We start from the raw sequence: 288,358 nt of genomic DNA, 5'->3' as shown, positions 1-288,358 counted from the left end.
CACACTTGGGAGCCGGGTGACGAAGGGGCTTCATCATCAGGAGAAGAGGGTGGCAGCTTGCCCGTGAGGCAGGAGGTGAGCCAGCAAAGTGGTAGCATGGTTGGGAGTCAGCAGGGTGGGAGGTCGGGAGCCAAACATACCTGGGGTAGACCACCCGCTTCGCAGGAGCCTACCTGCCCGGAAAGTAGTGGTGCGGACTGTTGGGGGTCAGTCAGTGCGGACTGTTGGGAGAAAATCACCTACTCGGCGGTGTGGCATTTTTTTTTATTAAGCTGCCAGAGGAGGTTAACATGGCCATGTGTAGAATATGTGGGCAGAAGGTGAAGCATGGCCAGGGTGCCAATGTTGGCACTACGGCCCTGCATCAACATAGACAGCGTCGCCATGCAGTAGCCTGGGAGAACCGTGGCTCCGATGTGGTGGCCCAGCTTACCGCAGCTACCGCTGCATCACCCAGTGGCACGCACCTGGTTTCAGCCAGTCAAGGCTCCACCACCTCAGCCGAAGGGAGCTGTCTATCATTCACATCTACTGCTGGTCCAGATGCTCCTGCTCCTCGTCAGTCATTCCGTCAGCAATCGATCGCCGAAGCGATTGCCAAGGGATAACAGTATGGTGCTGCAGTCCCTCCCTTTCCTAGTGGTGGACTCTGCACCTTTCAGAGAACTGATGGCTTGTGCCGAGCCGAGGTGGAGAGTCCCAAGCCGTCATTTCTTTGTGAAAAAGGCAGTACCAGCCCTGCAGACACATGTAGAACAGAAGGTGGGCCAGTCCTTGAGCCTGTCGGTGTCTGCCAAAGTGCATGGCAGTGCCGACATGTGGAGCTGTAACTACAGTCAGGGACAGTACATGTCCTTTATGGCCCACTGGGTGAATGTGATTCCTGCACAGCCACACCAGCAAGCCAGGTCACGCTTCCCCCTCCACGTTGTCACGCCGTTGGTCCTGCGACAATGTCCGCCTCTGCCTCCTCATCCTCCACCATGTCCTCAGCCTTCACTGCAGGGACAAGCCACAGTGCCCCACCAGCATACCACATATGCAGGGCTCGGCGGTGTCAGGCTGTTCTGCACCTCGTTTCCCTGGGCAGAACTGCTCCGTGTGATTCATCAAGAAATTAAATCCTGGCTTCCTCCGCGACAACTGAAAATCAGAACCATGGTGACCTACAATGGGAAGAACATAGTGTCAGCGCTGCGTCAAGGAAGGCTGAGCCATGCGCCCTGCATAGCACACGTGTTCAATCTGGTTGTCAAGAGGTTCCTGAAGTCTTCCACCCATCTGCAATACATCCTAAAAATGGCCAGGAAACTTTGCATGCACTTCAGCCACTTGTACACCGGAAAGCACACCCTCCTTCAGCTGCAGCAGCAGAACCCCATCCCCCAACATAGACTGATTTGTGACATTTCCACCGTCCATATGTTGGACTGACTATACGAACAGAGAAAGGCCATCAACGATTTCTTGATGATGCAAGCGGACAGGAGTACTCCCCTGTGTAACTTCGATGTCGGCCAGTGGCAGCTCATGCATGACACCTGTCGTTTGCTCAGGCCCTTTGAGGACGACACGTTATTTGTCAGTCGCCAGGATTACGGGCTGAACGACATCATTCCACTGCTTCATGTCCTGGAACAGATGCTGGTAACAATGGCTGGTTAGGGGACTGGAGACATGGTGCCTAGATCTTATGGCCACATGAGCCCTGTGGGGGCTGAACTGGAATAGGGGGAGGAGGACATTAGAGCACAGGCAATGTGTAGATAAATGGGTAGGTTTTCTACTCAGGTGACAGGAAAGGAGGAGCAGGAACAGCCAGAGGAGCTACAGGGCGATGAGGAAGACGAGATAGAGGACCTGTACACACCGTGGCAGTATGCAATGGAGATGGAGGCAGGGAGTCCCTCCGAGTCACTTGCGCAAATAGCCCGATCCATGCTCACTTGCTTGCGTAGTGACAGTCGAATTATCACCATTCAGCAGAGGCATGACTTCTGGCTCTCCACCTTGTTGGACCCTCGTTACTGGTACAGAATGGGAGCCTTTTTTCTACACCCACTGAGAGGGAGGACAAACTGAACTACTATAGAGACATCCTATGTAGTCAGTTGGCCGCTGCCTATCTGCGCCATCGTCCATTCTCTCACAGGTCTGAGCCGGGGGGGGCACTCTGCGCTCACGTTCCACTGCCATGGCTGCTGGGGAGGGGAGGGGTGGGGTGGCAGGAGCAGTACTAGCTCTAGCAGCAGCAGCAGCCTGAGTCTACAGTCGCTGATAAGCAGCTTTCTTTACCCGCATAGTGAAGAAACTACTCACCAGCAGCAGCAGGTAGACCGGGAGCAGGACCTGAAGCATAAGGTGGTGGCATACTTTGACAGCACTCTGCCATCCCATATTGAAGATCCGCAGGACTACTGGGCAGCCAAACTGGATTTGTGGCTGCAACTAGCAGAGTTAGCCCTGGAAAAGCTGTCCTGCCCGGCCAGTAGTGTGGCATCAGAGCGGTTGTTTAGTGCGGCGGGGGCCATAGTTACCCCAAGAAGAACTCGCCTGTCTACCCAAAATGTGTAGAGACTGACCTTTGTCAAGATGAATCAGGCATGGATCAGCCAGGATTTCCAACCACCAATTCCTGATGCATCAGACTAGATCATCCATGGTGCCCCACCATCACTTTGATAAAAGATACCGGTTTCTTCTGACTACCTGCCTCAGCTACTACTCTGTTGCTGCCACCCGCCTGATGCCCCACATCTGATTCCAAGTGCTCCTTCTTTCAGCCACCTTCATCAGCGGGTACTGGTATTGCCACCCACCACCCCACTCTGTCATCTGATCACTTTGTGGTCTCCTGATGCTGCCATCTCCTCACTATGTCACCTTGCCACTCTGTGGTATCCTGATGCTGCCGCCACCCTCATCAATATGTCATAGGTCTACTCTGTGGACTTTTCATGCTGTTCCCACTCCATGACTGTGCCATTATTTAGCTTTTTTCGGCCTGGCTGACATCATCATTTATTTGACCCTTCTTCTGATCTGTAAAATGAGGAAGGTAAAATGAGACGCACAACGGATCCTGTCTGTAGCAGCTGTAAGGCCTGTATGGTCCCATCAGAATTGGCTTATGATTTGGTAGCCAAAAGCAGGAGTGGCTACAAAACACAGAAGACATGCAAATATTCCGTTCACGTGTCATCTCTGTTTTGGATCCACTCCTGTTTTTTTTGGCTTAAGCAATACTGATGGAATACTGAGCAAATGCTGACCGAGTGAAGGCGGATGCTCCACAGACGGGATCCGTTTTTTGTGGGTTATTGTTCTGACGGATCAGAGGAAGGGCAAAATAATCTGTAACGTCCACACACACTTACTGCTAACCCCCCCTCCACTCTGTCGGGGGCTCTACTTGTATAAGCGTTTAATAGAACAGGTTCTGTAGACATCTATGTGGAATCAGCTGACGACGGTGTAAAAGGAGTGTTCTTCTTCTTGGCGCTAACACCAACCTGTGAGGCTGAGTTCATACTTGAGTTATTTGGTCAGTTTTGGCCCCGTGACTGCAGTCTGCAGTGCTTCTAAGAGCGACGCCTGTCATCTGCATGTCATACGGACTCACAGTATTATTTCACTACCACAGCAGACTACCTATGTGTGTTACTGCAAGGCACAGTGTTCTACACCGATATACAGTCGTGGCCAAAAGTTTTGAGAATGACACAAATATTAGTTTTCACAAAGTTTGCTGCTAAACTGATCTTAGATCTTTGTTTCAGTTGTTTCTGTGATGTAGTGAAATATAATTACACGCACTTCATACGTTTCAAAGGCTTTTATCGACAATTACATGACATTTATGCAAAGAGTCAGTATTTGCAGTGTTGGCCCTTCTTTTTCAGGACCTCTACAATCCGACTGGGCATGCTCTCAATCACCTTCTGGGCCAATTCCTGACTGATAGCAACCCATTCTTTCATCATCACTTCTTGGAGTTTGTCAGAATTAGTGGGTTTTTGTTTGTCCACCCGCCTCTTGAGGATTGACCACAAGTTCTCAATGGGATTAAGATCTGGGGAGTTTCCAGGCCATGGACCCAAAATGTCACCGTTTTGGTCCCCGAGCCACTTAGTTATCACTTTTGCCTCATGGCACGGTGCTCCATCGTGCTGGAAAATGCATTGTTCTTCACCAAACTGTTGTTGGATTGTTGGAAGAAGTTGCTGTTGGAGGGTGTTTTGGTACAATTCTTTATTCATGGCTGTGTTTTTGGGCAAAATTGTGAGTGAGCCCACTCCCTTGGATGAGAAGCAACCCCACACATGAATGGTCTCAGGATGCTTTACTGTTGGCATGACACAGGACTGATGGAAGCGCTCACCTTTTCTTCTCCGGACAAGCCTTTTTCCAGATGCCCCAAACAATCGGAAAGAGGCTTCATCGGAGAATATGACTTTGCCCCAGTCCTCAGCAGTCCATTCACCAGACTTTCTGCAGAAGATCAATCTGTCCCTGATGTTTTTTTTGAAGAGAAGTGGCTTCTTTGCTGCCCTTCTTGACACCAGGCCATCTTCCAAAAGTCTTGGCCTCACTGTGCGTGCAGATGCGCTCACACCTGCCTGCTGCCATTCCTGAGCAAGCGCTGCACTGGTGGCACTCCGATCCCGCAGCTGAATCCTCTTTAGGAGACGATCCTGGCGCTTGCTGGACTTTCTTGGACGCCCTGAAGACTTCTTAACAAGAATTTAACCTTTTTCCTTGAAGTTCTTCATGATCCTATAAATTGTTGATTGAGGTGCAATCTTAGTAGCCACAATATCCTTGCCTGTGAAGCCATTTTTATGCATCACAATGATGGCTGCACGCGTTTCTTTGCAGGTCACCATGGTTAACAATGGAAGAACAATGATTTCAAGCATCACCCTCCTTTTAACATGTCAAGTCTGCCATTTTAACCCAATCAGCCTGACATAATGATCTCCAGCCTTGTGCTCGTCAACATTCTCACCTGAGTTAACAAGACGATTACTGACATGATCTCAGCAGGTCCTTTAATGACAGCAATGAAATGCAGTGTAAAGTTTTTTTTGGGATTAAGTTAATTTTCATGGCAAAGAAGGACTATGCAATTCATCTGATCACTCTTCATAACATTCTGGAGTAGATGCAAATTGCTATTATAAAAACTTAAGCAGCAACTTTTCCAATTTCCAATATTTATGTAATTCTCAAAACTTTTGGCCACGACTGTACAGGCACAGTGTTCTACACCACTATAAAGTCTCTCTGCAGACAGAAAAAAGCTGTTTTTTAACGCGATTCGCAGTGAATAAATTCGGATCAAAGCTAATTTTTCCTAAAAATTCGGCGAACCGGCCGAATCAAATTTTTTAAAAATTTGCTCATCTCTAGTAAAGAACCTCATTGAAGTCTATAGGAAAACCTCTCTACAGAAGGTGCGGAGTCCCACGAACCATTGACATGAGGTCTGTCATTCACTTTTCTGGTACAGGATGACGCCTCAGGGCTCGTTCACACAAGTGAGATTTCAGTCTGTGAATACAATGGTGAAATTGAGATCTAGGTAAGAAACAAGCAATTCTAACCCCCCCCCTTCCAGGTCTCCCTTCGACTCAGACAGTAGTAATGAGATGAGGCGACTCTTAAGGTGGATTTACACTCCTCAAATATCAGGCAGATTATCGGGAACGAACCTTCCTGCAAACACTCATTCCCAACAATCTGCCTGTGTAAATGTGCCGCCGATCACCTAATGAATAAGCGAAACGCTCGCTCATCGGGTGATCCTGTCGTTCCTGTAGGCACCTAAATTATAGTTTCCAGGACGTCCCTCCTGGACAGCACTCACTGGTCCCTCCCCACTCCTACTCTCCAGTGTTCTTCCTGTCCCTACAGGGATAGGAGCAGAGAGGATTGCCTGCTCGGGATGAAGAAGATGTGTGATAAAAGAGGCTGGGTCAGGGGGTTATGTCTCTCCTTTCAGCCTCTGTAGCCTAAGCTAGCCCTAGCTCTTTCCCAATACCTTAGAGGAGCTGAGTCCATAGCACCCTCTACAATTTACTTTGACTCGGTTTCGGGGATGCCGATGCTGCTTCTCCTGCGGGAGCTCTTGCCTCGGCTGCAGCTCCTGCGCTCCTTTGTACGCACAGCTCGGTACATGATTGTCGATCAGACCGCGTGACCAGAAGTGCGCGTACGCCGAAGATGGCGGCGCACATCATCGCATGCTGGAGGCCTTGGTAATCTGAGGTCTCGCATGGGGGTCGACTCTTCCTTGGAATGAGTCCCCCGGGTATAGGAGGTGCAGCAGAGCGGCGGCGGAGAGACGGACCATATGGGGTAAGTCCATTTAAGTTATGATGGCTGAAGGTTCAGTTGTACATCATGGAGGTCCAGATATCTGGAAAGCAGGAGCCTGGTACAGATTCCCCCGTCCAGGGTCATGTAAGTTACAGTTGTGTTCAAAATAATAGCAGTCAGACATCACTAACCTGATCAATCACTGTTTTTGGTAGAAATTATATTTCTACATGGCAAATAATTTACTAGAAGGTGTAGTAGAGTAATAGAAATCCAACAGTCATGACATGCATGCTGCTGATTCTGTTTAATTGAAAGGAGCATGTTCAAAATATTAGCAGTGTGGAGTTCAATGAGTGAGGTCATTTATTCTTTGAAAAAAGGGTGGCAATTATTGCCCTTATTTAAGGAAGGAAGGCAGCAGATGTCGTACCTGCCGGTTACAGCGCATTTCTCTCTGAAGTTCTGAGGAACATGGGTCGTTCCAGACATTGTTCAGAAGAACAGCGTACCTTGATTAAAAAGTTGATTGGAGAGGGGAAAACATATAAAGAAATGCAGAAAATGATCGGCTGCTCAGCTAAAATGATCGCAAATGCTTTAAAATGGCAACCAAGTTCAGAAATACGTGGAAGAAAGCAAAAAACTACCATTTAAATGTATAGAAGAATAGCCAAAATGGCAAGGACGCGGCCAACAATCAGCTCCAGGAAGATGAAAGAAGGTGTAAAGTTCCCTGTGAGTCCTGTTACAATGAGAAGACGCCGATGTGAAGCCCCCGCAAAGTCCCACTGTTGGAAAATAGACATGTGCTGAAGAGCTTACAATCTGCCAAAGAGCCCATTGACCGGCCTGAAGAGACATTCTGTGGACTGATGAAAGTGAGATGGTTCTGTTTGGGTCTAGTGGTCGGAGACAGTTTGTCAGACGACCCCCAGACACTGAATTCAGCCCCAGTGCACTGTGAAGACAGTGAAGCATGGTGGACAAGCATCATGATATGGGGATGTGTCTCAGACTACGGTGTTGGGCCTATTTATCGCAGACCAGGGATCACGGATCAGTCTGAATCCATCAGAATACTGGAAGAGGTCATGCTGCCTTATGCTGAAGAGGAAATGCCCTTGAAGTGGGTGTTCCAACAAGACAACGACCCCAAACACTCCAGTAAACTGGCAACATCTTGGCTCCAGACCAACAAGACTGACGTTATGGAGCGGCCGGCCCGATCCCCGGATCTTAATCCAATAGAATACTTGTGGGTGACATCAAAAATGCAGTTTCTGAGGCAAAATCAAGAAATAGAGAAGAACCGTGGAATGTGGTCCAATCATCCTGGGCTAGAATACCTGGTCACAGGGGCAGAAGGTGGTGACTCCGAGCAGCACAGACGTCCAGCAGGTCTCAGAGACAGCGGGTATACAACGGAGTATTAGTGACGGGATTCAGAGGGAAGAAAAGCTTCAGACATTTCTCAGTTTATAGAGTGAATGTCTGAGTTTGTAAAGAAGACAAACACTGCTTTTTTTTTTTGAACAGTCTAATATTCACTTTTCTTTAGTTTTTTTAGAGGAACAACACAAATTTGATATATTTTTCTTGATTGTTTGATTTGGAATAGAATGTGTAGTGTTCCCAATGCATCTGTGTGTATGGAAATAACAGCTATTTGAAAGATTTGAGCTTTATTCACTTTTTTAAACACACTGCTATTATTTTGAACACAACTAAACACTCCCGGCCCTATTTGACGGGTGTTATAGAGAGTTCTATATGAACCTAGCTCTCTCTCTCTTCCACCTTAGGCTGAGAAAGAGTCAGGACACAAGTCCCATGGGGATTCATAAAAGAAATCAAAAAATGTGCGACATGTCAAAAAAAACTACTGAAGTCGTATAAGAAATCTCCATGTCCAGACTGCCTGTCTAAAATTCTTAAAGAGGAACAACCTTCTTTTATGTCAGAATTGAGGGCTACAATATGAGAAGAAATCCAGGCGGTGGGATCAAATCAAGTCCCTACTCCAGTCCCCTCTCCACAACCATCCAAGAGACTCAGGGTTCAGATGGGTTCTGATTCTGAGGATGACGGTTTATATTACTCAGAAGAGATGGAAGAAGAAAATCAACATCCCCTTCCTCTCTCTCGGATGAACCAGGAAGATACTTCTTTTCTGGGAAGGACTTAGATCCCCTCCTAACAGCGATAAGACAGACTATGGCAGTTGAGGAGGAGGAGCAGGCTGAACCATTTAAGATGAAATGTCCAGGGGCCTGAGAGCAAAAAAGAAGAAGCTTTTCCCATTCGAATCGAAGGAATTTGAATCTGAAGGAATTAATAAAAGACGAATGGGAAGAAGCAGAAAAGAAACTATATGTACCACGTGAGTTTAAAAGTAGACTGCTATTTGATCCGGAAGAGACAAAATTATGGGAAGAGATCCCTAAAGCCGATATAAAAGTGGCAAAGAAAACCGCGATTCCATTTGAAGGTTCATCCCAGTTGAAGGATCCAATGGATCATAAAGTAGACGGCTTATTAAAAAAAAGCATGAGAGTCTTCGGCTGTGTCCATTAACACAAATATTGCTGCCACATCTGTGGCCAGAGCAATGATTTTGTGGCTCGAACAACTGGAAAATCATCTCAAACTAAAAACTTCCAGGGAAGAAATTTTGGAGTCACTACTATTATTGAAGATGGCTACTTCTGTCATGGCAGATGCCTCAGCGGAATCTATCCGGTTTTCAGCAAGAAACTAGTCACTAACCAATACGGCAAGGCAGGCGTTCTGGCTTAAATCATGGTCAGGGGATATAGCTTCAAAGAATAGATTATGTGCAATCCCCTTCTCTGGCTCTTACCTATTTGGACCCCTCCTGGATTCTATTCTGGAAAGTGCAGTGGATAAGAAGAAAGGCTTTCCAGAAGAAAAATCTAAGAAGCCGCAGCCCTTTCGGGAAGCCCTCTAGACAATTTCAAAACACAGCAGCTAGAGGGAAAGGTAAGTCGAGTAGATGGAGCTACCCTAAGGGAGGAAGAGGATTTATCTTTAACCCAAATACCAATACAGAAAAACAATGACGCCAGGCCAGTGGGAGGAAGACTGCGCTACTTCTGGCAGAGATGATTGCGAGTTACACAAAACCAATGGATTGTAGATTCCACCCGCAAAGGGTTCAGAATAGAGTTATGGTGTCCTCCTCCTCAGATTATTCAGATCTCGGAATGTCAGACCAATTCTCTACAGAATCAACTTCTGGCGGACATACAAAAACTTGTAAGTCTGGGAGCAATAATTCAGGTGCCTCACCGGCAGGAATTCAAGGGACATTACTCAAAGCTGTTCTTCATAAAGAAACCAGATGGGTCAATCAGAACGATTATCAACCTAAAATTCTTGAACAAATGGGTGGTATATCACAAATTCAAAATGGAGTCAATAGGATCGACAACTCCGCTTATGAGTCCAGGTGCGTTCCTATGCCAACAATATCTAAAGGTTTGCGATCAAATGCAATGATAGAATTTACCATTACGAGTTTCAATGTATTCCATTCGGGATATCCTCAGCCCCATGCATATTTACAAAAGTGATCACAGAAATTATGGCCTATTTAAGACAAAACCAAATAATGATAGTACCTTACCTGGACGATTTTCTACTTATTGCAAAATCGAAACAACGTCTGGAGGATCACATTTATCAGATTTTAGATTCAGTAGAGCAGCATTCCTATCTCCCAGATATAAAACAAGAAAGGATAAGAGAAAGAATAAAATCCTTCAGAAGAAAGGAAAACCATACCTTAAGGGAGTCCATGCAAATCCTGGGTCTAATGACATCATGCATCTCAATTATACCATGGGCGCAACTTCCACTCAAGAACCTTACAAGATGCAGTGCTCTCATCATGGGACAGAGACCACAGCTCCCTGAATTCCAAGATAATGCTCCTAGAGAAAGTAAAGAACTCCCTATCCTGGTGGTTGAATCTGGAAAACCTAAAGAAAGGAGCTCCCTGGAACATGTCTCCAGCAATAGTGATCACCACGGATGCAAGTCAGAGAGGTTGGGGTGCCCATTTGAGAGATTGCTTCTTTCAGGGAAAATGGTCCATACAGGACAGCCAAAGGTAATCAAGTTTCAGAGAACTGAAGGCAGTGCTGGAGACGCTAAAGGCAGCAGAGCATCTACTTCAGGGTCAACACATCAAGATACTCGCAGACAATATGACTACGGTCTTCTATTTAAAGCGTCAGGGAGGAACAAGAAACCCTCTCCTTCAGAGTCTGACAAACCAAATATTTACATGGGCAGAAAAGAACATTCTTTGCATCTGAGCTATTCACCTAAAAGGAGCATACAACTCCACAGCAGATTTCCTGAGTCGACACAAATTCAACCCAGGAGATTGGATGCTCAACAAGGAGGTATTCCAACAGATTTGTCACAGGGCTGTCCACAAATAGACCTCTTTGCATGAAAAGTAAAATTCTCAGCTGGATTATTTCTATTCACTAAATCCAAGAGACAATCCGACGGGAGTGTATGCTTTAGCTCAGGAGTGGAATATGGATCTGGGATATGCATTCCCACCTTTACCACTGATTCCTGTGGTCTTAAAAAAAAAAATTTAGCAAGTTCTACAACTCTAATCTTGATAGCACCAGCCTGGCCCAAGAGAGGCTGGTTCCCAATTCTGAAGGAGATGTCTATTGGGGATCCAACATCCCTTCCGAAGCGACAAGATCTTCTTCTGCAAGATTCTCTAAGACATCCGGATCTCGAGAAGTTGAATTTGACAGCCGGGATCCTGAGAGGCAGACACTAAAAAAGAAAGGCCTCTCAGACAAGATAATATCGACATTGCAAAATTGTTGCAAACCTGTAACTTCAGCCATATATAACTAAATATGGAAGAAGTTTACTTCATGGCTGTCTCTTACTCATCCAGATAACGCTTCACCTTCAATAGGTTGCATTCTGGATTTTCTTTAGATGGGATTTGATAGGGAACTAAAGCTCAGTTGCCTAACAGTCCAGATTTCTGCATTAGGTTGTTTTCTAGACACCCCATTAGCAGATCATAGATGGATAAAAAGGTTTGTAAAGGCAGTGTCCAGGATGAGACCTACATTTAGACAGACGGTTATTGTTTGGGAAGGTTTGTGAGACGCACAGGACTGAGGAAAAATACGGAGGAGGTGCTGCCAGTAAAGAGGATCCGCCCTTCCTCTAAAAGTGTATAAATAATGGTAAAAAGTATACTGGGCACACTCACTTATGCAGAATCATACATTTTATTAATAGACATATAAAATAAATTACAATCAATTAGTATATGAGCACATTAGCACAATAAAACCATTAATCAGTAAATTGGGATAAAATAAATAGTAAATTGTTGGCAATAAATAGATCCAATAAATATAGCCAGCCGTATTGGGGCTGAAGATGGAAAAAATCAGTCTATATACAGCGAAAAAACAGGATATCCCGACTGGTGGCTTAGGTTAATTTGATGACTAGCCTCACAAAGTCATATAGAGTTCGCAGTCCTAACTCGTTGGAGGAGAGTAAAAATAATAAAAATAAATATATACTGTGGTCGGAGCACTTTACTTAAGTGAGTGTACTCGCGGCGTCCCGCTTCTACTCACTGTGCAGTATAGTTCTTTTGTGCTGGTAGACTTGGAGACCAATAACGTTCTAGGCTACTCCTGTAGTGGCTGGATGATGCTGTGCCTTTCTTCCCGTGTCCTAACAGTCCTCTGGCTGTCGCTCCGTAGTGGCAAAGAGCCGGTCAGCACTGGGACTCAAAGATGCTTTTTCCCCACGTCGGCTGATCTGCGACACACTCCTGTATATCCTCGTGTGTTGCGCTTGTAGCCGCCGGCGTGTCAGGGCTTGGTAAGACACGGAATCCTCAATGGGTTTAAATTACCGCACAGCTTTTGATAGTTCCAGCATGGTTATTGTTTGGGATTTAAACATAGTCTAAAATGGCCTTTGTAGTTCTCCTTTTGAACCAATTGATCAAATATTGGAAACATTTTTGTCCCTCAAAGCTGTGTTTCTGGTAGCAATAACCACGGCTCATAGAATAGGGGAGATTCAAGCCCCTTCAATTATGGAACCATATTGAAATATTCTAGACGAACGTATAATACTGAAACTGGATCCGTCCTTCTTACCTAAGGTAGTTTTGCCCTTTCATAGGGAACAAGAAATAATGCTTCCCTTCTTTTGTGCCTCCCCCAAAAATGTACAGGAGGAATGATTCCATTGTCTGGATGTTAGAAGAACAATTCTGGCTTACCTTCAAAGGACAAAACCCTGGAGGAAATCGACTAATCTTTTCATCCAGTTTGGTGGGAGAATCAAAGGCAACAAGGCTTCAAAACAGACCTTAGCACGATGGATAAAAGAGACTATCAGACTTCAGGATATAGTCTGCCCTTTAACTATAAAAGCCCACCCAACCAGAGCCATGATAGCAACGTGGGCAGAGAAAGCCAAGGCCTCGGTTGATCAGATTTGAAAGGCCGCGACATGGTCTAATTTCCTGACTTTTGCTAAACACTATAGGCTAGATGCTCTAGCCAACCAAGACCTAGCACTCGGATGGAAGGTCCTCCAGGCGGTGGTCCCCCCTAGTTTCTGTCTAAGTTGGTAGTTCTCCAGTGGGTGCTGTCATGGAGGGACGTCCTGGAAACTAAGATTTAGTCTTACCGGTAAAGGGTTTTCCAGGAGTCCGACATGACAGCACCCGGTATTACACCCCTGTTTTTTGGTTCTTTGTTTGGTTGATCTGGCTTTATGTACCAATTTGATGTTTAAAAAATTGTGAGTACAAATAAAAAAGTTGGATCCTATCCGGTGTAGTAATTTGGAAAACACTGGAGAGTAGGGGTGGGGAGGGGCCTTTTAATCTCTCTCCAGTTGTTGCTGTCATGTCCGGTAAGACTAAACCTTAGTTTCTGGGCAGCAGATCGCGTGGTCTAAACAGTGTGGCTGTATGAGGACGAGTAAGTGCAATAGCCATCCCTCATCCTTATACTGTGGAGGAGATCGTTGCATGTAAATGTGTCTCCTCCACTGACAAGCACAAGATTGTCAGAAAGGAACACTTCTGTATGAGGACAAGCGATGGTATTAGTGATCACTGCTCCCTGTACTGTAGAGGAGATCGCTGCATGTAAATGTGTCTCCTCCACTGAGCTAGCAGCCGACTATCAGGAAGGAACACTTCCTACCTGACAATCGGGTGTAAGTGTGCAGTGTAAACCCACCTCAAGTCCTCCCAGGGTGCCTTTAAAGGGGTATTCAAGTTATGTACCTTTTTTAACTCCTGTAGTGCTGCTGTGTATGTGGTGCACTTATATAACCTCACACGTATCAGCCTCTATATAAATGATGCACCCCACTTCTTCCAGGTCGGCTTCTATTTCTTGAAACACACAGTGAAGAGCGCATTCTCTGTCATGTGAGAAAGACAGAACAATGCATACAGACTGACAAGTACAGACAAACTACTATGTAAACGTCAGAAACATACAAATACACATAAAACAGTCTGAAACCGCAAGCAACAGATGAAGCAGATGGGGAAAGACCAAGTGACGCTGAGCAAGATCTACACGGGCAAGTGAGAAAAAGAAACAGAAGCAGCCTCAGCGTACTGCTACATGTCAGGAAGCTTCAGGTGATGTAGAGCACTGCTCCTTTACATGCCTTGTGGAATCAGCAGACAGGAGGTTCACAGCAGAGAAGCCCCAACCATAGCTGGTCCCAGGAGAAAGAGACTAAACACCGAGCAGAGAAACTGAGCACGATCAACCAGCGGCAGGAGAGAGCAGACAGGTCACAACCGAGGGCAACTGAGGGGTGCGGGAGTGGAAACAAGGCAGAGGGAGACTAAGAAGTAAGAAGATATCATTAGAGAACCGTGCAGAAATGTTTATTACAGTATAGTAGACATCTGTAAAACGTGCACAACACTTTTAAAGAAGACCCAATCCAATGAACCAGAGTACCCCTTTAATTTTCTTATCTGCTGGAGGGAAGCGGGCAAAGAAGAAAGACCAACGTGGCTGCTGAGAATTAAGTCTCTGAGCAGACCCAATGCAATGAACCAGAATACCCCTTTAAGTTCTCCTTCAGGTACCAGGTGGTGTGAGAAAAAGTTGAACAACCCGTTGGATCTCTAGAGGAGGTAAATGCTCAACAAAAAAGTGTTTCGCTTTTTGAAAGAAACCACTCACCTGCGTCTCCATTGGTTGATTGATTCCAACCCGTCTAAATAAAGAACATTCCTTGTTTGGGCTATCACTGCATCTATAAGAGGAATGTCCGGCTGTCACCGCCACTTCTGTGAGAAGTTATAAAGATAAATAGGTCAGCACTCGCTTGGATGCACGCCGCGCGGGACCAGGACCAGTTTCCACGTGCAATGAAGTAAAGGATCCCAGCAGACGTGACTTGATGCTCATAGGAAATTTATTGCAGAGTAACAATATGTCCCATATTCTAGGACGCGTTTCGGCTATGGTTGCCTTTTTCAACAGGTAAGTATCCATTACAAAGCACAGGTTTATATACACCTATAATGCCTGGGGATAGGGAACCTCCCCATGACATCAGACACCGGAAGGGGCAATACATACAAAGTAGCAAAAAAGAGCAAAAAATATAGTAACCATATAGCAGCAAAAGGAATGTATCAAGACACATACAGTACAGACCAAAAGTTTGGACACACCTTCTCATTCAAAGAGTTTTCTTTATTTTCATGACTATGAAGGCATCAAAACTATGAATGAACACATGTGGAATTATATACATAACAAACAAGTGTGAAACAACTGAAAATATGTCATATTCTAGGTTCTTCAAAGTAGCCACCTTTTGCTTTGATTACTGCTTTGCACACTCTTGGCATTCTCTTGATGAGCTCCAAGAGGTAGTCCCCTGAAATGGTCTTCCAACAGTCTTGAAGGAGTTCCCAGAGATGCTTAGCACTTGTTGGCCCTTTTGCCTTCACTCTGCGGTCCAGTTCACCCCAAACCATCTCGATTGGGTTCAGGTCCGGTGACTGTGGAGGCCAGGTCATCTGGCGCAGCACCCCATCACTCTCCTTCATGGTCAAATAGCCCTTACTTTCAAAGTTTTCCCAATTTTTCGGCTGACTGACTGACCTTCATTTCTTAAAGTAATGATGGCCACTCGTTTTTCTTTACTTAGCTGCTTTTTTCTTGCCATAATACAAATTCTAACAGTCTATTCAGTAGGACTATCAGCTGTGTATCCACCTGACTTCTCCTCAACGCCACTGATGGTCCCAACCCCATTTATAAGGCAAGAAATCCCACTTATTAAACCTGACAGGGCACACCTGTGAAGGGAAGACCATTTCAGGGGACTACCTATTGAAGCTCATCAAGAGAACTCCAAGCAAGCAGACCCGCAGACCACGTTACCCGTTCCAGAGACTGTAGATAGACTATATACAACTGCCTGAGGTAGGAGGATAGGGATTTGTCCTTGTGTGTGTTGATCTCTTTTCAGGGTGGCCGGAAGACTTCCCAGTAGCAAATGCAAAGAACACGGCAAAGAAGCTGCTCAGTGAGCTGGTGTGCAGGTATGGTGTCCCTGAAGTTACTGAATCAGACAGGGGTTCCCACTTCACAGGAGAAGTCATGAGGGAAGTGATGCAGGCTTTAGGGGTCACCCAGAAAGCCATGCAGGAAACTCAGCGGCCTTGACCAGAATATTTGCCCTTAGCCTTATACTCAGTCAGGACCTCCAAACAGAAAGTCAGGATTATGCCCATTTGAGATTCTGTTTGGAAGCGTCCCCAGATTAGGATTGTATTTTGCACAACAGTTGCTAATGAACAATGATAACCTAACAAGCTACATGCGGCCTCACAAAGAGGCCTGAGCACAGCCATAAACAAGTGTTTGCTTCCCTTCCAGATCCAGTAGAAGGAACACACAGTCTGCATCCAGGAGACATGTGAGGAGAGGCCTGGATCCCAGATTTGATGGTCCTTTCCAAGTCCTGTTGACTCCTCATACAGCAGTAAAGGTTGAAGGAAAGCCTAACCGGATCCACGCTTCTCACTGCAAGAAAGTTCTGACGCCCGAGGATGAGGATCCTTCTGCTGATGGCCGCACTAATCCTTGGACAACGGCCCCGTACCAACCACTGAAGGATAACTGGGACAATGCACTTATCCGACATCACCAGGTGCTGTTTACAGGACTCAATGACACTGACAGTAAAATTAAGGACTGTTGGATCTGTTCAAGAACTCTGCCTTATCTGGCAATCCCTTTGACTTTTAAAGAACTTATTCATATGTCTTGTTCTCACAAAGAAGACCAGGGCCTGATGATCAAAAGTATAACCCCCCTGCGGCCCCTCTCCCCATAGCAGGGTGGGTGGAGGGTCATGGTGGCAAGACAAACAATAATACCAGGAGTGCTGATTATAATAGTAGTATATGCTGGGGTTAAGCTTATGTTTATGTGCACCAACAGGTTCTGTACCAAAAGGAGTAACTACCAGGATTATTGAGAGGTCTTGGGAACTGCCTCAATACCTGGGGGGATGAATCTGGCCTCCGGCCGGCAGTTGGACCTATCCCACCTGAAGTACCTCTGGGTCTAGATGTCAGTTCCAAGATATCTCAAAATGGGGGAATTGTGAGGGAAGAGAATCCATTTTGTATAAACACGTCCTCCATTTTTTACATGTGTGGAAAAATAAATTAGCAAGCTGGAAGGACATAGGGAGTCTCTGTGTCTATAGATCAGAGGTTCCTAGCTGCAAGGTCAAGATAGCAGCTCCCTCGTCTCCTTATCTGAGTCTGACATACAAGAGAGAGTTACGTTCCCTCTGAGTTTCGGGATGTACTGCTGGAAAATGCTAATTTTGAGATAAGATGTTGCAGAAACTTTTTAATTATTAGAATTCTGTTAGTATGGTGCGGAAGTATTGCCTTTTATGAATAACTAATCAAATCACTAGTTTCACTTTCCACCCCTTTGGTGGTGGCCCGATTTGTCTGTGATTATCTGTAGTGTTATAAAGATGTCTACTTGTATGGAATAAATTAGAAAGAATCTGATTCAGCAGTGTGTCTGTGTCAGCTCTCTGAGCGCTCATAAGAAGACCTCAATTGGGACCCCGACAATTATAGAAGAAAGGGTTTTTGCCCCAATATCCCCCACAGCAGGAGATGAAAGGATCCGTCCATAGGACGCTATAAGCCGTACCCCCCACAGAGGAGATGGAAGGATCCGTCCATAGGACGCTATAATCCGTACCCCCCACAGAGGAGATGGAAGAATCCGTCCATAGGACTCTATAAGCCGTACCCCCCACAGAAGAGATGGAAGGATCTGTCCATAGGACGCTATAAGCCGTACCCTCCACAGAGGAGATGGAAGGATCCGTCCATAGGACGCTATAAGCCGTACCCCCCACAGAGGAGATGGAAGGATCCGTCCATAGGACGCTATAAGCCGTACCCCCCACAGAGGAGATGGAAGGATCCGTCCATAGGACGCTATAAGCCATACCCTCCACAGAGGAGATGGAAGGATCCGTCCATAGGACGCTATAAGCCGTACCCTCCGCAGAGGAGATGGAAGGATCCGTCCATAGGACGCTATAAGCCGTACCCCCCACAGAGGAGATGGAAGGATCCGTCCATAGGACGCTATAAGCCGCACCCCCCCACAATGGAGATGGAAGGATCCGTCCATAGGACGCTATAAGCCGTACCCCCCACAGAGGAGATGGAAGGATCCGTCCATAGGACGCTATAAGCCGCACCCCCCACAGAGGAGATGGAAGGATCCGTCCATAGGACGCTATAAGCCGTACCCTCCACAGAGGAGATGGAAGGATCCGTCCATAGGACACTATAAGCCGTACCCCCCACAGAGGAGATGGAAGGATCCGTCCATAAGACGCTATAAGCCGTACCCCCCACAGAGGAGATGGAAGGATCCGTCCATAGGACACTATAAGCCGTACCCCCCACAGAGGAGATGGAAGGATCCGTCCATAAGACGCTATAAGCCGTACCCCCCACAGAGGAGATGGAAGGATCCGTCCATAGGACGCTATAAGCCGTACCCCCCACAGAGGAGATGTAAGTATCCGTCCATAGGACGCTATAAGCCGTACCCTCCGCAGAGGAAATGGAAGGATCCGTCCATAGGACGCTATAAGCCATACCCCCCACAGAGGAGATGTAAGTATCCGTCCATAGGACGCTATAAGCCGTACCCCCCACAGAGGAGATGGAAGGATCCGTCCATCGGACGCTATAAGCCGTACCCCCCACAGAGGAGATGGAAGGATCCGTCCATAGGACGCTATAATCCGTACCCCCCACAGAGGAGATGGAAGGATCCGTCCATAGGACTCTATAAGCCGTACCCCCCACAGAAGAGATGGAAGGATCTGTCCATAGGACGCTATAAGCCGTACCCTCCACAGAGGAGATGGAAGGATCCGTCCATAGGACGCTATAAGCCGTACCCCCCACAGAGGAGATGGAAGGATCCGTCCATAGGACGCTATAAGCCGTACCCCCCACAGAGGAGATGGAAGGATCCGTCCATAGGACGCTATAAGCCATACCCTCCACAGAGGAGATGGAAGGATCCGTCCATAGGACGCTATAAGCCGTACCCTCCGCAGAGGAGATGGAAGGATCCGTCCATAGGACGCTATAAGCCGTACCCCCCACAGAGGAGATGGAAGGATCCGTCCATAGGACGCTATAAGCCGCACCCCCCCACAATGGAGATGGAAGGATCCGTCCATAGGACGCTATAAGCCGTACCCCCCACAGAGGAGATGGAAGGATCCGTCCATAGGACGCTATAAGCCGTACCCCCCACAGAGGAGATGGAAGGATCCGTCCATAGGACGCTATAAGCCGTACCCTCCACAGAGGAGATGGAAGGATCCGTCCATAGGACGCTATAAGCCGTACCCCCCACAGAGGAGATGGAAGGATCCGTCCATAGGACACTATAAGCCGTACCCCCCACAGAGGAGATGGAAGGATCCGTCCATAAGACGCTATAAGCCGTACCCCCCACAGAGGAGATGGAAGGATCCGTCCATAGGACGCTATAAGCCGTACCCCCCACAGAGGAGATGTAAGTATCCGTCCATAGGACGCTATAAGCCGTACCCTCCGCAGAGGAAATGGAAGGATCCGTCCATAGGACGCTATAAGCCATACCCCCCACAGAGGAGATGTAAGTATCCGTCCATAGGACGCTATAAGCCGTACCCCCCACAGAGGAGATGGAAGGATCCGTCCATCGGACGCTATAAGCCGTACCCCCCACAGAGGAGATGGAAGGATCCGTCCATAGGACGCTATAAGCCGTACCCTCCGCAGAGGAGATGGAAGGATCCGTCCATAGGACGCTATAAGCCGTACCCCCCACAGAGGAGATGGAAGGATCCGTCCATCGGACGCTATAAGCCGTACCCCCCACAGAGGAGATGGAAGGATCCGTCCATAGGACGCTATAAGCCGTACCCTCCGCAGAGGAGATGGAAGGATCCGTCCATAGGACGCTATAAGCCGTACCCCCCACAGAGGAGATGGAAGGATCCGTCCATAGGACGCTATAAGCCGTACCCCCCACAGAGGAGATGGAAGGATCCGTCCATAGGATGCTATAAGCCGTACCCCCCACAGAGGAGATGGAAGGATCCGTCCATAGGACGCTATAAGCCGTACCCCCCACAGAGGAGATGGAAGGATCCGTCCATAGGACACTATAAGCCGTACCCCCCACAGAGGAGATGGAAGGATCCGTCCATAGGACGCTATAAGCCGTACCCTCCACAGAGGAGATGAAAGGATCCGTCCATAGGACGCTATAAGCCGTACCCTCCACAGAGGAGATGGAAGGATCCGTCCATAGGACACTATAAGCCGTACCCTCCGCAGAGGAGATGGAAGGATCCGTCCATAGGACGCTATAAGCCGTACCCCCCACAGAGGAGATGGAAGGATCCGTCCATAGGACGCTATAAGCCGTACCCCCCACAAAGGAGATGGAAGGTTCAGTCCATAGGACGCTATAAGCCGTACCCTCCACAGAGGAGATGGAAGGATCCGTCCATAGGACGCTATAAGCCGTACCCTCCGCAGAGGAGATGGAAGGATCCGTCCATAGGACGCTATAAGCCGTACCCTCTACAGAGGAGATGGAAGGATCCGTCCATAGGACGCTATAAGCCGTACCCTCCACAGAGGAGATGGAAGGATCCGTCCATAGGACGCTATAAGCCGTACCCTCCACAGAGGAGATGGAAGGATCCGTCCATAGGACGCTATAAGCCGTACCCCCCACAGAGGAGATGGAAGGATCCGTCCATAGGACGCTATAAGCCGTACCCTCCACAGAGGAGATGGAAGGATCCGTCCATAGGACGCTATAAGCCGTACCCCCCACAGAGGAGATGGAAGGATCCGTCCATAGGACGCTATAAGCCGTACCCTCCAGAGAGGAGATGGAAGGATCCGTCCATAGGACGCTATAAGCCGTACCCATCACAGAGGAGATGGAAGGATCCGTCCATAGGACGCTATAAGCCGTACCCTCCGCAGAGGAGATGGAAGGATCCGTCCATAGGACGCTCTAAGCCGTACCCTCAACAGAGGAGATGGAAGGATCCGTCCATAGGACGCTATAAGCCGTACCCTCCACAGAGGAGATGGAAGGATCCGTCCATAGGACGCTATAAGCCGTACCCCCCACAGAGGAGATTGAAGGATCCGTCCATAGGACGCTATAAGCCGTACCCTCCACAGAGGAGATGGAAGGATCCGTCCATAGGACGCTATAAGCCGTACCCTCAATAGAGGAGATAGAAGGATCTGTCCATAGGACGCTATAAGCCGTACCCTCCACAGAGGAGACGGAAGGATCCGTCCATAGGATGCTATAAGCCGTACCCCCCACAGAGGAGATGGAAGGATCCGTCCATAGGACGCTATAAGCCGTACCCCCCACAGAGGAGATGGAAGGATCTGTCCATAGGACGCTATAAGCCGTACCCCCCACAGAGGAGATGGAAGGATCTGTCCATAGGACGCTATAAGCCGTACCCCCACAGAGGAGATGGAAGGATCCATCCATAGGACGCTATAAGCCGTACCCTCCACAGAGGAGATGGAGGGATCCGTCCATAGGACACTATAAGCCGTACCCCCCCACAGAGGAGATGGAAGGATCCGTCCATAGGACGCTATAAGCCGTACCCCCCACAGAGGAGATGGAGGGATCCGTCCATAGGACACTATAAGCCGTACCCCCCACAGAGGAGATGGAAGGATCCGTCCATAGGACGCTATAAGCCGTACCCTCCGCAGAGGAGATGGAAGGATCCGTCCATTGGACGCTATAAGCCGTACCCTCCGCAGAGGAGATGGAAGGATCCGTCCATAGGACGCTATAAGCCGTACCCTCCGCAGAGGAGATGGAAGGATCCGTCCATAGGACGCTATAAGCCGTACCCTCCGCAGAGAAGATGGAAGGATCCGTCCATAGGACGCTATAAGCCGTACCCCCCACAGAGGAGATGGAAGGATCTGTCCATAGGACGCTATAAGCCGTACCCCCCACAGAGGAGATGGATCCGTCAATAGGACGCTATGAGCTGTACCCTCAATAGAGGAGATGGAAGGATCCGTCCATAGGACGCTATAAGCCGTACCCTCCACAGAGGAGATGGAAGGATCCGTCCATTGGACGCTATAAGCCGTACCCTCCGCAGAGGAGATGGAAGGATCCGTCCATAGGACGCTATAAGCCGTACCCCCCACAGAGGAGATGGAAGGATCCGTCCATAGGACGCTATAAGCCGTACCCTCCACAGAGGAGATGGAAGGATCCGTCCATAGGACGCTATAAGCCGTACCCTCCACAGAGGAGATGGATCCGTCAATAGGACGCTATAAGCTGTACCCTCAATAGAGGAGATGGAAGGATCCGTCCATAGGACGCTATAAGCCGTACCCTCCGCAGAGGAGATGGAAGGATCCGTCCATAGGACGCTATAAGCCGTACCCTCAACAGAGGAGATGGAAGGATCCGTCCATAGGACGCTATAAGCCGTACCCCCCACAGAGGAGATGGAAGGATCCGTCCATAGGACGCTATAAGCCGTACCCCCCACAGAGGAGATTGAAGGATCCGTCCATAGGACGCTATAAGCCGTACCCTCCACAGAGGAGATGGAAGGATCCGTCCATAGGACGCTATAAGCCGTACCCCCCACAGAGGAGATGGATCCGTCAATAGGACGCTATAAGCTGTACCCTCAATAGAGGAGATGGAAGGATCCGTCCATAGGACGCTATAAGCCGTACCCCCCACAGAGGAGATGGAAGGATCCGTCCATAGGACGCTATAAGCCGTACCCCCCACAGAGGAGATTGAAGGATCCGTCCATAGGACGCTATAAGCCGTACCCTCCACAGAGGAGATGGAAGGATCCGTCCATAGGACGCTATAAGCCGTACCCCCCACAGAGGAGATGGAAGGATCCGTCCATAGGACGCTATAAGCCGTACCCTCCACAGAGGAGATGTAAGGATCCGTCCATAGGACGCTATAAGCCGTACCCCCCACAGAGGAGATTGAAGGATCCGTCCATAGGACGCTATAAGCCGTACCCTCCACAGAGGAGATGGAAGGATCCGTCCATAGGACTCTATAAGCCGTACCCCCCACAGAGGAGATGGAAGGATCCGTCCATAGGACGCTATAAGCCGTACCCCCCACAGAGGAGATGGAAGAATCCGTCCATAGGACGCTATAAGCCGTACCCACCACAGAGGAGATGGAAGGATCCGTCCATAGGACTCTATAAGCCGTACCCTCCACAGAGGAGATGGAAGGATCCGCCCATAGGACGCTATAAGCCGTACCCCCCACAGAGGAGATGGAAGGATCCGTCCATAGGACGCTATAAGCCATACCCTCCGCAGAGGAGATGGAAGGATCCGTCCATAGGACGCTATAAGCCGTACCCTCCGCAGAGGAGATGGAAGGATCTGTCCATAGGACGCTATAAGCCGTACCCTCTACAGACAAGATAGAAGGATCCGTCCATAGGACGCTATAAGCCGTACCCTCTACAGAGGAGATGGATCCGTCAATAGGACGCTATAAGCTGTACCCTCAATAGAGGAGATGGAAGGATCCGTCCATAGGACGCTATAAGCCGTACCCTCCGCAGAGGAGATGGAAGGATCCGTCCATAGGACGCTATAAGCCGTACCCTCAACAGAGGAGATGGAAGGATCCGTCCATAGGACGCTATAAGCCGTACCCCCCACAGAGGAGATGGAAGGATCCGTCCATAGGACGCTATAAGCCGTACCCCCCACAGAGGAGATTGAAGGATCCGTCCATAGGACGCTATAAGCCGTACCCTCCACAGAGGAGATGGAAGGATCCGTCCATAGGACGCTATAAGCCGTACCCCCCACAGAGGAGATTGAAGGATCCGTCCATAGGACGCTATAAGCCGTACCCTCCACAGAGGAGATGTAAGGATCCGTCCATAGGACGCTATAAGCCGTACCCCCCCACAGAGGAGATGAAAGGATCCGTCCATAGGACGCTATAAGCCGTACCCTCCACAGAGGAGATGGAAGGATCCGTCCATAGGACGCTATAAGCCGTACCCCCCACAGAGGAGATTGAAGGATCCGTCCATAGGACGCTATAAGCCGTACCCTCCGCAGAGGAGATGGAAGGATCCGTCCATAGGACACTATAAGCCGTACCCCCCACAGAGGAGATGGAAGGATCCGTCCATAGGACACTATAAGCCGTACCCTCCACAGAGGAGATGGAAGGATCCGTCCATAGGACTCTATAAGCCGTACCCCCCACAGAGGAGATGGAAGGATCCGTCCATAGGACGCTATAAGCCGTACCCCCCACAGAGGAGATGGAAGAATCCGTCCATAGGACGCTATAAGCCGTACCCTCCACAGAGGAGATGGAAGGATCCGTCCATAGGACTCTATAAGCCGTACCCCCCACAGAGGAGATGGAAGGATCCGTCCATAGGACTCTATAAGCCGTACCCTCCACAGAGGAGATGGAAGGATCCGCCCATAGGACGCTATAAGCCGTACCCCCCACAGAGGAGATGGAAGGATCCGTCCATAGGACGCTATAAGCCGTACCCTCCGCAGAGGAGATGGAAGGATCCGTCCATAGGACGCTATAAGCCGTACCCTCCACAGAGGAGATGGAAGGATCCGTCCATAGGACGCTATAAGCCGTACCCCCCACAGAGGAGATGGAAGAATCCGTCCATAGGACGCTATAAGCCGTACCCTCCACAGAGGAGATGGAAGGATCCGTCCATAGGACTCTATAAGCCGTACCCTCCGCAGAGGAGATGGAAGGATCCGTCCATAGGACGCTATAAGCCGTACCCTCCATAGAGGAGATGGAAGGATCCGTCCATAGGACTCTATAAGCCGTACCCCCCACAGAGGAGATGGAAGGATCCGTCCATAGGACGCTATAAGCCGTACCCCCCCACAGAGGAGATGGAAGGATCCGTCCATAGGACGCTATAAGCCGTACCCTCCACAGAGGAGATGGAAGGATCCTTCCATAGGATGCTATAAGCCGTACCCCCCCACAGAGGAGATGGAAGGATCCGTACATAGGACGCTATAAGCCGTACCCCCCCACAGAGGAGATGGAAGGATCCGTCCATAGGACGCTATAAGCCGTACCCCCCACAGAGGAGATGGAAGGATCCGTCCATAGGACGCTATAAGCCGTACCCCCCCACAGAGGAGATGGAAGGATCCGTGACGCTATAAGCCGTACCCCCCACAGAGGAGATGGAAGGATCAGTCCATAGGACGCTATAAGCCGTACCCCCCCACAGAGGAGATGGAAGGATCCGTGACGCTATAAGCCGTACCCCCCACAGAGGAGATGGAAGGATCCGTCCATAGGACGCTATAAGCCGTACCCCCCACAGAGGAGATGGAAGGATCCGTACATAGGACGCTATAAGCCGTACCCTCCGCAGAGGAGATGGAAGGATCCGTCCATAGGACGCTATAAGCCGTACCCCCCCCACAGAGGAGATGGAAGGATCTGTCCATAGGACGCTATAAGCCGTACCCTCCACAGAGGAGATGGAAGGATCCGTCCATAGGACGCTATAAGCCGTACCCCCCACAGAGGAGATGGAAGGATCCGTCCATAGGACGCTATAAGCCGTACCCTCCGCAGAGGAGATGGAAGGATCAGTACATAGGACGCTATAAGCCGTACCCCCCACAGAGGAGATGGAAGGATCCGTCCATAGGACGCTATAAGCCGTACCCCTCCACAGAGGAGATGGAAGGATCCGTCCATAGGAGGCTATAAGCCGTACCCCCCACAGAGGAGATGGAAGGATCCGTCCATAGGACGCTATAAGCCGTACCCTCCACAGAGGAGATGGAAGGATCCGTCCATAGGACGCTATAAGCCGTACCCCCCACAGAGGAGATGGAAGGATCCGTCCATAGGACGCTATAAGCCGTACCCTCCACAGAGGAGATGGAAGGATCCGTCCATAGGACGCTATAAGCCGTACCCCCACAGAGGAGATGGAAGGATCCGTCCATAGGACGCTATAAGCCGTACCCCCCACAGAGGAGATGGAAGGATCCGTCCATAGGACGCTATAAGCCGTACCCCCCACAGAGGAGATGGAAGGATCCGTCCATAGGACGCTATAAGCCGTACCCCCCACAGAGGAGATGGAAGGATCCGTCCATAGGACGCTATAAGCCGTACCCTCCACAGAGGAGATGGAAGGATCCGTCCATAGGACGCTATAAGCCGTACCCCCCACAGAGGAGATGGAAGGATCCGTCCATAGGACGCTATAAGCCGTACCCTCCACAGAGGAGATGGAAGGATCCGTCCATAGAACGCTATAAGCCGTACCCCCCGCGGAGGAGATGGAAGGATCCGTTCATAGGACGCTATAAGCTATACCCCCCACAGAGGAGATGGAAGGATCCGTTCATAGGACGCTATAAGCCGTACCCTCCAAAGAGGAGATGGAAGGATCCGTCCATAGGACGCTATAAGCCGTACCCTCCACAGAGGAGATGGAAGGATCCGTCCATAGGACACTATAAGCCGTACCCTCCGCAGAGGAGATGGAAGGATCAGTCCATAGGACGCTATAAGCCGTACCCTCCACAGAGGAGATGGAAGGATCAGTCCATAGGACGCTATAAGCCGTACCCCCCACAGAGGAGATGGAAGGATCTGTCCATAGGACGCTATAAGCCGTACCCCCCCCCCCACAGAGGAGACGGAAGGATCCGTCCATAGGACGCTATAAGCCGTACCCCCCACAGAGGAGATGGAAGGATCCGTCCATAGGACGCTATAAGCCGTACCCCCCACAGAGGAGATGGAAGGATCCGTCCATAGGACGCTATAAGCCGTACCCCCCACAGAGGAGATGGAAGGATCCGTCCATAGGACGCTATAAGCCGTACCCCCCACAGAGGAGATGGAAGGATCCGTCCATAGGACGCTATAAGCCGTACCCCCCACAGAGGAGATGGAAGGATCCGTCCATAGGACGCTATAAGCCGTACCCTCCACAGAGGAGATGGAAGGATCCGTCCATAGGACACTATAAGCCGTACCCTCCGCAGAGGAGATGGAAGGATCCGTCCATAGGACGCTATAAGCCGTACCCCCCACAGAGGAGATGGAAGGATCCGTCCATAGGACGCTATAAGCCGTACCCCCCCCCCACAGAGGAGACGGAAGGATCCGTCCATAGGACGCTATAAGCCGTACCCTCCACAGAGGAGATGGAAGGATCCGTCCATAGGACACTATAAGCCGTACCCTCCGCAGAGGAGATGGAAGGATCCGTCCATAGGACGCTATAAGCCGTACCCCCCACAGAGGAGATGGAAGGATCTGTCCATAGGACGCTATAAGCCGTACCCCCCCCCCACAGAGGAGACGGAAGGATCCGTCCATAGGACGCTATAAGCCGTACCCCCCACAGAGGAGATGGAAGGATCCGTCCATAGGACGCTATAAGCCGTACCCCCCACAGAGGAGATGGAAGGATCCGTCCATAGGACGCTATAAGCCGTACCCCCCACAGAGGAGATGGAAGGATCCGTCCATAGGACGCTATAAGCCGTACCCCCCACAGAGGAGATGGAAGGATCCGTCCATAGGACGCTATAAGCCGTACCCCCCACAGAGGAGATGGAAGGATCCGTCCATAGGACGCTATAAGCCGTACCCTCCACAGAGGAGATGGAAGGATCCGTCCATAGGACACTATAAGCCGTACCCTCCGCAGAGGAGATGGAAGGATCCGTCCATAGGACGCTATAAGCCGTACCCCCCACAGAGGAGATGGAAGGATCCGTCCATAGGACGCTATAAGCCGTACCCTCTACAGAGGAGATGGAAGGATCCGTCCATAGGACGCTATAAGCCGTACCCCCCGCGGAGGAGATGGAAGGATCCGTTCATAGGACGCTATAAGCCGTACCCCCCACAGAGGAGATGGAAGGATCCGTTCATAGGACGCTATAAGCCGTACCCTCCACAGAGGAGATGGAAGGATCCGTCCATAGGACGCTATAAGCCGTACCCCCCCACAGAGGAGATGTAAGGATCCATCCATAGGACGCTATAAGCCGTACCCTCCACAGAGGAGATGGAAGGATCCGTCCATAGGACACTATAAGCCGTACCCCCCACAGAGGAGATGGAAGGATCCGTCCATAGGACGCTATAAGCCGTACCCCCACAGAGGAGATGGAAGGATCCGTCCATAGGACGCTATAAGCCGTACCCTCCACAGAGGAGATGGAAGGATCCGTCCATAGGACGCTATAAGCCGTACCCTCCACAGAGGAGATGGAAGGATCCGTACATAGGACACTATAAGCCGTACCCTCCACAGAGGAGATGGAAGGATCCGTCCATAGGACGCTATAAGCCGTACCCCCCACAGAGGAGATGGAAGGATCCGTCCATAGGACGCTATAAGCCGTACCCTCCGCAGAGGAGATGGATCCGTCCATAGGACGCTATAAGCCGTACCCTCCACAGAGGAGATGGAAGGATCCGTCCATAGGACTCTATAAGCCGTACCCCCCACAGAGGAGATGTAAGGATCTGTCCATAGGACGCTATAAGCCGTACCCCCCACAGAGGAGATGGAAGGATCCGTCCATAGGACGCTATAAGCCGTACCCTCCATAGAGGAGATGGAAGGATCCGTCCATAGGACTCTATAAGCCGTACCCCCCACAGAGGAGATGGAAGGATCTGTCCATAGGACGCTATAAGCCGTACCCCCCACAGACGAGATGGAAGGATCCGTCCATAGGACACTATAAGCCGTACCCCCCCACAGAGGAGATGGAAGGATCCGTCCATAGGACGCTATAAGCCGTACCCTCCGCAGAGGAGATGGAAGGATCCGTCCATAGGACGCTATAAGCCGTACCCCCCACAGAGGAGATGGAAGGATCTGTCCATAGGACGCTATAAGCCGTACCCCCCACAGAGGAGATGGAAGGATCCGTCCATAGGACGCTATAAGCAGTACCCCCCACAGAGGAGATGGAAGGATCCGTCCATAGGACGCTATAAGCCGTACCCTCCACAGAGAAGATGGAAGGATCTGTCCATAGGACGCTATAAGCCGTACCCCCCACAGAGGAGATGGAAGGATCCGTCCATAGGACGCTATAAGCCGTACCCTCCACAGAGGAGATGGAAGGATCTGTCCATAGGACGCTATAAGCCGTACCCCCCACAGAGGAGATGGAAGGATCCGTACATAGGACGCTATAAGCCGTACCCCCCCCACAGAGGAGATGGAAGGATCCGTCCATAGGACACTATAAGCCGTACCCCCCCACAGAGGAGATGGAAGGATCCGTCCATAGGACGCTATAAGCCGTACCCTCCGCAGAGGAGATGGAAGGATCCGTCCATAGGACGCTATAAGCCGTACCCCCCACAGAGGAGATGGAAGGATCTGTCCATAGGACGCTATAAGCCGTACCCCCCACAGAGGAGATGGAAGGATCCGTCCATAGGACGCTATAAGCCGTACCCTCCACAGAGAAGATGGAAGGATCTGTCCATAGGACGCTATAAGCCGTACCCCCCACAGAGGAGATGGAAGGATCCGTCCATAGGACGCTATAAGCCGTACCCTCCACAGAGGAGATGGAAGGATCTGTCCATAGGACGCTATAAGCCGTACCCCCCACAGAGGAGATGGAAGGATCCGTACATAGGACGCTATAAGCCGTACCCCCCCCACAGAGGAGATGGAAGGATCTGTCCATAGGACGCTATTAGCTGTACCCTCCACAGAGGAGATGGAAGGATCCGTCCATAAGACGCTATAAGCCGTACCCCCCACAGAGGAGATGGAAGGATCCGTACATAGGACGCTATAAGCCGTACCCCCCCCACAGAGGAGATGGAAGGATCCGTCCATAGGACGCTATAAGCCGTACCCCCCACAGAGGAGATGGAAGGATCCGTCCATAGGATGCTATAAGCCGTACCCTCCACAGAGGAGATGGAAGGATCCGTCCATAGGACGCTATAAGCCGTGCCCCCCACAGAGGAGATGGAAGGATCCGTCCATAGGACGCTATAAGACCCCGCCATCTACCAGAACCTTACACTGACAGACCCCCGGAGACCCCACAGTCCACCAGAACCTTACACTGACAGACCCCAGGAGACCCCGCCACCCACCAGAACCTTACACTGACAGACCCCCGGAGACCCCCCCGTCCACCAGAACCTTACACTGACAGACGCCAGGAGACCCCGCAGTCCACCAGAACCTTACACTGACAGACCCCCGGAGACCCCCCCGTCCACCAGAACTTTACACTGACAGACCCCCAGAGACCCCGCCACCCACCAGAACCTTACACTGACAGACCCCCGGAGACCCCACAGTCCACCAGAACCTTACACTGACAGACCCCCAGAGAACCCGCCGTCCACCAGAACCTTACACTGACAGACCCCCGGAGACCCCACAGTCCACCAGAACCTTACACTGACAGACCCCCGGAGACCTGCCATCCACCAGAACCTTACACTGACAGACCCCCGGAGACCCCCCCGTCCACCAGAACCTTACACTGACAGACCCAAGGAGACCCCGCCGTCCACCAGAACCTTACACTGACAGACCCCCGGAGACCCCACAGTCCACCAGAACCTTACACTGACAGACCCCCGGAGACCTGCCATCCACCAGAACCTTACACTGACAGACCCCCGGAGACCCCCCCGTCCACCAGAACCTTACACTGACAGACCCCAGGAGACCCCGCAGTCCACCAGAACCTTACACTGACAGACCCCCGGAGACCCCCCCGTCCACCAGAACCTTACACTGACAGACCCCCAGAGACCCCGCCACCCACCAGAACCTTACACTGACAGACCCCTGGAGACCCCCCCGTCCACCAGAACCTTACACTGACAGACCCCCAGAGACCCCGCCACCCACCAGAACCTTACACTGACAGACCCCCGGAGACCCCACCTTCCACTGACAGACCCCTGGAGACCCCGCCTTCCACTGACAGACCCCCGCAGACCCCGCAGTCCACCAGAACCTTACACTGACAGACCCCCAGGAGACCCCGCAGTCCACCAGAACCTTACACTGACAGACCCCCGGAGACCCCGCCTTCCACTGACAGACCCCCGCAGACCCCGCCACCCACCAGAACCTTACACTGACAGACCCCAGGAGACCCCGCCACCCACCAGAACCTTACACTGACAGACCCCCGGAGACCCCGCAGTCCACCAGAACCTTACACTGACAGACCCCCGGAGACCCCACCACCCACCAGAACCTTACACTGACAGACCCCCGGAGACCCCGCCACCAGAACCTTACACTGACAGACCCCCGGAGACCTTCCCGTCCACCAGAACCTTACACTGACAGACCCCCAGAGACCCCGCCACCCACCAGAACCTTCCACTGACAGACCCCCGGAGACCCCGCCTTCCACTGACAGACCCCCGGAAAAACCCTGCCTTCCACTGACAGACCCCCGCAGACCCCGCAGTCCACCAGAACCTTACACTGACAGACCCTCGCAGTCCACCAGAACCTTACACTGACAGACCCCCGGAGACCCCGCAGTCCACCAGAACCTTACACTGACAGACCCCCGGAGACCCCGCAGTCCACCAGAACCTTACACTGAGAGACCCCCGCAGACCCCGCAGTCCACCAGAACCTTACACTGACAGACCCCCGGAGACCCCGCAGTCCACCAGAACCTTACACTGACAGACCCCAGGAGACCCCACAGTCCACCAGAACCTTACACTGACAGACCCCAGGAGACCCCCGTCCACCAGAACCTTACACTGACAGACCCCAGGAGACCCCGCAGTCCACCAGAATCTTACACTGACAGACCCCAGGAGACCCCGCCACCCACCAGAACCTTACACTGACAGACCCCACGAGACCCCGCAGTCCCCCAGAACCTTACACTGACAGTCCCCCGGAGACCCCCCCATCCACCAGAACCTTACACTGACAGACCCCCAGAGACCCCGCCACCCACCAGAACCTTACACTGACAGACCCCCGGAGACCCCACAGTCCACCAGAACCTTACACCGACAGACCCCCGGAGACCCCGCCATCCACCACAACCTTACACTGACAGACCCCTGGAGACCCCACAGTCCACCAGAACCTTACACTGACAGACCCCAGGAGACCTGCCATCCACCAGAACCTTACACTGACAGACCCCAGGAGACCCCGCCACCCACCAGAACCTTACACTGACAGACCCCCGGAGACCCCCCCGTCCACCAGAACCTTACACTGACAGACCCCACGAGACCCCGCAGTCCACCAGAACCTTACACTGACAGACCCCCAGAGACCCCGCCACCCACCAGAACCTTACACTGACAGACCCCCGGAGACCCCCCGTCCACCAGAACCTTACACTGACAGACCCCCAGAGACCCCGCCACCCACCAGAACCTTACACTGAGACCCCCGGAGACCCCGCCTTCCACTGACAGACCCCCGGAGACCCCGCCTTCCACTGACAGACCCCCGCAGTCCACCAGAACCTTACACTGACAGACCCCCAGGAGACCACGCAGTCCACCAGAACCTTACACTGACAGACCCCCGGAGACCCCGCCTTCCACTGACAGACCCCCGCAGACCCCGCCACCCACCAGAACCTTACACTGACAGACCCACAGAGACCCCGCCACCCACCAAACCTTACACTGACAGAACCCCGGAGACCCCGCAGTCCACCAGAACCTTACACTGACAGACCCCCGGAGACCCCACCACCCACCAGAACCTTACACTGACAGACCCCCGGAGACCCCGCCACCAGAACCTTACACTGACAGACCCCCGGAGACCCCCCCGTCCACCAGAACCTTACGCTGACAGACCCCCAGAGACCCCGCCACCCACCAGAACCTTACACGGACAGACCCCCGGAGACCCGCCTTCCACTGACAAACCCCCGGAGACCCCGCCTTCCACTGACAGACCCCCGCAGACCACCAGAACCTTACACTGACAGACCCCCGCAGACCCCGCAGTCCACCAGAACCTTACACTGACAGACCCCCGGAGACCCCGCAGTCCACCAGAACCTTACACTGACAGACCCCCGGAGACCCCGCAGTCCACCAGAACCTTACACTGACAGACCCCCGCAGACCCCGCAGTCCACCAGAACCTTACACTGACAGACCCCCGGAGACCCCGCAGTCCACCAGAACCTTACACTGACAGACCCCAGGAGACCCCACAGTCCACCAGAACCTTACACTGACAGACCCCAGGAGACCCCCGTCCACCAGAACCTTACACTGACAGACCCCAGGAGACCCCGCAGTCCACCAGAACCTTACACTGACAGACCCCCGGAGACCCTGCACCCACCAGAACATTACACTGACAGACCCCCGGAGACCCCACAGTCCACCAGAACCTTACACTGACAGACCCCCGGAGACCCCGCTGTCCACCAGAACCTTACACTGACAGACCCCCGGAGACCCCACAGTCCACCAGAACCTTACACTGACAGACCCCCGGAGACCTGCCATCCACCAGAACCTTACACTGACAGACCCTCGGAGACCCGCCACCCACCAGAACCTTACACTGACAGACCCCCAGAGACCCCGCCACCCACCAGAACCTTCCACTGACAGACCCCCGGAGACCCCGCCTTCCACTGACAGACCCCCGCAGTCCACCAGAACCTTACACTGACAGACCCCCGCAGTCCACCAGAACCTTACACTGACAGACCCCCGCAGACCCCGCAGTCCACCAGAACCTTACACTGACAGACCCCCGGAGACCCCGCAGTCCGATAGAACCTTACACTGACAGACCCCCGGAGACCCCACAGTCCACCAGAACCTTACACTGACAGACCCCCGCAGTCCACCAGAACCTTACACTGACAGACCCCCGGAGACCCCGCCACCAGAACCTTACACTGACAGACCCCCGGAGACCTCCCCGTCCACCAGAACCTTACACTGACAGACCCCCAGAGACCCCGCCACCCACCAGAACCTTCCACTGACAGACCCCCGGAGACCCCGCCTTCCACTGACAGACCCCCGGAAAAACCCCGCCTTCCACTGACAGACCCCCGCAGACCCCGCAGTCCACCAGAACCTTACACTGACAGACCCCCGCAGTCCACCAGAACCTTACACTGACAGACCCCCGGAGACCCCGCAGTCCACCAGAACCTTACACTGACAGACCCCCGGAGACCCCGCAGTCCACCAGAACCTTACACTGAGAGACCCCCGCAGACCCCGCAGTCCACCAGAACCTTACACTGACAGACCCCCGGAGACCCCGCAGTCCACCAGAACCTTACACTGACAGACCCCAGGAGACCCCACAGTCCACCAGAACCTTACACTGACAGACCCCAGGAGACCCCTGTCCACCAGAACCTTACACTGACAGACCCCAGGAGACCCCGCAGTCCACCAGAATCTTACACTGACAGACCCCAGGAGACCCCGCCACCCACCAGAACCTTACACTGATAGACCCCCGGAGACCCCCCCGTCCACCAGAACCTTACACTGACAGACCCCAGGAGACCCCGCAGTCCCCCAGAACCTTACACTGACAGTCCCCCGGAGACCCCCCCGTCCACCAGAACCTTACACTGACAGACCCCTAGAGACCCCGCCACCCACCAGAACCTTAAACTGACAGACCCCCGGAGACCCCACAGTCCACCAGAACCTTACACCGACAGACCCCCGGAGACCCCGCCATCCACCACAACCTTACACTGACAGACCCCCGGAGACCCCACAGTCCACCAGAACCTTACACTGACAGACCCCAGGAGACCTGCCATCCACCAGAACCTTACACTGACAGACCCCAGGAGACCCCGCCACCCACCAGAACCTTACACTGACAGACCCCCGGAGACCCCCCCGTCCACCAGAACCTTACACTGACAGACCCCAGGACACCCCGCAGTCCACCAGAACCTTACACTGACAGACCCCTAGAGACCCCGCCACCCACCAGAACCTTACACTGACAGACCCCCGGAGACCCCCCGTCCACCAGAACCTTACACTGACAGACCCCCAGAGACCCCGCTACCCACCAGAACCTTACACTGACAGACCCCCGGAGACCCCGCCTTCCACTGACAGACCCCCGGAGACCCCGCCTTCCACTGACAGACCCCCGCAGTCCACCAGAACCTTACACTGACAGACCCCCAGGAGACCACGCAGTCCACCAGAACCTTACACTGACAGACCCCCGGAGACCCCGCCTTCCACTGACAGACCCCCGCAGACCCCGCCACCCACCAGAACCTTACACTGACAGACCCCCAGAGACCCCGCCACCCACCAAACCTTACACTGACAGACCCCCGGAGACCCCGCAGTCCACCAGAACCTTACACTGACAGACCCCCGGAGACCCCACCACCCACCAGAACCTTACACTGACAGACCCCCGGAGACCCCGCCACCAGAACCTTACACTGACAGACCCCCGGAGACCCCCCCGTCCACCAGAACCTTACACTGACAGACCCCCAGAGACCCCGCCACCCACCAGAACCTTACACTGACAGACCCCCGGAGACCCCGCCTTCCACTGACAAACCCCCGGAGACCCCGCCTTCCACTGACAGACCCCCGCAGACCACCAGAACCTTACACTGACAGACCCCCGCAGACCCCGCAGTCCACCAGAACCTTACACTGACAGACCCCCGGAGACCCCGCAGTCCACCAGAACCTTACACTGACAGACCCCCGGAGACCCCGCAGTCCACCAGAACCTTACACTGACAGACCCCCGCAGACCCCGCAGTCCACCAGAACCTTACACTGACAGACCCCCGGAGACCCCGCAGTCCACCAGAACCTTACACTGACACACCCCAGGAGACCCCACAGTCCACCAGAACCTTACACTGACAGACCCCAGGAGACCCCCGTCCACCAGAACCTTACACTGACAGACCCCAGGAGACCCCGCAGTCCACCAGAACCTTACACTGACAGACCCCCGGAGACCCCGCACCCACCAGAACATTACACTGACAGACCCCCGGAGACCCCACAGTCCACCAGAACCTTACACTGACAGACCCCCGGAGACCCCGCTGTCCACCAGAACCTTACACTGACAGACCCCCGGAGACCTGCCATCCACCAGAACCTTACACTGACAGACCCTCGGAGACCCGCCACCCACCAGAACCTTACACTGACAGACCCCCAGAGACCCCGCCACCCACCAGAACCTTCCACTGACAGACCCCCGGAGACCCCGCCTTCCACTGACAGACCCCCGCAGTCCACCAGAACCTTACACTGACAGACCCCCGCAGTCCACCAGAACCTTACACTGACAGACCCCCGCAGACCCCGCAGTCCACCAGAACCTTACACTGACAGACCCCCGGAGACCCCGCAGTCCGATAGAACCTTACACTGACAGACCCCCGGAGACCCCACAGTCCACCAGAACCTTACACTGACAGACCCCCGCAGTCCACCAGAACCTTACACTGACAGACCCCCGGAGACCCCGCAGTCCACCAGAACCTTACACTGACAGACCCCCAGAGACCCCGCCACCCACCAGAACCTTACACTGACAGACCCCCGGAGACCTGCCATCCACCAGAACCTTACACTGACAGACCCCCAGAGGCCCCGCAGTCCACCAGAACCTTACACTGACAGACCCCCGGAGACCCCACAGTCCACCAGAACCTTACACTGACAGACCCCAGGAGACCCCGCCACCCACCAGAACCTTACACTGACAGACCCCCGGAGACCCCACAGTCCACCAGAACCTTACACTGACAGACCCCAGGAGACCCTGCAGTCCACCAGAACCTTACACTGACAGACCCCCAGAGACCCCGCCACCCACCAGAACCTTACACTGACAGACCCCAGGAGACCCCGCAGTCCACCAGAACCTTACACTAACAGACCCCCGGAGACCCCACAGTCCACCAGAACCTTACACTGACAGACCCCAGGAGACCCCACAGTCCACTAGAACCTTACACTGACAGACCCTAGGAGACCCCGCAGTCCACCAGAACCTTACACTGACAGACCCCCGGAGACCCCACAGTCCACCAGAACCTTACACTGACAGACCCCAGGAGACCCCGCAGTCCACCAGAACCTTACACTGACAGACCCCCGGAGACCCCACAGTCCACCAGAACCTTACACTGACAGACCCCAGGAGACCCCACAGTCCACCAGAACCTTACACTGACTGACCCCCGGAGACCCCGCCATCCACCAGAACCTTACACTGACAGACCCCCGGAGACCCCGCCATCCACCAGAACCTTACACTGACAGACCCCCAGAGACCCCGCCACCCACCAGAACCTTACACTGACAGACCCCCCCCCAGGAGACCCCCCGTCCACCAGAACCTTACACTGACAGACCCCCGGAGACCCCGCAGTCCACCAGAACCTTACACTGACAGACCCCCCCCCAGGAGACCCCACCACCCACCAGAACCTTACACTGACAGACCCCAGGAGACCCCGCAGTCCACCAGAACCTTACACTGACAGACCCCCGGAGATCCCACCACCCACCAGAACCTTACACTGACAGACCCCCGGAGACCCCCTTGCCATCTACCAGAACCTTACACTGACAGACCCCAGGAGACCCCGCCACCCACCAGAACCTTACACTGACAGACCCCCCCCCAGGAGACCCCCACCACCACCCACCAGAACCTTACACTGACAGACCCCCAGAGACCCCACCATCCACCAGAATTTTACACTGACAGACCCCAGGAGACCCCCGTCCACCAGAACCTTACACTGACAGACCCCCGGAGACCCCGCCATCCACCAGAACCTTACACTGACAGACCCCCGGAGACCCCCGTCCACCAGAACCTTACACTGACAGACCCCCGGAGACCCCACAGTCCACCAGAACCTTACACTGACAGACCCCCGGAGACCCCGCCATCCACCAGAACCTTACACTGACAGACCCCCGGAGACCCCCGTCCACCAGAACCTTACACTGACAGACCCCCGGAGACCCCACAGTCCACCAGAACCTTACACTGACAGACCCCCGGAGACCCCGCCCATCACTGGTTGATACTCCGCCCCTGTGCCGTAACCACATCTGATAACTCGCCTTCTACTTACAGATGCCATAGCTAACCCCGCCTCTGACGTCATAGCTAGCCCCGCCTCTGACGTCACATGGTCACGCCTTCCCACATACACAAACGGTTCCACGCCTCTCCGCTCAGTGTCCGTCTCCATGACAACAGGACGCGGTGTGGCCGGAGTTTAGGTGAGAGCAGCCCGATCCTGGAGCCGAGCCCCGAGGGCGCCCCCACCCAAAGCGAGCCCACAGGGTGCCCCTGTAGAGACCCGCATCTTACTGCAGCACCCACCACATACTGCAGCACCCACCACACCCAAATACTGGAGCCCCCACTTCATACTACACCCAGATACTGGAGCACCCATTACACACTGCACCAAGATACTGGAGCACCCACAACATTTCACACCCAGATACTGTAGCACCCATCACATACTGGAGCACCCACAACATTTCACACCTAGATACTGAAGCACCCATCACATACTGGAGCACCCACCACTGGGGGTGCAGTGTTCTGTACATTGGGGTGATGGCTGCATTGTGTCTTTATCTGCAGGACATTAGTACTGAGGGTGCAGCGTCTTCTACATTGGTGTGATGACCGCATTTTGTCATCTGCAGAATGCTGTGGTGATGAGGAGTAGAGGACATGTGTCAGGATCTCAGTGTGGTGAGGAGGAGTAGAGGACATGTGTCAGGACCTGGCTGTGGTGAGGAGGAGTACAGGACATGTGTCAGGATCTCAGTGTGGTGAGGAGGAGTAGAGGACGTGTGTCAGGACCCGGCTGTGATGAGGAGTGGAGGACGTGCATTAGGACCCTGCTGTGGTGAGGAAAAGTATAGAACGTGTGTCAGGTTCTTGCTGTGTTGAGGAGGCATAGAGCACATGTGTCAGACCCGGCTGTGGTGAGGAGGAGTAGATGACATGTGTCAGGACCTGGTTGTGGTGAGGAGGAGTACAGGACATGTGTCAGGACCCTACTGTGGTGAGGAGGAGTAGAGGACATGTGTCAGGACCTGGCTGTGGTGAGGAGTAGAGGACATGTGTCAGGACCCGACTGTGGTGAGGAGGAGTAGAGGACGTGTGTCAGGACCTGGCTGTGGTGATAAGGGGTAGAGGACATGTGTCAGGACCCGACTGTGGTGAGGAGGAGTAGAGGACATGTGTCAGGACCTGGTTGTGGTGAGGAGGAGTACAGGACATGTGTCAGGACCCTACTGTGGTGAGGAGGAGTAGAGGACATGTGTCAGGACCTGGCTGTGGTGAGGAGTAGAGGACATGTGTCAGGACCCGACTGTGGTGAGGAGGAGTAGAGGACGTGTGTCAGGACCTGGCTGTGGTGATAAGGGGTAGAGGACATGTGTCAGGACCCGACTGTGGTGAGGAGGAGTAGAGGACATGTGTCAGGACCTGGTTGTGGTGAGGAGGAGTACAGGACATGTGTCAGGACCCTACTGTGGTGAGGAGGAGTAGAGGACATGTGTCAGGACCTGGCTGTGGTGAGGAGTACAGGACATGTGTCAGGACCCTACTGTGGTGAGGAGGAGTAGAGGACATGTGTCAGGACCTGGCTGTGGTGAGGAGTAGAGGATATGTGTCAGGACCCGACTGTGGTGAGGAGGAGTAGAGGACGTGTGTCAGGACCTGGCTGTGGTGATAAGGGGTAGAGGACATGTGTCAGGACCTGGCTGTGGTGAGGTGGAGTAGAGGACATGTGTCAGGACCCTACTGTGGTGAGGAGGAGTAGAGGACGTGTGTCAGGACCTGGCTGTGTTGAGGAGGAGTAGAGGATATGTGTCAGGACCCAGCTGTGGTGAGGAGGAGTAGAGGACATGTGTCAGGAACCGACTGTGGTGAGGAGGAGTAGAGGATATGTGTCAGGACCCGACTGTGGTGAGGAGGAGTAGAGGACGTGTGTCAGGACCCGGCTGTGGTGAGGAGGAGTAGAGGATATGTGTCAGGACCCGGCTGTGATGAGGAGTAGAGGACATGTGTCAGGACCTGGCTGTGGTGAGAAGTATAGGACGTGTGTCAGGACCTGGCTGTGTTGAGGAGGAGTAGAGGACATGTGTCAGGACCTGGCTGTGTTCAGGGGGAGTAGAGGACATTTGTCAGGACCCAGCTGTAGTGAGGCGTAGAGGACATGTGTCAGGATCTCAGTGTGGTGAGGAGGAGTAGAGGACATGTGTCAGGACCTGGCTGTGGTGAGGAGGAGTAAAGGACATGTGTCAGGATCTCAGTGTGGTGAGGAGGAGTAGAGGACGTGTGTCAGGACCCGGCTGTGGTGAGGAGTGGAGGACGTGCATTAGGACCCTACTGTGGTGAGGAAAAGTATAGAACGTGTGTCAGGTTCTTGCTGTGTTGAGGAGACATAGAGGACATGTGTCAGGACCCGGCTGTGGTGAGGTGGAGTAGAGGAGATGTTTCAGGTCCTGGCTGTGTTGAGGAGGCATAGAGCACATGTGTCAGACCCGGCTGTGGTGAGGAGGAGTAGATGACATATGTCAGGACAGGCTGTGTTGAGGAGGAGTTGAGGACATGTGTCAGGACCTGGTTGTGGTGAGGAGGAGTACAGGACATGTGTCAGGACCCTACTGTGGTGAGGAGTAGAGGATATGTGTCAGGACCCGACTGTGGTGAGGAGGAGTAGAGGACGTGTGTCAGGACCTGGCTGTGGTGATAAGGGGTAGAGGACATGTGTCAGGACCCGGCTGTGGTGATAAGGGGTAGAGGACATGTGTCAGGACCTGGCTGTGGTGAGGTGGAGTAGAGGACATGTGTCAGGACCCTACTGTGGTGAGGAGGAGTAGAGGACGTGTGTCAGGACCTGGCTGTGTTGAGGAGGAGTAGAGGATATGTGTCAGGACCCGGCTGTGGTGAGGAGGAGTAGAGGACATGTGTCAGGACCCGACTGTGGTGAGGAGGAGTAGAGGAGATGTGTCAGGACCCGACTGTGGTGAGGAGGAGTAGAGGACGTGTGTCAGGACCCGGCTGTGGTGAGGAGGAGTAGAGGATATGTGTCAGGACCCGACTGTGGTGAGGAGGAGTAGAGGACATGTGTCAGGACCTGGCTGTGGTGAGGTGGAGTAGAGGAGATGTTTCAGGTCCTGGCTGTGTTGAGGAGGCATAGAGGACATGTGTCAGGACCCGGCTGTGGTGAGGTGGAGTAGAGGAGATGTTTCAGGTCCTGGCTGTGTTGAGGAGGCATAGAGGACATGTGTCAGACCCGGCTGTGGTGAGGAGGAGTAGATGACATATGTCAGGACAGGCTGTGTTGAGGAGGAGTTGAGGACATGTGTCAGGACCCGGCTGTGGTGATAAGGGGTAGAGGATATGTGTCAGGACCCGACTGTGGTGAGGAGGAGTAGAGGACGTGTGTCAGGACCTGGCTGTGGTGATAAGGGGTAGAGGACATGTGTCAGGACCTGGCTGTGTTGAGGAGGAGTAGAGGACGTGTGTCAGGACCCGGCTGTGGTGAGGAGGAGTAGAGGATATGTGTCAGGACCCGACTGTGGTGAGGAGTAGAGGACGTGTGTCAGGACCTGGCTGTGGTGATAAGGGGTAGAGGACATGTGTCAGGACCTGGCTGTGTTGAGGAGGCATAGATGACATGTGTCAGGACCCGGCTGTGGTGAGGAGGAGTAGAATGCACCCAGATACTTGAGCACCAACCATATATTACACCCAGATACTGGAGCACCCACCACATGTCACACCAAGATACTGGAGCACACACTACATACTACACCCAGATACAGAAGCCCCCATCACGTACTACACCCAGATACTGGAGCACCCATCACATACTGGAGCACCCACCACTTGGGGTGCAGTGTTCTGTACATTGGGGTGATGGCTGCATTGTGTCTTTATCTGCAGGACATTAGTACTGAGGGTGCAGCGTCTTCTACATTGGTGTGATGACTGCATTTTGTCATCTGCAGGATGCTGTGGTGATGAGGAGTAGAGGAAATATGTCAGGACCAGGCTGTGGTGAGGAGTAGAGGATATGTGTCAGGACCTGGCTGTGCTGAGGAGTAGAGGACGTGTGTCAGGACCTGGCTGTGGTGAGAAGTATAGGACGTGTGTCAGGACCTGGCTGTGTTGAAGAGGAGTAGAGGACATGTGTCAGGACCTGGCTGTGTTGAAGAGGAGTAGAGGACATGTGTCAGGACCTGGCTGTGTTCAGGAGGAGTAGAGGACATTTGTCAGGACCCAGCTGTAGTGAGGCGTAGAGGACATGTGTCAGGACCTGGCTGTGGTGAGGAGGAGTAGAGGACATGTGTCAGGATCTCAGTGTGGTGAGGAGGAGTAGAGGACATGTGTCAGGACCTGGCTGTGGTGAGGAGGAGTAGAGGACATGTGTCAGGATCTCAGTGTGGTGAGGAGGAGTAGAGGACGTGTGTCAGGACCCGGCTGTGGTGAGGAGTGGAGGACGTGCATTAGGACCCTGCTGTGGTGAGGAAAAGTATAGAACGCGTGTCAGGACCCTGCTGTGGTGAGGAGAAGTATAGGACGTGTGTCAGGACCAGGCTGTGGTGAGGAGGAGTAGAAGACATGTGTCAGGACACGGCTGTGGTGAGGAGGAGTGGAGGACATGTGTCAGGATCCGGCTGTGGTGAGGATGAGTAGAGAACATGTGTCAGGACCCTACTGTGGTGAGGAGGAGTAGAGGACATGTGTCAGGTCAGGATCTGAGTGTGGTGAGGAGGAGTAGAAGACAAGTGTCAGGACCAGGCTGTGGTGAGGAGGAGTAGAGGACTTGTGTCAGGACCCGACTGTGGTGAGGAGGAGTAGAGGACATGTGTCAGGACACAGCTGTGGCGAGGAGGAGTAGAGGACATGTGTCAGGACCCGGCTGTGGTGAGGAGGAGTAGAGGACATGTGTCAGGACACGGCTGTGGTGAGGAGGAGTGGAGGACATGTGTCAGGATCCGGCTGTGGTGAGGATGAGTAGAGAACATGTGTCAGGACCCTACTGTGGTGAGGAGGAGTAGAGGACATGTGTCAGGTCAGGATCTGAGTGTGGTGAGGAGGAGTAGAAGACAAGTGTCAGGACCAGGCTGTGGTGAGGAGGAGTAGAGGACTTGTGTCAGGACCCGACTGTGGTGAGGAGGAGTAGAGGACATGTGTCAGGACACAGCTGTGGTGAGGAGGAGTAGAGGACATGTGTCAGGACCCGGCTGTGGTGAGGAGGAGTAGAGGACATGTATCAGGACAAGGCTGTGGTGAGGAGGAGTGGAGGCCGTGCATCAGGATCCTGCCATGGTGAGGAGGAGTAGAGGACATGTGTCAGGACCTGGTTGTGGTGAGGTGGAGTAGAGGACATATGTCAGAAACATAGAAACATAGAAACATAGAAACATAGAATGTGTCGGCAGATAAGAACCATTTGGCCCATCTAGTCTGCCCAATATACTGAATACTATGGATAGCCCCCGGCCCTATCTTATATGAAGGATGGCCTTATGCCTATCCCATGCATGCTTAAACCCCTTCACTGTATTTGCAGCTACCACTTCTGCAGGAAGGCTATTCCATGCATCCACTACTCTCTCAGTAAAGTAATACTTCCTTATATTACTTTTAAACCTTTGCCCCTCTAATTTAAAACTGTGTCCTCTTGTGGTAGTTTTTCTTCTTTTAAATATGCTCTCTTCCTTTACCGAGTTGATTCCCTTTATGTATTTAAAAGTTTCTATCATATCCCCTCTGTCTCTTCTTTCTTCCAAGCTATACATATTAAGGTCCTTTAACCTTTCCTGGTAAGTTTTATCCTGCAATCCATGTACTAGTTTAGTAGCTCTTCTCTGAACTCTCTCTAGAGTATCTATATCCTTCTGGAGATATGGCCTCCAGTACTGCGCACAATACTCCAAGTGAGGTCTCACCAGTGTTCTGTACAGCGGCATAAGCACTTCACTCTTTCTACTGCTTATACCTCTCCCTATACATCCAAGCATTCTGCTGGCATTTCGTGCTGCTCTATTACATTGTCTTCCCACCTTTAAGTCTTCTGAAATAATTACTCCTAAATCCCTTTCCTCAGATACTGAGGTCAGGACTGTGTCAAATATTCTATATTCTGCCCTTGGGTTTTTACGCCCCAGGTGCATTATCTTGCACTTATCCACATTAAATTTCAGTTTCCAGAGTTCTGACCATTCTTCTAGTTTTCCTAAATCCTTTTCCATTTGGCGTTTCCCTCCAGGAACATCAACCCTGTTACATATCTTTGTGTCATCAGCAAAAAGACAAACCTTACCAGCGAGGCCTTTTGCAATATCACTTATGAAGATATTAAACAAAATCGGTCCCAGTACAGATCCCTGTGGAACCCCACTGGTAACATTACCTTGTTTTGAATGTTCTCCGTGGACTACAACCCTCTGTTGTCTGTCACTCAGCCACTGCCTAATCCACTCAACAATATGGGAGTCCATGCTCAATGACTGCAGTTTATTGATAAGTCTTCTATGTGGGACAGTGTCAAAAGCCTTACTAAAATCTAGATATGCGATGTCTACTGCACCTCCACCGTCTATTATTTTATTCACCCAGTCAAAAAAATCTATAAGATTTGTTTGACATGATCTCCCTGAAGTAAACCCATGTTGTTTTTCATCTTGCAATCCATGGGATTTTAGATGTTCCACAATCCTATCCTTTAATAGGGTTTCCATTAATTTGCCTACTATTGATGTCAGACTCACTGGTCTATAGTTGCTCGATTCCTCCCTACTACCTTTCTTGTGAATGGGCACGACATTTGCCAATTTCCAATCTTCCGGGACGACTCCTGTTACTAATGATTGGTTAAATAAATCTGTTAACGGTTTTGCCAGCTCACCACTAAGCTCTTTTAATAATTTTGGGTGTATCTCATCAGGCCCCTGTGACTTATCTGTCTTCACCTTAGACAGCAAACTTAGAACATCTTCCTCTGTAAAGATACATGCATCAAACGATTTAATAGTCATTCTTTCTAGTGGAGGTCCTTCTCCTTTTTCTTTTGTAAAAACTGAACAGAAGTATTCATTAAGGCAGTCGGCTAGCCCTTTATTCTCTTCTACATACCTTCCGTCCTTTGTTTTTAATTTAGTTATTCCTTGTTTTAATTTCCTTTTTTCATTTATATATCTGAAGAATGTCTTATCCCCTTTTTTCATAGACTGAGCAAGTTTTTCTTCTGCCTGCGACCCGGCTGTGATGAGGAGGAGTAGAGGACATGTGTCAGGACCCGGCTGTGGTGAGGAGGAGTAGAGGATACGTGTCAGGACCCGGCTGTGGTGAGGAGGAGTAGAGGACATGTGTCAGGACCCGGCTGTGATGAGGAGGAGTAGAGGATGTGTGTCAGGACCTGGTTGTGGTGAGATGGAGTAGAGGATATGTGTCAGAACCCGGGTGTGATGAGGAGGAGTAGAGGACATGTGTCAGGACCCGGCTGTGGTGAGGAGGAGTAGAGGACATATGTCAGTACCCGGCTGTGGTGAGGAGGAGTAGAGGCCGTGCATCAGGATCCTGCCATGGTGAGGAGGAGTAGAGGACAAGTGTCAGGACCAGGCTGTGGTGAGGAGGAGTAGAGGACTTGTGTCAGGACCCGACTGTGGTGAGGAGGAGTAGAGGACGTGTGTCAGGACCTGGCTGTGGTGAGGAGTAGAGGACATGTTTCAGGACCTGGCTGTGTTGAGGAGGAGTAGAGGACATGTGTCAGGACCTGGCTGTGTTCAGGAGGAGTAGAGGACATGTGTCAGGACCCAGCTGTAGTGAGGCGTAGAGGACATGTGTCAGGACCTGGCTGTGGTGAGGAGGAGTAGAGGACTTGTGTCAGGACCCGACTGTGGTGAGGAGGAGTAGAGGACATGTGTCAGGACACAGCTGTGGCGAGGAGGAGTAGAGGACATGTGTCAGGACCCGGCTGTGGTGAGGAGGAGTAGAGGACATGTATCAGGACAAGGCTGTGATGAGGAGGAGTAGAGGCCGTGCATCAGGATCCTGCCATGGTGAGGAGGAGTAGAGGACAAGTGTCAGGACCAGGCTGTGGTGAGGAGGAGTAGAGGACTTGTGTCAGGACCCGACTGTGGTGAGGAGGAGTAGAGGACATGTGTCAGGACACAGCTGTGGCGAGGAGGAGTAGAGGACATGTGTCAGGACCCGACTGTGGTGAGGAGGAGTAGAGGACATGTATCAGGACAAGGCTGTGGTGAGGAGGAGTTTAAGCCGTGCATCAGGATCCTGCCATGGTGAGGAGGAGTAGAGGACAAGTGTCAGGACCAGGCTGTGGTGAGGAGGAGTAGAGGACTTGTGTCAGGACCCGACTGTGGTGAGGAGGAGTAGAGGACATGTGTCAGGACACAGCTGTGGCGAGGAGGAGTAGAGGACATGTGTCAGGACCCGGCTGTGATGAGGAGGAGTAGAGGACATGTTTCAGGACCCGGCTGTGATGAGGAGGAGTAGAGGATGTGTGTCAGGACCTGGTTGTGGTGAGGTGGAGTAGAGGACATGTGTCAGGACCCGGGTGTGATGAGGAGGAGTAGAGGACATGTGTCAGGACCCGGCTGTGGTGAGGAGGAGTAGAGGACATATGTCAGGACCCGGCTGTGGTGAGGAGGAGTAGAGGACGTGTGTCAGGACCTGGTTGTGGTGAGGTGGAGTAGAGGACATGTGTCAGGACCCGGCTGTGATGGATGAGGAGGAGTAGAGGACATGTGTCAGGACCCGGCTGTGGTGAGGAGGAGTAGAGGACATGTGTCAGTACCCGGATGTGGTGAGGAGGAGTACAGGACATGTGTCAGGACCCAGCTGTGGTGAGGAGGAGTAGAGGACATTTGTCAGGACCCGGCTGTGGTGAGGAGTATTAGAGGACATGTGTCAGGACCCGGATGTGGTAGGGAGGAGTAGAGGACATTTGTCAGGACCCAGCTGTGGTGAGGAGGAGTACAGGACATGTGTCAGGACCTGGCTGTGGTGAGGAGGAGTACAGGACATGTGTCAGGACCCGGCTGTGGTGAGGAGGAGTAGAGGACATGTGTCAGGATCCGGCTGTGATGAGGAGGAGTAGAGGACGTGTGTCAGGACCCGGCTGTGGTGAGGAGGAGTAGAGGACATGTGTCAGTACCCGGATGTGGTGAGGAGGAGTACAGGACATGTGTCAGGACCCAGCTGTGGTGAGGAGGAGTAGAGGACATTTGTCAGGACCCGGCTGTGGTGAGGAGTATTAGAGGACATGTGTCAGGACCCGAATGTGGTAGGGAGGAGTAGAGGACATTTGTCAGGACCCAGCTGTGGTGAGGAGGAGTACAGGACATGTGTCAGGACCTGGCTGTGGTGAGGAGGAGTACAGGACATGTGTCAGGACCCGGCTGTGGTGAGGAGGAGTAGAGGACATGTGTCAGGATCCGGCTGTGATGAGGAGGAGTAGAGGACGTGTGTCAGGACCTGGCTGTGGTGAGGAGTAGAGGACATGTGTCAGGACCTGGCTGTGTTGAGGAGGAGTAGAGGACATGTGTCAGGACCTGGCTGTGTTCAGGGGGAGTAGAGGACATGTGTCAGGACCCAGCTGTAGTGAGGCGTAGAGGACATGTGTCAGGACCTGGCTGTGGTGAGGAGGAGTAGAGGACATGTGTCAGGACCCGGCTGTGATGGATGAGGAGGAGTAGAGGACATGTGTCAGGACCCGGCTGTGGTGAGGAGGAGTAGAGGACATGTGTCAGTACCCGGATGTGGTGAGGAGGAGTACAGGACATGTGTCAGGACCCAGCTGTGGTGAGGAGGAGTAGAGGACATTTGTCAGGACCCGGCTGTGGTGAGGAGTATTAGAGGACATGTGTCAGGACCCGAATGTGGTAGGGAGGAGTAGAGGACATTTGCCAGGACCCAGCTGTGGTGAGGAGGAGTACAGGACATGTGTCAGGACCTGGCTGTGGTGAGGAGGAGTACAGGACATGTGTCAGGACCCGGCTGTGGTGAGGAGGAGTAGAGGACATGTGTCAGGATCCGGCTGTGATGAGGAGGAGTAGAGGACGTGTGTCAGGACCCGGCTGTGGTGAGGAGGAGTAGAGGACATGTGTCAGTACCCGGATGTAGTGAGGAGGAGTACAAGACATGTGTCAGGACCCAGCTGTGGTGAGGAGGAGTAGAGGACATTTGTCAGGACCCGGCTGTGGTGAGGAGTATTAGAGGACATGTGTCAGGACCCGAATGTGGTAGGGAGGAGTAGAGGACATTTGTCAGGACCCAGCTGTGGTGAGGAGGAGTACAGGACATGTGTCAGGACCTGGCTGTGGTGAGGAGGAGTACAGGACATGTGTCAGGACCCGGCTGTGGTGAGGAGGAGTAGAGGACATGTGTCAGGATCCGGCTGTGATGAGGAGGAGTAGAGGACGTGTGTCAGGACCTGGCTGTGGTGAGGAGTAGAGGACATGTGTCAGGACCTGGCTGTGTTGAGGAGGAGTAGAGGACATGTGTCAGGACCTGGCTGTGTTCAGGGGGAGTAGAGGACATGTGTCAGGACCCAGCTGTAGTGAGGCGTAGAGGACATGTGTCAGGACCTGGCTGTGGTGAGGAGGAGTAGAGGACATGTGTCAGGACACAGCTGTGGCGAGGAGGAGTAGAGGACATGTGTCAGGACCCGGCTGTGATGAGGAGGAGTAGAGGACATGTTTCAGGACCCGGCTGTGATGAGGAGGAGTAGAGGATGTGTGTCAGGACCTGGTTGTGGTGAGGTGGAGTAGAGGACATGTGTCAGGACCCGGGTGTGATGAGGAGGAGTAGAGGACATGTGTCAGGACCCGGCTGTGGTGAGGAGGAGTAGAGGACATGTGTCAGGACCCGGCTGTGGTGAGGAGGAGTAGAGGACGTGTGTCAGGACCTGGTTGTGGTGAGGTGGAGTAGAGGACATGTGTCAGGACCCGGCTGTGATGGATGAGGAGGAGTAGAGGACATGTGTCAGGACCCGGCTGTGGTGAGGAGGAGTAGAGGACATCTGTCAGTACCCGGATGTGGTGAGGAGGAGTACAGGACATGTGTCAGGACCCAGCTGTGGTGAGGAGGAGTAGAGGACATTTGTCAGGACCCGGCTGTGGTGAGGAGTATTAGAGGACATGTGTCAGGACCCGAATGTGGTAGGGAGGAGTAGAGGACATTTGTCAGGACCCAGCTGTGGTGAGGAGGAGTACAGGACATGTGTCAGGACCTGGCTGTGGTGAGGAGGAGTACAGGACATGTGTCAGGACCCGGCTGTGGTGAGGAGGAGTAGAGGACATGTGTCAGGATCCGGCTGTGGTGAGGAGGAGTAGAGGACGTGTGTCAGGACCCGGCTGTGGTGAGGAGGAGTAGAGGACATGTGTCAGTACCCGGATGTGGTGAGGAGGAGTACAGGACATGTGTCAGGACCCAGCTGTGGTGAGGAGGAGTAGAGGACATTTGTCAGGACCCGGCTGTGGTGAGGAGTATTAGAGGACATGTGTCAGGACCCGAATGTGGTAGGGAGGAGTAGAGGACATTTGTCAGGACCCAGCTGTGGTGAGGAGGAGTACAGGACATGTGTCAGGACCTGGCTGTGGTGAGGAGGAGTACAGGACATGTGTCAGGACCCGGCTGTGGTGAGGAGGAGTAGAGGACATGTGTCAGGATCCGGCTGTGATGAGGAGGAGTAGAGGACGTGTGTCAGGACCTGGCTGTGGTGAGGAGTAGAGGACATGTGTCAGGACCTGGCTGTGTTGAGGAGGAGTAGAGGACATGTGTCAGGACCTGGCTGTGTTCAGGGGGAGTAGAGGACATGTGTCAGGACCCAGCTGTAGTGAGGCGTAGAGGACATGTGTCAGGACCTGGCTGTGGTGAGGAGGAGTAGAGGACATGTGTCAGGATCTCAGTGTGGTGAGGAGGAGTAGAGGACATGTGTCAGGACCTGGCTGTGATGAGGAGGAGTAGAGGACATGTGTCAGGATCTCAGTGTGGTGAGGAGGAGTAGAGGACATGTGTCAGGACCCGGCTGTGGTGAGGAGGAGTAGAGGACATGTGTCAGGACCCGGCTGTTATGAGGAGGAGTAGAGGATGTGTGTCAGGACCTGGTTGTGGTGAGGTGGAGTAGAGGACATGTGTCAGGACCCGGGTGTGATGAGGAGGAGTAGAGGACATGTGTCAGGACCCGGCTGTGGTGAGGAGGAGTAGAGGACATATGTCAGGACCCGGCTGTGGTGAGGAGGAGTAGAGGACGTGTGTCAGGACCTGGTTGTGGTGAGGTGGAGTAGAGGACATGTGTCAGGACCCGGCTGTGATGAGGAGGAGTAGAGGACATGTGTCAGTACCCGGATGTGGTTAGGAGGAGTACAGGACATGTGTCAGGACCCAGCTGTGGTGAGGAGGAGTAGATGACATTTGTCAGGATCCGGCTGTGGTGAGGAGGAGTAGAGGCCGTGCATCAGGATCCTGCCATGGTGAGGAGGAGTAGAGGACAAGTGTCAGGACCAGGCTGTGGTGAGGAGGAGTAGAGGACTTGTGTCAGGACCTGACTGTGGTGAGGAGGAGTAGAGGACATGTGTCAGGACACAGCTGTGGCGAGGAGGAGTAGAGGACATGTGTCAGGACCCGGCTGTGGTGAGGAGGAGTAGAGGACATGTATCAGGACAAGGCTGTGGTGAGGAGGAGTAGAGGCCGTGCATCAGGATCCTGCCATGGTGAGGAGGAGTAGAGGACATGTGTCAGGACCTGGTTGTGGTGAGGTCGAGTAGAGGACATGTGTCAGGACCCGGCTGTGATGAGGAGGAGTAGAGGACATGTGTCAGGATCCGGCTGTGGTGAGGAGGAGTAGAGGATATGTGTCAGGACCCGGCTGTGGTGAGGAGGAGAAGAGGACATATGTCAGGACCCGGCTGTGATGAGGAGGAGTAGAGGATGTGTGTCAGGACCTGGTTGTGGTGAGGAGGAGTAGAGGACATGTGTCAGGACCTGGGTGTGATGAGGAGGAGTAGAGGACATGTGTCAGGACCTGGCTGTGGTGAGGAGGAGTAGAGGACATATGTCAGGACCCGGCTGTGGTGAGGAGGAGTAGAGGACATGTGTCAGTACCCGGATGTGGTGAGGAGGAGTACAGGACATGTGTCAGGACCCAGCTGTGGTGAGGAAGAGTAGATGACATTTGTCAGGACCCGGCTATGGTGAGGAGGATTAGAGGACATGTGTCAGGACCCGAATGTGGTAGGGAGGAGTAGAGGACATTTGTCAGGACCCAGCTGTGGTGAGGAGGAGTAGAGGACGTGTGTCAGGACCTGGTTGTGGTGAGGTGGAGTAGAGGACATGTGTCAGGACCCGGCTGTGATGAGGAGGAGTAGAGGACATGTGTCAGGACCCGGTTGTGGTGAGGAGGAGTAGAGGACATTTGTCAGTACCCGGATGTGGTGAGGAAGAGTACAGGACATGTGTCAGGACCCAGCTGTGGTGAGGAAGAGTAGATGACATTTGTCAGGACCCGGCTGTGGTGAGGAGGATTAGAGGACATGTGTCAGGACCCGAATGTGGTAGGGAGGAGTAGAGGACATTTGTCAGGACCCAGCTGTGGTGAGGAGGAGTACAGGACATGTGTCAGGACCTGGCTGTGGTGAGGAGGAGTACAGGACATGTGTCAGGAACCGGCTGTGGTGAGGAGGAGTAGAGGACATGTGTCAGGATCCGGGTGTGATGAGGAGGAGTAGAGGACGTGTGTCAGGATCTGGCTGTGGTGAGGAGTAGAGGACATGTGTCAGGACCTGTCTGTGTTGAGGAGGAGTAGAGGATGTTACGGACCGTGTCAGCAGACAAGGGGTTAAAATCAGTTTAGGCGATATGCCCCTTTCTGAGAGACAGGCACAGCTACTGCAGAACACCAAACTCCCGAACTGGATACAAAATAGCACTCCAAACTGGAACCTCACGAATAGCTGCTAGCAGACGAACAGGAAAAGCATACAATCAGCTTACACTCCTGGCAATCAGTCTCCAACAGCATACCGTGGATCCCCCCAATAACGAGACAAGGCTCCGTGTTGAGGGTCAAGCAGTGGTCTGAGGTGCTGGCACACCCAGCCTGGTTTTTATTACAGTTCTTGCAAATACAGGTCCGCCCACAGGGAGGTATAAAACAACCAAGCCCATCTGGTGTACACGCCCCTAGGGGACCAGAAGGAAGACTGTGACACAGGACAGATAAGCAGCACTTAGGACACACAGACACAACACATCCCCACAATGCATCATGGTTTCCTCCTCTCTGCCCTGGAGACACCCGAGGAGCAATTCATTTATCTCTCAGGACAAAGGGAAATCACCAATACACATGTGGGAACAACAGAATAGAAATCACCATTTAAACATACAATGTCACAACCCTTTTCAATACACAGACATTTAACGTCCCAAAATGGCACGAATTAGACCAGGAGTTCAAGTTAGTTCAAGTCCTTTGTGAACAAATGAGGCCTGGCTGATGAGAGGGCCCATAATCCTGGGGCAAGAGGCCAGCAGCCAGGCCCCTCCAAAGCCCAGTGGCGAGGTTGGTTTCGCCACACATCTCCCCCTCCCAGGGAAGACTAACCAGATACCTGACCTCACGGTCAGTACCTGAGTTAGTCTGGCAGTCCACCCACAACCCAATACTGGACCTGTTGAATTTGGTAGCCTGACTCTGTCCAGTGAGTCCACCAAGGTTATGTTGGAAGCTGGTACTCCCGGTCTCTGTGTTGCTCCCTGGCTTGGAGTGGAGGTTGCTTTGTGGGCAGGTATCAGCGGTACTCTGCCCTGGTGCCAGCGTTACCATGGAAGAAGCCTGGTTGGAGCCTGGTTGTTGGAGGGGGGAGACCGACTGTCTCCCCTTTGGATACCCAGCTTTGCTGCTGGAGGGGGAGACCGACTGTCCCTACCCCCTGTGCTGTAAGTGCAGAGACAACGGTCCCATCTGCACTGTTGTGGGTCTTACTGTCTCCCCCTGGTGCGTTAAGCTGCCGCTGGGGAGAGGGGGTAACAAGCTCCTCTCCCATACATACTTCCAGCCGCTGGGGAGGGCGACCGACCGTCTCCGCTCCCAATACAGTGTCCTGCTGCTGGGGAAAGGAGACTGGGCTCTCTATTCCCTGCTGGACACTCTGCCGCTGGGGGACAGGACCGGCTGTCTCTGCCCCCTGTAACTCCGCCTGCCGCTGGGGAATGGAGACTGGGATCCCAATTCCCAATAAATCACACGGCCGCTGGGGAGAGGTGGTAGCAAGCTCCTCTCCCATACATACTTCCATACTCTGTGGAGGGAGACCGACTGTCTCTGCTCCCAATACAGTGTCCTGCTGCTGGGGAAAGGAGACTGGGCTCTCTATTCCCTGCTGGACACTCTGCCGCTGGGGAATGGAGACTGGGCTCCCAATTCCCAAAAAATCATGCTGCTGCTGGGGGGCAGGAACAACTACCTCTGCCCCCTGTAACTCAGCCTGCCGCTGGGGAGGGAGGACGCTGCTCTCCTCTCCCTACATTTCACACTGCCTTCCCGGCATATCACTCTGCTGCTGGGGGGCAGGAACAACTACCTCTGCCCCCTGTAACTCAGCCTGCCGCTGGGGAGGGAGGACGCTGCTCTCCTCTCCCTGCACTTCACACTGCCGCTGGGGAATGGAGACTGGGCTCCCAATTCCCTGTAGGACCGGTGGAGAGACCTCGGTCCCATCTCTACCGGCCACCTGGGGTCCTTCCCAGTAACACTCTACAATATCTGCCCAGCTGAATGGATCTGGATCTGGGTCTGTCACCTTACTGTCCTGCTGAGCCTTCCCAATGGAGTGGAAGAGATCTCGGTAGTCCTGCTCCAGTTCCCACTCCAGGGTTGCTAGGTGAGCCAGGTCTTGCTCTACCTCATGGGGGTCATCCCACTCATGCCTAGCCTCCCTCTTATAGAAAATGTCCTGAAGTCTGGTTTGCGGAGGGCTCCCGAAGCCAGGCTCTGCAAAAGACTCCCATAACAAGCCAGGACCATCAAACTCCTCTCCCTCTGGCTTATCATGTTCGGCTGTCCAGGGTATATACTGTGCCATATACCACCAAAGCGCCTGGTAGGCATCCTCCAGCCATAGCTCTTGCCATACCCGGTGCTCTAGTTCCTTCACCCATTCCTCCAGGGGCTGCTCTCCCAGGAAGGGCATCCGCAGGGCCACTTGCTTCTGCAACCGCTGCTCTTCACTGGGGAGACTCTCACCCCGCTGGTATTGTACATTATCCAGGGCCTGGTACCAGATGCCTTTCCTTAATGCATCCCGGCCATCCAGGTCCTCCTCCTCGTATAACACTGCTGGTTCCATCCTGTTGCTTTTAGGGTCGCTGTATTGGACGTGCGTTGCCCTTAAATTGTAGAATCCACAGAAATGGTGTCTCCTGTAGCTGTCCTTCTGGCTGTAGGAACGATCCCGCTGCTTGCCACCAATTGTTACGGACCGTGTCAGCAGACAAGGGGTTAAAATCCGTTTAGGCGATATGCCCCTTTCTGAGAGACAGGCACAGCTACTGCAGAACACCAAACTCCCAAACTGGATACAAAATAGCACTCCAAACTGGAACCTCACGAATAGCTGCTAGTAGACGAACAGGAAAAGCATACAATCAGCTTACACTCCTGGCAATCAGTCTCCAACAGCATACCGTGGATCCCCCCTAATAACGAGACAAGGCTCCGTGTTGAGGGTCAAGCAGTGGTCTGAGGTGCTGGCACACCCAGCCTGGTTTTTATTACAGTTGTTGCAAATACAGGTCCGCCAACAGGGAGGTATAAAACAACCAAGCCCATCTGGTGGACACGCCCCTAGGGGACCAGAAGGAAGACTGTGACACAGGACAGATAAACAGCACTTAGGACACACAGACACAACACATCCCCACAATGCATCATGGTTTCCTCCTCTCTGCCCTGGAGACACCCGAGGAGCAATTCAATTATCTCTCAGGACAAAGGGAAATCACCAATACACATGTGGGAATAACAGAACAGAAATCACCATTTAAACATACAATGTCACAACCCTTTTCAATACACAGACATTTAACGTCCCAAAATGGCACGAATTAGACCAGGAGTTCAAGTTAGTTCAAGTCCTTTGTGAACAAATGAGGCCTGGCTGATGAAAGGGCCCATAATCCTGGGGCAAGAGGCCAGCAGCCAGGCCCCTCCAAAACCCAGTGGCGAGGTTGGTTTTGCCACAGAGGACATGTGTCAGCACCTGGCTGTGTTCAGGGGGAGTAGAGGACATGTGTCAGGACCCAGCTGTAGTGAGGCGTAGAGGACATGTGTCAGGACCTGGCTGTGGTGAGGAGGAGTAGAGGACATGTGTCAGGATCTCAGTTTGGTGAGGAGGAGTAGAGGACATGTGTCAGGACCTGGCTGTGGTGAGGAGGAGAAGAGGACATGTGTCAGGATCTCAGTGTGGTGAGGAGGAGTAGAGGACGTGTGTCAGGACCCGGCTGTGGTGAGGAGTGGAGGACGTGAATTAGGACCCTGCTGTGGTGAGGAAAAGTTGAGAACGTGTGTCAGGACCCTGCTGTGGTGAGGAGAAGTATAGGACATGTGTCAGGACCAGGCTGTGGTGAGGAGGAGTAGAAGACATGTGTCAGGACACGGCTGTGGTGAGGAGGAGTGGATGACATGTGTCAGGACGCGGCTGTAGTGAGGATGAGTAGAGAACATGTGTCAGGACCCTACTGTGGTGAGGAGAAGTAGAGGACATGTGTCAGGATCTGAGTGTGGTGAGGAGGAGTAGAAGACAAGTGTCAGGACCAGGCTGTGGTGAGGAGGAGTAGAGGACTTGTGTCAGGACCCGACTGTGGTGAGGAGGAGTAGAGGATGTGTATCAGTACAAGGCTGTGGTGAGGAGGAGTAGAGGCCGTGCATCAGAATCCTGCCATGGTGAGGAGGAGTAGAGGACATGTGTCAGGACCTGGTTGTGGTGAGGTGGAGTAGAGGACATGTGTCAGGACCCGGCTGTGATGAGGAGGGGTAGAGGACATGTGTCAGTACCCGGATGTGGTGAGGAGGAGTACAGGACATGTGTCAGGACCCAGCTGTGGTGAGGAGGAGTAGATGACATTTGTCAGGACCCGGCTGTGGTGAGGAGGATTAGAGGACATGTGTCAGGACCCGAATGTGGTAGGGAGGAGTAGAGGACATTTGTCAGGACCCAGCTGTGGTGAGGAGGAGTAGAGGACATGTGTCAGGATCCGGCTGTGATGAGGAGGAGTAGAGGACGTGTGTCAGGACCTGGCTGTGGTGAGGAGTAGAGGACATGTGTCAGGACCTGGCTGTGTTGAGGAGGAGTAGAGGACATGTGTCAGGACCTGGCTGTGTTCAGGGGGAGTAGAGGACATGTGTCAGGACCCAGCTGTAGTGAGGCGTAGAGGACATGTGTCAGGACCTGGCTGTGGTGAGGAGGAGTACAGGACATGTGTCACGACCTGGCTGTGGTGAGGAGGAGTAGAGGACATGTGTCAGGATCCGGCTGTGATGAGGAGGAGTAGAGGACGTGTGTCAGGACCAGGCTGTGGTGAGGAGGAGTAGAGGACATGTGTCAGGACTCGGATGTGGTGAGGAGGAGAAGAGGACATTTGTCAGGACCCGGCTGTGGTGAGGAGGAGTACAGGACGTGTGTCAGGACCCAGCTGTGGTGAGGAGGAATACAGAACATGTGTCAGGACCCAGCTGTGGTGAGGAGGAGTACAGGACGTGTGTCAGGACCCGGCTGTGAAGAAGAGGAGTAGAGGACGTGTGTCAGGACCTCGCTGTGGTGAGGAGGAGTAGAGGACGTGTGTCAGGACCCGGCTGTGGTGAGGAGGAGTACAGGACATGTGTCAGGACTCGGCTGTGATGACGAGGAGTAGAGGACGTGTGTCAGGACCTCGCTGTGGTGAGGAGGAGTAGAGGACGTGTGTCAGGACCCGGATGTGATGAGGATGAGTAGAGAACATGTGTCAGGATCCTACTGTGGTGAGGAGGAGTAGAGGACATGTGTCAGGATCTGAGTGTGGTGAAGAGAAGTAGAAGACAAGTGTCAGGACCAGGCTGTGGTGAGGAGGAGTAGAGGACGTGTATCAGGATAAGGCTGTGGTGAGGAGGACTAGAGGACATGTGTCAGGACCTGGTTATGGTGAGGTGGAGTAGAGGACATGTGTCAGGACCCGGCTGTGATGAGGAGGGGTAGAGGACATGTGTCAGGACCCGGATGTGGTGAGGAGGAGTAGAGGATATGTGTCAGGACCCGGCTGTGGTGAGGAGGAGTAGAGGACATGTGTCAGGACCCGGCTGTGATGAGGAGGAGTAGAGGACGTGTGTCAGGACCTGGTTGTGGTGAGGTGGAGTAGAGGACATGTGTCAGGACCCGGGTGTGATGAGGAGAAGTAGAGGACATGTGTCAGGACCCGGCTGTGATGAGGAGGAGTAGAGGACATGTGTCTGGACCCGGCTGTGATGAGGAGGAGTAGAGGACGTGTGTCAGGACCTCGCTCTGGTGAGGAGGAGTAGAAGACCTGTGTCAGGACCCAGCTGTGGTGAGGAGGAGTAGAGGACATGTGTCAGTACCCGGATGTGGTGAGGAGGAGTACAGGACATGTGTCAGGACTTGGCTGTGGTGAGGAGGAGTAGAGGATATGTGTCAGGACCCTGCTGTAGTGAGGAGGAGTACAGGACATGTGTCAGGACCCGGCTGTGGTGAGGAGGAGTGGAGGACCTGTGTCAGGACCTGGATGTGGTGAGGAGGAGTGCAGGACATGTGTCAGGACCCGGCTGTGGTGAGGAGGAGTAGAGGACATGTGTCAGGACCCGGCTGTGGTGAGGAGGAGTAGAGGACATGTGTCAGGACCCGGCTGTGGTGAGGAGGAGTAGAGAATATGTGTCAGGACCCGAATGTGGTGAGGAGGAGTAGAGGACATTTGTCAGGACCCAGCTGTGGTGAGGAGGAGTACAGGACGTGTGTCAGGACCCGGCTGTGGTGAGGAGTAGAGGAAATTTGTCAGGACCCAGCTGTGGGGAGGAGGAGTACAGGACATGTGTCAGGACCCGGCTGTGATGAGGAGGAGTAGAGGACATGTGTCTGGACCCGGCTGTGATGAGGAGGGGTAGAGGACGTGTGTCAGGACCTCGCTGTGGTGAGGAGGAGTAGAGGACCTGTGTCAGGACCCGGCTGTGGTGAGGAGGAGTAGAGGACATGTGTCAGTACCCGGATGTGGTGAGGAGGAGTACAGGACATGTGTCGACTCGGCTGTGGTGAGGAGGAGTAGAGGATATGTGTCAGGACCCTGCTGTAGTGAGGAGGAGTACAGGACATGTGTCAGGACCCGGCTGTGGTGAGAAGGAGTAGAGGATATGTGTGAGGACCTGGATGTGGTGAGGAGGAGTGCAGTACATGTGTCAGGACCCGGCTGTGGTGAGGAGGAGTAGAGGACATGTGTCAGGACCCGGCTGTGGTGAGGAGGAGTACAGGACATGTGTCAGGACCCGGCTGTGGTGAGGAGGAGTAGAGAATATGTGTGAGGACCCGGATGTGGTGAGGAGGAGTAGAGGACATTTGTCAGGACCCAGCTGTGGTGAGGAGGAGTACAGGACATGTGTCAGGACCCGGCTGTGGTGAGGAGGAGTAGAGGACATTTGTCAGGACCCAGCTGTGGGGAGGTGGATTACAGGACATGTGTCAGGACCCAGCCGTGGTGAGGAGGAGTAGAGGACATTTGTCAGGACCCAGCTGTGGTGTGGAGGAGAACCGTGTAGCCTCAGATTAGAAGAGTTTTCAACTACTTCTTAATTCCCTGTGAGATAATGTGATGCCTTGTGCCTCTTCTGCAGATCTACAGGAACTCAACCTCCCAGTGGATATGACATTGAGAGAGAAGTGTAAGATGCTGTGGGCTCGTCTGAGGAAGGAGCACCAGAGCCTTGTCATTCAGGTACTGCTGTCCATTTATTCTCTGAGGTGTGGGGTCACTGTGATATGGGGTGCAGACCATGGCACCCCCTTTTGACTTAGTGAGATGATGCTTTGGCTGTGAGCGGTAAGCACGTGGCTCATCTGTGTAGACGCTCAGTCAGTGGTGGAGGGGGTGCCCTGTATAGTGTGTGGGGTCTCCCGTTCCCCGTCTGGTCCAGGCTGTCATTCTCTTAGGAGGGATTGTGATGTCTAAGGGTCCATTGACACGTCCACAAAATGGATCCGCATCCGTTCCGCAATTTTGTGGAACAGTTGCGGACCCATTCATTTTTTAAATGGGGTCGGAATGTGCTGTCCACATTTGCGGATCCGCATTTCCGTTCCGCAACAAAATAGAACATATCCTATTCTTGTCCGCAATTGAGGACAAGAAAAGGCATTTTCTATGAGAGTGCCGGCGATGTGCGCTCCGCAAAATGTGGAATGCACCTTGCCGTTGTCCGTGTTTTGCGGACGTGTGAATGGACCCTTATCTGAAGAATTTTTGTGTTCTTTAATTTGAGAAAAACCTGCCCTTCTAGCCCCTAGAGCAGGAATCATAAAGCTGCCAAACTACTCATATAGAACTTACGGCACATTCCTGGTCACAATGTTTTACCGCTAAATTATTCTCACTAACATAGGCAGGGCTGTGACAACCTCACAAACATTATATACGGGCTGGTTGTCAGCAGCATATCAGCGAGGATCTCATGGACTTTGGATTTCAATGTATTGAACTTTGTGGATTGTGTCACAGAAGATGTTGTCATTAGCTGTGCCCTCTTACTGTGTGATGATGGTGGTTATTGTTCTCTTGCAGATGAGAAGAGCAGATCTGCAGCCCTCGGTGCTGGTGCATGGAGTGCAGTTACTGCGGCGGGTCACTGCTCCCCTGCCGCTGCTTTATGCCACCCACATCTCCGAGCAGAGGAGCCTGGTGTCTGTGGACTGCGCTGGGACTGTGCGGCTGCATTATGAAGATGGTCGGCTACGTGGCACCAGGCAGCTTCCGTGGTTGGTCTCTGGTGTACTCTACGCGTGTCAGGTCCAGCTGTACGTGGCCTGGAACCCGCAGGAGCTGCTGCTGTTGGACACTTCATTTACCTTCCTGTCCAGAAGTCCTGTGCAGCAGGGCGTGTCCTTGTGCGTGTACCACCCCGGCAGGAACCTGCTCTTCTCAGCTGGATGTGGTGGGGTCATCGTGTGGAGCTTTTGCCACAGCAGACGGAGCCTCGTACTACAGCAGTCCCTGAGTCAGGGGATGACTGACGAGGACAGGGTGAGCGCTCTCACCGTGGACTCCACCTCTCCACATGTGCACACGTGTTATGCTGCATGTGGGACCAGTGTGTGGGAGTATGACGTTAGTGATGGGACCCTGCGGAGCGTAAGGAGACACCTGCACTCCAGGTAAGGGGTGATCTTACTGCAGACTCACAGACAACAGGAGACATATGGGGGGGAGAACATCCCGCAGTGAGTGGACACTTCTCCGCAGTGAGTGGACACTTTCCTACAGTGAGTAGACACTACCCCGCAGTGAGTAGACACTGCCCCGCAGTGAGTAGACACTGCCCCGCAGTGAGTAGACACTTCCCCGCAGTGAGTAGACACTTCCCCGCAGTGAGTAGACACTTCCCCGCAGTGAGTAGACACTTCCCCGCAGTGAGTAGACACTTCCCCGCAGTGAGTAGACACTTCCCCGAGTGAGTAGACACTTCCCCGCAGTGAGTGGACACTTCCTACAGTGAGTAGACACTACCCCGCAGTGAGAAGACACTAGCCTGCAGTAAACAGAGGTCATCTCTGTGGTTACATAAGGAGTGATGATTTTGCGTGCTGTCTCTGCAGGCCGATCAGCCATCTTCTGTTCTCCGAGCAGCTTCGCCTCCTAATATCCAGGATCTAGAGATGGAAGCATCAAGGTCTGGGATGATGCAGCTCAGCTTATGGCCGTGTATGTGGGACACACAGGTAAGTCGTCAGGGTCTCAGTGACAGCGTCAGGGAATTAGAGGATGAGGTGAGCCCAGCACAGGGCAGGTGTAGACACTGGATCTCCTGTAGGTCCCCTGGAGATGGAGGATGTGTCCTGTAAGAAGAAGAAGTGGGACACCCCTCAGTGCGGTGTTAGCAGGCCGTGCTCCAGACCAGAGGATGAGCAGAGCCCAGCACAGGGCAGGTGTAGACACTGGATCTCCTGTAGGTCCCCTGGAGATGGAAGACATGTCCTGTAAGAAGAAGTGGGTGACCCCTCGGTGCGGTGGTCAGCAGGGCGTGCTCCAGACCAGAGGATGAGCAGAGCCCAGCACAGGGCAGGTGTAGACACTGGATCTCCTGTAGGTCCCCTGGAGATGGAAGACATGTCCTGTAAGAAGAAGTGGGTGACCCCTCAGTGCGGTGTCAGCAGGGCGTGCTCCAGACCAGAGGATGAGCAGAGCCCAGCACAGGGCAGGTGTAGACACTGGATCTCCTGTAGGTCCCCTGGAGATGGAAGACATGTCCTGTAAGAAGAAGTGGGTGACCCCTCGGTGCGGTGTCAGCAGGGCGTGCTCCAGACCAGAGGATGAGGTGAGCCCAGCACAGGCAGGTGTAGACACTGGATCTCCTGTAGGTCCCTGGAAATGGAAGACATGTCCTGTAAAGAAGAAGAAGTGGGAGACCCCTCAGTGCGGTGTCAGCAGGGCGTGCTCCAGACCAGAGGATGAGCAGAGCCAAGCACAGGGCAGGTGTAGACACTGGATCTCCTGTAGGTCCCCTGGAGATGGAAGACATGTCCTGTAAGAAGAAGTGGGCGACCCCTCAGTGCGGTGTCAGCAGGGCGTGCTCCAGACCAGAGGATGAGGTGAGCCAAGCACAGGGCAGGTGTAGACACTGGATCTCCTGTAGGTCCCCTGGAGATGGAAGACATGTCCTGTAAGAAGAAGTGGGCGACCCCTCAGTGCGGTGTCAGCAGGGCGTGCTCCAGACCAGAGGATGAGCAGAGCCAAGCACAGGGCAGGTGTAGACACTGGATCTCCTGTAGGTCCCCTGGAGATGGAAGACATGTCCTGTAAGAAGAAGTGGACGACCCCTCAGTGCGGTGTCAGCAGGGCGTGCTCCAGACCAGAGGATGAGGTGAGCCCAGCACAGGGCAGGTGTAGACACTGGATCTCCTGTAGGTCCCCTGGAAATGGAAGACATGTCCTGTAAGAAGAAGAAGTGGGAGACCCCTCAGTGCGGTGTCAGCAGGGCGTGCTCCAGACCAGAGGATGAGCAGAGCCAAGCACAGGGCAGGTGTAGACACTGGATCTCCTGTAGGTCCCCTGGAGATGGAAGACATGTCCTGTAAGAAGAAGTGGGCGACCCCTCAGTGCGGTGTCAGCAGGGCGTGCTCCAGACCAGAGGATGAGCAGAGCCAAGCACAGGGCAGTGTAGACACTGGATCTCCTGTAGGTCCCCTGGAGATGGAAGACATGTCCTGTAAGAAGAAGTGGGCGACCCCTCAGTGCGGTGTCAGCAGGGCGTGCTCCAGACCAGAGGATGAGCAGAGCCCAGCACAGGGCAGGTGTAGACACTGGATCTCCTGTAGGTCCCCTGGAGATGGAAGACATGTCTGTAAGAAGAAGTGGGCGACCCCTCAGTGCGGTTGTCAGCAGGGCGTGCTCCAGACCAGAGGATGAGGTGAGCCCAGCACAGGGCAGGTGTAGACACTGGATCTCCTGTAGGTCCCATGGAGATGGAAGACATATCCTGTAAGAAGAAGTGGGCGACCCCTCAGTGCGGTGTCAGCAGGGCGTGCTCCAGACCAGAGGATGAGGTGAGCCCAGCACAGGGCAGGTGTAGACACTAGATCTCCTGTAGGTCCCCTGGAGATGGAAGACATGTCCTGTAAGAATAAGTGGGTGACCCCTCGGTGCGGTGTCAGCAGGGCGTGCTCCAGACCAGAGGATGAGCAGAGCCCAGCACAGGGCAGGTGTAGACACTGGATCTCCTGTAGGTCCCCTGGAGATTGAAGACATGTCTTGTAAGAAGAAGTGGGCGACCCCTCGGTGCGGTGTCAGCAGGGCGTGCTCCAGACCAGAGGATGAGGTGAGCCCAGCACAGGGCAGGTGTAGACACTGGAATGGATCTCCTGTAGGTCCCCTGGAGATGGAAGACATGTCCTGTAAGAAGAAGTGGGCGACCCCTCGGTGCGGTGTCAGCAGGGTGTGCTCCAGACCAGTAGAGTATGGCGGGATGATGGGTGGTAGAGTGGTGTCCGGAGGAGCGCTGGGAAGGGGCTGTGTTCCCAGATGACCCCATTCATCTGGGTGACACCGCTGTAAAGCTGGCTGAATTGTCTCCAGGTTAACCGTAGATGGCAGGATGTTGTCAGCAAGGCGATAGGGTAAGCAGCTCCAGTCTATAAATGCTCGACTCCACCTAATGCCTAGAAATTCAGCTGTTAATAGAGTAATTGCAGCACACAGTTTTGCTTGTTGCTTATCAAATTTCAAATTTTATTCAATTTTTTGTCATCATATGACCAAATTCCAGTGCACGTTAGACAGCTCAATTATATAGTTTAGATAATGACCAGACGTTTCGGCCTTTCATGGCCTTCTTCAGTGGTCTCAAATCTAAAAAAATAATATATATTCGTTATAAGTCACATGAAATACGTGTTGGGATTTCTGGTCTTGACGAAAATAATTATACATAAAATATTTGCTATATACATATATTGAACATAGGGGAGAAAGTATATATGGTGAATATATTCTAAAAACAAATAGACAGCTTGTAATAATCCAAGAGCGAACCTACTGATATCAGAAATACAGTATAAGTGGATATAAACCATAACAGTTTCTGTCGGGTGTTTGCCCAATATAAGACACATAGACAACTCTGACCGTATTTATGGGATAAGTGATCCACCTAATTGGTCATGTGGTCTATAATCTAAATGTGCACATGGTCATTGCCTTGTGTAGTCCATAGGGCAAACCCCCTGAGCAAGAGATCATAATATAGCAGAGTGCAGACCTCATTATTAAAGCAGAGTGTAAATAACAAAGTGTAAGTAACAGACATAGTCTGGATGGCCTACATTACCCCCAACAATGGTCCAGACAAACTTCATCTTTATCATAATAATATTCAACATAAGCTGGAGTAATTACCTTGCCGTGCTGTCCTTCAGGTGTGTGCGCCGGATGCACCTGGAGGACGCTGGCTATGTGCTTTTTATATCGGTGGTGGGCGCCATTATCATGTACGTCACATGGGACGTCTAAGTCACCTGATGCTGGTGGAACGCACGTGCGTTCCACCTGCGTCTCTGTTGTGCCGGCCGGCCGCTCAGTCTGTGCTGTTGCGCATGCGTGCATCGCGTGACGCAGGCGGAACTAACCTGCGTTCCACCTTGCGTGTCACCGGCTCAGGCCGGAGATAACGGTCAAGGAAGCCAAGTACAGACAAGATCCCAGGTAAGGAGAACAATTTAGTTGTTAATATCTCCTCTACCAATCTATCGCCCGCACAGACTTATATACTTCAAAAAGGATTATCCTTCTGCCCCACACCGAGCCTTAATACGTTTACCCTGGAACAAGAACTCCAGAGGTTTTACCGGACCTTAAGACTAAAGGCACACTTTGGCGAGGCGGAATCGGGACCTACTATTACCACGGAACCACCCGGGGCATTATCCCTGGAAACACTAGGCCTTAGAAATAAAAGTTCATTTATGCCACCCCGCAACAAACATCCGATAGAAACATTCATTTCCCTTGCCCAGAAAACCATACAGGATATTCTAAAAGATAATAAACAAGGCCACTATAAACATACAAATAACTTGACAGCAGAAGAAAAAATGGCCCTAGATTCACTACAAACACAGAGTGACATCATAATTAAACCAGCCGACAAAGGAGGTGCCCTAGTAGTTATGGACAAATCTAAATACATGAGGGAGATCATGGGACAATTAAACGATGAAACAACATACGAGATTCTACGACAAAATCCGACAAGACAAATTCAGGAATTAATTTCTAATATCCTTAGCACATACACCAGCCTAGAGGTAATTGATCCCAAGACCGCTATATTCCTCACTAAACAGGATCCGATCATACCAGTCTTTTACACTTTACCAAAAATTCATAAAAATTTACAAGATCCCCCAGGACGTCCCATTGTCGCCTCAACAGAGTCAGTATTTTCTCCTCTAGCCATTTACCTTGAAAAAATTCTCACCCCATTAATCAAAATGTCTAGATCCTTTCTCCTTGACACCACAGACTTCATCTCCAAATTACAACAATCAGACAGATCACCAAACTGTACATTAATCACTCTAGATGTGAACAGCCTATACACATCAATCGAACATGAAAAGGGCATTCAGGCCACAGCTAGATTATTGTTTACCCATTCCAAACTCCACCAGATACAACAGGAATTCTGCATCGAGCTATTGACAACCATATTAACAAAAAATTACTTCATGTTTGGTGACACATACTACGGTCAGAAAAGGGTACCGCTATGGGATCGAATGTGGCCCCTCCATATGCAAATGCCTACATGATAGCCTTTGAGGAAGATTACGTATACACCCACCCCTTGTTTAAACAGTTTTCAGTCATGTGGCTACGCTTTATTGATGACATTTTTTGCATATGGAAGGGCCCCATCACCACCGTCGAGGAATTTGTACATGATCTTAACGCTGTCTACCCAGAATTAGGATTCACTATGCAGATGAGCCAGGAGGAAATAAGTTTCCTTGACACAACAGTCAAACTCGATCCAGCAGGCAACATGACATTAGATCTCTATAACAAACCAACCGACCGCAATAGCCTTTTACATTACAACAGCTGTCACCCCAGAGCTACAAAAAACTCTCTCCCAAAATCTCAGTTTGTACGGGTAAACCGCATTGTCACCGACACCAATGTAAAAACAGTTAGACTTGAAGAAATGAAGGAAAAATTCCAAATTAGAGGTTATCCACAGACTCTCTTAGATTCCACATTGAATAACATTACCGAAGGAGCACAATTATGCAAAAAAGAACATAAAAGATTAGCTTGCGTAACTACATACCATCCCCTGGCCCCCAAAATCCACCAGGCATTAAGGAAACATTGGCCATTACTCACTAAAGCATACCCTAACATCTCGGAATTCAATGAACCCCCACTCACCTGCTACAAGAGACCCCACAACATCAGAGATAAATTGGTTAGGGCCGATATAGGGAGTCTTACCAAGCTACCTAAACAAACTTTTTTGAAAAGCCAAAGACTAGGAACATTTCCTTGTTTACATTGTGCGCAATGCTCAAGTGTAATTAGAGGTGAACATGTCACCCATCCAAGAACTGGTCGATTATACCAGATTAAGGGTTTCTTCACATGTGAATCCAGTTTTGTGATATATGTATTGAAGTGCCCATGCGGTTTGGCGTACGTGGGAGAGACAACCCAACACGTGCGTGATCGTGTAAGTAAGCACAAATCCACCATTAGACTTGGACACACGATGCTACCGGTCCCACATCATTTTAACGAAAAAAACCACCAGGTATCCCAATTACGTTTCCAAGTATTGGAACAAATCGATCATCCAAGACGTGGCGGCAACCGGATCACGCATCTAAAACAAAGAGAGGCGTACTGGATCCACACACTCGGAACCCTCTCACCACACGGCCTCAACCGGGAATGCGACTTCTCTATCAATATCTAATGTAACTGTACAGCTTTGTAAAAAAATTATTATTTTTTTTTTTATATGCAATTAACAATATCTTCATTTTTCCTCTACAGACCCGTTGAAATCACGACTTGCAAGGGTGAGATAAAACCCCCACCCCCACCCCACCTGCCCCCCTTTTTCCCCCCCCCCCCCCCCCCTTTTTTCCTTCCTTTTTTCCTTCCCCCCCCCTTCCTTTTCCCTTTTTCCCCTTCCCCCCCCCCCCCTTTTCTCACCCCATCCATCATTCATCAATCCATTACTTATTATGACAGGGATATTATAGATTATTTCTTATTGATTATCAACATGCAAATCATTGTGATGTATTACTATTGATTATCCAGTACCCATTTATCCCAATCAACAGCCACAGAGTGCCTACCCATATGTATTATCGGAAATGCCATAATATCTATTCATTTCAGTAAGCCCTCTTGTTAATGCTGTTAAAGCACGGCCTGAGCCGGTGACACGCAAGGTGGAACGCAGGTTAGTTCCGCCTGCGTCACGCGATGCACGCATGCGCAACAGCACAGACTGAGCGGCCGGCCGGCACAACAGAGACGCAGGTGGAACGCACGTGCGTTCCACCAGCATCAGGTGACTTAGACGTCCCATGTGACGTACATGATAATGGCGCCCACCACCGATATAAAAAGCACATAGCCAGCGTCCTCCAGGTGCATCCGGCGCACACACCTGAAGGACAGCACGGCAAGGTAACTACTCCAGCTTATGTTGTATATTATTATGATAAAGATGAAGTTTATCTGGACCATTGTTGGGGGTAATGTAGGCCATCCAGACTATGTCTGTTACTTACACTTTGTTATTTACACTCTGCTTTAATAATGAGGTCTGCACTCTGCTATATTATGATCTCTTGCTCAGGGGGTTTGCCCTATGGACTACACAAGGCAATGACCATGTGCACATTTAGATTATAGACCACATGACCAATTAGGTGGATCACTTATCCCATAAATACGGTCAGAGTTGTCTATGTGTCTTATATTGGGCAAACACCCGACAGAAACTGTTATGGTTTATATCCACTTATACTGTATTTCTGATATCAGTAGGTTCGCTCTTGGATTATTACAAGCTGTCTATTTGTTTTTAGAATATATTCACCATATATACTTTCTCCCCTATGTTCAATATATGTATATAGCAAATATTTTATGTATAATTCTTTTCGTCAAGACCAGAAATCCCAACACGTATTTCATGTGACTTATAACGAATATATATTATTTTTTTAGATTTGAGACCACTGAAGAAGGCCATGAAAGGCCGAAACGTCTGGTCATTATCTAAACTATATAATTGAGCTGTCTAACGTGCACTGGAATTTGGTCATATGATGACAAAAAATTGAATAAAATTTGAAATTTGATAAGCAACAAGCAAAACTGTGTGCTGCAATTACTCTATTAATTGTACGTGACTGAACAAGTCCTTGCAGGCACCAGCTAACCCGACAAACGGAGTGCGGTACTCCAAAACTAACACTAGAAATTCAGCTGTGACTGCAGTGAACCCACCATCCACCTCTTCCCATTGCGCAGGAAGCTGAGACATGGGGTGCACTAATACCCTGAAGAGCTTCTCCAGCTGCGCCTGTGCCACCTGTGACTGTGTGAGCCCTAAACCAGGTTGTGCTGAAGATCAGCAGGTCTCAGGCATCCAGGGGCTGTGTCCGCTTCCTCTGGTAACAGCGCCCCTCCTCTCCATGACTGTGTCTGGTACTGCAGCCATATAACAGTGGACAGCAGATGGGGCACCGTCTTATGTCCTCATCCAGAAGCAGAACAGTCTGTGTTATCTGTAGTTGGATTTCCTTCTTTACATCCGCACCATGTCTCATTGTTCTCCTCTCCCTTATTGACCAGGTCCTGTCACCGGGCTGTCTCTCACCTCTTCAGGGACGGTCCTTGTCTCTGGGTCAGAGGATGCTTCTCTGCGGATATGGGACCTCACCACCCTGGAGCAGATGGAGGAGCAGCGAGTGTCGGAGTCTCTGTTGGGACTGGATGCTTTCTGCAGCAATGGGCACTATATTGTTTCCTATAGTAGCCATGAGCTGCATGTCTGGCAAGTCCATAACTTGTACCAACTGCACTGCCCCCTGGAACCTCCTGTGACCAGCATTACTGTCAGTGAAGATCTCACGCCCTCCAGAGCCCTGTGTGTCTGCGCAGATGCTACTGTGTGGCTCATATCTTCATCCACGGGACAGGTGATAGCAGCCCTGGAGGGAGGCGAGCGGCTGCTGGGTGCAGAATACTGCGCACTCCAAGGCACGGTCTATGCACTGCTCAGAGATGGACACCTATTGAAGGCCACTGCCCTGACCCATCCCATGCATGTGGCTAGTAGGGTGAAGGTCAGCAGTCCACACAGTCTCCCCTGCTGCTTTAGCCTGTTCTCCTGCGCAGTGGACAAGGAGGCAGCATTCACTGACAGCAAAGCAGGGAGCAAGCAGCAACCACATGAAGGTTCAGGAGAGAAAGAACAATTGTGGAACAGGAAAAAACCCAGGTAATTACATAATCACCTCCTAGAAGATATGGGAATGTTTGAGATGAAACATGGGGGCTTTGAGATGGTGAGATAACTGTGGTGAGGAGATGTGTGAGATAAAGTGATGATGATGGTAGTGGATGTTTGAGATGGTGACATATAGAGATGTCGCGAACATAAAATTTTCCGTTCGCGAACGGCGAACGCGAATTTTCGCAAATGTTCGCGAACGGGCGAACCGCCATAGACTTTAATAGGCAGGCAAATTTTAAAACCCACAGGGACTCTTTCTGGCCACAATAGTGATGGAAAAGTTGTTTCAAGGGGACTAACACCTGGACTGTGGCACGCCGGAGGGGGATCCATGGCAAAACTCCCATGGAAAATTACATAGTTGACTCAGAGTCTGGTTTGAATCCATAAAGGGCATAAATCACCTAACATTCCTAAATGTTGTTTGGAATAACGTGCTTTAAAACATCAGATATGATGTTGTATCGATCAGGTAGTGTAAGGGTTACGTCCGCTTCACAGTGACAGACCAAACTCCCCGTTTAACGCACCGCAAACAGTCCATTTGCACAAGGTTGGATACCAAGCTAGCTATGTCCCGTTCCTTGTCCTCACTGATGTCATTAAAGGTCTCTTCCTCCACCCAGCCACGTACAACACCAAGGGTCCCCGAAAGGTGACAACAAGCCCCCTGGGACGCCTGCTGTGGTTGGTCTTCCACCTCCTCAAAGCCACCTTCCTCCTCTGACTCCTCTTCTTCAGACTCCTCTCTCTGCGTTGCCTCTCTCTGCGTTATTATAAGGTGTGTTAAGTAGTACTATTCCTATCAGTTTAATCCCTGTTACATCCCCTATCAGGGGACGTGTATATGGAATAGATTTTAGGAACGGGGAGATGGAAAAAGATGCTTGGTCGGTCCTCCTACTTCAAATTTGGGGCACTGCGCGTGCAATCTAATGTGCCACCACATAGGAATAGTACTACTTAACACACCACTCCTATGTGGTGGCACATTAGATTGCACGCGCAGTGCCCCAAATTTGAAGTAGGAGGACCGACCAAGCATCTTTTTCCATCTCCCCGTTCCTAAAATCTATTCCATATACACGTCCCCTGATAGGGGATGTAACAGGGATTAAACTGGTAGGAATAGTACTACTTAACACACCACTCCTATCAGTTTAATCCCTGTTACGTCCCCTAAGGGGACGTGTAGCGAATAGATTTTAGACAACTGCAAAGAGTTGTCAATAGTTGACACACTCATGACATAAAGTTTATACCTCTATGCGTCAATCTTGGTGTAGTGATGACTGTGCTTGTGCGCACGTTTGGGAGATTGCAGGCGATGGGGGTTTTACAAAGCCTATGGTCGTGCTGAGGTCGTTCAGTGACAGTTAAGTGACCCAGAAAACAATGGTTCTGCAGTGTGGGCCCATTGTTGGCCTAGTAGGCTTTAATGATCACCTTAGATGATCACAAAGAAAATTAATGTTTTTTCTATGCAAAATTATCCAGCCGATCGCTTTTGGTCTGTTCACAATGAAGCAACGACCTTATCATCTGGGGTGTGCCAACATTGCCAACACACTCATAGAGGTGGTCGCTTCATTGTGATACGCAAGCCCCTTCACCACAACAAGGTAACGATCACGAAGGGGAATTGACACATGTATGTGCCTTTTTTTTTTTTGGTTTTTGAAGCCACAGTGCAGCACCGGAGGCCAGAAAAATTAGGCATGTACACATGCCTGAAAAATTTGGTATTGTTGCAGCCGCTGCTGTAGCAGCGGCCAGAAAAAATTTGTTTTGTTTCCCAGTCAGAAAGTGCCCTAAAACATTGCGGCTTGAACCCTAGTTGGTGGCGGATAAGTCACACAAGTCATCCGGCATGCAGAGATTAAATACAGCAGCGTGTGGACCATTTTTAGCCCAAGGCAGCTCCTCTCATACGGCCTTTTTTAGTCGAATGTATCGCCCACTGTCAGTCCCTTCGGGATCCATCCCTCATTCATCTTAATAAAGGTGACCTAGGCGACTTCTCTTCTCAGTGACAATACCTCCTGCTGCACTGAAGGTCCTTTCTGACAGGACACTTGAAGCGGGGCAGGCCAGAAGTTCTATCGCAAACTGGGATAGCTCAGGCCACAGGTCAAGCCTGCACACCCAGTAGTCAAGGGGTTCATCGCTCATCAGAGTGTCGATATCTGCAGTTAAGGTAGTCTGCTACCTGTCGGTCGAGTCATTCTCTGAGGGTGGACCCCGAAGGGCTGTGGCAATGCGTAGGACTTAAAAAGCTCCGCATGTCCTCCATCAACATCACGTCTGTAAAGCGTCCTGTCCTTGCCGGAATGGTCGTGGTAGGAGGAGGATTACTTTCACCTCTTCCCCTGTTAGATTCCCGTTGTGCTGTGACATCACCCTTATACGCTGTGTAAAGCATACTTTTAAATTTATTTTGGAACTGCTGCATCCTTTCCGACTTGCTGTAATTCGGTAACATTTCTGCCACTTTCTGCTTATACCGGGGGTCTAGTAGCGTGGCCACCCAGTACAGGTCGTTCTCCTTCAGCCTTTTTATACGAGGGTCCCTCAACAGGCACGACAGCATGAAAGACCCCATTTGCACAAGGTTGGATGCCGAGCTACTCATGTCCCGTTCCTCGTCCTCAGTGATCTCACTGAAGGTCTGTTCTTCCCCCCAGCCAGGTACAACACCACGTGTACCAGATAGGTGACAACAAGCACCCTGGGATGCCTGCTGTGGTTGGTCTTCCTCCTCCTCCTCAAAGCCACATTCCTCCTCTGACTCCTCTTCCTCAGACTCCTCTTCCAGCGTTGCCGCAGGTCCAGCAAGCGATGCTGATAAGGCTGTTTCTGGTGGTGATGGTGACCACAACTCTTCCTCTTCACGCTCATCTACGGCCTGATCCAGCACTCTTCGCAGGGCACGCTCCAGGAAGAAAACAAATGGGATGAGGTCGCTGATGGTGCCTTCGGTGCGACTGACTAGGTTTGTCACCTCCTCAAAAGGATGCATGAGCCTACAGGCATTGCGCATGAGCGTCCAGTAACGTGGAAAAAAAATCCCCAGCTCTGCAGAGGCTGTCCTAGCACCCGGGTCATACAAATACTCGTTAACGGCTTTTTCTTGTTGGAGCAGGCGGTCAAACATTAGGAGTGTTGAATTCCAACGTATCGGGCTGTCGCAAATCAAGCGCCTCACTGGCATGTTGTTTCGCCGCTGGATATCTGAAAAGTGCGCCATGGCCGTGTAGGAACGCCTGAAATGGCCACACGCCTTCCTGGCCTGCTTGAGGACGTCCTGTAAGCCTGGGTACTTATGCACAAAGCGTTGTACATTCAGATTCAACACATGTGCCATGCACGGCACATGTGCCAACTTGCCCAAATTTAATGCCGCCAACAAATTGCTTCCGGGCGAGTGGTAACTTGAGAGGTGCCCGAAGCTGAGCTGGAGGAGGATGGTGCATCAAGGTTCCGAGCGGAAGCTGTAGAAAATTCGGTGTCCTGTGTTAGCCCGTCATCTATGTCCTCAGAACTTCTCGAGTTCAGGGTACGTGGCCTCTGAACACTGGGCATTATTCTAGGTCCAAAGGGAATCACAGCACCACGACCACGACGGCCCCTGCGGGGTGGCCTGCCTCTGCCTGTCATTTTTTTTTAGATTAGTTAAGTTGTACTATGCGTGCAAGCTACTGTGACACCAGATATGAGTGGCACTGTGCACTGGCAGAAGTTGGCAGAGTAGACGCTGTAGGCCTGACACACACGCTTGCAGACAACTAACTGCTATTCAATCTATTACAGTCAAAATTATTATTTTTTTTAAATGTAATCTACTGTGACACCAGATAGGAGTTGCATTGGTGACACTGTGCACTTGCAGGGCCTGAAACGCACACGTGTGAAGGAAACTGACTGCTATTATATTACAGTCCAAAAAGTTTTTGTTTTTTTTTAAATGCAAGCTACTGTGACACCAGATATGAGTGGTGGCACTGGGCAAGTGGGCACAGTATACGCTGTGAGCCTGACACACACGCTGGCAGGCAACTGCAATTAGATTACACAAAGAAAAAAGCAGACTGATGTTCTAGCCCTAAAAAGGGCTTTTTGGGGTGCTGTCAGGACGCTGTCCTTACAGCAGAGATCAGATGAGTCCTTCAGGACTGGAGTGGACACTGAACACACCGGCCTAGCTAACGCTTTCCCTATTAAATCAGCAGCAGTAGCACTGTCCCTCCTCTCACTAAGACTGCAGCTTCCGAATGATTCTGAAATGGATGCTGTCCAGGAGGTGGGAGGGTCTGGGAGGGAGGGTCTGCTGCTGATTGGCTGGAATGTGTTTGCTGACTGTGAGGTAGAGGGTCAAAGTTTACTCAATGATGACGAATAGGGGGCGGACCGAACATCGCATATGTTCGCCCGCCGCGGCAAACGTGAACAAGCTATGTTCGCCGGAAACAGTTCGCCAGCGAACTATTCGGGACATCTTTAGTGGCATAGCGGGATAATTGTGGTGAGGAGATGATTGAGATAAAGTGATGATGATGGTAGTTGATGTTTGAGAAGGTGACATAGCGGGATAACTCTGGTGAGGAGATGTGTGAGATAAAGTGATGATGATGGTAGTGGATGTTTGAGATGGTGACATAGCGGGATAACTGTGGTGAGGAGATGTGTGAGATAAAGTGATGATGATGGTAGTGGATGTTTGAGAAGGCGACATAGCGGGATAACTGTGGTGAGGAGATGTGTGAGATAAAGTGATGATGATGGTAGTGGATGTTTGAGATGGTGACATAGCGGGATAACTCTGGTGAGGAGATGTGTGAGATAAAGTGATGATGATGGTAGTGGATGTTTGAGATGGTGACATAGCGGGATAACTGGTGAGGAGATGATTGAGATGGTGAGATAACTGTGGTGAGGAGATGATTGAGATGGTGAGATAATTGTGGTGAGGAGATGTGTGAGATAAAGGGATGATGATGGTAGTTGATGTTTGAGATGGTGACATAGCGGGATAATTGTGGTGAGGAGATGTGTGAGATAAAGTGATGATGATGGTAGTGGATGTTTGAGATGGTGACATAGCGGGATAACTCTGGTGAGGAGATGTGTGAGATAAAGTGATGATGATGGTAGTGGATGTTTGAGATGGTGACATAGCGGGATAATTGTGGTGAGGAGATGATTGAGATGGTGAGATAACTGTGGTGAGGAGATGATTGAGATGGTGAGATAATTGTGGTGAGGAGATGTGTGAGATAAAGTGATGATGATGGTAGTTGATGTTTGAGAAGGTGACATAGCGGGATAACTGTGGTGAGGAGATGTGTGAGATAAAGTGATGATGATGGTAGTGGATGTTTGAGATGGTGACATAGCGGGATAACTGTGGTGAGGAGATGTGTGAGATAAAGTGATGATGATGGTAGTGGATGTTTGAGATGGTGACATAGCGGGATAACTGGTGAGGAGATGATTGAGATGGTGAGATAACTGTGGTGAGGAGATGATTGAGATGGTGAGATAATTGTGGTGAAGAGATGTGTGAGATAAAGTGATGATGATGGTAGTTGATGTTTGAGATGGTGACATAGCGGGATAATTGTGGTGAGGAGATGTGTGAGATAAAGTGATGATGATGGTAGTGGATGTTTGAGATGGTGACATAGCGGGATAATTGTGGTGAGGAGATGATTGAGATGATGTCAGGAGCTCTCCTGGCATTGCTGTGCAGGGTCAGTCTCGGATGGTTGCTATGCTGAGCAGACAAGCCTCAGCTGCTGGACCTGTCAGTATGGCTGCAAACCGAGCCAATCAGGGCTCAGTCTCTGTGCCCAATCATAGGGCGAGGCAGGGGGTTTAACCAGCTGTTCCCCATCTTCAGTGCCTGGTATTTTGTCTGTCTGGGCTTTGTACTGAGTTTTTGCTGTTGCTCTCTATGGTTTGACCTGTGGCTTGTTTTTGGATATTTCTCGGCTTCTGATTCTGCTTTCATCGTATCTCCTGACATAGACTCTGGCTTGTACCTGGATTTCTATTTGTTTGCTGCAATCACTGTGTTTGTCTCCCCTGGTTCTGCCTGCTGACACTTCTTATCCATACCTGGCCACCTAGTGTCCTCCTAGAAGTGTGCCCGCACCAGTAATCTGTCATCTGGATCCGCAGGCGTATCCTGGGTCCTTGGCTGTCAAGTCTATCCTGCCTTGCGGCAAGCTCTGGTGAACACCCAAGGGTGGCCTTAGTTTTATACCACCCGAAGAGGTTTCAGAAGGCTGGTAGCAGGTTTTGGGCACACCAGTGGAGGTCTGGACTGTGACTTCAGTTTCCCTAACATATGAAGTGATGACGACAGAATTGGTGAGATGACGGTATGAGGTGTTTGAGATGGTGAGATATAGGAGATGAGGGGTGACTGAGATGACAAGATGGTTTGAATAACGGAATGTATGTGATGAGGGTAGGATTGAGAAGACAGGATGACTGAGATGATGGGATAGATAAGATGAAGCTATGTGTTAGATGATGCAGTGATTGAGATTATTTAGATGGTATCGTTGATATGATGGAATGTTTGTGATCGCTGGATGATTCAGATGATGGAATGGAGATAATAGGGTACTTGAGATGACTGAGATGATGGGGTGGATGGGATGAAGGGATGATTAAAATGACAGGATGTATAGAATGAGCAGACGATTGAGATAATGGAATTGTCGGGATGTTTGAGATGACAGCATGGTTGTGAGGATGGGGTGATTGAGATGATGGGATGGCTGAGGAGGAGATATGATGACTGTGATGAGTGGAGGATTGAGTTAATGGGGTGGATGGGATATTCCACGTGTTCTTTTATTGACTTTATGGATTTTTCTTTCCTGCTTATCTGATCCCATATAGTTAGTGATCGGCTTGCCTCCTGCTCTGTTTAATCTTCAGAATAGTGCGATGAGACTTTCCGATCCCACAAGTCTTGTTTCTCTATCTTCGATCTTACAGATTCTTCTGTATAATTGGATACGATGATGGCAATCTCCGAGTGTATAATGGCTACTCAAACCTCCTGCAGTGTGAGATCGAGGCACATAATCCCGGCCAAGTCACCTGTCTGATGTCCATCCCGGGGAACCATACCATCATATCGGCTGGTGAGTGCATCGACATAAGACACCTCTGCAGGTCCTACTGTCCATCTCCCTGACTGTTCCAGTACTGGAAGAGGACGCAGAGTTGTAAGTGGAAGGTGGAAAAATATGAGAGATCACTCTGTAAATAAAGAATCTATAGAATATATGAGTGATCACTGTGTATAATGGATCTATAGAATATATGAGAGATCACTGTGTATAATGTATCTATAGAATATATGAGAGATCGCTCTTCATATAATGAATCTATAGACTATATGTGTCACGGACCTTCCCGTGGCAGTTACCAGGAGATCGGAGAGACTGGCAACTCATGGCTTAAATTGACAAGTTCCCTGTGGATCTTATTGTGTCTGTGTTTTGGTGACTGCCACACCCCTTGCTTCAGGTGTTGCTTGTTGGTAATTTACCTTCCCCATAAGTAGCCGCTTCTCACTCTTGGAGGTGCAGTTTATAGATTTTCTTCCTGCCTTCTTACTAGCTGGTCGGTTGTACTCTGTGGTGCTTCTGGAGTTGGCAGTTTTCTACTTTCAGATCAGTCTTGTCTTTTCTTTGTTTTGTGTTTGTTATATTCCCTGTTATTTGTATCTGGGCCTGAGACAGAGACTTCCATTCATCCATCTGGGGAGGAATGGGTTGTCACTGGTCCTAACCTCATTCCAGGGCCTTATAGAGATATAAGGGCCTAGGTATCCTGCATATGAATATTCCTACCTTCAAGATCGATTCATATTGATAGGTAGTTAGGGCCCGGATTAGGGTTGTTTAGGAGGTGACCTGTTTCTTCCCTAGTTTCCAGGCCCAGTTACTGTTCCCCTTCCCTATATGAGCGGCAATATGAGTTCCTGCATTTTGCGGACCGTACATTGCCGGCACTATAGAATATGCCTATTCTTGTCCGCAATTGCGGAGAAGAATAGGACATGTTCTATTTTTTCCGGGAACGGAGATGCGGACCCGGAAGTGCGGGTCTGGAATTCCGTGTCCGGGCAGCACATCGTGCTGCCCCATAGGAATGAATGGGTCTGCAATTCCGTTCCGCAAATTGCAGAACGAAATTGCGGATGTGTGAATGGACCCTTAGTGTGGAGTTTTTCCCCCACACTGATCGTGACATTATAAACCGCAGAATAACCGTAATTTTGTTGTCTGTATCAGTTCAGCCATGGATGTTATCGCTGCACTGACCGGACAGCTACAGGGTCTGTCTCTGGAGGTAGCTGACCTCCGCTCGACCGTCTCACAGATGCAGAGCCCACTGTTAGTCGTGGTTACCTGATCTGTCCTGAACTTAAAGTTGCTCTCCCGCATAGATTCTCGGGGGAAAGTGATCATTTTATTCGGTTCAGGGAAGTGTGCAAATGGTACTTTAAGTTGCGTCCACACTCATCTGGGGACGAGAGCCAGAGAGTCGGTGTAATTATTTAGTTGCTTAAAGGGGACGCCCAGTCTTGGGATTTTTCTCTGCCGATCGGATCACAGTCTCTCCGATCGGTAGATGCATTTTTCGGAGCTTTAGGTCTCGTCTATGATGACCCGGACCGAACCTCCCTGGCTGAGACTAAATTACGCGGCCTGCGTCAGGGAGAGCGTTCGGCGGAGATCTGTTGTTCCGAGTTTAGGAGATGGGCTACGGATACTGAGTGGAACGATCCAGCTCTCTGTAGCCAGTTTTGTCAGGGATTATCTGAGAGGCTGAAGGACGCTTTGGCCTTTCATGAGAATCCTGAGTCTTTGGAAGCCGCTATGTCTTTAGCTGTACGTATTGACAGACGCCTGAGAAAGAGAGATCTAGGGGCCCCAACTCTCAGGACGTTCTATTACATAACGTACCGTATTCCTTTGACTCTTTGGGTGAAGAGACTCCTGAGCTTATACCTGAGGATGAACCCATGCAATTAGGGGGAGCGACTCCTGGATCTGCTTGCAAAAGTAGGAGTCGCAAGCAGGTAGTATGTTTTTTTTTTGTTTGTTTTTTCTGCGGTCAAAGGGAACATTTTGTCAATATATGTCCAAGCATTCAGCGGCAAAAAGAGAAACAAAAAGGGGTGTCTAAATCCCATCTGACTATCGGAGGTGTGAGTGGGGAGTCAGAGAATGTGCATTTGTCCTTTCTGGTAGTACCCAATTTCTCCTGACTGCCGAGGTGGCGCTAGAGTCAAAAACTGTGGGAATTGAAGTATTTATCGAACCTGATTGATGCTCAGTTTGTCCACATGCACGGGTTATCACCAAGTACATTAAAAAAAGACATTCATGTATTTGCTATTGATTCTGCCCCTCTTACTCAGAGGTGCTTATTGCAAGTTTTGCATGATATCAGATTAAGAGCGGGTGACTTTCATCAAGAAGTTATCTCGTGTTTTGTCTTGGAAGGTCTCCCTGCACCTATGGTTCTGGGTTTACCATGGCTTACCACACATAATCCAACTATCGATTGGCAAGCTAGGCAGATTCTGGATTGGGGGACTATTGCATTGATAATTGTCTCAATACATCCTTTTCTGTGGTAAGGCTGCACCCTGTTTTATATCCGAGTTTGCCGATGTGTTTTCTGAGAGTGGATGCCAGGATTTACCTCCCCATCAGGAATATCATTGCCCTGTCAATCTTATTCCCGGGGCTAAATTGCCTAAATCTAGGTTGTATAATCTTTCTGGACCTGAACAGCAGGCCATGAGAGAATTTATTGCCGAGAGTTTGAAGAAAGGGCACAAGACCTTCAAAGTCTCCAAAAAAAAAAGGAGGTCTTTGGCCATGTCTGGATTTTCGTGAACTCAATCAGATTACTATACATGATCCTTACCCTCTTCCTTTGATTCCCGATTTGTTTAACCAGATTATTGGTGCCAAGGTGTTCTCCAAGTTGGACTTAAGGGGGGCATATAATCTGGTTAGGATCAAGGAAGGGGATGAATGGAGGACAGCTTTTAATACTCCTGAGGGGCACTTTGAGAACCTGGTCATGCCTTTCGTGTTGACCAATGCCCCGGCGGTCTTCCAACATTTTGTGGATGACATCTTTCATCACCTTGTGGGGAGGTTTGTGATCGTTTATGTGGATGACATTCTTATTTATTCTCCAGACATGGAGACACATCAGAATCATATGAGACAGGTGTTACAGATTCTAAGGGATAATAAATTGTTCACAAAATCAGAGAAGAGTGTTTTTGCAGTACACGAGGTGCAGTTCGTGGGCTATCTGCTGTCATCTTTGGGTTTTCGAATGGATCCTGACAAGTCTGTGCTGTATTGGACTGGGATCGACCCGAAAATCAGAAGGCGCTTATGCGGTTTTTGGGGTTAACCAACTATTACCAAAAATGTATTAAGAATTATTCGACAAAAGTAAAACCCTTAACGGACATGACTAAGAAAGGGACGGATGTCTCTGTGTGGTCTGATTCGGCGTTGCAAGCCTTTTCTGCGATTAAGGAATGCTTCTCTTCTGCTCCCATATTGGTGCAGCCAGATGTGTCACAGCCGTTTATTGTGGAAGTGGACGCCTCCGAGGTGGAGGTAGGAGCAGTTTTGTCACAGGGCCCGTCACCTGGTAAATGACGACCATGTGCATTTTTCTTGAAAAAACTATCCCCGCTGAGAAAAATTATGATGTTGGTAACAGAGAGTTGCTGGCCATTAAATTGGCTTTTGAGGAATGGCGTCATTGGTTGGAAGGGGCGATTCATCCCATTACGGTAATTACTTATCACAAAAATCTGGCTTATCTGGAGTCGGCGAAACAACTGAACCCAAGACAAGCCAGATGGGCCCTGTTTCTCACCAGATTCAATTTCACTATCACCTATCGTCCTGGGATTAAGAATGTCAAGGCGGACGCCTTGTCACGTAGTTTCCCTGGAGGTGGTGATTTTGAAAACCCAAGTCCCATACTGTAAATGGGTCAGTGGCTACACCGGGTTTGGAAAACTATGGTACGGTGCTCACACCGCGACTCACCCTAATGTCACAAGGAAAAATTAGCACTAATAAATTATGGATGGGGGGGGGGCACTCTAAAATCCCTGGCTATATATAATGGTATAGTGCGAGCATATATTTCTTTCTTTAGATACTTTTGGGTTTCAAGGGCTCTCCAATGTTGAAATATACACTCACCTAAAGAATTATTAGTGCCCCCATACTAATACGGTATTGGACCCCCTTTTGCCTTCAGAACTGCCTTAATTCTACGTGGCATTGATTCCACAAGGTGCTGATAGCATTCTTTAGAAATGTTGGCCCATATTGATAGGACAGCATCTTGCAGTTGATGGAGATTTGAGGGATGCACATCCAGGGCACGAAGCTCCCGTTCCACCACATCCCAAAGATGCTCTATTGGGTTGAGATCTGGTGACTGTGGGGCCATTTTAGTCCAGTGAACTCATTGTCATGTTCAAGAAACCAATGTGAGATGATTTGAGCTTTGTGACATGGTGCATTATCCTGCTGGAAGTAGCCATCAGAGGATGGAGACATGTTCTCATTCTGTTTACACCAAATTCGGACTCTACCATTTGAATGTCTCAACAGAAATCGAGACTCATCAGACCAGACAACATTTTTCCATTCTTCAACAGTCCAGTTTTGGTGAGCTCGTGCAGATTGTAGCCTCTTTTTCCTATTTGTAGTGGAGAGGAGTGGTACCCGGTGGGGTCTTCTGCTGTTGTAGCCCATCCGCCTCAAGGTTGTGCGTGTTGTGGCTTCACAAATGCTTTGCTGCAGACCTCGGTTGTAACGAGTGGTTATTTCAGCCAACGTTGCTCTTCTATCAGCTTGAATCAGTCGGCCCATTCTCCTCTGACCTCTAGCATCCACAAGGCATTTTCGCCCACAGGACGGCCGCATACTGGATGTTTTTCCCTTTTCACACCATTCTTTGTAAACCCTAGAAATGGTTGTGCGTGAAAATCCCAGTAACTGAGCAGATTGTGAAATACTCAGACCGGCCCGTCTGGCACCAACAACCATGCCACGCTCAAAATGGCTTCAATCGCCTTTCTTTCCCATTCTGACATTCAGTTTGGAGTTCAGGAGATTGTCTTGACCAGGACCACACCCCTAAATGCATCGAAGCAACTGCCATGTGATTGGTTGACTAGATAATTGCATTAATGAGAAATAGAACAGGTGTTCCTAATAATTCTTTAGGTGAGTGTATATACTGCAGAGGACAGTATACTGTATATATATATACACACAACAGAGGTTGGTATACTGTGTGTGTATATATATATATATACACTACAGAGGACAGTATACTGTATATATATACACTCACCTAAAGAATTATTAGTGCCCCCATACTAATACGGTGTTGGACCCCTTTTGCCTTCAGAACTGCCTTAATTCTACGTGGCATTGATTCCACAAGGTGCTGATAGCATTCTTTAGAAATGTTGGCCCATATTGATAGGATGGCATCTTGCAGTTGATGGAGATTTGAGGGATGCACATCCAGGGCACGAAGCTCCCGTTCCACCACATCCCAAAGATGCTCTATTGGGTTGAGATCCGGTGACTGTGGGGCCATTTTAGTACAGTGAACTCATTGTCATGTTCAAGAAACCAATGTGAGATGATTGGAGCTTTGTGACATGGTGCATTATCCTGCTGGAAGTAGCTATCAGAGGATGGATACATGTTCTCATTCTGTTTACCCCAAATTCGGACTCTACCATTTGAATGTCTCAACAGAAATCGAGACTCATCAGACCAGGCAACATTTTTCCAGTCTTCAACAGTCCAATTTTGGTGAGCTCGTGCAAATTGTAGCCTCTTTTTCCTGTTTGTAGTGGAGATGAGTGGTACCCGGTGGGGTCTTCTGCTGTTGTAGCCCATCCGCCTCAAGGTTGTGCGTGTTGTGGCTTCTCAAATGCTTTGCTGCAGACCTCGGTTGTAACGAGTGGTTATTTCAGCCAACGTTGCTCTTCTATCAGCTTGAATCAGTCGGCCCATTCTCCTCGGACCTCCAGCATCCACAAGGCATGTTCGCCCACAGGACGGCCACATACTGGATGTTTTTCCCTTTTCACACCATTCTTTGTAAACAGTTTGGAGTTCAGGAGATTGTCTTGACCAGGAGCACCCCCCTAAATGCATTGAAGCAACTGCCATGTGATTGGTTGACTAGATAATTGCATTAATAAGAAATAGAACAGGTGGCACTAATAATTCTTTAGGTGAGTGTATGTGACAATACAGATATAACTTAATGCAGTATAAATGTATTTGTTGGGATACTAAAAAGATGTTATACACATTTTATCAAATGTAGACTTGCTGTTATTCTAAAAAAATTATTTTAAAATTTATTTTCCTAATGGTTAACTTAAGATAAAAAAGAAAATAAAAAAACTGAAAAAAATGGGAAACATTTAAAAAAAAGAAAAGAAAAAAGTGAAAAGGTAAAATAATGCTAAATAGTTATTTTATAGAACAAGTCATTTCCAAAGGAATCCACTTCATAAAAGTTTTCCTTCCACTGATTTGGTAGATGAATAGTCTTTGTACATATATCTGTAGATGGCACTGTTGCTCTCAAGACAAAAGGCAATGTAATAACATTAGTCTTTGATAAACTGGGTTAATGAAGACCCCTTATATAGGTATAGTTATTCATTCGATTTATGAGATTCAAATGGGGTATCAGCCAATCGCTATTTGAATAAAAAAGGGTGCTATGTTTGGGTAGAATAGGATATCCAAATCCAAAAAGTTTTTTATCTACCCATCCATGCACCAATGATTGATTTCTGCCAGTGAAAGTTCAAAGACTTTGTGTGTAATCCTGGCTCTTTACAGTCTTTATATTGTAACGTTACCCGTCCTGTAGATGCTGCATGGATCGGGAGTAGTCTACCACGATGTATGTTCGTATTCACCGCTGTGCTCACCAGCTCCTGACGTGGCATCCCACGTGAGCGGGAGCTTCTGCGGTGTCTTGTCCTCTGGATGGATGCAGAGGTGCCGGGTTGTTCGTTGTATTATGCTCCCAGTTAAACTGGATCAGATTGTTCGGTCCTTTTCCAGGGTTACTATAATTGCTTGAGAGATATTAAACATGTATATTACTGCAGGGAATACCAAACGCATTTCAAAGCGCAATGCTTCTTCCTCAGTGTCCCATGCTGTCTAAAGGGGGGGGGGGGGGGGGGGGGGTGATATCCGCCCTCTATCCTGACCTTGAGGTGAAGGTGTTAGAGGCTCAGTGAGATGTACCGGACTCGTGTCCCTCTGGGAAACTATTTGTGCCACCGTAATTGTGTCACAAGGTGTTGGAGGAACATCATTGTACGGTTCATACAGGACATCCTGAGAGTAGGTCCACTGCCAATCTCCTAGATTCTGGTGGCCGGGGTGGCGTAAGTGTGTGAAGGACTATGTGTCAGCCTGTACTACCTGTGCACGTGCCAAGGTGACACATACTCGACCTTCTGGATCTTTACTTCTGTTACCCATTCCGTCCAGACCATGGACTAATGTATCTATGGACTTTATCACTGATCTACCTAATTCATCAGAAAAGACAGTTATTCGGGTGGTAGTTGATCGCTTTAGTAAAATGGTACATTTTATTGCATTACCAGGCCTACCTAGAGCTAAAACCCTTGCACAGGTATTTGTTGACAACATGGTGAAACTCCATGACTGTAACGGTCACGTACACACACACACAGGGGGAAGGATAGTGACCACCGCGCTCCACCCTCACCCCTGGCCCTGCCTACTTGCCTCACGAGTCCTGAGGACAGGGGACAACTGGACGACAGTCCCTTACTTAGGATATGTGCAGGGAAGACAGACAAGACAAAATACGGAACATGAACGGACCGGGTCAGAACCAAGAGAGCTACGCAGTAAAGAGGGTTAAGCAAAGAATGGTCAGGAGAAGCCGGGGTCAATTACCAGGAGAGTAGAGAAGTACCAGAGGAGTCCGCAAAGAGTAGTCAGGTGGGAGCCGAGGTCATAATACCAGGAGGGATGCGCAGTACAGGAGGAGCAGGCAAAGGATCGTCAGGGAACAGGATCAGGTGAGTATTCAGTAGTCCAACAAATAGCCAGGAACCTAGAATTAACAGGCAACCTGTGGCCAGCAGGCTGCCTGTATTTATAGTGGGGTCTGCGGGTCATGTGACGTGGCCAAGCGTCACATGACCAACAGACAGACAAGTCAAGCTCCGAGTGATCAGCTCAGCACCAAAGGCAGACCTAGGAGCAGGGAGCCTCCCAGCTAGCAAAGCTGCCCTGGGAACGAGGCCAAACACAGATCCTCGCTCCCGAAGCTAAGCAGCAGGTCTGCGGCTGATGGGAGACCGAGTGCTCCTTTGGCGCCCCGTGACAGTACTCCCCCCTTTTACGAGGGGCCACCGGACCCAAGACTTGAGGCGATGGCCTTTCAGGGTGTTCTAAATGAAATTTTCGAACAAGTCTAGGAGCATGAACCTCCCTGGCGGGTACCCAAGATCTCTCTTCGGGTCCATACCCCTTCCAGTGAATCAGGTACTGTAAGGAATTATGCACTCTCCTGACATCCACTATCTTAGACACCACATACTCGACAGCATCACTAACAGGAATCGGCGGAGGCGAGGCTTTTAACGGTACAACAGGTTCAAAATACTTTTTAAGTAGAGATTTATGAAATACATTATGAATGTGGAAGGACTCGGGCAGCTCCAACTTAAACGATAACGGATTAATCACCTCCGTGATCTTATACGGTCCAATAAAACGAGAAGCAAATTTTTTAGAATCTACCTTGAGAGATAGATTCTTGGAGGACAACCATACTTTATCCCCAACCTGAAAGTTCACCCCCCTTGAACATCTCCTATCGGCCTTGAGTTTTTGAGAACTTTGAGCCTTTTCTAGGTTCGATTGAACCCGGGCCCAAACTGTGCACAGTTCGGAGGAGAGCCTATCCTCCTCAGGGTTAGAGGAGGACACGGATGACCCAGAATGAAAACGGGGCGCAAACGGAAGTAGAGTTTGCAACTCTTCTTAAAGGAGCGAAACCTCTTCCGGTCTCCAGAAAAGGGTTCTGGGAACTTGATCCGGGGCTCAAAATGTGGACTGGAGGGCTGAGGAGTGGAAGTACCTTGCCCTAACTCAAAAGAACGGAGTTTCTCTCCTAGCTCCTGCACCATCTGTGTCAGGTTAGAGACATGGTCAGTCAGGGTCACAAGAGGATTCATGATACAGTGGTTATTGGGCCTGTTAATCTGTAACAGTCACGTCCACACACACACAGGGGGAAGGATAGTGACCACTGCGCTCCACCCTCACCCCTGGCCCTGCCTACTTGCCTCACGAGTCCTGATGACAGGGGACAACTGGACGACAGTCCCTTACTTAGGATATGTGCAGGGAAGACAGACAAGACAAAATACGGAACGTGAACGGACCGGGTCAGAACCAAGAGAGCTACACAGTACAAAGGGTTAAGCAAAGAATGGTCAGGAGAAGCTGGGGTCAAATACCAGGAGAGTAGAGAAGTACCAGAGGAGTCCGCAAAGAGTAGTCAGGTGGGAGCCGAGGTTACAATACCAGGAGGGATGCGCAGTACAGGAAGAGCAGGCAAAGGATCGTCAGGGAACAGGATCAGGTGAGTATTCAGTAGTCCAACAAATAGCCAGGAACCTAGAATTAACAGGCAACCTGTGGCCAGCAGGCTGCCTGTATTTATAGTGGGGTCTGAGGGTCATGTGACGTGGCTAGCGTCACATGACCGACAGACAGACAAGTCAAGCACCGAGTGATCAGCTCGGCGCTCAAGGCAGACCTAGGAGCAGGGAGCCTCCCAGCTAGCAAAGCCACCCTGGGAACGAGGCCAAACACAGATCCTCGCTCCCGAAGCTAAGCAGCAGGTCTGTGGCTGATGGGAGACCGAGTGCGCCTTTGGCGCCCCGTGACAATGGCATTCCCTCTGACGTGGTCTCAGATCATGGGACTCAGTTTGTTTCCAGGTTTTGGAAGGCGTTCTGTACTCGTCTGGGTGTACAACTGTCTTTTTCTTCGGCTTTTCATCCTCAGTTGAACGGACAGACGGAGCGCACTAATCAGAGTCTGGAGACTTACTTGAGATGTTTTGTATTTGAGAACCAGAAGGAGTGGTCTTCCTTTTTGTCTTTGGCAGAGTTTGCCATAAACAATTGTAGTCAGGAGTCCACTGGTGAGTCGCTGTTTTTTGGGGCCTATGGATTTCACCCGCAGTTTGGCACATTTTCTGGTTCTGATACTTCTGGTATCCCTGAGGAAGAACGTTTTTCGTCATCGTTGTCATCAATACGATGAAAAATTCTAAATAACTAGAAAAATATGGGCAACAAATATAAACGTGTGGCTTACAGGAAACGTATGAATGGTCCGGACCTAAGTGTGGGTGATTCTGTGTGGCTTTCCACAAGAAACATTAAGTTGAAGATACCTTCTTGGAAGATGGGTCCAAGGTTTATCAGCCCATATAAGATCACGGCCATTATTAATCCTGTAGCTTTTCGTCTTGAGCTTCCTCAGGTCCTGAAAATTCATAATGTGTTCCATAGGTCTTTGTTGAAAAAATATGTGGAACCTTTACAGCCATCTTCCTTGCCCCCCGCTCCGGTCATGGTGGACAGTAATTTGGAATTCGAGATCGCAAAAATAATTGACGCTCGAGTTCTCTGTGGATCCCGTCAATATCTTGTCCACTGGAGAGGTTATGGATCAGAGGAGAGGATCCGACGTTAATGCTAATCGTTTAGTGAATGCCTTTCATAGATCTCACCTGTGGATCGTATTGTGTCTGTGTTTTGGTGAATGCCACACCCCTTGCTTCAGGTGTTGCTTGTTGGTAATTTACCTTCCCCATAAGTAGCCGCTTCTCACTCTTGGAGGTGCAGTTTATAGATTTTCTTCCTGTCTTCTTACTAGCTGGTCGGTTGTACTCTGTGGTGCTTCTGGAGTTGCCAGTTTTCTACTTTCAGATCAGTCTTGTCTTTTCTTTATTTTGTGTTTGTTATATTCCCTGTTGTTTGTATCTGGGCCTGAGACAGAGACTTCCATTCGTCCATCTGGGGAGGAATGGGTTGTCTCTGGTCCTAACCTCATTCCAGGGCCTTATAGGGATATAAGGGCCTAGGTATCCTGCATATGTACAGTACAGACCAAAAGTTTGGACACACCTTCTCATTCAAAGAGTTTTCTTTATTTTCATGACTATGAAGGCATCAAAACTATGAATTAACACATGTGGAATTATATACATAACAAACAAGTGTGAAACAACTGAAAATATGTCCTATTCTAGGTTCTTCAAAGTAGCCACCTTTTGCTTTGATTACTGCTTTGCACACTCTTGGCATTCTCTTGATGAGCTTCAAGAGGTAGTCCCCTGAAATGGTTTTCACTTCATAGGTGTGCCCTGTCAGGTTTAATAAGTGGGATTTCTTGCCTTATAATTGGGGTTGGGACCATCAGTGGCGTTGAGGAGAAGTCAGGTGGATACACAGCTGATAGTCCTACTGGATAGACTGTTAGAATTTGTATTATGGCAAGAAAAAAGCAGCTAAGTAAAGAAAAACAAGTGGCCATCATTACTTTAAGAAATGAAGGTCAGTCAGTCCGCCGAAAAATTGGGAAAACTTTGAAAGTAAGGGCTATTTGACCATGAAGGAGAGTGATGGGGTGCTGCGCCAGATGACCTGGCCTCCACAGTCACCGGACCTGAACCCAATTGAGATGGTTTGGGGTGAGCTGGACCGCAGAGTGAAGGCAAAAGGGCCAACAAGTGCTAAGCATCTCTGGGAACTCCTTCAAGACTGTTGGAAGACCATTTCAGGGGACTACCTCTTGAAGCTCATCAAGAGAATGCCAAGAGTGTGCAAAGCAGTAATCAAAGCAAAAGGTGTCTACTTTGAAGAACCTAGAATATGACATATTTTCAGTTGTTTCACACTTGTTTGTTTTGTATATAATTCCACATGTGTTAATTCATAGTTTTGATGCCTTCATAGTCATGAAAATAAAGAAAACTCTTTGAATGAGAAGGTGGGTCCAAACTGCAGGGTCTGTACTGTATATTCCTACCTTCAAGATCTATTCATATTGATAGGTAGTTAGGGCCCGGATTAGGGTTGTTTAGGAGGTGACCTGTTCCTTCCCTAGTTTCTAGGCCCAGTTACTGTTCCCCTTCCCTCCTGTGTTTAGTGTGAAGTTTTACCAAACACTGATCGTGACAATATGAGAGATCACTGTGTATAATGTATCTATAGAATATATGAGAGATCACTGTGTATAATGGATCTATAGAATATATGAGAGATCACTGTGTATAATGGATCTATAGAATATATGAGAGATCCCTGTGTATAATGGATCTATAGAATATATGAGAGATCACTGTATATAATGTATCTATAGAATATATGAGAGACCACTGTGTATAATGTATCTATAGAATATATGAGAGATCACTGTGTATAATGTATCTATAGAATATATGAGAGATCACTGTGTATAATGGATCTATAGAATATATGAGAGATCACTGTGTATAATGTATCTATAGAATATATGAGAGATCACTGTGTATAATGTATCTATAGAATATATGAGAGATCACTGTGTATAATGTATCTATAGAATATATGAGAGATCACTGTGTATAATGGATCTATAGAATATATGAGAGATCACTGTGTATAATGGATCTATAGGCAGACAATGTCATAGAGCAGCACGAAATGCCAGCAGAATGCTTGGATGTATAGGGAGAGGTATAAGCAGTAGAAAGAGTGAAGTGCTTATGCCGCTCTACAGAACACTGGTGAGACCTCACTTGGAGTATTGTGCGCAGTACTGGAGGCCATATCTCCAGAAGGATATAGATACTCTAGAGAGAGTTCAGAGAAGAGCTACTAAACTGGTACATGGATTGCAGGATAAAACTTACCAGGAAAGAGTAAAGGACCTTAACATGTAGAGCTTGGAAGAAAGACGAGACAGAGGGGAGATGAGAGAAACTGCTAAATACATAAAGGGAATCAACAAGGGAAAAGAGGAGAGAAGATTTAAAAGAAGAAAAACTACCACAAGAGGACACAGTTTTAAATTAGAGGGGCAAAGGTTTAAAAGTAATATCAGGAAGTATTACTTTACTGAGAGAGTAGTGGATGCATGGAATAGCCTTCCTGCAGAAGTGGTAGCTGCAAATACAGTGAAGGGGTTAAGCATGTATGGGATAGGCATAAGGCCATCCTTCATATAAGATAGGGCCGGGGGCTATCCATAGTATTTAGTATATTGGGCAGACTGGATGGGCCAAATGGTTCTTATCTGCCGACACATTCTATGTTTCTATGTTTCTATGTTTCTATGAGATCACAGTGTATAATGTATCTATAGAATATATGAGAGATCACTGTGTATAATGTATCTATAGAATATATGAGAGATCACTGTGTATAATGGATCTATAGAATATATGAGAGATCACTGTGTATAATGTATCTATAGAATATATGAGAGATCACTGTGTATAATGTATCTATAGAATATATGAGAGATCACTGTGTATAATGTATCTATAGAATATATGAGAGATCACTGTGTATAATGTATCTATAGAATATATGAGAGATCACTCTGTATAATGTATCTATAGAATATATGAGAGATCACTGTGTATAATGTATCTATAGAATATATCAGAGATCATTGTGTATAATGTATCTATAGAATATATCAGAGATCATTGTGTATAATGTATCTATAGAATATATGAGAGATCACTGTGTATAATGTATTTGTGGTCATGGCTACGGCCAAGAGGTATCCGAAGAACCCTAGGGAGAGAAACAACAGGAACAACCTAACCCAGCTAGGCATGTCTTAGCTGACCTGACTAAATGGCTTGTGGTGTGCCCTGAGCCACGATCGTGGGTAGGCCTATAAGTGGGCATACCCTGTGGAAATGAGAAGATAAGGGAGGGAGGGTGGGGCACCTGAGAACCCACGCCTGGAAGTGAGGGTGTGGCTCGTATATGAAGAGCCTCCGCCCCTCCCACAAATGCAGGCTGACTAATCAGCCTTACCAACTTGTGGTCATGGCTACGGCCAAGAGGTATCCGAAGAACCCTAGGGAGAGAAACAACAGGAACAACCTAACCCAGCTAGGCGTGTCTTAGCTGACCTGACTAAATGGCTTGTTGTGTGCCCTGAGCCACGATCGTGGGTAGGCCTATAAGTGGGCAAAAACCAAGCCAAGTAGGGTAGAAAAGGAATTCGAATGGCATGTGCAAACTAATCCCCAGGCCAACTGCAAGGCGTCAGCGATCTAGAGCGAAAATTCGGGGTATACGAGGCAAGACCAGTAGGAGACCTACAACCCATCTTGTGGATGACAAGGCCAGAGACATGATTCTCAATATTGCGTATACTGCCCCAAAGCGGAATGGAGGACCGGGAATACGTTGTGAAATGGATCATAAAAACCAACTGAAACTTGTAAAGTTTGGCTCTAGTGCGAGTACTGGCAATGCCCTAGCCTCAGGAGATCGTGGGACCGCAACCTAACTGCCTAGACTATTTAGAAATGAGGGCCAAAAAGAAACCATGAAGATAGGAAGAGAATCCTTGAATAGTTCCCCAGACAACAGCTATCTGCTAGCCGTGGTCCGCGCGTTGTTCTACTGTGTGCCCGAGAATTACTTTGCGTTTGAGACGTGAAGACCGACCTACAATCTGAAACTTCTACCGTGAGGAAATGCTGGACCTTGTCCAAAATCCGATTTAACGTGGTTGTAGGGAGTCTGAGGTTAGTGCGGCAAGAAGCTACGAAGCCATGATATACAAGATTCTGTCTATGCCCTCCCATGAGTGAGGGAATGCAATGCAATGAAGCTACCGACGAAAATGAGTTCCTGGTCATGGTAAAAAGGCAAAGACTTTGCGCGGGGACCTGGTTGACAAGATATGATCGACTACGATCAGAGACTGAAATGTTAGAGGGAATTGCCCTACTTGTTCTTCATCTGGCAGGACCTGAACGAAAGCATGAACAATTAAAGAAAGACTAAATATCTGCGTAAGACATGACAATGATGCTGTAGGGCGAACCGGACCAGTTTGTGGTCAAAACATAAAGTGAGCAATCAACATGGATTATTAGGAAATTAGGGAAGCAGGTATGTATGCGATACATAGGGGCCAAATCAGCCCAGATGCACAACCAACCGGGCAATCAGCCCAGCAGGACTGAAAAACAGTCATCGGGCCCCCGAAGCCGTGGGGCCGAAGCAGTCATCGGGCCCCCGAAGGCGTGGGGCCGAAGCTGTCATCGGGCCCCCGAAGGCGTGGGGCCGAAGCTGTCATCGGGCCCCCGAAGGCGTGGGGCCGAAGCTGTCATCGGGCCCCCGAAGGCGTGGGGCCGAAGCTGTCATCGGGCCCCCGAAGGCGTGGGGCCGAAGCTGTCATCGGGCCCCCGAAGGCGTGGGGCCGAAGCTGTCATCGGGCCCCCGAAGGCGTGGGGCCGAAGCTGTCATCGGGCCCCCGAAGGCGTGGGGCCGAAGCTGTCATCGGGCCCCCGAAGGCGTGGGGCCGAAGCTGTCATCGGGCCCCCGAAGGCGTGGGGCCGAAGCTGTCATCGGGCCCCCGAAGGCGTGGGGCCGAAGCTGTCATCGGGCCCCCGAAGGCGTGGGGCCGAAGCTGTCATCGGGCCCCCGAAGGCGTGGGGCCGAAGCTGTCATCGGGCCCCCGAAGGCGTGGGGCCGAAGCTGTCATCGGGCCCCCGAAGCCGTGGGGCCGAAGCTGTCATCGGGCCCCCGAAGCCATGGGGCCGAAGCTGTCATCGGGCCCCCGAAGCCATGGGGCCGAAGCTGTCATCGGGCCCCCGAAGCCATGGGGCCGAAGCTGTCACCGGGCCCCCGAAGCCATGGGGCCGAAGCTGTCATCGGGCCCCCAAAGCTATGGGGCCGAAGCTGTCATCGGACCTGAATAAAAGGTGCAGGTTAAATTAAACCATGAGCCTGACCGATGTGGCAGGCGATACCTAAGATAAACTACGTGGCCTGAATGACATGCTAGGCGAAATATCGTTAGGAACGAGACCTGACCGACGTGGAAGGTGACCCCAATATGAGTTCAACTGCATGACCTGAAAAGACAAAGGGAAACGTGACAGAAAATGGAGATAATAACGGACAAAGTAAAATTTAACCTGAATAAAATAAGCTGGCAAGCAGGTAAAGATATGAGTCATTCAAAAGCATAGATGCACAGGTGGACAGACAACCATTGGTCGGACCCCTGAAGCCATGGGGCCGAAGCAACCACCAGGGGCCCATGGGGCCGGGCAGCCGCCAGGATGCGAACCTTAGAATTAAGGACGGCAGGGGAAAAGATTGGGGCTTAACCCAACGGGTTTAGTAATCAACCGGGACTCGATAACCTAGAAAGACAAAGACATGGGGTAAAGCTTCTTAATGAAATGAGGCTGAAATGAACCGCAAGTACTGATCTGTAAAATATAAATGAACAAAAGAAAACTTCTGAAAGGTGTGCCATGGAAAATAGTAGCAGATTGCCGTATGACCTACCAATGTCGATGACGATTGTGAAATCCTCTAAGCCAAGAGCCATGCGTGAGAGTCCCCCATGGCGGGAGCCATGCGAGAGAGTCCCCCATGGCGGGAGCCATGCGTGAGAGTCCCCCATGGCGGGAGCCATGCGTGAGAGTCCCCCATGGCGGGAGCCATGCGTGAGAGTCCCCCATGGCGGGAGCCATGCGTGAGAGTCCCCCATGGCGGGAGCCATGCGTGAGAGCCCCCCATGGCGGGAGCCAAGCGTGAGAGCCCCCCATGGCGGGAGCCAAGCGTGAGAGCCCCCCATGGCGGGAGACATGCGTGAGAGACCCCCATGGCGGGAGCCAAGCGTGAGAGACCCCCATGGCGGGAGCCAAGCGTGAGAGCCCCCCATGGCGGGAGCCAAGCGTGAGAGCCCCCCATGGCGGGAGACATGCGTGAGAGACCCCCATGGCGGGAGCCAAGCGTGAGAGACCCCCATGGCGGGAGCCAAGCGTGAGAGCCCCCCATGGCGGGAGCCAAGCGTGAGAGCCCCCCATGGCGGGAGCCAAGCGTGAGAGCCCCCCATGGCGGGAGCCAAGCGTGAGAGCCCCCCATGGCGGGAGCCAAGCGTGAGAGCCCCCCATGGCGGGAGCCAAGCGTGACAGCCACTCATGGCGGGAGCCATGCGTGAGAGCCCCTCATGGCGGGAGCCATGCGTGAGAGTCCCCCATGGCGGGAGCCAAGCGTGAGAGCCCCCCATGGCGGGAGCCAAGCGTGAGAGCCCCCCATGGCGGGAGCCAAGCGTGAGAGCCCCCCATGGCGGGAGCCAAGCGTGAGAGCCCCTCATGGCGGGAGCCATGCGTGAGAGCCCCTCATGGCGGGAGCCATGCGTGAGAGCCCCTCATGGCGGGAGCCATGCGTGAGAGCCCCTCATGGCGGAACAAGTATCAGATGACCGTGCGAACTACGAATGACGATGCCAGTCGTGAGGTCCTATAAGCGAAGAGCCACTCGTGCGAGCCTCTTATGATTTTATTATTATTATTTTTTATAAACCACTTATGCAGCACCAGAATGCCTTGGGGACTCGCATAACCATGACCCCCTCCAACAGCAAACCTGGAAACACTAACCAGCCTACAACCATGTTGTACCCCTAACAAACAGAACATGAGAAAACGGTCATGGGGCCCCCGGAGCCATGAGGCCGGATCAGTCATAGGGCCCCCGAAGACAGAGGGATGACGATAAGTAATTAAAGAGTAAGCCGGACCTGATGGCATATGAAGCGACTTGAATGATTAGATTGGCTAGAAGGTGGCCTAAGGAAGATGACTGCCAACAGGGGTTAAAAATATAGTCATTAGTAATCCGAAGCACGTGCATACATAAAACACTAACCACCGCAAACCATAAACGTAAACATGAAATTGAAACAGAGATGGGAGAAAAAACAAGAGCCTGAGGCATTGCAAGTTCGCTAAGAGAAGTCTCTTATCGTGATGAACAAATAAACGGTTTGTGAAAACATAGCAGGAAACTTACTGGCCCACTGACCTCTGCTGAGGAGCTGTTTGGTGAACTGGGGCAGGAGACCAATCTGAGTGAATACGAACCAGAAGTAAAAGGAGACCAGTCTGAGTGAATATGAACCAGGATTAAAACAGAAAGTAGGCCTATGGAATGTAACAGACCACCGAGGAAGGGAACGCAAGCCTGAAAAGAACGCAGTTATGTTTGTCGGGAGAGAGGTACCAGAGCGGTGGGTGCAGACTGCCCCAATGAGATTGAGCAAAACCATGACGTAGCAATGAACAGGAGAATGCAGCTTTGAGTGGGAGCAGAGTACAACACATGATGTAACAACAAATGGGTGAATGCAGCTTTGGATGCGAGTGGTACCTAAAAAACATGGTATGGGCGCAGCTCTGAGTATGGGTAGCGCATGAAAAGCATGGTATAAAGCGGACGTATAAATGCAACCTGGAAGTGAGCGGAGTATTGACGTGATGCGAAAGCAGACACGTGGACGCAGCTCTAGTAGTAAAAGGAGTATAGGACAACATGCGAAAGCAGACATGCGGACGCAGCTTTGAATGTGAACAGAATATTAACTTGATGTGGCAGCAGACATGGAAAGCGGCTTTGGTGAGTGGGGTATACGACCTGGTGTAGCAGTAGAAGTGTGAACACAACTTTGGGTATAAGCAGAGCATGAAATTTGGTATAAACGCAGCTCTGGTTGTGAGTGGAGCAAGGTGGGAACACCAGGGTTGTGCGTCCAGAGCATGAAAACAGAGTAACAGTAGCAGCTATGGCTGTAAGCCGAGTACACAACATGTAATAACAGGCGTGTAATACAGATCCGGCTGTCGGCTGGGGACAGAATGAGATGTAACAGCCAACAGGTGAACGCAGCTTGAATGCGAGACCAATCTGAGTGAATACGAACCAAGAGTGGAAAAGTACAGGACAGTAAGGACGTGCGGATGCAGCATAAGACATGAAATAAAAGCCGAAAGTGTAAATGCAGCTCAGGATAACAGCAGAGCATGAAAGTGCGGCAGGGTTTGTAAGTACATGGAGCAGTGAAATACATGAAGTCTAAAGATGGTGGTAGCGGGGGGAGGGGGGGAGACACATCGCAAGGAACAGCTACAGCAAGAGGCCTAAACAATAACAGCTGCGTCCGATCTCCAAACATGACGTCACGTGCAGCCCGGGTAACTTTCTTTACAGCAACCGGCTGAAGTAACTTTTCATACGAGACGAACGAAACAAAGTGAAACTTGTAAGATTTATAGGAGCTAACTCCGATTACCAACAAACAAAGTTGAAAAGAAAATAGAAGTATTTAGGCCCGACAAGCAAACCTGAGGCAGCGGATTCTGAGGCGAAGCCTCCCGTTCGCTAGCAAAGTCGGTTCCGACCGGCCAGGAGAGACGGCCCCGGCACAACCTACTTACGTAGTACGGCGCGTGCATGCCACGGTAGCAGAGAGCCAAATAACAAGCTCCATGCTGCAAAGAAAGACTCCGACCACCAGAGAAGCTAGTCTGCTAATGACACCCAGCAGCAGCTGTGCACCTGAGAGGACACGCCTGGAAGTGAGGGTGTGGCTCGTATATGAAGAGCCTCCGCCCCTCCCACAAATGCAGGCTGACTAATCAGCCTTACCAACATATAGAATATATGAGAGATCACTGTGTATAATGTATCTATAGAATATATGAGAGATCACTGTGTATAATGTATCTATAGAATATATGAGAGATCTCTGTGTATAATGTATCTATAGAATATATAAGAGATCACTGTGTATAATGATCTATAGAATATATGAGAGATCACTGTGTATAATGATCTATAGAATATATGAGAGATCACTGTGTATAATGTATCTATAGAATATATGAGAGATCACTGTGTATAATGGATCTATAGAATATATGAGAGATCACTGTGTATAATGGATCTATAGAATATATGAGAGATCACTGTGTATAATGTATCTATAGAATATATGAGAGATCTATGTGTATAATGGATCTATAGAATATATGAGAGATCACTGTGTATAATGTATCTATAGAATATATGAGAGATCACTGTGTATAATGGATCTATAGAATATATGAGAGATCACTGTGTATAATGGATCTATAGAATATATGAGAGATCACTGTGTATAATGTATCTATAGAATATATGAGAGATCACTGTGTATAATGTATCTATAGAATATATAAGAGATCACTGTGTATAATGTATATATAGAATATATGAGAGATCACTGTGTATAATGGATCTATAGAATATATAAGAGATCACTGTGTATAATGTATCTATAGAATATATGAGAGATCACTGTGTATAATGGATCTATAGAATATATAAGAGATCACTGTGTATAATGGATCTATAGAATATATGAGAGATCACTGTGTATAATGGATCTATAGAATATATAAGAGATCACTGTGTATAATGGATCTATAGAATATATGAGAGATCACTGTGTATAATGATCTATAGAATATATGAGAGATCACTGTGTATAATGTATCTATAGAATATATGAGAGATCACTGTGTATAATGGATCTATAGAATATATGAGAGATCACTGTATATAATGTATCTATAGAATATATGAGAGATCACTGTATATAATGGATCTATAGAATATATGAGAGATCACTGTATATAATGGATCTATAGAATATATGAGAGATCACTGTGTATAATGGATCTATAGAATATATGAGAGATCACTGTGTATAATGGATCTATAGAATATATGAGAGATCACTGTGTATAATGTATCTATAGAATATATGAGAGATCACTGTGTATAATGGATCTATAGAATATATGAGAGATCACTGTGTATAATGGATCTATAGAATATATGAGAGATCACTGTGTATAATGTATCTATAGAATATATGAGAGATCACTGTGTATAATGTATCTATAGAATATATGAGAGATCACTGTGTATAATGGATTTATAGAATATATGAGAGATCACTGTGTATAATGGATCTATAGAATATATGAGAGATCTCTGTGTATAATGATCTATAGAATATATGAGAGATCACTGTGTATAATGTATCTATAGAATATATGAGAGATCACTGTGTATAATGGATCTATAGAATATATGAGAGATCACTGTGTATAATGGATCTATAGAATATATGAGAGATCACTGTGTATAATGTATCTATAGAATATATGAGAGATCACTGTGTATAATGGATTTATAGAATATATGAGAGATCACTGTGTATAATGGATCTATAGAATATATGAGAGATCACTGTGTATAATGTATCTATAGAATATATAAGAGATCACTGTGTATAATGTATATATAGAATATATGAGAGATCACTGTGTATAATGTATCTATAGAATATATGAGAGATCACTGTGTATAATGTATCTATAGAATATACGAGAGATCACTGTGTATAATGTATCTATAGAATATATGAGAGATCACTGTATATAATGTATCTATAGAATATATGAGAGATCACTGTGTATAATGTATCTATAGAATATATGAGAGATCACTGTGTATAATGATCTATAGAATATATGAGAGATCACTGTGTATAATGTATCTATAGAATATATGAGAGATCACTGTGTATAATGGATCTATAGAATATATGAGAGATCACTGTGTATAATGGATCTATAGAATATATGAGAGATCACTGTGTATAATGTATCTATAGAATATATGAGAGATCACTGTGTATAATGTATCTATAGAATATATGAGAGATCACTGTGTATAATGTATCTATAGAATATATGAGAGATCACTGTGTATAATGGATCTATAGAATATATGAGAGATCACTGTGTATAATGGATCTATAGAATATATGAGAGATCACTGTGTATAATGTATATATAGAATATATGAGAGATCACTGTGTATAATGTATCTATAGAATATATGAGAGATCACTGTGTATAATGTATCTATAGAATATACGAGAGATCACTGTGTATAATGTATCTATAGAATATACGAGAGATCACTGTGTATAATGTATCTATAGAATATATGAGAGATCACTGTGTATAATGTATCTATAGAATATACGAGAGATCACTGTGTATAATGGATCTATAGAATATATGAGAGATCACTGTGTATAATGTATCTATATAATATATAAGAGATCACTGTGTATAATGTATCTATAGAATATATGAGAGACCACTGTGTATAATGTATCTATAGAATATATGAGAGATCTCTGTGTATAATGTATCTATAGAATATATGAGAGATCACTGTGTATAATGTATCTATAGAATATATGAGAGATCACTGTGTATAATGGATCTATAGAATATATATGAGAGATCACTGTGTATAATGTATCTATAGAATATATGAGAGATCACTGTGTATAATGGATCTATAGAATATATGAGAGATCCCTGTGTATAATGTATCTATAGAATATATGAGAGATCACTGTGTATAATGTATCTATAGAATATATGAGAGATCTCTGTGTATAATGTATCTATAGAATATATGAGAGATCACTGTGTATAATGTATCTATAGAATATATGAGAGATCACTGTGTATAATGGATCTATAGAATATATGAGAGATCACTGTGTATAATGATCTATAGAATATATGAGAGATCACTGTGTATAATGGATCTATAGAATATATGAGAGATCACTGTGTATAATGTATCTATAGAATATATGAGAGATCTCTGTGTATAATGTATCTATAGAATATATGAGAGATCACTGTGTATAATGGATCTATAGAATATATGAGAGATCACTGTGTATAATGGATTTATAGAATATATGAGAGATCACTGTGTATAATGGATCTATAGAATATATGAGAGATCTCTGTGTATAATGATCTATAGAATATATGAGAGATCACTGTGTATAATGTATCTATAGAATATATGAGAGATCACTGTGTATAATGTATCTATAGAATATATGAGAGATCACTGTGTATAATGGATCTATAGAATATATGAGAGATCACTGTGTATAATGTATCTATAGAATATATGAGAGATCACTGTGTATAATGGATTTATAGAATATATGAGAGATCACTGTGTATAATGGATCTATAAAATATATGAGAGATCACTGTGTATAATGTATCTATAGAATATATAAGAGATCACTGTGTATAATGTATATATAGAATATATGAGAGATCACTGTGTATAATGGATCTATAGAATATATGAGAGATCACTGTGTATAATGTATCTATAGAATATATGAGAGATCACTGTGTATAATGTATCTATAGAATATATGAGAGATCACTGTGTATAATGGATCTATAGAATATATGAGAGATCACTGTGTATAATGTATCTATAGATTATATGAGAGATCACTGTGTATAATGTATCTATAGATTATATGAGAGATCACTGTGTATAATGGATCTATAGAATATATGAGAGATCACTGTGTATAATGTATCTATAGAATATATGAGAGATGACTGTGTATAATGTATCTATAGAATATATGAGAGATCACTGTGTATAATGTATCTATAGAATATATGAGAGATCACTGTGTATAATGTATCTATAGAATATATGAGAGATCACTGTGTATAATGGATCTATAGAATATATGAGAGATCACTGCGTATAATGTATCTATAGAATATATGAGAGATCACTGTGTATAATGAATCTATAGATTATATGAGAGATCACTGTGTATAATGTATCTATAGAATATATGAGAGATCACTGTGTATAATGTATCTATAGAATATATGAGAGATCACTGCGTATAATGTATCTATAGAATATATGAGAGATCACTGTGTATAATGGATCTATAGAATATATGAGAGATCACTGCGTATAATGTATCTATAGAATATATGAGAGATCACTGTGTATAATGTATCTATAGAATATATGAGAGATCACTGTGTATAATGTATCTATAGAATATATGAGAGATCACTGTGTATAATAAATCTATAGAATATATGAGAGATCACTGTGTATAATGGATCTATAGAATATATCAGAGATCACTGTGTATAATGTATCTATAGAATATATGAGAGATCACTGTGTATAATGGATCTATAGAATATATGAGAGATCACTGTGTATAATGTATCTATAGAATATATAAGAGATCACTGTGTATAATGTATATATAGAATATATGAGAGATCACTGTGTATAATGGATCTATAGAATATATGAGAGATCTCTGTGTATAATGGATCTATAGAATATATAAGAGATCACTGTGTATAATGTATATATAGAATATATGAGAGATCACTGTGTATAATGTATCTATAGAATATATGAGAGATCACTGTGTATAATGGATCTATAGAATATATGAGAGATCACTGTGTATAATGGATCTATAGAATATATGAGAGATCACTGTGTATAATGTATCTATAGATTATATGAGAGATCACTGTGTATAATGTATCTATAGATTATATGAGAGATCACTGTGTATAATGGATCTATAGAATATATGAGAGATCCCTGTGTATACTGGATCTATAGAATATATGAGAGATCACTGTGTATAATGGATCTATAGAATATATGAGAGATCACTGTGTATAATGTATCTATAGAATATATGAGAGATCACTGTGTATAATGTATCTATAGAATATATGAGAGATCACTGTGTATAATGTATCTATAGAATATATGAGAGATCACTGTGTATAATGGATCTATAGAATATATGAGAGATCACTGTGTATAATGTATCTATAGAATATATGAGAGATCACTGTGTATAATGTATCTATAGAATATATGAGAGATCACTGTGTATAATGTATCTATAGAATATATGAGAGATCACTGTGTATAATGTATCTATAGAATATATGAGAGATCACTGTGTATAATGGATCTATAGAATATATGAGAGATCACTGTGTATAATGAATCTATAGAATATATGAGAGATCACTGTGTATAATGTATCTATAGAATATATGAGAGATCACTGTGTATAATGGATCTATAGAATATATGAGAGATCACTGTGTATAATGTATCTATAGATTATATGAGAGATCACTGTGTATAATGTATCTATAGATTATATGAGAGATCACTGTGTATAATGGATCTATAGAATATATGAGAGATCCCTGTGTATACTGGATCTATAGAATATATGAGAGATCGCTGTGTATAATGGATCTATAGAATATATGAGAGACCACTGTGTATAATGTATCTATAGAATATATGAGAGATCCCTGTGTATACTGGATCTATAGAATATATGAGAGATCACTGTGTATAATGGATCTATAGAATATATGAGAGATCACTGTGTATAATGTATCTATAGAATATATGAGAGATCACTGTGTATAATGTATCTATAGAATATATGAGAGATCTCTGTGTATAATGTATCTATAGAATATATGAGAGATCTCTGCGTATAATGTATCTATAGAATATATGAGAGATCACTGTGTATAATGTATCTATAGATTATATGAGAGATCACTGTGTATAATGTATCTATAGATTATATGAGAGATCACTGTGTATAATGGATCTATAGAATATATGAGAGATCCCTGTGTATACTGGATCTATAGAATATATGAGAGATCGCTGTGTATAATGGATCTATAGAATATATGAGAGACCGCTGTGTATAATGTATCTATAGAATATATGAGAGATCCCTCTGTATAATGGATCTATAGAATATATGAGAGATCACTGTGTATAATGGATCTATAGAATATATGAGAGATCACTGTGTATAATGTATCTATAGAATATATGAGAGATCACTGTATATAATGGATCTATAGAATATATGAGAGATCCCTGTGTATACTGGATCTATAGAATATATGAGAGATCACTGTGTATAATGTATCTATAGAATATATGAGAGATCACTGTGTATAATGTATCTATAGAATATATGAGAGATCACTGTGTATAATGTATCTATAGAATATATGAGAGATCGCTGTGTATAATGTATCTATAGAATATATGAGAGATCACTGTGTATAATGTATCTATAGAATATATGAGAGATCTCTGTGTATAATGGATCTATAGAATATATGAGAGATCACTGTGTATAATGTATCTATAGAATATATGAGAGATCGCTGTGTATAATGTATCTATAGAATATATGAGAGATCACTGTGTATAATGTATCTATAGAATATATGAGAGATCACTGTGTATAATGTATCTATAGAATATATGAGAGATCACTGTGTATAATGTATCTATAGAATATATGAGAGATCTCTGTGTATAATGTATCTATAGATTATATGAGAGATCACTGTGTATAATGGATCTATAGAATATATGAGAGATCACTGTGTATAATGGATCTATAGAATATATGAGAGATCACTGGGTATAATGGATCTATAGAACTAACAGTTCTCCTCCGACATTGGAGTCTCATGATGGTGCAGTGACGTATGGAGATGTTAATGGGTTCTTCCTGACCTCTCTTCTAGGGTCCGATCTGACAGTGAAGGTCTGGAGATTCTTCCCATACAGTGAGGAGAGCCTGAGTCTGTGTATGAGCTTTTATTGCGCTCAGCAGGTTGGACGCCTGTGCTCCCTCAATTCTCAGCTCTTTGTCGCCTTCCACGACCCATCCAGTGCAACCTACACGCTTGTGCAGTACTGTCTGAAGACTGGAAGACGAAACGACCACCCGTCTGGTGACGACCATCAGGACCAGATAACAGGTACTGTGGTCAGGTCCACCTATTTCAGCAGGTCTGCCCGTTGGCTGGAGGTCTCTGGCTCTATTGGTCAGGGATGGAATTTGGATGAAGATGGCTTCACATCAGCATGATGCTGAAGCTGGAATCTCATGTTCTGAGCATCCTACAAACCAGAGACATAGCATATGGTGGAAAATGTTCCACTATCCGTGGGTGGTGTGTAGCATTTGTCTCATAGGGAAGAAGGGGGCAGATACTAATAAGAGTATTTTACTCGAGAGACGCGTCCAGTGTCTGCTTGGTCCTGAAGAAAGCTGGCCTTGTAATCTGCATGGACTAGGCCTAGGCAGTTATACAAGACAGAACATGGTGCACAAAGCAGAGGCCTGATGGGAGAAGGATTCATGTAGTAAAAGTGGGGACCTCAGTCACTGCCCTCTTGTCTCTCTTCTCAGGTCTTTGTGCCAGCTCGGGACTGGGCCTAGTGGCCTCATGTGGAAGAGACAGAACCATCCGCCTCTGGACAGAGGACAACCGCCTGCTCAGGTCTTGTCACGCTTCCAACCATTTTTAAAAATTATTTTGTTATTTACACTATGGGGAAGATTCATAAAGCTTTTGTACCACAAAATTCGCCATATCTGGCCCATAACTTGCAGTTTTTTTTTTCTTACCATGTTTTTATAAAGTGACACGAAAAGTGGTTGTGTCTTATCAGAAGGGTGGAGCCTCGTGGCATGTTGGATTCACTATAATCTAGGCCAGAAACTGGCTTAAATCATGGCTGAAGTCCACCAAGCTCCTTACTGCCATGTGTGAGTTTGTGATGCATGGAGGGCACCTAATTTATTAAGAAGACATCTCACCCCAGCTTACAGGAGATCAAGAAGGAAATGGCAGTCTTAATAGGTCTCCCCCTATATGTCAAAAAGTAAGGGCCCCCCGGAGCATCACACCTATATCAGCTTGTTGGACATCTCATGGATGTCCCGCTTTTTGGAGCTATAACAGACTTCTGGGAAGACTTTCCACAAGACTTTGGGGAGTCTGTGGGAATTTATGCCGTACTTGTGGGCTCAGGGTGTGATGTTTGAGGAGAAGGTGTGACCAACCATCGCCATTCCAGCCCATCCTGAAGGGGTCGTGGGTGTGAGGGCGCTGTGCCAGTTCCTCCACATCAAGCTTTCATGGAGCTCGCTTTGTGCACTGAGGCACAGTCACACTACACTGACCAAAAATATAAACACAACACTTTCGGTTTTGCTCCCATTTTGCATGAGCTGAACTCAAAGATCTGAAACATTTTCTACAGACACAGAAGACCCGTTACTCTCAAATATTGTCCACAAATCTGTCTAGATCTGTGTTAGTGAGCGCTTCTCCTTTGCCGAGATAATCCATCCCACCTCACAGGTGTGGCAGATCAAGGTGCTGATTAGACAGCATGAATATTGCACAGGTGTGCCTTAGACGGCCCACAATAAAAGGCCACTCTGAAATGTGCAGTCTGATCACACAGCACAATGCCACAGATGTCGCAACGTTTGAGGGAGCGTGCAGTTGGCATGCTGACTGCAGGAATGTCTACCAGAGCTGTTGCCCGTGCAATGAATGTTCATTTCTCTACCATAAGCCGTCTCCAAGGGCGTTTCAGAGAATGTGGCAGTACATCCAACCGGCCCCTGTAGTGATCACTTCCATGGACGGCCCTGTAGTGATCATTTCCATGGATGGCCCGGTAGTGATCACTTCCATAAAGGCTCGGTAATCATCACTTCCATGGTCGCCTCTGTAGTGGTCACTTTTATGGAAGGCTCTGTAGTGGTCACTTCTATGGATGGCTGAACTCAAAGATCTGAAACATTTTCTACAGACACAGAAGACCCGTTACTCTCAAATATTGTCCACAAATCTGTCTAGATCTGTGTTAGTGAGCGCTTCTCCTTTGCCGAGATATGAATGTGAGCGCTTCTCCTTTGCCGTGCAATGAATGTTCATTTCTCTACCATAAGCCGTCTCCAAGGGCGTTTCAGAGAATGTGGCAGTACATCCAACCGGCCCCTGTAGTGATCACTTCCATGGACGGCCCTGTAGTGATCATTTCCATGGATGGCCCGGTAGTGATCACTTCCATAAAGGCTCGGTAATCATCACTTCCATGGTCGCCTCTGTAGTGGTCACTTTTATGGAAGGCTCTGTAGTGGTCACTTCTATGGATGGCTCTGTTGTGATCACTTCCATGGTCGGCTCAGTAGTCGTCACTTCCATGGACGGCTTTGTTGTGATCACTTCCATGGATGGCCCTGTAGTGATCACTTTCATGGACGGCCCTGTATTGATCACTTCCATGGATGGCCCTGTAGTGATCACTTTCATGGACGGCCCTGTATTAATCACTTCCATGGACGGCCCTGTAGTGATCACTTCCATGGTCGGCTCTGTAGTGGTCACTTCCATGGTCGGCTCTGTAGTGGTCACTTCTATGGATGGCTCTGTTGTGATCACTTCCATGGACGGCTTTGTTGTGATCACTTCCATGGACTTCCCTGTAGTGATCACTTTCATGGACGGCTTCTTGTAATTACACTGCTCATCTCTGCGATGTCGATGGCGAGTAGGCAAACAATGAAGGGTACGCTGCGCGTGCACTGCGTGCGCCTTCTCCTCATCCAGCTGATTGGCGGGGGTGCAGGGTGTCGAACCTTTCCTGAGGAGAGGCAATCAATATTAAAATCCCAGAAAACCCCTTTAACCCTTTACTGAAAAGAATAGTCTTTAATCCTTTTAAGACAGGGTGACTTTTAGTGTTTTTGTTTTTATATCCAGCCCTCCCATAACTTTTTTCATTCACATAGTTGTAAGATGGCTTTCCTAATGAATGTGGCGGGAAGCAGGAAAAAAATTCCAAATGGTGTGAAATTGAAGAAGAACAAACACAATTTCGCAACAGTTTTAGGGGTTTCGTTTTTATGGTGTTCCCTATATTGTAAAACTGACCAGTTACTTTCATTCTCCAGGTCAGTACGATTTCGGCAATACCACATATGTACAGTTACAAGAAAAAGTATGTGAACCCTTTGGAATGATCTGGATTTCTGCACAAATTGGTCATAAAATGTGATCTGATCTTCATCTAAGTCACAACAATAGACAATCACAGTCGGCTTAAACTAATAACACACAAAGAGTTAAATGTTACCATGTTTTTATTGAACACACCATGTAAACATTCACAGTGCAGGTGGAAAAAGTATGTGAACCCTTGGATTTAATAACTGGTTGAACCTCCTTTGGCAGCAATAACTTCCACCAAACGTTTCCTGTAGTTGCAGATCAGACACAACGGTCAGGAGTAATTCTTCACCATTCCTCTTTACAGAACTGTTTCAGTTCAGCAATATTCTTGGGATGTCTGGTGTGAATCGCTTTCTTGAGGTCCTGCCACAGCATCTCCATCGGGCTGAGGTCAGGACTCTGACTGGGCCACTCCAGAAGGCGGATTTTCTTCTGTTTAAGCCATTCTGTTGTGGATTTACTTCTATGCTTTGGGTCGTTGTCCTGTTGCAACACCCATCTTCTGTTGAGCTTCAGCAGGTGGACAGATGGCCTTAAGTTCTCCTGCAAAATGTCTTGATAAACTTGGGAATTCATTTTTCCTTCGATGATGGCAATCCGTCCAGGCCCTGACGCAGCAGAGCAGCCCCAAACCATGATGCCCCCACCACCATACCTCACAGTTGGGATGAGGTTTTGATGTTGGTGTGCTGTGCCTCTTTTTCTCCACACATAGTGTTGTGTGTTTCTTCCAAACAACTCCACTTTGGTTTCCTCTGTCCACAGAATATTTTGCCAGTACTGCTGTGGAACGTCCAGGTGCTCTTGTGCAAACTGTAAATGTCCTGTTCTCACAACATGTACCCCCGGGGTCTGTATGCAGCTCAACAGGCAGATATCACCATTCTACTAGGTAATAAGATGAGACTTGTTTCTGTAGTCTGTGGTTTTTATTAACCGGCAGTAGATAAGGTAAACTATAAGAAAATGAACATACAAGAACTGAATGTACAGCACAATGTACACAAAACTTATACAAAAACATGAATGAATCCCTTACCGACGATGCTTTAGTAAGAGACACACAATGTGCAGCTGCTCCTTCCATGAGGTGAAGGGAATAATGAAGAAGGTGCCCGTCTCTTTCCCAGAAAGCTCTGTGAGCAGGAAGTCAGGTGACCTAATCAATATGCAGAGTTTAAAGGGTTTCTACCACCAGAAATACCGTTATGTAGCTGACTGATATAGCGATGCGCCAATGTCAGCACTACACAACAGTGTGTTTCTAACATTAGTCCCTGCAGCCGTTTTTGTAAAAAAAAGCACTTTTATTATATGCTAATGAGCCTCTAGGTGCTATGTGGGCGTAAAATCAGCACCTAGAGGCTCCGTCCACTCACCCTTTATCCCGCCCAGGTCCAGTGTTGTGCCCGCCCCGCTCCTCTTGATTGATGCCACTGTTCCCTGCATCATTGACGAAATCCCGCGCCTGCCCTGTTCACTTCTGTCTTCGGCGAAGGCAGTGAATGATGCGCTCCTGGTGCCGGATTCCTCACTGCGCCTGCGCCGTCACAGTGAAGAAGCCGGCATCAGGAGAGCGGCCTTCACTCACTGCGCCGAAGACAGAAGTGAACGGCGCAGGCACAGGATTTCGTCAACGATGCGGTGGACCATGCCATCAATCAAGAGGAGCGGGGCGGGCAGAACAGGGTACCTGGGCGGGATAAAGCGTGAGTGGACGGAGCCTCTAGGTGCTGATTTTACGCCCACATAGCACCTAGAGGCTCATTAGCATATAATAAAAGTGCTTTTTTTTTTACAAAAACGGCTGCAGGGACTAATGTTAGACACATACTGTTATGTAGTGCTGACATTGGCGCATCGCTATATCAGTCAGCTACATAACAGTATTTCTGGTGGTAGAAACCCTTTAACAAGGCAGAAGATGCACTTACAGCTAAAGGTCACTAGATGGCGCTGTAGGCACACAAATGAACAGACTATGCAATGGTTAGTGAAGAGAAGACAGTACAGTCCCCGCTTGACATCAGCCGATGTCACTATTAGAGTCCTCAACAGATAACAGTAGGATTAGTTCGGAAGTAGGTCTGATAAACAGTTTGGTCTCATTTTGTTTGAAAATCTTGACCTCAACTTTACGGACATGTCCGTCCTCACTTGGGAACACTTTAGTAATGAGGCCCAAAGGCCAATGATTTCTTTGAGCCTGAGAGTCTTTAACAAGAACAATGTCATCAGGTTTTAGGTTGGGCTTAACTGTGTGCCATTTGGTTCTTGTCTGTAAGGTGGGAAGATATTGCTTCTTCCACCTATTCCAGAAAGTATCGGCAAGGCCTTGCACTTGTCTCCATTGGCGTTTGTAGAGATCTTTGGTGCCAAACTCTCCAGAAGGAGCACTCACTATACCAGTCTTTTGGGTAAGTAGAGAGGCAGGCGTAAGCAGTATTGGATCTCCTGGGTCATTTGATATCGGAGCCAAGGGTCTAGCATTGATAATGGCTGAGACTTCGGCCATAAAGGTTGTAAGGCATTCATGAGAGTCTAGCATTGCCCACTTGTAGGAAGATAGAGTTCAAGATTCTGCGGGCGATGCCAATCATTCTTTCCCAGGCTCCTCCCATGTGAGAAACATGAGGGGAATTGAAAATCCAAGTGCATCCTTGCTCACTAAGGAATCTTTTTACACCGTTATTATCCAAGTTGGAGAGAAGCTTTAGCTCATTAGCAGCTCCAACAAAGTTTGTGCGTCTGTCAGAGCGGATTTGTTTTACAGGACCTCTGATTGCGATAAAGCGCCTGAGGGCATTTATGAAGCTAGAAGTGTCCATAGACTCGATAACTTCAATGTGGACGGCTCGAATTGACATACAACTGAAATTGACTGCCCATCGCTTGGAGCTAGCGTGGCTACTTCTAGTTTGACGTGTGATAACGGACCAGGGACCAAACACGTCAAGGCCCACATTAGTAAATGGAGGGTCCATGCTAACCCTGTCGGATGGGAGATTGGCCATTTTTTGTGTCTGTAAACCCCCGCGTAGCTTACGGAAAGTGATACATTTGTTGGTGAGGCCAACATAGAGTCAGTTTGGGTTACGTTGCAGTTTGCTAACCATGCAGTAACTCGTGTAGGTGTGATATATAGACCACCTGGTCAAGTTAAAGAACTAGATGATCTACTAGTTGAAGAAATAGCTAAAATGACAATGAAAGGAGAAGTTATCATTATGGGAGATTTCAATCTTCCAGATATAAACTGGAAAACCAAAATAGCAAGTTCTACCAGGAGTACAGATATTCTAAATTCCCTACTGGGGTTATCTCTACAACAAGTGGTTGAGGAGCCAACCCAGAGGGAGGCCATTTTGGATTTGGTATTCACAAACGGGGATTCGGTATATGATGTCATTGTAGGCGAAACCTTGGGATCTAGTGATCACCAGTCAGTGTGGTTTAATATAAGAACTGTGAAAGAGTCCCACCACACAAAAACAAAAGTTTTAGATTTTAGAAAAACAGACTTTTCAAAAATGAAATTAGTCATAAATGAGTCCTTATCAGACTGGAACGGATTACATGGAGTCCAGGAGAAATGGGACTACTTAAAAGGTGCATTATTGAAGGCAACAGAAAATTGCATTAGACTTGTCAGTAAAAGCAAAAAAAGGAAGAGACCAATGTGGTACTCAGCAGAAGTGGCCCAAATCATTAAAAATAAAAAGCTAGCATTTTGTAATTATAAAAAAACCCAGAGCAATGAAGATAAGGAAATCTACAAGATTAGGCAGAGAGAGGCCAAGCAAGTTATAAGAACTTCTAAAGCGCAGGCAGAAGAAAAACTAGCTCAGTCTATGAAAGAAGGGGATAAGACATTCTTCAGATATATAAATGAAAAAAGGAAATTAAAACAAGGAATAACTAAATTAAAAACAAAGGACGGAAGGTATGTAGAAGAGAATAAAGGGCTAGCCGACTGCCTTAATGAATACTTCTGTTCAGTTTTTACAAAAGAAAAAGGAGAAGGACCTCCACTAGAAAGAATGACTAATAAATCGTTTGATGCATGTATCTTTACAGAGGAAGATGTTCTAAGTTTGCTGTCTAAGGTGAAGACAGATAAGTCACAGGGGCCTGATGAGATACACCCAAAATTATTAAAAGAGCTTAGTGGTGAGCTGGCAAAACCGTTAACAGATTTATTTAACCAATCATTAGTAACAGGAGTCGTTCCGGAAGATTGGAAATTGGCAAATGTCGTGCCCATTCACAAGAAAGGTAGTAGGGAGGAATCGAGCAACTATAGACCAGTGAGTCTGACATCAATAGTAGGCAAATTAATGGAAACCCTATTAAAGGATAGGATTGTGGAACATCTAAAATCCCATGGATTGCAAGATGAAAAACAACATGGGTTTACTTCAGGGAGATCATGTCAAACAAATCTTATAGATTTTTTTGACTGGGTGAATAAAATAATAGACGGTGGAGGTGCAGTAGACATCGCATATCTAGATTTTAGTAAGGCTTTTGACACTGTCCCACATAGAAGACTTATCAATAAACTGCAGTCATTGAGCATGGACTCCCATATTGTTGAGTGGATTAGGCAGTGGCTGAGTGACAGACAACAGAGGGTTGTAGTCAATGGAGAACATTCAAAACAAGGTAATGTTACCAGTGGGGTTCCACAGGGATCTGTACTGGGACCGATTTTGTTTAATATCTTCATAAGTGATATTGCAAAAGGCCTCGCTGGTAAGGTTTGTCTTTTTGCTGATGACACAAAGATATGTAACAGGGTTGATGTTCCTGGAGGGAAACGCCAAATGGAAAAGGATTTAGGAAAACTAGAAGAATGGTCAGAACTCTGGAAACTGAAATTTAATGTGGATAAGTGCAAGATAATGCACCTGGGGCGTAAAAACCCAAGGGCAGAATATAGAATATTTGACACAGTCCTGACCTCAGTATCTGAGGAAAGGGATTTAGGAGTAATTATTTCAGAAGACTTAAAGGTGGGAAGACAATGTAATAGAGCAGCACGAAATGCCAGCAGAATGCTTGGATGTATAGGGAGAGGTATAAGCAGTAGAAAGAGTGAAGTGCTTATGCCGCTGTACAGAACACTGGTGAGACCTCACTTGGAGTATTGTGCGCAGTACTGGAGGCCATATCTCCAGAAGGATATAGATACTCTAGAGAGAGTTCAGAGAAGAGCTACTAAACTAGTACATGGATTGCAGGATAAAACTTACCAGGAAAGGTTAAAGGACCTTAATATGTATAGCTTGGAAGAAAGAAGAGACAGAGGGGATATGATAGAAACTGCTAAATACATAAAGGGAATCAACTCGGTAAAGGAAGAGAGCATATTTACAAGAAGAAAAACTACCACAAGAGGACACCGTTTTAAATTAGAGGGGCAAAGGTTTAAAAGTAATATAAGGAAGTATTACTTTACTGAGAGAGTAGTGGATGCATGGAATAGCCTTCCTGCAGAAGTGGTAGCTGCAAATACAGTGAAGGGGTTTAAGCATGCATGGGATAGGCATAAGGCCATCCTTTATATAAGATAGGGCCGGGGGCTATCCATAGTATTCAGTATATGGGGCAGACTGGATGGGCCAAATGGTTCTTATCTGCCGACACATTCTAGGTTTCTATGTTTCTATTTGAATATACATTTGTTGATACACCTTTTTGCACCAACGACCCACAGCCCAGCAGCTCGTAACGCTCCTTCGGTGAATAGTCGGCCCTGGTGTTTTATCTTACTGTAGTAGTGCTCTACAAGCAAGGAAGCTAAATGATGATGACCAGGAATTATGATAGGATGTTTCTCATTAAACCCTAATTTGGCCTCTTTAACCCCCTCAGCCCCCCTAGCTTAAACCCCCTTAAAGACCAGGCCACTTTTTACACTTCTGACCTACACTACTTTCACCGTTTATTGCTCGGTCATGCAACTTACCACCCAAATGAATTTTACCTCCTTTTCTTCCCACTAATAGAGCTTTCATTTGGTGGTATTCAATTGCTGCTGACATTTTTACTTTTTTTGTTATTAATCGAAATTTAAAGATTTTTTTGCAAAAAAATGACATTTTTCACTTTCAGTTGTAAAATTTTGCAAAAAAAACGACATCCATATATAAATTTTGCTCTAAATTTATTGTTCTACATGTCTTTGATAAAAAAAAAATGTTTGGGTAAAAAAAAAATGGTTTGGGTAAAAGTTATAGCGTTTACAAACTATGGTACAAAAATGTGAATTTCCGCTTTTTGAAGCAGCTCTGACTTTCTGAGCACCTGTCATGTTTCCTGAGGTCCTACAATGGCCAGACAGTACAAACACCCCACAAATGACCCCATTTCGGAAAGTAGACACCCTAAGGTATTCGCTGATGGGCATAGTGAGTTCATAGAACTTTTTATTTTTTGTCACAAGTTAGCGGAAAATGATGATTTTTTTTTTTCTTACAAAGTCTCATATTCCACTAACTTGTGACAAAAAATAAAAAGTTCCATGAACTCACTATGCCCATCACGAAATACCTTGGGGTCTCTTCTTTCCAAAATGGGGTCACTTGTGGGGTAGTTATACTGCCCTGGCATTCTAGGGGCCCAAATGTGTGGTAAGGAGTTTGAAATCAAATTCTGTAAAAAATGACGAGTGAAATCCGAAAGGTGCTCTTTGGAATATGGGCCCCTTTGCCCACCTAGGCTGCAAAAAAGTGTCACACATCTGGTATCTCCGTACTCAGGAGAAGGTGGGGAATGTGTTTTGGGGTGTCATTTTACATATACCCATGCTGGGTGAGAGAAATATCTTGGCAAAAGACAACTTTTCCCATTTTTTTATACAAAGTTGGCATTTGACCAAGATATTTATCTCACCCAGCATGGGTATATGTAAAAAGACACCCCAAAACACATTCCCCACCTTTTCCTGAATACAGAGATACCAGATGTGTGACACTTTTTTGCAGCCTAGGTGGGCAAAGGGGCCCATATTCCAAAGAGCACCTTTCGGATTTCACAGGTCATTTTTTACAGAATTTGATTTCAAACTCCTTACCACACATTTGGGCCCCTAGAATGCCAGGGCAGTATAACTACCCCACAAGTGACCCCATTTTGGAAAGAAGACACCCCAAGGTATTCCGTGAGGGGCATGGCGAGTTCCTAGAATTTTTTATTTTTTGTCACAAGTTAGTGGAAAATGCTGATTTTTTTTTTTTTTTTTCATACAAAGTCTCATATTCCACTAACTTGTGACAAAAAATAAAAACTTCCATGAACTCACTATGCCCATCAGCGAATACCTTGGGGTCTCTTCTTTCCAAAATGGGGTCACTTGTGGGGTAGTTATACTGCCCTGGCATTCTAGGGGCCCAAATGTGTGGTAAGGAGTTTGAAATCAAATTCTGTAAAAAATGACGAGTGAAATCCGAAAGGTGCTCTTTGGAATATGGGCCCCTTTGCCCACCTAGGCTGCAAAAAAGTGTCACACATCTGGTATCTCTGTATTCAGGAGAAGTTGGGGAATGTGTTTTGGGGTGTCATTTTACATATACCCATGCTGGGTGAGATAAATATCTTGGTCAAATGCCAACTTTGTATAAAAAAAATGGGAAAAGTTGTCTTTTGCCAAGATATTTCTCTCACCCAGCATGGGTATATGTAAAATGACACCCCAAAACACATTGCCCAACTTCTCCTGAGTACGGAGATACCAGATGTGTGACACTTTTTTGCAGCCTAGGTGGGCAAAGGGGCCCATATTCCAAAGAGCACCTTTCGGATTTCACTCGTCATTTTTTACAGAATTTGATTTCAAACTCCTTACCACACATTTGGGCCCCTAGAATGCCAGGGCAGTATAACTACCCCACAAGTGACCCCATTTTGGAAAGAAGAGACCCCAAGGTATTCGCTGATGGGCATAGTGAGTTCATGGAAGTTTTTATTTTTTGTCACAAGTTAGTGGAATATGAGACTTTGTATGAAAAAAAAAAAAAAAATCATAATTTTCCACTAACTTGTGACAAAAAATAAAAAATTCTAGGAACTCGCCATGCCCCTCACGGAATACCTTGGGGTGTCTTCTTTCCAAAATGGGGTCACTTGTGGGGTAGTTATACTGCCCTGGCATTTTCCAGGGGCCCTAATGTGTGGTAAGTAGGTAAATGACCAGTGAAATCCGAAAGGTGCTCTTTGGAATGTGGGCCCCTTTGCCCACCTAGGCTGCAAAAAAGTGTCACACATCTGGTATCGCCGTATTCAGGAGAAGTTGGGGAATGTGTTTTGTGGTGTCTTTTTACATATACCCATGCTGGGTGAGAGAAATATCTTGACAAAAGACAACTTTTCCCATTTTTTTATACAAAGTTGGCATTTGACCAAGATATTTCTCTCACCCAGCATGGGTATATGTAAAATGACACCCCAAAACACATTCCCCAACTTCTCCTGAGTACGGCGATACCAGATGTGTGACACTTTTTTGCAGCCTAGATGCGCAAAGGGGCCCAAATTCCTTTTAGGAGGGCATTTTTAGACATTTGGATACCAGACTTCTTCTCACGCTTTGGGGCCCCTAGAATGCCAGGGCAGTATAAATACCCCACATGTGACCCCATTTTGGAAAGAAGACACCCCAAGGTATTCAATGAGGGGCATGGCGAGTTCATAGAAATTTTTTTTTTTTGGGCACAAGTTAGCGGAAATTGATATTTTTTATTTTTTTCTCACAAAGTCTCCCGTTCCGCTAACTTGGGACAAAAATTTCAATCTTTCATGGACTCAATATTCCCCTCACGGAATACCTTGGGGTGTCTTCTTTCCGAAATGGGGTCACATGTGGGGTATTTATACTGCCCTGGCATTCTAGGGGCCCTAAAGTGTGAGAAGAAGTATGGAATATAAATGTCTAAAAAATTTTACGCATTTGGATTCCGTGAGGGGTATGGTGAGTTCATGTGAGATTTTATTTTTTGACACAAGTTAGTGGAATATGAGACTTTGTAAGAAAAAAATAATAATAATTCCGCTAACTTGGGCCAAAAAATGTCTGAATGGAGCCTTACAGGGGGGTGATCAATGACAGGGGGGGTGATCAATGACAGGGGGGGTGATCAATGACTGGGGGAGTGATCAATGACAGGGGGGTGATCAATGACAGGGGGGGTGATCAATGACAGGGGGGTGATCAATGACAGGGGGGGTGATCAATGACAGGGGGAGTGATCAATGACAGGGGGGTGATCAATGACAGGGGGGGTGATCAATGACAGGGGGGGTGATCAATGACAGGGGGGTGATCAATGACAGGGGAGTGATCAATGACAGGGGGGTGATCAGGAAGTCTATATGGGGTGATCACCACAGTCATTGATCACGCCCCTGTAAGGCTTTATTCAGACGTCCGTATGCGTTTTGCGGATCCGATCCATCTATCAGTGGATCCGTAAAAATCATGCGGACATCTGAATGGAGCTTTACAGGGGGTTGATCAATGACAGGGGGGGTGATCAATGACAGGGGGGTAATCAATGACAGAGGGGGTGATCAATGACAGGGGGGTGATCAGGGAGTCTATATGGGGTGATAACCACAGTCATTGATCACGCCCCTGTAAGGCTTCATTCAGATGTCCGTATGCGTTTTGCGGATCCGATCCATCTATCAGTGCATCCGTAAAAATCATGCGGACATCTGAATGGAGCTTTACAGGGGTGTAATCAATGACAGGGGGGTGATCAGGGAGTCTATATGGGGTGATCAGGGGTGATCAGGGGCTAATAAGGGGTTAATAAGTGACGGGGGCGGGGGGTGTAGTGTAGTGTAGTGGTGCTTGGTGCTACTTTACTGAGCTACCTGTGTCCTCTGGTGGTCGATCCAAACAAAGGGGACCACCAGAGGACCAGGTAGCAGGTATATTAGACGCGGTTATCAAAACAGCGTCTAATATACCTGTTAGGGGTTAAAAAAAACACATCTCCAGCCTGCCAGCGAACGATCGCTGCTGGCAGGCTGGAGATCAACTCTCTTACCTTCCGATCCTGTGAACGCGCGCGCCTGTGTGCGCGCGTTCACAGGAAATCCCGGCTCACGCGAGATGACGCGTATATGCGTCGCTGAGCGCAGGGCTGCCACCTCCGGAACGCGAATCTGCGTACAGCGGTCCGGAGGTGGTTAAGCCGCCCTCCCACTCTCGTCAAGGACTGGATCGAGCTTCACTAACACACTGTCTTTTGACACAGGTTTTTTGTTGTTGATGCAGTAGAGTTCCTTGGCGAATGTCTCTCGTTGCATGGAACAATTAGATTTTTCGATTGTTCTAGCTCACTTACTGAGTATCCATTCTTACAATGGTGCCAACCTTTGCAGTTACATTCCATAACAAATGGGGCATGCTTTAAGGAACCGGCTGCGTGTGCTAAGCAGGTGATAGCTCGCACGAGTGACTTCCAGGTGGAAAACCTGATGAAACGGTGGCTACCGAGCTGATTGTACGAATTTACAGTAAGTAGCACAGATACCTGAGGGCGGATTTCTTTGTCAGAATCTGCATCTAACAGCTCATATGAGTCACAGGCAGAAGAATGTTCTGAGTTGTATAGAAAAGCAGGACCCCTGAACCAAACTGTGTCCTTAAGGTGACTGGCAGCAACTGACCTGGTTGCTAAGTCTGCTGGGTTATGGTCAATAGGTACAAAGTGCCATTGCTTTGGGAAAGTGGACCTCCTGATTCTTAACACTCGGTTGTTAACGTAAACGTAGAAACGCCTAGTTTGGTTGTAAATGTAGCCCAGGACCACTTTACTGTCTGTATAAAACTCGGTGTCTCGGATCTCTAGGTTTATCTCTGATGTAATTAATTCAGCTAGTTCAACGGCTAGTACAGCGGCCCAGAGTTCTAGCCTGGGTATTGTATGTTCGAGAAGTGGTGCGAGCTTTGCTTTGCCCATGACAAACCCTGTGTGGCACTGACCTTTGTTGTCTACCGTTTTCAGATAAGCTACAGCGGCAATTGCTTTGACGGACGCGTCAGAGAATATGTAAAGTCTTTGTGTTTTTACTTCTGTGGATGGCACAGGAGCGTAAGAACGTGGAACATGCAGGTTAGATAAAGTCTTTAGGGAGTTTCTCCACTCTATCCATAGGTTTCTTTTTTCAGGGGAAAGTGGGTGATCCCAATCCAATGTCTCCTCAGTTAACTCTCTAAGTAGGGATTTGCCCTGGATTGTAACGGGGGCCGTGAATCCTAAGGGATCATAAAGACTGTTTATGGCAGACAGGACACCTCTACGGGTAAAGGGCTTCTCTTCCTGGCCGACTTGGAAGGTAAACGTATCTGATTTTAGATCCCAGATGAGACCAAGGCTACGTTGTATAGGAAGGGAGTCAGTCCCTAAGTCTAAGCTCTGTAGGTCGTTTGAGTGGTCTTGAGAGGGAAATGCTTCTATCAGCTGCTTACTATTGGAGGCTATTTTGTGGAGTCTCAGGTTCGAGCATGCGAGCATTTCTTGAGCTCTCTTAAGGAGACTTACTGCACCCTCAACAGTGGGTAGTGATTTTAGACAGTCATCTACATAAAAGTCTCTTTCTACGAATTGTCTGACGTCTGAACCATATTCTAGTTCGCCTTCCTGAGCAGAGTGTCTGAGACTATAAGTTGCAACTGCAGGGGAGGGGCTGTTACCAAAGATATGTACCCGCATGCGGTACTCCGCGATATCTTTTGTGGGGTCATTGTCAATAAACCAAAGAAATCTTAAGAAGTTTCTGTGTTCCTCTTTAATGAGAAAGCAATGAAACATCTGCTGAATGTCCGCCATGAAGGCAACAGAGTCTTTACGAAAACGAAGCAGTACTCCTAGGAGCCTGTTGTTAAGATCTGGACCTGAGAGCAGGACGTCGTTTAGGGAGACGCCTTCATATTTAGCACTAGAGTCAAACACTACTCTAATTTGACCTGGTTTCTTTGGGTGGTAAACCCCGAATATGGGTAAATACCAACATTCTTCCGAGTTTTTAAGGGTGGGAGCTACCTCAGCATGACCATTCTCAAATATTTTACTCATGAAAGTAAAGAAGTGATCTTTCATTTCTGGCTTCTTGTGGAAGCTACGTCTTAGAGAGACAAAACGTCTGTAGACTTGCTCTCTGTTGTTAGGCAAACGTTGCCTTTGAGGCCTGAAGGGAAGGGGTGCGACCCAACTATTTGTTTCATCCTTACTGATTTCCCTTTGCATGGTCTCTAAAAACAATCTGTCTTCATGGGACATTGCTATCTGATTGTCCTCCTTGGTCCTTTGGAACACTGAGCAACCTAGGTGGTCTTCGTCACTGTCACAAGCTATGTCGTGGTCTAAAGAGTCTATGAAGGAACAAGGTAGGTGAGTACTATGTGGCAGTTCCTTTATGAGGAAGTTGTTTTTACATGGTTGGAAGATAGAGGGACGTCCATTATCTAATGTGCTTGTGAGCATGCTATTAATGGAGGTTGGTTTGTGTATGCTTCCTAAGCAGACATCTCCTACTATGACCCATCCTAGGTCATGCCTTTGGGCATAAGGAGCATGATGTGGGCCATTAATCTGTTCTCTAGTTTTATGAACTTGTAAGATATCTCTCCCTAGGAGTAGGATTATCTGAGCATTAGGATCGAGTTTTGGCAAGAGATGGGCTATACGCTGTAAATGGGGGTGATGTATGGCTACCTCTGGTGTGGGGATCTCATGTCTATTATCAGGGATTTGGTTACATTCAGTAATAGTTGGTAAGGAAAGACACGTCTTACCATCTATGGACTCGATTAGGTAGCCACTAGCTCTCCTCCCCGCTGTTTCTACAGTACCTGCACAAGTCTTTAGAGAATAAGGAGTGTTGGGCCCTTTGATGTTGAAAATGTCAAAGAAAGTAGATTTGGCTAGGGACGCATTACTTTGGTCATCTAGGATGGCGTAAACATTGATGGCTTTGTCTCTGCAGCCCTTTGGGTATACTTTTGTAAGGCAGATTTTTGAGCAGGACCTGCCGCCTATGAGTCCTTTACAGACTTCAGTGCGTTGTGAAGTAACTGCTGGTGGGTTAGCTTCAGAGTTACTTTCCTCCCCGCCGTGCTCTCTGGCACTGTTACTCTGTGATGAGGTCCATGGGAAAGGCCCAGGATGTAAGGCCGTGTTGTGATCTGAGTTGTTGCATTCTGTGCATTTTACACTAACCTGACAGTCTTTGGCAATATGTGATGTCGATGAGCAGCACTTGTAGCAAATGCGGTTCTCCTTGAGGAAGGCTTTGCGATCTCCTATGGACATTTCTCTAAAGGCTCTGCACTTCAGAAGAGGGTGAGGCTTCTTGTGTAGAGGGCACTGCTTACCAGGATCTTTGACTGTTTCGTGGCTGGCGGAGCTGTAATGCCTGTAAGAATCTGCAGGTGAAATGTTAGTTTTGTGCACTGCCACTGATCCTTTGTGTGGTCTGTGGTCATAGGGAGTGGCACAAGACTGTTTTAGATCAAAGCTAGGGTCATTACGAATATTAGCCTCTAGCCTTACAAAGTCAACAAACACACTGAAGGGAGGGAATGGCACATTGTGGATATGTTTGTACCTTGACCTGTGGGAGACCCATTTCTCCTGCAGGTTGTGGGGAAGCTTTAATACAATAGGCTTGACACCTCTGGCAGTGTCGAGGAAAGCAAGCCCCGGTAAATCTCCTTCGGCAACCTGTAATTCCATCAGTAGATCACTTAAATCCCTAAGTTTCTGGAACCCTTTGCTAGATATTTTAGGGAATTCGTCAATTCTTTTAAACAACGCATCCTATGACCTCTGCAGAACCATAACATTCATCAAGTCTATCCCAGATCATTCTTAGGCCAATCTCTGGGTAGTTTATATTAATATCCCTGATTCTCTTGGCATGTTCTACAGAGTCTTATCCAAGCCGGTCTACAAGGAAGTCTATCTCCTCACTGTGTGACAGACCCAAGTCTTTTGTAATGTTATAAAAGGAGGCCCGCCATGCTCTATAGTTTTCAGGGCGATCACTGAACTTCGCCAGTCCCTTTTGTAACTAGCTCTCGTTTAGTAAAGAACCTGGCAAAGTCTATTGTGTTCTGGTTACTACTATGGTTGGTTGGAGGTGGAAAGTCACGGTGAGAGTGTGGTGGGCGATCATACCTGTATGGAGTCTCTGACTTAGGCCAGCCGATGTCATACCGTCTTGTGGGATAAGGTGGCTCTGCAGGCTGGACTGGAAGCTGGCTTCCTTGGTGTGCAGGGACGTTAGCTGGAGTTTTGTCACGTGGCTCTGGGCTCTCTTGTTTGTAGGACTGGGTTCCGAGCGTGACTCTTTCTTTTGGACGGTATGATTCCTCTGTGGCATAGGTGACATCTTCGGTTCCAGGGAATGGATTAGCATTGCTGTTTGGTCTGGAGTGTTGACGGACGTACTCGGAAGTGCGTCGTACAGGATCTTGCTGGCTGAGTTCTGGACTAAGCACACTGCGATGACTTTCAGTTTTCGGGTATTCCATTGCTTCCAAGAACTCTGCTTCAGCTATGGCGGCTGCCGTTTCTTTCTCTACGACGAGTTTCCCTAGGTTTGCATCTAAGAGGACCTTTTGCATGTCTATTGAAGCCTGTTCCTTTGCTTTCTCAGCCTCCAGCTGTGCCTTTTCTTCTTTCATCTTCATTTCTTGTTCGGCAAAGGCTGCTTTGACCTTCGCGGCTTCTGCCTTTGCGCGGGCAATGGGAGGCGCATTGCTAACGGAAGACGACTTGGAGGAACCATCCCTCTCTGATCTTGTCTTGTAGCTCCATACTGTGCTTTGCAACATGGTGTTGGTGAAGACACTTAACCGCGTGGAGACTACTGTGCTGTGGAATGCCGTTCGCTGTGCTTAGAGAGCGGTCACGGTATGCAATCAAATGTGTCGACATTGCTTGAAGCGGCTATCCCCTTGCAGCACTGGACTGTATAGGGTCGCTGTGGTGTCCGTTTGCAGATATTGCGTGGACCGTAACAGACTTCTGTGTAGTCAGGTGTGTCTCTCCCGCTAGAAGTCGTCGTTTACTGTCCTGTTCTCACAACATGTACCCCCGGGCTCTGTATGCAGCTCAACAGGCAGATATCACCATTCTACTAGGTAATAAGATGAGACTTGTTTCTGTAGTCTGTGGTTTTTATTAACCGGCAGTAGATAAGGTAAACTATAAGAAAATGAACATACAAGAACTGAATGTACAGCACAATGTACACAAAACTTATACAAAAACATGAATGAATCCCTTACCGACGATGCTTTAGTAAGAGACACACAATGTGCAGCTGCTCCTTCCATGAGGTAGGGAGAAAAAGGAAGAAGGTGCCGGTCTCTTTCCCAGAAAGCTCTGTGAGCAGGAAGTCAGGTGACCTAATCAATATGCATAGTTTAACAAGGCAGAAGATGCACTTACAGCTAAAGGTCACTAGATGGCGGTGTAGGCACACATATGAACACACACATTAACAAACTATGCAATGGTTAGTGAAGGGAAGACAGTACTGTAAACGTGCAGCAATGTTTTTTTGGACAGCAGTGGCTTCCTCTGTGGTATCCTCCCATGAAATCCATTCTTGTTTAGTGTTTTACGTATCGTAGATTTGCTAACAGGGATGTTAGCATATGCCAGAGACTTTTGTAAGTCTTTAGCTGACACTCTAGGATTCTTCTTCACCTCATTGAGCAGTCTGCGCTGTGCTCTTGCAGTCATCTTTACAGGACGGCCACTCCTAGGGAGAGTAGCAGCAGTGCTGAACGTCCTCCATTTATAGACAATTTGTCTTACCATGGACTGATGAACAGCAAGGCTTTTGGAGATACTTTTATAACCCTTTCCAGCTTTATGCAAGTCAACAATTCTTAATCGTAGGTCTTCTGAGAGCTCTTTTGTGCGAGGCATCATTCACATCAGGCAATGCATCTTGTGAAAAGCAAACCCAGAACTGGTGTGTGTTTTTTATAGGGCAGCTGTAACCAACACCTCCAATCTCATCTCATTGACTGGACTCCAGTTGGCTGACACCTCACTCCAATTAGCTCTTGGAGATGTCATTAGTCTAGGGCTTCACATACTTTTTCCACCTGCACTGTGAATGTTTACATGGTGTGTTCAATAAAAACATGGTAACATTTAACTCTTTGTGTGTTATTAGTTTAAGCAGACTGTGATTGTCTATAATTGTGACTTAGATGAAGATCAGATCACATTTTATGACCAACTTGTGCAGAAATCCATATCATTCCAAAGGGTTCACATACTTTTTCTTGCAACTGTATATTTTTTTTTTTTGCATTTTTATACATAAAAAAATTCTTTTTTTCTTTTAGTCATCTGACCCCTATAACTTTTTTGCAGTTATGTGTACGGAGCTATGTGAGGGCTCAATTTTTGCAGGACGATCTGTACTTTTTATTGATACTATTTTGGGCCTGTTCGACTTTTTGATCACTTTATATTTCATTTTCTTTTGGACCAAAGAGACAAAAAAAATTCAAATTGGCCATTTAGACTTTTTTTTTTATGTTTTAATAGTACTGGCGTTTTCGCGTGTGGCAATACTCATGATTAGGGATTAGCGAACCCGAACTGTATAGTTCGGGTTCTTACCGAATTTTGGGGTGTCCGTGACACGGACCCGAACCCGAACATTTTCGTAAAAGTCCGGGTTCGGGTTCGGTGTTTGGCGCTTTCTTGGCGCTTTTTGAAAGGCTGCAAAGCAGCCAATCAGCAAGCATCGTACTACTTGCCCCAAGAGGCCATCACATGTGATGGTCAGTGCAGCATGTGACCCAGCCTCTATATAAGCTTGGGTCACGTAGCGCTGCACGTCACTCTGCTGATACAAGTGTAGGGAGAGGTTGCTGCTGCGACGTTAGGGCGAGATTAGGCAGATTAACTCCTCCAAAAGACTTCATTCAGTGATCGATCTACAGCTGTGGATCATTGAACTGCTGCTATTCAATTGCTCACTTTTTTTAGGCTGCCCAGAGCGTTTTTCAGTCACTTTTTTCTGGGATGATCGGCGGCCATTTTGTGGCTTGTGGTGCGCCAGCACAAGCCGCCACCAAGTCCATTTAACCATCAATAGTGTGGTTATTTTTTGCAATATCCTACATCAGGGTCAAGCTGTCATCAAGTGCATTTAACCATCAATAGTGTGGTTATTTTTTGGCCATATACTACATCAGGGGCAAGCTGAGCCTGTCACCCAAGTGCATTTAACCATCAATAGTGTGGTTATTTTTTGGCTATATCCTACATCAGGGTCAAGCTGAGCCTGTCACCCAAGTGCATTTAACCATCAATAGTGTGGTTATTTTTTGGACATATACTACATCAGGGGCAAGCTGAGCCTGTCACCCAGCGCCTAAAAAATAGGCCTCACATTTATATTCATCCAAATCTGTCATTACTGCTTTAGCTGGTCAAGTTAATTAGTGTCCGTCAAAGCACAGTTTTTGTTCTGGGTTGAAATACAATTCCCAATTTTGCAATTCTCTAAATTAGTGGTTTCTGCTGTATCAGGCCTACTTTAAATCTATCGCTAAAAGGGTATATTAGATTCAAGGTGCTGATAGGGTCATTCTCAAGAACACACACACACGCTACAGTGCAGATCCAAGTCTAATTCTGTCCGTAAACGTATACCTGTCACCCAGCGCCTAAATAATAGGCCTCAAATTTATATTCAGCTAAATCTGTCGTTACTGCTGTGCCTGTATTAGTGTAATACGGTACCTAAATAGATAGCCAGATAGTGTTAGGTGTCTGTAAAAAAAGGCCGGAATTTTAATTCAATACATTGGGCCAAATAATATTTTTCTTATTTTGGTGAACGGTAACAATGAGGAAAACATCTAGTAAGGGACACGGACGCGGACATGGTCGTGGTGGTGTTAGTGGACCCTCTGGTGCTGGGAGAGGACGTGGCCGTTCTGCCACAGCCACACGTCCTAGTGTACCAACTACCTCAGGTCCCAGTAGCCGCCAGAATTTACAGGGATATTTGGTAGGGCCCAATGCCGTTCTAAGGATGGTAAGGCCTGAGCAGGTACAGGCATTAGTCAATTGGGTGGCCGACAGTGCATCCAGCACGTTCACATTATCTCCCACCCAGTCTTCTGCAGAAAGCGCACAGATGGCGCATGAAAACCAAGCCCATCAGTCTGTCACATCACCCCCATGCATATCAGGGAAACTGTCTGAGCCTCAAGTTATGCAGCAGTCTCTTATGCTGTTTGAAGACTCTGCTGGCAGGGTTTCCCAAGGGCATCCACCTAGCCCTTCCCCAGGGGTGAAAGAGATAGAATGCACTAACGCACAACCACTTATGTTTCCTGATGATGAGGACATGGGAATACCACCTCAGCACGTCTCTGATGATGACGAAACATAGGTTCCAACTGCTGCGTCTTTCTGCAGTGTGCAGACTGAACAGGAGGTCAGGGAGCAAGACTGGGTGGAAGACGATGCAGGGGACGATGAGGTCCTAGACCCCACATGGAATGAAGGTCGTGCCACTGACTTTCACAGTTCGGAGGAAGAGGCAGTGGTGAGACCGAGCCAACAGCGTAGCAAAAGAGGGAGCAGTGGGCAAAATCAGAACACCCGCCGCCAAGAGACTCCGCCTGCTACTGACCGCCGCCACCTGGGACCGAGCACCCCAAAGGCAGCTTCAAGGAGTTCCCTGGCATGGCACTTCTTCAAACAATGTGCTGACGACAAGACCCGAGTGGTTTGCACGCTGTGCCATCAGAGCCTGAAGCGAGGCATTAACGTTCTGAACCTTAGCACAACCTGCATGACCAGGCACCTGCATGCAAAGCATGAACTGCAGTGGAGTAAACACCTTAAAAACAAGGAAGTCACTCAGGCTCCCCCTGCTACCTCTTCTGCTGCTGCCTCGGCCTCGGCCTCTTCTGCTGCTGCCTCGGCCTCTTCCTCCGCCTCTGGAGGAACGTTGGCACCTGCCGCCCAGCAAACATGGGATGTACCACCAACACCACCACCTGCGTCACCAAGCATCTCAACCATGTCACACGGCAGCGTTCAGCTCTCCATCTCACAAACATTTGAGAGAAAGCGTAAATTCCCACCTAGCCACCCTCGATCCCTGGCCCTGAATGCCAGCATTTCTAAACTACTGGCCTATGAAATGCTGTCATTCAGGCTGGTGGACACAGACAGCTTCAAACAGCTCATGTCGCTTGCTGTCCCACAGTACGTTGTTCCCAGCCGCCACTACTTCTCCAAGAGAGCCGTGCCTTCCCTGCACAACCAAGTGTCCGATAAAATCAAGTGTGCACTGCGCAACGCCATCTGTGGCAAGGTCCACCTAACCACAGATACGTGGACCAGTAAGCACGGCCAGGGACGCTATATCTCCCTAACTGCACACTGGGTAAATGTAGTGGCGGCTGGGCCCCAGGCGGAGAACTGTTTGGCGCATGTCCTTCCGCCGCCAAGGATCGCAGGGCAACATTCTTTGCCTCCTGTCTCCTCCTCCTCCTACTCAGCTTCCTCCTCCTCTTCTTCCACCTGCTCATCCAGTCAGCCACACACCTTCACCACCAACTTCAGCACAGCCCGGGGTAAACGCCAGCAGGCCGTTCTGAAACTCATATGTTTGGGGGACAGGCCCCACACCGCGCAGGAGTTGTGGGGGGGTATAGAACAAGAGACCGACAAGTGGTTGCTGCCGGTGAGCCTCAAGCCCGGCCTGGTGGTGTGCGATAATGGGCGAAATCTCGTTGCAGCTCTGGGACTAGCCGGTTTGACGCACATCCCTTGCCTGGCGCATGTGCTGAATTTGGTGGTGCAGAAGTTCATTCACAACTACCCCGACATGTCAGAGCTGCTGCATAAAGTGCGGGCCGTCTGTTCGCGCTTCCGGCGTTCACATCCTGCCGCTGCTCGCCTGTCTGCGCTACAGCGTAACTTCGGCCTTCCCACTCACCGCCTCATATACGACGTGCCCACCAGGTGGAACTCCACCTTGCACATGCTGGACAGACTGTGCGAGCAGCAGCAGGCCATAGTGGAGTTTCAGCTGCAGCACGCACAGGTGAGTCGCACTGCGGAACAGCACCACTTCACCACCAATGACTGGGCCTCCATGCGAGACCTGTGTGCCCTGTTGCGCTGTTTCGAGTACTCCACCAACATGGCCAGTGGCGATGACGCCGTTATCAGCGTTACAATACCACTTTTATGTCTCCTTGAGAAAACACTTAGGGCGATGATGGAAGAGGAGGTGGCCCAGGAGGAAGAGGAGGAAGAGGGGTCATTTTTAGCACTTTCAGGCCAGTCTCTTCGAAGTGACTCAGAGGGAGGTTTTTTGCAACAGCAGAGGCCAGGTACAAATGTGGCCAGACAGGGCCCACTACTGGAGGACGAGGAGGACGAGGATGAGGAGGAGGTGGAGGAGGATGAGGATGAAGCATGTTCACAGCGGGCTGGCACCCAACGCAGCTCGGGCCCATCACTGGTGCGTGGCTGGGGGGAAACACAGGACGATGACGATACGCCTCCCACAGAGGACAGCTTGTCCTTACCTCTGGGCAGCCTGGCACACATGAGCGACTACATGCTGCAGTGCCTGCGCAACGACAGCAGAGTTGCCCACATTTTAACGTGTGCGGACTACTGGGTTGCCACCCTGCTGCATCCACGGTACAAAGACAATGTGCCCACCTTACTTCCTACACTGGAGCGTGATAGTAAGATGCGCGAGTACAAGCGCACGTTGGTAGACGCGCTACTGAGAGCATTCCCAAATGTCACAGGGGAACCAGTGGAAGCCCAAGGCGAAGGCAGAGTAGGAGCAAGAGGTCGCCAACGCAGCTGTGTCACGGCCAGCTCCTCTGAGGGCAGGGTTAGCATGGCAGAGATGTGGAAAAGTTTTGTCACCACGCCACAGCTAACTGCACCACCACCTGATACGGAACGTGTTAGCAGGAGGCAACATTTCACTAACATGGTGGAACAGTATCTGTGCACACCCCTCCACGTACTGACTGATGGTTCGGCCCCATTCAACTTCTGGGTCTCCAAATTGTCCACGTGGCCAGAGCTAGCCTTTTATGCCTTGGAGGTGCTGGCCTGCCCGGCGGCCAGCGTTTTGTCTGAACGTGTATTCAGCACGGCAGGGGGCGTCATTACAGACAAACGCAGCCGCCTGTCTACAGCCAATGTGGACAAGCTGACGTTCATAAAAATGAACCAGGCATGGATCCCACAGGACCTGTCCATCCCTTGTGCAGATTAGACATTAACTACCTCCCCTTAACAATATATTATTCTACTCCAGGGCACTTCCTCATTCAATCCTATTTTTATTTTCATTTTACCATTATATTGCGGGGCAACCCAAAGTTGAATGAACCTCTCCTCTGTCTGGGTGCCTGGGCCTAAATGTGTGACAGTGGCCTGTTCCAGTGGTGGGTGACGTGAAGCCTGATTCTCTGCTATGACATGAAGACTGATTCTCTGCTATGGGACCTCTCTCCTCTGTCTGGGTGCCGGGGCCTAAATATGTGACAGTGGCCTGTTCCAGTGGTGGGTGACGTGAAGCCTGATTCTCTGCTATGACATGAAGACTGATTCTCTGCTATGGGACCTCTCTCCTCTGTCTGGGTGCCAGGGCCTAAATATGTGACAGTGGCCTGTTCCAGTGGTGGGTGACGTGAAGCCTGATTCTCTGCTATGACATGAAGACTGATTCTCTGCTGACATGAAGCCTGAATCTCTGTTATGGGACCTCTCTCCTCTGTCTGGGTGCTGGGGCCTAAAAATATCGGACAGTGGCCTGTTCCAGTGATGGGTGACATGAAGCCTGATTCTCTGCTAAGTCGCTGACATGAAGCCTGAATCTCTGTTATGGGACCTCTCTCCTCTGTCTGGGTGCCAGGGCCTAAAAATATCTGACAGTGGCCTGTTCCAGTGGTGGGTGACATGAAGCCTGATTCTCTGCTATGACATGAAGACTGATTCTCTGCTGACATGAAGCCTGAATCTCTGTTATGGGACCTCTCTCCTCTGTCTGGGTGCCGGGGCCTAAAAATATCGGACAGTGGCCTGTTCCAGTGATGGGTGACATGAAGCCTGATTCTCTGCTAAGTCACTGACATGAAGCCTGAATCTCTGTTATGGGACCTCTCTCCTCTGTCTGGGTGCCGGGGCCTAAAAATATCTGACAGTGGCCTGTTCCAGTGGTGGGTGACATGAAGCCTGATTCTCTGCTATGACATGAAGACTGATTCTCTGCTGACATGAAGCCAGATTCTCTGTTATGGGACCTCTCTCCTCTGTCTGGGTGCCTGGGCCTAAATATGTGACAATGGACTGTTCCAGTGGTGGGTGACGTGAAGCCAGATTCTATGTTATGGGACCTCTCTCCTCTGCCTGGGTGCCTGGGCCTAAATATGTGACAATCTCCTGTTCCAGTGGTGGGTGACGTGAAGCCTGATTCTCTGCTATGACATGAAGCCTGAATCTCTGTTATGGGACCTCTCTCCTCTGTCTGGGTGCTGGAGCCTAAATATCTGACAGTGGCCTGTTCCAGTGGTGGGTGACGTGAAGCCTGATTCTCTGCTGACATGAAGCCTGAATCTCTGTTATGGGACCTCTCTCCTCTGCCTGGGTGCCGGGGCCTAAATATCTGACAGTGGCCTGTTCCAGTGGTGGGTGACATGAAGCCTGATTCTCTGCTATGACATGAAGACTAATTCTGTGCTGACATAAGGCCAGATTCTCTGTTACTGGACCTCTCTCCTCTGCCTGGGTGCCGGGGCCTAAATATCTGACAGTGGCCTGTTCCAGTGGTGGGTGACGTGAAGCCTGATTCTCTGCTATGACATGAAGACTGATTCTGTGCTGACATGAAGCCTGAATCTCTGCTATGGGACCTCTCTCCTCTGTCTGGGTGCCGGGGCCTAAATATCTGACAATGGACTGTTCCAGTGGTGGGTGACGTGAAGCCTGATTCTCTGCTATGACATGAAGCCTGAATCTCTGCTATGGGACCTCTCTCCTCTGTCTGGGTGCCGGGGCCTAAATATCTGACAATGGACTGTTCCAGTGGTGGGTGACGTGAAGCCTGATTCTCTGCTATGACATGAAGCCTGATTCTCTGCTGACATGAAGCCTGATTCTCTGCTATGGGACCTCTCTCCTCTGTCTGGGTGCCGGGGCCTAAAAATATCTGACAGTGGCCTGTTCCAGTGGTGGGTGACGTGAAGCCTGATTCTCTGCTATGACATGAAGACTGATTCTGTGCTGACATGAAGCCAGATTCTCTGTTACGGGACCTCTCTCCTCTGCCTGGGTGCCGGGGCCTAAAAATATCTGACAGTGGCCTGTTCCAGTGGTGGGTGACGTGAAGCCTGATTCTCTGCTATGACATGAAGACTGATTCTCTGCTATGACATGAAGCCTGATTCTCTGCTATGGGACCTCTCTCCAATTGATATTGGTTAATTTTTATTTATTTTATTTTTATTTTTATTCATTTCCCTATCCACATTTGTTTGCAGGGGATTTACCTACATGTTGCTGCCTTTTGCAGCCCTCTAGCCCTTTCCTGGGCTGTTTTACAGCCTTTTTAGTGCCGAAAAGTTCGGGTCCCCATTGACTTCAATGGGGTTCGGATCCCGAACCCGAACATTTCCGGGAAGTTCGGCCGAACTTCTCGAACCCGAACATCCAGGTGTTCGCTCAACTCTACTCATGATGTGTTTATTTTTTTTTTGCTTTGTTTTTTTTTTTTTTTTTTACATTTTGGGGAAACATGTTTACATTTTTTTCTTCTCTCTTAGACTCCAATACATCAGCATTAGAGTCTATGGGAATCAAACTCTGTTCCTGCCGCCACAGACAGGGGCTCCATAGGAACTAATGTGCAGCAGCCTCCTGTCACACAGTGAATCCGGCTCCCCCAATCCTTGCCGGCGGAGCCAGAGCACACCTGGAAGTGCGCACTTCCAGGTTTTACCGCGTTCAGATGCCAGGGTCACATTTGACCACGGCATCTGAAGGGTTATAAGTCAGCGGGTGCCTGCTGTATGAAACATGGGGCGGTCGGGTTGTTCAGGTTCTTTACTCATTTACGCATTTCCTTGCTCTCGTTTGCTTTGTGCTACAACGTGCAGGTCAAGGTCTGTTTGTTCACTGCCACTGACATCCCGGGCTTCTCCTCACTATGCTGGGCAGAGACTTCCGCCTAGCAGTGAGAGTGGGGAGGTCACCGGCACAAATGGGCGGTCTGTAGCGCTGCCCTGGGCTGTTTTAGAAGAGGGTCCCTCCGATGCTCCACTCATACATAGTAAATTAGTAAAGAAGAGGTTGTAACCCCTTTAACACCATTCCCGTCTAAGCCTGGCATTGTGTATGGTGATTTTGGGCTCCACCATGGAAACCCATTTTATGAAGCTCTCCAGCTCTTAGGCTAGGTCTACACGATGACATTTGCCGCACAACATTTTGGCCTACCAATGATGCGTGACAATTTTTATAATGCTAGTCTATGGTGTCGAACTGCGACATGCTGCGACTGTGACGCAACAGTCGGAAAAAAAACATTCGAAACCCAGTCGCAGCATGTCTCAGGTCACAGTGCAACACCATAGACTATCATTATAAAAATTGTCACACGACATTGGTGTGACATCAATGTCGCGCTACAAATGTTGCAGTGTCGTTGTGCCCCATGTGTCGCGCGACTTATTGTCGCACAACACATGTCGTCGTGTAGACCTAGCCTAAGAGGAGAGTGAGCGATGCAACGCACAGAGGATAGGTGAGTTGAGCATGAATCAGACCCCAGACATAGTCCATGCACGGCAGTTACCTGCTGTCACCAGTCCTCGTTATGGCTGATGAGATGCACACACTGCTGTCTGGCATCAATCAGGGAGGGCTATGGATTCTTACAGCAGACAAGGACTAAACATACTGAAGTTCTAAGCTGTTATACAGAGAAGATGCATCACTTGCTAAATATTAAGAAAAACGAAATATAACAGCAAAACAGAAAATTAATGTAATACCTAAAACTTATAAAATGAAGCCTCTTCTCCTTGAGGGTAGGCAGACACAGCTCAGTCTTGGCCAGCCCTCAAAATGCGTGAACCCCACTTTTCCTGTCATGCTTTATAACGTCTGCCCCTGGCTTGGGTTTTAGAGCCACCTTTCTGGTTCCTTATTCAAACCCCAAATTGTATATATAAATTTGTATATTTTTCATCCACCTCACTGCATGGGTTGGGGAGTGATCAGTCCATCTGCCCACCCTTTGAAGCCTGGACAAATCAGGCCCAAGGTATCAAGAGTCCTACTCTCTCTTTGCCAAGAGTGCTTGTTCCTGTGTACCCCATCCTGCAGTAAAATAGCCTGAACACATTAGTGGGACCTTTACCCCAGAAATTAACCAGTTTGTGGCCAGTGACATGCATACAGGTCACCACTGATGAGGGGCAATCACCCCGAAACAGCTGTCTGCAGATGAGGTGCTGGCCTATTGTCCCAAGGTCTATTTAACCACCTCAGCCCCCAGTGCTTAAACCCCCTTACTGACCAGGCCACTTTTTACACTTCTGACCTACACTACTTTCACCGTTTATTGCTCGGTCATGCAACTTACCACCCAAATGAATTTTACCTCCTTTTCTTCTCACTAATAGAGCTTTCATTTGGTGGTATTTCATTGCTGCTGACATTTTTACTTTTTTTGTTATTAATCGAAATTTAACGATTTTTTTGCAAAAAAATGACATTTTTCACTTTCAGTTGTAAAATTTTGCAAAAAAAACGAGATCCATATAGAAATTTTGCTCTAAATTTATAGTTCTACATGTCTTTGATAAAAAAAAAAATGTTTGGGTAAAAAAAAAAGGTTTGGGTAAAAGTTATAGCGTTTACAAACTATGGTACAAAAATGTGAATTTCCGCTTTTTGAAGCAGCTCTGACTTTCTGAGCACCTGTCATGTTTCCTGAGGTTCTACAATGGCCAGACAGTACAAACACCCCACAAATGACCCCATTTCGGAAAGTACACACCCTAAGGTATTCGCTGATAGGCATAGTGAGTTCATAGAACTTTTTATTTTTTGTCACAAGTTAGCGGAAAATGATGATTTTTTTTTTTTTTTTCTTACAAAGTCTCATATTCCACTAACTTGTGACAAAAATAAAAACTTCTATGAACTCACTATGCCCATCACGAAATACCTTGGGGTCTCTTCTTTCCAAAATGGGGTCACTTGTGGGGTAGTTATACTGCCCTGGCATTCTAGGGGCCCAAATGTGTGGTAAGGAGTTTGAAATCAAATTCTGTAAAAAATGACCTGTGAAATCCGAAAGGTGCTCTTTGGAATGTGGGCCCCTTTGCCCACCTAGGCTGCAAAAAAGTGTCACACATGTGGTATTGCCGTACTCAGGAGAAGGTGGGGAATGTGTTTTGGGGTGTCATTTTACATATACCCATGCTGGGTGAGATAAATATCTTGGTCAAATGCCAACTTTGTATAAAAAAATGGGAAAAGTTGTCTTTTGCCAAGATATTTCTCTCACCCAGCATGGGTATATGTAAAATGACACCCCAAAACACATTCCCCACCTTCTCCTGAGTACGGCAATACCAGATGTGTGACACTTTTTTGCAGCCTAGGTGGGCAAAGGGGCCCAAATTCCTTTTAGGAGGGCATTTTTAGACATTTGGATACCAGACTTCTTCTCACGCTTTAGGGCCCCTAGAATGCCAGGGCAGTATAAATACCCCACATGTGACCCCATTTTGGAAAGAAGACACCCCAAGGTATTCAATGAGGGGCATGGCAAGTTCATAGAAATTTTTTTTTTTTGGCACAAGTTAGCGGAAATTGATATTTTTAATTTTTTTCTCACAAAGTCTCCCGTTCCGCTAACTTGGGACAAAAATTTCAATCTTTCATGGACTCAATATGCCCCTCACGGAATACCTTGGGGTGTCTTCTTTCCGAAATGGGGTCACATGTGGGGTATTTATACTGCCCTGGCATTCTAGGGGCCCTAAAGCGTGAGAAGAAGTCTGGAATATAAATGTCTAAAAAATTTTACGCATTTGGTTTCCGTGAGGGGTATGGTGAGTTCATGTGAGATTTTATTTTTTGACACAAGTTAGTGGAATATGAGACTTTGTAAGAAAAAAAAATATATAATTCCGCTAACTTGGGCCAAAAAAATGTCTGAATGGAGCCTTACAGGGGGGTGATCAATGACAGGGGGGTAATCAATGACAGGGGGGTGATCAGGGAGTCTATATGGGGTGATCAATGACAGGGGGTGATCAATGACAGGGGGGTGATCAATGACAGGGGGGTGATCAATGACAGGGGGGTGATCAATGACAGGGGGGGTGATCAATGACAGGGGGGTGATCAATGACAGGGGGGTGATCAATGACAGGGGGGTGATCAATGACAGGGGGGTGATCAATGACAGGGGGGTGATCAATGACAGGGGGGTGATCAGGGAGTCTATATGGGGTGATCACCACAGTCATTGATCACGCCCGTGTAAGGCTTCATTCAGACGTCCGGATGCGTTTTGCGGATCCGATCCATCTATCAGTGCATCCGTAAAAATCATGCGGACATCTGAATGGAGCTTTACAGGGGGGTGATCAATGACAGGGGGGTGATCAGGGAGTCTATATGGGGTGATCACCACAGTCATTGATCACGCCCCTGTAAGGCTTCATTCAGACGTCCGGATGCGTTTTGCGGATCCGATCCATCTATCAGTGCATCCGTAAAAATCATGCGGACATCTGAATGGAGCTTTACAGGGGGGTGATCAGGGAGTCTATATGGGGTGATCACCACAGTCATTGATCATGCCCCTGTAAGGCTTCATTCAGACGTCCGTATGCGTTTTGCGGATCCGATCCATCTATCAGTGGATCCGTAAAAATCATGCGGACGTCTGAATGGAGCTTTACAGGGGGGTAATCAATGACAGGGGGGTAATCAATGACAGGGGGGTGATCAGGGAGTCTATATGGGGTGATCACCACAGTCATTGATCACGCCCCTGTAAGGCTTCATTCAGACGTCCGGATGCGTTTTGCGGATCCGATCCATCTATCAGTGCATCCGTAAAAATCATGCGGACATCTGAATGGAGCTTTACAGGGGGGTAATCAATGACGGGGGGGTGATCACCACAGTCATTGATCATGCCCCTGTAAGGCTTCATTCAGACGTCCGGATGCGTTTTGCGGATCCGATCCATCTATCAGTGGATCCGTAAAAATCATGCGGACGTCTGAATGGAGCTTTACAGGGGGGTGATCAGGGAGTCTATATGGGGTGATAACCACAGTCATTGATCATGCCCCTGTAAGGCTTCATTCAGACGTCCGGATGCGTTTTGCGGATCCTATCCATGTATCAGTGGATCCGTAAAAATCATGCGGACGTCTGAATGGAGCTTTACAGGGGGGTAATCAATGACAGGGGGGTAATCAATGACAGGGGGGTGATCAGGGAGTCTATATGGGGTGATCACCACAGTCATTGATCACGCCCCTGTAAGGCTTCATTCAGACGTCCGGATGCGTTTTGCGGATCCGATCCATCTATCAGTGGATCCGTAAAAATCATGCGTACATCTGAATGGAGCTTTACAGGGGGGTGATCAATGACAGGGGGGTGATCAGGGAGTCTATATGGGGTGATCAGGGGCTAATAAGGGGTTAATAAGTGACGGGGGGGGGGTGTAGTGTAGTGTAGTGGTGCTTGGTGCTACTTTACTGAGCTACCTGTGTCCTCTGGTGGTCGATCCAAACAAAGGGGACCACCAGAGGACCAGGTAGCAGGTATATTAGACGCTGTTATCAAAACAGCGTCTAATATACCTGTTAGGGGTTAAAAAAAACACATCTCCAGCCTGCCAGCGAACGATCGCCGCTGGCAGGCTGGAGATCAACTCTCTTACCGTCCGTTCCTGTGAGCGCGCGCGCCTGTGTGCGCGCGTTCACAGGAAATCTCGGCCATCGCGAGATGACGCGTATATGCGTGACTGTGCGCAGCGCTGCCACCTCCGGAACGCGATCCTGCGTTAGGCGGTCCGGAGGTGGTTAAAGGGTGGAACATTGACTTATAGGATAGTGGCCTTACATCTAGTGGCATCAGAGGCGGAGCTTAAGCTTTCATTTGCATCCCTTTCTTCCCAGAATTCCAGAGGAGCATGTATGGCCAATAAGTCTCCTCACACTGCCTAAGGTGCTCTCTCCCCAAGGAGAGATAGTACCCCCCATGTCACCTTTTTATTACAACTCTGTACTGCATTTGTGCAAAAATTCCAGGAGCCTCCCTACTGCTGTATTCAAAGCCACTATCTTAAGGCACGATTCCCTGGAACCTCCCTACTACTGTATTTGCAGCCAGCATCTTAGGGCATGATTCCCCGGAGCCTCCCTACTACTGTATTTGCAGCCATTATCTTAGGGCACAATTTCCCGGAGCCACTCTACTACTGTATTTGCAGTAACCATCTCAGGGTACGATTCCCCGAAGCCGCTCTACTACTGTATTTGCAGCCACCAACTTAGGGCACAATTCCCCAGAGCCACTCTACTACTGCATTCGCAGCCACCATTCTTAGGGCACGATTCCCCGGAGCCTCCCTACTACTGTATTCTCAGCCACTATCTTAGGGCACTATTCCCCAAAGCCTCCCTACTGCTGTATTCGCAGCCACCATCTTAGGGCATGATTCCCCGGAGCCTCCCTACTGCTGTATTCGCAGCCACCATCTTAGGACACGATTCCCCGGAGCCTCCCTACTACTGCATTCGCAGCCACCATTCTTAGGTCATGATTCCCCAAAGCCTCCCTACTACTGTATTCTCAGCCACCATCTTAAGGCACGATTCCCCGAAGCCTTCCTACAACTGTATTCTCAGCCACCATCTTAGGGCACGATTCCCCAGAGCCTCCCTACTACTGTATTCGCAGCCACCATCTTAGGGCATGATTCCCCGGAGCCCCCCTACTACTGTATTCGCAGCCATTATCTGAGGGCAGGATTCCCCGGAGCCTCCCTACTGCTGTATTCGCAGCCACCATCTGATGGCACGATTCCCCGGAGCCTCCCTACTACTGTATTCGCAGCCACCATCTTAGGGCACGAGAGTATTTAAACTAGGAAGGGGGGGCAAAAGAGTGAAAATAAAAGAGTCCATTTGCCCCCCGAAACAATGCCAGAACAGGTCAGAAGCACAGAGGTTAAGAAATGATAAGCTCAGAGTCCTGTCTACAAATGCTCGCAGTTTAGGTAAAAAAATCAATGAACTTGATTCAATAATGGCAGCTGAAAATGTAGATTTAGTGGCTGTTACGGAGACATGGTTTAATGAAAGAAATGACTGGGACATAACCATACCAGGGTACTCTTTATACAGAAGAGACAGAGAAGGCAAGAAAGGAGGAGGAGTGGCCCTGTATGTGAAAGATAGCATTAAATCTAACCTAATACAAGTTGGTGAGGCCAACATAGAGTCAGTTTGGGTTACGTTGCAGTTTGCTAACCATGCAGTAACTCGTGTAGGTGTGATATATAGACCACCTGGTCAAGTTAAAGAACTAGATGATCTACTAGTTGAAGAAATAGCTAAAATGACAATGAAAGGAGAAGTTATCATTATGGGAGATTTCAATCTTCCAGATATAAACTGGAAAACCAAAATAGCAAGTTCTACCAGGAGTACAGATATTCTAAATTCCCTACTGGGGTTATCTCTACAACAAGTGGTTGAGGAGCCAACCCGGAGGGAGGCCATTTTGGATTTGGTATTCACAAACGGGGATTCGGTATATGATGTCATTGTAGGCGAAACCTTGGGATCTAGTGATCACCAGTCAGTGTGGTTTAATATAAGAACTGTGAAAGAGTCCCACCACACAAAAACAAAAGTTTTAGATTTTAGAAAAACAGACTTTTCAAAAATGAAATTAGTCATAAATGAGTCCTTATCAGACTGGAACGGATTACATGGAGTCCAGGAGAAATGGGACTACTTAAAAGGTGCATTATTGAAGGCAACAGAAAATTGCATTAGACTTGTCAGTAAAAACAAAAAAAGGAGGAGACCACTGTGGTACTCAGCAGAAGTGGCCCAAATCATTAAAAATAAAAAGCTAGCGTTTTGTAATTATAAAAAAAACCCAGAGCAATGAAGATAAGGAAATCTACAAGATTAGGCAGAGAGAGGCCAAGCAAGTTATAAGAACTTCTAAAGCGCAGGCAGAAGAAAAACTAGCTCAGTCTATGAAAAAAGGGGATAAGACATTCTTCAGATATATAAATGAAAAAAGGAAATTAAAACAAGGAATAACTAAATTAAAAACAAAGGACGGAAGGTATGTAGAAGAGAATAAAGGGCTAGCCGACTGCCTTAATGAATACTTCTGTTCAGTTTTTACAAAAGAAAAAGGAGAAGGACCTCCACTAGAAAGAATGACTAATAAATCGTTTGATGCATGTATCTTTACAGAGGAAGATGTTCTAAGTTTGCTGTCTAAGGTGAAGACAAATAAGTCACAGGGGCCTGATGAGATACACCCAAAATTATTAAAAGAGCTTAGTGGTGAGCTGGCAAAACCGTTAACAGATTTATTTAACCAATCATTAGTAACAGGAGTCGTCCCGGAAGATTGGAAATTGGCAAATGTCGTACCCATTCACAAGAAAGGTAGTAGGGAGGAATCGAGCAACTATAGACCAGTGAGTCTGACATCAATAGTAGGCAAATTAATGGAAACCCTATTAAAGGATAGGATTGTGGAACATCTAAAATCCCATGGATTGCAAGATGAAAAACAACATGGGTTTACTTCAGGGAGATCATGTCAAACAAATCTTATAGATTTTTTTGACTGGGTGAATAAAATAATAGACGGTGGAGGTGCAGTAGACATCGCATATCTAGATTTTAGTAAGGCTTTTGACACTGTCCCACATAGAAGACTTATCAATAAACTGCAGTCATTGAGCATGGACTCCCATATTGTTGAGTGGATTAGGCAGTGGCTGAGTGACAGACAACAGAGGGTTGTAGTCAATGGAGAACATTCAAAACAAGGTAATGTTACCAGTGGGGTTCCACAGGGATCTGTACTGGGACCGATTTTGTTTAATATCTTCATAAGTGATATTGCAAAAGGCCTCGCTGGTAAGGTTTGTCTTTTTGCTGATGACACAAAGATATGTAACAGGGTTGATGTTCCTGGAGGGAAACACCAAATGGAAAAGGATTTAGGAAAACTAGAAGAATGGTCAGAACTCTGGCAACTGAAATTTAATGTGGATAAGTGCAAGATAATGCACCTGGGGCGTAAAAACCCAAGGGCAGAATATAGAATATTTGACACAGTCCTGACCTCAGTATCTGAGGAAAGGGATTTAGGAGTAATTATTTCAGAAGACTTAAAGGTGGGAAGACAATGTAATAGAGCAGCACGAAATGCCAGCAGAATGCTTGGATGTATAGGGAGAGGTATAAGCAGTAGAAAGAGTGAAGTGCTTATGCCGCTGTACAGAACACTGGTGAGACCTCACTTGGAGTATTGTGCGCAGTACTGGAGGCCATATCTCCAGAAGGATATAGATACTCTAGAGAGAGTTCAGAGAAGAGCTACTAAACTAGTACATGGATTGCAGGATAAAACTTACCAGGAAAGGTTAAAGGACCTTAATATGTATAGCTTAGAAGAAAGAAGAGACAGAGGGGATATGATAGAAACTTTTAAATACATAAAGGGAATCAACTCGGTAAAGGAAGAGAGAATATTTAAAAGAAGAAAAACTACCACAAGAGGACACAGTTTTAAATTAGAGGGGCAAAGGTTTAAAAGTAATATAAGGAAGTATTACTTTACTGAGAGAGTAGTGGATGCATGGAATAGCCTTCCTGCAGAAGTGGTAGCTGCAAATACAGTGAAGGGGTTTAAGCATGCATGGGATAGGCACAAGGCCATCCTTCATATAAGATAGGGCCGGGGGCTATCCATAGTATTCAGTATATTGGGCAGACTAGATGGGCCAAATGGTTCTTATCTGCCGACACATTCTATGTTTCTATTCCCTGGAGCCTCCCTACTACTGTATTCGCAGCCACCATCTGATGGCACGATTCCCCGGAGCCTCCCGACTACTATATTCGCAGCGACCATCTGAGGGCACGATTCCCCGAAGCCTCCCTACTACTGTATTTGCAGCCACCATCTGAGGGCACGATTCCCCGAAGCCTCCCGACTACTGTATTCGCAGCCACCAGCTGAGGGCACGATTCCCCGAAGCCTCCCTACTACTGTATTCGCAGCCACCATCTGAGGGCACGATTCCCCGGAGCCTCCCGACTACTGTATTCGCAGCCACCAGCTGAGGGCACGATTCCCTGAAGCCTCCCTACTACTGTATTCGCAGCCACCATCTGAGGGCACGATTCCCCGGAGCCTCCCTACTGCTGTATTCTCAGCCACCATCTGATGGCACGATTCCCCGAAGCCTCCCTACTACTGTATTCGCAGCCACCATCTGAGGGCACGATTCCCCGGAGCCTCCCTAATACTGTATTCTCAGCCACTATCTTAGGGCACGATTCCCCGGAGCCTCCCTACTACTGTATTCGCAGCCACCATCTGAGGGCACGATTCCCCGAAGCCTCCCTACTACTGTATTCGCAGCCACCATCTGATGGCACGATTCCCCGGAGCCTCCCGACTACTGTATTCGCAGCCACCATCTGAGGGCACGATTCCCAGAAGCCTCCCTACTACTGTATTCGCAGCCACCATCTGAGGGCACGATTCCCCGAAGCCTCCCTACTGCTGTATTCTCAGCCACCATCTGATGGCACGATTCCCCGGAGCCTCCCGACTACTGTATTCGCAGCCACCATCTGAGGGCACGATTCCCAGAAGCCTCCCTACTACTGTATTCGCAGCCACCATCTGAGGGCACGATTCCCCGGAGCCTCCCTACTGCTGTATTCTCAGCCACCATCTGATGGCACGATTCCCCGAAGCCTCCCTACTACTGTATTGGCAGCCACCATCTGAGGGCACGATTCCCCGGAGCCTCCCTAATACTGTATTCTCAGCCACTATCTTAGGGCACGATTCCCCGGAGCCTCCCTACTACTGTATTTGCAGCCACCATCTGATGGCACGATTCCCCGGAGCCTCCCGACTACTGTATTCGCAGCGACCATCTGAGGGCACGATTCCCAGAAGCCTCCCTACTACTGTATTCGCAGCCACCATCTGAGGGCACGATTCCCCGGAGCCTCCCTACTGCTGTATTCTCAGCCACCATCTGATGGCACGATTCCCCGAAGCCTCCCTACTACTGTATTGGCAGCCACCATCTGAGGGCACGATTCCCCGGAGCCTCCCTAATACTGTATTCTCAGCCACTATCTTAGGGCACGATTCCCCGGAGCCTCCCTACTACTGTATTTGCAGCCACCATCTGATGGCACGATTCCCCGGAGCCTCCCGACTACTGTATTCGCAGCGACCATCTGAGGGCACGATTCCCCGGAGCCTCCCTACTACTGTATTCGCAGCCACCATCTGAGGGCACGATTCCCCGGAGCCTCCCTACTACTGTATTCACAGCCATTATCTGAGGGCACGATTCTCCGGAGCCTCCCTACTACTGTATTCGCAGCCACCATCTTAGGGCATGATTCCCTGGAGCCTCCCTACTGCTGTATTCTCAGCCACCATCTTAGGGCACGATTCCCCGGAGCCTCCCTACTACTGTATTCGCAGCCATTATCTGTGGGCACGATTCCCCGGAGCATCCCTACTGCTGTATTCTCAGCCACCATCTTAGGGCACGATTCCCCGGAGCCTCCCTACTACTGTATTCGCAGCCACCATCTTAGGGCACGATTCCCCGGAGCCTCCCTACTACTGTATTCGCAGCCACCATCTTAGGGCACGATTCCCCGGAGCCTCCCTACTACTGTATTTGCAGCCACCATCTGAGGGCACGATTCCCCGGAGCCTCCCTACTACTATATTCGCAGCCACTATCTTAGGGCACGATTCCCCGGAGCCTCCCTACTGCTGTATTCGCAGCCACTATCTTAGGGCACGATTGCCCGGAGCCTCCCTACTACTGTATTCGCAGCCACTATCTTAGGGCACGATTGCCCGGAGCCTCCCTACTACTGTATTCGCAGCCACTATCTTAGGGCACGATTGCCCGGAGCCTCCCTACTACTGTATTCGCAGCCATTATCTGAGGACACGATTGCACGGAGCCTCCCTACTACTGTATTCGCAGCCACCATCTTAGGCCACGATTCCCCGGAGCCTCTCTACTACTGTATTCGCAGCCACCATCTGAGGGCACGATTCCCCAGAGCCTCCCTACTACTGTATTCGCAGCCATTATCTGAGGGCACGATTCCCTGGAGCCTCCCTACTACTGTATTCGCAGCCATTATCTGAGGGCACGATTCCCCGGAGCCTCCCTAATACTGTATTCACAGCCATTATCTGAGGGCACGATTCCCCGGAGCCTCCCTACTGCTGTATTCGCAGCCATTGTCTGAGGGCACGATTGCCCGGTGCTATCTCGTAATCCACGCCTCTGAAGCTACAGCGGCGTTACATATATCCTGTGCATAATATTAAACTGAACAACTATGTGATTAAAACTTAAAGAAACCAAACCCATGTTCCTCACTACACTCTCCCAAGCCTCAAAAGATGGGTTAGGATATATAAGTCTCCAGGACTTTTGTCCAGGCGAGAGACAATCTGAAAAACGTGCCCTAATTAAGTGTTTGTAACAATAAGCTATATTAGCCTTAAAAGAATTATTTTTCCTTATTAGGCTGTGCAGAAAACTCAACGTGTCTATACTTAATAGTGTTCTATCCACAATACTACAACGTGCCCGTCGTAACTGAAGATATCTAAACCAGACTATTTCTCCTTTGTTTTCCTTCTGCACAATCTCCTCAAGAGAAAGGATCCGACCATCACCCACTACTTGCGCCATGTAGTGAATATTCTTAGACCTCCAGTACTGCTGGCAATCAAGGTCCCCCAGCACTGGAAGTCTTTGATTTTGCCATAGTGGAGTACAAACCAATGAGGATTTGATAGATAACCAGCTCCTGACCAATATCCAGGCCCTGGTAACAAGCTTAACAAAGCTTCCAAACTCCTGCCTCCGGCTCATTAGACATCCTGACTCTAATAGAGTGAAGAAATCAAGGAAACCAAATTGATCCACTAATTTTTTACATAAGGGGCTGACCTCCCACTCATGAAAAAAACATAGCTGAGACGCAATAAAGTATCCCCTGAAACTCGGAAGGTTCAAACCCCCCCGTTCCAGCGGCATTGAAAAATAATCAAGTTTCAGCCTTACCCGCTTTCTTCCCCATAGCAAATCATTGATCATCTTCTCTATCAATTTAAAGAATTTATCCTCTATCCAAACCGGGGAGTTTCGGAGAACATAAAGCAGTTGGGGAAGAACTATCATTTTCACCAAGGAGACCCTATCTCCTCTCGAAAGAGTAAACCGATGCCATATTTTAATTTTAGATCTAATCTTCATAATGGCCGGAAGTAAATTAAGCTGAACATAGTCCTGAACATTAGCAGAAACATTTATCCCCAAGTACTTCATGGAGTCCTCAACCCCCAGGTCGAGAGGTAGGTTCTCCAGTAACAATTGTGTCTTATCTATGGGGAGGAGGATAGTTTTGGACCAATTTACCTCCAGGCCCGAGAACCTGGAGTACACTTCTACAATCTCCATAACTTTTGGCAGGGTAGTATTGGTCTGTTTAAAAAAAAACTAAATATCGTCTGCATACAAGGAGATCCGATCATGATCTCCCGCAATCCCAAATCCAAGAACCCCCGGGTCCTGTCTGATCTGTATGGCCAAGGGCTCAATATAAATGTTAAATAGGAGTGGCGAGAGAGGACATCCTTGACGGGTGCCTCTCTCCAACATCAAAGACCTAGTCAGGATCCCGTTGATCCTAAGTTTGGCCAGGGGGGATTTGTAGAGCAAACGAACCATGGCTATAAACCTTGGGCCGAATCCCATTTTTCCCATCACCTTCCAGAGGAAGCCCCACTCAACCCTGTCAAAGGCCTTTGTGGCGTCTAATGACAGGATCGAGCGGGCGGTTCTCCCGGAGGATTGGATGTTAGCAAACAAACGATGTATATTATAATGGGTACCCCTCCCAGGCATAAACCCATTTTGATCTGGGTGAATTAGTGATGTGATCACCTTGGAGAGTCTATTAGCCAGGACCTTGGAGAGCAGCTTAATATCGGTATTAAGTAAAGAAATAGGTCTATAAGCACCCATCTCCAAAATATCCTTGTCTTTTTTTGGAATTAAAACTATTAGTGCCTCGTACATGGAGGTCGGGAGGCCTTCTCCCTGCAACCCCTTTATAAATACTTCTGAGAGATATGGGAGGACTATATCCCCATATTTCCTATAAAATTCGTACGGGAGGCCCCGGGGACGAACTACCTGATATTGACCCAAGGGCCAATTGGATCTCCTGAACTGTTATCTCCCTCTCCAGCGAGGCCCTCTGAGAGAGCCGGAAAAGGAAGACCATTCAGATAAGCGTCCACGAGGCTGTCCGGCACAGGAGGAGCCGCCCTGTAAACTGCTGCAAAGTATTCCCAGAAAGTCTCAGCTATACCCTCCAAATCTCGTACAATCCTACCATCAGGTCCACGAATACCGGTTATTTCCTTCCTCCTCTTCTCTTGTTGCTTAACTATCCTAGCTAAGAGCCTGCCTGGTCGCCCTGACTCCGAAAAGTATTTCTGTCCCTTAAAAAACAGACTCTGATGAGCCCTATCCAAGAGAAAAGTTTTAAGTTCCTGACTGGCTTTCTGCATTTTTTCTCTATTTTGTTCCGTCTTTTGAGTAATGCACTGCTCCGTAGTGCTGGACACTAAGTTATTTAGTTCCTTCTCTCTTCTCTTGAATGATCCTCTTAGTGCAGAGATATTACTAATAAGCAACCCCTCTCATATAGGCCTTCAGAGTATCCCATACACAGCCAATACCAGCTGAGGGGTAGTTAATCTGCCAAAAGGAGGTTATCTGTTTTTTAATAGACTGATGGTCGTCCATTATAGCCAACCAATATGGGTTCAGCCTAAATAGCAAGTCTGGTTTGACCTGACCTGACCCTACCAGAATTTCTATTGAGAGGGGAGAGTGATCTGAGAGAGTTCTCATCCCGTATTTAACTGATTTAATATTTCTAATGTTGTCTCTGTTGGTCCAATCCTGGACATTGACCTCCCTCCATTACTGACACATGAGAAGGCGCTCTTTCCCCTCCCCAAATACTCCCACACATCCACAAAGCCTGCTTCCCGGCAGAAACGTGACAGCAGCGTCTCTGTCCCACTGGTTATGGTGCTAGGATCCGCAGTCAGCCTGTCTCTACTGGGATCCATCACATTATTGAAGTCGCCTGTCAGGACCACCCGACAGTCCGGCCACCGTTCCACAAAGGACAACAGGCAATTGAGGGGGTGCATAGAGAATGGGGGAGGTATATAAAAAAATGCAAGAAGTCTACCATGGAGAAAAACAAATCTTCCCTGATCATCTATCCAGGAGTCGGTCAGGGCAAAATCCACTGCTTGATGTATCAAAACTGATACCCCTCTCGAGTAGCTGTTAAATTTTGAATGATAGATCTGTGCTGCCCAGGGTAGCTGTCCCTGAAAAATGCAGACTATTGAGGGGAGATAGCTCCGGATTGCGTCCGTCACTGCCTGTCTTTTAGCTCTCTCTCCAAGGCCCCTGACATTCCAAGCTAAAATCTTAACCATCACTCAACCAGAGAGTTGTATTGTATTTGCAGCTACCATCTTAGGGCACGATTCCCCGGAGCCTCCCTACTACTGTATTCGCAGCCACCATCTTAGGGCGCGATTCCCCAAATCCTCCCTACTGCTGTATTCGCAGCCAGAGCCCCTCTACTACTGTATTTGCAGCCACCATCTGAGGGCACGATTCCCTGGAGCCTCCCTACTTGTCGCTATTCGAACCCGTGACCAGCCACATCCCAGGCGGTAGCCCTGCTTACTTGGCTACCGTCCTCTCTGGACATTCCTCCCTGAAGCCTATTATGTAACCTCAGTCTTGCCAAGCCTTGCTCATCACCTTTGATTCCCCACACCTGGTACTTCCCTATATAAGTCCAGCCCCTTGCACTCCAGTTTGCTGATTATTGAGCTCCTGAGCCTTGATCAAGCGTCTCCTCATCTGCTGCTCTTGCTACTGCTGGAAGTCCACTGCTGACCAGGAATTGCCTACCGACTACTCTTCTGCTTTGTCCCTACCTACTGAACTGCTACCACCGTTGCCATCCGGATTGTCTGACCACGCTTACTGCCGCCTTCCCTGACCCACCGCCTGCCTACCGACTACGCCTCTGCGAGACTTCCTGCACCTACTACCTGCCTGCAGTCCTTGCCACTGGGCTCCACTCCTACCTCCAGCCAGCGGTCCTCTGACTCAGGTGAGCCTGTAGGACTGTTACACTACTACAGTATTCGCAGCCACCATCTTAGGGCACGATTCCCCGGAGCCTCCCTACTACTGTATTCGCAGCCACCATCTGAGGGCCCGATTCCCTGGAGCCTCCCTACTACTGTATTTGCAGCCACCATCTGAGGGCCCGATTCCCCGGAGCCCCTCTACTGCTGTATTCGCAGCCAGAGCCCCTCTACTACTGTATTTGCAGCCACCATCTTAGGGCACGATTCTCCAGAGCCTCCCTACTACTGTATTCTCAGCCACCATCTTAGGGCACGATTCCCGGAGCCTCCCTACTACAGTATTCTCAGCCACCATCTTAGGGCACGATTCTCCAGAGCCTCCCTACTACTGTATTCGCAGCCACCGTCTTAGGGCACGATTCCCCGGAGCCTCCCGACTACTGTATTCTCAGCCACCATCTTAGGGTACGATTCCCCGGAGCCTCCCTACTACTGTATTCTCAGCCACCATCTTAGGGCACGATTCCCGGAGCCTCCCTACTACAGTATTCTCAGCCACCATCTTAGGGCACGATTCTCCAGAGCCTCCCTACTACTGTATTCTCAGCCACCATCTTAGGGCACGATTCTCCAGAGCCTCCCTACTACAGTATTCTCAGCCACCATCTTAGGGCACGATTCTCCAGAGCCTCCCTACTACTGTATTCGCAGCCACCGTCTTAGGGCACGATTCCCCGGAGCCTCTCTACTACTGTATTCTCAGCCACCATCTTAGGGCACGATTCCCCGGAGCCTCCCTACTACTGTATTCTCAGCCACCATCTTAGGGCACGATTCCCGGAGCCTCCCTACTACAGTATTCTCAGCCACCATCTTAGGGCACGATTCTCCAGAGCCTCCCTACTACTGTATTCTCAGCCACCATCTTAGGGCACGATTCTCCAGAGCCTCCCTACTACTGTATTCTCAGCCACCATCTTAGGGCACGATTCCCCGGAGCCTCCCTACTACTGTATTCTCAGCCACCATCTTAGGGCACGATTCCCCGGAGCCTCCCTACTACTGTATTCTCAGCCACCATCTTAGGGCACGATTCCCCGGAGCCTCCCTACTACTGTATTCGCAGCCACCATCTTAGGGCACGATTCCCCGGAGCCTCCCTACTACTGTATTCTCAGCCACCATCTGAGGGCATGATTCCCAGGAGCCTCCCTACTACTGTATTCTCAGCCACCATCTTAGGGCCCGATTCCCCGGAGCCTCTCTACTGTTGTATTCGCAGCCACCATCTTAGGGCCCGATTGCCCGGAGCCTCTCTACTGTTGTATTCGCAGCCACCATCTTAGGGCACGATTCCCCGGAGCCTCTCTACTGCTGTATTTGCAGCCACCATCTGAGGGCCCGATTCCCCGGAGCCTCCCTACTACTGTATTCACAGCCACCATCTTAGGGCCCGATTCCCCGGAGCCCCTCTACTGCTGTATTCGCAGCCACCATCTGAGGGCCCGATTCCCCGGAGCCTCCCTACTGCTGTATTTGCAGCCACCATCTGAGGGCATGATTCCCAGGAGCCTCCCTACTGCTGTATTCTCAGCCACCATCTCAGGGCCCGATTCCCCGGAGCCTCCCTACTGCTGTATTCTCAGCCACCATCTTAGGGCACGATTCCCCGGAGCCTCCCTACTACTGTATTTGCAGCCACCATCTGAGGGCACGATTCCCCGGAGCCTCCCTACTGCTGTATTTGCAGCCACCATCTTAGGGCCCGATTCCCCGGAGCCTCCCTACTGCTGTATTCGCAGCCACCATCTTAGGGCCCGATTCCCCGGAGCCTCCCTACTGCTGTATTCGCAGCCACCATCTTAGGGCACGATTCCCCGGAGCCTCCCTACTACTGTATTTGCAGCCACCATCTTAGGGCCAGATTCCCCGGAGCCTCCCTACTGCTGTATTTGCAGCCACCATCTGAGGGCACGATTCCCCGGAGCCTCATTACTACTGTATTCGCAGCCACCATCTGAGGGCCTGATTCCCCGGGGCCCCTCTACTACTGTATTCGCAGCCACCATCTTAGGGCACGATTCCCCGGAGCCTCCCTACTACTGTATTTGCAGCCACCATCTGAGGGCCCGATTCCCCGGAGCCTCATTACTACTGTATTCGCAGCCACCATCTGAGGGCCTGATTCCCCGGGGCCCCTCTACTACTGTATTCGCAGCCACCATCTTAGGGCACGATTCCCCGGAGCCTCCCTACTACTGTATTTGCAGCCACCATCTTAGGGCACGATTCCCCGGAGCCTCCCTATTACTGTATTCGCAGCCACCATCTGAAGGCCTGATTCCCTGGGGCCCCTCTACTGCTGTATTCGCAGCCACCATCTTAGGGCCCGATTCCCCGGAGCCCCTCTACTGCTGTATTCTTAGCCACTATCTTAGGGCATGATTCCCCGGAGCCTCCCTACTACAGTATTCGCAGCCATTATCTGAGGGCCCGATTCCCCGGAGCCCCTCTACTGCTGTATTCGCAGCCACCATCTTAGGGCCCGATTCCCTGGGGCCCCTCTACTGCTGTATTCCCAGCCACCATCCCAGGGTATGAGTCACTGATAATGTCCTGTCTCCTTGCAGGACCCTTCGTCTCGATGCTCCACCTGAAAGCCTCTCCTTCTGCAGCAGTCCAGGTGAGGAGCTGCTGCTGCTGGTGGGGATTCATGGGCACATTTGCCGGATCGGCCTGATGAAGTTGCTGCCTCATCCATACAAGCTGAAGGTAAGAAATGTCCTGGAAGAGTAACATGAAGCCGTATGCTGACCTGTCACCTGGACTTGTGTCTGCGAGGAATAAAGTGCACACGGCCCATAGCACTGGAGACATCCACCCTCCGGCCACCGTGCACGCCATCATCACACAGTGCAGATCCTCCGACCAGTGTAGAACGTCCACCTGCTCCTCTCCTGTGTGGCTACCAGTGCCACCTGCTTATACTGGACATGTGGATGAAGGTCTCACCTCTCATGTCTCTTAGGTAATGTGCCTGGAGTCTCCCCCTGATGCTTCTGATCCCACCATTCCTGCCCAGTCCAATCTGACATATGGTTGTACAGAGGACATGAAGAGGCGCACACAACCCTGCAGCCTCCCGCACAGGTAACCACTAAACGCTCCACTCACTTTCTCTTATTTCTAGTGTTTTCGCAGAAGATTTAGTAGATTTTAGAATTCTCCAGGAAACAGAGGATGCATGACTACCAGATCTTCAAGAGCGGCCGCTCCTGCACACCTGAGCCGCAGTGCCCACACCTGAGCCGCAGTGCCCACACCTGAGCCATAAGCTATACAGACCCATAAACTACACCTGAGCCGCAGTGCTCACACCTGAGCCGGAGTGCCCACACCTGAGCCGCAGTCTACACCTGAGCCGCAGTGCCCAAACCTGAGCCGCAGTGCCCACACCTGAGCCGCAGTGCCCACACCTGAGCCGCAGTGCCCACACCTGAGCCGCAGTGCCCACACCTGAGCCGCAGTCTACACCTGAGCCGCAGTGCCCACACCTGAGCCGCAGTGCCCACACCTGAGCCGCAGTGCCCACACCTGAGCCCCAGTGCCCACACCTGAGCCCCAGTGCCCACACCTGAGCCCCAGTGCCCACACCTGAGCCGCAGTGCGCACACCTGAGCCATAAGCTATACAGACCCATAAACTACACCTGAGCCGCAGTGCCCACACCTGAGCCGGAGTGCCCACACCTGAGCCGCAGTCTACACCTGAGCCGGAGTGCCCACACCTGAGCCGCAGTCTACACCTGAGCCGCAGTCTACACCTGAGCCGCAGTGCCCACACCTGAGCCGCAGTGCCCACACCTGAGCCCCAGTGCCCACACCTGAGCCGCAGTGCCCACACCTGAGCCGCAGTGCCCACACCTGAGCCGCAGTGCCCACACCTGAGCCCCAGTGCCCACACCTGAGCCGCAGTTCCCACACCTGAGCCGCAGTGCCCACACCTGAGCCGCAGTGCCCACACCTGAGCCCCAGTGCCCACACCTGAGCCCCAGTGCCCACACGTGAGCCGGAGTGCCCACACGTGAGCCGGAGTGCCCACACCTGAGCCGCAGTGCGCACACCTGAGCCGCAGTGCCCACACCTGAGCCGCAGTGCCCACACCTGAGCCGCAGTGCCCACACCTGAGCCGCAGTGCCCACACCTGAGCCGCAGTGCCCACACCTGAGCCCCAGTGCCCACACCTGAGCCGCAGTTCCCACACCTGAGCCGCTGCGGTAACATATGCTAAAATAGATATTTTTAGATGAAAACCTGGCAGTTCCACTTTAACAGATGTAGAATCCAGCTAATCAGCCGCGCTGTGCATGGCCGGGTATTAGGACTACTACCCCAGCAGCTCACAGGCTCCTCACTTTTTATTTCAGGACCGCAGGGGACGGTTTCTATGATTCTGTGGAGAAAACTAAACAAAATAAAACAGTACAAGAAGCAGGAGGAGGGTGCGGGAGACCGGGGCAGGGAGCCGACGCCTCGGCCATGTCTCAGGAGTGTGGGATACTAAGCTCCAGGGACCAGGAGCTTCACCTCATCCAGATGGGAAAACTGAGATCCCGAAAAAGGACGAAGAACAACAAAGAGACCAATCGGGAAGCCATGGAGAAATATCTCCAGATCATCTATGAGGAGAAACCGAGCTATAGAGTGAGTGCAGGGAAAACGGCGAGATTACCCTATAGATGATATAGGGGAGGTCAGGGATACAGGATACTATATAGATCATATAGAGGAGGTCAGGGATACAGGACACTATATAGATCATATAGGGGAGGTATAGCGAAAGGATCAGGGATACAGGACACTATATAGATCATATGACCCCCTTTTTCTTCAGAGCCAAGTGAACTTCTGTTTCTGTGGGTGCCTGCTGGTCAGTCAGTGCCTGGTCCTGGTTCTGGCTAGTGTCTGCTGGTCAGTCAGTGCCTGGTCCTGGTTCTAGCTAGTGCCTGCCGGTCAGTCAGTGTCTGGTCCTGGTTCTAGCTAGTGCCTGCTGGTCAGTCAGTGCCTGGTCCTAGTTCTAGCTAGTGTCTGCTGGTCAGTCAGTGTCTGGTCCTGGTTCTGGCTGGTGCCTGCTGGTCAGTCAGTGTCTGGTCCTGGTTCTGGCTAGTGCCTGCTGGTCAGTCAGTGCCTGGTCCTGGTTCCAGCTGGTGCCTGCCGGTCAGTCAGTGCCTGGTCCTGGTTCTAGCTAGTGCCTGCTGGTCAGTCAGTGCCTGGTCCTAGTTCTAGCTAGTGTCTGCTGGTCAGTCAGTGTCTGGTCCTGGTTCTGGCTAGTGCCTGCTGGTCAGTCAGTGCCTGGTCCTCGTTCTAGCTAGTGCCTGCTGGTCAGTGAGTGCCTGGTCCTGGTTCTAGCTAGTGCCTGCCGGTCAGTCAGTGCCTGGTCCTGGTTCTAGCTAGTGCCTGCTGGTCAGTCAGTGTCTGGTCCTGGTTCTGGCTGGTGCCTGCTGGTCAGTCAGTGCCTGGTCCTGGTTCTGGCTAGTGCCTGCCGGTCAGTCAGTGCCTGGTCCTGGTTCTAGCTGGTGCCTGCTGGTCAGTCAGTGCCTGGTCCTGGTTCTGGCTGGTGCCTGCTGGTCAGTCAGTGTCTGGTCCTGGTTCTGGCTAGTGCCTGCTGGTCAGTCAGTGCCTGGTCCTGGTTCCAGCTGGTGCCTGCCGGTCAGTCAGTGCCTGGTCCTGGTTCTAGCTAGTGCCTGCTGGTCAGTCAGTGCCTGGTCCTAGTTCTAGCTAGTGTCTGCTGGTCAGTCAGTGTCTGGTCCTGGTTCTGGCTAGTGCCTGCTGGTCAGTCAGTGCCTGGTCCTGGTTCTAGCTAGTGCCTGCTGGTCAGTCAGTGTCTGGTCCTGGTTCTGGCTGGTGCCTGCTGGTCAGTCAGTGCCTGGTCCTGGTTCTGGCTAGTGCCTGCCGGTCAGTCAGTGCCTGGTCCTGGTTCTAGCTGGTGCCTGCTGGTCAGTCAGTGCCTGGTCCTGGTTCTAGCTAGTGCCTGCTGGTCAGTCAGTGCCTGGTCCTGGTTCTGGCTAGTGCCTGCCGGTCAGTCAGTGCCTGGTCCTGGTTCTAGCTAGTGCCTGCTGGTCAGTCAGTGCCTGGTCCTGGTTCTAGCTGGTGTCTGCTGATCAGTCAGTGCCTGGTCCTGGTTCTAGCTGGTGCCTGCTGGTCAGTCAGTGCCTGGTCCTGGTTCTAGCTAGTGTCTGCTGGTCAGTCAGTGCCTGGTCCTGGTTCTAGCTAGTGCCTGCTGGTCAGTCAGTGCCTGGTCCTGGTTCTAGCTAGTGCCTGCTGGTCAGTCAGTGCCTGGTCCTGGTTCTGGCTAGTGCCTGCTGGTCAGTCAGTGCCTGGTCCTGGTTCTAGCTAGTGCCTGCTGGTCAGTCAGTGCCTGGTCCTGGTTCTAGCTAGTGCCTGCTGGTCAGTCAGTGCCTGGTCCTGGTTCTAGCTAGTGCCTGCTGGTCAGTCAGTGCCTGGTCCTGGTTCTGGCTAGTGCCTGCTGGTCAGTCAGTGCCTGGTCCTGGTTCTGGCTAGTGCCTGCTGGTCAGTCAGTGCCTGGTCCTGGTTCCAGCTGGTGCCTGCTGGTCAGTCAGTGCCTGGTCCTCGTTCTGGCTAGTGCCTGCCGGTCAGTCAGTGCCTGGTCCTGGTTCTAGCTAGTGCCTGCCGGTCAGTCAGTGCCTGGTCCTGGTTCTATCTGGTGTCTGCCGGTCAGTCAGTGCCTGGTCCTGGTTCTGGCTAGTGCCTGCTGGTCAGTCAGTGCCTGGTCCTGGTTCCAGCTGGTGCCTGCTGGTCAGTCAGTGCCTGGTCCTGGTTCTAGCTGGTGCCTGCTGGTCAGTCAGTGCCTGGTCCTCGTTCTGGCTAGTGCCTGCTGGTCAGTCAGTGCCTGGTCCTCGTTCTGGCTAGTGTCTGCTGGTCAGTCAGTGCCTGGTACTGGTTCTGGCTAGTGCCTGCTGGTCAGTCAGTGCCTGGTCCTGGTTCTAGCTGGTGCCTGCTGGTCAGTCAGTGCCTGGTCCTGGTTCTAGCTAGTGCCTGCTGGTCAGTCAGTGCCTGGTCCTGGTTCTAGCTAGTGCCTGCTGGTCAGTCAGTGCCTGGTCCTGGTTCTGGCTAGTGCCTGCCGGTCAGTCAGTGTCTGGTCCTGGTTCTAGCTGGTGCCTGCTGGTCAGTCAGTGCCTGGTCCTGGTTCTAGCTAGTGCCTGCTGGTCAGTCAGTGTCTGGTCCTGGTTCTAGCTAGTGCCTGCCGGTCAGTCAGTGCCTGGTCCTGGTTCTAGCTAGTGCCTGCTGGTCAGTCAGTGCATGGTCCTGGTTCTAGCTGGTGTCTGCTGATCAGTCAGTGCCTGGTCCTGGTTCTAGCTGGTGCCTGCTGGTCAGTCAGTGCCTGGTCCTGGTTCTAGCTAGTGCCTGCTGCTCAGTCAGTGCCTGGTCCTGGTTCTAGCTGGTGCCTGCTGGTCAGTCAGTGCATGGTCCTGGTTCTAGCTAGTGTCTGCCGGTCAGTCAGTGCCTGGTCCTAGTTCTAGCTGGTGCCTGCCGGTCAGTCAGTGCCTGGTCCTAGTTCTAGCTGGTGCCTGCTGGTCAGTCAGTGCCTGGTCCTGGTTCTAGCTGGTGCCTGCTGGTCAGTCAGTGCCTGGTCCTGGTTCTAGCTGGTGCCTGCTGGTCAGTCAGTGCATGGTCCTGGTTCTAGCTAGTGCCTGCTGGTCAGTCAGTGCATGGTCCTGGTTCTAGCTAGTGCCTGCCGGTCAGTCAGTGCCTGGTCCTAGTTCTAGCTGGTGCCTGCCGGTCAGTCAGTGCCTGGTCCTGGTTCTAGCTGGTGCCTGCTGGTCAGTCAGTGCCTGGTCCTGGTTCTAGCTAGTGCCTGCTGGTCAGTCAGTGCCTGGTCCTGGTTCTAGCTAGTGCCTGCTGGTCAGTCAGTGCCTGGTCCTGGTTCTAGCTAGTGCCTGCTGGTCAGTCAGTGCCTGGTCCTGGTTCTAGCTGGTGCCTGCTGGTCAGTCAGTGCCTGGTCCTGGTTCTAGCTAGTGCCTGCTGGTCAGTCAGTGCCTGGTCCTGGTTCTAGCTAGTGCCTGCTGGTCAGTCAGTGCATGGTCCTGGTTCTAGCTAGTGCCTGCTGGTCAGTCAGTGCCTGGTCCTAGTTCTAGCTAGTGTCTGCCGGTCAGTCAGTGCCTGGTCCTGGTTTTAGCTAGTGCCTGCTGGTCAGTCAGTGCCTGGTCCTGGTTCTGGCTAGTGCCTGCTGGACAGTCAGTGCCTGGTCCTGGTTCTAGCTAGTGCCTGCTGGTCAGTCAGTGCCTGGTCCTCGTTCTGGCTAGTGCCTGCTGGTCAGTCAGTGCCTGGTCCTGGTTCTAGCTTGTGTCTGCTGGTCAGTCAGTGCCTGGTCCTGGTTCTAGCTGGTGCCTGCTGGTCAGTCAGTGCCTTTGTCCTGGTTCTAGCTAGTGCCTGCTGGTCAGTCAGTGCCTGGTCCTGGTTCTGGCTAGTGCCTGCTGGTCAGTCAGTGCCTGGTCCTGGTTCTAGCTGGTGTCTGCTGGTCAATCAGTGCCTGGTCCTGGTTCTAGCTGGTGCCTGCTGGTCAGTCAGTGCCTGGTCCTCGTTCTAGCTGGTGCCTGCTGGTCAGTCAGTGCCTGGTCCTGGTTCTGGCTAGTGCCTGCTGGTCAGTCAGTGCCTGGTCCTGGTTCTAGCTAGTGCCTGCCGGTCAGTCAGTGCCTGGTCCTGGTTCTAGCTGGTGTCTGCCGGTCAGTCAGTGCCTGGTCCTGGTTCTAGCTAGTGCCTGCCGGTCAGTCAGTGTCTGGTCCTGGTTCTAGCTAGTGCCTGCTGGTCAGTCAGTGCCTGGTTCTGATTTTAGCTGGTGTCTGCCGGTCAGTCAGTGCCTGGTCCTGGTTCTGGCTAGTGCCTGCTGGTCAGTCAGTGCCTGGTCCTGGTTCTGGCTAGTGCCTGCTGGTCAGTCAGTGCCTGGTCCTGGTTCCAGCTGGTGCCTGCTGGTCAGTCAGTGCCTGGTCCTCGTTCTAGCTAGTGCCTGCCGGTCAGTCAGTGCCTGGTCCTGGTTCTAGCTAGTGCCTGCCGGTCAGTCAGTGCCTGGTCCTGGTTCTATCTGGTGTCTGCCGGTCAGTCAGTGCCTGGTCCTTGTTCTGGCTAGTGCCTGCTGGTCAGTCAGTGCCTGGTCCTGGTTCTAGCTGGTGCCTGCTGGTCAGTCAGTGTCTGGTCCTGGTTCTAGCTGGTGCCTGCTGGTCAGTCAGTGCCTGGTCCTGGTTCTAGCTGGTGCCTGCTGGTCAGTCAGTGCCTGGTCCTGGTTCTATCTGGTGCCTGCCGGTCAGTCAGTGCCTGGTCCTCGTTCTGGCTAGTGTCTGCTGGTCATTCGATGCCTGGTCCTGGTTCTGGCTAGTGCCTGCTGGTCAGTCAGTGCCTGGTCCTGGTTCTAGCTAGTGCCTGCTGGTCAGTCAGTGTCTGGTCCTGGGTCTGGCTAGTGCCTGCTGGTCAGTCAGTGTCTGGTCCTGGTTCTAGCTAGTGCCTGCTGGTCAGTCAGTGCCTGGTCCTGGTTCTAGCTAGTGCCTGCCGGTCAGTCAGTGCCTGGTCCTGGTTCTAGCTAGTGCCTGCTGGTCAGTCAGTGCCTGGTCCTGGTTCTAGCTAGTGCCTGCTGGTCAGTCAGTGCCTGGTCCTGGTTCTAGCTTGTGTCTGCTGGTCAGTCAGTGCCTGGTCCTGGTTCTAGCTGGTGCCTGCTGGTCAGTCAGTGCCTGGTCCTGGTTCTAGCTGGTGCCTGCTGGTCAGTCAGTGCCTGGTCCTGGTTCTAGCTAGTGCCTGCCGGTCAGTGAGTGCCTGGTCCTGGTTCTAGCTAGTGCCTGCTGGTCAGTCAGTGCCTGGTCCTGGTTCTGGCTAGTGCCTGCTGGTCAGTCAGTGCCTGGTCCTGGTTCTAGCTAGTGCCTGCTGGTCAGTCAGTGCCTGGTCCTCGTTCTGGCTAGTGTCTGCTGGTCATTCGATGCCTGGTCCTGGTTCTAGCTGGTGCCTGCTGGTCAGTCAGTGTCTGGTCCTGGTTCTAGCTAGTGCCTGCTGGTCAGTCAGTGCCTGGTCCTGGTTCTAGCTAGTGCCTGCCGGTCAGTCAGTGCCTGGTCCTGGTTCTAGCTAGTGCCTGCTGGTCAGTCAGTGCCTGGTCCTGGTTCTAGCTAGTGCCTGCTGGTCAGTCAGTGCCTGGTCCTGGTTCTAGCTGGTGCCTGCTGGTCAGTCAGTGCCTGGTCCTGGTTCTGGCTAGTGCCTGCTGGTCAGTCAGTGCCTGGTCCTGGTTCTAGCTGGTGCCTGCTGGTCAGTCAGTGCCTGGTCCTGGTTCTGGCTAGTGCCTGCTGGTCAGTCAGTGCCTGGTCCTGGTTCTAGCTGGTGCCTGCTGGTCAGTCAGTGCCTGGTCCTGGTTCTGGCTAGTGCCTGCCGGTCAGTTAGTGCCTGGTCCTGGTTCTGGCTAGTGCCTGCCGGCCAGTCAGTGCCTGGTCCTGGTTCTAGCTAGTGCCTGTCGGTCAGTCAGTGCCTGGTCCTGGTTCTAGCTAGTGCCTGTCGGTCAGTCAGTGCCTGGTCCTGGTTCTAGCTAGTGCCTGCTGGTCAGTCAGTGCCTGGTCCTGGTTCTAGCTAGTGCCTGCTGGTCAGTCAGTGCCTGGTCCTGGTTCTAGCTGGTGCCTGCTGGTCAGTCAGTGCCTGGTCCTGGTTCTAGCTAGTGCCTGCTGGTCAGTCAGTGCCTGGTCCTGGTTCCAGCTAGTGCCTGCTGGTCAGTCAGTGCCTGGTCCTGGTTCTAGCTAGTGCCTGCTGGTCAGTCAGTGCCTGGTCCTGGTTCTGGCTAGTGCCTGCTGGTCAGTCAGTGCCTGGTCCTGGTTCTAGCTAGTGCCTGCTGGTCAGTCAGTGCCTGGTCCTGGTTCTGGCTAGTGCCTGCTGGTCAGTCAGTGCCTGGTCCTGGTTCTAGCTGGTGCCTGCTGGTCAGTCAGTGTCTGGTCCTGGTTCTGGCTAGTGCCTGTCGGTCAGTGAGTGCCTGGTCCTGGTTCTGGCTAGTGCCTGCTGGTCAGTCAGTGCCTGGTCCTGGTTCTGGCTAGTGCCTGCCGGTCAGTCAGTGCCTGGTCCTGGTTCTAGCTAGTGCCTGTCGGTCAGTGAGTGCCTGGTCCTGGTTCTGGCTAGTGTCTGCTGGTCAGTCAGTGCCTGGTCCTGGTTCTGGCTAGTGCCTGCTGGTCAGTCAGTGCCTGGTCCTGGTTCTAGCTAGTGCCTGCTGGTCAGTCAGTGCCTGGTCCTGGTTCCAGCTAGTGCCTGCTGGTCAGTCAGTGCCTGGTCCTGGTTCTGGCAAGTGCCTGCTGGTCAGTCAGTGCCTGGTCCTGGTTCTAGCTGGTGTCTGCTGGTCAGTCAGTGCCTGGTCCTGGTTCTAGCTGGTGCCTGCTGGTCAGTCAGTGCCTGGTCCTGGTTCTAGCTGGTGCCTGCTGGTCAGTCAGTGCCTGGTCCTGAATCCAGCTGGGGCATGCATGGTCAGTCAGTGCCTGGTCCTGGTTCTAGCTAATGCCTGCTGGTCAGTCAGTGCCTGGTCCTGGTTCTAGCTAGTGCCTGCCGGTCAGTCAGTGCCTGGTCCTGGTTCTATCTGGTGTCTGCCGGTCAGTCAGTGCCTGGTCCTGGTTCTGGCTAGTGCCTGCTGGTCAGTCAGTGCCTGGTCCTGGTTCCAGCTGGTGCCTGCTGGTCAGTCAGTGCCTGGTCCTGGTTCTAGCTGGTGCCTGCTGGTCAGTCAGTGCCTGGTCCTCGTTCTGGCTAGTGCCTGCTGGTCAGTCAGTGCCTGGTCCTCGTTCTGGCTAGTGTCTGCTGGTCAGTCAGTGCCTGGTCCTGGTTCTGGCTAGTGCCTGCCGGTCAGTCAGTGTCTGGTCCTGGTTCTAGCTGGTGCCTGCTGGTCAGTCAGTGCCTGGTCCTGGTTCTAGCTAGTGCCTGCTGGTCAGTCAGTGCCTGGTCCTGGTTCTAGCTAGTGCCTGCTGGTCAGTCAGTGCCTGGTCCTGGTTCTAGCTAGTGCCTGCTGGTCAGTCAGTGCCTGGTCCTGGTTCTGGCTAGTGCCTGCCGGTCAGTCAGTGTCTGGTCCTGGTTCTAGCTGGTGCCTGCTGGTCAGTCAGTGCCTGGTCCTGGTTCTAGCTAGTGCCTGCTGGTCAGTCAGTGCCTGGTCCTGGTTCTAGCTAGTGCCTGCTGGTCAGTCAGTGCCTGGTCCTGGTTCTAGCTAGTGCCTGCTGGTCAGTCAGTGCCTGGTCCTGGTTCTAGCTGGTGTCTGCTGATCAGTCAGTGCCTGGTCCTGGTTCTAGCTGGTGCCTGCTGGTCAGTCAGTGCCTGGTCCTGGTTCTAGCTAGTGCCTGCTGCTCAGTCAGTGCCTGGTCCTGGTTCTAGCTGGTGCCTGCTGGTCAGTCAGTGCATGGTCCTGGTTCTAGCTAGTGTCTGCCGGTCAGTCAGTGCCTGGTCCTAGTTCTAGCTGGTGCCTGCCGGTCAGTCAGTGCCTGGTCCTAGTTCTAGCTGGTGCCTGCTGGTCAGTCAGTGCCTGGTCCTGGTTCTAGCTAGTGCCTGCTGGTCAGTCAGTGCCTGGTCCTGGTTCTAGCTAGTGCCTGCTGGTTAGTCAGTGCCTGGTCCTGGTTCTAGCTAGTGCCTGCTGGTCAGTCAGTGCCTGGTCCTGGTTCTAGCTGGTGTCTGCTGATCAGTCAGTGCCTGGTCCTGGTTCTAGCTGGTGCCTGCTGGTCAGTCAGTGCCTGGTCCTGGTTCTAGCTAGTGCCTGCTGCTCAGTCAGTGCCTGGTCCTGGTTCTAGCTGGTGCCTGCTGGTCAGTCAGTGCATGGTCCTGGTTCTAGCTAGTGTCTGCCGGTCAGTCAGTGCCTGGTCCTAGTTCTAGCTGGTGCCTGCCGGTCAGTCAGTGCCTGGTCCTAGTTCTAGCTGGTGCCTGCTGGTCAGTCAGTGCCTGGTCCTGGTTCTGGCTAGTGCCTGCCGGTCAGTCAGTGTCTGGTCCTGGTTCTAGCTGGTGCCTGCTGGTCAGTCAGTGCCTGGTCCTGGTTCTAGCTAGTGCCTGCTGGTCAGTCAGTGCCTGGTCCTGGTTCTAGCTAGTGCCTGCTGGTCAGTCAGTGCCTGGTCCTGGTTCTAGCTAGTGCCTGCTGGTCAGTCAGTGCCTGGTCCTGGTTCTAGCTAGTGCCTGCTGCTCAGTCAGTGCCTGGTCCTGGTTCTAGCTGGTGCCTGCTGGTCAGTCAGTGCATGGTCCTGGTTCTAGCTAGTGTCTGCCGGTCAGTCAGTGCCTGGTCCTAGTTCTAGCTGGTGCCTGCCGGTCAGTCAGTGCCTGGTCCTAGTTCTAGCTAGTGCCTGCTGGTCAGTCAGTGCATGGTCCTGGTTCTAGCTGGTGTCTGCTGATCAGTCAGTGCCTGGTCCTGGTTCTAGCTGGTGCCTGCTGGTCAGTCAGTGCCTGGTCCTGGTTCTAGCTAGTGCCTGCTGCTCAGTCAGTGCCTGGTCCTGGTTCTAGCTGGTGCCTGCTGGTCAGTCAGTGCATGGTCCTGGTTCTAGCTAGTGTCTGCCGGTCAGTCAGTGCCTGGTCCTAGTTCTAGCTGGTGCCTGCCGGTCAGTCAGTGCCTGGTCCTAGTTCTAGCTGGTGCCTGCTGGTCAGTCAGTGCCTGGTCCTGGTTCTAGCTGGTGCCTGCTGGTCAGTCAGTGCCTGGTCCTGGTTCTAGCTGGTGCCTGCTGGTCAGTCAGTGCATGGTCCTGGTTCTAGCTAGTGTCTGCCGGTCAGTCAGTGCCTGGTCCTGGTTCTAGCTAGTGCCTGCCGGTCAGTCAGTGCCTGGTCCTAGTTCTAGCTGGTGCCTGCCGGTCAGTCAGTGCCTGGTCCTGGTTCTAGCTGGTGCCTGCTGGTCAGTCAGTGCCTGGTCCTGGTTCTGGCTAGTGCCTGCTGGTCAGTCAGTGCCTGGTCCTGGTTCTAGCTGGTGCCTGCTGGTCAGTCAGTGCCTGGTCCTGGTTCTAGCTAGTGCCTGCTGGTCAGTCAGTGCCTGGTCCTGGTTCTAGCTAGTGCCTGCTGGTCAGTCAGTGCCTGGTCCTGGTTCTAGCTGGTGCCTGCTGGTCAGTCAGTGCCTGGTCCTGGTTCTAGCTAGTGTCTGCCGGTCAGTCAGTGCATGGTCCTGGTTCTAGCTAGTGCCTGCTGGTCAGTCAGTGCCTGGTCCTGGTTCTAGCTAGTGCCTGCTGGTCAGTCAGTGCCTGGTCCTGGTTCTAGCTGGTGCCTGCTGGTCAGTCAGTGCCTGGTCCTGGTTCTAGCTAGTGCCTGCTGGTCAGTCAGTGCCTGGTCCTAGTTCTAGCTAGTGTCTGCTGGTCAGTCAGTGCCTGGTCCTGGTTCTAGCTAGTGCCTGCTGGTCAGTCAGTGCCTGGTCCTGGTTCTAGCTAGTGCCTGCTGGTCAGTCAGTGCCTGGTCCTGGTTCTGGCTAGTGCCTGCTGGTCAGTCAGTGCATGGTCCTGGTTCTAGCTAGTGCCTGCTGGTCAGTCAGTGCCTGGTCCTAGTTCTAGCTAGTGTCTGCTGGTCAGTCAGTGCCTGGTCCTGGTTCTAGCTAGTGCCTGCTGGACAGTCAGTGCCTGGTCCTGGTTCTAGCTAGTGCCTGCTGGTCAGTCAGTGCCTGGTCCTCGTTCTGGCTAGTGCCTGCTGGTCAGTCAGTGCCTGGTCCTGGTTCTAGCTTGTGTCTGCTGGTCAGTCAGTGCCTGGTCCTGGTTCTAGCTGGTGCCTGCTGGTCAGTCAGTGCCTGGTCCTGGTTCTAGCTAGTGCCTGCTGGTCAGTCAGTGCCTGGTCCTGGTTCTGGCTAGTGCCTGCTGGTCAGTCAGTGCCTGGTCCTGGTTCTAGCTGGTGTCTGCTGGTCAATCAGTGCCTGGTCCTGGTTCTAGCTGGTGCCTGCTGGTCAGTCAGTGCCTGGTCCTCGTTCTAGCTGGTGCCTGCTGGTCAGTCAGTGCCTGGTCCTGGTTCTGGCTAGTGCCTGCTGGTCAGTCAGTGCCTGGTCCTGGTTCTAGCTAGTGCCTGCTGGTCAGTCAGTGCCTGGTCCTGGTTCTAGCTAGTGCCTGCTGGTCAGTCAGTGCCTGGTCCTGGTTCTAGCTGGTGCCTGCTGGTCAGTCAGTGCCTGGTCCTGGTTCTAGCTAGTGCCTGCTGGTCAGTCAGTGCCTGGTCCTGGTTCTAGCTAGTGCCTGCCGGTCAGTCAGTGCCTGGTCCTGGTTCTAGCTAGTGCCTGCTGGTCAGTCAGTGTCTGGTCCTGGTTCTAGCTAGTGCCTGCTGGTCAGTCAGTGCCTGGTCCTGGTTCTGGCTAGTGTCTGCCGGTCAGTCAGTGCCTGGTCCTGGTTCTAGCTAGTGCCTGCCGGTCAGTCAGTGTCTGGTCCTGGTTCTAGCTAGTGCCTGCTGGTCAGTCAGTGCCTGGTTCTGATTTTAGCTGGTGTCTGCCGGTCAGTCAGTGCCTGGTCCTGGTTCTGGCTAGTGCCTGCTGGTCAGTCAGTGCCTGGTCCTGGTTCTGGCTAGTGCCTGCTGGTCAGTCAGTGCCTGGTCCTGGTTCCAGCTGGTGCCTGCTGGTCAGTCAGTGCCTGGTCCTCGTTCTGGCTAGTGCCTGCCGGTCAGTCAGTGCCTGGTCCTGGTTCTATCTGGTGTCTGCCGGTCAGTCAGTGCCTGGTCCTTGTTCTGGCTAGTGCCTGCTGGTCAGTCAGTGCCTGGTCCTGGTTCTAGCTGGTGCCTGCTGGTCAGTCAGTGCCTGGTCCTGGTTCTAGCTGGTGCCTGCTGGTCAGTCAGTGCCTGGTCCTGGTTCTATCTGGTGCCTGCTGGTCAGTCAGTGCCTGGTCCTCGTTCTGGCTAGTGCCTGCTGGTCAGTCAGTGCCTGGTCCTGGTTCTAGCTGGTGCCTGCTGGTCAGTCAGTGCCTGGTCCTGGTTCTAGCTAGTGCCTGCTGGTCAGTCAGTGCCTGGTCCTGGTTCTAGCTAGTGCCTGCTGGTCAGTCAGTGCCTGGTCCTGGTTCTGGCTAGTGCCTGCCGGTCAGTCAGTGTCTGGTCCTGGTTCTAGCTAGTGCCTGCTGGTCAGTCAGTGCCTGGTCCTGGTTCTAGCTGGTGCCTGCTGGTCAGTCAGTGCCTGGTCCTGGTTCTGGCTAGTGCCTGCCGGTCAGTTAGTGCCTGGTCCTGGTTCTGGCTAGTGCCTGCTGGCCAGTCAGTGCCTGGTCCTGGTTCTAGCTAGTGCCTGTCGGTCAGTCAGTGCCTGGTCCTGGTTCTAGCTAGTGCCTGCTGGTCAGTCAGTGCCTGGTCCTGGTTCTAGCTAGTGCCTGTCGGTCAGTCAGTGCCTGGTCCTGGTTCTAGCTAGTGCCTGCTGGTCAGTCAGTGCCTGGTCCTGGTTCTAGCTAGTGCCTGCTGGTCAGTCAGTGCCTGGTCCTGGTTCTAGCTGGTGCCTGCTGGTCAGTCAGTGCCTGGTCCTGGTTCCAGCTAGTGCCTGCTGGTCAGTCAGTGCCTGGTCCTGGTTCTGGCTAGTGCCTGCTGGTCAGTCAGTGCCTGGTCCTGGTTCTGGCTAGTGCCTGCTGGTCAGTCAGTGCCTGGCCCTGGTTCTAGCTAGTGCCTGTCGGTCAGTGAGTGCCTGGTCCTGGTTCTGGCTAGTGTCTGCTGGTCAGTCAGTGCCTGGTCCTGGTTCTGGCTAGTGCCTGCTGGTCAGTCAGTGCCTGGTCCTGGTTCTAGCTAGTGCCTGCTGGTCAGTCAGTGCCTGGTCCTGGTTCTAGCTGGTGTCTGCTGGTCAGTCAGTGCCTGGTCCTGGTTCTAGCTAGTGCCTGCTGGTCAGTCAGTGCCTGGTCCTGGTTCTAGCTAGTGCCTGCTGGTCAGTCAGTGTCTGGTCCTGGGTCTGGCTAGTGCCTGCTGGTCAGTCAGTGCCTGGTCCTGGTTCCAGCTGGGTCATGCATGGTCAGTCAGTGCCTGGTCCTGGTTCTAGCTAGTGCCTGCCGGTCAGTCAGTGCCTGGTCCTGGTTCTAGCTAGTGCCTGCTGGTCAGTCAGTGCCTGGTCCTGGTTCTGGCTTGTGCCTGCCGGTCAGTCAGTGCCTGGTCCTGGTTCTGGCTTGTGCCTGCCGGTCAGTCAGTGCCTGGTCCTGGTTCTAGCTAGTGCCTGCTGGTCAGTCAGTGCCTGGTCCTGGTTCTAGCTGGTGCCTGCTGGTCAGTCAGTGCCTGGTCCTGGTTCTGGCTTGTGCCTGCCGGTCAGTCAGTGCCTGGTCCTGGTTCTGGCTTGTGCCTGCCGGTCAGTCAGTGCCTGGTCCTGGTTCTAGCTAGTGCCTGCTGGTCAGTCAGTGCCTGGTCCTGGTTCTAGCTGGTGCCTGCCGGTCAGTCAGTGCCTGGTCCTGGTTCTAGCTAGTGCCTGCTGGTCAGTCAGTGCCTGGTCCTGGTTCTAACTAGTGCCTGCTGGTCAGTCAGTGCCTGGTCCTGGTTCTAGCTGGTGCCTGCTGGTCAGTCAGTGCCTGGTCCTGGTTCTAGCTGGTGCCTGCTGGTCAGTCAGTGCCTGGTCCTGAATCCAGCTGGGGCATGCATGGTCAGTCAGTGCCTGGTCCTGGTTCTAGCTAGTGCCTGCTGGTCAGTCAGTGCCTGGTCCTGGTTCTAGCTGGTGCCTGCTGGTCAGTCAGTGCCTGGTCCTGAATCCAGCTGGGGCATGCATGGTCAGTCAGTGTCTGGTCCTGGTTCTAGCTGGTGCCTGCTGGTCAGTCAGTGTCTGGTCCTGGGTCTGGCTAGTGCCTGCTGGTCAGTCAGTGCCTGGTCCTGGTTCTAGCTGGTGCCTGCTGGTCAGTCAGTGCCTGGTCCTGGTTCTAGCTGGTGTCTGCTGGTCAGTCAGTGCCTGATCCTGGTTCTAGCTAGTGCCTGCTGGTCAGTCAGTGCCTGGTCCTGGTTCTAGCTAATGCCTGCTGGTCAGTCAGTGCCTGGTCCTGGTCCTAGCTAGTGCCTGCTGTTCAGTCAGTGCCTGGTCCTGGTTCTAGCTGGTGCCTGCTGGTCAGTCAGTGCCTGGTCCTGGTTCTAGCTGGTGCCTGCTGGTCAGTCAGTGCCTGGTCCTGAATCCAGCTGGGGCATGCATGGTCAGTCAGCGCCTCCTTTATAGGAGATTCTCAGCCTCCTCATCAGCTTTAGCTGATCTTTAGTTTATATCTTGTAGATTCCTGAACAGGATGATTTTGATGCAGAAGATCTGCTGATGGCCTCAGGGATTCAAGAGCCAAAAATAATTCCATTCTTTCCGTTGGAGAGCAATCGAGGATTCTTCACGGATTCAGCATTAGGATTCTCAATTGATTCCTTACCCAAACCTCTCCAGGTAGGTGATTTGGGAAAAATGATCTCTTCTTCTCTGTGCAGGGTCCGGTCACATGTAGTGTACACGCTGTTAAATCTGCAGTAGTTGCTCTGGATTTTATTGCTGCAGGTTTTGGTCTTATTCGTTCCATGTGCCATTATCTGTAAACTCCACTAAACCGTAACCCCAACCATGGGGGTGAATCTTCCAGCGCAGGCGTTATATATAACATACCGCCTGTACGCTGCACATTCTTGAGATTATCTGGTCACATACAGCAAGACCAAAAGTTTGGACCCACCTTCTCATTCAAAGCGTTTTCTTTATTTTCATGACTATGAAGGCATCAAATCTATGAATTAACACATGTGGAATTATATACATAACAAACAAGTGTGAAACAACTGACAATATGTCATATTCTAGGTTCTTCAAAGTAGCCACCTTTTGCTTTGATTACTGCTTTGCACACTCTTGGCATTCTCTTGATGAGCTTCAAGAGGTAGTCCCCTGAAATGGTCTTCACTTCACAGGTGTGCCCTGTCAGGTTTAATAAGTGGGATTTCTTGCCTTATAAATGGGGTTGGGACCATCAGTGGCGTTGAGGAGAAGTCAGGTGGATACACAGCTGATAGTCCTACTGAATAGACTGTTAGAATTTGTATTATGGCAAGAAAAAAGCAGCTAAGTAAAGAAAAACGAGTGGCCATCATTACTTTAAGAAATTAAGGTCAGTCAGTCAGCCGAAAAATTGGGAAAACTTTGAAAGTAAGGGCTATTTGACCATGAAGGAGAGTGATGGGGTGCTGCGCCAGATGACCTGGCCTCCACAGTCACCGGACCTGAACCCAATCGAGATGGTTTGGGGTGAGCTGGACCGCAGAGTGAAGGCAAAAGGGCCAACAAGTGCTAAGCATCTCTGGGAACTCCTTCAAGACTGTTGGAAGACCATTTCAGGGGACTACCTCTTGAAGCTCATCAAGAGAATGCCAAGAGTGTGCAAAGCAGTAATCAAAGCAAAAGGTGGCTACTTTGAAGAACCTAGAATATGACATATTGTCAGTTGTTTCACACTTGTTTGTTATGTATATAATTCCACATGTGTTAATTCATAGTTTTGATGCCTTCATAGTCATGAAAATAAAGAAAACTCTTTGAATGAGAAGGGGTGTCCAAACTTTTGGTCTGTACTGTACATGTGAGGAGTGCTCTGACAACTGCCTGTGTCGTAAAATCTGGTGTCAACATTTCACATATTGTAGTTTCATGGGGCAGTTTCCAAGGCCGTCCACCTGAAAGCTGTCAGTGGCTCCGGCGTCTCAGGACACTGGTGTCGGGGTTCTTCTCTTCAGGGATGGAGCTTCGTGCAGGACATATCAGAGAACTACGTTGCCCTGTCCTCCCACCGCATCTCCATAGTCTTCTATACGGATGGGTGGACGCCATGACACCTGCTGATGACACTGGTGTTGGGGTTCTTCTCTGCAGGGATGGAGAGGTAATGACGTTTCACTCTTCTTTTCTAGGCTTCGTTTTTGGCTTCCGGAGTCTTTCCAAACTCTGCTCTTCTCCAGATGCTTTGGCCGATGAAGATTGGGGAGAACCTGAGACCAAAGAAAAGAAAAAATGAGCAGAAGATGAAAGTGAGTTCTGTCCTGTATGTGGATGATGTGTGTGATGATACGGGGCCGTCCATGCAGAGTGTAGAGAACTGGTAGTTACAGATGTACAGTGCATTGAGAAAGTCTTCACCCCCTTTAACTGTCCTCACATCTTGTTCCCTCTCTCCTTGTGCCCTCAGTCTTCCCATAATGTGGTCAGAAATTTACTAATTTACTGAGAGGGGAAAATGAACACCTTACATGGACATAAGTCTTCAGCCCCTTTACTCAGGACATATGTTTTCAGTTCCTTTGCTCATGACATAATTCTTCAGCCCCTTTACTTCCTTCCTGCTTAGAGTCCTGTACTGGTTCTTAGGGAGTGTGCGGACGTGTCTCTCCTCCCTTGTGAGGCAGCAGGTGCACGCCCTCTATCTCCCCAGCCTGTGGCTGGATTGCAGGAAGTATTTAAAGGCGCTTCCTGCCTCAGGAGATGCCTGAGCAATCTTGGTCATTAGCTTGTCTAGTTCCTTGTGTGAAGATGTTTGGAAGTTTCTGCTTTACTCTATACCGGACCCGGCTTCTCGATTAAACAGACTTTGCTTGATTGCCACCTGCTCCTGACCTTGAACTTCGATTGCGGACTTTGCTTCATGGCTGCCTGTCCTGACTTCGGACTTCCTGACCACATCTTTTTCCTAGGTGCTTTGCACTGGTATCTCTGACCCCCCTGGTCAGCTTCCACTGGTCCAGGGACTGCTCTGGAGTGGTACCTGGTGACTACCCTAATGGCCCAATCCTATCCTCCCCATCAGAGGCTCTAGTGAAGACCAGGTAGTTACTTAGTCACGCCCCTCCAGGGTATAGCCGGTCAGTGGCGCAGTGGGTCCACACCCGCTTGCATAACAGTTTTGTTCAGGCGATAGTCCTTCTAATCAGAACCCTCCAAGTCTCACCGAATGGTACCAGGAGATGGCTCAGCAAGGGGAATGTCAGGATCCCATTTTGTCCTATCTACGCAATGTGAACGTGCGCCTTAATGACCTGACGTCCACCAACCCTGCAGCGCCTAATCTGGCACCTGCTCCGCCGACTCCCTATGTGCCAGGATCAAGCCCCCGTCTGTCAGCTCCGCCACACTTTCATGGAGACCCTAAACAGTGCAGAGGGTTCATTAATCAGTGCACTCTGTACTTTGAACTGTTGCCGCATCAGTTCATCTCTGACCAAGCCAAGTTCACTTTTTTAATGTCACCCATTACAGGAGAGGCCCTGGCCTGGATCAACCCACTCTGGGAGAGGAGTGACCCGGTCGTTATGGATCTACAGGCCTTACTAGAAGCCTTCTGGTGTTTGACGAGCCAAGACGCACCACCTCAGCCGCTTCTTCTATACTGCAGCTGAGCAAGGAAGTCCATTGGGCCAGTACACAGTACAGTTCTGGACCCTTGCCTCTGAATTGGCTGCGTTCTGGGAGGGTTGTCCCCTCTACCCTGGATGACCTTATTTCCCTGGTCACCCGGATTGATTTGCGCTTCCAGGAATGTTCTAAGGAGGTAGCACGTGAGAGAAGACCGAATCATCCAGTGTCCTCTTCCCAGCGGTCTTCAGTCCCTCAGCCAGAACCCATGGAGGTTGACCGGGTTGGGCTGACTGAACAAGAACGTGATCACCGTTGTACAAGGGGACTTTGCTTCTACTGTGGGGGTGCTGAACATCCGTTCCTATCCTCTAAAGCCAGGAAACTTGCGACCCTAGGTGAAGACAATTCCTCTCTGACTCTGCCGGTAACCCTGTCATTGGAAGATGAATCATGGAGAAGGCACTTCTGGATTCCAGAGCAGCAGGGAACTTCCTGCAACACGGCCTAGTGGATCGTTATCAGATTCCTGTTGGACGCCTGCAGAGTCCTCTGACTGTATCGTCCATCGATGGAAGGGCTGTATCTGAGTCCATACAAATAATCACTGAACCTGTACAATTACTGGTGGGAGTGCTTCATACTGAAGAGATTTGTGCCTTATCCTCTCAAGTCTGTCTCATCCTCTCCTCCTGAGACTTCCGTGGCTTCGTGTTCATGAACCTGTTCTTGACTGGAGGTCCATAGAGGTGTGTCATTGGGGACAGTCCTGTCTTGGGCGGTGTCTTTCTTCTGTTCAGACGGCTTGGTCGTTTAAATCTCCAGCGTCTGCCAGCAGCCTATCATGCTTATGTGGACGTCTTTGACAAGAAAGAGGCTGAGACGCCACCTCCTCACAGACCGTATGACTGCCCTATTGACTTTGTTCTGGGTTCCTCAACCCCTCGTGGACGCATCTATCCCCTGTCACCAGAAGAGACTCAGTCTATGTCTGAGTATATCAACGAGAACCTCGACAGAGGATTTATCCGCAAATCTTCCTCTCCTGCTGGTGCAAGTGTCAGAGGTGTCACACTTGTGTGTGGGAGGAAAACACCACACCGAGCATAGGAGGGAAAGGGGATACCTAAATAAGGCCTGAAAATTAGGGAAGCAAGATGGACACCTCCTAGAGAAAACCCTAACTCCAGTCCTGACAGACTACCAGTATGAACAGGCCCCAAAGGTAGGCAAGTTAATACACCGGATACCTAGAATCCTATCTCACCCTATAGGACCCTGGAACTAATATCAGGACTGAGTCTACCTGTTCCTCCGAAGGAAAGGACGAACAGGAGTCTCCCTCAGGCCTAATGACAAACAGGGAAAGCCAACACACACGTATATGAACAAAATACAAAAGGGAAAGGAAACGCTTATCTTCAATGAAGCTTTGGTAGCACCAGGAACTCAGCCGAGAACCAAACACAGGCTAACCACAAGTCCAACAGAAGCTATAAACCGCACAGCATAGTGGGAGAAACAACAATAAATAGAAAAGGTTAAATGACCCCAATAGCCACAATCGGGGAAAGAAGGTGCGACAAGCACCAGAAACAACACAGACGTCATTTGATACAAAATGAAAACATGTCCGATCAAACCACGTGTTGCCAGTCTCACAGATCTCGTCCCGGTCGCCGCATGGATATTGTCATGTGCAAGAGGCCTTACTGTGAGGAGAAACCTGCAGGAGACGTCTGCTGATGAGAGAGAAGTCCTATATTCCACTGAGGAAACAAGACGGCTCTTCAGAACGGCCCAGTGTGAACACGAGGAACTTCTGGTTAATTAGGCTCCAGAAGAGTTTTCTGTGTGGGGCAGAAATATTTTTGTGAATCTGTTAAACCTGGTAAATTACTTGCTCTGACTATAAACCATCAGCATGAAGCGTGTGATGTTCCAGTGATGGGAATCCTCTCTCCAGGACAGACACCACCTATAGAAACCCTAATCCAAGCCCTGACTCCTATCCGTATGAACAGACCTTGAGGGTGGGAATGTTCATACACTGGAACCTGAGACCCTGGAAACCCTGAATAGCCCTGGAGTAGTGTCAGGGCTTGAGACAACCTGTTCCTTCCAATATGAAAGAACAAGCGTCTCCCTGAAGCCTAGTACAAAGACAGAGGGGAAACAACAAAGTATAAAAGGAAAGTAACACTTAACTTCTGAAGTAAATGGACGAGAAGGAACTCAGAAGAGGACAACACACCAGCACTTCCAAGTCCAAAACTGAAGCTATCAACCATATAGCATCATGGGTGAAGCCAGATTAAATAGAGGAGTTGGAATGACCACTAAGCTAGACCTAAGGTGTGGTCATTACCCGCAACAACACTGAAACAAGTTAGACCAAAAGAGGCTGTCAGATCACATCACGTGCAGCCAGTCTCTTAGATCTTCTGACACCCGTCACATTAGAGACCATCACGGTCAGTGTCTGAGCCTCTCACCACCTTCATATTAAAGAAGAATAAAAATTGGTTCAGTCTTATAGACCAATCGCTTTGCTGCGTGCTGATGCCAAGATCTTGGCAAAAGGTCCTGGCAAATAGGCTTAACCCTTTCTATCCTGGAGGTTTTTATGACTTTGCATTTTAGTTTTTCGCTCCCCGCGTTCCCAGAGACATAACTTTTTTTTTTTTTTTGTTCACATAGTCATATGAGGGCTTACTTTTTGCGGGACAAGTTGTACTTTCCAACACCACTATTTAATATTGCATAGAATGTAGTGGAAATGGGGGGGGGGGGAACACAATTTTGCCAAAGTTTTAAGTTTTCTTTTTTACTGCGTTATGCGGTAAAACTGACTTGTGATCTTCATTCTCCAGGTCAATACGGATCCGGTGATACCACATATGTATACTTTTCCTTGCGTTTTGATGCATAAAAAAAAAAAACCTCTTGACTTTTTCTTTTTTTTTGCTGTCATATTCTGACCCCTATAACTTTTTTGTAGTTATGTGTGCGGAGCTTTATGAGGGCGCATTTTTGGACAGGCGGTGTGTACTTTTCATTAATACCATTCTGGGGCATGTACGGCTTTTTGATCACTTTTTATTTAATTTTTTTGTGGGGGGAGAAGCAACCAAAAAATGGAAAATTGGCCATTTTGACCCTTTCTTTGTTTCGCCATTTTCGGATGGGATTAATACTTTTATATTTTGATAGTATGAACATTTACACATGCGGCGATACCCATGATGTGTATTTTTTGACATTTTTTTATTCTCATTTTGGGGAAAGGGGGTGATTTAAACTTTTTTATATTTTTTTATTTGTAAAAACTTCATTTGATTGCTGTTATCCTAGACTCCAGTGCACTAGCAGTGGAGTCTATGATGATTTTACTACTTCCCTATGGAGCCCTATTACAGACAGAGGTTCCATAGGAAACACTGTGAGCAGACTTGTGTCATAGACTATGACAAGCTCCAGCTCCTCCGATCACGGCACGGGGGAGCCGAAGCATAACTGTAAGGGCGCGCTTCTGGTTTTCAGCGTGCTGAGGGGTTAAATGTCTGCGATCGGCATTAGTGCCGGTCATGGACATTAGCCGCCGGTGTCTGCTGTAGGAGCGGGCGCCATCTTTAAAGACCCAACATGTGATGTAATAGTACTTCACATGTCATAAAGGGGTTAAGAAGGTCATCAAGGGACCAAGCCACCTGGAGCTGAATGGATTAATTCCCAACAGGAATACAAACCTGTGAAGGTTAATTACTAATATTCAGAGAGAAGAGAAGGGAGATCGCTCCATCCTGAGGCATCTAAGGCACTTCATAAGGCGGCGTGGAACTTCTTATGGAAAGTTATGGAGAGGTTGAGGATAGATGTGGACTTCATACAATGCAGGGGTGGACTGTGAGCGTAAAGTGGCCCTCGAGTAGACAGGGGCAACAGAAGTCGGTGAGGCCAGCAATACTATAGTGTAGCACAACCTGCCACCCTAGCAGAATCAAATACTACAGTGCAGCCCAAATACTGCCACCCCACTGCAGTATTCAACTATATCACCATCATGAGGACTGCGATCCGGTTGAATTTAGGAGGACAGCTGTGGCCATCAGCCAGACGCAGAAGAACCTGATGCTCCTAGCATTAATTGCTACTGAGAGCATCAAATTTAGGTATCCAGCTGGCAGCCATAAGGAGGGCATGGGCGGCCCTGCTTCAGGACCCTGTCTGGCATGGAGATGTGTCCCTCAGTGGAAATCCTGTAGGTCATGAGCTCAGAGCAGACAGGACCTCCCTCACTAAGATGGTGGCTCTGCCTCCGCATGGTCTAACCTGACTAAGGCCCGGTGTGGACCGATGATTAATCCAAACCATCAGAACCGCCTTGATTTGGGAAGGAAGCGGTGCGTATTAGGGGGAGGAACTCTCCCGTTTCTCCAGGGTATTTAGGGCTCATGCACACTTGGAGGCCGCAAACAGCTTGAATGGGTCCACAATCCGTAAGATGCGGAAGCACTACGGAGCGCTCCGTGGGATTTTGGTCTGTGCCTCCACACTGCAAAAAATAAATATACCAAATTTTTTTGCGGTGCTGACTGAATATTGCAGACCCATATCCGCAAACGGCAGGTGATCTGTAGTTTTTGTTAATACCCTTTTGGGGTGTGTATGACTTTGTGATCACTTTTTTGGAGGTAAAGTGGTGAAAAAATGATGATTTTTTTTGTTTTGTTACGTCATTCAATCATATGGGATTTTTAAAGGATAACTGGATTGGATTGGTCTGACTGAGTTTACCTTAGTTCCCCAGCTAATACTTTTGTCTAGGTATTGAAGTACCTAGTAATTGCAGCATGTTCTTTCCTCCGCCAGGCATGTCAGTGGTGTCCTCCGTCTCCTATCTTCTGTATACAGAAGACGGAGGACGTAGTGGTGGGCAGTGCCGATCGCTGCGTGCGCGCTCCTGTCGGATCGGGATAGTGCCGATATTCGTAATAAAAATGTGCAATCAACTACTCAGGAGGAGGAGGAGGGCGTGTTTAAGTCTGGAGAAAGCCGATTGGTTGGGGTGAGGCTGCGCGTTCCCGAGATGAGCCGAGTGAATTCTGGGTAGTTGGGGGGGGGAGGGCATCCGCGGCCATCTTCAGAAGATAGTCAAAAGGTCTTGTGAGGAGCGGTGTGTGAACACAATGGGATTATGGATTATCGCCACAGCAGCAACAACATAGATGAAAATGGAACAGTTTTCCTTTAAAAAACATGTTTATAGTGCGGGCCTTTTCACACCTGGCGATGCCCATGATAAGAATTTTTTTATTGTTTTTTGCTGTTCAGGGTTATGGGTGATTTAGAATTTTTATATGTATCTTTTATCTCTTATATATACACACTCACCTAAAGAATTATTAGGAACACCTGTTCTATTTCTTATTAATGCAATTCTCTAGTCAACCAATCACATGGCAGTTGCTTCGATGCATTTAGGGGGTGGTCCTGGTCAAGACAATCTCCTGAACTCCAAACTGAATGTCAGAATGGGAAAGAAAGGTGATTGAAGCCATTTTGAGCGTGGCATGGTTGTTGGTGCCAGACGGGCCGGTCTGAGTATTTCACAATCTGCTCAGTTACTGGGATTTTCACGCACAACCATTTCTAGGGTTTACAAAGAATGGTGTGAAAAGGGAAAAACATCCAGTATGCGGCCGTCCTGTGGGCGACAATGCCTTGTGGATGCTGGAGGTCAGAGGAGAATGGGCCGACTGATTCAAGCTGATAGAAGAGCAACGTTGACTGAAATAACCACTCGTTACAACCGAGGTCTGCAGCAAAGCATTTGTGAAGCCACAACACGCACAACCTTGAGGCGGATGGGCTACACCAGCAGAAGACCCCACCGGGTACCACTCATCTCCACTACAAATAGGAAAAAGAGGCTACAATTTGCACGAGCTCACCGAAACTGGACTGTTCAAGACTGGAAAAATGTTGCCTGGTCTGATGAGTCTCGATTTCTCTTGAGACATTCAAATGGTAGAGTCCGAATTTGGGGTAAACAGAATGAGAACATGTCTCCATCCTCTGATGGCTACTTCCAGCAGGATAATGCACCATGTCACAAAGCTCCAATCATTTCACATTGGTTTCTTGAACATGACAATGAGTTCACTGCACTAAAATGGCCCCACAGTCACCAGATCTCAACCCAATAGAGCATCTTTGGGATGTGGTGGAACGGGAGCTTCGTGCCCTGGATGTGCATCCCTCAAATGTCCATCAACTGCAAGATGCTATCCTATCAATATGGGCCAACATTTCTAAAGAATGCTATCAGCACCTTGAGGAATCAATGCCACGTAGAATTAAGGCAGTTCTGAAGGCAAAAGGGGGTCCAACACCGTATTAGTATGGTGTTCCTAAAAATTCTTTAGGTGAGTGTATATAAATTAGTTTCTGTCCGTCCTGATTGGACGGATCTGCCCCACATTTGGCGCACAGGCACATCAGGTGTCCGGGAAGGTTTTAGACCGCGGGTCTCAGCTCTCTAGGACGTACCGTTCCTGAGATATTCCCAAAAAAATGCAAATATGGTACATCACATGACCTACATGAGCCAATACAAGCCAGCAGCTCTTTCTCCTCATATCCCAACTGCCATACACACGGTCACATGACCCTTATCAGCCAATAGGAGCTCACAGGCCCTTAGTCTCCACATACACACGGTTTTACACCAGGTTTCCATAACAACCCAGCCATGTTTCTTCACTGCTGTAGGTCAGCTTTAAAGGGGCAGGGCGCTGTGGGTGACACTGTTAAGGGAGCGGAGTGCTGTGGAGGTCACAGTTAAGGGGATGGTCCGCTATGTAGGTCAGTTCTAAGGGCCAGGTTATTGTGGAAATCACTGTTCAGGAGATGGGGTACTGTGGAGGTCACCGATAAGGGGTCGGGTACTGTGAGGTCACTGTTAAGGGGCGGGGTACTGTGAGGTCACTGTTAAGACAGCGGGGTATTGTGAGGTCACTGTTAAGGGGCGAGGTACTGTGAGGTCACTGTTAAGGGAGCGGGGTACTGTGAGGTCACTGTTAAGGGGCGGGGTACTGTGAGGTCACTGTTAAGGGGCGGGGTACTGTGAGGTCACTGTTAAGGGGCGGGGTACTGTGAGGTCACTGTTAAGGGAGCGGGGTACTGTGAGGTCACTGATAAGGGGTCGGGTGCTGTGCAGGTCACTGTTAAGGGAGTGAGGAACTGTGGCAGTCTATGTTAAAGGGGCGGGCACTGTGGAGGTCTTTGTTAAGGGGGCAGGGAACGGTGGAGGTCACAGTTAAGGGGATGATCCGCTATGGAGGTCAGTGTTAAGGGGTGGGGTGCTGTAGAGGTCACTGTTAAGGGGGCGGGGTGTTGTGGAGGTTACATTTTAAGGGAACAGAGCTCTAAGGAGGCCACTGTTAAGGAGATGGGGTATTGTGGAGGTCACTAATAAAGGGGTGGCCACTGTGGAGGTTACTGTTAAGGGGGCTGGGTACTGTGAGGTCACTGTTAAGGGGCGGGGTACTGTGAGGTCACTGTTAAGGGGCGGGGTACTGTGAGGTCACTGTTAAGGGGTGGGGTACTGTGAGGTCACTGTTAAGGGAGCGGGGTACTGTGAGGTCACTGTTAAGGGAGCGGGGTACTGTGAGGTCACTGTTAAGGGGGCGGAGTACTGTGAGGTCACTGTTAAGGGAGCGGGGTACTGTGAGGTCACTGTTAAGGGGGCGGAGTACTGTGAGGTCACTGTTAAGGGAGCGGGGTACTGCGAGGTCACTGTTAAGGGAGAGAGGTACTGTGAGGTCACTGTTAAGGGGGCGGGGTACTGTGAGGTCACTGTTAAGGGGGCGGAGTACTGTGAGGTCACTGTTAAGGGAGCGGGGTACTGTGAGGTCACTGTTAAGGGAGAGAGGTACTGTGAGGTCACTGTTAAGGGGCGGAGTACTGTGAGGTCACTGTTAAGGGGGCGGGGTACTGTGAGGTCACTGTTAAGGGGCGGAGTACTGTGAGGTCACTGTTAAGGGGGCGGGGTACTGTGAGGTCACTGTTAAGGGAGCGGGGTACTGTGAGGTCACTGTTAAGGGAGAGAGGTACTGTGAGGTCACTGTTATAGTGGATACTGTCGATATCTTTTAACCACACACAAATACTAAATGAAATAGTGGAAATATACCGGTGCGAAGCCGGGTCCTTCTGCTGGTATATAGATATATGAATATTTTTAATATTTTTTAAAACTTTGTTTTACTTTTTTTTTTTTGTTTCCAAAGAGGACAACACCACGCAGTCCTCAGATAGCAGTTTGTATTGGGTAATGGCATTCTCTCCATTATCCTATACAGAAATCACTATATTACGGTTCAGTGCTGCCACCTGCTGGCCTAAATTGTAAAATACAAGTAATGAGGCTGGAGGTTCATTACTTTCAAGGAACACTTTCTGCTGGGGGGAGTAGTTCCTCCATGTGAAGTTTGTACTTCCAGTTTTTCGGCTTTTCAGATGCCGTGGTCACATTTGACCACGGCATCTGAGGGGTTAAAACAGCAGACACCCGCTAGCTATGCTCTGCAGCGTGTGCCATCTTTAAAGACCAACCTCTTCCATACATGGATGTCAGATGTCGTGAAGGGGTTAACAACTTTGCATACCCACTCCGTTTTCCAATGAAATCTGTGTAGCGCCACCTGCTGTTTCTTATTCTCTTTGTCCTGCTCACTGAGGTGGCCGCACATGCTCAGTTCCATCCTTAGCTGCAGCGGTAAGGATGTTTGGATCCAGGGGAGGTCCAGGGCTGGTTCTGTATGATGTCTGATTGTCATTAGTCATGGGATCGCCCCTTTAATGATGACGGCTCAGGATTCCTGGGGGCAGAGGTAAGTGTGGCGCTATATACAGTAAGTACGGTAGAGACATATATGGAATCGGGTCACCTCAGGAAGGGTTCATTCACTAAAGGTCCGATTTCCAGAATGTTGGATGGAACTTGGTCGGCACTTGAGATTATTGGGTGTAAAACCCTCCTGTGCTTTTTCTCCAACGTGGAATCGTTTTAGGATGAAATCATTTTTGACGATTCCCGATACTTCATTCTGGATGAAAAAAGCGATTCCGTTTATTGCACAGATTTGTAAAGAAGGGAAATGAATGTCCTTGTCAGATCTCCAGGAGGAATCGGCCACCATCACTAGTCTGTTATATGGATATTATCGCTCAGTCGCGCTTCTTCTCAGACCACAGGACGATGCATTATTGTACATGGCTTCAGACTGAGGGAAGAGGCGGCGGCGGCAGGTGTGATATACGGGAACGCTTTGAACACTGAGACGGAAGTGATTGTCCTCTTAGGTCGTCATTCTCCCTGTGCTGATCCTTACACTACAGCGTCCAGCGAGGATTGTAATTATTAGGGACTCCGAGAAAATCCCTCATAGAAGTGACTGGGAAAATCCAGTCAAAAGGGTTAAAAAGTAGAAAAACTAGATTATTTAACTAAGAATCAACTTTAGCTGTGGCCCAGACGTGGCGCTACTGGGGTTGTTGTCCTCCGATCTCCTGAGTATCACGTTTACCGTATATTTTTACTGTCGTTATGTCTGTGGTCATTTGTATTGTGAATATAATAATAAAGGTCGGGATTATGGGTCACCTGATAAGTGGACACGACGGCTTACTCTTCCTTTGCTTCTCCATGTCTTCAGTGCACACAACCTGCGGAACCAAATGAGAAAGAGAAAAGGAGTAACGACGCTGAGCAGACAATGGAGGAGACGACCGAGGGGACGACCGAGGGGACGGCCGAGGACATAGATGAAATACCGCCCATCCTTCAGAACATTCTAACCATGGCAAATGCAAAAAGAGCCTCGCCTCCTGTACCTGAGATAAGTTCTCTTCAGTCACCTCCTGCCCAAGACCAGAAGCCGGCGAGATCCACAAGGCCACAGGTGAGCCTACAAGAACCCCGAGCTTGCCCTCGTGTATTCTGCCTCATGACTGTACAAGGTTAATCATAGTCCGGTATCTGCACTGGCAGGACGTACATCACAGCCCCACATATGTCTCCAGGCCATACCAAGACACATGTCCAGTGTGCGGCCCCCCAGGCAGCCTTCCTGGTGGTGATGAGACCGTACAGACCTGCATCCACTCTGCTTACTCCTATACTCTCCACTCCCCAGCGTCCTCCAGTCGGGGGCTCGTCATCAGCTGTCACTCCTCTGATGCTTCTGCCAGTCTGTTATAATGCTCACATGATGATGTCATCATGCTGGTCCCCATACCTAGCAGGCAACAGCGTGGCAATATCAGAGTGTAGGTTCATCTGTCACTACCATACCTGACCGTAACCCAACTCTGGAGGCCATTTTAAGGGCCACGACCTGCAAGTCTGCAGTCACAAACTCCCACACTTCCCAAGACTCACTAGTGGAAAAATAAAGGCTCTGCATCAGTCTTAAATGGTAGGACAGCTATTTGCTCTCTGCCAAGTGGTACCATTGGTGACAAGTGTAGCTTGAAACATAGAAAGGAAGTTGTTCTTCACCTCTCCCTGAGCCAGCGAAAATCTCCTGTTCCCGACCACACTGGTACTTGTAGCTCATCCACCTGGTTTTTGATCCTTCTTGATCCTTTGTCTAATCTTCTGGTTTGTTGCATACCGACCACTCTCCCGTTGACTCCCCCTGACTTTGCCTCTGCTTCTGCCAGCAATCAGTGAATGCTACTAACAATGACCTGGGAGTTTGTCTGAGAAAGTTCTTGCCTCATTGTGGAGTTGAATTGTAAAGGATGGGGGATCCCTTAGATTCCACACCTCATTTTACTCAGTGCCAACCAAGAATGGACTTCTCGTAACGACATATTCCATGTATGGTCTCTTTCTTTGCTTGTGGACATCTACAGACAAGTAGCTCATCAAGATTCCCTTCAACACCCAGGTACTTTAGGGCACTTCTTGCCGGTTTTATGCCCTGCAGCCTCTGTGTTTTCTGCTATTGTAACCACTTCATCCACGCCTTCCACCTTGGTTCCTCTTCCATCTCCACAACGATTTGGTGGCCACGTACAGCCCTGTAAATGTTCATCTCACTGTCAGGAAAGGCCATGGGTTTGGCATCACCTCTATGGGAATATGTCCTCATTGTCCATTTCCCTAGCAACCTTTTGGAGAGCCTTTAAAGAACCAGGCCATGCTGCTTCAGCCCTTTTATGCCAGAAACAAGCTGTTTCTATAATTTTTTACGATGTTATCAAGTTTCACACTCTCATCTCAGAACATTTTTGGAACCACTAGGCAGTCTGTTATAAAGGATTGTCGCCACATGTGAAGGATTACTTGATTTGTCAAAATCTTCCTTCAGTCATTGACAACCTCATCTTCCTGCCTACCAAAGTGGATCTTCATTTCTGGCAAAGATCTCAAAAGGAAGGTTCCCACAATCATACTGATCGGGTTTCAACCTTAAGCAATCTTAGTCGCGGTTTTGGATAAACCCATGTAAATGGGTCACTTGGCCCTGTAGCAAGAAGAAATAACTTCCCATTTAACCCAGTTCATACTTTAGAGGAAGAAAACTCCAAGGCCTAGAAGAGAGAGAGGACATCACCTTGGGCCTGATGCTTTCTCTTCCTGATAAGCTGTTAGTTCCTGTCAACTTGGATTTCTAGGTACTATATCTCCGTGGGGATTTCCAGCACTTTCTCCAAGATGTAGCCAGAGCTCCTCTGCTCCGTCATGTCACTTCCCATGTATCCTGTGCCCTACTTTAGTATTAAACCCTTTCAGATAACTTTTAAAGCAAAAAGCTGAAATCCATCTGGAAATTTGTCCCAATTTGTGCCGTACTGCTTCTTCCATTGCGCAAACCTCCTAGAGGTAGGGTTTATCCACTTTCTCTTCCAAAGACTGGTGTGATGTCAAGATATATCATGTAAACTTATCCCTGGCCAAAGTTGGAATTTTTTTCATTGCATTGGCAGTTATGAGCCAATCAGAACAGCTGTTTGACCACACTAAGGGGCTCTTATTTTTATAGATTACTGTCTGAGATGTAGACTAATTTGGATCCAGAAATGAGATGAGTGTAAGAAGGCCTTCAACCCTAGGAATGGGACTAGGAAGTTCATGTGAGGCCCTTCGGCTTTGCAATGTCCCTGTACAGTTACTCAATGATATCTTCAGGGACGTTCGGTACCAGTACATATTAATCTTCCTTTATGTTATCTTCATTTTTTTTAAGATTCGTTAGCTTCATGTCTGCAAGTGTATGCCTGAGAAGCTGGAGCTTCCTTTCCTTAGTTACATCATTTTGAAAGGAGTCTTCATATGGATCCAGTAGAAATCTCTGTCTTTCTGTCTTTGCCTCAACACGTGAAAGTCAAAGGTCTTCAGGGACTTTTCAGGTTCACTAATTATTTTCAACAATCTAAAATATCTTTCAGGTAGTGCCACTGCTTTACGCAGAAAGGAATCAACTGTCGACATTGGCCAGTTCTGTATTCAGCCATCTCAAGTCTTGATTCTCTTTAGATCTGTGTCTCCATCATCTGGATTACAACTAGGGATGAGCGAATTCTAGTTGTCGTATAATCTGAATTGTGTTATGGATTCCGTTACCACGGACCGTAACGCAATTCCATGATGGAATGCCTTTAGAGGCATACGGTTATTCATTCCGTCATAATAGAAGTCTATGGGCTGCAAAACGGATCCGTCCTGTTTACGTTATGTTGGAGTCTTCTAAAGGCATTTCGTTACGGATTCCGTCATGGAGTTGCGTTAAGGTCCGTGGTAACGGAATCCATAACGCAATTCAGATTATACCACAACCCGAACTTGAATTTCAAAATATGAAATTCGCTGATCCCTAATTACAACAGTCAATTTGTCATAAAAGGGTAGGGAACAGTGCAGCCCTGTGCTCCACCCGCACCGCTGCCACTATCTACTTGCATAATCAGTGACGGGCCACAACTAGACGACAGTCCCTTCTTAGCTTAGTGCAGGGGCCCAAAGCAAAATGCGGAAAAAAGACAGAAAGAGGTGAAAAACCAGACAGGCAAAACCAGGACTGGATCAGGATCCAAAATCAGATACAAATACACAAGCGAAGTGAAACCATGAGAACGACAGAGACAAAGTCCAGGAGGTCACAAACCAGCAGGGTCTAATACTAGGAGGTAACATCAGAGGCAATGTCAGTGATCGGAGGCAATGTCAGTGATCGGAGGCAATGTCAGTGATCGGAGGCAATGTCAGTGATCGGAGGCAATGTCAGTGATCGGAGGCAATGTCAGTGATCCAGTGTAGGACACGCACAGCAAACGAATGAGGCTGGAATACCAATCACAGGCACCTGCCCGCCCCAGGGAGCATGTGACGCTGGCACAGAGCCCGATTGGTCCGTTATCCCAGCTCCCTGGTAGATCGAACAGCCTCATTGTCAGTGCAGCTGGTTGCCATAACAACAGACCACCACTGGCGGCGGCGCCATATTGTGGCCAGAATCACAGCGGGAGCGCAGACAGGTTAGTGCATGACTGTACCCCCCTCTTCTACAAAGGGGCCACAGGACCCTCAAGGCACCGCACTGCGCACCCTCCTGGAATCCAATATTTTGGAGACCTCAACAAGAGCAGGAGGCTTCTGACCAGAACCCCGAGAGTGTTCTTTAACAACCCCCTTTTTTGTATACACTGTTCTTTTCAGATTCTGGGACCCTTACCCTGTTTATCTCTGATGCCAAATCAGGGAAAATAGTGGAAATGACAATCCCACCATCAAGATGACCGACACGGAGACTTCGAGATGCCGCATTTGCCTTAATATTCCTTGAACTAAGCCTAAATGTCTCTATTTCTCCAGTTCACCAGACGTCCAGTTAATAATAGTATTATATAGCCGGAGGCACAGCAGAGCCGGGATCACATCAGCCGGACGCACGGCAGAGCCGGGATCACGTCAGCCGGAGGCACGGCAGAGCCGGGATCACGTCAGCCGGAGGCACGGCAGAGCCGGGATCACATCAGCCAGAGGCACGGCAGAGCCGGGATCACATCAGCCAGAGGCACGGCAGAGCCGGGATCACATCAGCCGGACGCACGGCAGAGCCGGGATCACATCAGCCAGAGGCACGGCAGAGCCGGGATCACATCAGCCGGACGCACGGCAGAGCCGGGATCACGTCAGCCGGAGGCACGGCAGAGCCGGGATCACGTCAGCCGGAGGCACGGCAGAGCCGGGATCACATCAGCCAGAGGCACGGCAGAGCCGGGATCACATCAGCCAGAGGCACGGCAGAGCCGGGATCACATCAGCCAGAGGCACGGCAGAGCCGGGATCACATCAGCCAGAGGCACGGCAGAGCCGGGATCACATCAGCCAGAGGCACGGCAGAGCCGGGATCACATCAGCCAGAGGCACGGCAGAGCCGGGATCACATCAGCCAGAGGCACGGCAGAGCCGGGATCACATCAGCCAGAGGCACGGCAGAGCCGGGATCACATCAGCCAGAGGCACGGCAGAGCCGGGATCACATCAGCCAGAGGCACGGCAGAGCCGGGATCACATCAGCCAGAGGCACGGCAGAGCCGGGATCACATCAGCCGGATGCACGGCAGAGCCGGGATCACATCAGCCAGAGGCACGGCAGAGCCGGGATCACATCAGCCAGAGGCACGGCAGAGCCGGGATCACATCAGCCAGAGGCACGGCAGAGCCGGGATCACATCAGCCGGACGCACGGCAGAGCCGGGATCACATCAGCCAGAGGCACGGCAGAGCTGGGATCACATCAGCCGGACGCACGGCAGACTCGGGATCACGTCATCTGGAGGCACGGCAGACTCGGGATCACGTCATCCGGAGGCACGGCAGACCCGGGATCACGTCAGCCGGAGGCACAGCAGAGCCGGGATCACATCAGCCGGATGCACGGCAGAGCCCGGATCACATCAGCCGGACGCACGGCAGAGCCGGGATCACATCAGCCGGAGGCACGGCAGACACAGGATCACATCAGCCGGAGGCACGGCAGAGCCGGGATCACATCAGCCGGAGGCACGGCAGACTCGGGATCACGTCATCCGGAGGCACGGCAGACTCGGGATCACGTCATCCGGAGGCACGGCAGACTCGGGATCACGTCATCCGGAGGCACGGCAGACTCGGGATCACGTCATCCGGAGGCACGGCAGACACAGGATCACATCAGCCGGAGGCACGGCAGAGCCGGGATCACATCAGCCAGAGGCACGGCAGACACAGGATCACATCAGCCGGAGGCACGGCAGAGCCGGAATCACATCAGCCGGAGGCACGGCAGAGCCGGAATCACATCAGCCGGAGGCACGGCAGACTCGGGATCACGTCATGGTAAGGGTAATAAATCTGAAGAAAGAAATGTGGGTCACAACCATGTTTACACTCCACAACCTATTAAGCATTTCACTGAAAGAATCCTCGGAGGTCTCCCGCAACTCCTTCATAGAGGGGCTCTAAGAGAAGGGTTACCGCTAGTCACCTGTCCTGTGACAGACCGCACCTCACAGCCCCTTCTGGTGTCACCGTACGTCGGGATCACACTGGTTACCCAGGTGTGACATTACGCCCTACCTGGGAGTACGTAGGGTCAGCATGGCACAGTTTTATGCAGACACCTCAGGTACAGGGAGTGAGAGAAGGTGGCCCACGTGACCTCCGGTGTGGCACAACACTCGCTCACAACCTTGACAAGCTGGGAAAGCCCTTTCACTGCCCCAGTGAGACAGAGCCCTGCCAGCCCTGTAGACTGCTACCAGGCCCTCGTTAGATATAAGCAGATTATATTGGGTCAGAAACCAACCGAGGCAGCATGTAACGTAATACCGAGGCACAGAAGTGTGGGATTCGTGGATCGAGACAAAAGAACAGCGCACGATTATATTATATATTTAATTGCCTTAAGGGCGCACTAGACACAACACTATAGACACAGCTATATACAATGGTCCAGTATGCAGATACAGGTGACGGTACAGGCAGAGTTAGCAGAGAAAAGTCCGTTACTGGATTTGTACGTGGTCCTTTAGAGCTGTAATCTTGTATGGTTGAATGCTACAGGCTCACGAGATTTCCAGGTCCCTCCAAACACGATACCCGGCGTGACCTCTTCAGAGGCAGACAAAGGCCAGTGCCGGGCACTTTAACCCTTAGTCGGTGTGACAATTCAGAGTCACTTATCTCTCCAGGATCGCCGTCTTCTCACCTTAGACAGTTGGCACACCTCAAGAAGCCGCTCCAACACTGCAGATTTAGGTGCAAATTGGCCATAACCAGCTTCATTGTCACTTTTACAGGCATCAAAACATAACCCATCAACATAAATCCTCGGCCGTCTGGCCACTGACTATCGAGATCTGGGTCTAGCAGCCAGCTCCCCAAAACACACCTCAGTGCTTACCCCACCCAGGGTTAGAGGGTCCCGGCTCCCACAGGCCTTGGCGCAGCCTGCTCATTCCCCAAACGGGGAGCCCACATTTACCCAATCTCCTCAGCTGGCTGCTAATTACCTTCATTACCAGCCTGGCTGGTGCAGACAGTGGGAAAAACCTATTTTCCCAGCCTTTCTTGTTCTCACCCATTTCAATGGCTCTCATGTGGCCCTCAGGCAGCTCCACTGCCACAGTCGGTCATGCCCTCCCTTCCCCTGGGAGGATCCCACTCCCCCTCCCTTTGGCCTGGCAGATAGAAATCCAAAAACCTATTATGGATCTTAGCTCCTCACCGGAAGGTCTGGATGGCTGGTGCATTTGGAGCCCAAACACTGAGCTGCTATTTGGTTCCTACTAGGAGTTCTCCGTATCTCCCCTTCCCTGCATCCTATAAGCAAATGAAGACCGGAGAACGTCTGTCTCGGTCCCAGGGTCTTAAAGATGTAAACGGTGTACAGTATTTCTGGGATGTACGGTAGGTTCATAAATCCTTATGAACTCCCGGTTCCATGATGTCTGCTCGGCCCCCCAGCAGGCGGTCGTCCTGTCGGTGGAGCTGATAGGAGTGAGGCACGGCCACCTGTGGAGCCTGTTACCTCTGACTAACAAATGGGCAGGCATTAAATCATAACGCCACATATTCCTCACAGCGTCCTTCTCGGGCTGTTGCCTCCTCCTGACCACTCTCTTGGTGTCCAATCTGTGAGGGGCTTCAGTGGAGTGGAAGTAATCCAAGGAAATAATAGTAAGAGAAGTACCACTGCACACTCAGGGTTAACATGCAAGTAACATTTCTTTCTTGTGACAGATCCTCCAGGGAATACATGGGAAGATTAGGAAGATAATATCCATTTTTGTGTCTCCAAGTCTTGACATTTCGGTCATTTCAGACCTTGGTCACATAAGTCACTAATGAGAAAGGGAACAAAAATCCGTTAGTTAGGAGCAAAAAATGATATTGCATAATCGGCAACAAAGAGTGAGCGGTATGGGTACAAGCCTATATGGATGTGTGGCCCTTGAGATTAGAACTATGGTGTGAGACCTGGGCTGTAAGAGGCTGGTAATGTAGTGCCGTATAGTACAGTATAGACCGGTAATGTAGTGCCGTATAGTGCAGTATAGACCGGTAATGTAGTGCCGTATAGTACAGTATAGACCGGTAATGTAGTGCCGTATAGTACAGTATAGACCGGTAATGTAGTGCCGTATAGTGCAGTATAGACCGGTAATGTAGTGCCGTATAGTGCAGTATAGACCGGTAATGTAGTGCCGTATAGTGCAGTATAGACCGGTAATGTAGTGCCGTATAGTGCAGTATAGACCGGTAATGTAGTGCCGTATAGTGCAGTATAGACCGGTAATGTAGTGCCGTAAAGTACAGTATAGACCGGTAATGTAGTGCCGTATAGTACAGTATAGACCGGTAATGTAGTGCCGTATAGTGCAGTATAGACCGGTAATGTAGTGCCGTATAGTGCAGTATAGACCGGTAATGTAGTGCCGTATAGTGCAGTATAGACCGGTAATGTAGTGCCGTATAGTGCAGTATAGACCGGTAATGTAGTGCCGTATAGTACAGTATAGACCGGTAATGTAGTGCCGTATAGTACAGTATAGACCGGTAATGTAGTGCCGTATAGTACAGTATAGACCGGTAATGTAGTGCCGTATAGTGCAGTATAGACCGGTAATGTAGTGCCGTATAGTGCAGTATAGACCGGTAATGTAGTGCCGTAAAGTACAGTATAGACCGGTAATGTAGTGCCGTATAGTACAGTATAGACCGGTAATGTAGTGCCGTATAGTACAGTATAGACCGGTAATGTAGTGCCGTATAGTACAGTATAGACCGGTAATGTAGTGCCGTATAGTACAGTATAGACCGGTAATGTAGTGCCGTATAGTGCAGTATAGACCGGTAATGTAGTGCCGTATAGTGCAGTATAGACCGGTAATGTAGTGCCGTAAAGTACAGTATAGACCGGTAATGTAGTGCCGTATAGTGCAGTATAGACCGGTAATGTAGTGCCGTATAGTGCAGTATAGACCGGTAATGTAGTGCCGTATAGTGCAGTATAGACCGGTAATGTAGTGCCGTATAGTGCAGTATAGACCGGTAATGTAGTGCCGTATAGTGCAGTATAGACCGGTAATGTAGTGCCGTATAGTGCAGTATAGACCGGTAATGTAGTGCCGTATAGTGCAGTATAGACCGGTAATGTAGTGCCGTATAGTGCAGTATAGACCGGTAATGTAGTGCCGTATAGTGCAGTATAGACCGGTAATGTAGTGCCGTAAAGTACAGTATAGACCGGTAATGTAGTGCCGTATAGTACAGTATAGACCGGTAATGTAGTGCCGTATAGTGCAGTATAGACCGGTAATGTAGTGCCGTATAGTGCAGTATAGACCGGTAATGTAGTGCCGTATAGTGCAGTATAGACCGGTAATGTAGTGCCGTATAGTGCAGTATAGACCGGTAATGTAGTGCCGTATAGTACAGTATAGACCGGTAATGTAGTGCCGTATAGTACAGTATAGACCGGTAATGTAGTGCCGTATAGTGCAGTATAGACCGGTAATGTAGTGCCGTATAGTACAGTATAGACCGGTAATGTAGTGCCGTATAGTACAGTATAGACCGGTAATGTAGTGCCGTATAGTGCAGTATAGACCGGTAATGTAGTGCCGTATAGTACAGTATAGACCGGTAATGTAGTGCCGTATAGTACAGTATAGACCGGTAATGTAGTGCCGTATAGTACAGTATAGACCGGTAATGTAGTGCCGTATAGTGCAGTATAGACCGGTAATGTAGTGCCGTATAGTGCAGTATAGACCGGTAATGTAGTGCCGTATAGTACAGTATAGACCGGTAATGTAGTGCCGTATAGTACAGTATAGACCGGTAATGTAGTGCCGTATAGTACAGTATAGACCGGTAATGTAGTGCCGTATAGTACAGTATAGACCGGTAATGTAGTGCCGTATAGTGCAGTATAGACCGGTAATGTAGTGCCGTATAGTGCAGTATAGACCGGTAATGTAGTGCCGTAAAGTACAGTATAGACCGGTAATGTAGTGCCGTATAGTACAGTATAGACCGGTAATGTAGTGCCGTATAGTGCAGTATAGACCGGTAATGTAGTGCCGTATAGTGCAGTATAGACCGGTAATGTAGTGCCGTATAGTACAGTATAGACCGGTAATGTAGTGCCGTATAGTGCAGTATAGACCGGTAATGTAGTGCCGTATAGTACAGTATAGACCGGTAATGTAGTGCCGTATAGTACAGTATAGACCGGTAATGTAGTGCCGTATAGTACAGTATAGACCGGTAATGTAGTGCCGTATAGTGCAGTATAGACCGGTAATGTAGTGCCGTATAGTGCAGTATAGACCGGTAATGTAGTGCCGTATAGTGCAGTATAGACCGGTAATGTAGTGCCGTATAGTGCAGTATAGACCGGTAATGTAGTGCCGTATAGTACAGTATAGACCGGTAATGTAGTGCCGTATAGTACAGTATAGACCGGTAATGTAGTGCCGTATAGTGCAGTATAGACCGGTAATGTAGTGCCGTATAGTGCAGTATAGACCGGTAATGTAGTGCCGTATAGTGCAGTATAGACCGGTAATGTAGTGCCGTATAGTGCAGTATAGACCGGTAATGTAGTGCCGTATAGTGCAGTATAGACCGGTAATGTAGTGCCGTATAGTACAGTATAGACCGGTAATGTAGTGCCGTATAGTACAGTATAGACCGGTAATGTAGTGCCGTATAGTGCAGTATAGACCGGTAATGTAGTGCCGTATAGTACAGTATAGACCGGTAATGTAGTGCCGTATAGTGCAGTATAGACCGGTAATGTAGTGCCGTATAGTACAGTATAGACCGGTAATGTAGTGCCGTATAGTACAGTATAGACCGGTAATGTAGTGCCGTATAGTACAGTATAGACCGGTAATGTAGTGCCGTATAGTACAGTATAGACCGGTAATGTAGTGCCGTATAGTGCAGTATAGACCGGTAATGTAGTGCCGTATAGTGCAGTATAGACCGGTAATGTAGTGCTGTATAGACACAGCCCCCCGAGAAAGGACACGGCCCCCCGAGAAAGGACACGGCCCCCCGAGAAAGGACACGGCCCCCCGAACTGCCAGTTTATTGGAGGAACAGGTAGTGAGCTCTCTGGATCCATCTGAGGACAGGGCCGGTTCTAGCTTTATTAGAAACTGTTAGCGGTTTTCTTCAGGCAGGTTTATGCTGGTATAAGATGAGGCATCAGACCTCCAACCCGTGAATATTTCCCTGTGCAATGAATATCCCTTTGCGTCTGATCAGAGAGATAAATATCAGCCCAGACTGAACTTAGGTTGCTAAATATCTGACATCTTTATTTTTCATCACATACTTATAGGGCTTTTTGGGGGTGGGCGCATATTGTTTCTCAAGGTCCAATTGGAACAATCCTGGTATTTCTAAAGAGGCTCTGGGAACATGTGTCACCAAATTACAGTTGAAACTCTGTTAAACAATGCTGTATCTGCTGTATACAATACTTGCAAAAGGGTTATTTTACATAGAACAGGTTTTCTCTACATGCTAATACGTTGAATAAGTTGCTATCATTGTATGTGAGGTGAGATGTTAAATAGCTCCTTTGTTCAGAGATGCTGCTATTGTATCCAGCACTGGCAGAGGGTGTGTTACGTGCTAATTTCGATGTGCTGCATGCATCAGAGATGAGGTTTGTATAATATATGTCTTATCTGTGATGTATCAAACGATTTATGAGAATCCCTTTCAGAAAGTAATTGTCATGTTCTGTTGACGTGAGATTTTTTTGCACCAATCATGGAAAACCCCTTTAACTTTCAGGCGTCGACTTCTTTCTCTTGTAGAAAACCAAGCTGTCTCGGATTCCAAGGCCACCCCCAGTTCAGGCAAAGGTAACCCGAAAAAATCAGGAGCTGGATGGTTAAATGTTGTGTTCTTAGCCTGTGACCCCCCAGTGTGCGCCTCCTATCATGAGCTGTGAGTACACACCAGACCCCGAAATTCATGCAGACCCCAAGATCAGACTCCCCCACCTCAGATCCCTGCAGACCTCACCTACCAACCTAATAAAAGAAGGCCCCCTCCCCCAACATACATACCTGCACGATCCCCCGATTTGCCGGTGAAACATGTCGGGAGGCGGGGTGGGCGCCTGGATGTGTTTACAGAGCAGTAGTAAGCAGTTCGCATATTAGAAGAGATAGTGGCTGAAGCGAGCAGGTCAAATAGAAGCCAGATGTAGCACTGGCCGATTACTGCTACAAATATATATGCCGTATTTTTCGCTTTATAAGACGCACTTTTTCCCCCCAAAAGTGGGGAAAAAATGGCCCTGCGTCTTATAAAGCGAATTCTTCAATATTCCATTATGGAAGCGCTCATTAGTCCCGGAGGAGCGGGAAAGGCTCTGTACTCACTCCTTCCTGGTCCTCGGCTGTGGCAGCGCACTGCGTGGGGGCACAGCCGCAGCAAGAAGACAGAGCGCGCTGGAGGGGAGGAGCGGCGGCGTCCAGGAGCAGGAGAGGTAAGGGTTATTTTTATTTTATTTGATCTGTGGCATGGGGGCTGATAATAGGGGCTAATAAATGGCACTGGGGGCTGATAATGGGGGCTAATAAATGGCACTGGGGGCTGATAATGGGGGCTAATAAATGGCATGGGGGCTGATAATGGGGGCTAATAAATGGCACTGGGAGCTCATAATGGGGGCTAATAAATGGCATGGGGGCTCATAATGGGGGCTAATAAATGGCATGGGGGCTCATAATGGGGGCTAATAAATGGCACTGGGGGCTCATAATGGGGGCTAATAAATGGCATGGGGGCTCATAATGGGGGCTAATAAATGGCATGGGGGCTGATAATGGGGGCTAATAAATGGCACTGGGGGCTCATAATGGGGGCTAATAAATGGCACTGGGGGCTGATAATGGGGGCTAATAAATGGCATGGGGGCTCATAATGGGGGCTAATAAATGGCATGGGGGCTCATAATGGGGGCTAATAAATGGCATGGGGGCTGATAATGGGGGCTAATAAATGGCATGGGGGCTCATAATGGGGGCTAATAAATGGCATGGGGGCTCATAATGGGGGCTAATAAATGGCATGGGGGCTGATAATGGGGGCTAATAAATGGCACTGGGGGGCTCATAATGGGGGCTAATAAATGGCACTGGGGGCTCATAATGGGGGCTAATAAATGGCATGGGGGCTCATAATGGGGGCTAATAAATGGCATGGGGGCTCATAATGGGGGCTAATAAATGGCATGGGGGGGCTGATCTGAGGTCTTATTAACATTGCTGGCCTGATCTGAGGTGTAATGAAAAATATTTTTTTCTTATTGTCCTCCTCTAAAACCTCTTATAGGGCGAAAAATACGGTGTATATATATATTTGTGGTCAGGGCGACGGCCCCTGGACGTAGGAACTAGAGCTAACCTCAGGCTGGGAAATGCCGGGAGCCCGTAGCGAGGATAGGCCTAAAAGGGGGTCTATCCTTAAGGAAGAGCTAAGAAAAGGGAAGGGAGGGAGGGGTACCTGGCCGCACGTCCCGTCCCCTGACCTGCGAGGGGGTTAATATAGCCAAGGGGCATGGCCTCTGCCCCTCCCACAAATACAGGCTGCACGGCAGCCTTAACTACTTGTGGTCAGGGCGACGGCCCCTGGACGTAGGAACTAGAGCTAACCTCAGGCTGGGAAATGCCGGGAGCCCGTAGCGAGGATAGGCCTAAAAGGGGGTCTATCCTTAAGGAAGAGCTAAGAAAAGGGAAGGGAGGGAGGGGTACCTGGCCGCACGTCCCGTCCCCTGACCTGCGAGGGGGTTAATATAGCCAAGGGGCATGGCCTCTGCCCCTCCCACAAATACAGGCTGCACGGCAGCCTTAACTACTTGTGGTCAGGGCGACGGCCCCTGGACGTAGGAACTAGAGCTAACCTCAGGCTGGGAAATGCCGGGAGCCCGTAGCGAGGATAGGCCTAAAAGGGGCCAAAAAAGGAGACCCAACCATACCATCAAACCCTCATTGCACCGTACAGGGCAAGTGAACAGAAAGCATCACGGATCTCCGATCGGAGGACTTGGACCATATCTGGAGAACACGACTACCTCCAACGTCCCATGCCCCTGATAACCTGAGGAGGCATCTGGTGCTTAGACACCGCCTCAAAACGAAAGGAGTGGAGCAGACCCTGTTTAGAGTAAATATACACCTACCATTACGACACCCGTTTTGAACGAAAAGACCCTTCACGATGGAGGTGCGGGATATACCGTCTTATATCACAGTGACTTCCATCTACCTTACCTCCTTGTCATGCGAACCGCCACACCGTTCTTGGAGCTGGTTAAATGCTGATGCAGTTGAAAGAGTGTCTGGAACCAGGAACGATTTACTCCTATGTTGACTAACAGATGACCATATACGAGAAGGTCTGAATGCTGAGAGCTGCAGACTGAAACAAACAATGGTGAAACGGTTGGAAGTGCCTAGATCAGGCCTCTCAAACCGCGGCCCCTCAGCTGCCGCAACCACAACCCCCACCACGCCCTGCTGCAGGCAGATACCTGCAGGCTGTCCGGGCACCTCGGGAGCCACAACCCCGCAACAGCCGGAGGGCCGCAGCCCACGACCCCCGGCCCAGATGAACCCCAACCATCCACCAAGGGCCCCGATCAGGCACCAACTGTTCCTGGTGGCAAAATACTTACCTCTACTTATTCCCCAGGCCACACTTCCTAATAAGGGCCAAAAAAGTCAGAACATGGTGCCTGTTGTCCTACCGAAGTAGCAAACTCAGTGAAGTGTAAACCCACCAGGCCTGGGGAACCATCCACAGAAATACATGGCTATTATGATTAATGAGCTAATGTGCCCGTACTAAGGACAGAACATACCCCAATACCTGCAGTTGTGACAGAAAATGCTTAAGGTCGTGATGAACTATGTGCTGCGCCTGTAGTCGTGATAGGACTTGTCGTGTCTGTAGACGTGACAGACTTCGTAACTTACGCCTTATTACTGTACCTCCTACTGGAAGATGGACCGATACCCAGGACTTAGGCCGGACACCAACACCCTCAGCCCGAGTTTGTAGATGAAGTAAGCATGCCTGGGAGAAGATGATGTCCGCAAAGGCAGGCTCGGGATGACTGCTTACAAAGAAAACAATGAAACCCAACAACCTAGAAAATAAAAGAGTCAGAGAAAACAATAACGAGAGTGGGACTCTAATGGCACAAGCCACACGTGCGAGCCACCACAAGAAAATTGTGTTGCGAGCCACAGATGACCGAGCCATGCGAGCGGGACTGAGGACAGAAAAGACATGGAACTTACTTGTTATGGGACCACGCAGCCGGCCTCGACTGGCGTTGTGTGTGTAATTTTTTTTTTCTTTTTTTTTTTTTTTTTGAGAAGCCATATGTGAGAGACTCAAAGTGGCGGAGCCATGTGTGAGAGACTCTAATGGCAAAACACATGTGTAACCCTAAAAGGGGGAAGCCAAGCGTGAGAGACTAATGGCGGAGTCATATGTGTAAACTAACACGGAGAAGCCATACGTGGGACCCTAATGGCGGAGACATATGTGTAATACTAAAACGAAGCCATGCGTGGGAGACTAACGGCGGAGTCATACGTGTAAGACTAAATGGAGAAGCCATGCGTGAAAGACTCTAATGGCAGAGACATGTGCAACCCTAAAACGGAGAAGCCATGCGTGAGAGACTAATGGCGGAGACATATGTGTAACACTAAAACGAAGAAGCCATGCGTGGGAGACTAATGGCGGAGACATATGTGTAACACTAAAACGAAGAAGCCATGCGTGAGAGACTAATGGCGGAGTCATACGTGTGAGACTAAATGGAGAAGCCATGCGTGAGAGACTAATGGCGGAGACATATGTGTAACACTAAAACGAAGAAGCCATGCGTGGGAGACTAATGGCGAAAACATATGTGTAACACTAAAACGGAGAAGCCATGCGTGGGAGACTAATGGCGGAGACATATGTGTAACACTAAAACGAAGAAGCCATGCGTGGGAGACTAATGGCGGAGTCATATGTGTGAGACTAAATGGAGAAGCCATGCGTGAAAGACTCTAATGGCAGAGACATGTGCAACCCTAAAAGGGAGAAGCCGTGCATGAGAGACTAATGGCAGAGTCATACGTGAAGACTAAAACGGAGAAGGCATGCGTGCGACTCCAATGGCGGAGTCCTATGTGACACTGAAGGGGGTAACCATACGTGAGAGACTCAAATGGCAAAGCCATGCGTGAGAGACTCTAATGGCGGAGTCATGTGTAACACTCAAAGGAAAAGCCACACGTGAGAGACTCTAATGGCGGAGGCATATGTACCCTTAAAGGGAGAAGCCATACGTGAGAGACTCTAATGGCGGAGTCATATGTGACACTAACAAGGGAGAAGCCATACGTGAGAGACTCTAATGGCGGAGTCATGTGTAACACTCAAAGGAAAAGCCACACGTGAGAGACTCTAATGGCGGAGGCATATGTACCCTTAAAGGGAGAAGCCATACGTGAGAGACTCTAATGGCGGAGTCATATGTGACACTAACAAGGGAGAAGCCACACGTGAGAGACTCTAATGGCGGAGTCATATGTGACACTAACAAGGGAGAAGCCATACGTGAGAGACTCTAATGGCGGAGGCATATGTACCCTTAAAGGGAGAAGCCATACGTGAGAGACTCTAATGGCGGAGTCATATGTGACACTAACAAGGGAGAAGCCACACGTGAGAGACTCTAATGGCGGAGTCATATGTGACACTAACAAGGGAGAAGCCATACGTGAGAGACTCTAATGGCGGAGTCATATGTGACACTAACAAGGGAGAAGCCATACGTGAGAGACTCTAATGGCGGAGTCATATGTGAGAGACTCTAATGGCGGAGTTATATGTAACACTAAAAGGGAGAAGCCATACGTGAGAGACTCTAATGGCAAAGCCATGCGTGAGAGACTCTAATGGCGGAGTTATATGTAACACTAAAAGGGAGAAGCCATGCGTGAGAGACCCTAATGGCGGAGTCATATGGCGGCTTAATTCCCTCTTAATTAATTAACAACCACTATGCCGCACCAGTATGACTTGGGGACTCGCATAACCATGATCCTTTCCGACAATGACCTAGGACGCTAACCAGCCTACAACCATATTGCCCCCCACCGAACAACATGAAGAACGAACACCGGGCCCCCGAAGCCCTGAGGCCCCCCGAAGCCAAGGGATCGACCCGGAAGACCTTACCGTGATGATAAGTAATTAAACGTGAGCCCGACCTAAAGGCAAATGAATAGACATTAGTGATCCGAACCACTTGCATGAATGAAACATTAACCAACCGTGAAATTGAAACAGATGGGAGAAAACCAGAGCCAGAGGCATTGCAGTTCGCTAAGAGAAGCCCCTAGTCGTGACAAACACATGAACAACTGTGAAACATAGTAGGAACTTACTCCTATCGGCCCACTGTCCGCTAGGGAGCTACTTGGTTAACTGGGGCGGGAGATCCAACTGCGTGAATGCGAACCAGAAGTACAGGAGATCAGTCTGCGTAACCCACCACCGAGGAAAGAACTCAAGCCTGAAGAAGCAGCTATGTTTAACGGAAGAGCAGAATTAGAGCGGTGCGCTGATAGCCCTAGCAAGAATACTGAGTAACCATGATGTAGAAGTGAAAGAAATGCAGCTTAATGTGGAAGCAGAGTAGAACACATGATGCAAGAACAAGTGGGTAACTGCAGCTCTGGGTGTGAGTGGTGCCTAAAACATGGTACGGGCACAGCTCTGAGTATGAGCATGAGGAGCATGGTATAACGCAGCTGTATGAATCAAGCTGAAGGGAACCGAGTATTAATGTAATGCAACCGCGACCGCTGCTCTAGAAGTGAATGGCGTATAGGACAAAATGTAAAGCAGACACACGGCTGTAGCTTGAAGGTAACAATCCTAACCACGATCGTCTGACCATGGAGCCTAACTCCCTTCACCCAGAGCGCTACAAGTCACGGACCGTGGAACCAAGTCCGATCCTACCGTGAATGTAGGGGGGCAGTGAGGAGCTTTAGTTTTAATACAGCACATCGATGCAGCCAGTATAACAGGAAGTAACACAGTGCCTAGATTATTACTGGCAGCGCGCAGCCAGAAAGGCACCAGTGTGAACTGTCCTGGACCAGTATATTTAGTTAGGAGATCCCTAATAGGAAGCAGACATATACGAATGGCTGGGATGTACTGGAATTTTAAATGTGTGGCTAGAAATTAGCATTCTAAAAAGTATAACAATAAAGGTTAAGTTTTAGGAATAGAGGTAGGTGCAGGATTAACAGGTGTGAATCAGTCCTAGGGACACTAGTTTATGTATATTGTTAAAACACCGCATCCTGACACTTAAAGGGAAAGTCCAGTATTTTGATTGTACCGTGAATGTAAGCACATGATCCGAGTGAGAACCGTGCCACCATGAATTCATGTCTAGGTTCCCCCGACGTGTGTCATTTCTCCGACCCGCCAATTCAACTAATGTGGTGTTTAGGAAGTATACTGAATATTAACTGTGTCTTGACTGCCCAACATTACCCTATGGGAACTAATAGCAGATCTATGTGGTATGTAGGTAGACAGTGGCATACGTTTGAGCGAATGTGCACGTGAATAAGCTAAAATCCCCGACACGATATCATGCCCCCTTAGATTTGAAAGAGGTTGTGTTCAGTAATGTAGAGCACCTATAACCATAATACACATCTGTGGAACACTGGGAACCGGGTAAATGGGTGACAGCTCCCATGAAACCAGCCCCGAGCCTAGGAATGTGCCCGTGCTGGTGTACCTGCGCCTCTGTACGTGCGACTGCAGACCCCCCCGGCCGGCGGCGGGGTTACCAATACCGTGCGAGCCCAGGACTGCCAAGTAGGCATGCAAACGTCACATATTTGGCCACAATTGAAGCGAGACTGGAACAGTGAGTGGGAACAACAGAATGTTCCCCAATGATGACCAGCAACGTGCTCTGTGTTCTCCTCCCCCACCCTTGTTATCTAGAAGACTTCATGAACTGCTTCCCGCACAAGGGATTCTGGCACAGAAGGTGTTAACCAATTTGGACACCACAGCGGCTAGAAGGCCGAGCGACTAATATATGGCTGTGGTTACCTCATATGTGTAACCGCTTAGGTTACCTCTGCCAGTCGGTACTTGCACAGCCTAGTGGGGGGACTCCCAATACGGTGCGAGCGTTACCAGGGGCGGAGCCGCAGCGTGCCTAGCAACCGGCACACGCGGCTGCTCCCGCAACGCCCGCCCGCACAACAAGCCCGCGCCGCCCGGCCACGGCATCCCCGCAACGTGCCCGCCCAAAGCTTAATTCTGACCTTTTTATGTTACACTTTCATTGAATACATGTGAGAAAAAAAAAAAAAAGCAGTCAAGGAACCGGGAGTGGGCGTGGTATGCCTTCCATAGTGGAGCACAGGGTGACTAGTATATGGGGTTCCCCCTGTGTGCCCCACGGTGGAGCGCAGGGAAAGGTTGGTGATATGGAAGGCTTCCTAATGATTAAAGCGATCTATGAATGCCGATGCATCGGGGAAAAGTAGTGGAGCTCCGGGAGGTGGGCGGAATTTGTACATGCCGATGCGTTCCACCGTGGAACGCATCGGGAGTCTGTGTATGCTATGGATATATGCAATATATATATCGGTCAGATCACGGCCAGCCGAGCGCTGCCCCCCCCCCCCCCCCGGGTGAGGACCCGACGAGCCGTGCGGTCCCCACGCTGCTGCCCCCAGCATCGGATACCCCTGCTTACCTGACCGAAAGCACCAGACGAGCCGCCGCAGCTAATACTCACCCGACCGAGACGAAAAGAGCGGGACGTGCAGGAACCAGACGTGAACCGGAAGTACCAGGTACCTGGCCGCACGTCCCGTCCCCTGACCTGCGTGGGGGTTAATATAGCCAAGGGGCGTGGCCTCTGCCCCTCCCACAAATACAGGCTGCACGGCAGCCTTAACTACATAACAGCAACAACTCACACACCTTTGATGAAAAAACTATCAAGGCCTCGCGCTCACGTTGTTGTGGTCCGCATCCGAGCTGCAGTTTTTGCGGCTTAGATGCGGACCCAAAAGATGCGAACAGCACTCGGTGTAGTAACCATGGAAACGAGCAGTGTATAATGTGGTGGGAAAATGAATCCAGCCAGCCAAGGAGGCAACATGGAGAATCACAGCACATTAGTAAGGGCCCGGTAATAACTGCGTCTACATGATAAATGCCACTTGCTGAAGTGACAACCCCTTTAAGTCATTTTCTGAAAAGTGGGTGGAGCTAACCATGAGGGGGCGGTGCCAAGAGTTTCCTACAGAGTCACATATTAGTCCGCAGTAATGGGAGTGTGAGCCAGATTTTGCAATTTATTATTTTTGTACCACAAACTGGTGCAATAAATAAACCCTTCCCCCATCATGTGCGCAAACAAGATGGCTGCTGTAGCTCCGGTGGATCAGGAAGAGAGCCCGGAGAGTCCCGCCGGAGGAGAGAGGCCGGAGAGTCCCTCCGAGGAGAGAGGCCGGATAGGCCTGCTGGAGGAGAGAGTCCCGCTGAGTGAGGAGAGGGCGAGAGAGGTCCCGCGGAGGAGAGAGGCCGGGGGAGAGTCCCGCCTGGAGGAGAGAGGCCCGCTGGAGGAGAGAGGCCGGAGATGCCCGCCGGAGGAGAGAGGCCCGCCAGAGGAGAGAGGCCGGAGAGGCCCGCCGGAGGAGAGAGGCCAGATAGGCCCGCCGGAGGAGAGAGGCCCGCCGGAGGAGAGAGGCCGGAGAGGCCCGCCGGAGGAGAGAGGCCCACCGGAGGAGAGACGGCCGGAGAGGCCCCGCCGAAGGAGAGAGGCCGGAGAGGCCCGCCGGAGGAGAGAGGCCCACCGGAGGAGAGAGGCCGGAGAGGCCCGCCGGAGGAGAGAGGCTGGATAGGCCCGCCGGAGGAGAGAGACCCGCCAGAGGAGAGAGGCCGGATAGGCCCAGAGGCCCGCCGGAGGAGAGAGGCCGGATAGGCCCGCCAGAGGAGAAAGGCCCGCCGGAGGAGAGAGGCCGGATAGGCCCGCCGGAGGAGAGAGGCCCGCCGGAGGAGAGAGGGCAGAGAGGCCCGCCGGAGGAGAGAGGCCCGCCGGAGGAGAGAGGGCGGAGAGGCCCGCCGGAGGAGAGAGGCCCGCCGGAGGAGAGAGGCCGGATAGGCCCGCCGGAGGAGAGAGGCCCGCCGGAGGAGAGAGGCCGGAGAGGCCTGCCGGAGGAGAGAGGCCCGCCGGAGGAGAGAGGCCGGAGAGGCCTGCCGGAGGAGAGAGGCCCGCCGGAGGAGAGAGGCCGGAGAGGCCCACCTGAGGAGAGAGGCCGGAGAGTCCCGCCTGAGGAGAGAGGCCCGTCTGAGGAGAGAGGCCGGAGAGGCCCGCCGGAGGAGAGAGGCCATAGGACAGGTAATATCAGCAGGAAGCTAAGTCCGCGGAGCACCATGCAGGTTTGTGGTCATCGCTCTCTGGCAGCGGAGCGGTAAGGATCTTGCTCCTGGATTACCACCATCATTTACTCATCAGATTTTCTGTTTTCCAGGAGCCCGCCATCCCGATGCAGCTTCCTCCATCACCTCCTCGACTGCCTCCCCCGGCAGACGTTGTAGACAGGCCGCCTGCTGCTTCTTCAGCATCCTCCCAGAAAGACGAGCTGCGTGTGAGGAGCCCGGAGGGCCCACAGATCCCACCATTCATCCTGCAGTTCCAGGATCAGAGCTGGTTCTCCCTGGTTCTCCCTGAAGCCGAGGTGACTGAGCTCCATCTGTAATGAGACATCCTGTAACTGCACTGTACATCCTGCGCACAGACGGCGGAGCCCTGATATATGCATGAAGTATGTGCAGTGTATGGGATAGGTGTGTGCAGTGTATGGGATAGGTGTGTGCAGTGTATGGGATAGGTGTGTGCAGTGTATGGGATAGGTGTGTGCAGTGTATGGGATAGGTGTGTGCAGCGTATGGGATAGGTGTGTGCAGTGTATGGGATAGGTGTGGGCAGCGTATGGGATAGGTGTGTGCAGTGCATGGGATAGGTGTGTGCAGTGCATGGGATAGGTGTGTGCAGTGTATGGGATAGGTGTGTGCAGTGTATGGGATAGTGTGTGCAGTGTATGGGATAGGTGTGTGTAGTGTATGGGATAGGTGTGTGCAGTGTATGGGATATGTATGTGATATGTGTGCAGTGTGATGTGTGTGCAATGTGATGTGTGTGCAGTGTATGTGATAGGTGTGTGCAGTGTATGGGATAGGTGTGTGCAGTGTATGGGATAGGTGTGTGCAGTGTATGTGATAGGTGTGTGCAGTGTATGGGATAGGTGTGTGCAGTGTGTGTAGTGTATGGGATAGTGTGTGCAGTGTATGTGATAGGTGTGTGCAGTGTATGGGATAGGTGTGTGCAGTGTATGGGATAGGTGTGTGCAGTGTATGGGATAAGTGTGTGCAGTGTGTGATATATGTATGTGATATGTGTGCAGTGTGATGTGTGTGCAGTATATGTGATAGGTGTATGCAGTGTATGGGATAAATGTTTGCATTGTATGGGATAGGTGTGTGCAGTGTATGGGATAGGTGTGTGCAGTGTATGGGATAGGTGTGTGCAGTGTATGGGATAGGTGTGTGCAGTGTATGGGATAGGTGTGTGCAGTGTATGGGATAGGTGTGTGCAGTGTATGGGATAGGTGTGTGCAGTGTATGGGATAGGTGTGTGCAGTGTATGGGATATGTGTGCAGTGTGATGTGTGTGCGGTACATGTGATAGGTGTGTGTAGTACATGTGGTATATGTGTGCAGTGTGATGTGTGTGCGGTACATGTGATAGGTGTGTGTAGTACATGTGGTATACGTGTGCAGTGTGATGTGTGTGCGGTACATGTGATAGGTGTGTGTAGTACATGTGGTATACGTGTGCAGTGTGATGTGTGTGCGGTACATGTGATAGGTGTGTGTAGTACATGTGGTATACGTGTGCAGTGTGATGTGTGTGCGGTACATGTGATATATGCATTTCTCGTAGATGGCAGTTCCAGCACCTGCAATCTCTGAGTGATGGTTTCTTTATTTCCAGTAGTGGATAATACAACATCAATGGCACAAATCTTCACCTATCCAGTTACAGTCAACGCGTTTCGAACAAATAAATGTTCTTCCTCATGACTGGCGTGCTGCCTGCACTGCGCCACTTCCTTATGAACGCTGTGATTCACCATCCCCCGATTGCTGGTGTAGATGATGGAGCGGGTGATTGTAGGTAGAACGGCCGTCTGTACCAGAATCCAATCTGTGAGCGCTATATCTTCAGAGCAGACAGTCCTCATTTGGAGGACATTGAGGGGTATGGTCGGTACATCGACGACCTGCTCATGGTCTGGGCTGGCGATGTATCTGCCGAACCCTCATTTCAAGTCTCTCTTAATGACAACCCGTATGGTCTCCGCTTTGTGTGTTCACACGGTGCGTTACTATGGACTTCCTGGACCTAACCTTAACAGGCATAAAGGGTGAAGTGGTTCAAACCAAAACATACCGCAAGCCAACAACGGGTAGCACAATTCTCAGGGCAGACAGCCACCACCCTATACATACGATAAAGGCCATACCTGTTGGCGAATGTATTCCCGCAAGACGTAATTGCAGTGATGATACATTGTTTCAAAGTGAGGGCAAAGTCATCACTGCACGTCTTTTATCCAGGTGTTACCCGATGTGGATGATTCAGCGGGCACAGGGAATAGCACAGAGGAAAGTACGTAGGGATCTGTGATTCGGAAATAATCTATCCAAGAACAGATCTAAAAACAAACAACTGCCAACTCTGGTTCTTACAGACAGTAATCTGTTCCATCAGATCCACGAATCTATCTCAAAGGGCATTTCTTTGTTGTTGGAGGATCAAATGTTATATAAACTGTTGAGGGCTGGACACAGGGTGGTCTCAAGAACGCCCACCGTCTCTTGCAACTTCCCCGTCTCCCTCTCTTTTCACCTCCGTCTCTTGCGACTTCCCTGTCTCCCTCTCTTTTCACCTCCGTCTCTTACGACTTCCCCGTCTCCCTCTCTTTTCACCTCCGTCTCTTACGACTTCCCCGTCTCCCTCTCTTTTCACCTCCGTCTCTTACGACTTCCCCGTCTCCCTCTCTTTTCACCCCCGTCTCTTACGACTTCCCCGTCTCCCTCTCTTTTCACCTCCGTCTCTTGCGACTTCCCCGTCTCCCTCTCTTTTCACCTCCGTCTCTTACGACTTCCCCGTCTCCCTCTCTTTTCACCTCCGTCTCTTGCGACTTCCCCGTCTCCCTCTCTTTTCACCCCCGTCTCTTACGACTTCCCCGTCTCCCTCTCTTTTCACCCCCGTCTCTTACGACTTCCCCGTCTCCCTCTCTTTTCACCCCCATCTCTTACGACTTCCCCGTCTCCCTCTCTTTTCACCTCCATCTCTTACGACTTCCCCGTCTCCCTCTCTTTTCACCTCCGTCTCTTACGACTTCCCCGTCTCCCTCTCTTTTCACCTCCGTCTCTTACGACTTCCCCGTCTCCCTCTCTTTTCACCCCCGTCTCTTACGACTTCCCCGTCTCCCTCTCTTTTCACCTCCGTCTCTTACGACTTCCCCGTCTCCCTCTCTTTTCACCCCCGTCTCTTACGACTTCCCCGTCTCCCTCTCTTTTCACCCCCGTCTCTTACGACTTCCCCGTCTCCCTCTCTTTTCACCCCCGTCTCTTACGACTTCCCCGTCTCCCTCTCTTTTCACCTCCGTCTCTTACGACTTCCCCGTCTCTCTCTCTTTTCACCTCCGTCTCTTACGACTTCCCCGTCTCCCTCTCTTTTCACCCCCGTCTCTTACGACTTCCCCGTCTCCCTCTCTTTTCACCTCCGTCTCTTACGACTTCCCCGTCTCCCTCTCTTTTCACCCCCGTCTCTTGCGACTTCCCCGTCTCCCTCTCTTTTCACCTCTGTCTCTTACGACTTCCCCGTCTCCCTCTCTTTTCACCTCCGTCTCTTACGACTTCCCCGTCTCCCTCTCTTTTCACCTCCGTCTCTTACGACTTCCCTGTCTCCCTCTCTTTTCAACCCCGTCTCTTACGACTTCCCCGTCTCCCTCTCTTTTCACCCCCGTCTCTTACGACTTCCCCGTCTCCCTCTCTTTTCACCTCCGTCTCTTACGACTTCCCCGTCTCTCTCTCTTTTCACCTCCGTCTCTTACGACTTCCCCGTCTCCCTCTCTTTTCACCCCCGTCTCTTACGACTTCCCCGTCTCCCTCTCTTTTCACCCCCGTCTCTTACGACTTCCCCGTCTCCCTCTCTTTTCACCCCCGTCTCTTACGACTTCCCCGTCTCCCTCTCTTTTCACCCCCGTCTCTTACGACTTCCCCGTCTCCCTCTCTTTTCACCCCCGTCTCTTACGACTTCCCCGTCTCCCTCTCTTTTCACCCCCGTCTCTTACGACTTCCCCGTCTCCCTCTCTTTTCACCCCCGTCTCTTACGACTTCCCCGTCTCCCTCTCTTTTCACCCCCGTCTCTTACGACTTCCCCGTCTCCCTCTCTTTTCACCTCCGTCTCTTACGACTTCCCCGTCTCCCTCTCTTTTCACCTCCGTCTCTTACGACTTCCCCGTCTCCCTCTCTTTTCACCTCCTCACCTAAATCAGACCTGTCTGAAATACCCTGGATTCACACGATGCGGCAGCGATCCGTGCAGAACCTGCGGTTATGTCGTCCCGCGGAAGACTTTCCGCGACTCTGCTGACAACAACCATTTTCCTACCAGGTCGTATATTAATTGTTACTCCCCCGGAGTGGTTTGTGTGATGGAGTGTGCGGAGTGCAGACTCCTGTATGTGGGCTGTACAATTCGGAAATTTAAATCCAGATTATTGGAGCATTTGAACTATATCGCAAATAGCGCATATGGGAATATTTCAAATGCCGCCAAACATTTTATTGCCTCCCACAATAGAAGGCTGCACACCTTTTCTGCTTATGCAATAGAACGGGGTTTAAAAAGGTGTAACCCTACAAAGAGAAGCCTTCTGGATTTTAGGGCTAAACACCAGACACCCTACAGGTCTAAATCTAAGGAAAGAATTCTGTATATTAAGAACCTGTATAAGTTGGAGCCATGCATTCATGTGTTGGTTTTTATCTGAACGTGTACACATGATACACGATGTTGATTTGCAGTAGATCCAGGTTCAGACACTGCGTTTTTTCTCTGGTTCAGTATCTGAACACAGGGAATGAACATACGTTGACACAGTGTGAAGATATTTACCTAATCCAAGCAGAACCACATCGTGTTTTTTTAATATGTACTAGACTCTTCTGTATTAGAAGTAAAAACAGACGGCCGTTCTACAATCACCCGCTCCATCATCTACACCAGCAATCGGGGGATGGTGAATCACAGCGTTCATAAGGAAGTGGCGCAGTGCAGGTAGCACGCCAGTCATGAGGAAGAACATTTATTTGTTCGAAACGCGTTGACTGTAACTGGATAGGTGAAGATTTGTGCCATTGATGTTGTATTATCCACTACTGGAAATAAAGAAACCATCACTCAGAGATTGCAGGTGCTGGAACTGCTGTCATATTTACAACTATTGAGGTCTTACCTATATTTCCGTGCACCAAGGGTGAATTGCTTGGATCCTTAAAGCGGGTGAGCTGGGTTTTCCCACTATTTATATGCATTTCTCGGTCCTTGTGGCAGGCACAATATTCAGAGTTTCAGCCCCGCCTCCTGCACGCATTTCTCCAGGCTGGACAGCCAATGAGAAGTCAGCTTCTATGCGCGCTCCAAACTCTGTACCAACAAGGACACCTGAAACACCTAGAGCTCGTTTTCCAAACCCTCAGAGACGCCATCAACGTAGCAGACCTGACGGTAACCAAGAGAGTCTAACCTCATCCTTCACTGTGGTCCTCCCCAGTCCTTCATCGTAATCCTCCCAACACTGTAACCCTTCCTAATCCTCCCCAGTCCTTCATCGTAATCCTCCCTAATCCTCCCAACACTGTAACCCTTCCTAATCCTCCCCAGTCCTTCACTGTGAGCCTCCCTAATCCTTCACTGTGATTCTCCCTAATCCTTCATAATCCTCCTTAATCTTTCATCGTAATCCTCCCTAATCCTTCACTGTGATCCTCCCAAATCCTTCACTGTGATCCTCCCTAATCCTTCACTGTGATCCTCCCTAATCCTTCACTGTGATCCTCCCTAATCCTTCACTGTGATCCTCCCTAATCCTTCATAATCCCCCTCAATCCTTCACTGTGATCCTCCCTAATCCTTCATAATCCTCCTCATCCTTCACTGTGATCCTCCCTAATCCTTCACTGTGATCCTCCCTAATCCTTCATAATCCCCCTCAATCCTTCACTGTGATCCTCCCTAATCCTTCATAATCCTCCTCAACCCTTCACTGTGATCCTCCCTAATCCTTCACTGTGATCCTCCCTAATCCTTCATATTCCTCCTCATCCTTCACTGTGATCCTCCCTAATCCTTCAAAATCCTCCTCAATCCTTCACTGTGTTCCTCCCTAATCCTTTATAATCTTCTTCAATCCTTCACTGTGATCCTCCCCAATCCTTCACTGTGATCCTCCCTAATCCTTCACTGTGATCCTCCCTAATCCTTTACTGTGATCCTCCCTAATCCTTTACTGTGATCCTCCCTAATCCTTCACTGTGATCCTCCCTAATCCTTCATAATCCTCCTCAATCCTTCATAATCCTCCTCAATCCTTCATAATCCTCCTCAATCCTTCACTGTGATCCTCCTTAATCCTCCTCAATCCTTCACTGTGATCCTCATTAATCCTTCATAATCCCCCTCAATCCTTCACTGTGATCCTCCCTAATCCTTCATAATCCTCCTCAACCCTTCACTGTGATCCTCCCTAATCCTTCACTGTGATCCTCCCTAATCCTTCATATTCCTCCTCATCCTTCACTGTGATCCTCCCTAATCCTTCATAATCCTCCTCAATCCTTCACTGTGATCCTCCCTAATCCTTTATAATCTTCTTCAATCCTTCACTGTGATCCTCCCCAATCCTTCACTGTGATCCTCCCTAATCCTTCACTGTGATCCTCCCTAATCCTTTACTGTGATCCTCCCTAATCCTTCACTGTGATCCTCCCTAATCCTTCATAATCCTCCTCAATCCTTCATAATCCTCCTCAATCCTTCATAATCCTCCTCAATCCTTCATAATCCTCCTCAATCCTTCACTGTGATCCTCCTTAATCCTCCTCAATCCTTCACTGTGATCCTCATTAATCCTCCTCAATCCTTCACTGTGATCCTCCCTAATCCTTCCCCGTGATACTCCCCAATCCTTCACTGTGATCCTCCCTAATACTTCACTGTGATCCTCCCTAATCCTTCACTGTGATCCTCCCTAATCCTTTACTGTGATCCTCCCTAATCCTTTACTGTGATCCTCCCTAATCCTTCACTGTGATCCTCCCTAATCCTTCACTGTGATCCTCCCTAATCCTTCACTGTGATCCTCCCTAATCCTTCACTGTGATCCTCCCTAATCCTTCACTGTGATCCTCCCTAATACTTCACTGTGATCCTCCCTAATCCTCCTCAATCCTTTACTGTGGTCCTCCCTAATCCTTCACCGTAATCCTGCCCAATCCTTCACTATGATCCTCCCTAATCCTCCTTAATCCTTCATAATCCTCCTCAATCCTTCACTGTGATACTCCCTAATCCTTCATAATCCTCCTCAATCCTTCAATGTGATCCTTCCTAATCCTTCATAATCCCCCTCAATCCTTCACTGTGATCCTCCCTAATCCTTCATAATCCTCCTCAACCCTTCACTGTGATCCTCCCTAATCCTTCACTGTGATCCGCCCTAATCCTTCATATTCCTCCTCAATCCTTCACTGTGATCCTCCCTAATCCTTCATATTCCTCCTCAATCCTTCACTGTGATCCTCCCTAATCCTTCATAATCCTCCTCAATCCTTCACTGTGATCCTCCCTAATCCTTTATAATCTTCTTCAATCCTTCACTGTGATCCTCCCCAATCCTTCACTGTGATCCTCCCCAATCCTTCACTGTGATCCTCCCTAATCCTTTACTGTGATCCTCCCTAATCCTTTACTGTGATCCTCCCTAATCCTTTACAATCCTCCTCAATCCTTCACTGTGATCCTCCCTAATCCTTCATAATCCTCCTCAATCCTTCACTGTGATCCTCCCTAATCCTTTATAATCTTCTTCAATCCTTCACTGTGATCCTCCCCAATCCTTCACTGTGATCCTCCCTAATTCTTTACTGTGATCCTCCCTAATCCTTCACTGTGATCCTCCCTAATCCTTCACTGTGATCCTCCCTAATCCTTTACAATCCTCCTCAATCCTTCACTGTGATCCTCCCTAATCCTTCACTGTGATCCTCCCTAATCCTCCTCAATCCTTCACTGTGGTCCTCCCTAATCCTTCACCGTAATCCTGCCCAATCCTTCACTGTGATCCTCCCTAATCCTCCTTAATCCTTCATAATCCTCCTCAATCCTTCACTGTGATACTCCCTAATCCTTCATAATCCTCCTTAATCCTTCACTGTGATCCTCCCTAATCCTCCTTAATCCTTCATAATCCTCCTCAATCCTTCACTGTGATACTCCCTAATCCTTCATAATCCTCCTTAATCCTTCACTGTGATCCTCCCTAATCCTTCATAATCATCCTCAATCCTTCACTGTGATCCTCCCTAATCCTTCATAATCCTCCTCAATCCTTCACTGTGATCCTCCCTAATCCTTCACTGTGATCCTCCCTAATCCTTCATAATCCCCCTCAATCCTTCACTGTGATCCTCCCTAATCCTTCATAATCCTCCTCAACCCTTCACTGTGATCCTCCCTAATCCTTCACTGTGATCCTCCCTAATCCTTCATATTCCTCCTCAATCCTTCACTGTGATCCTCCCTAATCCTTCATAATCCTCCTCAATCCTTCACTGTGATCCTCCCTAATCCTTTATAATCTTCTTCAATCCTTCACTGTGATCCTCCCCAATCCTTCACTGTGATCCTCCCTAATTCTTCACTGTGATCCTCCCTAATCCTTTACTGTGATCCTCCCTAATCCTTCATAATCCTCCTCAATCCTTCATAATCCTCCTCAATCCTTCATTGTGATCCTCCTTAATCCTCCTCAATCCTTCACTGTGATCCTCATTAATCCCCCCCTCATTCCTTCACTGTGATCCTCCCTAATCCTTCATAATCCTCCTTAATCCTTCACTGTGATCCTCCCTAATCCTTCCCCGTGATCCTCCCCAATCCTTCACTGTGATCCTCCCTAATCCTTCACTGTGATCCTCCCTAATCCTTCACTGTGATCCTCCCTAATCCTTCACTGTGATCCTCCCTAATCCTTCATAATCCTCCTCAACCCTTCACTGTGATCCTCCCTAATCCTTCACTGTGATCCTCCCTAATCCTTCATATTCCTCCTCAATCCTTCACTGTGATCCTCCCTAATCCTTCTTATTCCTCCTCAATCCTTCACTGTGATCCTCCCTAATCCTTTATAATCTTCTTCAATCCTTCACTGTGATCCTCCCCAATCCTTCACTGTGATCCTCCCTAATTCTTCACTGTGATCCTCCCTAATCCTTTACTGTGATCCTCCCTAATCCTTCATAATCCTCCTCAATCCTTCATAATCCTCCTCAATCCTTCATTGTGATCCTCCTTAATCCTCCTCAATCCTTCACTGTGATCCTCATTAATCCCCCCCCTCATTCCTTCACTGTGATCCTCCCTAATCCTTCATAATCCTCCTTAATCCTTCACTGTGATCCTCCCTAATCCTTCCCCGTGATCCTCCCCAATCCTTCACTGTGATCCTCCCTAATCCTTCACTGTGATCCTCCCTAATCCTTCACTGTGATCCTCCCTAATCCTTCATAATCCTCCTCAATCCTTCACTGTGATCCTCCCTAATCCTTCACTGTGATCCTCCCTAATCCTTCACTGTGATCCTCCCTAATCCTTCACTGTGATCCTCCCTAATCCTTCACTGTGATCCTCCCTAATCCTTCACTGTGATCCTCCCTAATCCTTCACTGTGATCCTCACTAATCCTTCATAATCCTCCTCAATCCTTCACTGTGATCCTCTCTAATCCTTCACTGTGATCCTCCCTAATCCTTCACTGTGATCCTCCCTAATCCTTCATAATCCTCCTCAACCCTTCACTGTGATCCTCCCTAATCCTTCACTGTGATCCTCCCTAATCCTTCATATTCCTCCTCAATCCTTCACTGTGATCCTCCCTAATCCTTCATAATCCTCCTCAATCCTTCACTGTGATCCTCCCTAATCCTTTATAATCTTCTTCAATCCTTCACTGTGATCCTCCCCAATCCTTCACTGTGATCCTCCCTAATTCTTCACTGTGATCCTCCCTAATCCTTTACTGTGATCCTCCCTAATCCTTCATAATCCTCCTCAATCCTTCATAATCCTCCTCAATCCTTCATTGTGATCCTCCTTAATCCTCCTCAATCCTTCACTGTGATCCTCATTAATCCCCCCCTCATTCCTTCACTGTGATCCTCCCTAATCCTTCATAATCCTCCTTAATCCTTCACTGTGATCCTCCCTAATCCTTCCCCGTGATCCTCCCCAATCCTTCACTGTGATCCTCCCTAATCCTTCACTGTGATCCTCCCTAATCCTTCACTGTGATCCTCCCTAATTCTTCACTGTGATCCTCCCTAATCCTTCACTGTGATCCTCCCTAATCCTTCACTGTGATCCTCCCTAATCCTTCACTGTGATCCTCCCTAATCCTTCACAATCCTCCTCAATCCTTCACTGTGATCCTCCCTAATACTCCTCAATCCTTCACTGTGGTCCTCCCTAATCCTTCACCGTAATCCTGCCCAATCCTTCACTGTGATCCTCCCTAATCCTTCATAATCCTCCTCAATCCTTCATAATCCTCCTCAATCCTTCACTGTGATCCTCCCTAATCCTTCATAATCCTCCTCAATCCTTCACTGTGATCCTCCCTAATCCTTTATAATCCTCAATCCTTCATAATCCTCCTCAATCCTTCACTGTGATCCTTCCTAATCCTTCATAATCCTCAATCCTTCATAATCCTCCTCAATCCTTCACTGTGATCCGTCCTAATCCTTCATAATCCTCAATCCTTCATAATCCTCCTCAATCCTTCACTGTGATCCTTCCTAATCCTCCTTAATCCTTCACTGTGATCTTCCCTAATCCTCCCTAATCCTTCATAATCCTCCTCAATCCTTCACTGTGATCCTCCCTAATCCTTCACTGTGATCCTCCCTAATCCTTCACTGTGATCCTCCCTAATCCTTCACTGTGATCCTTCCTAATCCTCCTTAATCCTTCACTGTGATCCTCCCTAATCCTTCATAATCCTCCTCAATCCTTCACTGTGATCCTCCCTAATCCTTCACTGTGATCCTCCCTAATCCTTCACTGTGATCCTCCCTAATCCTTCACTGTGATCCTCCCTAATCCTTCACTGTGATCCTCCCTAATCCTTCATAATCCTCCTCAATCCTTCACTGTGATCCTCCCTAATCCTTCACTGTGATCCTCCCTAATCCTTCACTGTGATCCTCCCTAATCCTTCATAATCCTCCTCAATCCTTCACTGTGATCCTCCCTAATCCTTCACTGTGATCCTCCCTAATCCTTCACTGTGATCCTCCCTAATCCTTCACTGTGATCCTCCCTAATCCTTCACTGTGATCCTCCCTAATCCTTCACTGTGATCCTCCCTAATCCTTCACTGTGATCCTCCCTAATCCTTCACTGTGATCCTCCCTAATCCTTCATAATCCTCCTCAATCCTTCACTGTGATCCTCCCTAATCCTTCACTGTGATCCTCCCTAATCCTTCACTGTGATCCTCCCTAATCCTTCATAATCCTCCTCAACCCTTCACTGTGATCCTCCCTAATCCTTCACTGTGATCCTCCCTAATCCTTCATATTCCTCCTCAATCCTTCACTGTGATCCTCCCTAATCCTTCATAATCCTCCTCAATCCTTCACTGTGATCCTCCCTAATCCTTTATAATCTTCTTCAATCCTTCACTGTGATCCTCCCCAATCCTTCACTGTGATCCTCCCTAATTCTTCACTGTGATCCTCCCTAATCCTTTACTGTGATCCTCCCTAATCCTTCATAATCCTCCTCAATCCTTCATAATCCTCCTCAATCCTTCATTGTGATCCTCCTTAATCCTCCTCAATCCTTCACTGTGATCCTCATTAATCCCCCCCTCATTCCTTCACTGTGATCCTCCCTAATCCTTCATAATCCTCCTTAATCCTTCACTGTGATCCTCCCTAATCCTTCCCCGTGATCCTCCCCAATCCTTCACTGTGATCCTCCCTAATCCTTCACTGTGATCCTCCCTAATCCTTCACTGTGATCCTCCCTAATTCTTCACTGTGATCCTCCCTAATCCTTCACTGTGATCCTCCCTAATCCTTCACTGTGATCCTCCCTAATCCTTCACTGTGATCCTCCCTAATCCTTCACAATCCTCCTCAATCCTTCACTGTGATCCTCCCTAATACTCCTCAATCCTTCACTGTGGTCCTCCCTAATCCTTCACCGTAATCCTGCCCAATCCTTCACTGTGATCCTCCCTAATCCTCCCTAATCCTTCATAATCCTCCTCAATCCTTCACTGTGATCCTCCCTAATCCTTCATAATCCTCCTCAATCCTTCACTGTGATCCTCCCTAATCCTTTATAATCCTCAATCCTTCATAATCCTCCTCAATCCTTCACTGTGATCCTTCCTAATCCTTCATAATCCTCAATCCTTCATAATCCTCCTCAATCCTTCACTGTGATCCGTCCTAATCCTTCATAATCCTCAATCCTTCATAATCCTCCTCAATCCTTCACTGTGATCCTTCCTAATCCTCCTTAATCCTTCACTGTGATCTTCCCTAATCCTCCCTAATCCTTCATAATCCTCCTCAATCCTTCACTGTGATCCTCCCTAATCCTTCACTGTGATCCTCCCTAATCCTTCACTGTGATCCTCCCTAATCCTTCACTGTGATCCTCCCTAATCCTTCACTGTGATCCTTCCTAATCCTCCTTAATCCTTCACTGTGATCCTCCCTAATCCTTCATAATCCTCCTCAATCCTTCACTGTGATCCTCCCTAATCCTTCACTGTGATCCTCCCTAATCCTTCACTGTGATCCTCCCTAATCCTTCACTGTGATCCTCCCTAATCCTTCACTGTGATCCTCCCTAATCCTTCATAATCCTCCTCAATCCTTCACTGTGATCCTCCCTAATCCTTCACTGTGATCCTCCCTAATCCTTCACTGTGATCCTCCCTAATCCTTCATAATCCTCCTCAATCCTTCACTGTGATCCTCCCTAATCCTTCACTGTGATCCTCCTCATCCTTCACTGTGATCCTCCCTAATCCTTCACTGTGATCCTCCCTAATCCTTCACTGTGATCCTCCCTAATCCTTCACTGTGATCCTCCCTAATCCTTCATAATCCTCCTCAATCCTTCACTGTGATCCTCCCTAATCCTTCACTGTGATCCTCCCTAATCCTTCATAATCCTCCTCAATCCTTCATAATCCTCCTCAATCCTTCATAATCCTCCTCAATCCTTCACTGTGATCCTCCTTAATCCTCCTCAATCCTTCACTGTGATCCTCCCTAATCCTTCACTGTGATCCTCCCTAATCCTTCATAATCCTCCTCAATCCTTCACTGTGATCCTCCCTAATCCTTCACTGTGATCCTCCCTAATCCTTCACTGTGATCCTCCCTAATCCTTCATAATCCTCCTCAATCCTTCACTGTGATCCTCCCTAATCCTTCACTGTGATCCTCCCTAATCCTTCACTGTGATCCTCCCTAATCCTTCACTGTGATCCTCCCTAATCCTTCACTGTGATCCTCCCTAATCCTTCACTGTGATCCTCCCTAATCCTTCACTGTGATCCTCCCTAATCCTTCACTGTGATCCTCCCTAATCCTTCATAATCCTCCTCAATCCTTCACTGTGATCCTCCCTAATCCTTCACTGTGATCCTCCCTAATCCTTCACTGTGATCCTCCCTAATCCTTCACTGTGATCCTCCCTAATCCTTCACTGTGATCCTCCCTAATCCTTCATAATCCTCCTCAATCCTTCACTGTGATCCTCCCTAATCCTTCATAATCCTCCTCAATCCTTCACTGTGATCCTCCCTAATCCTTCACTGTGATCCTCCCTAATCCTTCACTGTGATCCTCCCCAGTCTTTCTAACAATCTTTTTAATTTCAATCCTGACCTCATATACCATAATTCTTTAATTCCGACCCAAGCTCACTATTCCTGACACCCAAATACTAAAATAATAACCCAAACACTTATACCGCAGCCTCTCATCCCATTTTTTCCCAAAATTCTTTCATTTTAAATCACAAAATTCTTATCCCTGGCACACCCGGATCCTAATAAACCCTGGTGGAGGCTTTCCCATCCATTGAGGGACCAGCTGATGTTCACCTTCTGCACACTTTAGACATCTGTCTAATCTTTGCCCAAGTCTGCTGTCTAGAAAACTGTAGAGCAGTAGAATTAACCGGCTCTGATGTCTTTACACATAAATATGCAACCTATTGGTCCAAACCCGTCTGTCACACTAAAATCCACATAATGTAGAACGCATTCTCCGTGGAGCGATGTCTCTGGGCCCACAGCTGTAGAGCAAGACATCCAGTGTGCAAGCAGCAGCACAGTGACCATCATTCTTGTACTTCCTCACTAGCAGGTCACATGGAGGTGTTGGGGATCACTCTGTTTCTCTTTCCAGGTGATTGAGGACCAGGAGTTTGTCTGGCACTGTCTACGCTTCATGAATGATCTGTCCCAGGCAAGAAAAGAGCTGATTGTGGAGCTATTGGTGATGTGTGTGCAGCTTCAGGACCCACATAGGTAGGTGCACACATAGATGTTCTGCCCCTCCTCTACACTTATCCAATCACAGGGTACCTGCGGTAGATCAAAAAGTGATCACTGACAGATTTGCAACCCATAAATCCACACAATACAGGCACAAGTTAGAAGTGAATGAGAAAACAAAGGATCTCATCAAAACATTTGCAAACCAGCAGATCTTCAGAGTGAAAGTCTGGATAATGCAGAACCATCTAGAGGCTGACAGAGATCTACAAACTACTGAAGGAACACAGACAGACTCATCACCAACTGAAACCCCCTACAGCCATGAGTCATGACTTTCCTTCAAGAACATCTAATGAGGGCATCACTTGTCACAACCAGAACGTCTACTGAGGACATTACTTCTCACAACTAGAACATTTAATGTGCTCCTCACCATGACATCTACAGAGGTCGCCTATTCTCCCAACCAGAACATCTATTGCAGACATCACTTTTCACATACAGAACACATACCAATGACATAAAGAACAAGATGCAAAGATAAGCCGCACTCACCATTCGTGTTCACGCTTCTTTATTGCAGGGCATGTTGCGGGGGCAGACTCACATGGAGTATCAATCCACAGCGACGGCCGTTTCGCGGTGCGACCGCTTCCTCCGGCTGTTTGATCCACTCTGGGAATCAAGTGTGTGCTAGTTATAGCCTCATATGGGGGAGGGTCAGCTGACCCATCACTCAAACACCCTTGAGGCTACACCCCCTGCACACACCTGAAACACAGGTGCATCGATACATTAGTGCAAGTTTAAGTTTAAAAACAATATTGACACAAATGAAACAATAGTTACAAAAAGTGACACATAGTCTGCGAATAGTATCTACACACATGGAAGGGTACATAAATATAAACGAAAGGGATGCAAAAGTTAATGCAATGATAAATAAATACAAAAACGTATAAATATACGTACAGTGACTAAGGATAATCTAAGGTGTATACATAGGAGAATCCTATTTATACAGCGTCCTATTCAATGAATGCTGCCAAATCATTGCGTTCGTTTAAGCCTAAACAACCTGTGGCATCCGTTTTAATAATATATCGAGCTGGTACGAATGGTGAGTGCGGCTTATCTTTGCATCTTGTTCTCTATTTACTTCTGTTCAAGCCCTGCACCCCGATTTCTTGGACGGTCGGATTAGGCCAGGATTGCGTTCCTTAAATTCCCAGGTGGGAGGACGGTGCCCTCAGTACCTCTTGTTATGTGATACCAATGACATAACTTCTCACAAACAGGACATCTACCCAGGACTTTACATCTCACAACAGTGGACATCACGTCTCCAAACCAGAACATTTACTGAGGACATACGGTAATTTCTCACAATGACAACATCTATGCAGGTACATCTAAGTACTTACAACCACAACATTTACATTTTGGCTCAGCATCAGTTTTTAAAGCAAGTATATCTACTGGGGACATCTTTTCTCTGAACCAGAATATTAACTGATAACATCATCTCTCACAAAAAGTATCTACTGAGGACATCACTACTCACATCCAGAACATCTACTGAGGACATCACTACTCACATCCAGAACATCTACTGAGGACATCACTACTCGCATCCAGAACATCTACTGAGGACATCACTACTCGCATCCAGAACATCTACTGAGGACATCACTACTCACATCCAGAACATCTACTGAGGACATCACTACTCGCATCCAGAACATCTACTGAGGACATCACTACTCGCATCCAGAACATCTACTGAGGACATCACTACTCACATCCAGAACATCTACTGAGGACATCACTACTCACATCCAGAACATCTACTGAGGACATCACTACTCACATCCAGAACATCTACTGAGGACATCACTACTCACATCCAGAACATCTACTGAGGACATCACTACTCACATCCAGAACATCTACTGAGGACATCACTACTCACATCCAGAACATCTACTGAGGACATCACTACTCCCATCCAGAACATCTACTGAGGACATCACTACTCACATCCAGAACATCTACTGAGGACATCACTACTCACATCCAGAACATCTACTGAGGACATCACTACTCACATCCAGAACATCTACTGAGGACATCACTACTCCCATCCAGAACATCTACTGAGGACATCACTACTCACATCCAGAACATCTACTGAGGACATCACTACTCACATCCAGAACATCTACTGAAGATATCTCATCTCCCAACCAAAGTTGAGGTCTTCAGTGTCGATTTATGACCCATAAGCAGAACCATGTATGAGCTTCCCACCTCTGCCAATACTCTCATTATTCATTATCACATTCATGTTTCTCAGCCCCCCCCCCATACCTCAGTCTTATAGTTAGTGGTATGACCCTATATGTTAATCAGTAACATTTGTCTTGACATTCTTGTATGCATCTCTTAAAAACCGATGCTATAAAATGATGAAAAAGATGAATCCCACTTTGTAAGGTGAGGGTGCGCAGTTCTTGTGGATGGTAATCGGTTGCTACCTTTAGGGTGAGCCAGGCAGATCCCTCTTTCTTAGAGCTGCTCTGTTCCTTATGTTTTAGATTGACTGAGAGCTTCAGCCTCTCTCAGGTCTGTCCATGTGGTATGAAATATTGAGCTGCAATCACACCATGTTGTTTCTGCAGGGGAAGGTTCATTGCGCTGTTCCATGAATTTGGTGTATATGACCCCCATGGGTTTATTGCCAAGAAGTGTCGTTCCTGGGACAATTGGGATGAGACAAGAAATAGCAGAGAAGCTCTGAGGAAAATATGTGAGGACTGGCTGCAGCAGTGGACTGATCGCCTGATGGTAAGCAGGTCTCCTGTCGATGATACTGATGCATGACATTAGCAGATCGTATGGTGCAACAAAGTTGGAGGTTAAACTGTGCACAGTTTTATGGCCAGGATTACAGGACAAGATGGTGTAATGACATGGGTACAGGACAAGATTGTGTGATTACAGGGGTTACATGACAAGATGGTGTGAGGACAAGGTTATGGGTGTAATGACATGGGTACAGGACAAGATTGTGTGATTACAGGGGTTACATGACAAGATGGTGTGAGGACAAGGTTATGGGTGTAATGACATGGGTACAGGACAAGTCGATGTGATGACACGGGTCACCGGACAAGATGGTGTGATGACAAGGTTATGGGTGTAATGACATCGGTACAGGACAAGTCGGTGTGATGACACGGGTCACCGGACAAGATGGTGTGAGGACAAGGTTATGGGTGTAATGACATGGGTACAGGACAAGTCGATGTGATGACACGGGTCACCGGACAAGATGGTGTGATGACAAGGTTATGGGTGTAATGACATGGGTACAGGACAAGTCGGTGTGATGACACGGGTCACCGGACAAGATGGTGTGAGGACAAGGTTATGGGTGTAATGACATGGGTACAGGACAAGTCGGTGTGATGACACGGGTCACCGGACAAGATGGTGTAATGACAAGGTTATGGGTGTAATGACATGGGTACAGGACAAGTCGGTGTGATGACACGGGTCACCGGACAAGATGGTGTGATGACAAGGTTATGGGTGTAATGACATGGGTACAGGACAAGTCGGTGTGATGACACGGGTCACCGGACAAGATGGTGTAATGACAAGGTTATGGGTGTAATGACATGGGTACAGGACAAGTCGGTGTGATGACACGGGTCACCGGACAAGATGGTGTGATGACAAGGTTATGGGTGTAAGGACATGGGTACAGGACAAGTCGGTGTGATGACACGGGTCACCGGACAAGATGGTGTGATGACAAGGTTATGGGTGTAATGACATGGGTACAGGACAAGTCGGTGTGATGACACGGGTCACCGGACAAGATGGTGTGATTTTTAGGGGTTACATGACAAGGTGGTGTGATGACAAGGATCACGGGACAAGATGGTGTGATGACATGGGTTACAGGTCAAGACGATGATGACAAGGGTTACGAGACAAGTCGGTGTGATGACAAGGATTATGGGACAAGATGGTGTGATAAGCTTACAGGACTTGACAAGACGGTGTGATGACAAGGGTTGGGGGACAAGACAGTGTGATGACAATGGTAATGGGACAAGACAGTGTGATGACAATGGTAATGGGACAAGACAGTGTGATGACAAGGGTAAAATGGACAAGATGTTGTGATGACAAGGGTTATGGTCAAGACTGTGTGACATGGGTTATATTTGTATGTGACTTTAGTCTGGACCTCGCTGTGCAGTGAGCAGTCTTACCCTTGTCTAGTGCTGTACAAGTATTAATAACCAGGTCATATCTCGCGCTCCATGCTTTATCCTCAGGACCACCTCCATGCAGGGACCATCTGGAATAAAGAGCCACGGGCATCACATGGAGGAAAGAGCATCAAATGTCAAACAGTGAGAAGTCTGGTGAGATGATATATAGAGTGTCTTCTAACACACAGTACAAGCTGTCCCCCGTACATACCATATCTCCTGTCCGACAGTCATAGACACCCGTCATATTGCTGCTCCACTAATCCTCATGTAATAGTAATAAAACAAGACTCAGATACCAGAAAAAAAACCTGGATCAGTCTCCGGGTGTACTAAAAACACAATAGGCAGCATTTCTTGGAAATGGCTCTAGAACAACCAAGAATGTTTGGTCCTGAAGGAATTAGAAAATGAAGCATGTCAACCAGAAGGCAAAGGACCGGTTACACAATTTTGTCCTATGGCTGATAAATTTCTTCCTGCTGGTGACTTTGCCAACATTAACAATTTTATGGATGTTATGACAGACTGAGAGATTCAGAGGAGGTCACAATCTGAGACTCACTCATGATGGCTCTAGATATTTTTGAGTGGGGTCCTCTCGTCATCAAGCCCTCTTTCAAAAGTACCAAGTATCAGATGCATAAAACATGTATGCTCATATTATTGGGGTTCATCCTTCACCCTATTTTGGAAAATCTTCACTTCCATCAGTGCAGAGCCAGTCTTCTCCTTCTCATGCTAATCTAGATCTCGGCTGTTCTCTCAGAACAGATGATGGAGTATAGAAGCCAAGCATACATAGATGGCGTCTTGTTGATTTGGAACTCTACTACAGTATACTTACTTGAACTGGTGTCAGTTCTAAATGAAAATGTATTGGGTCTAAGATTTGCTTCAGAAATTGGTGTAGATTATATCTTGTTCCTGGATTTAGAAATTATCCAAACCTCCGAAGACTTGATAAAAATGTTTAAAAAATTCTTCCTACCGTACAGATCATATACACTCACCTAAAGAATTATTAGGAACACCTGTTCTATTTCTCATTAATGCAATTCTCTAGTCAACCAATCACATGGCAGTTGCTTCGATGCATTTAGGGGGGTCCTGGTCAAGACAATCTCCTGAACTCCAAACTGAATGTCAGAATGGGAAAGAAAGGGGATTTAAGCCATTTTGAGCGTGGCATGGTTGTTGGTGCCAGACGGGCCGGTCTGAGTATTTCACAATCTGCTCAGTTACTGGGATTTTCACGCACAACCATTTCTAGGGTTTACAAAGAATGGTGTGAAAAGGGAAAAACATCCAGTATGCGGCCGTCCTGTGGGCGAAAATGCCTTGTGGATGCTAGAGGTCAGAGGAGAATGGGCCGACTGATTCAAGCTGATAGAAGAGCAACGTTGGCTGAAATAACCACTCGTTACAACCGAGGTCTGCAGCAAAGCATTTGTGAAGCCACAACACGCACAACCTTGGGGCGGATGGGCTACAACAGCAGAAGACCCCACCGGGTACCACTCATCTCCACTGCAAATAGGAAAAAGAGGCTACAATTTGCACGAGCTCACCAAAATTGGACTGTTGAAGACTGGAAAAATGTTGCCTGGTCTGATGAGTCTCGATTTCTGTTGAGACATTCAAATGGTAGAGTCCGAATTTGGTGTAAACAGAATGAGAACATGTATCCATCCTCTGATGGCTACTTCCAGCAGGATAATGCTCCATGTCACAAAGCTCCAATCATCTCACATTGGTTTCTTGAACATGACAATGAGTTCACTGGACTAAAATGGCCCCACAGTCACCAGATCTCAACCCAATAGAGCATCTTTGGGATGTGGTGGAACGGGAGCTTCGTGCCCTGGATGTGCATCCCTCAAATCTCCATCAACTGCAAGATGCTATCCTATCAATATGGGCCAACATTTCTAAAGAATGCTATCAGCACCTTGTGGAATCAATGCCACGTAGAATTAAGGCAGTTCTGAAGGCAAAAGGGGGTCCAACACCGTATTAGTATGGGGGCACTAATAATTCTTTAGGTGAGTGTATATTTTTTTTAAAGGCTTGTTTATTATTTTCAAGAAAGAAAATAAAGACAATAAACAAAATAATCACAAGAACAAACCAATAACCGGCAGTCTCACTCTCATTCCTACATGGTGTCTCCAAAGATTCCTACAGCAGTGGCAGTTCACAGAGGCTCATGAAGAAGACAGACAGCAGTAGCATCCAGCGAAATCCAGCGTGTCCGTACTTTATCAAACTTGTGAGGACACTTTGTATTAGCATATAGGGTTTTGTATAGCAGAAGCCCTATACAATGGTTCTTATCTGCCGACACATTCTATGTTTCTCTCTGGCAGTCACATGTCGGCTCACTATCCTCCACACCCCCTAAAGTTGTCAGAAGCTTGTCCCCCCATTTTCCCCAGCAGTTACATGCAGGCCCTCCATTCTCCCAGCCCCCAAAGTTGTCAGAAGCTTGCCCCACATTGTACCCCCATAACCCCCAGCAGTCACATGCAGACTCACCATCCTAAACTCACCCCCAATTTAGTCACAAAGCTTCTACCATTCCCCAAGCTCACTATCAACCTTTCATCTGACTGCCCCATCACACCATCCCCTGCTGTCACCTGTGCCACTACTACTCCTAACCCTCTGCTGTCACCAGTGCCACTACTACTCCTAACCATCTGCTGTCACCTGTGCCACTACTACTCCTAACCCTCTGCTGTCACCTGTGCCACTACTACTCCTAACCATCTGCTGTCACCTGTGCCACTACTACTCCTAACCCTCTGCTGTCACCAGTGCCACTACTACTCCTAACCCTCTGCTGTCACCTGTGCCACTACTACTCCTAACCCTCTGCTGCCACCTGTGCCACTATTACTCCTAACCCTCTGCTGTCACCTGTGCCACTACTACTCCTAACCCTCTGCTGCCACCTGTTGCCACTACTACTCCTAACCCTCTGCTGTCACCTGTGCCACAACTACTCCTTACCCTCTGCTGTCACCTGTGCCACCTACTACTCCTAACCCTCTGCTGTCACCTTTGCCACTTACTACTCCTAACCCTCTGCTGTCACCTGTGCCACTACTACTCCTAACACCTATGCTGTCACCTGTGTCACTACTACTCCTAACCCTCTGCTGTCACCTGTGCCACTACTACTCCTAACCCTCTGCTGTCACCTGTGCCACTACTACTCCTAACCCTCTGCTGTCACCTGTGCCACTACTACTCCTAACCCTCTGCTGTCACCTGTGCCACTACTACTCCTAACCCTCTGCTGTCACCATGCACTACTACTCCTAGCTCTCTCTGCTGCCACCTGTGCCACTACTACTCCTAACCCTCTGCTTGTACACCTATGCACTACTTCTAACCCTCTACTGTCACCTGTGCCACTACTACTCATAACCCTCTGTTGTCACCAATGCCACTACTACTCCTAGCTCTCTGCTGTCACCTGTGCAACTACTACTCCTAACCCTCTGCTGTCACTGTGCCACTACTACTCCTAACACCCTCCTCTGTCACACTGGTGCCACTACCTACTCTAACTGAACAGGAGTGCAGACCTAGACCCCGAACTGAGCTAACTAGCAAGGACGTGTAGGCAAAAGAGTTTATATGACAGTCACGGGGTGGGTGGTCGGGTACCAATAGCCAAGTCAGTGAGGGGGAACTGTAAGAAAGAAAACCAGCAACAAGTAAATATTAACTGAGCATAGTTACAAAAGTCAGTGGGCGTTGCGACCAAGTGTTGACCCTTGCAGCCCAGGCCAGGGCTTATGAAGGGGAAGTAAAGAATCTGGTGGTTGCTCCATCTATGACCCGCAGCTTTGCAGGGAAAAGCATTGCATATTGGTAACCCTTGTCTCAGAGAGCCGATCTCGCCTCGTGTGCTGCTTTCGTAGGGAGACCGAGAAATCTCAACAGAAGGAGATCCTGTTATTGTTGTACCTAACATCGCCTTTAAAGGGGTATTCCCATCTTAGACAATGGGGGCATATCGCTAGGACCGGCACCTATATCGAGAACGGAGCGAGGAGCGCTGTGTCCAGAGGACCCCAGATTTCCCGGGGTCCATCCACCACCAAGTGCTAATCCCCGCCTCTCCCATAGAAGTGAATAGGAGCGTGCCGCGCATGCGCGGCCCATGCTCCCATTCATTTCTATGGGGCAGACGGCAATAGCCGCCCTCAGGATAGCGTCTTGTCATGAAAGTGCAGAAAGTCTGGCTAGCGGAGGTCTAGAGGGTCCCCGGGTGGTCCCGGTCTGGTGGTACACGATGTGCCCGCTTAATGTTAAAGAACGGGGAAAACTCTGCTTCACCAAAGGCCTCTTTCAGCCAAGTCTCTAGGAAAGTGACAACATCTGCCCCTTCAGTTTTTTTTAGGGAGGCCCACTATATGGACGTTGTTTTCCAGATCGTCCATTTTGTCCATGGAAGCCTGTCGCTGCAGCTCTGCAATCTGTGTTGGGATCGGGCTTTGGACATCTTCCACGTCTGAGATCCATCTCTCTGTTTCAGTGGCGTGCTCCCTGAGTTTATGCAGGCCATGCTTTAGGATGACAAAGTCCTGTTTTGGCTCATCCACTTTAGACACCAACATGGACTGGCAGTTGTTGATAGCAGACAGGACCTCCTCGAATTTCTGTGCTAGTGGGGGAGGAGGGAAATTTTTGAGGTGATGGTATTTGAGGAAGGCTCATTGAACCTTCGAAGAGAGGAAGGGAAGGCTCAGGAGGCTAGTTCCATGCGAGTTGCCCTGAGGTGCATTTCTGTATCTAGATTAGAGTTTGCATGCTACTAAGCTTCAGTACGGACAGTATCAGGACCAAGCATTTCGTCTGGTAGAGATTCGGCCTCAGACGGCGGCTTACAACAGGGATTGCTAATAGAGCGGCCTTTTCTTTTTAAGCCTCCCATAGCGACACTGACAAAGTTGCAGGGGTGGCCTTCTGTGCCTCTAACTGAGGTAGGCTTGCAGAGAGCTGGGCAGGGAAATAGGTATAGGGACTTAGGTCACTCTCAGAGTATAACATATGCAGGCAGGCCGCTCCGAGCCGCTGAGGTTTTGCAGGAGTCAGCAATGCCAGAAGATAGCACAACAAAGTGCAAGAACACTCGCCGGCGGCAGCATCTCCAGTAGTTAGGTATAAGAACGCTGCTGTCACGGACGTTCCCGCGACAGGTGGCAGGAGATCATTGAGACTGGCAACACGTGGTTTGATCTGACATGTTTTCCGTTTGGATCAAATGACGTCTATGTTGTTTCTGGTGCTTGCCGCACCTTCTTTCCCCAGGTGTGGCTATTATGGTCATTTAACCTTCCCTATTTATAGTTGCTTCTCCCACAATGTTGTGCGGTTTATAGCTTCTGTTTGGCCCTTTGGATAGATTGTGGTTGGATCTCGGCTAAGTTCCTGGTGCTTCCAATGCTCCTTTAAAGTTAAGTATTTCCTTTTCCTTTTGTATTTTGTTTGGGCTCTGTGTATCGCATTTCCCTATTGTTTGAATTAGGCCTGAAGGAGACTCCTGTTCGTCCTTCCTTTTGGAGGAACAGGTAGTCTCGTCCCTGCCATTAGTACCAGGGTCCTATAGGGCTTGATAGGACTCTAGGTATTCCTGCGTATGAACTCACCTACCTTTGGGGTCTGTTCATACTGGTAGTCAGCCAGGATTTTGCTTAGGGTTTTCACTAGGAGGTGTCCATTTTCCTTCCCTAATTCTCAGGCCTGATTCCTGTTCCCCCCCTTCCCTCCTATGCTCGGTGTGGTGTTTCCCTCCCAAACTGAAGCGTGACATTATAAACTGCCCAAAACCATCATTTTATGTTTGTTTGTGTGCAGCCATGGATCCTATTGCTGCACTGGCCGGACGCTGTCTTTGGAGGTAGCTGAACTCCGCACGACCGTCTCGCAGATGCAGAGATCACAGACTGTTGGTTGTGGTGGAGATCAGGCCTATCTGGAGCCTGGGATGAGAAACAGCGAGTCAGTGTGGTTATTTCCTTGCTTAAGGGGAATGCGCAGTCTTGGCTTTTTCTCTGCCGACTGGATCGCCGGTCTCTCTGGTCAGTAGATGAATTTTTCAAAGCTTTGGGTCTTATCTATGATGATCCGGATCGGACCTCTCTAGCCGAAACCAAGCTGCGCGGCCTTCATCAGGGTGATCGTTCCACTGAGATTTATTGCTCTGAGTTAAGTAGGTGGGCAACGGATACGGAGTGGAACGATCCAGCCCTTCGTAGCCAGTTTTGTCAAGGGTTATCAGAGAGGCTGAAGGACACTTTGTTTTTTTATGAAACCCCAGTGTCTCTGGAGGCTGCTATGTCCTCTGGCTATACGTATGGATAGATGCCTGAGAGAGAGATCCAGAGGCCCCCACTCCCAGGACGTACTTTAACATGATGTGTCGTGAAGCTCCTCCTGGGTTTTTGTCTAGGGACGAACCCTTGCAATTAGGGGGAGCTACTCCTGGATCCACTTTTAAGCATATTGGTAATAGGAAGGGAGTGTGTTTTTTTTCTTCGGACAGAAGGGACATTTTATCAAAGTATGTCCATGCATTCAACGGCAAAAAGAAAAAAGAGGGACATTTAATTCCCATCTGACTCTTGGAGGGGTGAGAGGAGAGTCAGAAAATGTGCATATGTCTTTGACTGGTAGTACACCCGATTTTTCCGGACTGCTGGGGGTGACACTAGAGTCAAAAACTGTGGGATTGAGGTGTTTATCGTCAGCAGGGAACCTGATTGATGCTCAGTTCGTCCGTATGCACAGGTTGTCACCAAGTGCATTAGAAAAAAACATTCTGTTTTTGCTATTGATTCTGCACTCTAGCTCATAAGTGTTTATCTCAAGTGGTGCATGATATCAGATTAAGAGTGTAGCTGGCAAGCTCAGACCTGCCCTAGGTTGCTTATGTGTTCATACAGCTAGACCTGCCAATAACCTTAATACAGTTCCTATGTTTGTGTGTTAAAGACAAAAGCAGAGTTATTTACTGTGACTTCATGTTTGGATGTCATAACTGTTATATATTGTGTTCACAGAAGCAGAAAAAGATAGTATGCCTTTAAGATTCATTATATAATGTAAGGTGAACTCAATGATGCAGCAGAAACAGAAAGCATAGAGTTAAACTGTTGTTGCTGGGCAGGAGTCTAGACCAATCCTAGCCAGCCTCACACAGCCCAGGAGTTTTGACCAATTACAGCCATCTTCACACACAGCCTGTGTGAGAAATTCCCCTAGCAGGAGCTGCTGGAATCATTATTCACCAGAAGAGAGAAGCTGAACAGACATTCACTCCATTAAGAGCTGTGCTATATGGAAGCAGAGAGGCCACAATAGTTCCACAAATTCAATTGCAAACTACAAATTTCACAATCCAAATTCAAATGCCATATTGCAATCCAAATTGCATAGAACCATACCAGATCATACTCAACCAATCTACAAATAGTTACTGCTAACTGCATATTGCAAATTGAGACCAAATTCAGCAAGTAGAACTATTAGTCAGACCTCAGATATACCTCTCAGAGAGATCATAAAGTACTTAAATAACTTAAAGTGAGAGTACAGATACTGAAGAGAGAAATATATCCACCATTTTATGTTGAATGACAAGATTGAACAGTTGAACCACCATCTTATGCATACCGCCATCTTGTGATATCTTTTCAACACGTGTTTTGTACATGGACTCTCTGGCTGCGGAGGGCGGCAGTGTTATATATGAAGAAAAGTTGAAGTTAATAAAGAAGTTATTTCAAGCATTTGGTGTGCTCTTTTACACCTACTGTTTCCATAAACAGCGCTAGAGGAATTACAGAGTAATAGACAGTCTGGTTAGACTAAAAGTCAGAGATATCAAAATTCTTCCAATGCCACAGTGCAAAAGGCACTTCATAGTGCTGCGCCTGCCAAAAAGAGTGGGTGACTTTCATCAAGAATTTATCTTGTGTTTTGTGATGGAGGGTCTCCCTTTTCCGGTGGTTCTGGGTTTACTGTGGTTAAGCAAGCACAATCCAACCATCGATTGGCAAGCTAGACAGATTCTGGATTGGGGTGATTATTGCGTTGACAATTGTCTGAATACATCTTTTTCTGTTTTAACTACTAAGACATTACCCTCTTTTATATCTGATTTTGCTGATGTATTTTTCTGAGAGTGGATGCCAGGATTTACCTCCGCATCGGGAATATGATTGTCCTATCAATCTTATTACCGGAGCTAAATTGCCAAAATCTAGGTTGTATAACCTTTCGGAACCTGAAAGACTGACCATGACGGAGTATATTACCGAGAGTTTGATCAAAAGACCCATAAGACCTTCCAAGTCTCCAGTGTCTGCAGGGTTCTTTTTTGTTAAAAAATAGGACGGAGGTCTTCGGCCATGTCTGGATTTCCGTGAACTAAATCGGATTACTGTCCGTGATCCTTACCCTCTTCCTTTGATTCCCGATTTGTTTAACCAGATTGTTGGTGCCAAGGTGTTCTCCAAGTTGTACTTAAGAGGGCATATAATTTGGTTAGGATCAAGGAAGGGGATGAATGGAAGACGGCTTTTAATACTCCTGAGGGGCACATTGAGAACCTAGTCATGCCTTTCGTGTTGACCAATGCTCCTGTGGTGTTCCAACACTTTGTGAATGACATTTTTCATCACCTGGTGGAGAGGTTTGTAGTCGTGTATTTGGATGACATTCTTATTTATTCTCCAGACGTGGAGTTACATCAGGATCACGTTAGACAGGTGTTACAGATCCTAAGAGATAATAAATTGTACGCAAAATTAGAGAAGTGTGTTTTTGCGGTACATGAGGTGCAGGTTTTGGGCTACCTGCTGTCATCTTCAGGTTTTCAAATGGATCCAGAGAAAGTCCGTGCTGTATTGGACTGGGATCGACCTGAAAATCTGAAGGCTCTTATGCGGTTTTTGGGGTTCACCAACTATTGCCGAAAATGTATTAAGAACTATTCGACAATAGTAAAACCCTTAACTGACATGACTAAGAAAGGGACGGATGTCTCAGTTTGGTCTGATTCGGCATTGCGAGCACTTTCTGCGATTAAGGAATGCTTCTCTCCCCCCCCCCCCCCCCCCCCCCCTTCTCTATATTGGTCTAGCCAGATGTATCACAACCTTTCATTGTGGAAGTGGACGTGTCCGTGGTGGGGGTAGGAGCAGTTTTATCGCAGGGCCCGTCACCTGGTAAATGATGTCCATGTGCCTTTTTCTCTAAAAAAAACCTCTCTTCCACAGAGAGAAATTATGATGTGGGTAACAGAGTTACTGGCCATTAAATTGGCTTTTGAGGAATGGCGAAATTGGTTGGAAGGGGCGATTTATCCGATCACTGTGTTCACTGATTACAAAAACCTGGCTTACCTGGAGTCGGCTAAACGATTGCACCCGAGGCAGGCCAGATGGTCTTTGTTTTTTACTATATTCAATTTCATTGTCACCTATCATCACACCCCCCTACATAGAAACATAGAATGTGTCGGCAGAGAAGAACCATGTGGCCCATCTAGTCTGCCCAATATACTGAATACTATGGATAGCCCCCGGCCCTATCTTATATGAAGGATGGCCTTATGCCTATCCCATGCATGCTTAAACTCCTTCACTGTATTTGCAGCTACCACTTCTGCAGGAAGGCTATTCCATGCATCCACTACTCTCTCAGTAAAGTAATACTTCCTGATATTACTGTTAACCCTTTGCTCCTCTAATTTAACACTATGTCCTCTTGTAGCAGTTTTTCTTCTTGTAAATCTTCTCTCCTCTTTTCCCTTGTTGATTCCCTTTATGTATTTAGCAGTTTCTATCATATCATAGTTTAAATTATAAGACAGCGTTAGCTTCCCAAAGACTATTGTATCCAAAAGATGAATAGAGATGGTAGCCACAGCCTTCCCATTAAAAAGTCTCATATTAAATATTGTTTAAAACAATTTCAATTAGAGGATCCACAATGTGTCCTACAACCGAATATGCTGGAGGTTCATAAATTACAATTCATCATAGTCTGGAGAAACGCTAATCTAACGGTGCGATGTGTACAGTTCCTGAGGTGTAATATAATATCTAATCTAACGGTGCGATGTGTACAGTTCCTGAGGTGTTATATAATATCTAATCTAACGGTGCGATGTGTACAGTTCCTGAGGTGTAATATAATATCTAATCTAACGGTGCGATGTGTACAGTTCCTGAGGTGTAATATAATATCTAATCTAACGGTGCGATGTGTACAGTTCCTGAGGTGTTATATAATATCTAATCTAACGGTGCGATGTGTACAGTTCCTGAGGTGTTATATAATATCTAATCTAACGGTGCGATGTGTACAGTTCCTGAGGGGTTATAGTAACTAATCTAACGGTGCGATGTGTACAGTTCCTGAGGTGTTATATAATATCTAATCTAACGGTGCGATGTGTACAGTTCCTGAGGGGTTATAGTAACTAATCTAACGGTGCGATGTGTACAGTTCCTGAGGTGTTATATAATATCTAATCTAACGGTGCGATGTGTACAGTTCCTGAGGTGTTATATAATATCTAATCTAACGGTGCGATGTGTACAGTTCCTGAGGGGTTATATAAATAATCTAACGGTGCGATGTGTAGAGTTCCTGAGGTGTTATATAATATCTAATCTAACGGTGCGATGTGTACAGTTGGTTGAGCTGTGTTTGTAGTAGTGTGTGCGGAGGAGGTTGAGCTGTGTTTGTAGTAGTGTGTGCGGAGGAGGTTGAGCTGTGTTTGTAGTAGTGTGTGCGGAGGAGGTTGAGCTGTGTTTGTAGTAGTGTGTGCGGAGGAGGTTGGGCTGTGTTTGTAGTAGTGTGTGCGGAGGAGGTTGAGCTGTGTTTGTAGTAGTGTGTGCGGAGGAGGTTGAGCTGTGTTTGTAGTAGTGTGTGCGGAGGAGGTTGGGCTGTGTTTGTAGTAGTGTGTGCGGAGGAGGTTGAGCTGTGTTTGTAGTAGTGTGTGCGGAGGAGGTTGAGCTGTGTTTGTAGTAGTGTGTGCGGAGGAGGTTGGGCTGTGTTTGTAGTAGTGTGTGCGGAGGAGGTTGAGCTGTGTTTGTAGTGGTGGAGGATTCATACTGAGAAGAATGACCACCCGCTGCCTCTGCTGAATATTAGGGCGAGCTCCTCTGCAGGGTGATATCACTCTCTTCTCAGCTCTTTCCACTCTTTGGATAAAGAGTCTCCCATCATCCTATTCATCCTCTTGGCAGCAGCTGCCTGACACTGGGGATACAATCCATTTCTAAGACATCATCAGAAGCACAGATCGAGTGACACTGCAGCGCCAGGATGGGAGGCCGCGGCGCTCTGCTCATGTAATGTGACAGCCATGTGTATTTTCTAGGGCGGTAACAGGACAAGACAGGAAGATCTTTCATACGATGTCACAGCCATCGATGTTCTGAATTATTATTGTGATGTCCAGATGAAGAGAGAGCTGGACGTGTTGAGGGACTGTGAACTAAAGCATGGAAGCACGGTGCTGGCCCTGCCACCCATAGACAGGTAACACCTTTGACTTTGACCACTAAAGGTGCCAGCCATAACCATGAATGGAGGTGACCCTGACCATGAAGGCTGCCAGCCATGACCATGAATGGAGATGGACTTGACCATGAAGGGCGCCAGCCATGACCATGAATGGAGGTGACCCTGGCTATGAACATTGCCTACCATTCATGAAGGGCGTTTACCATCTCCATAAACATTGTTAGCCCACACCATGAACGGTGCTAACCCTCACTATAATCTGTATGTATCCGACTATAAACTGTGTACACACCCCGACCATAGACTGTATACATTCTTACCATAGACTGTATAAATCCCAACTGTGTACACACCCCGACCATAGACTGTATACATTCTTACCATAGACTGTATAAATCCCAACTGTGTACACACACCCACCATAGACTGTATACACATCCCAAATGTATACACACCCCTGACCAGTGACTGTATACACACCCCTGACCAGCGACTGTATACATACCCCTGACCATAGACTGTATAAACACCCCGACAATAGACTGTATACATTCTTACCATACACTGTATAAATCCCAACTGTGTACACACCCCGACCATAGACTGTATACACACCCCTGACCATAGACTGTATAAACACCCCGACAATAGACTGTATACATTCTTACCATACACTGTATAAATCCCAACTATGTACACACCCTGACCATAGACTGTATACACACCCTAACTGTATACATCCCCTGACCATAGACTGTATATAAACCCCTGACCATAGACTGTATACACTCTGACCATAGACTATATACATTCTTACTATAGACTGTATATGCACCCTGACTGTATACACACCCTGACCATAGACTGTATATACCCCGACTATACACTGAAGAGCAAAAGGTTAACATTGTTTTGAACTTTTGACTTTCAGGCTCCATATCTCATCATCCACTTCGGACAGCTTCGGACGTGAGACTCCGATCATTTTATAGACCATCCTCTCGGCTATCTCATACATACATTGACTTGCAACTATTTAGCATATGATTAGTTCTGCAGATTCTTGTCATGTGACTGCTTTCATACTGTTTTACTCCTAAAACTCTATATTTTAATATATTGTTAGTTGTGGCGAAACCAACCTCGCCACTGGGTTTCGGAGGGGCCTGGCTACCAGCCTCTTGCCTCAGGATTATGGCCCATACTAACTTTAAAGGAGCAGACAGACCGGCCGCACAGCTTAAATCTGTCTTTGCAATTGTATGTTGTTATGTGAGGGTACCCAGATAGCTAATTGTATTGTATTCGTGTATTCTGAGTGCCATTCACCTAATGATATGCACTCAAACTTGAGCTATCTGGGAATATGTTAAATGTCTGTGTTTGCTGTGGGGGTGTGACATTGTGTGTTTGGGTGGTGATTTCTGTCCTGTTGTATCCACATGTGTATTGGTGATTTCCCTTTGTCCTGAGAGATAATTGGATTACTCCTCGGGTGTCTCCAGGGCAGAGAGGAGGAAACCATGATGCATTGTGGGGATGTGTTGTGTCTGTGTATCCTGAGTGCTACGTATCTGTCCTGTGTCAGTCTTCCTTCTGGTCCCCTAGGGGCGTGTACACCAGATGGGGACCTGCATAAATACGGGCGGGTGGCCCTCAATAAAGTGTGCCTGTTTTACCCTTTATCATGTTGAGGCTGATGTTTGGGTAACTGATCGACGCGGGGGATTGCTATACGCTGGGAGATTTGCTATACTCCCCTGGCTATAACTACTAGCTCTTTTAAGAGATGTTCCTGCTCTCTGGTTTTAGGAGAGGTTCTCCCACTGGAGCCTGGAGCCTTGTCGTAGGTCCAGGGTGGGTAGGAGACGGTGAGACCTCAACCAAGCTTCGGCGGTTCGTGGGGTCTGCAGTGCGTACGGTGTCAAGTGGAGTGCTTGGAGTCCTCGGAAAGCACTAGGAGCATCCATTCAACGGAGGTAACCGGTCGGGGTGCTAGGAGATCCGTTACGTTTGGTGGCAGCAGTGGGATAAACGTAACGGATCTCCTAGCACCCCGACCAGGTACCTCCGTTGAATGGATGCTCCTAGTGCTTCCCGAGGACTCCAAGCACTCCACTTGGCACTGCAGACCCCACGAACCGCCGAAGCTTGGTTGAGGTCTCACGTCTCCTACCCACCCCTGGACCTACGACAAGGCTCAGGCTCCAGTGGGTGAACCTCTCCTAAAACCAGAGAGCAGGAACAGCTTTTAAAAGAGCTAGTAGTTATAGCCAGGGGAGTATAGCAAATCTCCCAGCGTATAGCAATCCCCCGCGTCGATCAGTTACCCAAACATCAGCCTCAACATGATAAAGGGTAAAACAGGCACACTTTATTGAAGGCTACCCGCCCGTATTTATGCAGGTCCCCATCTGGTGTACACGCCCCTAGGGGACCAGAAGGAAGACTGTGACACAGGACAGATACATAGCACTCAGGATACACAGACACAACACATCCCCACAATGCATCATGGTTTCCTCCTCTCTGCCCTGGAGACACCCGAGGAGTAATTCAATTATCTCTCAGGACAAAGGGAAATCGCCAATACACATGTGGATACAACGGGACAGGAATCACCACCCAAACACACAATGTCACCCTGACCACAGACATTTAACATATTCCCAGATAGCTCAAGTCTGAGTGCATATCATTAGGTGAATGGCACTCAGAATACACAAATACAATACAATTAGCTATCTGGGTACCCTCACATAACAAAATACAATTGCAAAGACAGATTTAAGCTGTGCGGCCGGTCTGTCTGCTCCTTTAAAGTTAGTGTGGGCCATCAATCCTGGTCAAGTATCCAATGCTTTGGCTGTGAAACAACCCCATCTCCTCGGGCTTCCTCCACCGAACTTGACAGTTCCTTCAAAGTCCAGTCTATTGACTTTCGTCTCATCGCTCCAAATCACCTGTTTCTAATCTTCTACTGTTCACATGTTTTTGCAAACTGGAGCCGAAGCTTCTTATTATGATATTGAAGTCGAGGCTTCTTCACCTTTTTTTTGGGCCACCATTCTAGACATTGCAGGGTGCTCGCATGGACGTCTGTGATCTCACTATTACAAAGCACATGAGCCGCCTCCATTGCCGTGTTTGGCGTGTCACAACTAATAGACCTTGTGATGAGCCAACTTGTTGATTCCGATATTTTTCCTGGACGTCCAGCTCTTGGCTTTGGAATGGATGGATGGACTTCATTTTGTATTCTTCCAGATGTCATGGCGCTCACATGATGCAGTCTGGCAATTTTTTTTTGGCCGAGATACCGCTATCGATGAGCTGGATGATGCTGTTTCTCTTTTCTTGGGAAATCTTCTTCATGGCTGCTCCAGACCAGTGACCTTTCACTTCGGAATCAACCTAATAACGCACTGAGCTATTAGGGAAAGTGAAAACAGGTTGTAGTTCGTAGTAAACAAGAAGAAAAAGATTGTTCCACCACCAGGAGCAGAACATTAACAATGCAGATACATGAGAAGAATCTGCAGAACTAATCAGATGCTAAATAGCTGCAAGTCCAAGTTATGTATGAGATAGCAAAGATGACTGTCCATAAAATGATGGGAGTCTCATGCCCGAAGCTGTAGTGAATGGTGAGATATGGAGCCTAAAAGTCAAAGTCCAAAATATTGTTACCCTTTTGCTCGTCAGTGTATACGCCACCCAACCATAGACTGTATACACCCTGACTGTGTACACACCCTGACCACAGACTGAACACACCCCAACTGCATACATCCCTCGACCATAGACTGTATACACCTTCACTGTGTACACACCCCAACTGTAGACACACCCCGACCATAGACTGTATGCACTCCAATCATGAACAGTGCTCTCCATCACATAAACTATCACACAGTACTAATCCTCACTTTAATCTGTATGCACCCTGATCATAGACTGTATACACCCGCACTATAATCTGCATGTACCGTGACCATAGACTGTGTACACCCTCACCATAGACTGTGTACACCCTGACCATAGACTGTGTACACCCTCACCATAGACTGTGTGCACCCTGACCATAGACTGTGTACACCCTCACCATAGACTGTGTACACCCTCACCATAGACTGTGTACACCCTCACCATAGACTGTGTACACCCTCACCATAGACTGTGTACACCCTCACCATAGACTGTGTACATGTACACCCTCACCATAGACTGTGTACACCCTCACCATAGACTGTGTACACCCTGACCATAGACTGTGTACACCCTGACCATAGACTGTGTACACCCTCACCATAGACTGTGTACACCCTCACCATAGACTGTGTACACCCTCACCATAGACTGTGTACACCCTCACCATAGACTGTGTACACCCTCACCATAGACTGTGTACACCCTCACCATAGACTGTGTGCACCCTGACCATAGACTGTGTACACCCTCACCATAGACTGTGTACACCCTCACCATAGACTGTGTACACCCTCACCATAGACTGTGTGCACCCTGACCATAGACTGTGTACACCCTCACCATAGACTGTGTACACCCTCACCATAGACTGTGTACACCCTCACCATAGACTGTGTACACCCTCACCATAGACTGTGTACATCCTGACCATAGACTGTGTACACCCTCACCATAGACTGTGTACACCCTCACCATAGACTATGTACACCCTGACCATAGACTGTGTACACCCTGACCATAGACTGTGTACACCCTGACCATAGACTGTGTACACCCTCACCATAGACTGTGTACACCCTGACCATAGACTGTGTACACCCTCACCATAGACTGTGTACACCCTGACCATAGACTGTGTACACCCTCACCATAGACTGTGTACACCCTCACCATAGACTGTGTACATCCTGACCATACACTGTGTACACCCTCACCATAGACTGTGTACATCCTGACCATAGACTGTGTACACCCTCACCATAGACTGTGTAAACCCTGACCATAGACTGTGTACACCCTGACCATAGACTGTGTACACACTCACCATAGACTGTGTACATCCTGACCATAGACTGTACACCCTGACCATAGACTGTGTACACCCTGACCATAGACTGTGTACACCCTGACCATAGACTGTGTACACCCTGACCATAGACTGTGTACACCCTGACCATAGACTGTGTACACCCTGACCATAGACTGTGTACACCCTGACCATAGACTGTGTACACCCTGACCATAGACTGTGTACACCCTGACCATAGACTGTGTACACCCTGACCATAGACTGTGTACACACTCACCATAGACTGTGTACATCCTGACCATAGACTGTGTACACCCTCAACATAGACTGTGTACACCCTGACCATAGACTGTGTACACCCTCAACATAGACTGTGTACACCCTCAACATAGACTGTGTACACCCTCAACATAGACAGCGTACACCCTGACTATAGACTGTGTACATCCTGACCATAGACTGGCTGCACGCCTCTGATGGCGGGCGTGCAGCACTGATAATACCCAGCCTCCGGCGCGCACAATATTTATGTAACCTTGTGTTCTGCTCTCTTTGCTCTTGAGGACATGCCAATATAAGTGAGGGTGGCATAGAAACGCGCCGAGCAGTGTCATACAAGGACTTTAGTGGAATGAACATGGTGGCGACTAGGAGTGATTGAGGCCGGCGGTTAGCAGTGCTGCAGGCTTCGGGAGCTAAGAACTAGCACTCACCAATAGGCATAAAGATCTAGCAATAGTCCTTCTATCTAATTATCCATGTTATAGGCGGAGACACTGTGTGGTGATACAGTGTATCCAACAGTGTAACATATTTGTAACAATATATATCTCCAAATTGGATGGCAGTATTTGTGTGACAGGAAGGCGGCTACTTCCTGAATATTTACAGCAGATGGCAGCCACTTTCCTGCACTCAGCCCGAGTTGATTACTCTTGCGAGAAGCCACATTTTAATGATGAACAGAAGAAATAAGAGATTTTAAGCGTTCCTATTCAGGCAGCAAGTTATTGTGTTTTTGATGTCAACGCAAACTGATCTATCATTTTTAAGTGAATCCCTGTTTTTAGGTTCATTCAGATTAGTGACCCCTCTGGAGTCCCCGTGTAATGGTGCTCTCTGTTTTGCAGAAGGCGAGCTTTGCTGCGGCTGGGAGAGACTGGGATGCACCGAAGACAAAGGGACCAAGCAGGTGAGTTCTATGGAGTAATATATATACGTGCTACGAGCCGTAGAATCTATGTGAAGCCACGAGGTGTGCAGCCAAGGACACAGGCTCCGATCTGATTGCCTGGTGTTAGCATTGGACCTTGAAGAACCTAGAATGTGTCGGCAGATAAGAACCATTTGGCCCATCTAGTCTGCCCAATATACTGAGTACTATGGATAGCCCCCGGCCCTATCTTATATGAAGGATGGCCTTATGCCTATCCCATGCATGCTTAAACTCCTTCACTGTATTTGCAGCTGCCACTTCTGCAGGAAGGCTATTCCATGCATCCACTACTCTCTCAGTAAAGTAATACTTCCTGATATTACTTTTAAACCTTTGCCCCTCTAATTTAAAACTATGTCCTCTTGTAGCAGTTTTTCTTCTTTTAACCTGTCAGGGACATAGGGCGTACAGGTACGCCCTGATGTCCTGGTACTTAAGGACACAGGGCGTACTTGTATGTCCTGTGTAGTTCCGATCAGCGCTGCCCAGCGGCCGGTGATCGGAACAAGGTGCCTGCTCAAATCATTGAGCAGGCACCTTGGGTCAATGCGCGGGGGACCACCTCCTGTCGGCGATCGCCGCAAACAGCAGGTCAATTCAGACCTGCGGTTTGCAGCTTTTACTGGAGGTTGCGGCGGCGGTGGGAGGTGCCATAGGGTCCCCGTGGGGTTGTAAGGGTGACCCAATGGCATGGAAGGCAGCGTGATGCCTTCCTGAGGCAGCGCGATGCCTTCCTGTGACGTGCCTGTGAGATCCAGCCCCCTGGATCTCACAGGCCGGAAGCTGTATGAGTAATACACACAGTATTACTCATACAGCCAATGCATTCCAATACAGAAGTCCGGCGAGGCACAGGTACAGCCCTTACCTGTGCCTGTGCCGGGAGCCGGTCTGAAAACAAATGCGCTCACCGGGAGCAGGCAGTTCCGAGAACAGCTCGATGAAGGCCCCCGGTGGCTGTTCTCGGAACTGCCTGCTCCCGCTGACCGCATTTGTTTCAGACCGGCTTGCGGCACAGGCACAGGTAAGGGCTGTACCTGTGCCTCGCCGGACGATCACAGCGAACTGGCCATCACTGATAACCATGTTATAAGGGAGAATAATACAATCTACACAACACCGATCCCAAACATGGGTACATGGGTACCAAACATGCCGATTTTTCTCACGCGCGTGCAAAATGCATTAAAATGTTTTGCACTCGCGCGGAAAAATCACGCATTTTCCCGCGACGCACCCGCATCTTATCTGGCCCTAAAACATGACGCCCATGTGAAAGAGGCCTAACTGAATGACCTTCCTCAAATACTGGAACCTAACTGAATGGCCTTCATCGGTTACTGGAATCTAACCGAAAGGCCTTTATCAGCTACTGGAATCTAACCGAATGGCCTTCCTCGGGTACTGGAATCTAACCGAATGGCCTTCCTCGGGTACTGGAATCTAACCGAATGGCCTTCATCGGTTACTGGAATCTAACCGAATGGCCTTCCTCGATACTGGAATCTAACCGAATGGCCTTCCTCGGCTACTGGAATCTAACCGAATGGCCTTCATCGGTTACTGGAATCTAACCGAATGGCCTTCATCGGTTACTGTAATCTAACCGAAGGGCCTTCATCGGTTACTGGAATCTAACCGAATGGCCTTCCTCGGATACTGGAATCTAACTGAATGGCCTTCCTCGGGTACTGGAATCTAACCGAATGGCCTTCCTCGGGTACTGGAATCTAACCGAATGGCCTTCCTCGGGTACTGGAATCTAACCGAATGGCCTTCCTCGGGTACTGGAATCTAACCGAATGGCCTTCCTCGGGTACTGGAATCTAACCGAATGGCCTTCATCGGTTACTGGAATCTAACCGAATGGCCTTCATCGGTTACTGGAATCTAACCGAATGGCCTTCATCGGTTACTGGAATCTAACCGAATGGCCTTCCTCGATACTGGAATCTAACCGAATGGCCTTCCTCGATACTGGAATCTAACCGAATGGCCTTCCTCGATACTGGAATCTAACCGAATGGCCTTCCTCGATACTGGAATCTAACCGAATGGCCTTCATCGGTTACTGGAATCTAACCGAATGGCCTTCCTCGGGTACTGGAATCTAACCGAATGGCCTTCCTCGGGTACTGGAATCTAACTAAATGGCCTTCCTTGGGTACTGGAATCTAACCGAATGGCCTTCATTAGATATTGGAATCTAACTGAATGGCCGTCATCGGATATTGGAATCTAACAGATCACTAATGCCAACGCTCATCCTTATACAAAATTATTCCTACCTGACAATCTCCTGCTATTCAGTGGAGGAGACACATTTACATGCAGCGATCAAGGACGAGCGATGGCATTAGTGATCACTGCTTCCTATACTGTAGTAGTAATAGATCAGTAACGGGTGAGAAGCGAGGGGAGGTCACCCACCCCGGGTGTCACACCAGTCACTGTAAAAATGTGGGAAAATGAGCGCCAATCTCACATATGACAAAGTGGAAGGTAAAAAGTGGAGATAAAAATGACATTAATAGTAATAATAATAGGTGAAATAAAAAGTGGAACCATCCACAGGCCTTAGGGACTCGTGGGTGGGACACGATGGTGGGTTGGTTAAAAAGTATATTAAATAAGATGATGCAACAATATAATAGAGATATAAAAGAAATAGAACATTTAAAAAAGATTCAATATTTCAGGAGTGCTGAGATCATAATGTTGATAGTAACAACAATATTATTAGTAATAATCCACTCACTTCACAGGGGGGTCGCCGCCAGGACAAACTCAAAACACCCGGGGCGAGTCACCCCCCCCGGCCGGGATCGCGTGTAGATTGTTAGAGGTCGATGTAACGCCCTGGGTGTACAGCCTGGTTGGTAAATCAGCAGACGAGTCCAGAAGTGCGCAATCAATCCTCTTTTAATATTTAAAATATGTGGCTCAACGCGTTTCGGGGGTCACAATACCCCCTTCATCAGGAGCAGAATGGTTTCTATCAACATTATGATCTCAGCACTCCTGAAATATTGAATCTTTTTTAAATGTTCTATTTCTTTTATATCTCTATTATATTGTTGCATCATCTTATTTAATATACTTTTTAACCAACCCACCATCGTGTCCCACCCACGAGTCCCTAAGGCCTGTGGATGGTTCCACTTTTTATTTCACCTATTATTATTACTATTAATGTCATTTTTATCTCCACTTTTTACCTTCCACTTTGTCATTTGTGAGATTGGCGCTTATTTTCCCACATTTTTACAGTGACTGGTGTGACACTCGGGGTGGGTGACCTCCCCTCGTTTCCCACCCGTTACTGATCTATTACTACTTCTCTGTGGTGTTTAGCTTTGTTCTACACCAGAGCAGCCTCTCCACCTCACTATCCTCATCCTTACCAATCCCTCCACCTCACTATCCTCATCCTTACCAATCCCTCCACCTCACTATCCTCGTCCTTACCAATCCCTCCACCTCACTATCCTCATCCTTACCAATCCCTCCACCTCACTATCCTCATCCTTACCAATCCCTCCACCTCACTATCCTCATCCTTACCAATCCCTCCACCTCACTATCCTCATCCTTACCAATCCCTCCACCCTCACTATCCTCATCCTTACCAATCCCTCCACCTCACTATCCTCATCCTTACCAATCCCTCCACCACACTATCCTCATCCTTACCAATCCCTCCACCTCACTATCCTCATCCTTACCAATCCCTCCACCACACTATCCTCATCCTTACCAATCCCTCCACCTCACTATCCTCATCCTTACCAATCCCTCCACCTCACTATCCTCATCCTTACCAATCTCTCCACCTCACTATCCTCATCCTTACCAATCCCTCCACCACACTATCCTCATCCTCACCAATCCCTCCACCTCACTATCCTCATCCTTACCAATCCCTCCACCTCACTATCCTCATCCTTACCAATCCCTGCACCTCACTATCCTCATCCTCACCAATCCCTCCACCTCACTATCCTCATCCTTACCAATCCCTCCACCTCACTATCCTCATCCTTACCAATCCCTCCACCTCACTATCCTCATCCTTACCAATCCCTCCACCACACTATCCTCATCCTTACCAATCCCTCCACGACACTATCCTCATCCTTACCAATCCCTGCACCTCACTATCCTCATCCTTACCAATCCCTCCACCTCACTATCCTCATCCTTACCAATCCCTCCACCACACTATCCTCATCCTTACCAATCCCTCCACCTCACTATCCTCATCCTTACCAATCCCTCCACCACACTATCCTCATCCTTACCAATCCCTCCACCTCACTATCCTCATCCTTACCAATCCCTCCACCTCACTATCCTCATCCTTACCAATCCCTCCACCACACTGTCCTCATCCTTACCAATCCCTCCACCTCACTGTCCTCATCCTTACCAATCCCTCCACCTCACTGTCCTCATCCTTACCAATCCCTCCACCTCACTGTCCTCATCCTTACCAATCCCTCCACCACACTGTCCTCATCCTTACCAATCCCTCCACCACACTATCCTCATCCTTACCAATCCCTCCACCACACTATCCTCATCCTTACCAATCCCTCCACCTCACTATCCTCATCCTTACCAATCCCTCCACCACACTATCCTCATCCTTACCAATCCCTCCACCTCACTATCCTCATCCTTACCAATCCCTCCACCTCACTATCCTCATCCTTACCAATCCCTCCACCTCACTATCCTCATCCTTACCAATCCCTCCACCACACTATCTTCATCCTTACCAATCCCTCCACCACACTATCCTCATCCTTACCAATCCCTCCACCACACTATCCTCATCCTTACCAATCCCTCCACCTCACTATCCTCATCCTTACCATCCCTCCACCTCACTATCCTCATCCTTACCAATCCCTCCACCTCACTATCCTCATCCTTACCAATCCCTCCACCTCACTATCCTCATCCTTACCAATCCCTCCACCACACTATCCTCATCCTTACCAATCCCTCCACCTCACTATCCTCATCCTTACCAATCCCTCCACCACACTATCCTCATCCTTACCAATCCCTCCACCTCACTATCCTCATCCTTACCAATCCCTCCACCTCACTATCCTCATCCTTACCAATCCTCCACCACACTGTCCTCATCCTTACCAATCCCTCCACCACACTATCCTCATCCTTACCAATCCCTCCACCACACTATCCTCATCCTTACCAATCCCTCCACCTCACTATCCTCATCCTTACCAATCCCTCCACCACACTATCCTCATCCTTACCATCCCTCCACCTCACTATCCTCATCCTTACCAATCCCTCCACCTCACTATCCTCATCCTTACCAATCCCTCCACCTCACTATCCTCATCCTTACCAATCCCTCCACCACACTATCTTCATCCTTACCAATCCCTCCACCACACTATCCTCATCCTTACCAATCCCTCCACCACACTATCCTCATCCTTACCAATCCCTCCACCTCACTATCCTCATCCTTACCAATCCCTCCACCTCACTATCCTCATCCTTACCAATCCCTCCACCTCACTATCCTCATCCTTACCAATCCCTCCACCTCACTATCCTCATCCTTACCAATCCCTCCACCTCACTATCCTCATCCTTACCAATCCCTCCACCTCACTATCATCATCCTTACCAATCCCTCCACCTCACTATCCTCATCCTTACCAATCCCTCCACCTCACTATCCTCATCCTTACCAATCCCTCCACCACACTATCCTCATCCTTACCAATCCCTCCACCACACTATCCTCATCCTTACCAATCCCTCCACCACACTATCCTCATCCTTACCAATCCCTCCACCTCACTATCCTCATCCTTACCAATCCCTCCACCTCACTATCCTCATCCTTACCAATCCCTCCACCTCACTATCCTCATCCTTACCAATCCCTCCACCTCACTATCCTCATCCTTACCAATCCCTCCACCTCACTATCCTCATCCTTACCAATCCCTCCACCACACTATCCTCATCCTTACCAATCCCTCCACCTCACTATCCTCATCCTTACCAATCCCTCCACCTCACTATCCTCATCCTTACCAATCCCTCCACCTCACTATCCCCATCCTTACCAATCCCTCCACCTCACTATCATCATCCTTACCAATCCCTCCACCTCACTATCCTCATCCTTACCAATCCCTCCACCTCACTATCCTCATCCTTACCAATCCCTCCACCACACTATCCTCATCCTTACCAATCCCTCCACCTCACTATCCTCATCCTTACCAATCCCTGCACCTCACTATCCTCATCCTTACCAATCCCTCCACCTCACTATCCTCATCCTTACCAATCCCTCCACCTCACTATCCTCATCCTCACCAATCCCTCCACCTCACTATCCTCATCCTTACCAATTCCTCCACCTCACTATCCCCATCCTTACCAATCCCTCCACCTCGATATCCTCATCCTTACCAATTCCTCCACCTCACTATCCCCATCCTTACCAATCCCTCCACCTCACTATCCTCATCCTTACCAATCCCTCCACCTCACTATCCTCATCCTTACCAATCCCTCCACCTCGATATCCTCATCCTTACCAATCCCTCCACCACACTATCTTCATCCTTACCAATCCCTCCACCACACTATCCTCATCCTTACCAATCCCTCCACCTCGATATCCTCATCCTTACCAATTCCTCCACCTCACTATCCCCATCCTTACCAATCCCTCCACCTCGATATCCTCATCCTTACCAATCCCTCCACCTCGATATCCTCATCCTTACCAATCCCTCCACCTCACTATCCTCATCCTTACCAATCCCTCCACCTCACTATCCTCATCCTTACCAATCCCTCCACCTCACTATCCTCATCCTTACCAATCCTCCACCTCACTATCCTCATCCTTACCAATCCCTCCACCACACTATCCTCATCCTTACCAATCCCTCCACCTCACTATCCTCATCCTTACCAATCCCTCCACCTCACTATCCTCATCCTTACCAATCCCTCCACCTCACTATCCCCATCCTTACCAATCCCTCCACCTCACTATCATCATCCTTACCAATCCCTCCACCTCACTATCCTCATCCTTACCAATCCCTCCACCTCACTATCCTCATCCTTACCAATCCCTCCACCACACTATCCTCATCCTTACCAATCCCTCCACCTCACTATCCTCATCCTTACCAATCCCTGCACCTCACTATCCTCATCCTTACCAATCCCTCCACCTCACTATCCTCATCCTTACCAATCCCTCCACCTCACTATCCTCATCCTCACCAATCCCTCCACCTCACTATCCTCATCCTTACCAATCCCTCCACCTCACTATCCTCATCCTTACCAATTCCTCCACCTCACTATCCCCATCCTTACCAATCCCTCCACCTCGATATCCTCATCCTTACCAATTCCTCCACCTCACTATCCCCATCCTTACCAATCCCTCCACCTCACTATCCTCATCCTTACCAATCCCTCCACCTCACTATCCTCATCCTTACCAATCCCTCCACCTCACTATCCTCATCCTTACCAATCCCTCCACCTCACTATCCCCATCCTTACCAATCCCTCCACCTCACTATCATCATCCTTACCAATCCCTCCACCTCACTATCCTCATCCTTACCAATCCCTCCACCTCACTATCCTCATCCTTACCAATCCCTCCACCACACTATCCTCATCCTTACCAATCCCTCCACCTCACTATCCTCATCCTTACCAATCCCTGCACCTCACTATCCTCATCCTTACCAATCCCTCCACCTCACTATCCTCATCCTTACCAATCCCTCCACCTCACTATCCTCATCCTCACCAATCCCTCCACCTCACTATCCTCATCCTTACCAATTCCTCCACCTCACTATCCCCATCCTTACCAATCCCTCCACCTCGATATCCTCATCCTTACCAATTCCTCCACCTCACTATCCCCATCCTTACCAATCCCTCCACCTCACTATCCTCATCCTTACCAATCCCTCCACCTCACTATCCTCATCCTTACCAATCCCTCCACCTCGATATCCTCATCCTTACCAATCCCTCCACCACACTATCTTCATCCTTACCAATCCCTCCACCACACTATCCTCATCCTTACCAATCCCTCCACCTCGATATCCTCATCCTTACCAATTCCTCCACCTCACTATCCCCATCCTTACCAATCCCTCCACCTCGATATCCTCATCCTTACCAATCCCTCCACCTCGATATCCTCATCCTTACCAATCCCTCCACCTCACTATCCTCATCCTTACCAATCCCTCCACCTCACTATCCTCATCCTTACCAATCCCTCCACCTCACTATCCTCATCCTTACCAATCCCTCCACCTCACTATCCTCATCCTTACCAATCCCTCCACCACACTATCCTCATCCTTACCAATCCCTCCACCTCACTATCCTCATCCTTACCAATCCCTCCACCTCACTATCCTCATCCTTACCAATCCCTCCACCTCACTATCCCCATCCTTACCAATCCCTCCACCTCACTATCCTCATCCTTACCAATCCCTCCACCTCACTATCCTCATCCTTACCAATCCCTCCACCTCACTATCCTCATCCTTACCAATCCCTCCACCACACTATCCTCATCCTTACCAATCCCTCCACCTCACTATCCTCATCCTTACCAATCCCTGCACCTCACTATCCTCATGCTTACCAATCCCTCCACCTCACTATCCTCATCCTTACCAATCCCTCCACCTCACTATCCTCATCCTCACCAATCCCTCCACCTCACTATCCTCATCCTTACCAATCCCTCCACCTCACTATCCTCATCCTTACCAATTCCTCCACCTCACTATCCCCATCCTTACCAATCCCTCCACCTCGATATCCTCATCCTTACCAATTCCTCCACCTCACTATCCCCATCCTTACCAATCCCTCCACCTCACTATCCTCATCCTTACCAATCCCTCCACCTCACTATCCTCATCCTTACCAATCCCTCCACCTCGATATCCTCATCCTTACCAATCCCTCCACCACACTATCTTCATCCTTACCAATCCCTCCACCACACTATCCACATCCTTACCAATCCCTCCACCTCGATATCCTCATCCTTACCAATTCCTCCACCTCACTATCCCCATCCTTACCAATCCCTCCACCTCGATATCCTCATCCTTACCAATCCCTCCACCTCGATATCCTCATCCTTACCAATCCCTCCACCTTACAGTCCCGCTGGCGCCCCTTCTTTATCCTTTTTCTTCAAGGACAAACCACAGTCCTGTGAAGCCTTTGGATAACCTCCTCTTTTTTCTATTTTTGTTTTCACGAAACTATCCTATATTGTAGCGCCATTTTACTGCACATGTTGGTGGGAAAAAGCACAAGGGAGGAAGAAGGAGGATGCTGACATGACTAGTAGTCTTGAAGCCAGTGCCACGGTGGGATCTCTCTGTGGCCATTAAGAGCCTACAAATCCATCCATTGTGTTGGGCTGTGATTGTGGATGGATGTAGCAGTCTGTGGCAGAAAACGATCTCTCGGACAGTGGACAGTGACAATCCTGCTTCTGCTGTAGTGTCTGAGACAGTGAAGGGAGAGGCTAAAAAGAGGAATTGTGTAGGATAGGGAAGGGCAGGGAGAGCTGTCCGCCAGAGAGAAGAGCTGAGGATGGCAGTGCACTAGCTGCAATCACTGCCTTATAACACAGCTGCAGCTGCTGCAGAACCTCAAAAGCAGCTACCTGCAATGACATACATTTTTTCCCATTTAAACAGAAAGACAGCTGTGTGTTTTTTTCCCAATCCTGAGGTTTCTCTAGGCTTATTGCCAGCTTATTCCCAGTACAATTAGCTTTATGCTGCAGTGCTGACTGCTGAGCAACTAGTGGATGTTTTTTGTTTATTGCATCATAAACGTCTTTTACAGCGACAACGCTGCTGCTGCGGCTGATGAGCAATTCTGATTTGTCGGTGCGTCATATTGCAGTGCAGCAAAAGCAATAACACCATTAAGTAAATGACACCACACACAGAAACCAAACCTGCACAGTTCAGGTGTTGGTGGAATAATCTCAGTACAACGTCTTTTATAATCCAGGGGCTACCATTTTAAATCCCTTAGTGGAATGGCCTGAATAGGTAGTCCTGGGACAGGGCATCTCCAGACAGTTTATGTGTATATAAATAGCAATATACCGTATTTTTTGCCCTATAAGATGAACCTAGGTTTTAGAGGAAGAAAATGAGATAAAAAAGTCCTTATCATCAGACCTCAGCTTAGACCCCAATGGTAATAAGTCCTCCAATCAGAGCCCGGTGTGAATGACCCCCATTCGGACCCCAGTTCAGACTCCTATGCTCTCCTGCTCTGGATGCCACTCCTGTCCCCCAGCTCTCTTCTTGTTCTTCCTGCCGCACTCTATGCTGTGACCCAACGCTGCACAACGTGAGGTCACCGACGTCCTCACACTGCGCGCATTCATAGCACAGTGAGCGGCCGAGACCAGGAAGCATTCACCGCTTCCTCCTGTGCTAATGAGCGCTTCCATAGTGCAAGCGCTCATTAGTCTTCACCTCATAAGACGCACTGACTGGGGGGGGGGAGAAAAGTGCATCTTATAGGACGACAAAGACGGTGGGTGTACAATGCATGTTTTACAATCCAGAGTGTACCATTTTATATGTGAGTGAACACAACTGAAATAGCCGGGCATCTCCAGACGTTCAGGTGTTGGTGTGGAGGATCTCACAGGAGGCCGACACCGGGTGTTTTACACTAGACAGAGCTTATAAGAGATTAGGCCCAAATCTGTTAGTGGCCGTTACTGCATTACATTGGCATCAGGATAAACTATTTTCAACATACAATGTTTTTTTCTGGGACATCGTAAGTGGAGACCAGGCTCAACATACAATGTCTCAGAGCCAACCAATTAACTTGCCATTTCACCAGTATAAGACCTCTAGTGGTTGTCTAGTAGCTCCTCTGCCATACAACATGTTCTGTACTGTCTGTGCCAGGAGGAGCTGCTCCTTTAGAGACTGATTGATCGACGGCTTCATTTTATTTTTCTGGTACCATGTCCCATGCAAGACCCTGAAGAAGCTCCTGCCCTCACCGTAGAAAGGGTTTTACAGCTTCCAGCATCTATTCCTGGCTGTTTTACGTGAGGACTTGCTTCATCTGTCTTGGGATATCTGCTTATTTGTCCTAAAACTTCACGACATTTTTTAAACTTTGGAACCAATTACACGTTTTATATAGAGTTATGGACTCAACTTACAATGGTCGTCCCAGAACCAATTAATATTGTAACTTGATGGACCTCTGTATTCCCAATGTCAGTGGCAGTGTCTTCAGTGTGTTTCTGGAAAGAGAAGGACATCGTATTGCGCCTCCTTGTCTTTAAGTTCCAAAAAAAAGACTTGCAAACCATTCCATACTTTGTGTCACTGTGTACATTAGGCCACATGTCTGGAATACAGACGGGTTCCAAAGGAAAGACCCAGGGCCAGGCCTTGTCCTCCTAGAGCCAGAATGTGGGTAGAAGCAGCACCAGCTATCCGGCCAGAAGTCGGATGCCACAACTCTCCCAGAATCCAGAGGGGAAAAAGCCGTCTGGTTTGAGAGCTCCATTTATACAAGCCGGCAAATAACGCGAGTTTGTGAGCGTTCGCGGGTTTGAGTTCAAGTGTGTGTGAGGTATTACAATGTATTATAGAAGTAGAGAAATTGAAACTTGGAAATTTGCAATTTTTTACAAATTTTTGGTAAATTTGGTATTTTTTTATAAATAAAAAAGAATTTTTTGGACCCAATTTTAGAAGTGTCATGAAGTACGGCCTTGGTAAGTCAAAGCGTTTTAAAGTTATCAGCACTTAAAGTGATACTGGTCAGATTTTCAAAAAATGGCCAAGTCCTTAAGGTGAAATAGGGCTGAGTCCTTAAGGGGGTTAACACTGACAAATGTAAGGTTATGCACATGGGTAGGAATAATGTAAGTCACCCGTACATACTAAATGGTAAAACACTAGGTAACACTGACATGGAAAAGGATCTAGGAATTTTAGTGAACAAACTAAGGCCTCTTTCACACTTGCGTTGTCCGGATCCGGCGTGTACTCCACTTGCCGGAATTACACTCCGGATCCGGAAAAACGCAAGTGTACTGAAAGCATTTGAAGACGGAACCGTCTTCCAAATGCGTTCAGTGTTACTATGGCACCCAGGACGCTATTAAAGTCCTGGTTGCCATAGTAGTAGTGGGGAGCGGGGGAGCGGTATACTTACAGTCCGTGCGGCTCCCCGGGCGCTCCAGAATGACGTCAGAGCGCCCCATGCGCATGGATGACGTGTCCATGTGATCACATGATCCATGCGCTTGGGGCGCCCTGACGTCACTCTGGAGCGCCCGGGGAGCCGCACGGACGGTAAGTACACTGCTCCCCGCTCCCCACTACACTTTACCATGGCTGCCAGGACTTTAGCGTCCCGGCAGCCATGGTAACCACTCTGAAAAAGCTAAATGTCGGATGCGGCAATGCGCCGAAACGACGTTTAGCTTAAGGCCGGATCCGGATCAATGCCTTTCAATGGGCATTAATTCCGGATCCGGCCTTGCGGCAAGTGTTCCGGATTTTTGGCCGGAGCAAAAAGCGCAGCATGCTGCAGTATTTTCTCCGGCCAAAAAACGTTCCGTTCCGGAACTGAAGACATCCTGATGCATCCTGAACGGATTTCTCTCCATTCAGAATGCATTAGGATAAAACTGATCAGGATTCTTCCGGCATAGAGCCCCGACGACGGAACTCTATGCCGGAAGACAAGAACGCAAGTGTGAAAGAGCCCTTAGCTGTAGAAACCAGTGTCAGGCAGCTGCTGCCAAGGCCAATAAGATAATGGGTTGCATCAAAAGGTGAGAACATAGTCCTACCACTTTACACATCACTGGTCAGACCACACATGGAGGACTGTGTACAGTTCTGGGCTCCTGTAAACAAGGCAGACATAGCAGAGCTGGAGAAGGTTCAGAGAAGGGCAACTAAAGTAATAACTGGAATGGGGCAACTACAGGACCCTGAAAGATTATAATAATTAGGGTTATTCACTTTAAAAAAAAGACGACTGAGGGGAGATCTAATTAATATGTATAAATATATTAGGAGTCAGTACAGAGATCTATCCCATCATCTATTTATCCCCAGGACTGTGACGAGGGGACATCCTCTGCGTCTGGAGGAAAGAAGGTTTGTACACAAACATAAAAGAGGATTCTTTACAGTAAGAGCAGTGAGACTATGGACTCTTTACTGTAAGAGCAGTGAGACTATGGACTCTTTACTGTAAGAGCAGCGAGACTATGGACTCTATACTGTAAGAGCAGTGAGACTATGGACTCTATACTGTAAGAGCAGTGAGACTATGGACTCTTTACTGTAAGAGCAGTGAGACTATGGACTCTTTACTGTAAGAGCAGTGAGACTATGGACTCTTTACTGTAAGAGCAGTGAGACTATGGACTCTTTACTGTAAGAGCAGTGAGACTATGAACTCTATACTGTAAGAGCAGTGATACTATGGACTCTTTACTGTAAGAGCAGTGAGACTAAGGACTCTATACTGTAAGAGCAGTGAGACTATGGACTCTTTACTGTAAGAGCAGTGAGACTATGGACTCTTTACTGTAAGAGCAGTGAGACTATGGTCTCTTTACTCTAAGAGCAGTGAGACTATGGACTCTATACTGTAAGAGCGGTGAGACTATGGACTCTTTACTGTAAGAGCAGTGAGACTGTGGACTCTTTACTGTAATAGAAGTGAGACTATGGACTCTTTACTGTAAGAGCAGTGAGACTATGGACTCTTTACTGTAAGAGCAGTGAGACTATGGACTCTTTACTGTAAGAGCAGTGAGACTATGGACTCTATACTGTAAGAGCAGTGAGACTATGGACTCTTTACTGTAAGAGCAGTGAGACTATGGACTCTTTACTGTAAGAGCAGTGAGACTATGGTCTCTTTACTCTAAGAGCAGTGAGACTATGGACTCTATACTGTAAGAGCGGTGAGACTATGGACTCTTTACTGTAAGAGCAGTGAGACTGTGGACTCTTTACTGTAATAGAAGTGAGACTATGGACTCTTTACTGTAAGAGCAGTGAGACTATGGACTCTTTACTGTAAGAGCAGTGAGACTATGGACTCTTTACTCTAAGAGCAGTGAGACTATGGACTCTTTACTGTAAGAGCAGTGAGACTATGGACTCTTTACTGTAAGAGCAGTGAGACTATGGACTCTTTACTGTAAGAGCAGTGAGACTATGGACTCTTTACTCTAAGAGCAGTGAGACTATGGACTCTTTACTGTAAGAGCAGTGAGACTATGGACTCTTTACTGTAAGAGCAGTGAGACTATGGACTCTTTACTGTAAGAGCAGTGAGACTATGGACTCTTTACTGTAAGAGCAGTGAGACTATGGACTCTATACTGTAAGAGCAGTGAGACTATGGACTCTTTACTGTAAGAGCAGTGAGACTATGGACTCTTTACTGTAAGAGCAGTGAGACTATGGACTCTATACTGTAAGAGCAGTGAGACTATGGACTCTTTACTGTAAGAGCGGTGAGACTGTGGACTCTTTACTGTAAGAACAGTGAGACTATGGACTCTTTACTGTAAGAGCAGTGAGACTATGGACTCTTTACTGTAAGAGCAGTGAGACTATGGACTCTTTACTGTAAGAGCAGTGAGACTATGGACTCTTTACTGTAAGAGCGGTGAGACTGTGGACTCTTTACTGTAAGAACAGTGAGACTATGGACTCTTTACTGTAAGAGCAGTGAGACTATGGACTCTTTACTGTAAGAGCAGTGAGACTATGGACTCTTTACTGTAAGAGCAGTGAGACTATGGACTCTTTACTGTAAGAGCAGTGAGGCTATGGACTCTATACTGTAAGAGCGGTGAGACTATGGACTCTTTACTGTAAGAGCAGTGTGACTATGGACTCTATACTGTAAGAGCGGTGAGACTATGGACTCTTTACTGTAAGAGCGGTGAGACTATGGACTCTTTACTGTAAGAGCGGTGAGACTATGGACTCTTTACTGTAAGAGCAGTGAGACTATTGACTCTTTACTGTAAGAGCGGTGAGACTATGGACTCTTTACTGTAAGAGCAGTGAGACTATGGACTCTTTACTGTAAGAGCAGTGAGGCTATGGACTTTATACTGTAAGAGCAGTGAGACTATGGACTCTTTACTGTAAGAGCGGTGAGACTATGGACTCTATACTGTAAGAGCGGTGAGACTATGGACTCTTTACTGTAAGAGCGGTGAGACTATGGACTCTTTACTGTAAGAGCGGTGAGACTATGGACTCTTTACTGTAAGAGCGGTGAGACTATGGACTCTTTACTGTAAGAGCGGTGAGACTATGGACTCTTTACTGTAAGAGCGGTGAGACTATGGACTCTTTACTGTAAGAGCAGTGAGACTATGGACTCTTTACTGTAAGAGCAGTGAGACTGTGGACTCTTTACTGTAAGAGCAGTGAGACTATGGACTCTTTACTGTAAGAGCAGTGAGACTATGGACTCTTTACTATAAGAGCAGTGAGACTATGGACTCTTTACTATAAGAGCAGTGAGACTATGGACTCTTTACTATAAGAGCAGTGAGACTATGGACTCTTTACGGTAAGAGCAGTGAGACTATGGACTCTTTACTGTAAGAGCAGTGAGACTATGGACTCTTTACTGTAAGAGCAGTGAGACTATGGACTCTTTACTGTAAGAGCGGTGAGACTATGGACTCTATACTGTAAGAGCAGTGAGACTATGGACTCTTTACTGTAAGAGCAGTGAGACTATGGACTCTTTACTGTAAGAGCGGTGAGACTATGGACTCTATACTGTAAGAGCAGTGAGACTATGGACTCTTTACTGTAAGAGCAGTGAGACTATGGACTATTTACACAGAGCAGAGAATTGGAAGGGGGGGGGGAGGCCTCAATGATATATCACAGTCTGATAAAAGTGGCAGGGAGGTTGACATAATTGATAAATATGTGTTGGACAGGATCTGCGAGCCGGATAGGGGTGCTGATGAGGAAGTAACACAGGTGGCAATGGCAGCAATAAATGGCAGAGTCGATATACGGCCAGAACCTCCCAAAGAACTGCCAGGACTAGATTTGCTTTGGGAACTGTTGATGCCGCTGACACTGAGTGCACTTGTCCCAAAGCGTACCACAGCTAACTAAGCTTGGCTTCCTCTTGCTTTGCGTGAGTAACTCCTGTCTGGCAGTTTTTTTACACGCTGCTCGAAGACAGAAGCATTGCCCTGTGCAAGCTCTGCAAGAGTAAATTAAGCTGTGGGCAAGCAAACACAAATGTAGGCACCACAGCTCTACTGAACCCCCAAAAAAAACATCCCATGGGCAAACAGAGGTGGCAGCCAGCTACCGCAACAAGAGTTCCCTCCTTCTCCCGGTCTTCCTTGCAGTAGCCAAGCCGCTTTCATGGGCAGTGCAGTGTCTTTCACATTGTCGTCATTACTTTCCACTCAGACTCTTCATCCTCCTCCGCTCAATCGTCAGTAGGTTGTCCGTACAGCCTTACAATGTATTGGCTCTGCTGAGGCAATCTTCTTATCGCCACCAGTCATGCAAGACTTGTTTAGTCTCATGCCTGGCCCATTACAGTTAGTTTTTGCACATACATTAATGTTTCAAAGTCCGAATCTGAAGTGGGGTTCATTAATAGGCCACAAACCCAAGTTTGGATTTGGAAACATTAATGTATGAGCAGAAATTAACTGTAACGGGCCAGCCCCGAGACTAAACAAGTCTTGCATTACTGGTGTCAATAAGGAGATTGCCTCACCGGAGCCAAAGCAACCTTAATATGCGCTCAATAAAGCCTTACAAAGTTTTTGTAACGGTCACGTCCACCACACACAGGGGGGAGGATAGTGACCACTGCGCTCCACCCTCACCCCTGGCCCTGCCTACTTGCCTCACGAGTCCTGATGACAGGGGACAACTGGACGGCAGTCCCTAACTTAGGATACGTGCGGAAAGGACAGTCAAGACAAATAACGGATAGTGAACGGACCGGGTCAAAACCAAGAGGACAACGCAGTACAGAGGGATAAGCAAAGAATGGTCAGGAGAAGCCGGGGTCAAATACCAGGAGAGTCGAGAAGTACCAAAGGAGTCCGCAAAGAATAGTCAGGTGGAAGCCGAGGTGAAAATACCAGGACGGAGGCGCAGTACAGGAGGAGCAGGCAGAGGATCGTCAGGGAACAGGATCAGGTAAGTATACAGGTATCCAATAAACGCCAGGAACCTAAATTAACAGGCAACCTGTGGCCAGCTGGCTGCCTGTATTTATAGTGGGGAGTGAGGGTCATGTGACGTGGCCAGCATCACATGACCGACAGACCAACCAGTCGAGCACCGAGTGATCAGCTCAGCGCTCAAGGCAGACCTAGGAGCAGGGAGCCTCCCAGCTAGCAAAGCCGCCCTGGGAATGAGGTCAAACACAGATCCTCGTTCCGGAAGCTAAGCAGCAGGTCTCTGGCTGATGGGAGACCGAGTGCACCTTCAGCACCCCGTTACAGTTTTGGAATGAATTGGGTATGGACAGAGCAGTCTGAACCCGCTTCACTCAAACCTAATCGTCAGCCATCAATAACGGAATCTGTGGCCACAAAACAACTCTATGAGCCCAGAAATCCGCTAGTGTGCAAGCTTAATTCCCACCTGGTCAAGTTGCTGGCGGTGCAGTTGCTGCTGTACCATTTGGTCAAGCCTACTGCCTTTAGGGAGCTAATGGTGTGTGCTCAGCCTCGGAAGATTCCAAGCTGGCATTATTTCTCCCAAAAAGCCACCCCTGTCTTGTACTCTCACGTGGCGGACAACGTGGGCCGCTCCCTGTAATTCTCAAGGGAAGGTTCATTCCACGTTGGACACCTGGAGCAGCTCCTACAGGTAAGGACAGTACACGTCTTTCACGGCCTACTGAGTAAATGTTTTTTGCAGGTTTTTTTGACAACTCCAGGTTTGTGTCGGCCTGGCTCCCACACTTATCGGCCTCCTCCCCCATGGATACCCTCCCGTCCCCAACAGCATCAGTGCACAGCATTGCTCTCACTGCCTCTCCTTTCTATCACTTGTGTCAAGTCAAGCATTGCCATGCCGTGTTGGAGCTGATCGACCCAGGCAAGAGTAGCAACTGCTCACCGGTGTGGCAAAAGTATGTCAAGCAGCAAACGTCCCGCTGGCTGTCACCCCACCAACTCCAACTGGGCAGGGTGATCAGCGACAATTGCCGCAACATCCTGGCCGCCCTGAACCTGGTGCACGTCATCAACCTAGTCATGCACCGCTTTCTAAATAAGTACACTGGCTTGTGCAAAGTGCTGGCAAAGTCCAGGAGATTGGCTGAAATGCAAGAACATTCTCACGTGACGAGGAACGCTCTCTTTGACCTAGATGGCCTGGCACTACACCTCTTAATCTGGGATGTAACTCGCTAGAATTCAATATTGCACATGCAAAACAATCTGTACGAGCAGAGGAAAGCCGTGAACGATTTTGTCATGAGCCAGATTGCCTCAGCAGGGAGCATGTGTTGTTTGGGGGGGCTGAAGCGCTTTGAACCCAAACGGACCAAGTTGTCCTCCTCCAGTGTTCAAAACATCCCATATGTCAAAATGAACCAAGCCTGGATTTGGGAGGATTTTCACACCCCTCCTGCTGAGGCTAATGAATAGATCTCGCCTCAGTGATGGTGCTCCATCTTGCCATTGTTGCTGTGTGTCTGCCTGCTTACCGTCATGCTCTGTATAGCTGCTGCTGCTGCCATCATGCCACTACTTCTGCCTGCCTGCCAACCTGTACCATATGGCTGCATCTGCCACCGCTGTTGCTGCTACTCCTCGCTGCTAATCCCTTGCTGTCAGCATGATGAATGCTACGCATCCGCTGCTGCTACCACTACTACCACCTATAGACAGCCAATGTCCTGCCCTGTATGTTCCATGCAATGCTGCTTCTGCTACCGCTACGTGCCTCTTATACCCTACCCTTTCCACATCCACACTGTACTGCTGCTACTACTACCCTTTCCACGTCCACACTGTACTGCTGCTACTACTACCCTTTCCACATCCACACTGTACTGCTGCTACTACTACCCTTTCTACGTCCACACTGTACTGCTGCTACTACTACTCTTTCCACGTCCACACTGTACTGCTGCTACTACTACCCTTTCCACGTCCACACTGTACTGCTGCTACTACTACCCTTTTCACGTCCACACTGTACTGCTGCTACTACTACCCTTTCCACGTCCACACTGTACTGCTGCTACTACTACCCTTTCCACGTCCACACTGTACTGCTGCTACTACTACCCTTTCCACGTCCACACTGTACTGCTGCTACTACTACCCTTTCCACGTCCACACTGTACTGCTGCTACTACTACCCTTTCCACATCCACACTGTACTGCTGCTACTACTACCCTTTCCACGTCCACACTGTACTGCTGCTACTACTACCCTTTCCACGTCCACACTGTACTGCTGCTACTACTACCCTTTCCACGTCCACACTGTACTGCTGCTACTACTACCCTTTCCACGTCCACACTGTACTGCTGCTACTACTACCCTTTCCACGTCCACACTGTACTGCTGCTACTACTACCCTTTCCACGTCCACACTGTACTGCTGCTACTACTACCCTTTCCACGTCCACACTGTACTGCTGCTACTACTACCCTTTCCACGTCCACACTGTACTGCTGCTACTACTACCCTTTTCACGTCCACACTGTACTGCTGCTACTACTACCCTTTCCACGTCCACACTGTACTGCTGCTACTACTACCCTTTCCACGTCCACACTGTACTGCTGCTACTACTACCCTTTCCACGTCCACACTGTACTGCTGCTACTACTACCCTTTCCACGTCCACACTGTACTGCTGCTACTACTACCCTTTCCACGTCCACACTGTACTGCTGCTACTACTACCCTTTCCACGTCCACACTGTACTGCTGCTACTACTACCCTTTCCACGTCCACACTGTACTGCTGCTACTACTACCCTTTCCACGTCCACACTGTACTGCTGCTACTACTACCCTTTCCACATCCACACTGTACTGCTGCTACTACTACCCTTTCCACGTCCACACTGTACTGCTGCTACTACTACCCTTTCCACATCCACACTGTACTGCTGCTACTACTACCCTTTCCACATCCACACTGTACTGCTGCTACTATTACCCTTTCCACGTCCACACTGTACTGCTGCTACTACTACCCTTTCCACGTCCACACTGTACTGCTGCTACTACTACCCTTTCCACGTCCACACTGTACTGCTGCTGCTACTACTACCCTTTCCACGTCCACACTGTACTGCTGCTGCTCTTAATTAAAAGGGAGAATTTTTATAGGCTTGTTAAGAGCCACTTCTTCTGACAATTAACCCTTTTGCATGTCGTATGGGCAGAATTTTGATACTGTCAAGGCATCATTTCTGGACACTTGGTCCCAACAATTCACAGTTTTTCTTTTTTTTTTCTTTCATAACACCGTGTGTGTATAATCACCATCTGCCCCGATAAGGGACAATTTTTGGAAGCTTTGGAATATGAAAAAGCAGAACACATGTTCCGGCGCGGTGTCATATTAAACACGCTGTATGATAACACTGTCATACGTGTGTTTCCCCACCGCTATGTATGTCAGTGTCATTCAGACATCATTTACTATTGCTGGCATTGCATTCAGGAGCAGGGCGGATGAGAAGGTGTTATATAATTACCAGGGCAGTTGGAGCTACTTTGGTTCAGGTAGAATGAATTTAGGTCAGAACCGAACTTTTTAAAAAATTTGGCAAACTGGAACCAAACTGAATCTCAAAAGTTTTGCTCATCTCTACTCTAAACCAACTCTAGGCAGATGGATTAAACAGACCATCAATTTACCTTTTTAGTCCCAACACTTGGAACCTCCTTCCTTTGTTAGAGCCCATTCCACCTGTGCGGTTGCCACCTCTTGGGTGGAGAACAGTTTGATTCCTTTCATCACATTTGTAGTTCAGCCTCCTGGCGCTCACACTTCTCCTTTATCAACCATTATAGGGTGAATTTTTGAATTCACAATGGACTGCTTTTGGTCAGTCAGTTTTGAGTTCTGCTATTTAAGTGGACACTCCCTATGGGGTGACTTCTTGCTAAATTGTGCTCCTGATAGGACGTCAGCAAAGTTAGGATGTCTGACATGTATCTGTTTTCCCTTAGTCCTAATAGCAGCACAAGTATCCCTCCCTATTTTTTTTTTTTACTTTATAACAATTAACTAGTGGGAGGAATGTTAGTTCCCTTCATAGTGAAGGAGAAGGAGAGGGTGTTAATTTAAGGGCAGAATTTTACCATTGTTGTGCTGTCGTTAGGACTAAGGAAATACAGCATAACGTTAAAAATCCAAAAAATTGTGATATAGGTATAATTACTTCATACGGTACTGTAGTGACCAGGCATATACTGGTAAAAGTGCACAAACTGATTACTGATAGTTGATAATGTAATATAACTGCTACCTGTGGATATAATATAACTGATGATGTTGTTCAGGCGACTCATCTTTGTTTCTTTGTTTATTAGTCAAGTCTAAGGGGATCAGTTGACATCTCAGAGGGGACTCGGGGCTCCTGAACCTGTTTGTGCTGTGGCCCTTACATTCTGTGGAGTCTTCATACTGTGCTGCTATTATCTTCTAAATTGTTCTTTTCCAGGTGGGAGCTTTCCTGCAGTTCGGCCACTTTGTTCTGATATCATCCCATTTATTAACCTGCCTGTGAAGAAGGTGACCCTCAGCCCGTTCATCAGCACTGAGGATGCCCCCACGAGGACTCGTTTCACCGGCTCCCTCAGACAAGACATTCAGCGATATTTCATGGTCCAGCAGTCATACATTCAACGATATTAGAGATGCTGAGAATGAAGAACAGCCATCGACCCACTCATAAGCCATCAGTAATGGAAGCTCCACCCTGGAATGAGCATCGTGACTTAAAAGACAGGGATTATACTAAGAATCCGTATGCCATAGAACCAGTCATTGAGGTTCAGCCACCTCAACCAGTCCGCCATTCCAGATTCCAGTCCTCTAAATTCTCTTCTGAAGTTTCTGCTATTATCAGTCTTCTTCTACTAAAGAGTCATCATCCAGCGGCGCCATGGTGCGGCACTGAGGCTTGCTGAGCCAGAGCTTTCTTCTAATATTTTTACTTTTTATTTCCTGATTGTATATTTGTATTCTATTCTCTGTACATGATTATGGGGGTGGCCATCTTACCTGAGCCGCTGTTAACAGCATTTAGATTTATGCCTTAGAGCAGCGACATGGACTCTAGACACAGCAGACTCGAGGGGGACTTCATTTACTGGTACAGGTCACTGTACAGGGAGGGGAAGTAGATAAACAGACGTCACTGGTTGTGAATGGTGGATCTATTTTTCTAGCTTATTCAGATTATATCAGATGTTTGCTGTTTGTCCTAAAATGGTGTTTATAAATGTATGCATTTAGGATGAACGAATAAATTCTAAATTAATTGGATCTATCACGAATTTCACTAAATTACTTGTTCCAAACGTATCTGAAGTTTTGGCAATTTGCCAATATAGATAGCAGAAAAAGGAGCCCTTTAGTGTTGATCGGGCACCAAAGTGCTCGGGTGCTCGAGTAGAACACTTTGGGATGCTCTACTGAGTATAATGGAAGTCAATGGGAGAACCCGAGCATTAAACCAGGCACCCCCTGCTCTGAAGAGGGGAGGGCGTCTGGTTCATAGGAAAAGGTCAGAAATGGATGGAAACACCACTGAAATGGTTCGGGAACACCATGGGGAGGATGTCTGGATGCATCTTGGACTCCCAGGTCACTGCTGGAAATGATGTTGTCCGAGTAGTACGACACTTTTACAGACTGACAATAATACGCACAAAACCGAATATAAAATCGATTTTAGAGGAAAAATTGTTAGGAAACATTCTTTCCTGTATATGTGTTTGTATATAAAGTGTAAGTGCTGCCAAAAAATAAAAGTAAGAGGCACTCCGATACATCCTGTATATCACATAAAGGAGGGCCTCATTCACATTGTGGTACAATAGTTCAGGTAGTAGCTCCTACACTCATAAAGCCTATGCACTAAGGGAAAGGGCTGCCAAATATTACAAGGAACTGGCACTCCAATAAACATAAAAAAGGGCATCATACAGACCCTTGAAAAATTATGATTGATGGCCTGCTGGTGACCCTAAAAAACTATTGGAGCAAGGGCCTGCTGATCTGACCATCTAAAACATTAGGGGTGAGGGTGTGCTGCTGAGCTGACCATCTAAAACATTAGGGGTGAGGGTCTGCTGCTGAGCTGACCCTCTAAAACATTAGGGGCGAGGAACTGCTGATGATCTGACCCTCTAAAACATTAGGGGTGAGGGTCTGCTGCTGAGCTGACCATCTAAAACATTAGGGGCGAGGAACTGCTGCTGAGCTGACCCTCTAAAACATTAGGGGTGAGGGTCTGCTGCTGAGCTGACCCTCTAAAACATTAGGGGCGAGGAACTGCTGATGATCTGACCCTCTAAAACATTAGGGGTGAGGGTCTGCTGCTGAGCTGACCATCTAAAACATTAGGGGCGAGGGCCTGCTGCTCATCTGACCCTCTAAAACATTAGGGGTGAGGGCCTGCTGGTGACGCTCTAAAACATTAGGGGTTAGGGTCTGCTGCTGCTCTGACCCTCTAAAACATTAGTAGCGAGGGCAGTCTAATAAGCATGTTAATATGATGGAGGAGGAGGAGGAGAAAAGGAAGAATGAACCATATACCCTTGTTTGTGGTGGAAGGGATGCATGGGAATACAGTGTGTTCAATACATCATAAAAGGCAAATTTAGAGTGCCTTTATGTTCAGCCGCTTTCCTCTGGTGGAGTAGAGAAGTCATGGGCAATCCAGGGTACTACCATCTGTAGCGGAGGCAACCATCTACTGCTCCTCCTCATAATCATCCAATTCGCACTGAGAAGATGAACTGAGGGTGGTCTGGCTATCACCCTCTGTACTGTCTTTCCCCATTTCAACCTCTTCCACATGCAAAGCGTCTGCCTTCATTGTGTGTTTCAGTAGACACAGCAGTGGGATGATTACCCTGATAATAGCGTTATCGCCGCTCACCATCTGTGTTGATTCCTCAAAGTTGCGTAAAACCTCACAGACATCCATGCCTACTTGTCGCTTGTGAAGAGCGGAAGCTGACTGGAAAGGTGACGACCATGTTGCAGCTGGTATTCCACTACTGCCCTCTGCTGCTCACAAAGCCTGGCCAACATGTGGAACGTGGAGTTCCAGCGCGTGCTCATGTCGCACAACAGTCGGTGAACTGGCAATTGCAAGCGCTGCTGCAGCGTTGACAGACCAGCGGCAGCTGTAGATGAGTTTCGGAAATGGGCACACACGCGGCGCACCTTCACCAGTAGCTCAGGCAAATTGGGGTAGGTTTTGAGAAACCACTGAACCACTAAGTTAAACACGTGGGCTAGGCATGGGATGTGTGTGAGCTTGCCGAGCTCCAAAGCTGCCACCAAGTTACGACCATTATCAGACACAACCATGCCTGGTTCCTTATCCCCTGCCACAGCTCTGCGGCGGTGTGCTGTTTGTCACCTAAGCAAATTAGTTTCGACACGGCCTATTGCCGCTTCCCCCCTGCAGTCCTACACTGCTTCCAGCTACTGACTGATGGCTGACTTTTGCTGCAAGATGAGAATTCAGAGGTGGAAGTGGTGGAGGAGGAGAAGGGGAGGTTGCAGCCACTAATGTGGCGGAAATCCTGATGGAAGTAGGGAAATGTCAGGGAAATGTAGCGTCCCTGGCCAAAAGCACTTGTCCATGTGTCAGTCGTTAAGTGAACCTTCCCAATAACTGCGTTGGTCCGGGCACGGGTGATGTTACGGAACACATGTTAGTGTAAGGCGGGGACGGCACACCGAGAAAAATAGTGGCAGCTGGGGACTGCGTAACGAGGGACGGCCGCCGACATCAGGCTGCGGAAAGCCTCAGTGTCCACAAGCCTAAATGGCAACATTTCCGGGGCCAGCAATTTGGAATGGTACGCATTTAGTGCTATGGCCTGTGGGTGGGTATTTGCGCTTTCGTTCAAAGGCTTGGGGTATAGACATCTGTAACACAGAAATGGATGTGCTTGCTGATGGTGCTTGCCAAGGTCCAGGTGCAGGGCGGGAGGCATCCGGGCCTGCGTATTGGACAGGGAATTGGCTAGCACGTAACACAGGGGAAGAGGAGGGAGTGGTGTGACCCGCAGACACTGGTTGTGGACCCAGGTGTTCGGCCCACCTATTAGGGTGTTTTGATGCCATGTGGCGGATCATGCTGGTGGTGGTGAGGTTGCGAGTGTTCACGCCCATGCTCATTTTGGTAAGGCAGAGGTTGCAAATGACAATTCTTTTATCATCCGCACTTTCCTAAAAAAAGTGCCAGACTGCGGAACACCTACCTCTTGGCAAGGGAGATTGCCGCAAGGGGGTGTTCCGGGAAACAGTTGCGGGCCTGTTTGGTGTGACCCGCCTTCTCCCTTTTGCCACCCCACTGCCTCTTCCAGCCTGTTGCGGTGCTGCAGATCCCTCCCTCTCTGTACTGCGGTCCTCGCTTGGCTTGCCACCTTCCCAGGTTGGGTGAGTGATTTCATAGTCCACCACCTCCTCTTCCACTTCCTCACTCTGGTCATCCTCCTAACTTGTTGACCCAACAACCTCACTTATTGACAACTGTGAAACACTAATTGCCGTTCTCCACCGTCATCTTCTTCTGACTGTGGCTACTCAAGAGTTTGGGAATCAGTGCACAAGATCTCCTCATGTCCCTCTTCAAGTAGGCTTGGCGAGAGGGCCAAATCAAGAAATGGCGACGAAAAGAGCTCCTCAGAATAGTGTGGGATCAATTGTTTTCCAAGACTCTCCATGGTGGGAGGATGGAGAATCAGGGTTAGGATTCTGTTGACCAGATTCTTGGCTACTGAGACTGGACTTTGTGGAAGACAGGGTGGTGCTTAACCGACTGGAAGAATTATCTGCCGCAATCCAACCGACTAGTGATGAGCGGCAGGGGGGATATTCGAATTCGCTATATTTCGCGAATATTTTGTAGAATATTCTTCATATATTTGCAAATTCGAGATTATATTCTTGATTGCGAAAATCGCAATGTATATTTGCGTAATACGCGCAAAATACAGGTGTGGGTCATTTATGCTACATTTTTCAAGCTGGTATAGGTTTCCTGAGACTGTAGAAAATGGTTGGTACGGCAGAACATTAGAATAGTTTTATATGCAGATAGAGCGCTCAAATATATTTGTGCTTGCGAATTTTCGGCAATTAATGATGCGCATATTTGTTCGCAATAAGTGCAACTTGTGACATCACAGCACTATGTCTGTAGCATCTATGTATGGACAGCAGAACCTGTCAGCTACACTATATCACTATCTAAACTACACTGACTATCTCCCACTAACTATCTGAATAATATATATATATATATATATATATATATATATATACACTGCCTGTCCCAAAAAAAAGTTGCCACCCAAAAAAATAATAAGATTCTCAATGGGGTTAAGGTCTGGACTCTGTGGTGGCCAATCCATGTGTGAAAATTATGTCTCATGCTCCCTGAACCACTATTTTACAATTGGAGCCCGATGAATCCTGGCATTGTCATCTTGGAATATGCCCGTGCCATCAGGGAAGAACAAATCCATTGATGGAATAACCTGGTCCTTCAGTAGGTTCAGGTGGTCGCTGACCTCATTCTTGGAGCACATACTGTGGCTGAACCTAGACCTGACCAACTGCAGAAACCCCAGACCATAGCACTGCCCCCACAGGCTTGTACAGGAGGCACTAGACATGATGGGGGCATCACTTCATCTGCCTCTCTTCTTACCCTGATGCGCCCATCACTCTGGAACAGGGTAAATCTGGACTCATCAGAACACATCACCTTCTTCCATTGCTCCATTGCTTTTTTCTGGTTTCCTCACTGATTAGTGGTTTTCTTACGGCTACACAGCTGTTCAGTCCCAATCCCTTGAGTTCCCTTCACATTGTGCGTGTGGAAATGCTCTTACTTTCACTATTAAACATAGCCATGAGTTTTACTGTTGTCTTTCTTCGATTTGATTTCACCAAACATTTAAGTGATCGCCAATCACGATTTTAACGGCACCCCGTGCATAAAAGGGGGTAAAAGCCGTTTAAGAGATATTCCCTTTGCAGATGCACAGGCAGCTACTAAAGACGCCAATCTCCCGAACTGGAAACCATATGAATGCTGCATACAGCCGAATAGGAAAAACCATATGAAAGGTTTACACTCCTAGCAGTCGAACTGGAACAGCATACAATAAATCCCCCCCCCCCCCCCCCCCCAAGAACGAGACCAAGCTCTGTGTTGAGGGTAAATCAGAATCTCTCTTTACTGATGGCTACCCGCCCGTATTTATGCAGGTCCCCACCTGGTGGACACTCCCCTAGGGGACCAGATGGAAGACTGTGACACAGGACAGATATGCAGCAATTCAGGATACACAGACACAATACATCCCCACAATGCATCATGGTTTCCTCCTCTCTGCCCTGGAGACACCCGAGGAGCAATTCAATTACCTCTCAGGACAAAGGGAAATCGGACAATAGGACAGAAATCCTTATTCAAATATACAATGTCACAACCATTACAGTAAACATAGACATTTACCATATCCCCAGATAGCTCAGGTCTGAGTGCAAATTATTAGGTGAATGGCACTCAGACTACACGAATACAGTTCAATTGCCATGGAGCCAAATTCTTTCACATAGTCTTTGCAGGGGAAAATCAAGCGTTTCAACATGGGGCCATAGTCTAAAGGAAGCAGGTGGGCAACCAGGCTTCTCCAATGCAATCTGGCGAGATTGGTCTCATCACAACGATCATTCAGGATTTTTTTCCCGCCACATTTCTTCCTCGAATACGATGGGTCCCCACTATCCTTCCAGTTTTTAATAATGCGTTGAACAGTTCTTAAACCAATGTTAGTAGTTTCTGCAATCTCCTTAGATGTTTTCTCTGCTTGATGCATGCCAATGATCTGACCCTTCTCAAACAGACTAACATCTTTTCTGCGACCACGAGATGTGTCTTTCGACATGGTTGTTTAAGAAATGAGAAGTAACTCATTGCACCAGTCGGGGTTAAATAACTTATTGCCAGCTGAAAGATTATCGCCCATGCAGTAATTATCCAATAGGAGGCGCATAACTATTTGCTTAGTTAAATCCAGGTGGCGACTTTTTTTTTGAACAGGCAGTGTATGTTAACTGTCTAATGTAATACAACAGAGCACAGCAATGACACTGCTCTCTTTCATAACTGCAATAAACATTAGAAAATAGCTGCTGGGGAGGTTCTTATATAATAAGGGGTAGGCAACTTTTCTATTGGCTGCTAGGGATGTTGCTAAGCAGTGACAAAGCCTTCTCATTGGCCCACAAGCAAGAAGAAGGGAGGGCAGATCACCTGATGTGTACTGTTAAAAAAAAATAAAAAATTTGATTTTACGAATATATAGCGCTATATTCTAAATATTCGCAAATTCTCGAAGTGCCGATATTCGCGATTAAAATTCACTATTCGAATATTCACGCTCAACACTACAACCAACCACCTGGTCGCACTGGTGTGACTTTGAGAGTGGTGTCCTGTGCCGCCCTACAAACTGGGACATGAAGGTAGGTATCGTAGATGAGTGTGTTTCTTGTGCTCTGGCAGCAGGCACAGTTTCACCGCGCCCAGGGCCAAGGCCTCTGCGTGCACCATCAGCAGCACGGCCACTTCCCCGTCCCTTACTGCTTGCCTTGAGCATATTAAAGCGGCGGAAAAATTACAGTGAATGTCACAGATATTTAGGATGCGCAAACGTTATACAGAAGATGTAGCAGAGGTTGTGTCACTGTCGGCAGCGGCCAAACAATTGCACGCAATTTAGCGCAGGTTGCGCTAATATATATTGCAGGCAGATAAAACAATAGTCCTTAAAAGGACTTTTGGTTCTCTAACTCCTTTCACCAGTAAACCCTGCCTAAAAAAAATATAAAATTCCTGTCCCTACACTATCTGTCCCTTCTGCTGCAGCTCGTCCTGACTAAGACTGAGCCGAACCACGTGTCATCGGGTGCTATATAGCACCCGATGACGCATTCCGGCCAGCCAATTACTGTAATGCCAGTAACCAACATGGCTACGGCATTACAGTGAGCACCAGTACTTCCCAGCACGTTTATTGGCTGGGTAGCAGCCAACAAACGTGCGGGGAGGAGACTAGCATCGTACTCGAGCAACACCACTAAGTGCCGAGCATCGTGATGCTCAAGTCAAAATGGTGTTCGGCCGAGCATGCTCGCCCAACACTAGCGCTCTTCATTTTATATTTAAAACTCTGTACGCCAGAGAGGGAAACATGGTAGGGAAGATGAAGACTCACATGACCACGGGGAGGCCACAATGCCATGCAGTCAATCAGGAGAGAGGATACTGGCTGGTCTGTCTGTGTTAGCTCAGCCACTGATGTGATGGCACATAGGACAAGACGGCCAGTTCATGAGCTAGCAGGGACAGTGTTAGGGACTGGTAAGATATATTTAATTGGGTTGATTGAGTCAGGTTTTCCCATTAGAGGCAGGATAGGGTAAGAATGTGTGGGGTGTGTGTTACAACCAGGGCATACACACTGCTGCACTGTACACTGATCATTTAAAAAGACAGTACTCTTGTTTAGAGATGGCCTTGCGGTTCGCCCGGTGGTCGGTTCGCAGCAAACTTCAGGCGTTCGCAGAACATATGGCGATATTCGCGCCCGTCATATTCTTTTACATTGTGAAGAACTTTGACCCATGACACATCCATCAGGTGGTACAGGACAATTGAAAAGTTTCAGCACATGGACATACCCCCTACCCTATAAATAAACCTGATCTGGCCGCCATTTTACATTCAGTCTTTTGCCAGTGTAGGGAGAGGTTGCTGTGTGGAGCAGGGACAGACTGTTAGGGACACAAATCGCTAGCTAATAGGGCCACAAAAGTCCTTTTAAGGACTGGTATAGGTGCTATCGATAGGTGTGATATACTGAGGGGTGTAGTATACTTATAATATACTATCTAACATAGAAAGTATATTATAGTGCAATTGTATTGTGCAGCAGTTGTCTGCAGTTTTGCTGCGTCACCGCATCTACACAGAGTGACAAACACTATTTGAAGAAATAATTTCTACTCGTGTGATTTAACAGTTGCCCCCCCAAAAAAACTGATTGAGGCACTAGCTATGGCAGCAACAGGAACTCAGCCGAGAACCAAAACACCAGCAGAGCACAGATACCACTGAAGCTATAAACCGCACAGCATTGTGGGAGAAGCAACTATAAATAAGGAAAGGTAAATGACCACAATAGCAACACCTGGAGGTTAGAGGTGTGGCCAGCACCAGAAACAACACAGACATCTATTGATCCACAATTAAAGCACGTGTTGCCAGTCTCACAGATCTTCTGTCATCCACTGTCGCGGGGACGTTCGTATGTCTCGGTACATCCGTGACAGGTAGCCTTAGATGCGATCAGCGATGAAAACCGCATACGAGGGGTTCAATGATGGGGAGTGGCGCGATTGCCGTTTCCCATAATTGCGCTTTGAGACAAAGTAATTTGAAAAATTCGAGCAGCCAAATCGAATTTTACGTAACTTTGCTCATCTCTACTGTCAACATTAAAGAACACTACACCAGAGCTACTCCCACTCCATGGGTCTCTTGCACATTCATCCCCGTCATTTTTCTTTCATTGCTTGCCGATTTCCTTGTGTATGCTGCATGAGGATGACTGAAATGTCTTCTTTCCATGAGTCCCAAAGCAGCACAAATTTCATTCCCATTAAAAGTTTATTGCTGCATACTGACAGGTCTCATTCCTGAGTCTGGGCACTTTTACAGGGGGTTACCATTATTGGCCATTAGTCACTAATTAGTAGAATTGATTGTTTTTTTTTCTCCTTGTAGAGAGAGAGGATTAACCCTTGTATGTGCTGCTTCAGGGCTCATGGAAAGAAGAAATTGTATGGTGGTAGTAACTGGGGTAAAACATCCACACTGACTGATGATCTCTATTACGTCTACTGCTTTCCTTTATCTGTGATGGATTTCTGCACTGCAGCATTGCAGGGTACTGTCCTCTCAGCTTTGGATCACGGTGTCTTGTAGCTTTGTGACTAGGAGATACTAAGCTTTGAACGGTTCAGGAACACTGCTCTTGGTCAATATTGTATGCTACAGATGTAGCAGGGTTAACACACAAACTCAACTCAAATTTCTTAACTCATCGTGTTATCTTGAAACAAAAGCCAACTAAAAGCAATTGAAGGTGTTTGCTCAACGCATTTAGTTTAGGTAACACGTCTCATACAGATGTAGTAGAGTTAACACACATGCTTTATAACTTGGACCATAGAGGCTTACAGTACAACTCGATATTTTACAGTTACTCAGCCGTTGTGAACCTGCCATCCAGTGTGATTCAGTGTAAATGAATTTCTTGGCTGGTGAAATGGAAGAAAATAAGAAAGGGAACAAGGTGGTGTTTGTCCTTCCGTCACTTCAGCCTACGCTTGGCCTTTGTATGAAGATTTCATTCATGTGTTCCGACATCGGCCATAAAAAGCCAACCTATGAAGACTTCTGCTAATCTTAGGCTCTGTTCATTATGTGTAGATCGGGAATATTCCCCTAATGACCTCCGATGTATGACAATCCATAATATCATGCACACATGAGACCAGACACAGGACCTAAAGTTTATTTATAGCACTTTATACAATTGGATCTACATTGGCGATCAAAATTAGAGAACAACACAATTTTCGATATGTCAAGGTCATAGTGTAGTCCTATGTGAATATATCCTAACATGAGTAAAATAGCAGTATTTTAAGATTATTTCATAAATTGTATTTATTCTAAAGCACAGAATAAAAATGTAAATGAGATAATTGAAAAAGAACACTGATCAAAATTAGAGAACACTTTCAGATACCTGCAAGTTATTGGTGTTAATCTGGCAACTGGTGCAAATCTTCTTAATGATCTGACAACTCCCATATAACTGGCAACCTAACTTTCCAGTTTTCACTGACTTTGCCAAAATGGTGTGCCGTTCCAAAGTGACTGAAACCCTCCGGCAGCAGGTTGTCCAGATGAAGGCCAAAGGGGTGACCCTATCAGCCATAGCAAGAGAAGTTGGTCGTTCCAAGTCTGGGATTTCTAGAATATTGCATCTTTACAACATCACAAACTCCTTCAAGTCCCCCAAGAAGGCTGGTCGCCCTCGAAAGACAAATGCAAGAGAGGACAGGATAATGCGGAGAATCTCCATGGGTAATCATTTTAACACTGCAGCTGGAATTGCTCGCCAGTTCAGCACTGAACAGGGTAAGGATCTATCATACAGTGTCTCGACGTTTAAGAGCATTTGGACTGAAAGCACACTCTGCAGTGACCAAATCTCTCATTAGCAGAAAGAATCAAAAGGCTAGACTCACCTTTGCTGAGGAGCATGTTGTGTGGACAGAGGAGAAGTGGTCCAGAGGTCATTTTAGTGATGAAAGCAATTTTAATTTATTTGGGTCTGATGGGAAACATTATGTTCGTCGACAAACTGAGGAAAGACTGAACCCAAAGTGTGTAAAGAAGTCAGTGAAAGGTGGAGGAGGAAGTGTCATGGTTTGGGGAATGTTTTCTGCAGCAGGAGTTGGACCTCTCATACAGCTACATTGCAGAATGAATGCAAGTGTGTATTGGAACCTTTTTCAACAACACATGGTTCCTTGCGTTCATCACTCAATCAGCCAGCAATTTCCATGCAGGACAATGCCTCTGTCACACAGCAAAATGGGTAAAGCAGTTCATTGAAACTGAAAACATTGAAACAATGAAATGGCCGCCCAGAGTCCTGATCTAAACCCAATAGAAAACCTCTGGAAAATCCTTGGTGACAAAGTTATGGTCAAGAAACCCACAACAGTCACAGAACTGTTGAAGAGACTGGTAGAAGAATGGACCAAAATCAAACCACAGCAGTGTGAGAGGCTAGTGATGTCCTGTGGCCGCAGATGTGCTGAAGTCATTCAAAGCAAGGGCCTGTACACTTCTACTGATTGGTGACTGTTGTAGCCTTCAGAAAATTTAGTTAGAATCTTTCTCTGTGCTACAGTCATTGCTGTTCTCTAATTATCATCATCAGGTTTTTTGAAAAATAAAAGTTTTATGTTGATATACTTTGGTTATTTTAGAAAACACTGTTCTAATGGCATGGTGTACCCCTTACAAAAAATCCTTCAAATGATCAATGTAGATTACATTATTTCTGAAAAAAATCAAGTGTTCATAAATTGTTCTCTAATTTTGATCGCCACTGTAGATACAGGATGAACATTGGTGACCACCACCAACCCATCAGCAATGCTTCATGGCACGCTCTTCCTATCATCACTTAACTCCCGAAGCTTTCCTAAAAGCGCCATCACCCTAGTAATATCCCCCCAGTATAGCTGTTACATATGTGTGAGAGATTCAGAAATATAGATATAGAACACTTCTCATAATGATGTGTTAAAGCTTCTCTGTATCCTTGACATGGGGCAGCAACATCAGCTGTGATTATAGTAAAAGCAACCTACTTGAAGATGAAAGAGTGATAAATCCACACATGTTAAAAAGTAAAAGTCTTTGAGAAGTCCTTCCTTTTCACTATGTCACCCTGGATTCTCCTGCAGGTTGGGTGGATGTATGAATACAATAAGACGACGCACAGTTGATATTATCTGGGTGTTTTCAGCAGATTCAGGCTAATTCCACCTCAAAATAATCCCACTGATTGACCATTTATATAATGCCTGTTAATAACCTGATGGGTTTAATGTCTTTATTTTTTTTCTGATAGCATTTTCCTCAATACAAACAGCAATATGGATTCTTCTCTGTGGAAATTATCCATGTGAAGACAGAAGATCAAAATGGCTTCTCTGCTGTGTGAATTCTCAGATGTTCCCTAAGTTTGGTTTTACTAATAAAACATTTTCCACATTCTGAACATGAATATGGTCTCACTCCTCTGTGAATTTTCTCATGTACAAAAAGACCTGATTTTAGTCGAAAACATTTCCCACATTCAGAACATGAATAAGGTTTTTCTCCTGTGTGAATACTCTCATGTGTAACAAGACTGGATTTATTTGTAAAGCATCTCCCACATTCTGAACATGTAAATGGCTTCTCTCCTGTGTGAATTCTCTGATGAATAACAAGATTGGACTTAGTTGTAAAACATTTCCCACATTCTGAACATGAATATGGTTTCTCTCCTGTGTGAATTCTTTTATGTTTAATAAGACTTGATTTATCTGCAAAACATCTCTGACATTCTGAACATGAATATGGTTTTTCTCCTGTGTGAGTTCTCTCATGTTTAACAAGACTTGATTTATCTGTAAAGTGTTTCCCACAATGTGAACATGAAAATGGCTTCTCCCCTGTGTGAAATCTCTCATGGGTGATGAAATTTGCATAATTTGTAAAGCACTTCCCACAGCGTGAACATGAATACGGCTTTTCTCCCGTGTGGATTCTCTCATGTTTACCTAGACTTGATTTATTTGTAAAACATTTTCCACATTCTGAACATGAATACGGCTTCTCTCCTGTGTGAATTCGCTGATGTGTAACAAAATTTGACTTTACCATAAAACATCTCCCACATTCTGAACATGAATATGGCTTCTTTCCTGTGTGAAAACTCTTGTGTGCAACAAGATCTGACTTAACTATAAAACATTTCCCACATTCTGAACATGAATATGGTTTCTCTCCTGTGTGAATTCTTTCATGTGTAACAAGATTTGATTTTAGCACAAAACATTTCCCACATTCTGAACATGAATATGGCTTTTCTCGTGTGTGAATTCTCTTATGTGTAATAAGACTTGATTTCAGCAAAAAGGATTTCCCACATTCTGAACATGAATATGGCTTCGCTCTTGTGTGAATACTTGTATGTGTAATAAGACGTGATTTCAGCAAAAAGGATTTCCCACATTCTGAACAAGAATATGGCCTTTCTCCTGTGTGTGTTTTTGTATGTGTAATAAGACTTGATTTCAGCATAAAGAATTTCCACATTCTGAACATGAAAATGGCTTCTCTCCTTTGTGAATTCGCTCATGTCTAATACGTTCTGTTTTATTTTTAAAATGTTTCCCACATTCTGAACATACATATGGTTTCTTTCTTGTGTGAGTTTTCTCATGTTGATTGAGACCTGATTTACGGGTAAAACATTTCCCACATTCTGAGCATGTAAATGGTTTCTCCCCTGTGTGAATTCTATGATGATACTTGAGTTTGGCTTTAGTAATAAAACATTTTCCACATTCTGAACAGGAATATGGTTTCTCTCCTGTGTGAATTCTTCTGTGAGTACAAAGATTTGATCTACTTGTAAACAGTTTTCCACATTCTCCACACTGATACCTTCTAGTCCCTTTCTGCCCGGTACTTGTGGTAACAATCTGTGATTGGTCAGGAGAAGGTTCCTCGTGATTAGGGAGATTATATGACAGATCTTTATTGCGAGATCCTGGATTTACATTTTGGGTAATGAGGTTTGAAGAGCGCTGCATGATATCTTTATCTTCTACTTTATAATTTAGCATTACGTTTCCATCAGACTTCTTACTGGAATTTCCTGTTAGGATTAAAATAGATTTCATGATTTTTTCCCCCTACCACCAACAGGAGTAATTTAGAATATTCCGACATGCAGTGTTTGATGCAATTTTTAGCCAAAGCCAGAGGTGGATCCAGCAAGAATGAGGCAGGTGTCATTTCTTTATATTTCCCATTGCTTCTCAATCTACTTCTAACACTCTCAGGCTACATACAGCTATGTAATTACAACTTTATGAAGAAATGTGTAATGCTTTAGAACGGATCAATGATAGCGTCCAGGATTCTGCTCTACACTCACTTTCATTATATAAATTTAGACTAGATGCATTTCTAAAATCTGAAAAACACAACCTGCCAATCAGGCCTGGCCAACACAAGGGCCCCTTCGAAAACAATTGGACATCACTTTAAAGTGGGTTTCCAGAACTCTAATTTTGAAGACCTTGTCAGAATAAGATCAGGGGGGGCGGGGTCCAAGTCCTAAGACCTGGCACCCTCACCAATCAGATGCTATCAGGAGGCAGACATCTCTGTATGCCAAATATTGCCTGTGACAGATTACTCTAGTTACTTCTCTATTTTAGTGAACTAAGTTGCAGTAATGGCAATTGTAGGAGGGTTGGAGGCAGTTCGAGACCTCCAGACCTGTCATGTTAGGACTTACAATGTAATACAGAAACATTGCAGTTTGTTTAACCACCTCCCATCCGCCCATAGACTAAAAACGTCTGGGAGGTGGTTCTCTATCTCTGAATGGACGTTCCTGAACGTTCATTCAGAGACTGCAGCTGCACGCTAATCGTGCAGCTGCAGAGCGGGTTGCCCACTGTCAGTGACAGCAGGGCAACCCTTAGAGAAGGCAGGGACAGTGCCCAGGTGTCCCTGCCTTCTAGATCGCTGTATACACAGCGCTCACTGAGTCATGAGACCGCCGGAGCTGGGTGAGTGCAGGAGCTGTGAGGTCTTTCAGAGGCATCGATCAGCCCTGCACTGAGGCTGTATTGCGCTGTACAGCCTCTCTGGGGGGTGTATTTCTCCTGTAACTGGGGGTACTATGTCAGCCCTGCACTGAGGCTGTACAGCGCTGTATTGCGCTGTACAGCCTCTCTGGGGGGAGTATTTCTCCTGTAACTGGGGCTACTATGTCAGCCCCAGTTACAGGAGAAATCAACAGTGAAAAAAAAAAAAAGTATGACCTTATGGGGGACGAGAAGTGTAAAATAAAAAAATAAAGTGTTAAAAAAATAAAATAAAAAAAAAGGTTTCACATGTAAAAAAAAAAATCCCCAAGTAAGGCATTAAATAAAATTATATATATATATATATATATAAACAATAAAATAAAATAGACATATTTGGTATTGCAGCGTCAGTGACGGTCGGCTCTATAAATATATCACATGATCGACCCAGTCCGATAAACACGATAAAAACTAAAAACTGTAAAAAAAAAAAAATTTTGTCACCTTACATCACAAAAAGTGCAACACCAAGTGATCAAAAAGGCGTATGTCTCACATAAGGGTACCAATAAAACGTCACCTCATTCCGCAAAAAATGAGCCCCTACATAAGAAAATCGCAAAAAAAAAAAACTATAGCTCTCAGAACATGAAGACACTTAAAACATAATTTTTTTAGTTTACAAAATGCTATTATTGTTTAAAGTGAAATAATTAAAAAAAAGTATACATATTAGGTATCGCTGCGTCCGTAACAACCAGCTCTATAAAAAGTCACATGATCTAACCCCTCAGGTGAACGCTGTAAAAATAAATAAAAAACTGTGCTAAAACAACCAATTTTTTTGGTCACCTTGCCCCATAAAATGTTATGACGAATGATCAAAAATTCATATGTACCCAAAAAAATAGTACCAATAAAACTGGCACCTTATCCCCTAGTTTCCAAAATGGGGTCACTTCTTGGGAGTTTCTACTGTAAGGGTGCATCAGGGGGGCTTTAAATGGGACATGGCATCTAAAAACCATGTGGCGCTCCTTTTCTTCTGCTCCCTGACGTGTGCCCATACATCAGTTTATAACCACATGTGGGGTGTTTCTGTTTGGCTGTTAACCCTCGATGTGCTAAAGAAAAAATTGGATTAAATTAGAAAAACTGCCAAAAAAGTGAAATTTAAAAGGCTTAACAAAGGTAACTTGAGGGGCATAGTTTCTACAATGGGGTCATTTATGGGGGTATCCACTATGTAGGCCCCACAAAGTGACTTCAAACCTGAACTGGTCCTTAAAAAGTGGGTTTTAGTGCTTCTAAACATCTAACATCCTAAAAAAATTAAATGACATTTACAAAATGATGCCAACATAAAGTAGACATATGGGGAATGTTAAGTAATAAATATTTTATGAGGTATCACTTTCTGTTTTTAAAGCAGGAGAAATAGAAATTTGAAAATTGCTAATTTTTCTAAATTTTGGTAAAATTTGGGATGTTTTCATAAATAACGGGGGAAATATATTGACTCAAATTTATGACTATCATGAAGTACAATGTGTCACGAGAAAACAATCTCTGAATGACTTGGATAAGTAAAGGCGTTCCAAAGTTATTACCACATAAAGTGACTGTAACGGACCGTTTCAGCAGACAAGGGGTTAAAATCCGTTTAGGCGATATGCCCCTTTCTGAGAGACAGGCACAGCTACTGCAGGATACACCAAACTCCTGAACTGGATACAAAGTAGCACTCCAAACTGGAACCTCACGAATAGCTGCTAGCAGACGAACAGGAATCAGCTTACACTCCTGGCAATCGGTCTCTAACGGCATACAGCGGATCCCCCCAATAACGAGACAAGGCTCCGTGTTGAGGGTCAAGCAGTGGTCTGACTGTACTTCACGTACAGCCTCTTTTATTCATAAACCACAAACATAGTACTGCCCACAGGGGTTTGAAATACAACCAATCAGTAATTTACAACACATACAATGTAACTACAGCAACCAATCGTTCACGCCCCCAGAGGACCAGAATGAAGACTGTGACATAGGACAACATAACCCCACAATGCATCATGGTCTCCTCCTCTCTGTCCCGGAGACAACCTGAGGAGCAATCCAATTATCTCTGAGGACAAAGGCAGATCGCCAATACACATGTGAGGACAACAGAACAGACATCACCATTTAAACACACAATGGGACAATGGCACAATAGAAACACACCCAGCATTTTCCTCCCAAGCTGACAAGTTACACTTATATAAATTGTTACAACTTTGTGAGTTTACATTGGCCATACATATAACTTACATTAATTTAAACAGTATAACTTGGGGACAAACCTATCCAAAATTCACTTGAATAGGTTCAGGGGTTTAAAAGTTAGTATATGGCCCATAATCCAGGGGTAAGAGGCCAGCAGCCAGTCCTCTCCAAAACCTAGTGGCGAGGTTGGTTTCGCCACAGTGACATATGTCAGATTTGCAAAATTAGGCCTGGTCAGGAAGGGGGCAAATGGTATAGAACTCACAGTCACAACCTGTGAGTCCTATGCATTGATACAGCACTGACTGTCACAACCTGAGTCCTACGGACTTATACAGCACTCACCGTCACAACCTGTGAGTCCTATGCATTGACAGCCCTCACCGTCACAACCTGTGAGTCTTCAGCACTGATCGTCACAACCTGTGAGTCCTATGCACTGATACAGCTCTACCCATCGCAACCTGTGAGTCCTATACACTGATACAACACTCACAGTCACAACCTGAGTCCTATGCACTGATACAGCACTCACCGTCACAAACTGTGAGTCTTCAGCACTGATCATCACAACCTGTGAGTCCTATGCACTGATACAGCTCTACCCATCGCAACCTGTGAGTCCTATACACTGATACAACACTCACAGTCACAACCTGAGTCCCTATGCACTGATACAGCACTCACCGTCACAACCTGTGAGTCCTATGCACTGACGCAGCACTCACTGTCACAACCTGTGAGTCTTCAGCACTGACCATCACAACCTGTGAGTCCTATGCACTGATACAGTTCTCACTGTCACAACCTGTGGGTCCTATATACTGATACAGCACTCACAGTCACAACCTGCGAGTCTTCACCCCTGACCGTCACAACCTGTGAGTCCTATGCACTGATACAGCTCTCACCATCACAACCTGTGAGTCTTCAGCACTGACAGTCACAACCTGAGTCCCCTGCACTGATACAGCACTCATCACAACCTGTGAGTAATATGCACTGATACAGCTCTCACCATCACAACCTGTGAGTCTTCAGTACTGACAGTCACAACCTGAGTCCCCTGCACTGATACAGCACTTGTCACAACCTGTGAGTCCTATGCACTGATACAGCACTCGGCACAACCTGTGAGTGAGTCCTATGCATTGACAGCTCTCACTGTCAGAACCTGTGAGTCTTCAGCACTGACCGTCACAACCTGAGTCCTATGCACTGATACAGCACTCACCGTCACAACCTGTGAGTCTTCAGTACTGACAGTCACAACCTGAGTCCCCTGCACTGATACAGCACTCGTCACAACCTGTGAGTCCTATGCACTGATACAGCTCTCACCATCACAACCTGTGAGTCTTCAGTACTGACAGTCACAACCTGAGTCCCCTGCACTGATACAGCACTCGTCACAACCTGTGAGTCCTATGCACTGATACAGCACTCGGCACAACCTGTGAGTGAGTCCTATGCATTGACAGCTCTCACTGTCAGAACCTGTGAGTCTTCAGCACTGACCGTCACAGCCTGTGAGTCCCATGCACTGATACAGCACTGACCATCACAACCTGTAAGTCCTATACACTGATACAGCACTGACCATCACAACCTGTGAGTCCTATACACCGATACAGCACTGACCATCACAACCTGTGAGTCCTATACACCAATACAGCACTGACCATCACAACCTGTGAGTACTATGCATCGGTACAAACTATTTACCCAATATTTTGTAAAAAAAACTAAAATTGTTTATTAAAAATAAAAAAAATTAAAAAAACGAAAAGAAACCTCTGAATCCACTTCCTCCATTTATTATTCCATACCTGTGGTCACATGGACTGGAATGTCCTCCTCCACCTCAATCTTACACGGGGGATCGCCCATCATCTGCTCTTCTTCATCCTCCACTTTAATAACCGTCAGATCTTCCCCCTGATTTGTCATCTGTAACAATTCAGGACAATACAGCAGACAGGTGGGAAATCTAACAGATCCACATAAGAGACCCCCACCATCTATGACCCCTCTATGACTGCAGGACCCCCCGATATAGATGTGTATAGGGCTCAGCTCCATCTACCTGATGGTTCTCTGGGAGCTTCTCCTCTGGGCAGTCCTGGGAATACAGAGGACGGGGACATCTCTCGGGGGGATTTCCTTCTATGAGTCCATCTGTAGGAAACACACAGGGACAACAGTGTCATGTGAAAAGTGACTTTGTTCAGCAGACTGGGATTAAGATTGACTTTTTTTTTTAAGATATAATGAATCTTCTAACAATCTTAAAACCCTAATAAGCATGTCTGCTATAAGGCTGGGTTCACATCACTGTTTCATTTTCCGTTCTTCTCACCGGTTCTGCACGTCTGGCACCTGTTTTTTAGATGGAAAAAAAGGTCCTGCATGCATAACTGATACACAGAATCCATTATTATTATTTTTTACAGGATCCAGTTTTTTTTTCTGTTCTTCTGGCGGAAGTGACATCCGAACTCAATGTATAAGGTGGCAGATCCTGTTCCAGAATCTTTTTACTATCAAGCAGAACCATCAAATACGTAGATGTGAGACTCTTTCCAAACAGCCTCTAAAACACTGATCCGGAACTTCCCGATAAATTGCGTGCAGTCGAGTAGGGACTATATATGCTCCATGCAAAACCTTAAGTGCCGTTTTTGCTACTTTTGCTCAAAAAAGTACAGTAGTGGTTCCAAGGCCCCATAGACATAGTGGTATTCATGTCAGCCTCCCACTGTAGCATAAAGGGTGATTTATCTCTGTATTGGGATCCACTGATCTCCCCTTATAATCGGGAGAGGTTGCACGGGGAAGTGGAGCGGAATTTGCATATGGATTCCATAACTCCGTTCTTGCTTAGTGGAAGGGCTCGTTAAAGACGATAGAAAGTGGAATATCTGTTGTTTCCTCCGCCGCTCTTCGTGTCGGGGTTTGCATAGGGCAGGGAAGCTCAACCTGCGGTCCTCCAGCTGTTGTAAAACTACATCTCCCACCATATTATGACAGGCAATCAAATGATTTTTCTATGTCCAAAGTCTGGACAGATTTTATATGATCATTAATGCCTGTTATATTAGATATGTATTGATGGTCTTCACATCTGATGATCTTGGCAATCCTCAGGAGATATGAGCTCAGGGATCTATTCACAGAGGTCTCCATGTTACTGCAGGTCTTCACAGCATTCCTCTCCGCGGTGCTAGTGAACCCTGGCCCCCTGCTAGTGATAGTACAGACAGAGGAGACAGAGGGTAGTAGTTACATGTTGGGGGTTGTGAGAACAAGCTGCAGCATTCTCTTCTCCTGGATTTGCCAGTGATACTGGGAATTGGGATCTTCCAGCATCTCCTGTATATCTGATGGGAATAGACGACAACTTCTAGTGCTCAGAGTCAGGGCCCATCTTCGTTAAAGTAAAAAGTTGCGATTTCCAGCTGACCATAGACGAGGATGCACAGAACAAGACCGGACCAGTCTTCTAAGTAACATACGGAAGAAATGAGTCCCAGCATCTAGAGCTTCAGAAGGTTGCTTCGTCTTTATTCGGATTCATAAAAGGAATACATTCAGCATGCACCTCACCCACCAACGTGGCTGGTTAACATGTTTCGATCTATTCAGTTCTTAATCATAACCTGTTGGAGCACTTGTACCCAGGGGTATAAAAAAGTACTCCACGCCCCAATCATGGGGGTGGATAGGAAGATCTAAACTCCTCCCGGGGACGAGCCTCCCACGAACACCACAACCACCGCCATACGTCATAAATACTGCTAATTCCAGCATATAGAACACATAAGGCTACTTTTACACTTGCGGCAGAGAGATCCGGCAAGCAGTTCCGTCGCCGGAACTGCCTGCCGGATCAGGCAAAATGTATGCTAACTGATGGCATTAGTAAGACTGATCAGGATCCTGATCAGTCTTAAAAATGCCTGATCAGTCGAAAAAATGCATTGAAATGCCGGATCCGTCTTTCCGGTGTCATCCGGCAAAAACGGATCCGGGCATTTATTTTTTCACCTTTTTTTCAGTCTGCGCATGCGCATACCGGAAGGACGGATCCGGCATTCCGGTATTCTGAATGCCGGATCCGGCACTAATACATTCCTATGGGAAAAAAATGCCGGAATCCGGCATTCAGGCAAGTCTTCAGGTTTTTTAGCAGGAGATAAAACCGTAGCATGCTACGGTTTTCTCTTTGCCCGATCAGTCAAAACGACTGAACTGAAGACGTCTGATGCAAACTGAACGGATTACTCTCCATTCAGAATGCATGGGGACATACCTGATCAGTTCTTTTCCGGTATAGAGCCCCTGTGACGGAACTCTATGCCGGAAAAGAAAAACGCAAGTGTGAAAGTAGCCTTACAAAGTTAAAATAATCCTCCGCAATTCCCTGTAATGTCCGTATCATAATCTGGGCACTTTATAAGCGGAGGTCACAAGACAATTTCATGATGGTCCTAACTAAGGGCAACTTAAACAAGTGACAGATCCCCTTAGCTGAATACAGGGTCACTCTCTTTATTTACCCCACCTGTTTTGCCAAAATCTTGTATTGAACATCTTCAGTGCATAATGATGAGTCATGAATATTCATGAGCTCCTGCCTTTCCCCGCCCACCTGTTGCTGATTAAGTTGGAAAAAATCCAATCAGAGGCGGGTGGGCAGGAAGAGGCGGGAGCTCATTGACCTGCGCAGGAGCGGTTAGGATTTAAAAGTGAGGGCAGCAAAAACTGCTGACGGATCCTCTTTAATGTGTGATAAGTGCAACTGAAAAACACTCATTTGTGAGAATAATAAAATCCCTAAAAGGAAACAGTTGTGAGGTGTTATAGAAGTAGGTCTGTTTTCTGCCCCTCTATTCAATAGCGGGTATGTCATACCATCAACAGTGGGACAAAGTGCTGGTGTGAACAAATGTCTAATGGCAAGAACCACAAACAATTTCTTGGAACTGAACTTCTCTACAGACATCTGGTCTTTGGTACTGGCTGAGGGTAACCTGTATTACTGATTTATACATTTTCTAGGATGTCTAGCTCAACATTGATAATCCTTTACACTCCACATATTTGCCTTATCTCTCCCATTTACATGTTCCTGGGGCATTTTCCTCATCGAAGAAACATCACAGAAGACACAAGCACCATAAGTAAAGAGCCTCTTCCTCATCCGCTTCCGAAGTACAGGTCCTCTCTGAGGGAGAGATTATTTTTATTTTTCATAAAGACAAAGCTCCTACACTTATAAAAGCTGTAAAAGTGTTATGGAGATGGACGAATCACATAGAGATGTGGTAAATCAAGATTACCCGAGAAAAAAGGTGAAAGTTCTTCCTAGTTATCAGGACTTAAAAATTCAGTTTGAACAGGGCTGGTCCAAACCAGATGAGAAACCTAATTTTGGCTCATGTTAGCAATCAGTATACAAAATTTTACCTAAGGAATCAGAAGAGTGGCAATCATCACCTACAGTTTATATTCCTTTCGCCAAGTTAACCAAGACTTCAGTGTTTCCAGCTGCCGAATCCTCTCTCCTTAAGAATCCACTTGACACTTGTGTGAGCTTCCATGTGCAAAGCCTTTCTAACGGCCATTGTAGCCTGAGCCTTCAGACTCTGGTTGATTCAAATCTTCCCAGACCTCCTTAAAATGGGCACCAAGAAAGCAAAATTTTGAGGACTTGTCTTAAGTGGATGCTTGAAGATTTTTCAAAGCTGTCTGAATTCTGCCCACAATAGGATCTTGCACTGGTAGTCCATTATCTCACAGGGCCTCCATTTGAACCTTTGCAACAAGCCTCTCTAAAGAAAACTGTCAGGAAAAGTTCTAATTTTAGTTGTCATCTTGAATTCAGAACTGCTAGTGCTCTTCTGTACAAAAACTTCCTTACAAGTTAGACCAGAATGTGTAATTTTAATAACAGTTTTTTCATTCTTAGCCATGGTCTCTTCTGTAGCCAACCTGAAGCAAGAGTACGTATTGTCTGCACTTTCCTTCTCCAGGAGGCACTGCACCTAATGGACATAAAGAGGGTCTAACCTAAACTGAGAAAACATCTACCTTTAGGAAGGATGTATCCTCGTTCCTTTAATACCAGGGCACTAGAATGGGTCTTAAGGCTAGAAAAACATCTTTGTCAAGATGGATCAAGAACATAATATCCTACGACTTACAAAACTGTAGCTCTGTCTTCACATCTTCAAATTAGGCCACATTTGACAAGACCTACCATCTGTACATATGCTCATCTCTCTCTAGTTCAAATTTGCCATGGGGCCTCCTGGGCATCTTCTAACAACTTTTCCAAACACTAATGGCTGGATATTGCCTCTGCTGGCTCGAACTTTGGTGTGGATGTGCTGTCTAATCCTGCTAGTTTTAACCCTTCCCCTTTGATCTGTTACTTAAAGGGATTCTGTCATGACATTTTAGGCCTATTACCTAAACATATGGCCAGGTCCGTACTAATAACCTGAATCCGAAACTGTCCTTATTAAATCTGCCTGTGGCTCTATTAGCACATAAAACAGGTTATTATAACCTGTCATTCACCTACCTAAGGTGCCCAAGGGGACGTCGCTTCATACAGTGTGCCCGGCTGCACCCATCTCCGTCTGGTGCCCAGCGCCGCCTTCCCAGATGAAATCACCGCCTTCCTCACCTCAGCCCCGCCTCCGTAATCGTCCGGTCCCTCTGCCAGATCCCGCGCGTGCGCACTAGGCATAACCTGAGGGACCGGACGATTGCGGAGGCGGGGCTGAGATGAGGAAGGCGGCGATTTCATCTGGGAAGGCGGCGCTGGGCATCAGACGGAGATGGGTGCAGCCGGGCACACTGTATGAAGTGACGTCCCCTTGGGCACCTTAGGTAGGTGAATGACAGGTTATAATAACCTGTTTTATGTGCTAATAGAGCCACAGGCAGATTTAATAAGGACAGTTTCGGATTCAGGTTATTAGTACGGACCTGGCCATATGTTTAGGTTATAGGCCTAAAATGTCAGGACAGAATCCCTTTAAAAAGGTTTTTCGAGATTTTGCTACTGATGACCTATCCTCAGAATAAGGCATCAGTATCTGATTGGTGGGGTCCGACACCCGGGACACCCACTGATCAGCTGTTTGAGAAGGCAAGGGTGCTCCTGTGACTGTCGCGGCCTTCTCTCTGCTTACCAAGCACAGCGCCCTACATTGTATAGTGGCCATGCTTGGTATCACACTCAGCCCCATTCTGTGGGTTGTGCCTAGGCCATGTGACCAATGAACGGATCGTTACTGGCCTAGGAAAAGCAGAGAGAAGGCATCGGTGCTACAGCAAGCGCCACTGCCTTCTCAAACAGCTGATCAGCGGGGGTCCCGGGAGTCGGACCCCCCACCACTCAGATACTGATGACCTATCCTTAGTAAAATCTCAGAAAACTCCTTTAAATTTCACTCAGTGCTGCCTGAGGAAGTGAGGATATAAACGTACCTGTCCCTCAGTATCCAAAGGCAGCACTGTAAAATTATTTTGTTGCTGAATAAAACAAGCTTCTTCCTGGTCTCCAGGTAATCTTGTATCATTGGACAACTGGTAACTGACTAGCAATCTTTCTTTCATCTGTCCTAATTCGGAGCAGTTCACTTAAACACTCAGTGCTGCCTTTGGACATCAAGGAACAGAAATTTTCAGGTAAGTAAAGATTAAATCTTACACCCACTGCAAACTGTAGAAACATTTTCTCAGCCCCACGTTCTTGGGGTACCCCATTATCTCCAGGTCACATTCGGCCTTGTGACATAATCATGGGTTACAGACATCATTTATAATGCTGTGTGTCTCTGCTTGACCTTCCTGCTACAGAATCATCTGTAAGAACGGAGGATCACGCTCACACACGGAGTGCGATTCCCGCAGTGGACTCGCTCGTGTGAAACTTCAGCTTCAACTGGTCACAATTCAGATGTGGGACAGCGAGAGACCAGACATCAACTCAGGGACTTTCCGCTGAACGTCTTATGGCGTTTATCTTTTGGACAGCTGGACAGCGCACTCCGCCTTTCCCAGGAACAGCCTTTGCTAGCTTTGGCTGGGATATTTTCCCACAACTGCTAGAAACATGGGACCTCTCTGCCCGGTATGACCTCTACTTTGAGCTCTGCATTAGTGATGAGCAAATTGGTTCATCTCGCTACAGACAAACCATATCTGTACTGTGGCTGAGGGACGGTCTGTATAGCAATGTTAAAATGTATTCTTTGTGATGAGGCCAGATTAAGATGGTCGCCGGTCTCACAAGACTATCTTAATATCTATGAGCGGCAACACATATGGGAGTATACTTTGTTACGAATCCAAACCTGGCCACAATCATAACAAATTCGTGTTTGGATTCATAATTAAGTATATTCGTGCATGCGTCACTGCTCACAGAAATTATGATGGTCTCATGAGACCGGCAACACTTTACCCCTTCACTACCGAGCCACTTTTCACCTTAAGGCTAGGTCTACACAACGACATTTGTCACGCGACAGATAGGGCACAACTACACTGCAACATTTTGTTGCACTAATGTCACACTAACTAATGTTGGACTAACTATTTTTGGAGGTATTACTATCTGTTATAAAAGTAGAGAAATTGAAATTAGATAATTGGCAAATTTTTCAAAATTTTTGGTACATTTTGTATTTTTTTTTTAAAATAAAAATGAATTATTTTTTTGAAATAAAAATGAATTTTTTTTTAAATAAAAATGAATTTTTTTGACTAAATTTTACCACTGTCATGAAGTACATGGATAAGTAAAAGTGTTTTAAAGTTATTACCACATAAAGTCAGATTTGCAAAAATCGGCCTGGGATTTAGGCTACGTCTACACGACGACATTTGTCACGCGACATTTTGTTGCACTATTGTTGCACAATTTTTATAATGGCAGTCTATGGTGTCGCACTGCAACATGCTGCGACTGCGACACAACAGTCGCAGAAAAATCCATCTCGAACGGATTTTCTGCGACTGTTGCGTCGCGACACCATAGACTGCCATTATAAAGATTGTCGCGCGACAAATGTCGTCGTGTAGACGTAGCCTAAATCCCAGGCCGATTTTTGCAAATCTGACTTTATGTGGTAATAACTTTAAAACCCTTTTACTTATCCAGGCCATTCTGAGTGTTTTCTCATCACATATTGTACTTCATGACAGTGGTAAAATTTAGGGGAAAAAAAATCATTTTTATTTCTGAAAAAAATACAAAATGTACCAAAAATTTGGAAAAATTAGCCAATTATCTAATTTCAATTTCTCTACTTTTATAACAGATAGTAATACCTCCAAAAATAGTTATTACTTTACATTCCCCATATGTCTACTTCATGTTTGGATCATTTTGTGAATGCCATTTAATTTTTTGGGGACGTTAGAAGACTTAGAACTTTAGAAGCAAATCTTGAAATTTTTCAGAAAATCTCCAAAACCCACTTTTTAAGGACCAGTTCAGGTCGGAAGTCGTTTTGTGAGGCTTACATAATAGAAACCACCCAAAAATGACCCCATTTTAGAAACTACACCCCTCAAGGTATTCAAAACTGATTTTATAAACTTTGTTCCACAAGAATGAATGGAAAATGGAGATGAAATTTCAGAATTTCACTTTTTTGGCAGATTTTCCATTTTAATCAATTTTTTCCACAAACAAAGCAAGGGTTAACAGCCAAACAAAACTCAATATTTATTTCCCCGATCCTGTAGTTTACAGAAACTTCCCATATGTGGTCGTAAACTGCTGTACGGGCACACGGCAGGGCGCAGAAGGACAGGAACGCCATATGGTTTTTGGAAAGCAGATTTCACCTGGGATAATTTTAAGTTGCCATGTCACATTTGAAGACCCCCTGATGCACCCCTAAAGTAGAAACTCCCAAAAAATTACCCAATTTTGGAAACTACGGGATAAGGTGGCAGTTTTGTTGTTACTATTTTAGGGTACATATGATTTTTGGTTGCTCTATATTACACTTTGCGTGAGGCAAGGTAACAAAAAATAGCTGTTTTGGCACAGTTTTTTATTTTTGTTATTTACAGTGTTCATCTGACAGGTTAGATCATGTGCTATTTTTATAGAGCAGGTTGTTATGGACGCGACAATACCAAATATGACTATTTTTGGGTTGTTTGTTTCAGTTTTACATAATAAAGCATTTTTGAAAAAAATTATTTTTTAGTGTCTCCATATTCTGAAAGCCATAGTTTTTTGGGCGACTGTCTTATGTAGGGGCTCATTTTTCTTGGGATGAGATGACGGTTGGATTGGTACTATTTTAGGGTACATATGACTTTTTGATCGCTTGGTATTGCACTTTTTGTGATGTAAGGTGACAAAAAATGGCTTCTTTTTTTTTACACCTTTTTTTTTTTTTTACGGTGTTTACTTGAGGGGTTAGTTCATGTGATATTTTTATACAGCAGGTTCTTACGGACACGGATATGCCTAATATCTACTTTTTTTATTTATGTTTTACACAATAACAGCATTTTTGAATAAAACAAAAAAAAATCATGTTTCAGTGTCTCCATAGTCCGAGAGCCATAGTTTTTTTTCTTTTTAGGCGATTGTCTTAGGTAGGCTACCATTTTTGCGGGATGAGGTGACTGGTACTATTTTGGGGTGCGTATGACTTTTTGATCGCTTGGTATTACACTTTTTGTGATGTAAGGTGACAAAAGGCTTTTTTGACATGTATCCTTTTTTTTATTTATTTTAACATTTAACACAACAAAAGCATTTTTGAAACAAATAAATCATGTTTTAGTGTCTCCATATTCTGAGCCATAGTTTCTGTAATTTTTTGGGCGACTGTCTTAGGTAGAGGCTCATTTTTTGCTGGATGAGGTGATGGTTAGATTGGTACTATTTTGGGGGGCATACGCCTTTTTGATCTCTTAGTGTATATCCGTTCAGAACTGATCCGTTTGCATTATTCTTTAGAAAAAAAGTCCAAGTCAAAACGGATCGTTTTCAATTGCACCAGATTGTGTCAGTGAAAACGGATTCGTCCACATTGACTTACATTGTAAGTCAGGACGGATCCGTTTGGCGCTGCATCGGACAACAAAACGCTGCAGGCAGCCTCCAGAACGGAGCCAAACTGATGCATTCTGAGCGGATCCTTATCCATCCAGAATGCATTGGGGCTGAACTGATCCGTTTTGGGACGCTTGTGAGAGCTTTGAAACGGATCTCGCAAGCGGACCCAGAAACACCAGTGTGAAAGTAGCCTTAGTGATGTGAGGTGACAAAAAAATTGTTTCTTTAGCACAGTTTTTTTTTTTTTTTGACGGTGTTCACCTGAGGGGTTAGGTCATGTGATATTTTTATAGAGCCAGTCGATACGGACGTGGCGATACCCAATATGTCTACTGTTCTTTTTTTCCCAATTTTTTTAAACTTTATTTTGGGAAAAAGACACTTTTTGTTACTTGAAACGTAACTTTTTTTTTTAACTTGTTTTTTTTTGTCCCACTCTGGGGTTTCAACTATTGGGGGTCTGATCCCCTTTATAATACTTTTGTATTGGAATGCATTGGCTACAAGTGTATTACACAGTCCAATACAGTGGGTTGGATCTCACAGGCTGTCACGGATGGTATCGGGCTGCCTTCCATGCCATCGGGTCCCCGTCACAGCAGCGCGGGGACCCGATGGACACCCCGCACCCGGCAGGATCCCGCACGTGCCGCGGTCAGCGCTGCCCGTGGTCGCGCAAGGGTTAATGTGCCGTTAAAGGGTTAATATTGCAAGTACAGATTTTACAGTCCAAAAAAAGTTTACAAAATATTAATAAAAACTTTATATAGGACAACAATATTCTGCAGCACTTTACAATTCTGAGGGTAAATGTACAAATAAACAGGATGATAAACAAGTGAGGGCGCTGCTCACAAGAGATTGCAATCTATGAGGAAGTGGGGGTAACACAAAAGGTAAAATTGTTTTCAAAAGTGGTCCAGCTATCTTTGTACTCGATAGAGCAGTGCAGATGGGGCTTCATGAGTGTAGGGATTACTGTTGGATGATGGGGTTTGATTCTGAGAAATGAGGGTGGGGGGAGGAAAATAGGGTCAGCGTCAGTTTAGGAAACATGATAAGTCTGCCTAAAATAATGCATTTCAAGGCATGTTTAAAGCTGAAGAAGATGGAAGTTAACCTGATTGTCCAGGGTGGAGCATTCCAGAGAGCTGGTGCAGCTCGAGAAAAGTCTTCAAGAAGGCAGTGAGAGATATAAACTATGGGGGAATGCTAATCTTAGATCACTGGCAGAATGGAGAGCATGAGTAGGGTGGTAGACAGAGATGAGGAGGAGATGTAGGAGGTGCAGCACTGTGGAGAGTACAGGTAGGATGGTAGACAGAGATGAGGAGGAGATGTAGGGGGTGCAGCACTGTGGAGAGCACAGGTAGGATGGTAGACAGAGATGAGGAGATGTAGGGGTGCAGCACTGTGGAGAGTACAGGTAGGATGGTAGACAGAGATGAGGAGGAGATGTAGGGGGTGCAGCACTGTGGAGAGTACAGGTAGGATGGTAGACAGAGATGAGGAAGAGAAGTAGGAGGTGCAGCACTGTGGAGAGTACAGGTAGGATGGTAGACAGAGATGAGGAAGAGATGTATGGAGGTGCAGCACTGTGGAGAGCACAGGTAGGATGGTAGACAGAGATGAGGAGGAGATGTAGGGGGTGCAGCACTGTGGAGAGTACAGGTAGGATGGTAGACAGAGATGAGGAGGAGATGTAGGGGGTGCAGCACTGTGGAGAGTACAGGTAGGATGGTAGACAGAGATGAGGAGGAGATGTAGGAGGTGCAGCACTGTGGAGAGCACAGGTAGGATGGTAGACAGAGATGAGGAGGAGATGTAGGGGGTGCAGCACTGTAAATAGTACAGGTAGGATGGTAGACAGAGATGAGGAGGAGATGTAGGGGTGCAGCACTGTGGAGAGTACAGGTAGGATGGTAGACAGAGATGAGGAGGAGATGTAGGAGGTGCAGCACTGTGGAGAGTACAGGTAGGATGGTAGACAGAGATAAGGAGGAGATGTAGGGGTGCAGCACTGTGGAGAGTACAGGTAGGATGGTAGACAGAGATGAGGGAGGAGATGTAGGAGGTCCAGCACTGTGGAGAGTACAGGTAGGATGGTAGACAGAGATAAGGAGGAGATGTAGGGGGTGCAGCACTGTGGAGAGCACAGGTAGGATGGTAGACAGAGATGAGGAGGACATGTAGGGGTGCAGCACTGTGGAGAGCACAGGTAGGATGGTAGACAGAGATGAGGAGGAGATGTAGGGGTGCAGCACTGTGGAGAGCACAGGTAGGATGGTAGACAGAGGTGAGGAGGAGATGTAGGGGTGCAGCACTGTGGAGAGTACAGGTAGGATGGTAGACAGAGATGAGGAGGAGATGTAGGAGGTGCAGCACTGTGGAGAGTACAGGTAGGATGGTAGACAGAGATGAGGAGGAGATGTAGGAGGTGCAGCACTGTGGAGAGCACAGGTAGGATGGTAGACAGAGATGAGGAGGAGATGTAGGGGGTGCAGCACTGTGGAGAGCACAGGTAGGATGGTAGACATAGATGAGGAGGAGATGTAGGAGGTGCAGCACTGTGGAGAGTACAGGTAGGATGGTAGACAGAGATGAGGAGGAGATGTAGGGGGTGCAGCACTGTGGAGAGTACAGGTAGGATGGTAGACAGAGATAAGCAGGAGATGTAGGAGGTGCAGCACTGTGGAAAGTACGGGTAGGATGGTATACAGAGATGAGGAGGAGATGTAGGGGGTGCAGCACTGTGGAGAGTACAGGTAGGATGGTAGACAGAGATGAGGAGGAGATGTAGGGGGTGCAGCACTGTGGAGAGTACAGGTAGGATGGTAGACAGAGATGAGGAGGAGATGTAGGAGGTGCAGCACTGTGGAGAGCACATGTAGGATGGTAGACAGAGATGAGGAGGAGATGTAGGGGGTGCAGCACTGTGGAGAGTACAGGTAGGATGGTAGACAGAGATGAGGAGGAGATGTAGGAGATGCAG

The 288,358-nt window shown here is 48.4% G+C and overlaps 2 protein-coding genes across 2 annotated transcripts; one reads left to right on the top strand and one right to left on the bottom strand.

The window, feature by feature from the left end:
- Positions 1-60,446: 60,446 nt before the first annotated feature.
- Positions 60,447-257,609, top strand: WDR97 (WD repeat domain 97). The gene is made up of 21 exons (XM_040432345.1): positions 60,447-60,554; positions 60,996-61,118; positions 68,776-69,424; positions 76,451-76,599; positions 103,229-103,465; positions 103,900-103,990; positions 148,779-148,920; positions 149,177-149,298; positions 150,575-150,851; positions 164,281-164,439; positions 165,945-166,061; positions 177,102-177,347; positions 188,782-188,829; positions 198,577-198,783; positions 203,736-203,909; positions 212,903-213,024; positions 215,676-215,841; positions 217,347-217,436; positions 228,697-228,857; positions 234,993-235,054; positions 256,924-257,609. The coding sequence occupies exons 2-21, from the start codon at positions 61,094-61,096 to the stop codon at positions 257,115-257,117; spliced, it is 3,438 nt and encodes a 1,145-aa protein (XP_040288279.1). The 5' UTR covers positions 60,447-60,554; positions 60,996-61,093; the 3' UTR covers positions 257,118-257,609.
- Positions 257,610-269,135: 11,526 nt separating this feature from the next.
- LOC121001261 (gastrula zinc finger protein XlCGF17.1-like) lies at positions 269,136-276,150 on the bottom strand. Its single transcript, XM_040432253.1, has 3 exons — positions 276,089-276,150; positions 269,754-271,048; positions 269,136-269,669 (listed from the first exon to the last, which is right to left on the bottom strand). The coding sequence occupies exons 2-3, from the start codon at positions 270,490-270,492 to the stop codon at positions 269,317-269,319; spliced, it is 1,092 nt and encodes a 363-aa protein (XP_040288187.1). The 5' UTR covers positions 270,493-271,048; positions 276,089-276,150; the 3' UTR covers positions 269,136-269,316.
- Positions 276,151-288,358: the final 12,208 nt, after the last annotated feature.

This window comes from Bufo bufo, chromosome 5, assembly GCF_905171765.1.
Source record: "Bufo bufo chromosome 5, aBufBuf1.1, whole genome shotgun sequence".
Classification (NCBI taxonomy): Eukaryota; Metazoa; Chordata; class Amphibia; order Anura; family Bufonidae; genus Bufo; species Bufo bufo.
Note: the sequence above shows the minus strand (reverse complement) of the source record. Positions and strands in the feature narration are given on the sequence as shown.

Excerpts from the sequence above, each read along its gene's own strand:
- WDR97 (XM_040432345.1), top strand. The coding sequence starts at position 61,094 with ATGGCCGTGTATGTGGGACACACAG. Across the intron at positions 148,921-149,176 it reads CTCATCCATACAAGCTGAAG|GTAATGTGCCTGGAGTCTCC; the intron begins GTAAGAAATGTC and ends CATGTCTCTTAG. Across the intron at positions 235,055-256,923 it reads AAGACAAAGGGACCAAGCAG|GTGGGAGCTTTCCTGCAGTT; the intron begins GTGAGTTCTATG and ends GTTCTTTTCCAG.
- LOC121001261 (XM_040432253.1), bottom strand. The coding sequence starts at position 270,492 with ATGTTCAGAATGTGGAAATTCTTTATGCTGAAATCAAGTCTTATTACA. Across the intron at positions 269,670-269,753 it reads ACATGAGAGAACTCACACAG|GAGAGAAACCATATTCATGT; the intron begins GAGAAAAACCAT and ends GAATTCACACAG.